The 288,358-nt window shown below is 40.2% G+C and overlaps 12 protein-coding genes, 1 long non-coding RNA gene, 1 other non-coding gene and 1 pseudogene across 22 annotated transcripts in view; 10 read left to right on the top strand and 5 right to left on the bottom strand.

Annotated features, from left to right (window-relative positions):
- Positions 1-1,949, bottom strand: part of eme1 (essential meiotic structure-specific endonuclease 1) — a 15,558-nt gene extending 13,609 nt beyond the window's left edge. The window contains exons 1-4 of the mRNA XM_085465448.1: positions 1,840-1,949; positions 478-1,190; positions 184-311; positions 1-19 (exon numbers count right to left, since the gene is read on the bottom strand). The exon at positions 1-19 is cut by the window's left edge and continues 71 nt beyond it. Coding sequence (XP_085321574.1) covers positions 1-19; positions 184-311; positions 478-1,168 — 838 coding nt within the window. The 5' untranslated portion in view covers positions 1,169-1,190; positions 1,840-1,949. The remainder of the gene's footprint in view (positions 20-183; positions 312-477; positions 1,191-1,839) is intronic.
- A 3,929-nt stretch (positions 1,950-5,878) lies between these two features.
- On the top strand, positions 5,879-8,850 carry mrpl27 (mitochondrial ribosomal protein L27). Of its 2 annotated transcripts, none has more exons than XM_085465449.1 (4): positions 5,879-5,976; positions 6,450-6,578; positions 7,035-7,102; positions 8,172-8,850. In XM_085465449.1, the coding sequence occupies exons 1-4, from the start codon at positions 5,922-5,924 to the stop codon at positions 8,376-8,378; spliced, it is 459 nt and encodes a 152-aa protein (XP_085321575.1). In that variant the 5' UTR covers positions 5,879-5,921; the 3' UTR covers positions 8,379-8,850. The 2 variants fall into 2 exon arrangements, with proteins under 2 accessions (XP_085321575.1, XP_085321576.1); XM_085465450.1 differs by having other exon boundaries at positions 5,879-5,961.
- A 12,415-nt stretch (positions 8,851-21,265) lies between these two features.
- On the top strand, positions 21,266-34,233 carry LOC146702541 (ras-related protein Rab-37-like). Its single transcript, XM_085465451.1, has 9 exons — positions 21,266-21,620; positions 28,376-28,486; positions 29,544-29,585; positions 29,740-29,806; positions 29,891-29,943; positions 30,034-30,099; positions 30,816-30,872; positions 30,959-31,035; positions 31,512-34,233. Exons 1-9 carry the CDS (start codon positions 21,465-21,467, stop codon positions 31,615-31,617), a joined length of 735 nt encoding a protein of 244 aa, XP_085321577.1. The 5' UTR covers positions 21,266-21,464; the 3' UTR covers positions 31,618-34,233.
- Positions 34,234-35,556: 1,323 nt separating this feature from the next.
- LOC146702542 (Na(+)/H(+) exchange regulatory cofactor NHE-RF1-like) lies at positions 35,557-58,028 on the top strand. Of its 2 annotated transcripts, XM_085465452.1 has the most exons (6): positions 35,561-36,289; positions 48,270-48,440; positions 54,057-54,210; positions 54,324-54,355; positions 56,961-57,059; positions 57,146-58,028. In XM_085465452.1, the coding sequence occupies exons 1-6, from the start codon at positions 35,834-35,836 to the stop codon at positions 57,305-57,307; spliced, it is 1,074 nt and encodes a 357-aa protein (XP_085321578.1). In that variant the 5' UTR covers positions 35,561-35,833; the 3' UTR covers positions 57,308-58,028. The 2 variants fall into 2 exon arrangements, with proteins under 2 accessions (XP_085321579.1, XP_085321578.1); XM_085465453.1 differs by lacking the exons at positions 56,961-57,059; positions 57,146-58,028 and adding an exon at positions 54,601-56,954 and having other exon boundaries at positions 35,557-36,289.
- A 3,356-nt stretch (positions 58,029-61,384) lies between these two features.
- Positions 61,385-119,768, bottom strand: caskin2a (CASK interacting protein 2a). 2 transcript variants are annotated; one of them, XM_085465454.1, is made up of 22 exons: positions 119,680-119,768; positions 116,429-116,885; positions 92,186-92,237; positions 86,111-86,208; positions 84,757-84,902; positions 83,872-83,967; positions 81,445-81,578; positions 77,834-77,942; positions 77,495-77,603; positions 77,273-77,367; positions 76,136-76,253; positions 72,546-72,674; positions 72,199-72,285; positions 71,289-71,416; positions 71,032-71,107; positions 68,406-68,479; positions 68,208-68,318; positions 67,707-67,808; positions 67,472-67,610; positions 64,999-67,254; positions 64,485-64,722; positions 61,385-62,171 (listed from the first exon to the last, which is right to left on the bottom strand). In XM_085465454.1, exons 2-22 carry the CDS (start codon positions 116,520-116,522, stop codon positions 62,075-62,077), a joined length of 4,488 nt encoding a protein of 1,495 aa, XP_085321580.1. In that variant the 5' UTR covers positions 116,523-116,885; positions 119,680-119,768; the 3' UTR covers positions 61,385-62,074. The 2 variants fall into 2 exon arrangements, with proteins under 2 accessions (XP_085321580.1, XP_085321581.1); XM_085465455.1 differs by lacking the exon at positions 72,199-72,285.
- A 3,311-nt stretch (positions 119,769-123,079) lies between these two features.
- Positions 123,080-130,587, top strand: mettl9 (methyltransferase 9, His-X-His N1-histidine). 2 transcript variants are annotated; one of them, XM_085465457.1, is made up of 6 exons: positions 123,080-123,227; positions 123,407-123,562; positions 124,574-124,764; positions 124,835-125,044; positions 129,191-129,375; positions 129,466-130,587. In XM_085465457.1, exons 2-6 carry the CDS (start codon positions 123,473-123,475, stop codon positions 129,690-129,692), a joined length of 903 nt encoding a protein of 300 aa, XP_085321583.1. In that variant the 5' UTR covers positions 123,080-123,227; positions 123,407-123,472; the 3' UTR covers positions 129,693-130,587. The 2 variants fall into 2 exon arrangements, with proteins under 2 accessions (XP_085321583.1, XP_085321582.1); XM_085465456.1 differs by lacking the exon at positions 123,080-123,227 and having other exon boundaries at positions 123,234-123,562.
- LOC146702545 (uncharacterized) lies at positions 125,051-128,962 on the top strand (annotated as a pseudogene).
- Positions 130,588-131,778: 1,191 nt separating the features above from the next.
- kdelr2b (KDEL endoplasmic reticulum protein retention receptor 2b) lies at positions 131,779-139,082 on the top strand. The gene is made up of 5 exons (XM_085465458.1): positions 131,779-132,113; positions 134,226-134,326; positions 134,558-134,716; positions 136,745-136,997; positions 137,843-139,082. Exons 1-5 carry the CDS (start codon positions 132,023-132,025, stop codon positions 137,875-137,877), a joined length of 639 nt encoding a protein of 212 aa, XP_085321584.1. The 5' UTR covers positions 131,779-132,022; the 3' UTR covers positions 137,878-139,082.
- Positions 139,083-140,469: 1,387 nt separating this feature from the next.
- LOC146702547 (uncharacterized) lies at positions 140,470-148,385 on the top strand. 2 transcript variants are annotated; one of them, XM_085465461.1, is made up of 8 exons: positions 140,470-140,712; positions 142,336-142,384; positions 142,474-142,538; positions 144,155-144,256; positions 144,359-144,454; positions 144,684-144,794; positions 144,886-145,009; positions 145,488-148,385. In XM_085465461.1, exons 1-8 carry the CDS (start codon positions 140,677-140,679, stop codon positions 147,443-147,445), a joined length of 2,541 nt encoding a protein of 846 aa, XP_085321587.1. In that variant the 5' UTR covers positions 140,470-140,676; the 3' UTR covers positions 147,446-148,385. The 2 variants fall into 2 exon arrangements, with proteins under 2 accessions (XP_085321587.1, XP_085321586.1); XM_085465460.1 differs by having other exon boundaries at positions 142,336-142,538.
- Positions 148,386-149,521: 1,136 nt separating this feature from the next.
- LOC146702548 (uncharacterized) lies at positions 149,522-156,825 on the top strand. The gene is made up of 7 exons (XM_085465459.1): positions 149,522-149,694; positions 150,575-150,777; positions 152,040-152,141; positions 152,242-152,328; positions 152,499-152,609; positions 153,098-153,221; positions 153,323-156,825. The coding sequence occupies exons 1-7, from the start codon at positions 149,667-149,669 to the stop codon at positions 155,389-155,391; spliced, it is 2,724 nt and encodes a 907-aa protein (XP_085321585.1). The 5' UTR covers positions 149,522-149,666; the 3' UTR covers positions 155,392-156,825.
- A 2,778-nt stretch (positions 156,826-159,603) lies between these two features.
- Positions 159,604-160,704, top strand: LOC146702549 (uncharacterized). Its single transcript, XR_014921853.1, has 2 exons — positions 159,604-160,262; positions 160,439-160,704. It is a non-coding gene; the product is annotated as an uncharacterized LOC146702549 (long non-coding RNA).
- Positions 160,705-161,827: 1,123 nt separating this feature from the next.
- Positions 161,828-161,900, bottom strand: trnar-ccu (transfer RNA arginine (anticodon CCU)). The gene has a single exon. It is a non-coding gene; the product is annotated as a tRNA-Arg (tRNA).
- Positions 161,901-162,002: 102 nt separating this feature from the next.
- Positions 162,003-171,598, top strand: wdr45b (WD repeat domain 45B). 4 transcript variants are annotated; one of them, XM_085465464.1, is made up of 10 exons: positions 162,003-162,416; positions 163,457-163,531; positions 164,853-164,954; positions 165,443-165,530; positions 165,803-165,897; positions 166,169-166,359; positions 166,467-166,552; positions 169,035-169,136; positions 169,268-169,389; positions 171,443-171,598. In XM_085465464.1, the coding sequence occupies exons 1-10, from the start codon at positions 162,350-162,352 to the stop codon at positions 171,547-171,549; spliced, it is 1,035 nt and encodes a 344-aa protein (XP_085321590.1). In that variant the 5' UTR covers positions 162,003-162,349; the 3' UTR covers positions 171,550-171,598. The 4 variants fall into 4 exon arrangements, with proteins under 4 accessions (XP_085321590.1, XP_085321592.1, XP_085321591.1 ...); XM_085465466.1 differs by lacking the exon at positions 171,443-171,598 and adding an exon at positions 169,677-170,895; XM_085465465.1 differs by lacking the exon at positions 162,003-162,416 and adding an exon at positions 162,758-162,892.
- Positions 171,599-175,216: 3,618 nt separating this feature from the next.
- On the bottom strand, positions 175,217-192,781 carry foxk2a (forkhead box K2a). Its single transcript, XM_085465462.1, has 9 exons — positions 192,286-192,781; positions 191,003-191,197; positions 190,773-190,914; positions 190,312-190,458; positions 182,204-182,397; positions 181,890-182,092; positions 181,383-181,640; positions 181,107-181,304; positions 175,217-177,564 (listed from the first exon to the last, which is right to left on the bottom strand). The coding sequence occupies exons 1-9, from the start codon at positions 192,579-192,581 to the stop codon at positions 177,350-177,352; spliced, it is 1,848 nt and encodes a 615-aa protein (XP_085321588.1). The 5' UTR covers positions 192,582-192,781; the 3' UTR covers positions 175,217-177,349.
- A 10,972-nt stretch (positions 192,782-203,753) lies between these two features.
- LOC146702553 (transmembrane protein 238-like) lies at positions 203,754-207,224 on the bottom strand. The gene is made up of 2 exons (XM_085467191.1): positions 206,588-207,224; positions 203,754-204,052 (listed from the first exon to the last, which is right to left on the bottom strand). The coding sequence occupies exon 1, from the start codon at positions 207,146-207,148 to the stop codon at positions 206,597-206,599; it is 552 nt and encodes a 183-aa protein (XP_085323317.1). The 5' UTR covers positions 207,149-207,224; the 3' UTR covers positions 203,754-204,052; positions 206,588-206,596.
- Positions 207,225-288,358: the final 81,134 nt, after the last annotated feature.

Genomic DNA, 288,358 nt, shown 5'->3' on the forward strand with positions numbered 1-288,358 from the left:
CAGATGCTCCTTCATCTCCCTGAAACATGGCAAAGATAATAAAAGGTGTTACTGCTAAATAAGCACTCATGAAACCACTTCTCATTCATTTATGGCAATTACGGCAAATTTGACAAGTTCACATTCATGCTTCACTTTGAGTAAAGTGAGGTAAAGAGAAAAATATTGCATGTGTCTTATCACCTGCGCACAGGGAGCTCTTCTCATCCAGCTCACACTGCGTGGGAGGGATTGTTTCTTGATGGCGCAGCTACAACCCAGAGCCTGTAACGAGGCCAGCAAAGTGCCACCTCCTTCCAGCTGTAGGAGAGCTGCACACACAAACACACTCAGCACAATTACAGCCACAATTAGCACATTTAATGACTTCAATAATACTGCAGATGAAAGACTGGCTGCATGTGCAGTTTAAAATAAAATTTGTAATGATCTACATTTATCTACATTGCCAAGTATAATTTAATGTTTTCTTTTTACCTGGATCCACCACCACCACCATATGCTTGATACATTCCTCTGGCCTCAGGGCCCTAGCTGCCTCTGCCAGAGCTTTCCTCTCCATTTTCTGTCTCTCTCGTTCCTCCCTGAGCACATCCTTGTCTGGCTGCTGTCTCTTCTTAGCCTCCCTCTTACTCAGAGCCACTTCCCTGGAGGCCTGGATCTCCTCAACCGTTCGCTTGCCAAGTTTCCTCTTGGAAGGAGAAGTGTCTGTGTTCCTTGCTCCGTTCAGAGGAAGCTCCTGTCCACAGCTCATTTTTCTCACCTGATGTGAGCCGAGCGGGCACTCTGACTCTGAAAAGCCATTCTGGCCAGAAAACTGTGAGCTGGTCAGACAGAGCGGCAAACAGTGCTCAGCATCGTTCTCGTTAGTCACGATGGTGGAGGCGCTAATCACATTGTCTCGCCTTGCCTTGATTCTTTGTGCCAAAGGAACATAAGGTGCATCATCATCATCGGAACTGCTGCTGATTATCATTACATTAGCCATTCCCATGCACACGCCACCACTCCCCCTCCCTGGGGAGGAGACAGCTGCTGCTGCAGCATCAGAACCATCAAAGTCGACCAAGTCTGGTTTCTCTGCACGTCTGTGGGAGGCTGGCTGGAGGAAGTCAAACACAGGCAGCTCCTCATCTGGGTCACTGGTGCAGTCACTTTGGCTGCCCATGATCACATGTCCACGGAGGTTACTGTACATATTGTGTGACACAAGAACAACAAGAGCATCATCACTCAACAAGATTTGAAACAAAAGTCTTTATGCTTCTTAAATAATTAACAAATTATTAGGTAAACCTGAAAATCAAAACTTAAAGCAACAGGTAAAGGCGTTTTCGTAAATTCGACTTGAACACAGTCCAACCAGCAAGCCTTATTTCAGTGAAATTCTTATTTGAATAAACAGTGCGCAGTGCTTGTTACCGCCCACCGTAGTGTTTTCTGCAGTTAGAAGATAAGCAAGGCCAATTATAGGAGTCGCTTGGTGTAACGTTATTGACTTCTCTCACTTAATTGAATATCCAACTTACAGCTACGCTGTGTCTAACCAAACAGGACCTGGCGATAAAGAAATTACTTTTTAAATTGAGTTTGGCACGACATTAATGTTCTTTTAGAAACGATCAGGAAGGACAACCCGAGCACATTTTACCCGACTGCAGGCATCAGCTGAAGGTTAGCAGACTAGCTTAACGCGTCACCTACTGCGGTTCGCTTAACTCTTTGAAATTACAAGGCAGTAGTAATTAAGTAGTTAATAAAGAAGCAGCATAGATAAGAAAAAAAATTAACTACTCGCTCTAACTTCAAACTACAGCGAGAAATTATTTATTTATTTACCCGAACACAGAGAACTGCGAGACTTGTTTGATTTCCCCGGGTAATGATGCATTCAGGGGTTCCCCGAGGACGAGGATTTTCTGAAACTTCCGTGGACACTGAGGCCGGGTCTTGTGGCCACATTAAGAAAAGAAAAACTTTTTCAAATAATGTTTCTAAACTCAAAGTATCGACCTTAATCCCAAAATAGAAACTAACCTTTTTTTAATGTGGCCCTAACAGTAGTAGAGATAGTAGTCGTGCGTGTAGAAGTAGAGGTTTGCAGACGGAAAGAACGTGACGGCGCGAGATTTAAACTACAAACAAAAGTAATTCTTAGTTTTTTTTGGTTTTTGGACTACGTCAGGTCTGTGCAATACTGCAAACGTCGGTATCGATCCGATATCAAATATATAGGGTCAGTATTGCCGGTACTGATACTTTTAACTTATAAAGGCAGCTTATGTAGGGAAGTGCAGTGTGTAATGATTTATGAGATGAATCGTCATCGACCACTAAATCACTCAGAAATTTAATTTCTACAATACTTAGTTAACACAACAAAACACAACACACGTGTATTTCAAAATTTGGGTTCTTTGAGACCTGTAATGTAAATAGGCGTGTTTATAAAGCACGTTGGGTCAGCTTCTGTTGTTTAAATGTGCTATATAAAATAGTTGTGACAGTCAATACAAAAGGGTGAGATATTTTTCATAGTCCATGTTTGAGGTGTATTTTTTTCATTTCCTAATAAATAATAGATTTAACACAATTCAGTGGGCTATTTGCTGAACTTGGAGGACAGAAACAAAATATTGATCCTATTGCAATAGTGCTGATCTAATGCCAATACCAATTTTGGTATCGATAACTGGATCGATACGCCCTCCTGATTTGGATCACAGATTTTTGCGCTTGGCATAAGCTGGTGTGTGGCTGGACTAGAATGACATTTCAGGTAGAGGATGAGGACGACATGGATTAGGGAGAGTTGATGCCGGTTGGTGAAAAGGAGTCACGAAGAGAGAAACAGAAGAGTGGATGGAAATTTATTAGGAACACAGAGCAGCAAACAAAAATTTAGAGGAAATAGTTCAGACGAAGGTAGTGTGGTCTGGAAAGAGATTATAAGAGAAGAGTTTAAAATAGTCCTAAAATTCAGCAAGGAGGATGGGGGGTGCAGTTGAGCCCAATAATTTTTTTGCACGAACTGAAAAAGAGGTTAGGAGAGGTCACACTATCTAAAATCCTTATAGATGGAAGTCTTTTAATAGCAGTTGTGTCTGTATCTTTTTGTTTTAATATCCCAACATTTCAGGCCACTTACATCAGAAATAAAACATAATGATCAAAAAGGAGCAGTAACTGAAGAATTAAAGAAGAAGAAAAATCTGGTACGCCTAAATGATGGAAGTGGTACAAGAAGCAATGTCCTCGATGGTACGGAATAACCAGTTGATCTCACATTAGTATCAGGTTCACTGGTATGTGTTTCTTCATGGCAGGTAGTTAAAGAAACAAGAGCAGGAAATGACAGAACTACAGAGGAGTGTGATACAGGCGACGTACAAAAAGCGATGTTTTAGTTCTGCAGATTGGAAGACATTTAGACTTGTTAGTGACCAGCAGATGCAAAAAAATTTTTATGAATGTTAATAATGATGATTTAAATTCTTCTGTCTGCAATGCTATTCAAGAAGCAGCAAACCAGAGTAGAAAGAAGATAAGAGCAAAAAGAAGATTGTACCCGAGGGAACAAAGGAATGTGATAAAGCAATTAAGAGCTGAAATAAAGCTTTTAAGATATTAAAAAGGAATCAGAATTCTCAGAATATTATTGAACATAAAAGGTCACAGGCTAATGTAAGAAGAACCATTAAAAATGACAAGGAAGCTGCAGCAGAGAATCATGAAGAGAAGGCAGGTGTGCTAGTAGAAACTTTTGCTAAAGTTCGTTTAAATAACAATAGTGACGACGGGAAAATAGGTAGAGGCATTACAGATCTAGAAAATGACACAAAGGATTTCTTGAATATACCGTTTGCAAAGACAAAGGATCAGGTTTGTTATACAATGGTTTACATAAACCAGGAAGGAAACCAAAACCAGGAAACTACAGACCAATAACTTTAACATCTAATGTCTGCAAAATAATGGAGAGAATGAAAAATGAAATACTATATAAATAAAGGATAAAGGATTTATGGCGAAATATCAGAGTGGTTTTAGAAGAGGGAGATGTGGATCCAGCATCCTTAAGCCACAGGTGTATTGGCAGTTTTCTTTTATATAGAAAAAGCATATGATGTGGAGAGAAGGTCTATTAACTAGTATAAATGGTCAGTTGTACTTGTATTTTTCTGTCTTTTTAACAGACAGTCAAATATTACTATTAGTTAGGTATTAGATTACAGGTGTATAGCATATAATTCAGCAGGATAAAATCCGAAGAGAGCAGCTAACACTCAACTACTGGGCAAATCTACAGGGACATGAACAAGATCATCCAAGATTAGCTGGGAAATAGAGAAAAGAGGAATACAGAGCTTTGGCTGGATGGTGAGTAGGAAAGCAACTCAATTTAATCTGGATCAGGTCAGAAGAAAAAGGACGCGGTTTTTATTTTAAACTCACATACAATGCAGATTCATCAAACACTTTACAGAGTCAGTTTGATGGGACTTAGGGTTACTTTTGTGGGTACCAGCACAATATGGAATTAAAGGAAATTAAATCTCTGTTTCTACCATCCATCCATTCGCTTCCGCTTATCCTTTTCAGGGTCGCGGGGGGCGCTGGAGCCTATCCCAGCTGTCATGGGGCGAGAGGCGGGGTACACCCTGGACAGGTCGCCAGTCTGTTGCAGGGCTAACACACAGGGACAGACAACCATTCGCACTCACATTTATACCTAGTGGTAATTTGGATTATCCAATTAACCTATCCCCACAAGCTGCATGTCTTTTGGACGGTGGGAGGAAGCCGGAGTACCCGGAGGGAACCCACGCAAACACGGGGAGAACATGCAAACTCCACACAGGAAGACCCCAGCCTGATGGTGGAATTGAACTCAGGACCTTCTTGCTGTGCGGCAACAGTGCTAACCACCGTGCCTGTTTCTAACAATGACTGTGTTTTCTACAGTCATTGGTTTCTACACTCATTTTCTATGAGCGCTTGATCTTTGTTGTATATTTGCTGCTATGACAACTCAATTGCCTTCTGGGATTAATAAAGTCTCTCTGATTTTGATTCTGAAATGACAGATAGAACAGGAAAGAAAGCCACAATAAGTCACTCAGTGTCAGCATGACAGATATAAACAGCATAATAAGAAAATGAAAAAGAGGTGGAAAAAGCAATGGGATGAAAAAAAGAAAAGGAAGGTTGGTTTTACAAAATCCAAAGGAAAGTAGGAGAGAGGAGAAGCACAGGAAGGAACAGCATAGAGAAGATCACATCTTTGACTTGGGCATACAGGTTTAAACAGCACATTATTTTTAATAGGATAGCATTATACAGGAAAATATGACAGCAATAGAGAAGATGAGACCATAGAGCGTGATTTAGTGCATTATCGGAAATATGAGGTTGAGAGAAGACAGCTAATCCAAAAATTTGGTTACATGAAAATGAAACTGGACTTTGTTGATTTATTTCAAAAGAGCTCAAGAAGTGTCTCAGCAGGCCATATTGTGCTCTTTAACACACCATGGGTTTTTCTTTTTTTTGTTGTTTTTTTTAGTAATTTCGGTCCACACTCCATACCAAATGGTGGCGGTAATGCACCGTCGTTGTTTGAAAACCGCCAACAGAAATAGCAGAAGGAAGAAGAATAAGTTGTTTTGTTTTTTTGTTTTTCCAACAAGCCTTTATTCAACATATGTACAAACAAACAAAGGCATCTATTTGTCAACTGAAATCACGTATCTTAACTGCAATACAGGTTGGACAGGTATACTTATATGTTCATTTAACAGAAGAAGAAGTAGTGCATTTTGGTCTCTATTTCGTACTTTTCTGTATTTCTTGAGGAACTTGAACGTAGCAAAGGTAAACGGATGTGACGCGGGTGAATGACGTAGGCAACATTGCTCAAGATGGCTACGCTGGTGTCGTTAATGGTCAAGTCCAGAACAGGTATCAAACATTTCAGTGAGTGCGGCAAACTTTCAAACGGACATTACAGATTACTGCTCACACGAGCGGCTTTGAAGTTTGCGCAAGTGCTTCTGTCGAAGTGTAACTTGGCAACCACTGTGTGCTAACTTGTCTGCATGTGAGGTAGCGCTGAATGTCACGATGCAGATCAAATGAAGAGCGAATAGGATTTGTTCTTTTAAAATATTAACGTACACGTCACTGTTGATGCAGTTTATTGATTCTCCTCAGTTCTGCTAGTTTAAGATACGTGGGACACGTCTCAATAAATGCAATGTAGATCGTGTTCACTGTAAGCTAACCCTGTGTGTTGATTGAAGACCTCATACCACTAGGTAACAGTCAGGGCATAATAGTGGGGCAATATCATGTCCTACATATAGATTTTTTTTAAAAAGTGTCACGTGCCGAAACTGGATTTAAAGCGAAAAAAACTCAAGTGAACGCGCTTGTTTTTCTGATTTCAGGTTTGTTGGTACCTGGTCAGCTCTCTCTGCTGGACTCGGTGAGGTTTGCGTCTAAGAAAGCCGGCGGCAGCAGCAAGAACCTCGGAGGAAAGAGCCCTGGAAGAAGATATGGCTTCAAGAAACAAGATGGTAGCAGCAAACAATTATATCCATATATTTGTATTCCAAGTTAGGACCTGTTCTAGCCTGCAGTATTGGGATGTGCAGGTGAAGTTAACAGGATGTGGGACAGTTAATGTATTTTTGTGCTTTCCATTAGTTTTTATTAGCATTTAGTTTTAATGTTTGCTTGTGGGGTTTTTTCCAGAATGGGTCTGCTCAATTCAGTTTAGTTTATATTGGTTTCATGTTTAGCTTTTGTTATTATGATATGAGCAGCATTTGTCAGACTGAGAAATTCAGAAGAATGCAGTGATACAGCAATACAGACACTTGACACATGTCACTGATGGCTTCTAAAACTGGTGGCATTGCTGAATTTGACTTTTCATAGCGTAAGCAAGAAGTGTATACAATAGCTAGAATTGGCATAAAAGGTCGGGGCTGGAATTTATTTTTTATTTTTCCCCCTCTTCCGTGTGGTAGGAAACTTTGTCCATGCTGGCAACATCCTTGCAACACAGAGGCTGATGCGGTATCACCCAGGAGCTCATGTAAGTTGCACACTATCCAAAAATGTTGGTGTGATGGACTTTCAGCCTAGAATTAAAAGTTTCATCTTAACACCACACTGTCAACAGTTAGTTCCATGTGGCACTGTGAGCTGTAGGGATGGGTATCGAAACCCGGTTCTTGTTGAGAACCGGTTCCCACTGTTTCAATTCCTTGGAATTGTTTGCCATTTTTGCAAACGATTCCCTTATCGGTTCCAGTCGCCCCGAATGACGTCACCACGTTGCGGAGCGTCATTTACCTGGCAGGAAACACGACGCCTAAGCAGCTCAAACGCACAAAAGTTTGGTTATACTTTACGAGAACAGATGACAACAGGACAACTTGCAAAGTAGATATTTCATTTAAGGGAGGAAACACTATGAATATGCAAAAGCATTTGCTCACAAAACACGCAATGACCTTAAATGAATGTCGTGTTTTTAATTCCGCTCCGGACTCGTGAATCTCAGCCCAGCAGCAGCGGTAACGTTTGCACGTCCTCTCCTGTTAATGCGGCAGATAAATAATCAACAGTGCATATTATGATAGCGCGATCTGCCTTATTACAAAACCTGCCATTACTGTGCATTTAGGTGACCATGATGACAGAGACAGACAGAGTCTGGCTCAGATGCTGGCAGTTCTCGCTGCAGTCTACTGTTAGCGTCTCCTTTCAGGCCAGGATAGACGAATGTCACCGAGCAGTGACTCAGTTTGTGGTCAAAGCCTTGCACCCATTTGCCACAGCAGATGATTTTCAGTAAGTGAATGTGTTTAATTGTAGGCAGGGACATTACTGGATATTCTTGTGTAATTGCTACAGAATAATTTATGTTAAAAGTTGTTCAAAGAGAAGATCTAAAACAAAGTTCTAAGCTAATCGACCTTAGTGTTCTCCTTTTTTAAAAATAAGAATCGATAAAGAAGCGAATCGTTAAACAAAATCGAAAATGGAATCGTGAAAATCTTATCAATACCCATCCCTAGTGAGCTGTGGCAGACAGTGAAGAGCTGGTGTAACTGCTTTTCATCTTGTTTCACTGCTGGTCCTTTTTCCTTGCCCTGAAGGTTGGAATGGGAACCAACAAGACACTCTTTGCTCTGGAGGATGGCTATGTCAGGTTCACTAAGGAGGTCTATGTCCCAGCACCACGGAGCCCAGAGGCTACTCAGGTCATCACCAAGCTGCCAAGAGGAGCCGTCCTCTACAAGACTTTCATCAATGTCCTTCCAGTCAAGCAGGAGGGTAAATTCAAGCTAGTGGACATGGTCTAAAACTGAGCACATAGAGCTCATTCATATGTTGGTCAGGATTGTTTAGGATTCACCCTGACTTGGATTTCAAGAGGATGGCTGCTGACCTCAAAGATCTTTCCTGGGATCCCTGGAGTTACACGACTCTCTCAGTCTGACTTATAAACAAAATAATTTTACAATTTCTTTACAAAACAGAAATGAAGAAAGACATCTGTTGTTTCATTCGGTATAAGTCTTTGAGACGAGAGTTAAAACTGGTATGAATCCAATATTTCATGGTGTCATTCCAGTAGTCCATGATACAGGAAGTGTGATGAAAATAAATGTACAGTACATGACAAGTAAAGTGAAGAGAGTAAATTATGATTGTAAACTGGACTCAGTTCACACAGGAATTCCCATCAGACTGAACTGAGGCATCATTGGTGTCATACTGAATATACATATATTTAGTGTATTAAAGTTTTCTATGTGAAAGTCTTACATTGAATGAGTTGTGTCAAGAGCCTTATTGTGTTTAAGTGCTGTGAGTTTTCAGAGTAGAAAAGCACTCTACAGGTACCCATGTAAGTTTTTAAAGGGGCAAAAAAAAAAAAAAATCTATTTCTAGACATTGCACAAAGTCGTATAGGAGATATGACTTGTCTGCATTTGTCCTTACTCTTTGACTGTGAATAGGCTTCTGTTTACTGACAGAGGGATCTGCTGCTATTGTTATAGTTGTGCAACAGGGTCAACTATAGTGTCCTTACACCAGGTAATTGAACATGCCACCAATTTTCTAAGTAAATATATTTCTAAAGGTTTTAATGACATTAAATTCTCACCAGACGTCAGTATCAGCTCATCCGCTCCAAACATACAAAGGAATCAAACCATAAGTGTCAATAAATTATGTCTAATAATGGAAAAATGACACAGGGAAAGTGTATTAAACATAGAAAAAAGGAAGGAAGGTGTGAAAAGTCATGACACCAGCTGAAATCTATCAGTGATTAAAAAGCAATCCTGCCACTTAGTGCACATTAATATCAGCTGGTTCAGTCCCAGGTGATGGCCTTAATAAGGTATCTTGTTACCAAGGTTTCATGATGGGCAAAACCAATGAGTACTTTCAAAATCTTTGGATCTTTTGTTGCAAAAAAAAGAAAGAAAACAGTAAGTACCTCAACCACCATGGCTTGTGTGCATGCTCACCATGCAAGACTCCATTAATGAGAAAAAGCAGGTTGAAAGCTTGCTGAACAACATTTAGACAAACCTGTGTCATCATGGTGTGTGGTCATTTTTCACCATGGCACAATTGAAGAAAGGCTGAAGGGTGGACATTTAAGCAAGAGAATGATCCCAAACAGACAAGGAAACTCTTATGTGGTTTCAGACAAAGAAAATAAAGCTGCAAGAATTACCCAGCTAATCATCTGACCTCAATCCAAAATCTATGAAAAGAACTAAAGCTCAGAGTTCATAAAAGGGGCCCACAGAACCTGACTGTGGACAAATGAGTGAATCCCGCCTGAGCAATGCATGGGACTAACCTCTCCATACAGGAGGCATCTTAAAGCTGTCATCACCAACATACGCTTTTAGTATTAAATACATTTCAGTAAGCGTTATCAGTACTTTTTTCCAGTGTCATTTCTCATTAATACACATGATTTAATTTATGGACATCTATGGTTTGATTTCGTTGCATGTGTGGATTGGATGAGTTGAGAATTTCAAGTCAATAGCACATTTACAAATATACTCATCTGGAAATCTGGTGACACGTTCAATGTTCATTTTACTTGCTGTATATACTTCTTTTCATCCAATGCCTAATTCCTAGTATCACTAATCTAGAACCAGCTTAGTGATGGTGTGATCAGCATTAGGACAGAAAAATATGTAAAGGAAAAATGGTGCATTTACTCCAATAATTAATTAACCAAGAAGTGTCACAAGTGGAAAGTAGGTGGTTTTGTTTATAGCTTGAATGTAACTAGGTTGATTAGAATTGGATAAAATCAAACAAACACTCATTTACCCAACCATACTCTTTAATATGCTAGAGAATGTTTAAAATGTTTATAACAGTATGCCTAAAATATTCTCCTATATGTGGACACTTGCAGAATGCAGGGAAGCTTTTCTGACCCAGAATCATTTGCACAGCTTTACATTCAGCAAAACTGTGAAAGGAACAATCTCAAGTATGGTGGATCAGTTTTATGCAAACTCCACAAAACGGTGTTTACTGTCTGATGGAAGCTGGAGTACTAAAAAGTACAAAGAGGTCTGATTTGAAATGAAGGGTTGATATTTTTTTCTGGTGCTCTATTTTTATATCTAATTAAGTAAAAAAAAACAACCACAAGATGGCACATCTATCTCACCTGTTACAGACGAGGATAAAACATCCAATGAAACTTCATGTTTTGGTTAAAACTGCTTTTTTCAACAAAGCAAGGGGACTTTCAACATAGGATTTCTAAATATAGCAGTTTATTTGTTTTCTTAGAGAGCATAAATTATTTCTATTTGCACACAATAACAAAATAATTTCAGAAAAACGGGTTAATTTTAGGGTTAATATTTTTAGCCTCCTAGTGTGTAATGATGTGCTTTAGCTTTTTAATGCTCAGACTAATAAAATCAAGTTAACAAGTTATCAGTGTACATACAGTATAAAATCTCCAACAAGGGTTTGACCTTTAACTTGACAAGCATCAAGTCAAAAAGAAAACTGCTGCTGCTCACAAAGCAGGAAATGGATATAGAAAGTTATCGCAGCATTTCTAAGAACCGGACTGAGAAGTCTGCAAGAATATTAAGAAAACAGAAGAAAATACAGTCAACTTGGACGTCAGACTGTAAAATATTCATTAAGTTAAATGGAACACCAGTGCAGGCTAAGGTTCTAGTCATCAAAGAGATGACAGAAAATATATAATAATATAATATAGAAAAATATAACTGCTAAATCAGAATGCAAAGCAGTGCTAAATATGATGGGACCGTCTAAGCTGCACAACCAACTCAGACGTCTGACAGTTTTCAACTAACAACTCATATAGATATTGAAAATAAGACATTGGTGTATGACAGCAACATAGATCCTGATTGTGATTTCTTTAACAATAAGACAAATGAATGCAATTATTATACAAATGAGCAACTTAAAAAGAAAATCAAGGTATAAAAGGGTATAACAATGGTCCACTTTAATAGTCGAAGCTTATATGCAAACTTTCAATCCATCAAAGACTACATAACACAGTTTGAACAGCCATTCAAGGTGACCTGGATAACTCCTGGAAAAGAAGAAGACTTTAAAATAAATGGATATGAATTCCTTCATGTAGACAGGATCAACAAGAAAGGAGGTGGGGTGGCACTTTACACTGATAAAAACCTAAAGTACGAAAGAATGGGAACAGTGACGACTGTTATTGATGGAGTGATGGAATGTTTATCAGTGGAAATAAGTATGGAAAAAGGGAAAAACCTAATTGTCAGTTGTATATACAGAACATCAGGATCTAAGATTGAGATATTTAAGGATAATATGGAGGACTTATTTACAAATATAAATCAGAAAAGAATGTTTATCTGTGGGGACTTTAATGTTGACTTATTGAATCCAAATCATAATAAGAGTGCAGAAGAATTTATTGATTCCATGTACAGCATGGGTTTATTTCCACTGATAACAAGACCGACCAGAATAACATCTCATTGCGCAACTCTATTAGATAATACATTTACAAATATAATAGAAGGAAAGATAAAAAGTGGGCTATTAATCAACGATATAAGTGACCATTTACCTGTCTTTGCATCTTATAATTGCCATTATAAAGTGAACGATGGACACAAGATTATTTACAAAAGAATAAGAACAGAGAAGACATTAAACTGTCTTAGAAATGAACTTTTAAAGCAAGATTGGAATATTATATATGAACAAACAGAAGTCAATAAAGCTTACGAAGTATTTTTAAGAACATTTAACACATTACTTGATAAAAAAAAAACTGCCCAGTAATTGAAATCAACAGGAAACACAACTATGTAGGAAGACCATGGATAACTAAAGGACTACAAAATGCCAGCAAAAAAAAGAATACCCTATATCGAGAATTCATAAAAAAAAGAGAACCATAGAAACTGAAAGGAGGTATAAAACTTACAAAAATAAATTAACTAATATAATGAGATCCTGTAAAAGAGAGTATTACATTAAAAGGTTAGAGCACAAAGATAACACAAGAGGTATATGGAATGTATTAAACAGTATTGTAGGGGTGGCAAGACAATGTGAAGGGGACCAAATGGAAAAAAACAACCACACGAGCCTTCAATTGTTTTCTAAGCTTTGAATATATTCTCTCTTTTTATGGTACAGAGGTTTTCCATCATGCTCACCAGCAACACATCTAAAAATAACCACACAAGCCTCTCAACAAACCCCTCCTTAAATAGATGCTGGTCATACCATCACCAATAAAATGTAAAAGGTCTTCCCACCCACACAGCCCAGCTACAAAAACCTATACAGTGAAATACTGCGGTTATTTTGACACACCTCACAAATATCTGATTACAAAACACCCCCCAGCTAAGCAATATCCCAACTAACTAAATCAAATCAAACTGAAAATTCAACCCACTGCCCCCCCACCCCCCCCCCCCCCCCCCCGCTCTCATCAGATGGTTCAACTCCATTCAGGTGAACATCATTAGGCCATAATCATGTGTGCACTCCATGACTAAGGCCTTCAGGAAGTTGACTTCAAGGGAGGGAGAGAGAGAGGTTAACGGACTTCAAAACAAAAACATAACAAAATCAAAACTTCCTATCAGACACTGTGAGTGCCTACATCACTTAGTGAGGGAGATGCTCCCAGCACCCTCACAAGTATAATAATAATAATAATAATAATAATGGATTGGATTTATATAGCGCTTTTCAAGGCACCCAAAGCGCTTTACAATGCCACTATTCATTCACTCTCACATTCACACACTGGTGGAGGCAGCTACAGTCAAAAATGAATCAAGGAATAATGATTACCCTGGGTACTTTATAGAAGGGACAAGAAGTATTAATAACATGAAAGAGATAGTAAATGGTTTTAATGAATTCTTCGTAAACATAGGGCCAAAACTGGCAGAAGAAATAAAGGTTGATGGAACAGAAAGGGACACTGGTGAAAATATTGAAAGGAATAGAATAGTGTTGTAGTGCTATTTTGGGTTTTTTGGTTTTTTGTGGGGGGGTTTTTTTCCATAACTTGTGAATCTGCAAATTTACACATTCTGTATTTTTCATATGAAAGAAACTATACTGTGGCGGGGCTTGCTTATTTCTTGTTTTTGATTTATGTATGTTTTGTTTTGTTTTGCTTTACTTTTATTTCATAAGTTGTTTGTTTAATTTAAGACTAAAAGAAAATTAAATGAATGAGAGGTAAAACTTGAGGGGGTACAACATTAAAGTCAGGCTCAAGTCCTTGAAGGAGTATGTCCTTAATATGATAAGGTTTCAGGAAAAGTGGGTCTGGGCCACATGACAACAACCCACAACATATATCACTCCTAGTGAAGAAGTACCTCCAGTGAACATTAGCAAACGGCCTGCACGAAGCAAATAGACTAAATGATTGACAATGATTATGGTCATGGAGGCTAGTATTTTTGGGAGTGGTAACTTTTTGTGAAATAATTTTGCTACTGTGCGCAAAGTAATCTGTTCTCCATGTACTTTGATTTAAGCCCACGATGGTCCAAATTGAACAAATCATGGTGTAAACCAGTCATTGATGCACCAACTTTTGCTGACCTACAGAAAATGGTTTTGTTTGTTTGGGGGAGGGGGAGGTTTCATTCTTATGGGAAAGCATTTTATTAGCAGAGCAGGTGGTGTTTTTTTAAATTACTGATTTAATCTAATAAGTGAACACAATGCTGCAGTCATTAGCGCCCTCATTTCACAGCAAGAACCTTCTAGACTCAAACCTTAACCAGGGCTTTGCTGTGTGGAGTTTGCATGCTGCCCCTTTGGGGATACTCTGACGTAATTAGTGAGACTAAATTGGCCCTATTGTGTACTCTGTGTCATACTCAGTGTCTGCTGCAATAGCCCTCCCCATAACTGGATAAGCAATTAAAAAAATTAAGCCAGAATGATCTCCCACCACCAGTATCATTTCCTGCACAGTCCTTCAATAACTGATGAATTTATTCCCTCAATGGCACTTTGACATCACCAAGCATTTTTAAATCCAGTGGCAAACCATATAAATAACAACAACAACAACAACAACAACAATAATAATAATAATAATAATAATAATAATAATAATAATAATAATAATAATAATAATAATAATAATAATATCCATCCATCCATCCATCCATTTTCATCCGCTTTGTCCGGGGCCGGGTCGCGGGGGCAGCAGCCTAAGCAAAGAGGCCCAGACCTCCCTCTCCCCAGCCACCTCCTCCAGCTTATCCGGGGGAACACCAAGGCGTTCCCAGGCCAGCCGAGAGATATAATCTCTCCAGCGTGTCCTGGGTCTGCCCCGGGGCCTCCTCCCGGTGGGACATGCCTGGAACACCTCACCCAGGAGGTGCCCAGGGGGCATCCTTATCAGATGCCCGAACCACCTCAGCTGGCTCCTTTCGATGTGGAGCAGCAGCTGCTCTACTCTGAGCCCCTCCCGGATGGCCGAACTTCTCACCCTATCTCTAAGGGAGAGGCCAGCCACCCTTCGGAGGAAGCTCATTTCTGCCGCTTGTATCCGCGATCTCGTTCTTTCGGTCACTACCCACAGCTCGTGGCCATAGGTGAGGGTAGGGACGTAGATCGACCGGTAAATTGAGAGCTTCGCTTTTACACTCAGCTCCCTCTTCACGACGGACCGGTGCAGCGTCCGCATTACTGCAGCTGCAGCCCCAATCCGTCTGTCGATCTCCGGCTCCCTTCTCCCATCACTCGCGAACAAGACCCCGAGATACTTGAACTCCTCCACTTGGGGCAGGAACTCATCCCTAATAATAATAATAATAATAATAATAATAATAATAATAACACATGATAATGTACAAAATAAATGTGCATCTATATCACACAGACTGTACAAACTGTTATAAATATGGACAATGCAACTTAGCACAACCAGTTTACTTTTTTTCTTCTTTTAGCTGCTCCCTTTAGGAGTCACCACAGTAGATCATCTGCCTCCATTTCTGTCACACCAACCCTGCAAGTCCTCCTCACTACATCTATTAACTTTTACTGAGGTCTTCCTCCTCCATATTCAACATCTGTTGGCCAGTAGATCCACTGTCTTCTCTGTGCACATGTCCAAACCATGTGAACCTTGCCTTATTAACTCTGCCACCTTCAGTTCTGGCTCTTGTTATTTGTGTCTTTTTGTTAATTTCACCATCTCCAAACCAAACCAGATAATCTGAGTCACAGCAGATGACTCAGATCTCACCCTATTCTTGCACTGACTTCTGTCACACCAGTCTTCTGCATATTCTCCTTTTTTACATCCATGAAATTTCTATGTGGTCTTGGCAGCTCCAACATTAAAATAAGACCCAGATTTCAATAACAACAATAATAACTGAGCTTATTATTATGTAAGCTTATGTAAACTCTCTTGCTTAAATAATTTGCTCTGGGATAAATAAAATATTCTGATTCTGATTAATTATTGTTTTAGCCCATTTACAGACTTACAAGCACCTACGCATAATCCACCTAATCAAACCCATGTGCAGTCATAAACATATATAAACAATTCAATACTTAATTTACAGGAGAGTAAGAAAACAGGAACTAATGAAACAATGCATTGTCCTCATACTTTTAATATTTGTTTCTAAATCTTATAAAAGAAGATATTTCCTCCATTATATTAAAAAACATTGTTCAGTTTTAAGGTTGGACTCACTACACCCACACCTAGAGCTTTGTCTGGTGTAGCCAAGTGGTAGAAGGCTTCCACTTTGGTGGTCTCAGGATCTCATCTGTACTTTTTGCAGATTACGTGCCCTCCAGCTCGTACTGGGATTGTTTGCAGCTGAGTTTTACTCATTTGCCAAGACCCGTTATTCCTTCACATAAAAGCCAGCTGCCATTATGACCCGGTTATGGGCACTTCCTGGGTAGGGTGTTCTGGGCATACTCAACACTCATTGGAGGACAGCCCAATGATCATTTTTTGAATTGATTATCCCATATCTTGCTTATCTCTGCACCTTCATATCCTACATTTCATTTTTAACCACATAAGTGCTTCACTAATCACATGAAGGGGCTTATCTGGCTCTAACTGAAGATTTGTCCACACACTCATGCAATCTTGTGTATGCTCCACAGCAATGTACACAAGGCTTGGTACTTAAACTGCACACGGGCATAAAAGATCTCTTTTTGTTTATATACATTGGCATTTACAATGCAAAGACTTTTCATCTTAATTTTTTTATTTAAAAAAAAATCTTTACAGATAAATAAATATCATGTTCTGTGCCAGATCAGTTGTGAATAATCTGGATTAATCAGGAAAACAGTTTGTCTCTTGAGTTTTTAAATGAGTTAAACAGGAACAGCTGTATTTTAGAGGTTTCTGAACAAGTGAGCGTAATGTGTGGTCCACTGAACAGGAGCTGGAATGCTGTCGTATGAGACAATGTGTGACGAAACATTTCTCCCACTGAAAACACTACATCCAGATGAACAGAATCAACCTTTTGGTATCCACTGCTTACTCTGACAATGCACCAGAGAAGTTTACTTTTTAAAGCATAGCACTGTATATGTATTTGGATTTAAAGTATAGATGATCCTCCTAATAAAGAGTCTTACAGTTTCTGAATACCCAAAGTTCAGGTCAGTATGGACCATTCTCAATATATGTAAAAACATGCAAGTTTCAAAGTGCATCTTTGAGATGCTCTGTGGTTTTTTATTTCTATGGTAAATGTTTGATCTAGTTAAAGATCAAACATGCATTCATACCTTCCTCTCAAATGGAACTAACAGTCACTGGTGAACTCAGAACAGTTACTATTTGGAAACTGATGTTAAAGGAATAGACAATTCTGACAATGACAAAGTCATTCACATCATTAAGGAATGTACTGCTTGAGTCATGGTCATTATCATGAGAATACTGAGAATCAGAGAGCTCAATCAGCAGTCTCAAAGCATAAGTACTCACTTCCCACAACTCCTTTCCTTTCTCTGATGGCTCTGTTGTCGATCTACCAGCTGCAAAAGATGGAAAGTGCCCTCATGTTGTGGCTTGATGAAGAGCCTCCTCAAAGAGCATAATCCTTGAGGCCTGTGCAGTACGTGGAAGTTGGCCTCTGGAGCCTTGCATATGATTGACTCTGCCATTGTGTGTCTTCAGCTGTCCTTCCAAGTGTGGTTTGACAGGTGAATATCCAATGACTGCTCATCTGTCAGACGCCCTATTGTAATGCCACCACTGGACTCTGGAGTGACAAATCACGCTTCTCTGTCTTGCAGTCTGGGGAATGAGTCTGGGTTTGGCGGTTGTCAAAAGAACGGTACTTGTGTAAAGTTTGGTGGAAGTGGGAATATGATGTAAGGTTGTTTTCAGGAGCTGGCCTCGACCCCTTAGTTCCAGTGAAGGGAATTCTTAATGCTTCAGCACACCTAGACACTTTGGACAGTTTCGTGCTCCCAACTTTGAGGGAACAGTTTGGGGATAGTGCCTGTATTCCAACATATAGACACAGATAAGCAGGTTTGATGTGGAAGAACTTGACTGGCCTGCACAGAATCCTTTGTGATGTTCAACAGCAGGTCAGATTTGCTGTTGGACCCCACTTCCAGTCTTTATGCTAAGTGAGGCTAATTATCTCCAGCTCATCTCGTCATGGCAGCCTATACGGTCAAAGTACCGGCCGATCATGCTCTAGATCTGTCTCTGCCTGTCCTCCTTATGAAAAAGCTCTTGGAAAGACATTGGTGGGAAATGTCCATCTAAGTGATAGTTATTTGGTATCCTGATGATGAACAGCCTTCTAGGAAACTCGGTTTGACACACACAGACTATCCTTACCTTGGTCCAATAGTTCTCAAGTTCTGGGCAGCATTGTGCCCATTGTTGGCAATGCCGATCAAAGAATGCCTGCTGTTTTGGTGGGGAAGATATTCAAGAGAAGGCAGATTTAACAAAGTTATTACGAAGTAATGGCTTGATTTGGACCCACAGTGGTGAGTTTGTTTTACTCGTTATCTACTCACTCTTCACCAGATAAATTTTTATTTGTCTATACACCTACAATTTAGACAGTGCTAACCTCCTAAGCCCTAATCTAAGGCCCAATTGAATAACCTCTGTCTTATTTCATAAGACAAGCTAAATAATTAATAGCAGTGTAAATGGACTGAGTCTTATATAGCCCTTCTCTACTCTCCCAGAGTACTCAAAGCGCTGTAAACAACATGCCTCATTCACCCAATCACAAGAACTTGCTTCTATACTTAAGTGCAATCTAACCAACATTCACACTCCTATTGGAGAGCAACTTGGGGTTAGTATCTTGCCCAAGGATATTTGGCATGTAGCCTGGGGAAGCCAAGGATCAAACCACCAGCCTTCCAGTCAGTGGCTGATCTGCTCTACCACCTGAGCTACAGCCACCCCGGTGGTAGTTGGTACTCCTTACTGTGTACTCCTGTCTTCTATATGGTCTAAGCCTGCAACAGAGAGGTTCTTTTCTATAGATGACCACCACCATCATCAGGATCACCAAACAAAACACTACAAAGAGGTTTAGGACAGAGACAGAACAACAAGCTGTTACTGTTTCAGCTGTTTCAAGCTGCACATATAATATAGTTCATGCAGTGAACACAGCCATTTGGTACAACCAAGTTATTTACAATTCCTAAATATTGAACCTACAGACTTCTGCTTGTAAATTTTACTTGACCCAGTTCTCTTCATTTTTATTTAAAGATTTTGTGTTTTCATAAATGTATTAGCAGTACATCTCACAGTGCTTGATTTAAATTATAAGCCAAAATAATTGAAAGCATTAAAAGAAACCCACTGCTATGTAAACGCGTAATATAGAAGAAGGATTATATTACTGTATTAATGTATTGTTACCTTAAACTTTTTAATGTTATACACAGTGATGCCAAAGCAACTTCAACTCAGAACAAGTAATTGCTCTCTGTTGATGTCAGGGAAAATTCAACTATTAATGAATCCATGTTACTCTGTTATGTTAATGCCTGAGTGTTGCAATGTGCTATTAAAAAGGCTCACGCATAAATGTCAACAACAGAGACAGCTTGTCATCTGACAGTAAATACTGTTTTGTGTTCTGCATATCATACGGGTCAGCTGTTCCACACTTCAGTTTCATACGGTGGAACAGTTTGTAATGAACCTTATGCGAAGTATAATAGCGAAGTTCTATGGTCTCACATCTGTCCGCTCCCTGGTGTTGCCGACTAAATCTAAGCTTGACATCACTTCCACTTTCCCGCACTGTCAAGCTGTTTGTGACATCCCTGGTCTAGTCCAATCATCTTCTCCCGGCCTTTTTCAGGCCAATCAGCATTCGTGCCACATACTTTGAATCTGTCATTCTCCTTTGCAGATGCCTTCGTGCAGCCCACCCCCTCCTCATCACCGCCTCTCATCACTTAGGTTCCATCTAAGCCACTGTCTTCATCTCCACCACCAGCGTCTAGACTCTGGGGGGTCCTCCTCTAATCCCTATCACACCTGGGGTTCTGTTCCACTGAGTCAGGCCATTGGAGTCTAACCACCAAATATCTCTATCTTTATTCTCTACATCAATAAATCATGTTCATTCTTTCTAATGGCCTCTCCTTATTGAAATAATAAAGCCCTCCTCTGGATAAATTACACAGAACCTTTTGCACTGTGCCCATTGATTATATCAGAAAAATTAGCCCTTAAATCAAAAGCATATTGATTCTCCTTTATTCTCCTCTCATGCTGTTTTCAGAGGGAAACATATGTTGAAACCTGAATTTACACTGGATTATTTGGCTAGTAGGCCTTCCACTCCCTTCCTTACATTTCCCCTTCAGGTCTGCTGAATTTTGGGCAGAATGCTGTTTATTTCTAAAGTGAACTGGCTCCATCTTTGTAAATAAATTATAGTGCATTATTAGTAGATCTCAGTGTGATATTGCAGAAAATTTGCAATATGCAGTATCACAATAATTTGCCCTGCCTGTTGTGATCCAATTGACCAACTCATTTCCTCCTCCCTAGGATTTCTATAAATGCAATAACAGTCACTGAACTGAACTGAATAATCCTAAAGCCTACAATACAAAAACAAACATTATTAATTGATTATAATTAACCTTATAGATTTATGTTCTTCAGGGCAGACAACATCTTAACAAGTAGGGTTTTTTTCATGAACTCAGGGACATCACAATGAATTATGGCATTTTTCGCCTCTCCTTTCATAAGGGATGAAAGGAAATGAATGAATAATAATAACACTAATAATAATAATTTTCAACTACTTTAACAGAATTTCCCAAATGAAACATTTGTTATCTTATCCTGTCTCATTGTTATTTCTACTAAAACAACTATAATTAAACGGAACATACATTCGTCTCCGTTTTTTAATATCATAGTATAATATCATTGTTTTGGAAATATACACAGAGATCCAAAGCACTGGGTAAAATAAATGATGTCGAACTTTATAGATCGAATATCTGAACTCTTGAAAGAAAAACCACCACAACAAAAAAAAGTGACAGCCATTCAATCCTTCTCGGTCCATCCTCTGACCACTCATGCAGCGTGATGTGCGTGAATCACGACATACCATCATGTGGAGTGATGTAGGCAGAAGCCCACAGACTGTGATTCACTGTAAAGGAGGAGCCAGTTAAACAGCGTGGACTGTCGGAGAAGAGAGGAGGAGAGAAGAAAGCGAGCTGAGGGCTGTGAGACGACGAGTCGGCTGAAGCGAGAGTGCGAGGTTTACCAGCTTTTTATTTCCTCCGGAACCCTCGACGCTGTCATAAAGAAGCCTGTGAAGTGAAGGACTCTCAGGATGGAGCGGATGGAGTCAATGGAGCCGATCTCGGCATACTACACCACGGATTACCCGGAGATCCAACCAGACAGTACTTACGGATCCAAAGAGACAACCGAGAGCCAGGCAATGACTCCACCACCTCCAACATATGACGAGGAGTTGGTGCACAAGGTACGACCATATGGTCATCATGATACAACAACAGGTTTCATAGCCAGGAGCACTTTTATGCACTTACTTGCTGCGCGTTTTTTTCACGTGATTTTGCTTCTTGTTTATTTCTTCTTGTTTATTACTGGTGAAATGTGAGGAAACGTTTCTAAACCCCGCAGCATCCCGGTCCTTGACCGGATTTGCGCTCACGTGGTGCTGATTTACATTCAGATGCAATTTATAGTTGGTCTGTTTCCAGCCCTAATGTGTGTCAAATCACTTAATTCCTTCTGAGATGAGCTGTCAGCTTACAAGAAGGTCCCCCTTCACATATGAGCCGATTACTTCCTGCTGTCAGGGCAGGAAAGCTTTAAAAGAGGTCACTTTCTTTGAAAAAATGTCTTAACCAAACGCCAAATTCCCAAAGCAATCCTCACATTTAGGTGTTGATCACCAAAAAGTGCTGTAGAATAAAATTACATTTCAAACTCAAATTTTAGTTGACAAGTACACTTTCAGTTTCTCCTTACTGCGACCCAAAGCTCAAATAACCCATAAATACAACAGTAAATACACTAATTTATTTCTGACACCTTAAATTCCATAACTCAAACACACTAAAATACACAAACACACTAAAATGTCAGAGTGAATGTGATCCTGTTTTGACTGTTGTCACAAAAACTGTACAATATAGCCATTTGTCATTCAAAAAGCTTAATTGCGCTCGCAGCAAGCAGTTAAGTTACATTAATGTCTGGATTTAAAGAGAACCACTGAATCCTTCCTGGTGCTCCCATTTGACCTCACTGTTGATGGAACAAAGATAAAAGAGGAGCTCCCTTTAGGCTTCAGTGAAATGTCACATTGTATTTCAGAGCTGTGTTGCAGAAACCATTTCCCTTCAGTCTGGAGGAGTCATGTCATTCAAATGGCATATCTTTCTTCTGATAAGCATCTGGCCTCCAGCCTGCTATGTTCTAATTTCTCTCTTTTTAGATATAGCAACTGAGCAGAATTAGCACATCAATACTCTGATTCAACTGATAAGACATAAACTTTAAAATAAAACTATCCGGTAAAGTCAAAAATGTATTCCCTTTAACTAGCTGCCTTTAATTGCCTTAGAAATTTATTATAATCTTGCTACTTATTTATTTATGTTTGCACTCATAAATGTCCCAGATCATTGGGTGCACCCTTGGTTTAGGTTCAGGGTTATTGGCAAGGTTAGGCATACACTAATTTTTAAGTTTATAGAGAGAGTCTCTGGGAAATTAACAGAATCAAATTCACTTCATCTCTCTGAAGTCTAAAGGCATGTGTATGTGTCATCTTAGTGTGGAATGTGATTGGTTGGGACCAAAATGCAGACCCTAAAGGAAGGTAGAATTAAACATGAAATGAATTAGAGCAGGCCGGGCCCTGCCATTGACTGACCTAGGTGGAAGCACTGCTGCAGCACACAAAGCATTGATATCTCCACCAAGCTGGGTGCAGAGGTGGTGATGGACAGCATTACGGAGGACCAGGCTTACTCTTTGAAGATGGCGGGCTCAGACAAAGCCTATCTTTTAAATGCAATTCAGAGTTTCCTTACATAGACTTGGGCTGGGAAGCAGCCGATTATTGTTCAAACAACACAATTATAATTTGTGAAATTGAAAATGAAATAACTTTTTTATTTTATATATATTTAATATTTTTATTTTATGAAAAGTCTGGATGTACCTCTTTACCATTCTCATGCATGTGCACACACATGCACATGTGGTCTGCGTCACTGCCATAACAAATACATTCTGTGCACTGCCAGCTATAAGACCTTATGCAGAAACGTTTGTGATTTTCCTAATAATTTCAAATGAATTTCAATCATAAAAAAGGTTGTGAATACTTGTGTAAAAAGATATTTTAAGTATTTAAGTTTTAATAAATTTACTCCCAAACACTCCAAAAACCATCATCACTGTCATGGGGTGGATTTTGTGTGTAGATTTACTCGGCATTGTTTGGCTGTAAAGGGCTAAGGAATGCAGTGCGAGTCTTCACAAAGATAGATGCAATTCTAACATGTGACTGTTATATCAGCTCACACATATACACACCACACACAGACTTGTAGTGTCAGGGAAGCAGGTGCACTGAAAGGGGTCATATTCTAAGAATACACCGTGTTCTTTGTGTCTAAATCAAGAAGAGTAATTTCAAGTGAACTTGAAAAAGTCAGTCTTGCCTTTTTGCCCTTCCTTTGCCAATATAAATAATAAAGGGACTAATAAAGGTTTATCCTATCTTTTGTACTCACTCTTCTCAGGCTTTCACTCTGCCTTACCTTTTCCTCCCAGGAGGAGTTCTAATTACACAACAAAAAAGGCTCTTTTTAAGAGCTCGTTGGTGAGGCCAGTACTTACTCATGAAGCTGAAATGGTTACAGTTGCTTTGTGGATTCCGTTCTGTTATTAATTCTCCCTTCAATACTCACAGTTGTCCCAGATGACATTTTTAATAAAGTCAACCTAATACTGCTTTTGTAATATTTTTGGAAAGATTAGCTTAGAGACATCTTTACAGACAGAGTGGTTTTGTATTTTTTCTTACTGCCAATATTTCACATTAATACCCACAAAAACATTGCATTCTTTTGTATCTTGCAGTGGTTTCCTGTTTTTTCCATTCTCTCCATGGCCCTCATCCAAAAGACACATTTTTAAAGCTGCAAAGCACTTTTTTTTTCTTTTTTTTTTCATTTTAAAAAAGTCTGTAAGTGTAGTAAAACCATGGTAGCTACCTGTCCACCACAAAAAAGCAGACATCACTATCAACTAGCTGGTTGAGTGTTTAGCTAAATAGCGGCAGACCAAAACAGAACTAAAAAGGTGGATACAGGACTTTAATTTGTCTAAAAAAACAAACACTTGGTCTTACAGATTGCAGGGCACATTGACTTTTAGTATTGGAAACAGTGACTTTATCGCCTGTTGTTCTGTGGTTTCAAACCCCAGCTGTGCAGTATATCAAAGCTTAAATCAGTGGCAATTTGGAAACTGTCAAGCTAAATTACATTCTGGTCAATACTGCACATGCTCCAGGAAGAGAAAAGTGACATTTCAGAGAACTGTATCACTCTAAATTCACCACATCCCCTAATGCTGTTACTCCAACGACTTGTAAAAAGACATCCCATGCTTATTGCCTCAGTAACCTCCACAGAAGCTCATACTGAGGCTAGAAAGGAAATTTGCAGGCACTTAGCAATCTGCCTGTGAACCACAGAGATGAGAGAAATCTAATTCTTCTTTCTCTCGCGCACTACAACACATATACACAATATACATCATCAGTGTGTAATTCCCAAACATCTGTGGTGCATTCGCCTCATTACCTCCTGTCTCTAGAGGGGTTTCATGAGACAGTCTCACTTCTCGGCTAACTACAATTTAGTAGCATCACCACATGTACGTGTGTAGTGAGTACAATGAGTATGTTTTTTTTTTCTCAGCACTAATTCCATCTTCACATGTACACATGGAGGCATTATGTTACACACTCTCAGTTATGTCCAGTAAAGAGGGAAGTGATACAGCTGAATCACAGCAGGATCAGATCAAAATATTTAAATAAATTATTGTCTTCAGATTTAGATGCAGTCAGTGGCTTATGTGATCACAGACTGCATGTAAAAGACAGATGTATCTTCCACATCCCAAAAAGTTAATTCTGTTCATCTGGACGTGGCGTTTTCAGTGGGAGAAACATTTCCTCACTCATCCAAGTGACTTCTTCAGTCTCAGCTGACTGCAGATTTCCCCAACTTTATAAACAGTACATGTGCATAATGACCGAAACTAGAATCAATGGTGAAAAATGGACTGTCAGGTCAGTTTCTTGATCGTTAATGTGATCAACAACCACTGATCAAAAACCATTGATTAATGGCCATGAGTACCATTCACAGAGAGTTGGGGAATGGCTGCAATCACAGCATTATAAGATGGTCAAAGATGTACCCTTAGGCACCCTCTTCAATTCAGAGATATCTGTATCTGTGGGGATGGTGTTCGCTCTGCGTTGTACCATCCTGATGACACCCAGTTTGTGCTTCAGTGGATGAAGCAGAAGCACAAGCCTTAAATAATGATCCGTAAGCGTAGGTTTATAGTACACATCAACTTTCAAATGTCCCCATTACTGATGGAAATCTCACAGTCTAAGAAGGCTAACCTGTCATTTTTCATATCATCTGTGGTGAGCCTGAAATAATTTTTCTACTGAGTTAATGTGATCAGTGAAATGTGGTATATCCAGTACACCACTTCCTATGTCCCTACGAAGTAGTGTACTGGCAGATGTTAGAAAGTTTGACCTGCAGTCTTACCAACAGCCATCAGGAGTAGACTTCCACTCTTTAGAAAAAGAGCCCTAATCAGGCACCAACTGGGTACCTGGTTATCAGCACCTGGAGTACCAGAAACTCAAAATAAGAGTCAATAGCAGAATAATCTGTTTGACGTTGGCAGAGAAGATTTGGTTTTTGATGTACACAACCCACACACTCAACTCTGCTACTCAAAATGCATATGCATTTTTTGTGGCACTATTTAAGGAGAAATAAACAGATTTTTCAAAGCTATCAAATTTATTGCCTAAAAGCATTATTACATCAAAGAAAAACCAGATACAAATTTCCTTAGGTTTATGCTGTGAGTTTTACTGTGCGGCTCCCCACCTTTCAGGACACAGTAAACTGGAAAAGCAGAATACATGTAAAGCCTCTCTGTACAAGGTGTATTTCAAAGGAAGAATAAGGAAGTGAATTTGCTGGTGACTCCTGAGTAAAGCTGATATGAAAATTCACTGGATGACTGATGAGGCAGTATCCATATTTAATCCAGCACACTGGGATGTAACTCTTTTCTAAAAATCCTCCATATGCTGAAATCAAATGAGGCTACAAAAGCTGCTTTAGCTTCTCAGCTCTAATCCTTTCCTCCATTCCCCCCACTTCTTTTATTTATCCCTGATCATTCATAAAGCCTTGAGGCAAAATTGAGTTCAACCACTGCCTGGTTTATCTGATGAGTGTCATGCCTTCACTTTTTTCTTGATTTGTCTTAGTTCTTTACAAACTGCTCATCATCAGATCAAGTTCAAGTTCAAGAACTTTATGCATTCTATCCCAATTTATGAACCTTTTTCTATTAGTTTAGCATGCCAGAAAACTCACCTGCTATTATTAAAGCAGCACTGAAAAACTCAGCGCTTTAACCCCTGGGCCATTTGTCATTCAGTGCAATTTTAAGGCAGGCCTACTTGTGCATATCTGACCAAGAGCGATAATCACATTTACTGTCTTTTCACACAATATTTGGCCACAATGACAATGAGTACTCCTGAGTTTTATCAAGACAGGACTGGTTGAAAGTTTTGTTGCCTTTTTAAGACCACTTTATTACATTTCCATGGTTACTATTACTAGACATCAAGTGAAGACCACTTCTGACAGCACATCTGCATTTGAATCATAAAGCAACTGTAGTGGATGCTCCAGCCCAGTAGCTCTTCTAGTATTCTACCCCAGCTAATTAGTGCATAAAATACATTACTGAATGTGTATTAAGGTGAAATCTAAGAGTGTGAAGATGAAGGTTCTTTCATGAGAGTTAATGAATGGAAGTCTATTTTTTATGCCTAACTTTCTTTCTATAAACATAATTAAGATTTTTATTGTCTCAACCTGCCACTCTATAAAATGCATTTGGGTGTAAATGAAGAACTACCCTGGTGCCACAGAGAGGAAAGAATGTGAATTTGGCAAAGAACAAAGATTGGCATTGATTTCGGCACTGAGTTTCTTAAAGATGGCATTTCCTTTGCCTTGCAAAGGGTTACCAAAATATTTACATATATTTTATTCAAAACTTATATGTAGCCAATATACCCTAACCGATGCTTAAAAAATTTAGGTTTAGCCTTTCTGCGATTTTTAAAGCTTTCAAGAACAAACGTTCAAACACAGGTCTTTTCATTGCCTGTCTTTACAATCTACAATCCTTTTAGTTGTCTCTTCCTAAACATAACCACATAATGATGAAGAAATCCATCATTCTTGTGGCTTACTGCATTATTTACTGCATTTTTCTTCTGGCAATAATATTTATAATATATTTCACTACAGGATAAAATGTAGTCATTTGGCTGTCACAAGATAAAAGCCACATAGCCTGCATCAAAACTCCCAGATCACTCCTTGAAGAGAGCAGAGAACAGCTTGACTGTGTCGCACTTACTTAATCTGCCACAGTTAAAGGACACTTTGTGGGTGTGGAGGTGGTGGGTACCCTGGTGTGACTGAAATTAAAGCGCAGTAGACAATGAAATATTGACTGATGGTCCTGGTGACTAAGTTGGATGTGTGAATGCTGCCTTTCATTGATTCCATTGTCTTGAAGGTTATCTCCTCTGGCTTGTGAGTCATGCGGTAATAGTGGTACACTGCCAAGCTCTTAGAAAAGAAAATGTCGGTGCTGCTTGGAAACAGAATTGTCGACCATGACACAGATGTTGACTCACAACTGAAAATTACGAAATGATTGCAAGCATTCAACCATAAAGAGATTTTCAAGGCCAATTGAGACTGCAGCCAGGCTACTTCCTGCTGCTCCCGTATCACTAGGGGTCACCACAGCTTACTCTGTGCCTCTACCATATACTTAGACCATATATATAGAGGTAAGAAATTTAACTGTGGGATTTTATGTGTTTTCCTACAGACAATCCTGGTTGGGGACAGTGGTGTGGGGAAGACATCTCTGCTGGTGCAGTTTGATCAGGGCAAGTTCATCCCTGGCTCATTCTCTGCCACAGTGGGCATCGGATTCACAGTGAGTGCTTGGAACAATTTTTTTTTTTATGAAATTGGACTGGCTTTTATTTATCCATGGTTTTAGATTTGCCTCTGGCATTTCAGACATTAGCAGTGTGGGAGGAGGCAACCTAAGTGTCATTGTGTGAGAGGTGGGGTACACCTTGGACAGGTCACCAGTGTGTCTCCGTTTTATATATATATGCAGATTATACAACTTATATGTATAATCTGCAAATGAATACTTTCCATCCTCTTTAGAGTTTGCTCATTTCGATAAAAAGCTGATGATTCACATTTGCCACTCAGTGCCATTAAAATCAATGCAGAAGAGAGGTTGTAATGAGCACAGGCAGTAGCTAGTGTGACGTCACTCACTGGTTTGTAAGTTCTTATTATCAAGCCTCAAGATGACCCTTTCTGTCTTGGTGTTTTGAAACCAGATGTGATGAGAAAGGGATGGTTCTCATTGGCTAATGACTTGTGATTGAAAAGTAATTCACCGGGAGTATCCTCCTTTGTGAAACTTATCACTTGATTGATGAAAATTTACAAAATGGGCCAAGCAGATTATTCAATATAGGACGTCAGGACCAGGGAAACATTTCCTTACAGTCATTGGACTTAGATGTGTTTTTGCACCTACATGTTTCACTTTCCAAGCCTTAAAGCTACATCTATCTTTAATACTATCTACATTAATGACATGAGAATGTAATTAGAACAACCCCGCTGAAATCTTAAATGGTGAAATTTAGAAATATTTTTTAAAACAATTCTGAAGTTTGCAACGATTTAATATAGTATTAAATGAAGCAAGTGGGAGGGTTTTCTTTCCCATAAGTTTTTATACGTTGTGACTTCTTTTTGCAACATGAGTCACCCCCTGCTGACCATTAAAAGGAATGGAGGTTTGAGGTAGTTGTACATTGCCTCTCTCACTAAACATATATTTCAAAATCTGAAGAAATAAAGCCACAACTATCGACAAACATAGATAACTTGTCTTTGTACTTTGCATTTTTAATTTGTTCTACTAGCTGCTCGTACTGTTCTTCTGTTTCTACCTCTCTCAGAATAAAGTGGTGACTGTGGATAACGTAAAGGTCAAACTGCAGGTCAGTAAGTAAATCAGTTCCAGTGCAAAGTTGATGTGCTTACACAATAGCACTCTATTTTTAGAGTAGTGGCTGGTTTCCTCTTGGGCATCACCATTATAAGTGAAAATAAGAAGTAGCCAAGTGGAAACAGGCCAGTTCTTTTCTGTTTCAGATATGGGACACAGCAGGACAGGAAAGGTTCAGAAGCGTGACACATGCGTATTACAGAGATGCACACGGTGAGGCGATACAAACCCTAATCCATATCACAGCATCACAGGTGTTACACTGGCACTCAATTTTTGTTGGTTCTCTTTCCAAAGCTTTGCTCCTTTTGTATGACATCACCAGCAAATCATCTTTTGACAACATTAGGGTAAGTCTGTGTTTGTACCCTGGGAAAATATGAAAATGTGCTAAAGTTAAAGATTTATTTATGAGTGTGTTTGTATGTCTCTTGCTTCAGGCTTGGTTAACAGAGATCCACGAGTATGCACAGAGCAATGTAGTCATCATGTTGCTGGGCAACAAGGTAAGAGGAAATTGTTTGAGAAGCTTAGCATGTGGAGCAAAAAGTGCAAAAGAAGGATATGATCTGTGCTGAAGACAGAGCAGTTTCTGGATCAGGGCATTTTGTAAAGATAATGTAAACGAGTTATAAAAGAGTTAGAGCAAAGTGATAGTGCTGCTTTGGGTTCAAGTGTCGGGTTTAAGTATATGTAACAATATGAATGCAATGATAAAAATGTGAGTGGCGCCACATCGTAGGTAGCTTAGTAATAATAACATTTTTAAAAGCTATATATAACATATATGATGCTGTATCACATTTTGTTATATATTAAATTTACAAGTCCTCACAAAAAACAGTGTAAATTTAATCAAATGTACAGTCGCTGCACTACTTCAATCACTATGCGTGTATAAAAGTATCTGAACTACCAGCAAACTACTACAAACGTGTTAGACTACTAGTTTTATTACATGATCTACTCTTCAACATTGAATAGTGGTAGCAAACACTGAAAATTCCACAAGATATGTTTTCCTTTAGAAATATCCTGATTGATCTTGTATATTATGAAGTCTAAAAATGTAAATACTCATACCTGTGCATGGTTTTGTTCAGCTTTAAAAAAAAATAGCTGTATCAAGATGTACATTGTTTTTTTTACTTAATAGTTTAAATGTGTTTATTTTTCTGCACCAAGTCTTTCCTAAAATCCTAAACTAATGTGTGTTTATCAGGCCGACATGAGCAGTGACCGAGCGATCAGGAGAGATGAAGGAGAGAGGCTGGCCAGAGTGAGTATTTTATTTACTTCCATAAAAACAGAACTGATAGCGTTTAATCTGCTACTTACTGTGTTGTGCTCTCTTTGTGTGTTCAGGAGTACTCAGTTCCTTTCATGGAGACAAGTGCCAAGACAGGGGTCAATGTAGATCTGGCCTTCACTGCTGTGGCCAAGTATGACACAGATGCCACACAGTAGCTTTTGAACAGTCCATAAACTATAGATGTGTATGATCTGAAATGGTCCTTGTTTGAGCCAACAAGAAGTCATGTAATGGGACTAAACAAAGATAAATTATTATCATTTGCTTTGCTTTTCTTCTTCTGCCACTAATTTCATTTTCATATGACAGCAGCAAAGTTGTTACTACTGAATGTGAGATTGTTTTTTCACATCGCTCAATTTTATCTCACATCATGGCTGAACATAGTATATATTTTCAGAAAATTCCAGGATTCATTATAAAGAAATGTTTCAATTCCCTTAGTACTATATAATTTAACGTATTTATTGCAAGGGATTTATTCTTAAGTAGTCCACTACTATTTTCATGATGCTATCTGTGTTTTCTTACCACAATCCTCTGCAGTAGAATAATTCTATCAATATCAGTGTTATCTTCTAAAATATGCCTTGTTCTGTTCTTCAGGGAGTTGAAGCATCGGGCCATCCAGCATCCCAGTGAACCCAAGTTCCAGATTCATGAATATATTGAGGCACAGAAGGAGAAGTCAGGTTGCTGCAGCTACTTTTAAAACTTATCTCCCAACTCTTCCTCCTCCCATAGCTCTGGGCGAACAGACTGTCAGAGACACATTACTGAGTGGGAGGAAGCCCTGTATCTCACTGCTGCTCACAAAATGTTACACTGCCATTCATTCAAGACTAAAAGCCAAACGTACATCAGTGGATTAACCATGCTACAGACCCACACAAATTTTCTTTAGCTGAATACCTCCAACTCTCCAGACGTCAGTTTGCACTACTGATGCTTTCTAAAGTACATTCAAGGAAAGAGTAGTTATTTATTTGATATGTTAAAAAAAAATTCCTGAGGGAATATTTTGTAACTTAGATGATCAATATTAGTCTCTTGTATTTTTTTTTTTTTTTAATGCAATTGCAGTCAAGAGTTAGTAAATCTGGAGGCAGGAGCAAACAGCTAGCCTGACCCTGTCACAAACCACCTACAACTCCATAACATAGTTTTCTCATTTGTTTAACATGAACCATGCTAACAGACAGTGTATCCTAGCCTGTTAGCATGAGAACTTTTACTAATTTTGATTAAGCGCAGTGCAACCGATGCTAAAGGAGCCTTTCATTTAGAGAATATTTGGTTATAAATCCAATTAAAAACCTTTTCATGACATTTACATGCATCTTCTATTTTTAAAATTGTATTTATTTATTTATTTATTTGTAAGTAATTATAATAAATTATAATTATCTATATAAAATGTATTTTCTCTTGGTGAAGTTATATGATTCATGTGTCTTTGGAACAGTTATTTTTGTTAATATTTTCTGTTGTTTCCTCACATGTGGACGGTAAGGCGCTAGGCTGGTTAGCGCTTTTGCCTCACAACAACAAGGTTACTGGTTTAAGCCCTGGTTGGGATCATTGTGTGTAGAGTTTGCATGTTCTCCCTGTGCCTGTGATGATTTTTCTCATGCATATTGGGTTAACTGGTGTTTCTAAATGAACTGTAGACCGTATGTAAGGAACTTAAACTACTTGGAGCATGTAGAATAAACATTGGCATGCAGAGCAATGCATCTGTGAACTGTGTCTCTGGGAGAAGGATTACTGTGAAGAGCGAACATTCGATACTAAGTACTTGAGTTGTTGTCTGTTATTTAAGGAGGCGTTATGTACATACAGCATGAGTTGAATAATTTTATATGGTGTTATACTGTGCAAAAGTCTTGGGTCATCCTTGTAATAGTTGCAGCATCTCTGGGGGGGGGTGTCAAACCAAGTGCTCCATTGTCTGTTTTTCTATCCAGGTGTGCTTTTATTGTACATAAAGTGTGTTTGGGATCATTGTCATGCTGAAGAATTAGGCCATTATCAATCTGCTGCTTGCCCGATGGTATTGAATGCTAGTTCAAATTCTGACCATACTTATCTGCATCCGTAATTTGATCAAGTTTTGACAATATCCCCAACATCACTGGGTGAAACACAGCCTCAAACCATGAAAAGGTCTCCACTTACAGATGGCTGTTGAAACTCAACCTCTACTGGCAACTCATTGAGCCAAATTTGGATTTATCACTGCATAAGACCTGTTAGCACTGATTTTCACTCAAGTTCTTGTGTAATTTGGCACAGGTAAGCCTTTTCTCCCTGTTCCCATTCCTTAACAAGAGCCTCTTGACAGCCATCTTTCCACTGAGACCATTTCAGCACTGTAAGATCTAATGAGATGACAGTATTTAAAAAAATTATGCAAACTTGTTGCCTTAGAGAAACTAATTACAGTTTATTTAAGATATACGCAGTACTTTGAATAATCAGATTTTTCTGAGAATGAATTAATGAAAAAGTCAACTGATGAATATGTCAGTTGAAATAAATAATTCGTTTTTAGCACTTTATATAGTTTGTTTTTGCTCTACAGGCCAATTAAAAGCTCAGTTGCACATGCACGCTGAACATGCATTTGAAAGTGCCTCCATTTTTATTTTTGTATAAGAATACACTAATATGAACAGTAAATCTGGGTAATCAGTTTTTAAATGCTCAGGGCTGAATTTAGATCCTCCAACAGATATTTTCACAAAGCTGCATTACATTTTTTGGTTCCTCTGAAGAGGAAAACAAACTGTTTTCATTCATCTCCTGGCAGTAGCATGTATCTTAATGCTACACTGTGTTATTTGCTAACGCTGTAAGAGACATTCTGTACAGAGCATACAGGAGTTTTACCAAAACCTTTGAAATCTGAAATAAAAGAGTGGGAGTACAAGTTTTTATTGACCAGAAAACCATAATGAGCTGAAGAATGCCAAACTGCTACGTAAAGAAGAGGGGAAGTAGTGAGTGGTATTTCTCTCTGTGTCTGTCCCTCCAGGTTACACATTTTAAATAACACGAGTTAATACATTAAGGAAAGGTTGCTTTTGTGACATTTGTTTTGGACAGTAGTCTACAATGCTCTTCTGCAAATATTACTGCTTGATGAGTGTATGTTTGCTGTGTTACTAAGTTTGGACAGGTTTGATATACTTCTAAATTATTCAGATTGTGGTCAGCAGACCTTTTGTCTATTGAGCAGCTGTTTTGTTCTGACAACACCACTGCCACAAGCAGTGTTTTATGTGCTGTATGCTGGATAAAAATAAATAAATTATTTTTACCTGCAGGGGTGCTCTCTTACCTGCAGACAACCACCATAGCCGCAATGGTGTGTGTGTGTGTGTGTGTGTGTGTGTGTGTGTGTGTGTGTGTGTGTGTGTGTGTGTGTGTGTGTGTGTGTGTGTGTGTGAGAGAGAGAGAGAGAGAGAGATTACCATACCCCCGATGGTAATTGGTTGCAGTAAGTCACAACGAGCAAGGACAGATGGACTGAACCAATAATTTACAAAAACTAACGTCATTACTTTGATCTGTTTGTCAGAATCACCATCTAGTGCAGGTGCACAGTTGTAAAAACCCAACAGGAATTAAAAAAAAGAAACTAATTTCCTGTTTGTAGGCCTGGCCTTCAAAATAATAGCATGGGTTGTCTAACAGTCATCGTAGCCGTTCTAGTACAGCTAAAATAATCTACTCACTAAATTCAGTCCAGATCAAATGAAACATAAACTCCACCTGTTAAGCAGATGGACTTAAGAGAAGAAATTTTGTTGAGAAAGTAGGATAATTACTTTAAACTTTCAGACTTATCAAGTATGTGATGAAACCATCCTGTTCCAAATTTCATCTCATAGTATTTTATTAAATATCTGAATTTATGCTGTTAAAGCATTTCAAGTAACTAAGCTAGGTCATTTTTGTGGGGTCCCATTTTATCTCATATTGCAAGGTTTCATTGATTATTTACTTATTTATTTATCATTTTTATATCATGTATAATTTCATATCGTACAATTTTCTTAAAATTTGATTGGACATTATGTGAGGTTTGGTTAGACCATATGATTTTTATATTTTAAATACTGTGACTGAATATTGTATGGGCTATATAACAGTAAAACTATCCAATCAGGCTGGTTTACTCTAAACGTTTAAAATGCTCAATTTGTATAAAGACATGTAACAGTTTTCTAACACCACTTTTTAAAATTATGATATGTCCCTGTACTAGAAAAATACAGGTTCAATAATACATTTATTAAGGTAGTGTGTTTGACTGTACAGATAAAGTCTTAAAGGAAATAACAGTATCATTCTGTATTATGTATTTTCTTTTGACCAGCTGACTGCTAGAGGTACATTTGATTTTATTTTTTTAAGCATGCCTCTTATTTTTTGTGAACATTAAAAACGAACCACTCTAAGGACTAAACATATACTTGCAGTTATCTGGTCTTTGAAAAATGCAATGTATTACCCTGCCTACTAAAATATGTATCTGATTATTATTAGTAATAATAATAATAATAATAAAGAAGAATGATGATGGTTTACGCTATGAGTTTTATTTTGAAAATTTGATGGCGGATGTTCATTTGAATGCGTTAACTTGACTCGTGGTAGAGCCACTGAAGACGGGACCGTGTTAGGTTGGAGTCGGAAAAAAACCCCCAGACGTTGCAACATAGTGCACAGGGGTGGATCTGTGAAACGAGTCAAAAGGCAACATTAGCAGCGGAAATCTCACTGAGACTTAGTTCAACGGAAGTAGAACTGTAGCAAAGTCACTGTGCGCAACAGGTGTCAGTTTCTTTTCGTAAGCTCACTGTTTGAAAGTTGTTTGAATAGGGGGGCTAAAAGTTTTCGTTGGTTAACAAAACGCCAACATGTCAAAACTTCGACCCAGGCTTTGTGTGTTGGAGAAAGGACCCAGCGGGTATGGGTTCCACCTGCACGGAGAGAAGGGCAAGATCGGGCAGTTCATCAGGCTCGTGGAGTCCGACACTCCCGCCTCCGAGGCCGGGCTCCTGGCTGGAGACCGATTGATGTTCGTGAATGGGGAGAACGTAGAGGGGGACAGTCATCAGCAAGTGGTCGCCAAGATACGGGCAACCTCTGGGGCTTTAGAGCTTATTGTGGTGGACCCCGAGACCTCGGAGCTGCTGAAAAAACACAACCTACAATGTCGGAAAGAATTCGTCACAGAAGGAATTCCCATACCAGGCAGTGACAGCGACTCAGACCGCGGGGACACTCAGAGCAACGGCACCCCTGCCCCGCTTGAGAACGGGGATTCTTCCTCGGAGAGATCCGAGAGGCATAGTGTCAGCTCAAGCACCAAGGTACAGTAAAGCGCAGAAACTCACTTAAGTGAGTACTAAACTTTAATGTACCCTGAACTTTCCTTTCTTTTTTAAAGTGTTGTTTTTAGTTTTTTCTTTTCTAATTAAACCCACACTGGTGGAATTGTAAGGTCGAACGTCAAAATGGTCAGCTGTTAATTTCTTGACTAGGAGTGAGTTGTATTTCTTGTATCATTATTATTATTATTCATTACTCCATTAATCTTAAAGGTTGTTTTTGGCATAGTTTTAGTTCATGAAAATACATGAAAGTATATGCACTGCTATCTATGACAAAGATGTGGCACACTGCGGTAATAACGGGTGTCTGCTCAACAGAATGTTAGTGTATCAGATCCTGTCTGCTTTCTGTACTGAATTTCTTGTCAGGTTTGTCCAGGAAATGTGTCACAGTTGATACATTCTGAGAATGAGCGTGTCTTTTTTTTTTTTTTCATTTTTAATATTATCTAAAATGATCTCACTGAGAGCTGAGACTGCTGTGAATGTGGTTATTACTCAAACACTCAAAATATTAAGGTATGTTAGAGGTTTTGTGACGTCATTTGGTGCAATGGTAATGTTCAGGGACCTGTCAACGTAACTGGTGGAGTACTATGACATGTTTTCTTTCATTTGTTCACCACAATCATGCCTCTTTGTAAGGCAGAGCATTTTCTGTCAGTTATGAAAGCATTTTATAAGGTTATGGTTTGAAGCGGTCACAAACATGTTTGCTATGTAACTGTTTAGCCAGTGCAAAGTCTGGACCCAGATTTAAATGTTGTGTAAGAGCATTGCAAAATAGCCTGGAGGTGTGTTAAGCTGTGTTCAGGTCTCAGAATGGAGAGCGGTTTTTATTAAGGATTCTCAGGAAAAAGTGGATTTTTTTTATTTTATTTCCAGAGCAAGTGGGAAATGTGTTTACTATAAGCAGGTTGAAAGTTATAAAGAGGGGGGGACTTACAAAACAAGTGTGTTTTCATGTTTTCTGCTACTCAATGAATAATTAATTACTTTTAAAACAAGTTCTTTGTTTCTCACACAATAAGGCCTAGTCAGAGGCTAGCCTCATGAAGCCCAGAACACCCGGTTCACGTAGGAAGAGACTAGCATCACTATAGAACTTATTCTTCATTCAAACTTCATCTTTGAGCTGACTGACCGAAGCGACTACTTGTGGAAACAAAGGACATTGCTGACTGTGGCGTAATCTGGTGAGAAATACATAAACAGTTACATAAGCAACCAGAGCACGGAATGTCCATCCTAACTAAAGTGAGTTGATATTTTGCACAGCAATAACTGCTAGCTGTTCTAACTTTTTTATATGGAAATGCAGTAGTAGCAGTGTTAGCTAATCTCACTCGTGGCCACCTATGACAAATAGCTAATGCTACACTGTACAATTTAAAAAAAAAATGATTTAAATAGATAACGGATTAGCTGTCCAAACTCAGAGGCGAAGCTCAGTTAGAGGACCATTACGTCAAGCGCTCATTGAGCTAATGTTTGTAAAGCTAGCTCTTGGGCTACGTAACATTAGGTTAAGAGCTAGATGTTGCTGGCCTTGACTATCGGATTTCTGAGTCTTGTGTTTTGCATGGTGCAGCCACTGCCACCATAATTGTAATCATCTGGCAGAAACCCTGTCAATTTGATATTCTTGTGTAAATTCTTACTTATTGCCTGTTTGTTAAAGTGAGCTTCCAAATGTACTTTTCCTTTTTGCTTGTGTAATACCACTGGTTATCTGTTATCACAAAAGCATTCATTGCACCCATTTGTTATAACATAGTTTCTAATCTTTGGACTTGGCAAGGATTTAAGAAGTTACTCCAGTGGCCCTCTAAATCATTATTGTTAAAGTTGCAAAAGTATCTCATTCATCAAACATACAGCATTTCTACATTCCATGTGAACCAAGTTCCCACCTTTTGCTGTGCTTCTATTTAACTGGAATTTTTATCTGCCTGTATCTTTGCCCCTTGACTTTACACTACGTGTAAAGTGTGTATTGGCTTGTCTGTATTGCTACAAACCATCAGCGAAATTCCTGCCTGATGGGAAACTTGGCAGAGCTTTTCTGATTGTGTGATATTGGCCATTCAGTGGGATACACTTGGGTAGCCTTGCTTGTGGTGAAACGATACATGATTTCAGTTTTCCTAAAATTCCATGACATACTTGGATATCTTCTTCTTGTTCTGCAAATTTTTTTTTTTCATGTCACATAAAAGCACAAACTAAGTGAGCATGTTAGCATGTACCATTCGAGCTTCCAGAGTCTTCACACTACACTGAGGTTGTCTGTTGGTCACCATAGAGATCCCCGGCAGCAAAAAGAGGCTTTGTCCACAGTGATTGCCTGTGGAGAACAAGGCTTTGAGTAGACATTTAAGTCATTTCTGAGGGAAAATGCAGGTGGATGTAATCACACATAGACTTTATTTTGTGTGCATTGAAAAGTTCATGTATTCCTCTGCGCCTACTGAAGATTATAGTTTTCTTCTCATTGTTTTATTTGTGCTACAACCCTGAGTCTGTTAATAGGTGGATTTTTGAACTTTCACTGAACCATTTATAGGAGTGTGAGTGTTGCATGGTGAGTAGATTATGAGATAATGAGCTCAAAGTCTATGATATTTCTGCTGCAGTTTAAACGTCGACCAACAAACAATATATTCTCATACTGATATAAATGTGATAGGCATATGGGTGTTTTACCACTTACTAATTTTATTATCTCCACTCGATAGGTAATCTCTCTTGTGTAATGACTGTTGAGGTCATTTTATCAAACAAAAAAATGACAAACAGGACAAATGCAAAGTACTGGAGACAGTAGATAAAATTATGTACATGCAAAGATGTATATATAAAAATACAAGAATGGAGTGGAAAGGATTGCACAGTACATTACTGGAAATCCCTCTGCAACCTGAAGGCTCTGTATACCTGCTGTGTTGGTTACTTTGCACAGACATAGTCATCACATAGCCACATCAATTTAGCCTATGGCTATGGCTATTTATTCTCAGAGTTTTGGCACAGGTAGACACTTTTTCTGCAGTTGGTCAGTACTTGGGTTGAATACCTGAGTACTCAACAATACTGCAACAATACTGCAACATCAGCACCCAGGAGAAGTCTAAGAAATTGTCACATTTTAGTTTGTTGTTTTTTTTTAATGGTTTTTCCAAAGTCTTTTCAGGTTGTTGCAAAATCCCCCTCTGTATAATCTCCGACTCTCTAAGCTTCTGTGCTAATATTTCATTAAAATGGCAACAACAACCAACTCAGTCGTAAAAATGATTGATAGCTACTAATAGCCAAGCTGCCTATCAACTTCAGTTGAAAGGGATGGGTAGGACTTAGGATATTTATACCCATCTATTGCTGGAACTGCACATAGTAAACTACCTTTTCTATTGTCTAAGTAGATTTTTGAGGAATTAATAGTGTGGATGGTAGAAATCGTTTGGACCTCTCAGCAGTGATCATGTAATGCATCAAATGGGTCCCACGTATTGCAAGTTATAGCTTGCAGAACATAGAAAACATCTCGAGGAGTGTGTAGTATTTTGATTGTCCTTGTACAGAGTGTATGCTAAAGTTATAAATTTGTGATTGGGACCAGAATTTGAATACTTTGCCATGGGGAGCAATTTTCTCTCAGAGGATTCTTTGTATGGACTGCCGTCCAAAACAAACTCCATTAAACTGCTGTTGGTATCATCTGACTGAGCACATTCCCAAAGTTTACAAAATACTGTGTTTATTATCCAAGCTTCTCTCCTTCATTCGTAACATTGAAGAACATGGAGACAACCATTCACTTTAGGCATTTTAGGCTATTTAAGGACCTTCCAAAGTAGAGGAGACTTTCAGCCTCTGTCATCATTTTGTTGGCTCAGGCTGTGGATGAACTGTATAGTTAAGCTGTCTGGAGAAAGCCTTTTATATCCACTGCTCAGGCTTTTTGGTATTACAGAGATTATAATTACATTTGTTGCAACCAATTAGGAAAGCATCTTTGATATCTCTCCCTCTTTTCAACTCTGAGTGCATTGATACTTTGGTACATATGGGCTCCTGTGTCACCAAGCTGTGGGCTCAGCCTGTTTTCAGCTCTGATCAGTCAGCAGTAGCTAAATTGGGCATTCAGTATGACAAAACAGACTGAGTGTGCACATAGACCAAAACATGCTTGAACTGAAATATGTTGCTACTGCTTATCTGTATCTGGTTGATGGTGGCATGCGGCTTAACAAAGTAATGCTTCTCCCAACCACCTCCATCAGCTCCTGGTAGGATGTGGTAATTCTTCCATAAATCCCTGGGCCCTCCTCAGAGCATCCTTCTAATGGGATATTTCAGGAAAACCACAAATGGGTTCACAAGGTATTCTGCCGGCTCCACCTCAGCCAAATAATAAAATTAGCACAGAAGAACTTCATTTGCTCGCCTATCTAACAAAGAGGAAGAACAATTGGCTCAACTAACTCAAAGACTTCTAGTTCCTCTCCAAGCTCTTGCAAAAACTCACGAGCTACTCTGAAGGCCTCAGTTAGCATGTTACATGTTAAAATTAATAGAAATCCGGTTGTTAAGTGATGACGTGATGAATCCTACTTCCGGGTCTAAAGTAGTCTGCGTTTAATATGGCTTTTGTGTTGTTAACATGTTTAATGTTTTGTATTTTCTTCTATTTAATCTCAAAAAGCTCCTAAAACAGTCAGTGATCACTGTTGACCTCCCTCGGCTTTTATTACCGCTAATCATTTATTTAAGCTCAGTTTTTAAAACCTTAGGATGTAACTACAGCCCAGCCCATGCAGCAGTATATGAATGACTAACCTCGTATTGTGGATGGATTATCTCAGTTGTTCTCCTGGCTGAAGTTTGGTCCTTTTACAGCATCCTGGAAGTGATAACAAAGCTGTACGTTTTAATTTGTTTCCAAAACCCCGCAGTCAGGACATGCTATATTGTATTTAGATAGAAGCTAGCGAGCTAACTTCCTGCTAACCTCTAACTCCGTTAAATGTCATAAATTCCGTTTTCATGGATGCCTGGATGTTAAACTCAATTGTTACACCTGGTAGAGCAGAACGCTGATCATTTTATTAAAGATGAAAGACTTTAGACAGTTTTTCAATTCTCAGTAATGCCATATGATCGTTTGATATATGGACCTGCAGCGGAGTTTAGGTCCAGACACGGCTAGTGACGTCAGACTGAACAACCGGATAGAAAAAGACTGGACAAGTGGCTCTTTTGGAAGAATTCCCAGGACAGAAAGCTTCTTTCTAAAAAATATAGCAGCACAGGTTAGCATATAAACAACTGTAGGTGGTTTAGACCAGGGGTGTCGAACTCCCGGCCTTCAAGGGCCATGTTATGCAGGTTTTAGATCTCACCCTGGGTCAACACACCTGAATCAAATGATTAGTTCATTACCAGGCCCCTGAACTTCAAGACATGTTGAGGAGGTCATTTAGCCATTTGAATCAGCTGTGTTGGATCAAGGACACATCTAAAACCTGCAGGACACCGGCCCTCGAGGCCTGGAGTTACCCACCCCTGTGGTAGAGACGGATGATTTAGGCTTGTTTTGTAGCAACAGAAGTGGTACCCAGCAGTCACTGGGTGACCATGAACTCCCAAAAAGGTATTGAATCACGGGGTGTAGTTTTTCACAGGACTAAATAGAATCCAATCAAAGGTTTCTTTTTTTTTATAGGACTGTATATGTAATGTTTTTGTTTTTAATTCCTGTGAGCTCATTTTGACATCATGCTACCATGTAAAGCTAAGCAAGTTAGTTCAATAGCCACTAGAGAAAATAAGTAAAGGACATACTTGGTCTTGACAAAAACAACAGTTTCAGTAGCGGATTTTCTAAATATAAACATACAACCAGAGCAAATGTGTGTTCATATACACACAGACTGACACAGACAGCGGGTTCCTCTGCAGAGTTGTTCGGGTGTTGGGGTGGAACAGGCGAAGAAACCACTTCCTGCCCTTTTAGCTAGTTGCTATAGTGCTGAAACATCACTGTTTGTTTTTTGTCTCAGCCGATTAATGATAACCATAAAGCTGTGTACAAAGGCATATATGTTTGGTTTTGATTATGTAAGCAAATAAGCTTGTCAGGCAAAACTAAATATTAGTGCATATATCAGGAAGTAAAGTCAGTTTGTGGCTGAGCAGTTTGAAATAACTGGATATCAGGCACTAAAGCACTGACTCCTTTTTCTAAAGTGCACAAACATAGACTGTAAACGCCTTTGAAATCCTACCCCCTAAGCTACAGCATAGTCTCACATGCACTTCTCTAGCAATATAACTACATGTCAGGTCAGCGTAGCCCACAGCTTCTGTGGCTAATTGGCCTTTTCAGTACTGTTGATTTCTACTTTAATTTCCAGATATTTTTTTGGCACTGTTTTTGAATTTTAACAATCATCCTCAATATAAGTAATAATAATCATAGCATCAATATAAGGATTCACAAATGTCATCAAATTCCTGTAGGAAGATTGTTGAAACTGGAGGTAATGGACCAAAGAAGACCAAAGATGTGGTAAACCTTGGGGGATAAATGTGTTTGCCTCCAAAAAAACCCCAAATAAACCACAGCAAAGACTGGAGACCCAGACTGGGAAAAAGTCCCATGTTTTTTTGTTTTTTATGTGCTGACACGACATGTAGAACACCAGGACGTGACCACAAGGTAAGTAAGTTGTAACGTACCACCACAAGCACAAGTGCTGGCAACAACATAGACCACTAATGTTGGTTACATTGTAACCACAGAAGTTTAAATCCTGGTTAAATCAGTTATTTAACTCTGGCTGTTAGCAGAGGTAAGAGGGGCTGTTGGTTACATAATACTGACAAACCTGGTATGTACAGTTCTGCAGACACAGGTTAGTGCAGTTCAGAATTTCCATTTACACCCTGTTCGAGGAGTAGCTTTTATCTGTGTGGCATAGATGGTCATAAAGTTTTCACATCACTCACTCCCTCAGTACAAGGTCCTCCCAGCTGTCATTATGATGAGGTTAAAGCACAGGATTTGATGTTTAACTATAGTCAGCTGTAAAACCATTAACCTTTGATATTGAACAAGCTTAGAGAATGTTTATCATGGCTGCTCCATGCCTCTTGTACCATCACACCAACGCTGGGTAATCCTACGTTTACGCTGCAGCTGCTTATGGCAGATCACACACCAGATATTTTTTCTATGCAGGCACAAAATTAGATTATATCACAAGTAACATGTGCAGATGAAACATGCACACTGATACCAACCAGTACAGTGCATACCCCCTGTCAATCAGCAACACAATACAACCAACCAATTAAGCTTAGAGATATTGATGATATTGATGCCTGTTGGTCACATTTAATATTGTTTTCCTTGTTGTCTGAGATTTGTTAGCATGGATTACATTTCTTTAAATCTAAAAATTGTATGATTTTAATGCTGCCAGTGTACTTAAAGTAAATGGACTGATTCTTATATAGCGCTTTTCTACTCTCACGGAGTACTCAAAGCGCTCTATACCTGCTCAGTACATAACATGTGTAATGAAGTTATGCATGGATGTATTATGCAAATTATGATTGAGTTTACAAGGCACAGCAGATGCTTATGTTAGTTGGGTTGAGGCATCTAAACATTACAAGTAGCCTGCTGGCTAACGTAAATAGTAGCTGATGGACGCAACTTTGGTTTTTCTCCTTTAGTGTTAAGAAATTGGAAAAAAATTGCCTAAGCTTTTCTATGATGTGGAAACCCCTTTTAATGGTCAGTAACTAGTTCGCTAATGAATAATGAAAATGCATCCTGATTGGTTAGCAACAGTGTGTGTAAAAAGGGCACTGCTGGACTTTACCCAGCACTTTTATTATCATACAAATCTCACTGTCACTGCAGTGTGAGTGTGTACGTGTCTGTGTGAATTTGCTGATGCTGTATTTCCTGCACATGAAACAAAATCATCTGAAAAGTTGAGTCGGACTCAATGCACTCAAGAAATCAGACAAAAGCTGAGGGAGTTCATAACATGACATTCTCTGTGCTTCTCATATATTTTTCTGTCTATATTTACTCAGTTCCCTGCTTTAGCAAACAGTCTCCAGCCTGTTCATACAGAGAGGGAGAAAACAGTGCAGAGACACCTGCTGACCTGCTTGCTAACAGACCCAGTAGTTTGAAAACAATACAATGATGAGGATTTTACTCATTCCAGGCACAAAGTGTCCAAACCAATTTTGAGTCTAATCTAAAGGAAAGCTAGCCTGGCTTTGAGTTTCTGCTCTCCGTCCTCCATTTCCCTGCTGAGTGTTGTCACCACGCCTAGACTTTGGGCTTTTGGGGCCTCTTAGAGTCCAGTTTGACAGAAACAGCAGGGCTGTATTAAACATTTAGGAACAAAAAGTGGTCTGACGACAAACACTTGCCTGGCTTGTGAAGTCAAAGCCTGTGTTTCTCTTCCCCTCGCTGTGAAGAGTCACTGATGTCAACAGAGAGACTGAAGTATGAGGGCTGGCAGTCTATTCCTGGTCACCTGCTGTGCTGCTCTGCCATAGGTTGATTCTCAGGCTCACCTATGGTGCAGTAAACAGATTAAACTGTGCACTGTTTCTACCAGCTAGTCTAGTACCTGATATATACCTGCAGTTGCCTGCTGTTTGAAATGAGACTGATGTGATGTTTGTGAATATTGCCCTGTTATTTAGGCAAATAGAATATATCCATGTCAGTGTCTGAAAATTACCCATTGTCAATTTGGTGCTCACAGAATATTCATAAAATGCAGCTTTGTTTGGTTTTTGCAAATATATTTTCAACTAATATGCCAGTTTTGCCTTTTGTAAATATTCAGTTTCCTGTTTATCTAATAAGGCAACAATTGTAGCTTCCCCTCGAGCAATAACTTGAATCATTATTTTAAAATCAAACTATGTGCCATATCAGCCAGCTGATTTGTTATCTGATTGTTGCAGCTCTAGGTGGTACTTATAACCAAAGGTGTGATTCTGCCTTTGTGATATAACCGTTGCTCGCAGCATTCCTTTGGTGTAACTTTCCACCTCAGTTACTTTGTCATCCTTATCATCATTAACAGACTGTGTCATAAATGTGTGATTCCATCCAAAGGTTGCACCTGACTATCGCCTCAACCCATCATTTTTCAGCAATCATCAACCGGCCTGATTTCATATAAACCTCTGCTTCAGTGTATTATCCACAGTGTCACTGCCTGGGAGGAGGGAGCGGTGCCTCGATTCAGTGCTGAGGCTGCAGTGGCTGATCTTGAAAAAACACTTGGCAGGCAATAATTTACAGACGGCTGTTGACTCCACATGCTGACTTTAAAAGGGTTCTTAAATATGGAAGCCACTTCCTGTTGAAAAAAGAAAAGAACGTGGAACTTTTCAGTATGCACTGTTGAGATCTGTCTGTCTGTAGTTACATCTTGCTAGTACTAGTTGGAGCCCGTTTTACCCCCAGAACAGCTTTTATTGTGTGTTGGATACAGGTCATTCATTCCTCAGAGACTTTGGTTCATGTTGACATGTTACCAGTTAATACAGTTGCTGAAGATTTGCATGGTGCAAATATGCCGTTTCACCACATCCCAAAGGTGCTCAATTGTAACTTGTTTTGTTTGAGCTTGAGGTTTCTGACAAGGCACAATATCCTGCTAGAAGCCTCAGAAGATTCAGTTCAATTCAACTTAATTTATTTAGCTCCAAAGCACAACAACAGTCACCTCAGGGTAGGGCTGGGCGATATATCGAGTTTTTTAAAAATATCGAGATATGAATTTTGGGTCATATCGCCCAGCCCTACCTCAGGGTGCTTTATATTGTAAGATAAACACCCTACAATAATACGGAGCACTCGCTTGGTGACAGTGGGAAGGAAAAACTCTCTTTTTAAAAAGAAATCTCCAGTATAACCACACTCAGGCAGGGCTATCCACTGCGACTGGTTGGAGGTTGGGCGATGAAACAAAAGCCAGAGATAAATAATAAATCTTCATTACATTCGCAGTAACATGTAAAGACACAAGAGTGAAAAGAGGTGAGTGAAGAAGGAACACTTGGTACAAACTAGGCCTATTGCAGCATAACAAAAGGAGGCTTCAGGGTCACATGATCCAGCCCTAACTATACACTATAACTGTTTATCTAAGAATAAAGTTTTAATCTTAATTTTTAAAGTAGAGCCGTGTCTGTCTCCCAAATTCTGGTGCTACAGAAGAAGGGCCTGAAAGCTGAAGGCTCTGCCTCCCATTCTACTTTTAATTACTCTTGGAACAACCAGAAAAGCTGCAGTCTGAGAGCCAAGTGCTGTTATTATTGATCATGGTGATGTGATTTTATGAGGTCTCCAAGATAAGATGGGGCCTCATTATTCGAGACTTTGTATGTGAGTATTTTATGTTTTATTTGCATCACAAATAACAAAATGGAGTCTGTTAGATAGATATGATTCAAAGTGCTGTGGCGGAGTATCTTTAAGACCTACACATGCTCTGTTCTCTGTAATAAAATATCATCAGTATCAAAGTCTCTACTGAGGTGCAAGGATGGGGGCACTGTGGTCACGAAGGGGTGGACATGGCCAGCAACAGTTCTAAATTAGAATAATTTAGTTGAAGTTTAAATTAAGTATATAAAAGATTTTCTTAATTAATATGTTGGTATTGTGGCCTATGCTATAATTAGGACTTTGAAAATTAAATAAATAAGTAATAAAAAAAAGTCTATATACAAATGTTCTGTTAATTAAGTTTACTAACAGTGAATGTTTAGAAGAGAGAAAGTGAGGTATTAGAAAATCTGTAATCATTTCCAAGAGCCTTGTAATAAAGATAAAGTTCATGATGTCAGCACAGGAGCACATGTGTGATTACAGTATTATAAGAACATATGTTGGATTAAACACTTAACTAGGCACAGGTCACAGCAGGATTAGCCTGAGCAGCAGAGCCAGGATGCTGCTGCTTCATTCGGTTACCCATCTTACCTCATTATATACATGAACATTTAATGTACTTGATGTTATTTGAAGAAGCTTCATGTCTACAATATGTTAATAGGGACTTTGCATGATGTCCAAACCTTGCAGCGTAGAACAAACATGTAGGAACTGTTGATGTGGCATCTCAGGTTGACATAAGACATAAACCTCGTCACACACTCTAATCACAAATAGATGATTTCCTGCATTCTGCTTTTACTGATTCACTGCAAAGAATAACGAGATTTAAGAGTGTCACCCGTGTGCTAGACTGATGTACAGTTTCAATAAAAAATTAAGTCCGAATTCTAAAATAATATATAAAAAAGAATTGGCATTGTACTAAATGTTAAAATGTGATATCATTATTTATTTATATCAAGTTGTGCAGCGGTGGAGCTGTGACTAGCACTGTTGCCTCACAGCAGCAAGGTCCTGGGTTTGATCTTTCTGTGCATGCTCTCCACATGTTTGCGTGGGTTCTCTCTAGCTTCCTCCCACAGTCCAAAGAGATGTAGTTAGTGGGGCCGGGTTAGTTGGTGTTTCTAATAAGCGGATGATAGTACATGACTTTGAGAATGTGCTAGAAATGGTACCATTTTTATTTTTTTTGATAATTTTATCATTGTAATGTTGTTTTTTAGTTTTTATCAGTATCTCCTAACTTTCTGTTTTGAGTCATGACCTGTGATTGTTTTGATTTAAATAGTCTTAAATATAAAGTATTATGTTAAATACTTTGTGTCTTGCTCCGAGTATTATAATTATGGTTTCTTCATAACTGTGACAGGTTTATATTTAAAATTAGAAGAACAGATTAATAATTTTGACGAAGCACCGATGTGTATGAATATGTATGTTATGAGAGTAAAATGTTACACTTTAGGCTGAACTCTCACACTGAGTTTCATGTGTGATCCTGTGTAGGAGGAGAGAAATGGGCGCCGGCCTCGTCTCTGCCGCTTGAAAAAGGGCCCCGGTGGCTACGGCTTTAACCTGCACAGCGAGAAGTCAAGACCAGGCCAGTTCATCAGAGCTGTGGATGAGGACTCTCCAGCACACAGCGCCGGCCTCAGGCCGCAGGATAAGATCATCCAGGTACACACTCACTTTTTCAGATATCCCTGTGCTTTGACAGCAGCTGCTGTTGATAAACAACACCCATTACGACAAGAGATGATGGCACAGTTCAGTATTGTGGCCATTGCTTTTTTTCACCTGTCGTTAAAAACGTCACACAATAAGAAACCAAATATGTTGTTATTATTGTTATTATTATTTTTTTAAATATTATTATTATTATTATTATTATTATTATTGTTAAATAGCAACAATAACCAAGAAGATCAAAGACAATTATGTTTGAAAATTAGTGTGAAACTTTGTGATCAAAGTTGGATTTTATTACTGAGTGTAAGGAAAGACGATATAAGAAGAAGAAGAAGAAGAAAACAATGTGACATTCAAAGAATATTGAAAATAATACTGAGGGAAGTATAACATTAGGGGAAGAAAGATTTTTGACATGATTCAGTAAAGGACTAGATGTTACAATCCCAGACAATGCATTGCTTTTAATGGAGAAAATCTTGAGGGATGGCTGTTATGAGGAAAGCAGCCCAGAAACTTTACCAGCAGCGTACATTGTTGTGTGCCTCAACTTTTGTTCTTTTACCCAACCTAACCTGCCATTTTCCCTGGTTAGGGTTAGGGATTAGAAATCAGATCCAAATTGTTCAAATGTGGGACACATCGTCAGTAGTGGACCTTGGATTCATCAGGTGTTTCGGCCATTATCACTAGACACCCTCATACAAGGAGGCTCTGCCAGGGTTGATCAGACCCCGGAGTGTGTCACTGGTTTATGTTAAAATTGTTTTTGTCTTCTTCTTTCTCCTGTTTAATTTTCTACAGTTTATTCTATCTATTCACTGCAACTGAGAAATACTTACCTCTTTAGCATTTATGGAGCCTCGTTTCTTCAAAGAGACAGAAAAGGTGACAGAGAGGAGTAAGACAAGTAAGATAAGATAGGAGAGAGCAGAGAGGAGAGCCGGAAGGGGGGCGCCCGATCTGGCTTCCCACACCTCCCCACCGGATCGGGCTGTACGCTCTACCTCCCCACTGCCTCCCAGAAAAGGGGAGAAGAGCAGAGGGGAGAAGAGCGGAACATTTTTCAGTCTTCTTTTTAGTTTTACTACCATGAGGTTAACTGCACAGTCCCCAGGAGGCCCTGAGACTGTAGCAGTCAACCACCAAAAATTCTAATGTTATGTTTTACCCTTTCGACGCCCTCTGTTGTGGCAGGCCCACCACCAGTCGATCAATCCTTGGCATGTGTATCGCGGTTAGCTGACTGCCTTAGATGCCCAAGTGATGTCAGCCCGTTTTAGCCATAGCCAGTGACTGGTCCTCTCAGCAGTGTTAGCTAGTTCTCTTATAGCCTGCCGTTGTGCCTGTCCTCTGATCCAAATCTCTCTAAGAACTTTTGCTGTTGTACTGGCAACAAAGCCCCTGCACCCCACTTCCACCGGGCGCACCTTGATCTTCCAGCCTCTGTCCTCTGCCTCAGCTGCCAAGTTGGCATACCGCAGCTTCTTACGCTCAATTGCTTCCTCCCATGGTACCATCAGCTCAATGACATACGCAAGTTTATGGGAGTTAGACCAAAGGACAAGGTCTGGTCGCAGAGTTGTTGTTACGATCTCTGTAGGAAAAATTAGCCTCTGATCCAAGTCCACTTGCATTTGCCAATCCCTGGCAACCTTCAGCGGGCCCAGGTCTGGGGTTGAGGGGTTCGACCTCGGCTCGTCTCCCTCCCGGACAAATGCTGATGAAAATTGACGGTCCTCTTGCTTCGTGAAGGGTTGAGCGTTGATGGATTTCCTTTTGCGCTCAACTTTCTCAGCCAGACACCTGAGAACCTGGTTGTGTCTCCATGTGTATCTGCCCTGAGTAAGGCTAGTCCTACAACCAACCAAGATATGCTTGAGTGTGGCTGGGACTGTACACAGGAGGTAGGCTGGGTCCTTTCCAAACCACATCTACAGATTTATTGGGGAAGGTAGCACATCGTACGTGGCTCGGATGATGAAACTTAGTCTATTAGACTTCATTCCCCAGATTTCACTCCATGAGTTTCCTCTTTTCAACACTCTCCCAATTCATCCAGTGACCCTGCTTGGCCAGCGCTACGGCTCTAGCATGTCTGACTGTTTCCTCCTGTCGTCGCACCTCCTCCACTACTTTCGACATTCGGTTACAGATGCCTGTTGTCACCGAGGTGTTACTGCTCCAAGACCGAATCCTCCTCTGCCCTTTTGGATGTGACCCACCACGTCACGATGTCAAAGAGGAGATTTGGCCTGTAGCACAGATGTGGCTGGGTCGAATTCCTCCCCGTTGCTAGGGTGGGAGCAGTACCTCTCATTATGGGGTCCCGGGAGTCTGTGAGTGACATCTCAAGCTTCACTTTTGCACATTTAAACTCCTCTACCAGGCTAGGGATAGGCAATGCCAGTATCCCGTCGCTATAGAGTGCAACGCTGCTGAGACATTTGGGAAGTCCAAGCCACAATAATTTTGGTGCAAAATTAAAACACCAGTAAGCTCAGAAAGTTAAAGGTATTCTACGTAATTGTAGGATTTGCAGTCAAAAACTTAAATTGATAAATTGTGATAAAGCTCTTTGAGATGGGATATTAGGAAAAGTCTGAAAACAAATTCTTAAGGAGAACCAGTCACAGTCACAACCGCAGATTAAAAGGGCTCGTTTTATGGTTTAAAAGTGCCAAACACAGCAACAGTTGCCTTAAGGTGACTATAATGAAAGTTAAACAACTTTCGTGTGTGTGTGTGTGTGTGTGTGTGTGTGCGCGCGCTGTGTTAGCCATATATATATCAGCTGTAATCCTATTACTTCAGTGTGAAAATGAGAAACTGAATGAAATATTAGCAGAAGCCGAACTATTAAGAAGCTTCTTTGTTTACATGTGGTGTAAAGGAGAAATCGGTATTCTCTGCCTCATTAAGTGTGTGGGAGAGACAATAATCCTTTAGAGTTAATCTGCTTAACATGTCTGTCGGCTGAATTAGAAGCTTTCAAACTGTCCACTCGGGCTTCTCCCATGCATGGGAGAGAAAGGCTACATTTGGGATATTGTAAAGATTTAAAAGCTGAATTTTAGTGTAATTTGAGTCTTGTGGGCAGTCCTGGAAGTTCATGTCAAGGTTCTGAAGCAGGGTGTTCTGTACCATCTCCTGATGTTCCAGTGTGGGAGCTGGTGAAACTTCTCCGATTTTCCTCCCACAAAAATTCCTCAGTGACTTATCTCCCTGGGTGCTTAATCAGTTTCAACTCTGGGAGTATTCTAGTACAACACTCCTCGTAGTATGACACAATATTAGCCATCACCAGTGCCATTAATCTCCTTTAGGGTGTCCATTCCATTGTCATGACAGTTCACTGACTTGATATGTAGTCCTCTGTGTGAATGGGCAGTGACAGCCTACAGACAATGGATCTGAGTATTTCCATTTGTCCAAAGAAACTCTTTGCCAAAGTAAGCCAGTTAACTTACTGTTAGATGAATGCAAGAAAAAGGAATGATGCTCTCCACCATGTGTTAAATATCCTGATTTGTTTTATTCAGTTTTATTTATGTGGCTCCAATTTCACAATAGTACTCATCTAAAGATATGTATATATTCTCCCAATATTAGAGACAGAACACCAGCAATCAGTCTCCTTTTACCAATAACTTGGCAATTGTGGGGAAGAAGAACCCTCTTTCCATGTTAAGCGACCTGCACCAAAAAACTTCTTAGAGAATGTAACAAGTGACTGGGGCGATGAAGAGAAATATAAAGAAAATAAGTGCATAGATTTCCAAACCAAGAAATATGCTTTTAACATAGTCATGCTCAACAAAAAGAAGTTGTTTAAAGCATCTACCCTACGTTCTACCAACACACTCTCTTGGGCACTTCAGAGATTTTGCGACATTGTCAGTGATGACATAAAATGGTTGGTACTAACTGCTATGCACTCACAGGGAGTTCTGATCGCAGAATGAGGTAAACCAATCAGTTTGTTTAGTTAGTTAAATAAACAGCTTTTCATTCTGCTTTGTTAGTATTACCAATATCTTTGATAACAGACAATAGTAAAAGCTCACACACAATCTAGGTAAACACGTACATGTTTCAGATTTTTGCTAAACTATAATAAAGGGTTCGTTTTCATGCTGGTTTTAGTAACTGCATCAGCTGGCTAAATTCTGTCGCTGTCATTGAGCACGCCAAGTCAAGTTGAAACATTCTGTCATTAGAAGTAAATCAAGAGTAATAAAAAGTGAGTAATAATGTTGTACTAATAAAGAATGAGCATGGTAAAAATTGGATACTGAAACTGAAAGTTAAATCGAATTCATATATGCATCGTACTCATTGAATCATTGAATAAAGAACTTTTTAAAAAAAAAAAATTTAAAATAAATAACATGTTTGGAATCAAAGAATGCCACATCGTTTGATGGAAGTAAAAAATTAACTTACTTCAAAGCTGAATTATAGACACCCTGAAAATCCAAGTGTAAAAATGTGGCAGGCTAGTATAGTTTGCTGAAATTTCATTGCAGCAACTTAGAATGGTACTCAGTAGTTTGTGCTTGTATGCATGCCTGACAACATAAGGACATGCTCCGAATGAAGAGATGGATGTTGTCCTGCAGGATGTCCTCCGAGATCTGGACCAGAGCTCCTGGACTCTCTAAGATGCAACCTGGCGGCGTCGGATGGATCCAAATATAATATCCCAGAGTTGTTCTATTGGGTCTATTGGTCAGGCGAACATGGGGGCCAGTCAGTGGTTGGGTATGAACATCCCGCACACAGGATGTTGGGCACAAACACTTCGCATGAACATTCTGTCCGAATAGTCTGTGCACAGAATGTTGGAACCTTGCATCTACTGCATCGCTGTAGCATCTGACGGTCGGTCCAAGGATTTCATCCCAATACCTAATAGCAGTCAGGGTGCCGTTGCCTGGCCTGTAGAGAGGTCTTTGCATCCCTGCAGGGATATGCTTCCCCAGACCGTCACTGACCCTCCATCAAATCACTCGTGCTGAATGACATTAAAGGAAACATTCTCAGTGACTTATCCAGACACTTCTAAGTTTGTCACATGTGCTCTCTCTCTCATCTGTAAAAAGCACAGTGGGGGGGACCTGCCAGTTCTAGTATTCTATGGCAAATCCATAGTCCACCATACCAGACAGTTAACACAGGGCTAAGGACGCTGGGCTCTGTCTGTCTCCTGGAACGTCCTCAGAGACACAGCAAACCTACCTGTGAAACAGCCGAGCGTCAATCCAAGTGTAACCTTCAATAACAGAAAATTAGAGAGCAACAATTTTACACTCAGATCATTTCTGCTTCCCTTTGGTTATACAGTCACTATTTATTCAGTCTTTGTGTTTAAGTTGGACACAATAAAATGTTTCTGCTTATTTACTGATTTATAACACGTAAAAATCATGATCAAAAATACAAAGATAAGGTTGTTCTCCAAACCGTTAACTGAGAAAATAAGAAGCAGGCTTTAGTAAAATGGGCCATGCTATAACTTTCGGTCTCTGGAGGGAAACATTGAAAATGGATCATTTTAGAATTTAAGAACTTTTTCCTAAGTTTCTCCTGTTGTCTCTTCAGGTTAATGGTATGTCTGTGGCTGGGATGCAGCACTCAGAGGTGGTGGCAGCCATAAAGGCCGGAGGAGACGAGACTAGGCTACTGGTGGTTGACATTGAGGCAGAGGAATTCTTCCAGAAATGCAATGTTATGCCCACTGAGGAACACATCAGTGGTACCACACTTTTTACTGTTTCCTTAATATTTAGAAGTACAAAACATAATACTGAGGAAAATTATTTGAAACAGAGTGAAACGAGGACTTTTCTGTTTTGTTTGTTGTTGAAGGACCTCTTCCAGAGCCAATGGCAGAAGACAAGGTAAGGACCCCTTGCATGCGTACACACACAGACAATGCTAATACATTTTGTTCTCACCACTAGATGCCCTTTAAAAGGCTATTTTTTCTACATTTACCAAAATAACGGATCATTATCACAGTTAAACAACCTAAAGAACAGTAAGAAAGTGTCGTCTACTTCAAAATTCTGACTACAAACTAATGAATGAAACCAGTGAGCATGTGACTCAAAGTTATTAATGTTTGTCAATCATTCCAAACTAGACAGTTTGGAGTCACACCAGTCACACCCCCAAGGATGCTGTTTTGAAGGAAGGTTCAGAGGAGGTTGCAGATTGTTACCATCATGGGCTCATCCGGTCAGGATGAGAATGAACAGTCAGTAATCACTTGCAGGGTTTTTTGTTTTATTAAATAATGAGCAAAAGGAAAGACACACATGGACTCTATCTCTGAAAGGAAATAAAGTATGATTTAAGTAACTCAAAATAATACATGAACTCAGAAGACTTGAACAGAAACTCACCTCAGCTGCCGCCCCCATGTGGCAGTGAAGAAAGAGTGAGCTGTAGGTGAGTGCAGTCCTTATATAACGAGTTACAGGTGAGTTCAATTAAGGGCAAGCACCACACCCAATCAAAGGTGAGGAAAAGAAACAAGGTGCATCTAGTGAAGTGAGTGTGCTGAGTGGTGAGCCTTTACAAAAGATGCTGTCTTTGAGGTCTACTATCTACCTGATTATAGCATAATGTTGAAAGTGATCATCATCACACAAACCATTAGGACCAAAGCTGAAAGAAAAATCACATACACATAAAGTTATAAACAAAATATATTTAGTACTTCATGGAAGTAAACTGGCACTGTGCAGGGGTTCATATATTTGATGGCAAGTGAAAGCTCGCTGGTTTGAATCCAGTGGCAGAGACATTTTTGGGGTTGCATCTGGCATGAAAATCTGCCAACTGAAAATAGCCCCCTAGTGGCTGTCTGTGGTCCTACACTTTAAGATGCTTTTGCATTGAGTTCCATTTAAAGCTCTGATTGTTTCTTCTTTGTCCCATCATGATTTGCATTACTTCAATTATGCATGCTACTTTGTACATGTCTGTATTCATAGTAGGGTTATTTTAAAGGATTTTGAATTTCCACATTAAATTGATCACGGTCGTTGCATTGACATTAATATTAACGAGTCTTCTGCAATTGAAGAGATAACATTAAGCAGCCCGAGAGAGTGAAGCAGGATGCAACTGTGTGACATATACTTAAGTAACAAATGTCACATAAAGAGTTCAAAATGTAGCAGACTCACTTCTCCTCAGCCTGAGAAAACCAGTGCAATGCCCCTTTAATTAGCACAGGCTCAGTCATCAAAATAAACACCACCCACTACGTCTATACACACGCACACACACACACCCAGTGACAACATGGGAATTGTGGATTGGCCCCTCTAGTGACATTGTGGCTGACCTCTTCACCATGGCAACAGGAGTAGAAGATCATGGGATTGCAGTGGCTTTAATTTGAGGATTATGCTAATGAGCAGCATTCACACAGTCTCGCATACAGCCAGACTTCTGTAGCGAACAATCAGTCATTCACCAGCTGTTATATAACATGGCGGCATGAATCCATACCCTGACCTCTGACCTCCAGTGTGCCTTTTATCATCAGGTGGCCAATAGTCCTGCTTAGATATTCAGTAACTTAAAAGGCTTTTAAGTGGCATTAGTGCAAATGGAATACTATTAGAGGCGTCTGATGAAGACACCTTACAGCAGAGGGCTCATGCTCGTGTGCAGCATGGGGCTGGGGTTATTTTTAGAGAAACAGCTGCTTCCACACTGGAGGCCAAATTTTCATAGATGAGGTGAGTTCCACACTGCATATCAGATAGGAGCAGGGCTATGTGCCGATCCCTGAACGGTCTGCTCAGAGAGAGGACTGCTCACACTGAGCCTCTGAATGACCAGCCCCCCCTGCTGGTGACACTCCCCTCTCTCTGCCTGCACATTTGGTCTTGATAATTAAAAAGAAATGTTTGTGTGACTCTCGTAGAAGAAATACACCACGTCTGTGTTCTTGTACTTCGCTTCAGATTGTTTGATGTAAAAACACAGACTGTCTTATATAGCACTTTCCTACTCTCCCACAGTACTCAAAGCGCTCTATACAGCATTCACCCATGCACACAAGCACTGTCTTCTATGTTTTAAAGTGCTTTATATCTACCATTCTCACTCCAATGGATGCATCAGAGAGCAACCTGGGGTTAATATTTTGCCCAAGGACATTTGGCTTACAGACACCACCAACTGTCCGATCAGCAGATGACCTGCTCTACCTCCTGAGCGACAGGTGTTGGACTCTAACATTGAATGAGCTTTTATTTTTGCTTTTTTGGTGAAGTTTCCTTTCTCTGGAAATTCAGAAAGGCTTCTAATGAGCAGCTAGTTGAAACGAGCTACCGCTAAACTTTGAGTTTCCACTGGGTTTGAAAAGAGTCTAGTTCTGCATAATCGAAATGTTCATGTCCTTTGAAGCTGAGATGCTTTCCGGATGGTGTTTTGTACTTTGGATGAATTGACCCTTTTGAATGTGTGTTGTGTGTTTGGCAGATAAATGCAAAGCCTAAAGTATCTGCGAGCTCTTCCGTCTCCAGTGCCTCTTCCAGCAGCTCCCTACCAGCAGCAACAAACAACTCCTCGCCTTCAGAGGTACTGTCTCCATGCCACTGAAAGATTTGGAATAGTTTTAAAGCTCAGAGAAAAACGAACTTGTTTGAATATATGTGTGTTTCTAGATTGAAAGGGCTTCGAGGTCAGAACCGGCCCCAGCCATTGACAACCTGGGTCTTGCCTTGACAGTAGCTCAGGCCAAAGAAAGAGCCCAGCAGAAGCGTGGCGCCAAGAAGGCCCCGGCCATGGACTGGAGCAAGAGGAATGAACTGTTTAGCAACTTATAAACACCACGGGCGTCCTCAGGTCCTCCAGGTGGTTCTGTACTGCCATCCAGAGGCCAATCCAGAGAAATAATCAACCCACGCTCTGAGTGAAAAATAATGTGGCATCAAGCTTATTTTAAACTCCCATGTTAAACAGTATTATATGATGATTTGTTTGTTTTAATTTAGGGTTTCTGTGACTTCTTAACTTTTGAATGACGTTTGAAATGTCAGCATCACACACAGAAATGAATGTTAATAATATATCAAGAAGAGAACTAGCAGTGTGCACTTTCTCATACGAAAAGGAGCGTGAAAGGAATTTTGGGGCATAGGAACGAGAAATTATTGATTATTTTTGAGTCGTGATTTTAAATCTGAACATTTTAGAAAGAATGTAGCACCTCTGTCTACTCTTCTTTACCTTGTTTTTTTTTTTCAGTCTTAATTTGTGATTCAAACGAGATTATTATTTTTCTTTTTAATGTGGCTTTTGATAAATTTGTATATACACACAAATGTATTCTCAAGGAAAAGAAATGTTCTGTGTTTTGTTGATTCTGCTGAAGTCTGTTCAATTTTAAAGCTGCATCTTTTGGCTCGAGCGTCACTTACACACTTTCACTCCAATGGAAATATACAGAATGTACTGATGGCTCTGTGCTGTAGAATGTCTTAATGAACATTGATAAACATAGCATATCAATAAAATGGAACCCAGTCTGGTTTTTAATGCACATGATCAACCTTGAAAACACTGATCTGAAAGCAGCGTTCCTGAAATTCCTGTTATAACTGAGGATCCAATGCTACTTGGGGTGATGAACCTGTGCTTGGTGAAGTTTTACCTGTTTTATACTCTATGCACAGTCTGGTGCTCCGTCAGATCAGTCCAAAAATTCCCTTTTTAATGGAAAATGTCATGAGGTGAAAGAAGAATGTGAAGGAGAATCCATAAGCACTGAGGCAAAGCACGGTGAAAGAATGTGATTGCACTTATACTAAGCTGCTTTATAATGTGACAGCAGATGGTGGTGTTGCAGATGTCCAACAAAGCACATCTTAGATATTTCATCTTTATGTCTTCAGTCTGTCGTGGTGAAGAGAGAGCAGAGTATAAAAGCAAAGCTCTCGATTTACTACGTCCCTATCCTCACCTATGGTCACCAGCTGTGGGCAGTGACCGAAAGAACAATATCGCGGATACAAGCGGCAGAAATGAGCTTCCTCCGAAGGGTGGCCTCTCTGGTCCTCACTGTGTTTTATACAGGCTGTGAAAGCATACGCAGATCAGTGGGAATCACTTAATTCCTGAGGTAGTGGGATGTACTAGGTTTTACACGTCTGTTCATCTCTGTCTGTATTTACCACATTTGTAGAGTACTAAGGAGCCGACTATGAAGCAAGTTTAACAGGAGCACTCAGAGAGAAGGGCTATCCTAAAACGTTGATGTTCCACAATTTTATATTACAACGTGCTGATGTCAGCCTGTTATGGACTCATAGTGATGTCACAGGGCGCTGTTGTCAACTTTGACTTTGGGCAAATGCTAGCTGTGCATAACATTGGAACTGGAATGTGCATGTATTTAGCTGGTGGTGCAAAAAAAAATCTATAAATGTATCTGCACTTGATTTGAATATTCTGCCAAGTCTATTTTGAACTGCTAAAATTGCATCTACTGGGGAAAAAACACATAGTTTAGATTTGCCGATAAACTAAAACAATGTCTCCGCCTCTATTAGGCTATGGGACAATAACCTTTAATGTTTAAATGTATCCAGTTTCAGAGCTCTAATGTGCAGCCATTACCTTAAACATCAACAAAAGCACACTCAATGTTTCAATGATTCATTTGAAATAAAGTGTTTATTTTACTGCTCAGTGAGCTGAGCTGCAATGATCTATTTTTATTCCTAACTGCCCATTATTCTGTTGTTTGATATTCTTTTTAATCCATTCTAACAACATCCTCTGATTCAGTCACTGATTGGAGGAGGCAGAACTCAGAGATCATTTTGTGCAGAGGAGTCAAATGATGCATATAATGAACCTTTTCATGGTGATTCCCATCATATCCAATCAGGGTTTTTGTTTGTTTTATTAAGCCTCTTGGCCACAGAAAAATAACATAATGGTGGAGAAAGACAACAGTGGTAATAATTGTGTCTTTACCCAACAATATAAAGGGACATGAGGTGACTGTTGTGTGAACTGCCTTGTAAGTTCACACTCCCTTTATTGCTAACAGCCAAACTATATTACTGTTATCACCATATCAACTTTTTATGGTGATGATGTACTTACAGCTGCTTCTACAGCCCCAAAAGAAAAAAATATTACATATTCCTTCAATTATCTTATGCAAATTAAAGCCATTTGATGTGACTGAACACAAAAAGCTGCTAAATGTACAGAGAGGAGGTTATGGATCAGCTGTAAACTGTAAACAATGTATGCATCAACTATATGGCACATCAAAAGCTCTGAATGAGAATGGCAAAAACAAATGAAAAATCTTGAAATAGTAATGCATATTTTATATTGACAAGCAAAACAACAGCACCCGGTCAGTACAAATCCCTTTAATTATTTCTGGTTTGACACAGAATTCAGAAGGAAACATTAATAAACAAAACAGAAGATCGAAACCACAGAGAAAAAAGCTGTTGCATGAATTTGAACATGCTTGGTATCTTAAAAAATGTAAAAACATGTCAGCTTCCATTAACCAAATCTTCCCAGCAAAGGTTTGGGAGAGAGATTCGACTCCATTTTTAAAATGAAGGCGTGCAGAGGAGTAAAAGAAGGAAGCCTAAAGATGGCTGAAGGTAATGACTTTTCTAAAAGAGCCCAATTAAAAAAAGAATGGCTCAAAAACAGATATTCCACTGGATAGTAAGCGAAGTATTGAGTCATGCAACAGCTTTTTTTTAAAAAGAGAATTTTAAAGTGAATTGGTACAGGAGTAACTGTCAGTGCTACAATAGATTTAGCATCTGCTGACAAATGTCTTCACTGCAGCAGGAACAAGCGAAGAACAAAACTCCAAAGTGAAGTTCTTATCAAACTTTGCTGGTTATTTACAGTTATGAGACTGGTCCCTGCTCTCTACGGAGGCTGAAGTATGCCAGAGTAATTTAACTGATACAAAACTCAAAGTAATCATTTTCTCAATTTACAACTCAGTTCTACAAATCAGACCAGTTTGATCCCACAAACTAAGTCTTCTATTTTCTTCTTTAACAACAAACAGTTTCTCTGGCCCCGGCTGAGCAGGTGAGTGAGCTGGTGGTGGACGCGGAGGTTGCTCAGCGGCCCTCCTCCGGGGAGCAGGAATGGGTGCAGGCACCAGCATGCACCAGCTGCTTCCACCTGAGGAGTGGGCACGGGTGTGGAGGCAGACGGCATCCTGGCTGGCCTCACCCTGGGGACCGGAGCAGATCGGACACCTGCCACTCCCATACAGCTGTGGTGCGCCGGCAGCGGTGTTGGCTGCCGGCGTGCACTCGGTCTGGTCCTGCAGTTCATCCACTTCTCAGCGCGACACCGCCGCCTGCTCCCTCCGTGTGGCCACCAGCTCAGCCACCATTTGGGCCAGCCCCTCCCCTGCCCCGCCACAGAGTGTTTGTGACATATTTTGTGAGCCTATACTGCATTCAAAGACCTATAAGAGTGTAAAACAAAAGCAACTAATTGCTAAATGTTGTCAGAAATCTGGCACATAAAACCTCTGTGGGATTTAGTCTGAACACTGCTGGAACAACATTTAACACTGAACGAAAAAAAATGGGAACAGGAAATGCTAAACGACTGATTGTGAAATTAAAATGGGAGAGACAATGTTCTAAAAAATTTAAAGCCTCTTAAAAATTTGATGTCAAATTCACATCGAGTTTGTTCATTTAAATATATAATCAAATATATAACTATCAGTTAATACGCCAATTAAACATTTTGGCAGCAAATGAAGACTCCATGTTCAGTCACTCTGAGTTCATTAACATGTTGCCTTCCACGAAATGTTTTGGCCACTGCTGAAATGAAACAGCGTGCTGACGGTACCATACCAACCTGAGATGAGCTCTGTTACTAAATAACTTTAAAACCAATAAGCATCTGTTTTTACTGACAGTAACAGTGCTTTAAAGAACAACAACAACAAACACGTGCTAAAACAGGTCCACGCCAATCCATCGTACATTTATGAAATATAATTCTTTCCCTATATTAAACACTCATTTCCCCACGCTACAGACCATAAGCAGCAAAATATACATATTAGATCATCTTGCTAATATACAATAGAATGGGTTAAAGCAGCCAATAGGAACTCTTTTGGTTAAAAAAACCCCAACATATATAAGTATAAATATAATCACAGGTCAATATGTTAAGTATAAAGATATTTGACTACACACATAAACACGTGTCTGTATATACACAGGTTACATGGATACAATGGACTCTTATTCCCTTTTAGTGATACTGAAGATACTGAACAACATCGGGAAGCTCTTCTGGCGGCTGTTTGTACTCCCTCCAATAACTTTCCCAGGTGTGTGTCCTAAGGCGAAGTGCTCAAAAACAGAGGAAAAGCTGTGCAGGAAAGTCCTCAAATATTCACAAACTGATTGATCTTAAACCCCAGGAAGTGCTGAGCTCCACACTCTCTGTTCTTCCCAGCATCTAAGGTTCCCTCTGACCCCGTGCTCACTGTTCGGATTTCTGTCTGCTGCTCCCTTGAGACAGAAACTTTTTCTGTGTGCAGGACAGAAGTTGGGAGGTCACTCCAACATGGCGTCCAGTTGGTCGGCCAGGTCATCAAACATGTTGCCAATGTCATCCAGAATATTGCCTGCTGCCTTCACTGTGGTGCCCCCACTAGGAAACAGATGGGACAATGTGAAGTAAAAAAAGAGTTAAGCTAACTGTCAAATTAACTGGTGATTCAGAACAGCTATGAATGTGAGACAAAGTGTTTGTATAGAGAAAAAAAAGCACTATATGAATGCATGGTATCGTGTAGCTTGTAGTCAAGCACTCTGGCATGCACAATCACAGAAGCTCCACTACAACCATGTCTGTCTAAAACAGACCAATCACTTTAAGGACATCTTAGCCCCTGTCCCCACATCAGGCATGTTTGCTTTCTTTCCTGTGAAGATCACTAAAGCTCCTCGGCGGTCCTGGAACAGGATTATCCATTTAACTGTTTGCTGATCCTCAAACATTAGCTTTTCTTGTTTCAGGAATTTTATGACACTGTAATATTTTCATCACAAGATTTAGCGTCAGACTGGCGTTGTGTCCAGGGTGTATAACACCTTTCACCCCATGGTTGCTGGGATACGCTTCCCGTGACCCTGATAAGGATAAGTAGAAGAGAATGGATGAATAAATAGGTGGAAAATATATTCTTCTACGAGCGGTTGTGACATTATAACACGTGGGTCTGCAACAAAGCTAGCACGTCAAGGAAGCTTGTGTTTGTATTTGTGTAGCTATAGCTAGCTCTCAAGGCTGAGTATTAGTGATTATGGCTAAAACTAGACTGTATTCATTTCCTCAGCCACATGCCCTCAGTACTGAGCTGGGTGAGGCACTGAAACAGCTTGGCCATGGATGGCGGAGCTAGCTTGTCTGCTCCACAATCATTCATGGCCACTGCCTTGTGCAGTGACTAGGCCTTGCAGACAGATTTGTCATCAGCATTTGAGTTAATTTTCTCAGCCTGACATTTGAAATGCTAAATTTAAATGAGTCTGGTCTCCCTTTCAGGCTGACTGAGACCACTCATGGTGTAAGACTTCTTTCCACATGCTGACCTTATGATGGCAAATAGTGTGTACTTCAGAGATAAACCCAACTATAGTAAAGTGGTTCTGCGCCTTAACCCAGCCTCTGTGCCTAAGGTTAGGGAGTCTACCTATTGTTACCTCGCTCTCAGGCTATAAGCCCCTGCCATCTGCTGATGAGAACGAGAGGCGGCTTAATTCGCTGTGGCATGTCTGAGAATTATGCATTTATGTAGACAGAAATAAGGGAATTGTAAAAAGCAATCAGCTCTCTGTGTTCCAGGCTCCTTGGCACATAGGGAAGCCTATACCAGCTGTCACAGTGGGTGGTAGACGATATTGTGATGGCATATGAATGCCAGGGATAGCAACCTCCTGCGCACCTGCGTGCACATTCTACCTCATGGGCCCTTTTTAAGGGTGTTTCTTGGCAGGAGCATCTGTGCAGCTGCTAGTTGGAAATTTCTACATACATCTGTTAGGTTTTACTGCCTTAACATTAACCTTCACTGGCACACTCAGTGCTTACTGTGGGCTCTTAAATTTGTGTGAGGTGGTGCTCTTCCTGGGTGGAGAAGTTATAGTGTTTGGACCATGCAATCTCAGAGGGGTCTACATCTACCATAGTGAGCTACCAAGAGAGGTTTGACAGACAACCTTGGCTACTATCATAACTTTGCAAACTGAGTTTGGCTCATTGCAGCGCCCATTTGCATGGACATCAGGAAGAACTACTTTGGGTATGGGTCCAAGGGCTGTTATAAAGGGGGTCATGCCAAAGGGCGCTTTTCAAAGTGGAATACCAAGCGAGGTTTGAAAGAGAACCAGGTTTACTCTAGTAACCTCTCTTTTCATCAGTGTGGAGCAACAAATAACTAGAGAACTAAACAAAGGACAAAGTTAATGCTCGAGGACCTTCACTGAATTCTGCAGATGTTTTTGGCATTTTCCCTGTTGCTAAATTTAGAGTTAGCATGAGCAGTGCAGTGCCAACTACACTGAGACTACATGTTTCTATCAGTGATAACATTTGGCCTTCTCTCAATTTTAGAAACTTGAAAAAAAGAGGGCAGGTGCTAAAACAAAGAAGACAAAAGAAAAACTGAAAAAGAAATTTTGTTTTGTTTTTTTCTTTGGAGATTCATGATTTCAAGTTTTCCACAGGTTATATAGACTGACAACAGTAAAGCTTGTAGACGGTGTCCTCACTAGGGACTTTAGTTACAGCCCAGCAGCTGATCTGTCAGATCTGCTGCATGTTCACAAGGAACAGTTCAAACAACCAGTGCAAACCAACGGTTACCGCGGTACCACAGCTCAGCAATCAGTATGAAGAGCACAATATTATCATTCCAGGTAAAGCACACCACCCCAACTACACCAATACAATACTTCTTACCCGTCCACATTGCTCCCCTGTGCCAGTTTGGTCTCCACTACTTTGAGAGCAGCTTCCAGTGATGTACTAGTTTGCTCTAGTTTCTTCTGGGCCAGCATCTCCACACTGGCCACACCAGGCGGAGTTACCCATCCTTTTCCTGGCTGACTGGGTAGTGCCGAGGGTGGGCAGCAAGAGTTCAGCAATGGTGACGGTGGAGCAGCAAAGGCAACACTTTGAGCCATGCTGAGATTCGGACCTGAGGAACAATAAATATTATGTAACCATCAAAAAGAAGCTCGCTGTTAGGAAACAAGTTTAACCTCTTAACATCCACCAGATCACTGGTCGCCCATCTAGAATTGGTGTAGGGACTGGATTATGTTTACACCCGGCCATTTTTATAGCAACTTTAAAAGCTTTAACAAGAAAACCGTCATGCCAAAATTAATCTGAAAGAGTGGATTTGAAAATGTGGCTAAAACAAAAGCCAACTGATGGCCTTGTTGGTATTATATCTTCTTTTCATTGTTACCTGCTGTTGCTGCATAGGTGTTCTGAGGGAGTCTTGACACAGCGACGGCTTTCTGTGGACTCTCAGGTTCGGACGTGAAGGTCTGTCTGTGTTTCGCAGGTTTTGGACTGGACATACAAGTCTGAATGTACATGTTGCTTTTCAGCTTTGGGGAGACTGTGTGAATCTGTACGCTCGTGAGGTTAGGGATGGCTGTTTGTCCACTTGGTTGCAATGGCGAAACAGTTTTTTGAGGAGTTGTTGGTTTGCTGTTGGGGGTTTGTTTGAGGGGACTGGGAGGTTTTGAGGACACTGGAGGCTTTGGGCCTTTGCCCATTGATCCTATCCTCTGGAAAACATTGTGTGGCCTCTGAGCTTCATCGTCACTCAGTGTACTGATGTTATTTTGCATGTGGAGGCTGTTGGGTTCTGGGTGCTTGTTGTTTCTGTGTGGGGTGCTAACCTCTTCAGGAGTGGACGCGTCTTTGTCTTTGGGTTTGTGCCGTCTTTTCACCGTGTCAGACTCCTTTAGATTGAACTCTGGGAGTTCAAGGCTGTCTGGGGTCTGCACCGCCTCTGAAGGAGTTTTAACTTCAGCACCCGGCTGACTAACGACTGCTATCCTGGGTCGCTGTTTGATAGTCAGGTTGCCTTCTTCAGCAAACGGTAGATGGTCCTTGGACCTGTGCTTGGGAGATGCAGCAGCACTCTTTGATATGTGTTCAGTTTTCTTTGCTTTCACTTCCTCACCAGAGTCTCTCTCTGTACTTCTACCTCTTTGTCTATTGAAGTCTCCTTCTGTCCTTTCACTTCCTACCCTCCTAAGGCCCCCGAGACCCAAGGCTGGGACAGGTTTGGAGTGCTGAGTGATGGTGTGAGAAGGAAATCCACGTGGGATCGGTGAGGAAACAGGGCTGAATGCAGGTGAAACAGGGAGGTGGGCTGGTGGTATATCTATTCTTCTAGATGGGCTACTGCTGCTGCTGCCTTCAAGCCTGGCTGCGATACTCCTCACACTGCCTGCACTCTCCATCTCTACCCCTTCCTTCACCTCTGGCTCCACTCCTTGGTGGTTTCCTGGTTGACACACACGGGTGTCGTTTACCGAGCTCATCCTCTTAGGTGGGGGTGGAGGCGGACCTTTGCGTCGAGAGCGCACAGCAAAGGAGTGGCTACGGTTGATGTGACGTTGGGCCCCTAGAGGACTTGCATGGCCACGTCCCGGCCTGCGTGACATGGTGGCATAAGATGGCATGACCGCAGAGGAAGCAGAGGTACAAGGGGAAGTGGGATTGTCGTCTTCATCTGGCTCACCATCTGACAGAGCATAGCGATTCAGGCTTTGCGAGCGCTTCTTTTGTGGGCCTTTTTGAGTTTCATTGGCTGGGCCCTGTACAAGTAAGGGCCCCAGCAGCGGGACAGCCCCAGGCAGTGGCTTGGAAAGTAGTCGTGGAGCCCCACTGACTACTTCTGCTTGAGCTTGGATATAACTGAAAGCCTTCTGTGTCGGAGAAGCTTGCGGGGATGGTGAAGATGGGGAGGAGGGTGGGTGTTGTTGAGGCTGATAAGGGCGGTTAGGAGACTGGAAGTGTTTGGCTTTAGGTGGGACAGCTGGGTAGGCAAAGCGGGGCATCTTGCTGGGGGTCAGTGGAGGTGTGAGAGGGGAGAAGGGGATTTTATTTGGGATAGCAGATTGACTCTGATACACCCATGACTCACTGGGTCTCTGTCTACTTCTGCCTCCAGGACTGCTTCTTCCACTCTTCACCTCCTCCCCTGCTCCACTACTTAAACTCTCCTCAGACCGGCTCGATGTCCTGGCTGAAGACAGTACGGCCTGCTGATCCTGACAATGAGCCAAATTTACATTTCCAGAGTTCCCAGATTTCCCTGAGCCCCGCGAACGCATGCCAATGCTCTCTTGACTGACTGACATGGCAGTCCCACCTGCAGCAGAGGACACACCTATAATGCTGAACATCTCAGCGGGACCTCCACCCGCCTTTCCCATCATTGCACTCTGTAGCTCCACGCTTAGCTCGCTGTCCTGGAAGGAAAGGAGGGCTCTGGGAGTACGAGGGGAGGAGCAACAGTCATTGGATGGAGTGTCAGCGTGTGCCTGAGCATTGTGTGTCGGCGCGTGTTCGATAACCACCAGCTCGAGAGCAGCAGGCAGCTTTCGTCTGAGAGTTTCGCCTCCGGTTCTGTCGGCATGGTTACGAGAGCGATGCAGGTCACACAGTCTCTTCACTGCTAACATTAGTTTCTTCTGATGACCTGAAACACACAGATTTATTTATTTATTACAGAGCTCAAAAAGATTTAATAAAAGTGATCAAACATTCCCCTTCTGTGCTTTGACAATGTCACAAGCAGTCACAGCACACAAAAGATTCAGTTTCAAAGCCTATGAGGCAGAGTACACCCCGGACCAGTCACCGATCAGAGAAGTTATTAGCAGAAGTTATTATAGAAAATTATAGAAATTCCTCACCCAGTTTAGTAATGCCTATCTCCTGCAGGTCCTCCCAGGTGATGTCCTTGACAATGGCAATGGAGTCATAGCCATTGTCACACAATCTTTTCTGGTACTGAGGCAATCCAATCACACTCAGCCATTCCCCCAGGTCCGACTGAACACGACAACACAGACAAAATTTACAATGGCTGCAAGAGCCAGCTGTTTACATGATGTATATGGCAAATAAGAGGGAGGACTGATTTCTCACAGGAATGTAATCTGGGAGCCACTCAGGAATGCTCAGCTTGCTAATCTCCATCGATATCTTCTTCCTGTGGCCTGGTTTGGTCACTCCGATAGCTGTAAGATCCTGAAGAATATCCACGCAAATAATGAGTGAATCATTAACATAACCAACAAATGAAAGAATCAACAACAAATCAATTAAATAACTGTACTTTAGCCAAGAGAAATCATTTTTTCATCTGTAAAAAAAGAGTGTAAAAAAAGAGTGCTTTAGTTGCAGTCATGTCAAGTTTTCAATGGACTTCTTAAACCTTTTTTTTTTAAACATACATATCAGGCTCAGAGGGTTTCAGGCTGAAATGGAACCTATTCATTTTCATATTACTTCACAAAACAGTCATCCCAAGGTTTTATGTAAAAAAAGAAGAAGCAAAAAACAAACACAACTTTAAAGTACAAAGAACAAAGAAAAGTCTAACGGCATAGAGCTAAAAATGCTGAAAATTGTAACATAAATACACACCTCGGGGGTCATTCTGCTGATGGTGGGTACATCATATCCTGCACTGATGAAGCTGGACGTGTACTGCTCGAGCTGGAACCCACACAGCCACTGGTAGATAGCTTCTGAATCCTAACGACAGAGAGGAGATTCATTTCCAAAACCTCTGTGTGTAGAAAACATTTACGCAAACTTGCACAACTCTAAAACTCAGCTCACCTTGCCTTCCAAAAGCTGTTCAGGCCTCACAAAGTCTTTCTGAGGAGTGCCGTTAACCTGTTGGCGGGAACCACCTAAAAAACACACACAATTAATCCTGTGGGATGTGTTTTGTGATGAGTGCGTGGAGGAAGACAGACACTGGAGGAAAAACAAGACGAACCCAAAAAAAGACAGCCATGTTTTCAAAGTAACAAGATTCTGCTTTGTGACAGCAAGAGATCAATCCGGTCTGCATTAGTTGAGTCATGTTAAATCGTTCTTTTCCAAGCAGCTGTGTGACTGAGTGGGGCCGTCACGTCTCTCCGGGTGAGTGAAGCTGTGCCATCTACCAGATCTCATACACCCCTCACTCATCTTATTTACAGTCATTATATACTCAGATCTCAGAGGAACGATACTTTGTTGCCAACTGCTCCAATTTCACTTCTCTTCTTGCCCAAGGCTGAGTCTTTTTTTTCCGCTCTTCTAGTCCTTTCTCACAACAACATTTGATCTTTTCATTTCTCAATAACTTTTATTTAAGACCTCTTACAGACACGCAGATACACCTTGTAACAGGGCAATAAGTAATATAAGACACTGCACTGTCAAGATGTTCCTGGGAGATGAGTTAACTTATTCAGCATGATAATCACCCATCAAAACAACGCAGTCGTGCTTCTTGCGACATGCTCTTTGTACAAGATGGAAAGAGATGAGGAATTTGTGTCATTGTACTGTGGAAAAGTACAACTACAATTCAAATACAGTCAGTTACATTTCTAGGTTAGTGATCGCCCATCAAATCAAGAATGGTTTTAAAGGTGGAGGCAACTGACATTTTTTTTTCTCTCCTCAGCTTTTCTGACTGTTTTTCACTAGTTTTGCATTTGGATAGGAATAGAGGTTGTGCAGGTAGTCCAACTCAATACATGCTATTGCCAGAAGGTTTGCTGTGTCTCCCGGCATAGTCTCAAGAGCATGGAGGAGATTACAGCAGACGGGCAGTCACTGTAGGAGAGCTAGACAGGGCTGTAGGTCCTTAACCCATAAGCAAGATTGGTATCTCCAGGCTTCCTGAAGGGCTTTCACGTGTTTTCCAGTCTTTGCACCCAACTATTTCCAACTGTTTGATTTTTTTAAGCCACTTAAGTCTGACCACGACTCATTCAAGTACAGCATAAGAGGAACTCAATGATCAAATGTAAAACAGTTTTTCATCTTATTATTTATTTATCTTTTATCTGCCCACAACAGACAACAAGCAAAGAAAGAAAGGTTGAAATATTGACAATAACTATCAGACTGTGGCAAAAACACAATTTCTTTCCCATTTCTTTAGCTGAATCTATCAAAAATGTCGAAGATAACAAAGTTTGGCAGGCATAAAATTATATTTCTGCACCAATAAGGTGATTCCCAATGAAATATTAACCAAAAATTTGGAATGCAGTGGGTCCTTTAAAACAGGATCGAACCCTTTCTCCTCTGACAAAACGTCAAACATCATGTCAAATTATAACAACGGTCTTACCCCTGAGAAAAAACGAGAGCCGGAGAGCTCCTGATGTCTCACACTTCATCCTTCCCTCCACCTATCCTTCGTGCAGGGCAGACATCAGCTCCTCTTCCCTGTCTTCCTTCCTCTTTCTCAGGCATTTAACAGATGTCTTTTGCTCCTGATGCTCCCTGTCTCCTCCCTCTTCTCCTGCACTTTAACCCCCCCTTCCGATTCACCCTGAGGTCAACGGGAATTCTCTGCTTCTTTGAGTGTTAACATTTGAAAAGCCTTATCTCAGCAGAATGAACTTAAGTTCTGAAAATACTGTAAACATGCAATCCTGCACCTGCCATTATACCTGACAGCAGAGCACATTTCTCCAGGCCTTTAGTGTTTCTTGTGAAGTAGTGATCTGGGCTTTTATGGCTTGCGTAGATGAAAGAAGATGCTGGTTTTATTGGCTTCAGTGGTGAAGTAAAGTATGGTAAGCATTTACTGTCCCCCTCCATCTCATTTCCTTTCAGACCATCAACAAAAACAGCAGAACAATGCTCTATGATCCCTGCACACAGCAGCCCCGTGGTTTCTAAAGATACAACCCTTTTATGGTTGAAAGATTCATAGGCCAGTATTAAGTAGATAAAGAAACAAAAAAAACATTCTTCTGTAAAAGAAGAATCGGGTGGCTGTAGCTCAGGAGGTAGAGCCACCCCCGATCTACTGATCGGAAGGTTGGTGGTTCGATCCCTGGCTCCTCCAGTCTGCACGTCAAGTATCCTTGGGCAAGATACTAACCCCAGGTTGCTCTCTGATGCATCCATCGTGTGAATGTACCTAGAAAGCACTATGTATAGAGAAAGTGCTCGTGAGAATGGGTGTGATTGGGTGAATGTGGCATGTTGCATACAGCGCTTTGAGTACTCCGGGAGAGTAGAAAAGCGCTATATAAGAATCAGTCCATTTACCATCTACCATCTAAAAGGTCAGGTAAAACAACTGGACTGAAAAAGCAGCCAACCCGCAAAAGAAAAACTCTGAAAGACCTTCAGAAAGTCTGGGACCTTGGAAGAATCACAGCTAACAGAATTATTATTATTGTCAAACAGAGTCACCGAATGAAACATCTGTCATCTTCTTACTAACCTGTGGATCCATCAACCTGTGTGCTGTGGTCCACTCCTATAACGCGGTCCCTTGATTCGCCAGCAGAGGGAGCCAGCTGCACACACAAAACAAAGGCGTACTCAACGATAGAGAAAAGTACTTTAGTGCATTACTGACATCCTCCACACTTTGTTCATTTCTGTTACTATTAGTGAAACTGTCTGCTGTCAACATATGAAGCAGAGCATCTCCTTGTTTTTTAGTGTCCACCTTGGTTGTCTCTGTGCATATCTGACCTTGCCAGCGTCATTGTTGTGGCAGCAATGAATCCCATTCTGTTTGTGGCCGCTCTCTGAGCTCTGACCACTCCCTGCACTGCGGCTGCTACCAACACTGCCGGCGCTGCCGACACTGTTTCTGTCACCTGAGAAGAGCAAAGAAAGCAAAACAGAGAGAGATGACAGACTGACAGGAGACCTGTGGAGTGTCTGAGTTAGGAGACAATTGTAGGTTTATAGGTTATATATTTATATGTGCTGCCTACTGTACTAAAAATAAGTAAATAAATAAATACATAAAAACTATTAAGTCCTATTTATTACTGAAGGATTTATTGCCTCACCATACAGATTGAATCGATGCAAGGTGTTTGTTAGTAAGTTGTTTTATGCTAAGCAAGGCTAATCACGCTCTGCCACTAGCTCCATATTTAACAAAAAGATGCTAATATCAAGCTTCTTATGTATGTAAAGAATTTTCAACGTTTATGAAATTATTAAAACATTATGTTTTAGTGGAATCGACATTCTCTCTGTTCAGGAAATAACTGAATGTATATTACATAGTAGAAGAAAAACATTAATATGTTTGCGGAGATTTTCAGAGAATAAGAGGAAGCTCCAACATGCTTAAAAGAAGAAGAACTTAAAAAGAGACCTTCATGCTGCTCCCTCATAGTAATGTCCTGCTGCAAGAGAACTGGTTATGGTTGCTGGATTGTTAGATGTGTATAAAGCAGAGGGTGGGATTTGAAGGGTTAGCATGGTAAGGTCAAAACTCTGGTATATAAAAGGATAAAACAGGAATAAGCTTCTTTAAAAAGACTCAGTTTATCAAAAATGTGGTGACTTGACTGGTCTACAAGTTCACCGGCGATTGGGGTTTCGGTGGGTGGGGTATTAGGGGTTTAGGACCACACACTCTTACCAGTGGGAGAGCTCCTGAGGACCCAGATTTCCTGAGTGGGGCTAGCAGAACTAGCTGGGGTTGAGAGCTGACTGCCCAATGGAGCACCTAATAAACACACACACTTTAGACAAACGTTCACGGTACACTCTGCCTACTGCAGAACCGGAGCTGGGACTGGATCTATCAAGCTGACACAGCATCAGGGAAAGTTTTTTCATCAAGAAAAAACTGGGATTGGGGTGCTGTTTGGGAGCATATGGACAGAAACATTCCTGTCCAACAATCCTTGCCTTGCCTGGGATAACGTGAATCCACCGCAGGTGGTAAAACAGGGAAAAGGTTGGTGAGTGCATCTGTGTGTGTACCTGCAGGGTCATAGCCAAGGATGTATAAGTCATCAGTCTGAGGGGCAGGGCCGTGACTCGAAGGAGGAGCTCCGGACACAAAGTGTTGTCGTTTGCAAGGCATTGAAGCTTGGCGGAAGAGCGTGCCTCCTACGGCCAGGGAGACAGGTTTGGTTTGAGGTGGACATGCATGAGTGAGGGAAAGCAGATAATGCACATGCGTGTTCGGTGGCAGTTTGAAATGCATGCACAGGCATCGAAAGCTCTTTAACCATGCAATGAAGAGCTATGAATATCATCAACTTTAACATTTGTCTCCGTCATGTATTCTTTTTCATTGAGTACATGGAACAACAACTAAAAACAGACAGATCCCCTCTCGGTAAATCCCCTCTACAGTTACATAACAGGCTGCTGAATGGAAGTTTAAGATCACCAAAGACACTGAGAAGGCTTACTCTTCCTTAGTGTGGTATTGGTCTCTGTTTGCTGACATCACTGACATTATCACAGAGCTCAGACACACTATTGCACAGGTGCACACAACCTGCTGAGTTTGCCTCATAAGCAAAGAGCCCATCACCAACTTTGAGGCGAACTCTCTTCTTTCGTCTCTTTCCTCAAGCATGAGCAGTCTCACACACACACGCCCACACACACAGAATACCCCGATGTAGGCTGTGAAGGCTTTAACACTGAGCTGACACTTTGCAATCTGGCCATAGTAATCCTATTAATGTGTTTCTCCGTGAGACTGTCGTGTGTGTGTGTGTGTGGACTGGCTTGTTGAAGACACAGAAGTGTGCACTCATGTCTGGAGCTGTTTTTGGAGCCCTGACTGTGCTGGTCTCTCTGTGCTAGAAAGTCGGGGGTTTTACAGCTGCAAACAAGTGAGGAGCTCATATTCACAGGGATTAAATTTGTTGATTTACAAGCATGCTGAATTCTCCAGCGGCCATGTCTGCAAACATGATAGATCCTGCTCGTGTACAAGTGTGGAGATATTTTGGTAGCCCAGATATATAAGAGTCGTCATGGGTCAAATTAGGTGTTATCAACACCAAAATACAGTTGTCTGAATTCATGTCCACAATAAATGTGTTTGCCCAGGCTGGTGGTACTTCAGGGGTCCGTTCTTCGTACCTCGCTTACTACATCCAAGATCAAATCATCGCGCTAACTTTGAGATCGCTATCCCGGTTCTCCGAACACACCTGTTGTTGACGATTAGTATAGCTGGATGAAGTAATGTGAGATCACTGGGTGTCGTAAAAGGGGCTACGCATCGATAGTAGAAACATTGATCGGCAACCCTTTGATTGGTCGGCGAAAATGTCGAAGGAGCGCGCTCGGTATTTTTCAGTAGCAGAGCAGGAACTCTTGATTGAGGGATTTCAGGAGTTTCAGAGTTTAATTAAAACGCAAGGGAACACTGCAAAGGCTGCAAAAGCAAGGAGAGAGGGCTGGCAGAAAGTTGCTGACAAATTAAACTCGTAAGTAATTTAATAATAACAATAATAATGGATTGGATTTATATAGCGCTTTTCAAGGCACCCAAAGCGCTTTACAATGCCACTATTCATTCACTCTCACATTCACACACTGGTGGAAGCAGCTACGGTTGTAGCCACAGCTGCCCTGGGGCAGACTGACAGAAGCCAGGCTGCCATATCGCGCCATCGGCCCCTCTGGCCAACACCAGTAGGCGGTAGGGTAAATTCATTATATTATATTACATTATATATTATATTATAATATGTTATATTATATCCTCTTTCACATTAGAGCCACAAAACAGGACCCACTAGAACATGGGAACAAGTAAAAGTGAAATATAAGAATATTCCACAGAATGGTAATATTTATCACTTATATTGCTTTTAGTCTCTTGGAAAGAGACCCTGAAATAATCTGTTTGTTTGTTCATAACAGCAACCAAGAAAAGGGCAGAGGAAAAAAAGACAGGTGGTGGTCCTGCACCCCCTTGTCAACAAGTTGGTTAAGTAAATAATACCCTCACGGGAAAATCGACATCTCTCAATGAGCACACTGTCGCGCTGAGCTAAAGGATCCTGTCTGTCCCGCAATATACGCTGAATTCTGAGGACTCTCCTTATCAATCTTGCACCTTCCGCAATGGGTTGCTCGCGTATACGGACAGGACATGGCTGCAACAGACTTCCCAAATCCACCTTCGCTTTTATAGCCGTGGTCTCTCATCTTGATTACACGAAGTAATTTACAATTACTACTGTGAAATATGAATTACATCTGTAATAATCACATACATGTAATAGAATGTTAATACTACATTTCCCTTTTTTAGGAAATGACCTGTATGTATCTGTGTGACATCAATAAAAGGATCAAGTGCTGCATTATCTTCAGTTACATTGATGTTATTTATTTATGGTGAAACAGTGGTGGAATATCGCTGTTGCTTTCGTATAAATGAAGCGGACATACCTGCGTGGCCGCGATCTAATCCTGTTTACATAAAGTAAACCTGCTCCCGAGCAGGTTTACGCTTACGGCTCTGTTGCTATGGCAGCAAGTCCCGGATGAGCTTCGGGGAACCGAACGATCCAAGATCACGCGAAATCGTCAACAATCTAATCCAGCTAACCTACTTAGCGAGGTACGAAGAACGGGCCCCTGGACTACAAAAATAAACAAGTAAACAAATAAATAAATATGAAACTTGACAGATATTTTCATGTCTCAGATAATTATATGAATATGAGACCTGGCACTTCCTCTTATTTCTCAGCAGTATTTCTGAGCCCTTTTAGTATGTTTTAGTTCACTGGGGTTTTTTTGTTTGTTTGTTTTTTTAACATTTTGTAAAACTATTGGGAATTTCTATTGAAATGACACAAATTAAATGAAAAAGGTAGGCTTGGTATTTCATGTGAAATTGTACAGTGCACATGTACACTGTTCAAAAAAATTAAAGGAATACTCTGAAAACACATCAGCTCTCAACAGTGAAAGAAAATCATGCTGTATGTCTACACTGATATGAAATGGGTAATGTGTTAGCAATTAAGGGATGGCACATAGTTTGATGGAAATGTTCTTGTTAAAAGGGGGGTTTTCCTTTCCACTGTCGCCAAACAGCCGCTGTATAAATAAAACTAAATTGAACTGAATTGAAATTGAATTCAAATGAAAATGATTATCCAGATGTTGTTAAGCATCCATTTAAGCACATAGGATAGCTTAGTGTTCTAGAGGATCTCCTCCCAGATGTGGACCAAAGCATCACTGAGGTCCTGGACCATCTGAGGTGCAACCTGGCGGCGTTGGATGGATCGAAGATAATATCCCAGCAAAGAGACACAGCAAACCTTGTGGCAATGGCATGTATTGAGTTGGACTGGACTGGATACAGGTTGCCATGTACACAAAATTCAAAGTATGCCACTGTAAACTGAAGATGCAAACCAAGGTGCCGTCCTCTCTGTTCACCGTCTTGCTAACTGGATAACTCTACAACTACTGAGAGGAGCACAACTATAATACTTGCATAAATATTCTGGAGTGTATTAATGTTAATTATTAATAAGGTAACTGATGTTTATGCAGGTGTGAATAAGCTATTTATTTACCTGCTCTTTTGCTGAGGACCTCCACCACTGAAGGGGGGAAAAAGCCCACCCGGTCTGTCCCCCGCTGGGTGTCATGGATGTGACCTTTCCACCGGCCGTCTGAGTGCTGCTCCAGGACCTGTCAGCAAGAAGCCATGAGAACACTTCATTACAAATGGCATTAGTCTTGGTATACTTCACAGTCCCAGCAATTGATACAGTCATATGAACACTATGGGCGTTGATTAAAACAAAAAAATGCTATGTGTTAGCAAAAATACAATAGCTTTAAGCATGCATGTTGTGTGCGACACCCACAGGCATGCACTTAAGTCCATAATGAGTGGGCCAGTAGGCTGGAAATACACTATCTATTCATTGTGAGTATTAGAAAAGCGCCTCGAGAGAAGAAAAACAAACACCTCTGCTTTCTGGCAGAGTAAGAGACAACAGCATACAAGTTCAAACACAACTCTCAGATGTCCCTATGACTCACATAAATATATCAAAATACACAGCAGAGAGCACATAAAGACATGAACACACGAATTAGAGCAAACTGTGATAATGATGCTGATAATGAGAGACACAGCAGCAGCAAGTTTGTGCCTGTTCCTCTGCTGTGGTCTCCTGCTTTGGAGTACATGAAATTACCCTGAAACATACCACACAAATCCTAACAACAAGGCTTCACTATAACTTCACCTAACAACTTCATCTCATTTTCTCATCTCAATCAAGCCGATTCCGATGTTTGTGTTGGCTCTTCTTTGTAAGAATTATATATGTCAGCATATACAAACAAAAAAAACACTTTTCTTGAAATTTTTAGAATAAAATAAATGATTAAACTTCTCTTCTTTAAACAATTTGCAAAATCTTACCAAACAGAAACTGCTGCTACTGATTGATAAAAACAAATGTCGGCTACATTTTTGTTCAGTAGGTTTTTAAATTCATTAAATAAGGAAATCTTCTCCTTTCATAATTTTCCCAGGAAATGAATAATAATGACTGTTTTAAATGTGATATTAGGGATTTTCAAATTAATTTCATTTAATTACATTTTTCTATAAACAAGGACAATGAAAATAATGAACAAAAACAATATGACAACCATAAAACAACATTTTGAGACTTTTACACACAAAACAGTACCATGATCAGATCTCCCGCCCGCAGGTTAAGTGCAGTGGGATCATGGAGATTCCAGTAGTCCTTCACTGCTCTAACTTGAAGGGAGCTTGATGCTTCTGCAAAAAGAAAGAAAGAAAGAAAGAAAGAAAGAAAAAGAAACCTGATCACATTTCTAAACCAGAGAAGCCAAATTACCCAAATGTATCAGTGCAACATCAAGACACCATTTCATGAGCTACCGACCTCTCAGCAGCTGTTTGATTTCCCTGCTGGCTGTGGAAGTGGTGAACTGATTGACAATGTCCAAAGCCGTCTGGTTGTAGGTGTTGCGCATGTTCACGTTGATGCCCGCCTAGACACACACACACATACAGATCGTAAAACGGCTACGTGGGAGTCGGACTTTTAAAAACAAACCCTCCCTTAAATTCCAATCTGCTTTATTAAAGAATAATACTGAGCAGGTGAAAACATAGTGTGATGTTTCCGTGAAGAGTCTTTATGTTGACACTTGTTGTAAAAAAGCAGCCTTCCACATGGCTCATAAGGCTAACAGATACAATGTTTCTCTTCTTTCCTTACGTCAAGGAGCAGCCGTACTACATCCGTTTTGCCATAGAGGGCAGCCTCGTGCAAAGACGTCCCCGCTTTGGTGGCTCTGTTAATGTCAATGCCAGCTTTGAGGAGCAACCTAGGAAGTCCAATCAGAAACACCGTGTTAGTGTGCAGGTGTGTGCAGACATCTGCAGCAATTTATGAAGTCATATAGTCACAGTCAGCAATTGCAAATTTAATTGGGTTGACGTCTGGACTTTAACTGGGTCATGGCAAAACCTCGATTCTTTTTTGTTTCTGTTTTTGTTTTCAGCTGTTCTGTGTGCTTAGGCCACACATCTTACTCCACCTACAGCATCTCAATTGGTTTGAGGTCTGAACTTTGACTCTAGAAAAATTTGGTATACAGAAGGCATGGGTTGGCATGACAACCCTTCCATACGAGTCCTTCTTGTTCAGTTTAACTGTACTATCAGGAACTTTAATATTTAGCATGCTAACTGAGGCCGGTAGTGTCTAAGAGTACATCTTTTGCAGTTTCTCTGACCATTGGGGAACCTTAGGGTAAATTTGCTCCCTCTCCTGGGAAGACTGTGGGTTTTTTTTTGATAATATTATAAGTGGTGACACCTCCTGATGATCAATTAAACAAGTGCATTTGAGTAGCAGCACCTGGCTGCTACTTATTCTCTTATCCTCACCATTACTGCTTAGCTTTTTGCAAGACTGAACACAGTCCTTTAAACTCAAAAATGTTGCAACTTATGAGCAAAAAATGTTTGTAATTATTCTATCAAAAGTAGACATTTATGGAATATGGAATAAAGGTGCAGCAACAAAATTATTTTATTTTTGATCTTTTTTTTAATCACATACTTTAAGAACATTCATGAAATGTTTTAATGAATAGAACCTTAAATAATTATCTAACAGCTTATTAAAAATAATTTAAAACATTTCCTTGTGAGTGTAGAGTTTTTAAACCAAATGCTGCAGATAGTACTGACAGGAGAAATACCAAGTTGTAATTTGTGAGGATAAAAGGTTCCTATTGTAATCTTCTTGCAACACTTTTAACCTTGATGGTATGAAATCTTGAGAGGGCTGAATGTCTGAAAACCTTCACAGAGTTTAGACTTTTCTGTCCTCCATAGAAATGTTATTCTCAGATACTCCATTCAATTTACACTGTACACAGTACAGAATGTGCTAGAGCAAAGATTCTGAACATGAGGTGTCATGATCAGAAATGATCTCTGAATGAATTGCTAAAGCGTAGTTTCTAACACAGGCAGATGTATATGATACTAAAACAACAGAAAGTTCCCATCTTTCCAGGCACAAAGTCATATCCTGTTTGCATAAAGCTCCTCCAGTTATTGCAAAAAGGGAGAAGTTACAAATACATTTGCAGCTTAGGTATGGCAGTCTTTGAAGTGCCATAAATCCCTTAGTATCATATTCCAAATTCTGCTGTGTAAATTCTGAATAAACTTATGTGGTTGTCAGTGAAGTGTAGGAGTGTGTGTGTGTTATTTTTCAGTTCATGTTTGTGTTGAGCATAGGCTTCTCTGCTACCAAGGATATCGCAGTATGACATTTTTGTATCATGCACAAACTTCCACCAGTATTATCACAGGCGGTATGATGTTGTACGGACTTATTACTAAGTATTCACTTTCAACTCCAGGAGAGGGGGAGATGGATGGTGTTGCATGAGATATTTAATAATTTAGACGGGATGGGAATAGTTGGCAGCATGTCTAAAACAGCGGGATGGGATTACATGGCAAAGACATTTTTAGGCTGAAACAGGCTGAAAGTGCAAAGTCGATTGGGATTAAACCTCATAGTACAATGTTTTCTTTTTGGTGCTGGACAGATTGTTACAAAGTTACAGAATTAATTCAAATGGTAACAGTTCTTGTTCAGTCTTGACACATGCTCGAACATCCACGTAAAGAAATCCCAGAAAGTTGATTCTGTTCATTTGGACATAGCGCTTTCAGTGGGAGAAGCGTTTTGTGACTCATCTGAGCTAGCACCATTGCTTAACAATGGGCCGTGAGGTCAGTTTCATGATTGTTAATATCCAAAATGTCATGACCACTGATCACTGGCTATGAGTACCATTCACAGAGAGGATATGACTGCAATAACAGCATTTTAAGCGATAAGAGGGTTGCTTCCCTACCCTTCAGGTCAGAGAATGTCACTCCACTGGGAGACTTTACCGCTCACGTGGAGGCCAGTGAAATCTGGAGGGGCGTGACTGGCAGGACTGGTCAGTCTAATCTGAACTCAAGTGGTGTTCTGTTATTGGACTTCTGTGTTAAGTTTACCCATTACAGTTTGCCTACAATAAACACCATGTTAAAGCAGCAGCATTTATAAGGTGAAGGTCATTTTGCATCCTTTTTTTTAAATGATGCCAGCAGCAGCAGAATTATAGTACAGTAGTAGTGACAGTAGTTTTATTATTTCCTTTAGGGGACCTCCCCAAGGGATTAATAAAGTTCTATTCTTTTGCACAGCATAAGTGCAAAAGTAGTTTAGGCAGTTTTTTTCTTTTGATTATCCAAAGTGAGGTCTTGGGGCAGTAGCAGAAGCGGGGGAAGACTTCCCTCAACCCAGCCAGCTCCTCCAGTTTATCTGGGGAAATGTCGGTGCATTCTCAAGCCAGCTGAGAGATATAATCTCTCCAGCGTGTGCTAGGTCTGCCCCGCGTCCTCCTTCCAGTAGGACAATCCTGGCTGGAACACCTTACCCAGGAGGCAAACAGCTGGCTCCTTCAATGTGGAGGAGTAGCAGGTCTACTCTGAGCCCTTCCTGAATGACTGATTGGCTCACCCTGTGTTGAGGAAGAGTCCATCCACCCTTCGGAAAAAGTATTTCTGCCACTTGTATCTGCAGTCTTATTCTTGGCCTTTTAAAGAACTAACAATAATAGAGTTAACAAAAAAAAGAGACAGAGATCAACACTTTTATGGCCCTTCTCTACAACGATGCTCCAGCAGAAAACTGCTCCATCAGAATTGGGCATCAATTAAAATGTGAAACAATTAGATTAAATGACTAGTGTGCCTGGTACTGACTAGTGACAATATTGACAATTAGTCATCTAGTCGCCTAATAAAATATTTTCTACTTGGGCTCAAGCTTTTAAACCAGCTGTGTAGCTGCACCGGTAATTCCCATCCCCTGTTTGCGCTTCCTGTCATGTGGAGTGCAGCTAGCGATTGTTCTAGTGACATTCGTTGGAATGATTCAGGGTGCGAATCTCCTGTAGCGTACTTAATGGTGTGTTTTTGCCTGCAGTGGGCCTGCTTTCTATTTCCCATGACTGTAAATACTAGTTCTTTAACTAGTGGGCATAAGTATCAGTTCAACAACAACTTTGTAGCTAAACTATTCGTGCATACTATACGTATTTTATATTCCTTTGAAAATTAAGAGTTTATTTTTTCAATTTTAAGGGCTGAACTACAACAGTGTGCAAATGCTGGCTGTGAACGCAGATGCTCAGACTGTCAATCAAAGGAAAAGCAATGCCTGGATATTGAATCCAGAATCCACTGTGTTACATGATACTGTATCATAATGTTTAACATTTAATGCCACTCTGAGCTGCTGTTTACTTGATGATGTCTTTGTGTCCATTCCTGGCTGCTAGGTGGAGTGGGGTGGTGGAGGGAGAGTCCAGGCTGCCGTTTCCTCTTTCTCCTTCTAACAGGGCTGCAACCATATTACTGCTCAGCAGTAACTGAGTCACCTAACAAAAAAATTGAGATGAAATGGCAGAATCAGGACAGGAATTACAGCCTTAGTAACACACACACACATATATATATATGTATATATGCTAAAAATATATATTGACGTATTAGAGTGTAAATGGTGACTTATATATAGGGTTAAACGAGCACAGAGGCTTATCCACTACTCAGCAGTCGTCTAAAGATACCACAGCCTCTGCATACACCCACAAATACTGTGTGACAAAAAACAGCCCAAAGCTTACGATTTTCTTTCATAGCCAAACTGCAAACTCAGAGCAGACGAGCGAACGTTTAACAAGCATGGGAAGTGTGCGTCTGTCTAATTCTTAATAACAGAGCCAGCTATACATCTCACAGCTGGGCTTATCCACTGATGTGGCAGAGGCACTGCAATATGCAATCTCTTCACAAAGTCTAAAAGGAGCTACTGAAGCCTCTTCTGCTTTCACAGAAATGAGCTCGATTTAGCTCAGCCTTGTTGTCTCAGCAAAGGTTTGTGTTTGCCTTAGGCCATTCACATTAAAATAAAAAAAAAGCATGAAAAACACGTGTTCTCATATGCAAACAACTGGATTGCACATATGAAGAAAACCTATATACATCTCACTAAAGGGCTAACTTTAGTACTCTTTTTGTTTAAAAAATAACCCCGGGGTTCCTGTGACCTTTGTAAAACATCAATAAATAAACTGTTTCCATCAAGTTTCTTCCACTTATCCAATTCAGGGTTGCAGAGGGGGTGGGGCGTCATAATGTGAGAGGCGAGGTACAACTCGAGCACCTTCTAGTCTGTCACTATAACACAGAGACCACCATTCAGCTGATTCATTCGAAACCAGGACCTTCTTGCTGTGAGGCGACACTGCTGACCATCGCACCACTGTTCCACCCTCATTCAGTTAGATTAAACTCAATTAAAAGGTCAACATTAAAAGAAATTACATATATTATTTGGACTATGATGGTACACGACATTAAAGTGAAACTAACTGAACTGGAACTAAACAGACTCTTGGAGCTGAAGGCTGTTCATGGTTATTGAACATTACTCCCGCTGCCTCTCTCGTTGTCTCTCCTATTTGTACTTTCATTTTTTTTTCTTTACATCAGTTAACAGGTAGTGTAACGTAAGTGCATGGGCCTCTACTGTGAAGTTGCTAATGGAGCAGTCATAGACTGCATATGAAAGATGGGCTTAACTTATGGCTCAGAAAACTGGGGCATTTTAAACTTCAGTTCCTTCTAACAGCCACTAAGGGTCATCTGTAGGTTTCATGAATAACTTCAGGTGTATGGAGCTCCTCACCACCTTCGATCTTTCGAATGAGTTTAAGGTCTCGAGGTCTTACTAAATGAAACATGTCCACATTATGGTCCACATTAGAGCGCAGAGAAGTGCACAAAAAGCATAGACATGTCTACTTTGTAAATAATACCATATAAACAGGCAACAGACCTCGATTTTAAAGTCAGATCTACCGGCACTGTGGTTTTAATAAGCTAGCGTGCTGGGGAGAAAGCGATCGGTGAAGTCACAGTGTCTACATCCATCTGTCACCTGAGCAAGTGACATTACTGTAATAACTATGGATATAGAAAATGACCCACATTATATAGAAAATAACCCACATTATAACCCACATCATGGGGTGATCGTGGCTCAAGAGTTGGGAGTTCGCCTTGTAATCGGAAGGTTGCCGGTTCGAGCCCCGGCTTGGACAGTCTCGGTCTTTGAGACACTTCACCCGTTGCCTACTGGTGGTGGTCAGAGGGCCCGGTGGCGCCAGTATCCGGCAGCCTCGCCTCTGTCAGTGCGCCCAGGGTGGCTGTGGCTACAATGTAGCTGCCATCACCAGTGTGTGAATGTGTGAATGACTGGATGTGTAAAGCGCTTTTGGGTTCTTAGGGACTAGTAAAGCGCTATACATTGATTTTTAACTTTTTTTTGCCAGCTGTAAAAACGACTGAACATTTAACAACTACAGTATTTCTCTTAAAAAACGTTCATTTTCAAACTTTGAGACTTTTTCAGGCTTTTTTTGACCTGCAGCAACCCTGTGCTGAGTACATATCATGATCTCAGAAATTATTTTATTACTTAAAATAAAGTAATGGATAATTTTCATTTTGAGCAGATGTGTGAACTTTTCATGTGATGTCATAATCAGTTTTAATCCAGGGAATATTTTGGTTTATAAGCAAATACCTGCAGAAAAAACAACCTCATTCTTATTTTGGAAAAGAAGACATCAAAGATATGGAACTTCCACAAAAATCTTTTCATACCTTCAGTCTGCCAAACTCACAGGCCAAATCTAGTGGTGTCTTCTTAGCCTTGTTCATGAAGCAGGGATTAGACTGATGCTGCAGCAACATCTCAGACTGAGAGCCAAGAAGAGGGAGAGAATGTAAAATTAGTGCAATCAACTAATATATTACGCACTCGTGGCCCAAGAGTTGGGTGTTCGTCTTGTAATCGGAAGGTTGCCGGTTTGAGCCCCGGCTCGGACAGTCTCGGTTGTTGTGTCCTTGGGCAAGACACCTCACCTACTGGTGATGGCCAGAGGGGCCGATGGCGCGATATGGCAGCCTGGCTTCTGTCAGTCTGCCCCAGGGCAGCTGTGGCTACAACTGTAGCTGCCTCCACCAGTGTGTGAATGTGAGAGTGAATGGATAGTGGTATTGTACAGCGCTTTGAGGGTCCCGAAAAGCGCTATATAAATGCAATCCATTATTATTATTATTTTTACTTGCTTTCACATGTCAGTCTTCCCAACATGCTCATTAATGTGTGTGTGTGTGTGTGTGTGTGTGTGTGTGTGTGTGTGTGTGTGTGTGTGTGTGTGTTTGTCTGAACGAACATAAAACAGGTCGGGTGCAGCCTCGGTGTTCTAAAGAGGTCAGGCATGGGTAGGGGTTGTATGACGTAACAAGTTCTGTATGTGCACGGTATACGCAACTGTCATTTCAAACATTCCAGCAAGCACGTAGAAAGGAATATTCGTCGTTACTGCCTGTAGGCTCTTTAATGGTATGCATTAATGGTATTACTGCTATTGTTGCTGGACAATACCAGCTGAGGCACAAAGGGGATCGATTTCAGTGAAATGGGAGGACAGGTAAAACCTTGGAACTTTGCCTTTAGCCTCTGGTGTTTGTCTGCTTACTCACCACCTCATAGTGTCCGTACTGTGCAGAGAGATGCAACGGTATCTGTCCATCATTGGAAGGGGAGTTGACTGCAGCGCCGGCTCTCAGCAACAATAGAACAGAGTCAGCTTTACCCTGCCACGCTGCGTAGTGGAGGGGACGCATGCCTAAACGTGGAAATGAGAAAGGTAAGAAGAGGTTAGGAGGCAAGAATAAAAAAGCAATCGTTTTAAAATGTTATTAGATACAGGGACTGCTACTTAGGCATGACCTCTTAAAATGAAAAATTATTTTATTTCATAATAACTATCAGTAATACACATATACTAAGGCTGTCACTGTTATTTTTGTAGGCTCGCGCACCACCTCCCTCCACTTGAATTATCATCCAGATCATTATGCAATCATATCTTTTGACAAACTAAGGCATACATTTAATTGGAATACGCTTTTTATTGTAACTGTTCCTCACAAACACTTATTGAAATAATGATGATGATAAGAAAGTGGATTTACATTCTGTTTACTGGAGGAGTCCACATTAGAAGTTAAACACATGGAAAGAAGATCTGAAAACTGAATTCTCAGCTAAAGGTTGGAAATTAGTCAGTGCTGCAGTTCATACTCAGATGTGGTTAATGTGTTAAAGTTAACTTCTAACGACAATATAACAGTAGTAAGTGTACAGAGGCTGGAGCAACAGTTTTTGTTTCACAGTACAGAAAGACTAAAGCTTTTTCATATTTGAGAAGATATTTTCATGTCCCATAAGATCCAGCACTATCTGTAATTAATGATTTGGAAGTATTATGCCATGTTGAATAAGGAGAGCAGTTTTATTGTTTGTTTGTCTTTCACTTCCTGTTGTTTTCTGGTTAGGTGAATTTGTTTGATTTTGTTTGTTTGTCTGATTAGGATATAGAGCTATTCTGTTTCCATGCACTGGCTGTCAATAATGCTTAAAAAAAATCAGCAATTTCTATGTCCATAGGGAGCCCAAAGGAGGGTTGACGCCCCCTGCTGAGGCCAGTGGATACAACAAAACTGAAAAGCTGGCAGGACATGCTTCAAGAGCTCTACACACCTCTGGTTTCAGGAGCCAAGCTGCCAAATTCAACTGTATGTGTTCCACTTGGAGTCTGAGGATATCTACATTAGCACTGCAGCCACTTCAAAGTGAATCATATTTATTCATATGGGTCAAATTTATTTTCAGCTGAGAGTGTCAGAAAACTTGTGAAGAGGTTTCATGCTCAATTTAACCTCAACTGACTTCTTCATCATGAACATTTGGGATTTCCCCCCCCCCCCCTAAATTGTGGGTTTGCGTGGTGACACTGGGTTAACCGGCAAAGCTGTTCCGCCATCATGATACCGTTTATGTCCTTGATATCCACCGTGGCCTGGGCCTCCAGCAGCAGAGACAGCAGCTCGATGGTCCCCGTTAGAGCTGCATGATGCAGGGCCGAGAAGCTGCGAGAGGAGACAGAGGAAAAACATGAAGACAAGACAGATCAAGAGTAGGGACAGGTGAGGGCATGAGAGAGTTAGAAATCATCCTGTTGCCTTTACAGTGAGACCTTTTGCAAAAAAAACAGTAAACTGATGTGTATGTGTGTGGTCACATCAAACCTGATCTAATTCTGATAAAGTGGGTGTGACGGTTTATGTGTGTGTATAATTTGAAAATGTGTGAGTGTGTTTGTTCATCACAGCTTCAGAGATAAAATCTAAGTGTTTGTCTCTGGGTGTCTGTCAGGTCACGATATAGATGACTAAGGGAGAAATTAAAGACATAAATTCTTTGGTGATGAGTTTTGCTTTTTCTGGGGGGACAGAAACACAGTGAACACTCCACAGTTGAAGCTGTGACACACTCGTCTGACATGGGGATTAAATATCTGCTTCATTCATGCTTTCAGGTGATTTGTCACAGCCTGATGCAGTCATTGCGAAACAAAACTTACGTAGTCACAACAGATAATTTTTTACCGATACCTCACATTAAGCAACAGGTTCATGCAGATCTGACACACAGCTTCCTGGCACACAAAGTGACCCACAGACTTTCATGTCAAAAGGTTGAACTTTACATCATTAAAAGGCAGAAAATGTCCAGGTTTCAAAACGTTCAGTTCAGAACAAATAGATGACCTATGTCCCATCTTCTATCCAAGATGTGTATTTAGAAACATCGATATAAATTATTATAAACTATAATATATACATTCCTTTGATCCAGAGTTATTAGGTACAGTTAGCTTTAAAGAGGCCAGGTACACCAAAAAAAGAAAACAAGACGAAACTTGAGTTGTAAGGTCTTTTAGAGTTTAGACCAGACCCGAAGCTCCGACTGTATCTGCAGACTGTGAGATGGCGTATCTTATCACTCACATTATTCAGATGTCTCCTCAGCACACATATACCACCATTTATTCTTTCACATTCCTGTCTACTCATCTTGAGTCATCAGTTACGGTGACTTTCTACAAACACGTCTGAAAATGTCCTCCTGGGATAATTTTGACTTGGTGACAGCAGACGATTTGTTCACCTTCTGCACTCGTCTTGTCGCAGTCGTGCATGTTTGATTTCAGCACCCCTATTGTATGTCACCTCCCACACACTGAACTGACCTTGCATGTAGACACACGCAGCGGGTCTAAGTCAACACAGAATCACATCACACGTAGACTGAGACTCAGACTGCAGTCTGGAAAGGGAGATTCTTTGCGTGTTTTAAGGCCTACTGAAATAAAACTACAAAAGTACATCTGAAGGGAAAAACAGTAAACGTCTTACATAAAATGTGCATTCTTGAAGCATATCTACACAGGATGAACAGAAGAGCCAAACTGAATCAAAAGCGGTTACTTAAAAATCTAAATAATAAAAGAGTACAATACTGACTCACAGCTGCCCTAATGGGAGCAGTTTATTTGTCTGCAAATGTATTCAAACAAGACTAAAACATATGTAACCAACCAACACTGGCTGATCACAGAAGTATAACCAGGCAACACGTGGACACAGTGGAGCACGGACATCATTTCATATTTTCATATTCTTTTTGCTTAAAGATGACATAGAAATAGGCCTTAAAAATATCTACACAGTGCAGTCAGGACAGTGGTGCAACAATGGCACCGCGTCTTCCAGCTCCATGAAAGCCAATTCTGAATGCTACATCATAAGAAGTTAGGCTAATGTTGGCACCATTGTCCTATCTATACTATTTGGAACACGGCTCATCAGGTAGCAAAGATGCTTTATTTCTCTGCCTTCATAACTTCCTGCTGCCTCAGCCACACTAAAGGAAAAAAAGCTGGTAACCATCATGGGACCATGAAAAGTGATTGCATTTAAGTTTGGCTGTCTGGGATCACCTGTAACTAGTTACAACGATTAACTGGTCACCCAGAGAGCATGCAGCACCCTCAACCCCTGGGACAGCAGTTTAGGTCACAAGGTGACTGCAAAGGTAACCTGTCTCCAAACTATCTCGGTTGGACAGCTTGCCAACACACTGCGATCAGTCACTGTGCCAAGGAGCAACTCGTCTGCTCCATCATTTATTTCTCCAAGTCGAGACACAATGAGTTACTAATGTTTGTGGCATTCAATTTTGTATAAATTACACTAAGTTTAACACAGAAAAGCACTCAGAAAACCTTATTGTGCATCTCATATGTGAGTAAATGCCGCTAAGTGTTTGTTAAAATTCAAGGGGAGATCAAATGTATCAAAACAAATGCATAATTCGCTGGATGGCTCAAATCTGTAAGTGCATTGCCAAAAGTTTTGGTTCTGTCTCTTACTCTTTACTCAACTCTCAATTCTCACTCAGAGTGTTTTGAGCCAAACTCCACATATTCCTTCTCTGCAATAATACTTAAAATGAAGATAAGATTTTTCATTGAAACAGAGCAGAACTGAGCTAAACAGAGCAAGCTGAAGAAGAGAGGAGGCAAATCCCAAAACACACACACAATGATATAGTACACCTTGTTTTCCTTTCTTTTCCAGTGTTTTAGGCTTTTAGTTTCATTTATACACAGAGATCAGCACACAATGAAAGCAGCTTTGTGTGTCTTTTCTCAGCAGTGCACACACACAAAGCAACATTCACATTTCTTTCCCTTCCCTTCCTCAATAGGTGCTAGTGCATAACAAATATCTCTTGCTGGAATAATGTCTGAATGTTAAGTTAAAGATTAGCCAAATCAATATGGGCAATATTCCCTGTCCTATTCTTTCCTGTTCAGACACTCAACAGTAAATGCAACAACACAAACGGTTTAATATATAGAATCATCCCTATAGTACTGTTTAGTGAGTTGTGCCACTTAACTTCAATAATTAACACCGACAGGTGTCCAACTTGGTAGATGACACAGGATGCAAACTAACATGTCACTCTATGTACTCTATATGTCGCTCTATAACATGTCACTCTATGTACTCTATATGTCCCTCTATAACATGTCACCCTATGTACTCTATATGTCGCTCTATAACATGTCACTCTATGTACTCTATATGTCCCTCTATAACATGTCACTCTATGTACTCTATATGTCCCTCTATAACATGTCACTCTATGTACTCTATATGTCCCTCTATAACATGTCACCCTATGTACTCTATGTGTCGCTCTATAACATGTCACTCTATGTACTCTATATGTCCCTCTATAACATGTCACCCTATGTACTCTATATGTCGCTCTATAACATGTCACTCTATGTACTCTATATGTCGCTCTATAACATGTCACTCTATGTACTCTATATGTCCCTCTATAACATGTCACTCTATGTACTCTATATGTCCCTCTATAACATGTCACTCTATGTACTCTATATGTCCCTCTATAACATGTCACCCTATGTACTCTATATAAGATAAGATAAGATAACTCTTTATTGTCATTGCACAGTCATACATAGTACAGTAGTACAATGAAATTGGAAAAACTGTCCTACGTCGGCACTACATATAACACAACACGACACGATATGACACATCACAACGTAACAAACACAACACAGTATATTAACTTAGTATAAAAAAGAAGAATAAGTGTATGTGTATTGCACACTGTTATTATTGCACATTAATTATTATTGCACCTTGTTATAAATATAAATATTATTGTTATCGTTTTAAACATTGTTACCTCCCCCTAAAAAGTCCAGGGAGGTATCCAGTCAGGTCAGCTATTTACATTGATCAGGGCTATTGCCCTGTTGTAAAAGCTGTCCTTGAGTCTATTTGTTCGGGACCTCAGCAGCCTGAACCTCCTGCCAGACGGCAGCAGCTTAAACACCCGGTGTCCTGGGTGTGTGCAGTCCCGTAGGATGCTGCGTGCCCTCTTGAGACAGCGAGTGCTGTACAGGTCCTTCAGGGAGGGAAGAGGATGTCCAATGATTTTTTGGGCCATGTTGATGACCCTCTGGAGTGCCTTTCTGTGTGCTGTGGTGCAGCTGGAGAACCACACACCGATGCAATATGTCAGCACACTTTCAATGGAGCAGCGGTAGAAGACGGTCAGCAGCTCCTTCTTCAGGTCCATTTTTCTGAGGATTCTCAGAAAGTGGAGACGCTGTTGGGCCTTCTTTAAGACCGCAGAGGTGTTAGAGCTCCATTGGAGGTCTGTGTCTATGTGCACACCCAGAAACTTGAAACTGGAGACCCTTTCCACGCACTCCCCGTTGATGCTGACAGGCTGCAGCTCGGACTTCCTCCTTCTGAAGTCAACTACCAGTTCTTTTGTTTTGGTGGTATTGAGGTCCAGGTTGTTGTCTGCACACCAATCTGACAGCCTCTGAACTTCAGCTCTGTATGCAGTCTCATCTCCCCCTGAGATGAGCCCCACCACAGTGGTATCATCTGCAAACTTGATGACTGTGTTGTCTGGGTGGGAACTAACACAGTCATGTATGTCCCTCTATAACATGTCACCCTATGTACTCTATATGTCCCTCTATAACATGTCACCCTATGTACTCTATATGTCCCTCTATAACATGTCACTCTATGTACTCTATATGTCCCTCTATAACATGTCACTCTATGTACTCTATATGTCCCTCTATAACATGTCACTCTATGTACTCTATATATCGCTCTATAACATGTCACTCTATGTACTCTATATGTCCCTCTATAACATGTCACTCTATGTACTCTATATGTCCCTCTATAACATGTCACCCTATGTACTCTATATGTCGCTCTATAACATGTCACTCTTCTTTCAGTATCCTGCTCTGTTTCCACACTATCTGTACGCTAAATTTAACAACTGTATTGTACTCTGCTCTGTAGCTATTGTCCATGATGTAAAAATGTAAAAATTGTGTTTTCTGTTCTGTGTCCTGTTCTTTTTGTGTATGCGTGTTTTTTTGCTGCTGATACAACCAAATTTCCCCTTGTGGGACAATTAAAGGATTATTCTATTCTATCTACTCTATTCTACCTCCAGACATATATGCATGAGACCTCCCCTCCAAAAAAACATGAAAATGAAAATAAATAAATAATAAATAAATAAATGTTTTGTGTCAGTCAGCATCTCATACATGTCACCAATGACACATAGATTTCATGTTAATATGGAGGAATAGTAATAAAGCAACTCGTGCTCCACCTCAGTCTCAGTTCTCAGAGCAACACAGTCCCCGGCATTTTCAGAGTTCATCCTTCTATCATAAACATATTCAGTTTTCCTCAGCCTCTTCTTATTGTTTTCATTTTTAGTTTGTCAATACGCTGACAGTGGCAAGCCTGCCCCTGGCTCTGTACCGCACTGCAGCTGTGATGCAAACAGAAACAGTGAGCAACAGATTTGAGGTTTTTCACATTTAATTATGGTACATTTAGTTGGCACTTATATGCAATAAACATATTGCATATAAGTGCCAACTTAACCCTATTCATTCATAAGCTGATAATCCATCTTAACACAGTTTTATTTCTGATTCATCGCCATCATGATGCACCAAAGTCACTTTGAAGGCAGCAACTGAATAGGAGCGGTCTCAGACCTGATGCAACCACTTCGACTGGATATGGTTGCAATAATGTTGCTCGGTGGTCTCCAGTCACTGTTTTCCGTAGAGTGTCTGTAGCCTTAAACTGCAGGAATAAAGGTAACATCTTCTATAAACCTCTGAAAGAAGTCAGAATGAATCTAAGTGAATATAAAGAATCATTTTACTCCAAGCTCTAACAGACATTATCGGAAAACAAAGAGTGAGGTAAAAACTGAAGGACACTCTGTCAGCACATGCGTGTGATTCTACTGTGAGTCATTCTGTGAAGACTGAACACAATCTGCACATCAATCAAGAAACAATGACTCTTCCATTGCATTCCACTGACTCAGCTTCGTGTTCATCTCTCGCTGAGACGCACATAAACACGTACACACATGCACGCCTCTTACCCATCTGAGTCTTGGTAGTTGATGTTGAGCCTCTTGGTAGAGCCCAGCAGCTCTGGAAAAAGACAGACATGGACAAAATGACAAGAGGGTCAAAAACAGGTCATTGCCGACATATTTGATTCTATTTGTTTTTATTCAGAGCGCTCTGCCAATCCCTCAAACCTGTGTGTGCCTTCAAAATGTTTCTCTTTCCTCTTCACTTCTCTCTGTCGTCACTCCCTTTATCAAACAACGTGACATCCCTGACAGGATGGAGAGCTTTCCTCGCCTCCCGTTGCCTCACCCTTCCCCATCTCACAGCGAGTCTGACACCCTCACAGCAGCCAAATGATTCAACCTTGCAGAAATGTATGATTTGCCCTCATTTACATCGGCATCTTATCACAGCTCTTTAAAATTGAGAGTGACAGCTTAAAAAACTCGAGCATGCACGGATAAAAGATATACTTGGTGCAAATATACCAGTTCAGTCTTCCTAACTGACTACAGGTTGTTGTTGTTTTGTTCCCCACTCTCCTCGGAAGAGACAGTGCTTCTTATTCCATGTCTCACTCATTCATTCAGCACTCCAAGACAGACTACACTGCAATGATCTTTTGTCTTGCAATCATCCTGACTCACAACAACTGAGGTGAACTCAAATTGAAGAGTAGTTGCCAACAAACAGGTTTAGCGGTTATGAAATAAATACATTTTATTCAGGAACCTTTAAAAAGTTTGATAAAATATCAAAGTCAGACCTTTCAGTGTGACAGAACTAAATCTTGTACGTGCATATTTCTCTTTTCTTTAACTATCCAACTCACATCTTACATCATCCCAATGCTTCACTCCACCCTTAATGCCACATTTTAACTAATACCAAACTACACTCCGATAGCAAATATAATCCATCTTCAGCATCTAAAAAGAAATGAAAATGCTCCTCACATAGCTCTATTGTTTCTCATCCTACAGCAGAGACTGGCAAAGTAAAGGCTCCACTGTCTACCAAGGACCCACACAGGAACCAGATTACCAGGCCCTCTAAATCAGCACCATTCATCTGAGTCAATTCCTTTCATTGTGTTTTCCCACACAGGTGTGGAAAATCACATGTGACTGTGTGTGTGTGTCTGTAGAGGTGTGCAGAAGTGTGGAAAACTTGTTGCACTTGTAGAAACACTGCCAGCATCAACTCAACAGTCCACTGTTTCTACAGCTATGATTACAGCTGACATGTTGATCATTGCAAACTGTGACATCCACCCTTGCTGCAACCATTTTTATTAGTGCTTGAGCCAAATAGCAGACTGCAGACGGATGGATAACAGGTTTCATCGCTTTAAAAAATGACCGCATTGTTGATGAACACGGTATAGATTAGGGATGTGTGCGACAACACAATTAGTCGTTGTTATCACTATTTGGTACCAGTCGTTTAGTGTAACTGTTAACATTTTAATTGTGATTAATGGTTTCAAATGCCTTTGTCTGAGTTTTTGACATTGTCCTATTCAAGGTTCACAAATGTAACTCAATGTCTGAGTGTTTCTTAGTTTTAGACGAGCTGGTTAGCCTCATTTTTTTCCTCATGTAGTCGACTAAGAAATTAGTTGCCAGGAACATCCCCAGGTCTGAAAACTGAACCCAAGGAAGTGCATTTGGACTTGACCTCAAAATTCTTTAACTTTTTGGTAGGCCACTATTCACCACTGTTACAAGGTTTCTCCATTTGTGGATAATGGCTTTTATCGTGGTTCGCTGGAGTCTGGCCACTGCTACCCCTCAGCCTCCTAAACGATAGACCTATGGAGCAATGATTAAATATTATTTCTGTCTTTCTTTCTGATATATTGATTTTCCAGTCCACAAAAGTCATCAAGAGAAAATGACTTGGATTTAGATTTTTAAAGTAACACGATCCTGTAATGACTCGTGTGTAAAACTTAAGTTCGTTAATGATCCAATTTAACCTTTACAGACTTATGCGGGTCAATTTGGGTAACTTCTAGGAAACTTCAGTGAATTCAGTGGATAAATTAGAAATTCTCACTTCATGTGAGGAAATCAGTAAGAGTGTTTGAACACTTGTGCATAGAGAATAAATACAGTCACGCCTAACGCTGCTGTGTTCATTTTACAGCAGTTCCAGGCCTTTTGTAGAGCTGATGTTGCTGAAGACATACATAAAAACAAGAGTCCAAAGACACAAAAAGGCACATTGATAATTAGACAGAGGGGCTGGGCTCAGTGCCAAAGCGGGGTCTGAGATGTCCCAGCCACCAGGAAAGAACAGAGCCTTTCAGGAGTTCTAGTTACAACATGAGTTGGAATTCCTAACATAGCACGCCCACCATGAAATCCTACATGTTAGCTCTCTATGAACTGTGGCCTCCCGACTTTTCTGCCCTAGCTCTTTATCTCTTTACACAAAAGCAGCAAGGGCCTCCTTTTCACATTAGCATACATCCAATTAGCAGCATCTTGACTCAACGTCATTCCTAAGAGTTGGTAACAAGGGATGTAGTAAATCTCTAATATTGTGTTTTCTTGCAGAGATGGAGAAATGACGGGGTCTGCTCTCCTCTGAAAGCTGATGTGTATAGACCAAATGAAAAGATTAAACACTAAGATATGAGACGATGTTGATGTGAACACTCTCTGCCAGAACAAAGAGCCAAAAAAAAAACCCCAACCCACAGTGCTGTGTTTTGATAGCATCACCAGATGCATTAGCAGTTTGCAAAACTACTGTTGCTCAAGCATCCCGGACAGAAAAAACGGATCTCGACTCTGATGTGGAGAGAATGCAGATGAAGGAAGAGGAACAATCAGAAGAGATGAGATGAGCAGGAGGAGAAATGAGTTTCAGGTAATATGAGGGGGAAGTTTCTTTTTAGTGTATATGTATGTGTGAGGTGAAAGAAAACATGTAAATGAGTTGTGGAAAGTCTTGCTGCAAGATCAGACGAGTACGGCTGTGAACCCTCTTTATGTTGGGAGAAACCGGCTGGAAAATATAAATTAAAAAGAAAGAGCAGAAAAAAAGCTGGCCTGCTTATTTTTGTCTCCTTCAACAAGACTGGAGCTGACAGAGATCCGTGTTGGTTTAGTTTGTACAGCTGCAAAACTCTGTTTAAAATGGCTTTGATCATCATCTACTTGCGTAAAAAATAAATGCATAAAGCCAAAATACACACTTGTGTATAAAGGCCTACTGTTTATCTCTGTCTCTATGCTGGCAAGAGATAACTCGTTGATGGCAACAACCAGAACCTTCATTTAAAAAAATTACTAAAATGCTGCAGTTTTCCTCCAGGTCCCAAGAGTGTGTCATTATACACTACACTGTCTATGAGCTACACACATTAGCCATATAAAAGATGGAAGCATGAAGTCATCCACTGATTTCTTAAATCCCATTTTGAAGCCTTGATATTAGCATTTTCACCATCTCTGCTCCATAAAACTAGACTTGAGGAAGCAGCGCGTCTGACTGCAAAACCGCAAGCTCACTGGGTAATGACTTGTGATCGAAAAATAATTATTCATTGAGCCAATGAAACACAGTATGACCAAGACTTCTAAAACAGACAATTTTGTAGTCAATATGACCCACAAGCATGACAAATCCCATAAACTCAATAGGAAAGAGTACATTTGTATTGCCAAATGGTGGCCTTCAGATAGAATAAAGATTTGAGGGATGTTCGCATTGGCTTAATTCTTCTCACTTGGAAATAACATCATGTTTTATGCTGTTTGTTGCCATTTTGTACACTGTACAAGAAAATAGCAAGTACTGCTACCTAACTAATTAGTTTTTCTTCATTTTTACATTTTAAGCAAGCAGCAGCAAGTACTAAGGTGCAACTCTGCAATGTAATATGTCAGATAGCCAATTATGTAATTTGTAGTGTCTGTATTTTCAGTATGATATCAGAAAGACAGAAAAGTCTTTTAAATGCCTTTTGACAAAAACATAGCATTAATCCCAGTGTTTACTTGCAAGCTAGTCTCTTTGGAATGTCATTATAGTTTTCCCTCTATATCTGGAAAACAGTCCATGGACTTATCCCACAGAATATGCAAACCCAATTACACCCTAACAGACTTCTCATTTACAACAGCAGAGAAGGACACTTGATTTAGGAGTTGTGGGCTGGGACAACCGCCCCCACCATGGGTTGTGGTAAAGACCTCATCAAGGGAAACACTTATCTGAGGAGCACATCCATCTAAGTGCACTGATTACTGAGAGAGTAAATACAGTCCCTCAAACCAAACCACCAAGGGAGAGCAGAGACTAACCCTGCTTTACTCTGGCTCCATAATGTATGTATGCATAAAGGCAAAAAAGCTGAAAAAAGCTTTATTTTTTGACACAACAGTGACAAAATATGATGCAGTACTGCAACTTAAACCACCCAAAAGTACAGTCATTCAAATAAACTCATCTTTAAACACTTGTACTTTTCATAGATGTGTGGCCTTGTTTGTGGATAAAAATTTAAAACACAAGATGGTAGAAAAAATGACGATGGCGGTAGATAATATATTAGAGTGTGTAACAATAGAAATTAGTATGGGAAAAGAGAAAAATGTCATTGTAAGCTGTATATATAGAACACCAGGTTCTAATATTGAAATTTTTAAGGAGTGGGTAGATAAAACATTCATTAGGACAAATCAAAAAGTCATGTTCATTTGTGGGGATTTTAACATAGATCTACTAAATCCAAACAAGCAGAGAGCAACAGAGGAATTTATTAATACAATGTATAGCTTGGGACTTTTTCCAGTGATCACTAAGCCCAGCAGGATTACAGCACAGTCGGCAACCCTAATAGACAATATATTTACTAATGAAATAGAAAATAGAACCATAAGTGGTCTCCTAATTAATGACATCAGTGATCATCTACCTGTTTTTATAGTGTATAACAGCAATTACAGGAAGGTTAAACAGCAAAACACAATAAAATATGCTGTATAAGGAAAAAAATATTGATAAAGCTTATGAGATTTTTTTAGGAAAATTTAAACTGTTATATAATAGTCATTGCCCAGTAAAGAAATATAGTAAAAAACAAAAATATGCAGAGTGCCCATGGATTACAAAAGGATTGCAAAATGCATGTAAGAAGAAAAATACCTTATACAGAGAATTTATATTGAACAGAAGTACAGAAGCTGAAAATAAATACAAGAAATATAAAAATAAATTAACGAGTATTTTAAGGTCATGTAAAAAGGAATACTATGAAAAATTACTGATTATGAATAAAAATAATATTAAAGGGATCTGGAAAACATTAAATACCATCATCAAAAAGGGCTCGGGGCAGGCAGACTATCCTTCGTATTTCGCAAATAATGATAGAAATATTACTAATATGAGAGATGTGGTAAATGAGTTCAATAAATTCTTTGTAAGTGTTGGGCCAGACTTGGCTGAAACAATTCCTGATATAACAGATTCTGTAGAGAAAGAAACTAGACTCATTGACCGCAATCCTCATTCAATGTTCTTAACGGTGGTGGAAGAAATGGAAATCATTGATATTGTTGGGAAATCACAAACAAAAAACTCTACAGACTCTGACGACATTGATATGGAAATCGCTAAGAGAGTGATAGAGGGCATTTCCAAACCCTTAACACACATTTGCAATTTGTCCTTACAAACTGGTACATTCCCAAAACAAATGAAAACAGCTAAAGTAACACCACTGTTTAAAAATGGTGACAGACACCAATTCACAAATTATAGGCCTGTCTCTCTACTTTCTCAATTTTCAAAAATACTGGAAAAAGTCTTTAGTAATAGACTTGACAAATTTATAGATAAACACAAAATAATAATGGATAGTCAGTATGGTTTCAGATCAAATAGATCAACATCATTGGCATTAATGGAACTGATCGAAAATATCACCAACAATATAGATAAAAGACAATGTATAGTTAGTGTATTCATTGACCTAAAAAAAGCTTTTGACACAATTAATCATGACATATTACTTGATAAACTGGAGTACTGTGGCATTAGAGGAGTGGTGTTAGAGTGGGTAAAGAGTTATTTGAGAGACAGGCAGCAATTTGTGAAAATTGGTGAATATCAATCAGAGTGTATGGACATTGTTTGTGGAGTTCCGCAGGGGTCAGTATTGGGACCAAAGCTGTTTATCCTCTATATCAATGATATATGCAGAACATCAGATATACTACAGTTTATTCTATTTGCAGATGATACAAATATTTTTTGTACTGGAGAGAACTTACAGCAGCTTTTGGAAATTGTCACACAAGAAATGATTAAACTGAAAACATGGTTTGATAGAAATAAGCTATCATTAAATTTGGAAAAAACTACATTTATGTTATTCGGAAATTGTAAAAAAGATGCAGGAGCAAAATGATTAGTAAACAATGTTGAAATAGAGCAAGTTTCGGATACAAAATTTCTGGGTGTGATAATAGATAACAAAATCTGCTGGAAACCTCACATAAAGCATATACAAGCCAAACTGTCAAGAAGCATCTCCGTACTAAGTAAAGTTAAATATTTTTTGCCTTCCAAATCACTCCGGGTACTTTATTGTTCACTTATATTGCCATATTTGGAATACTGTGTGGAAATTTGGGGAAACACATATAAAACTGCACTTCAACCAATATGTAAAATTAAAAAAAAAGCAATCAGGATGATTAATAAAGCAGGATTTAGAGACCATACTAACATCATGTTTTTGAAATTAAAAATACTGAAGTTTATGGATCTTATAAAATATAAAACTGCAAAAATTATGTACAAGGCCAGATACAATATGTTACCAGGAAATATACAGAGGATGTTCTATGACAGAGAAGGAGACTATGAATTGAGGGGGAAATTGAATCTAAGGATTCTTAAAGCACGGTCAAAGGTTAAAACCTTTTGTGTCACTATTTATGGGGTAAAACTGTGGAATAGTTTTACTATAGATCTACAGCAATGCTCAGGAATTAGTAAGTTCATGAAAATACTTCGAAAACTGATTTTGGAAGAATATGATACCGATAAAGATGATCACCCATTGTATGTATAAAAATATCAAATTATATCCAAATTATATCAATCACGGTAGCCAAGTTTATATAGGTTCTCCTCGTGTATCGTGTGGAGTATGTGATGATGGGAATTAGGTGAATTATGTGGGATCAATAAGATGTTGAGCAGGGGTAGGAATTAATAAGTATGTTCATACTTCTTCCTACTCCTTTTCAGACCAAACATTGTTACATTATGTCAGACGATTTTGTTTTATTTCATTATATATTTTTTGTTTATCTGAACACATACGTGTGTGTGTGTATATCTACATATATATTCGTATCTGTAAATGAAAATATATGTAGTGTGTATATATTGTTTTTTGTTTTATATGTCTGAAACAAATAAAGATACAATACAATACAATACAATACAATAGATGAGGAACTTGCATATTTTTACTTGAATTGAATTCCTGGCGGCGCAGTTTCTCTTCTAGACTGTTCCCCTACTATTGCTGGGATAAATACACTTACCAGTTACACACCAGAGGATCGCTGTAGTAAAATGATGCTATCAGCAAGTGGAAAAGTTGAATCTTTCTGCCATATTGTTCAAAACTCTTTCCAAAGTTATTACTAGTTTCACCTCAGATTTTACTAAATATCCTCATTCAGCTTGACATTTCATTCAATTTGAAACTTCAAATTTGGAATTGACCAAAGTGTCACTGTGTGTCCATTTAATATGCCTCAGAGAACAGCAGCTTGTCAGGTGTAATAAGGTATAATCCTGCAAAGGCATAGCTCCACAGCCCAGCATGTAATGCATATTAATGCAGCTGGCTGAGCAGAGGAATATACATCTGCCTGCACAGACAAACAAGCCCTACAGCAAGAGCACCATGAGTCTATAAATACATAACTGAGTGGCAGCCAAATGGGGTTTCCTAGCAGACTAACACCTGCAACAGAACACCTTTTGTTTTACCCCCAGTTGTGCAGGGACGCAATGTAGCACATGAGCTGTGAATGAAAATGAGAACTGCATGTTCAAGTGAGTTGCAGAGCTTACTAAAAATACTCATTAAAGACAGGACCGTAAACAGCACACGGCACACACCCGAGGGCATGCACATACACCAAACTTGCAAAGTGACACACTTTGGCTTCATCAATTCTTTATCAATTGCTCCAGCGCTGTATCGCTTGCTATAAGAATAAGCGCTTGAACTGGGTCTTGAGAAAAACCCTTAATATCAAAACAGCTCCGGGCTGCATTATCCAATAAATTTGCTCCATTGTTAAAAATGAAGAAAGTAATCTCCCATGGTGCTGCTGGCAACTAGGTCAGACACACTCAATATTCTCTGCCAATAAGCCAGTATGGAAATGAAACAGATCTGTTGTGCAGCGTGCACATGAACCAGTGTGAATGTACACAGGAGACATGCGCACAGCTGTACATTTCATATTACATAACATGTCAACCTTGCACCCTAGCAACTAAACACTTTACATACCATTCAAATCATGTTTACCCAAGTCACTTTGCTGCCCCTCCTTCATTTTTCATGCATTCTTCCACAATTATAAGACCCGAAGCTCTGTTAGACTGTTTTAAAACTAACAAAAATATTGGTCTTGGAGGAATGATTACTTCCTGGGTGTACTTTGGTAGTACTTTTGTATTCTCTAGTGAATCACCATACTCTGAGATCAGGTTTTAAGGTTTGAATTACCTCTGAATGACAAAACGTCATCTTGTTTTGAACCAAACACAGTGAATTTCTTGTTCACTTGTGAGAAGCACATAAGTAAACACTAGCATTACGAGTACCGTGTGTACCTATCTGCTTGGGTGGAATAGAAAAAACCCATAATCAGTACCTATCCTTTGAAAGAGGCTATAATTTTTGTGAAAATGAACCTGATAGCTATACAAATATATCCAGCACAATATGCTTTAAATGTAACTTTAAAGGAATTGATCCAATACACAGGCGATGGACAAGTGTGCTCTCAGACATACATAACTGCTGTATGTGGTTAGGTGTGTGTCCCCCACATGGCTTGTGGCAAACTGCAAACGGGACTTCTTATGGTTTTCTGTTAACAATGGCTTTCTTCTTGCCACTCTTCCATGAAGGCCAACTTTGTGCAGTGCACGACTAATAGTTGTCCTATGGACAGATTCCCCCACCTGAGCTGTAGATCTCTGCAGCTCGTCCAGAGTCACCGTGGGCCTCTTGGCTGCATTTCTGATCAGCGCTCTCCTTGTTCGGCCTGTGAGTTTAGGTGGACGGCCTTGTCTTGGTAGGTTTACAGTTGTGCCATACTCCTTCCATTTCTGAAAGATCGCTTGAACAGTGCTCCGTGGGATGTTCAAGGCTTGGGAAATCTTTTTGTAGCCTAAGCCTGCTTTAAATTTCTCAATAGCTTTATCCCTGACCTGTCTGGTGTGTTCTTTGGACTTCATGGTGTTGTTGCTCCCAATATTCTCTTAGACAACCTCTGAGGCCGTCACAGGGCAGTTATGGAGCTGTTTTGCAAAGAAGAATGGGCAAGGATTTCAGTCTCTAGATGTGCAAAGCTGGTAGAGACAGACCCTAAAAGACTGGCAGCTGTAACTGCAGCAAAAGGTGGTTCTACAAAGTACTGACTCAGGGGGCTGAATAATTACGCACACCCCACTTTGCAGTTATTTATTTGTAAAAAATGTTTGGAATCATGTATGATTTTCGTTCCACTTCTCACGTGTGCACCACTTTGTGTTGGTCTTTCACCTGGAATTCCAATAAAATTGATTCATGTTTGTGGCTGTAATGTGACAAAATGTGGAAAAGTTCAAGGGGCCGAATACTTTTGCAAGCCACTGTAGTAATCTCTGGATTGTAGGGGGAAATTGTTCCTTGGACATGCTAAAAGGATGCAGGAGCAGTGGCTTAATTTCAGTTAAAATAGGTCAGTGGACATTCTTGCTCCTTGTGCTATGGTTTGGGTTCAGTTAACAACCCTATATAAGGTATATGATATTTCATTTCCATGAAGTACCATAATTTAGCCACTAATACAGAATGCTAATACATTACACCTCTCTAAATTATCAGTCTGGTTACACAAACACATCACGGCAATCACAGATTATTTTCTCTCTTATGAAAGCAACGATTGCAACCGGCCTCCCATATCAATGGCGCAGCCACGACTAGAAGGATTTTACAAAGCAACATTATTTAAGTAATGTAATCTTGTTTACATAGGATAAATCTGCTTCCTAGTAAGGTTGACCTTCCGGATATGTTGCTCTGACAGCCAATCCAACAACTGTTTCAAAGTAGCAAGAAGCTGGGATCACACCGACAATTTAATCCAGCTAAAACGTTAATCCACAAATGGAGAACAGATATACCACTGAAGAGGCAAAGGAAGAGACACATACCAGGATTGAAACACCTCTTAATAACAAAAAACATTATGATAGATCGACTAAGGAGACATTCCTTTCTCTTTCTTTTGTCTTCACTGAGTGGCGAGGCAGTCATTCCAAATACTAGAGGAAATATGAGACCGGTCACCAAAGGTTCACCAGCCTGGAAAACTTTTGTGTATTGCTTGCACAACTTGTGCTGGCTCATAACCTCATAATCAGCTCTTTGATGATGTGGAGTTGTCTAAGGAGTCTGCTGTGTGCACCCGTTTTTGCAAATCGTATTTATTTTTTAATTGTATGCTCTATATTTGGTTTATTTCATTTGTACTTGGGTTACAGCCTCGAAGGTAACTTACCTGGGTCATTTGTTGTGTATTTACTGTTATCAAGCAAAGACACAAAGTACAGTTTGAATGACTCATCTTCCACCAGCTGTTTGCTCACTCCACTTTCAAAATCGTGCCAGCAGCACAGCCTTGAGGCTTTTTCCAATCCAGCTGCTGAGGTGTAAAAAACAAAAATCAATTGACCATGAGCTACTGACCCCCTCCACTAAGTTAACTATCAAATGATTATTGAACTTGCAGCTACAGCTACATGAAGCCCGACTCTACTACACAGATGGAAAAGCTGTAATATTTCTTTCTAGCTTAAGAAGAGAGTTCAGTTTGTCCTCTCTGCAAATTAGGCATAAGATCCCAAACTCTTCTTTTAGGACACAAACCAGGACAGAAGCTACAACACCACGGACTGCTCTAATCAAACAAAACGTAACAGCCATGACACAAACCCCATCATCCATACTAATTAACTGACATTTTATTTGCTTTGATATTAATCAATATATCAAATAAGCACAGAAGGCATGGGAAAAATTACTATTTCATATGACCTGAATTGCATTTGCAAGCTTAGAGGTAACCTGACTAAAACACAAATGTATCTAAGCTACAATGTGACGCTCACGTTACTATCTCTGCTTCGAGTGCCTATGTAAATATCTTTAAAACAGTTATCAGCATTATTATTATAAAGAAGCGAATCATCTCCACATTCAACTACAGGCAAATATAGAAACAACGTGGGGAAAAGAGTTTTTGACAGCCACTCAAAGCATTTAAGGCACTGGAATAAAGGGATAAAGTTCTAATAATGTTACACTTTAAGTCTCACATCGTAGAAACCTCACATCCTTCTGCATCCTTGTTGGGCTGTTGAGAATCCAGAATTTGAAAAACAACTAAAATGAAAACCTAAAAACATCAGATCCGCTTGTTCTTTCCATGTCACAGATGCCTAACATAGACACACTGATCTGTTCATCCAAGACACTGTTATCCTGTTATCCTGGCAGTTCTTACAATGAACAGAGTACAAAGTCAGCACAGGATGGGATTTTTATTTGCATTCAAATCAGCGGAAGAGACATGAAGAGTTGCAAATGATAAAATGTAAATGAATGTGTTAAAAAGAGAAAAGAATGAGAAAATGAGAGGATCAAAGCAACATAAACAGCGTCTCCTGCTGATGCTCATTAGCTACAAGATGCATTTGGAAAGTATGCTCCTCGTCCATACACGTTCCAGTAAATAAACACTGAAACACCTCCATGTCAGACAATCACATGTCCTTGTCTATACAAGCACGCAAGTAATTCCACAAAGTCAAACTACGCTGCCTACAGATACAGATTTGTTCTCTTTCATTGCATCACAGATTCATATCCAAACACAAGAAAACTGTTCCAGGGCATGTGGAGGCAGCGACACCGTAGCCACAATCTGAATGCCACAATCATTCACCTGCCTGACTGGCAGCTTGTTCTTTTTAGCAAGAAATACATAATAGACCTGAAGATAGCCCTGAAGATGAGTTCCAATTCCAACTATGTGTTGCCTGGAGCATGTAATAAAAGCCTAGTTGTGCTAGATTAAGTGGTGCTGTCTATTGGAACCACACACATGCTACTTAATTACTTTAGTAATTAAATAGCAATCCTAGACAGGCTATCCCATCTGTCAGGGAAGGAAAGGGGTCAGGATTAATGTGTGTAGAAGAGTAGGTGAACTCCAGAGCTTGTCACACACTACTTGGCTGCCACCCAGCTGTCTGGGTAATAAAGTAGAAGACTGATTAGCCCAGTTAGCCGGTTAGCTAATGGGCTAACTACAGCACCCTGCTGCTGAAGACTCAAAACTAATGAGACGGGACAAAAGTTAAAGAAGTGAAATGCATTCATGTGCTACTACTGGATACTCAAGAACACAGCACACATGTGGCAGTCTGCACAAAGACACTTAATTGCATGCAGACACAGACACTTAGATTCGTTCAAGTCTAACAGACTTCTAATCTGACATTTAGCCAGATGGGTTATCCCTAAATCAAGGTACAGGGATGAGGGAAGTGTAAGTGGGGGTTGTTTTTAGAAAAGACAAGCTGAAACCAAGACTTTTATAGCTAAGCATTAGGTTTGGATTCTTCTGACTTAACTTTGGCATGCTAGAGACATTTCTTGACATACGCACTACACTTCTTTACAATACCTCTAGCAGGAATTATTACATAAAGGTTGTCTGAGCAGGTTTTTGCATAGATCTTAGTTGTAGCTATGGAAATTATTGTTCATCTTAAAATAGATCTAACTCTATAAGGGTTGTAGCAATGCTAGAGTTTCCAACTTGATGCCGAAACCCAGGAAATACTCGATATTCATTAGCATTTTTAAGGAAAATTCTGACACCATCCTTGTCATTTTTTGAAAAAGTTACATTTTTAATTTTCATCTAATTTAAGACTACATTTTAGAAAGATAGGACTCCGGAGAACAGCAAGTGAGAACATCTGTAGTGACTGAAAACCCCTCTCTGCTAACTGGACAAATGGAAACCTGTTCACCTGGGGTGTCCAACTCCAGGCCTCAAGGGCCAGTGTCCTGCAGGTTTTAGATGTGTCGTTGATCCAAAACAGCTGGTTTAAATGGTTAAATGAGCTCCTCAATATGTTTTGAAGTTCTGCAGAGGCCTGGTAATGTCTAACCATCTGATTCAGGTGTGTTGACCCAGGGTGAGATCTAAAACCTGCGTACACAGATGGACAAATTTCTGGTACCATAAATTACACTTCAGTTTGCAGCCCTTCACGTCCTCAACCCTGCTCCTCAGGCCTGAACGACTAACATTTAACTATGAACTAACTTCTGATAACTGTGTTGTGCAAATTATTATCTAATCCTACGTTCACTTTTGGTAGCCTTTAGTATTTAGAGTTTTTTGACTGGTGTTTTAGGTATTTTCACACCTAACCTTTGCAGTTAAATATTGTAGTTAAATGTTAGGGTTAGATTGATCTGTACATCTGTAGGTTTAACTTTGTATGTAAAGAGCCAGTTTGACTGTAAACCAGCCCAGAACAAAAAAGAAAACATGTCAAAATGAGATGCAATACTACCAACAGACCTTAAAATAAGACCACAGTATTGACACAATACTTAATGAGACTATACTGTAGGTTTGCTGTGTGATGTGAAAGATGTGAAATCCCCACATTTGTTTAGAAAACTAGTGTTTAGAAATTATATAGTTTTGTAGAAAGGTCATTAATGATTAATCAGTAGGAAGCCTGGTATGAAGTGTGAACTTCTTTTTGTAGTATGAGCAGAATTTTTGAGCAAGCACCCAATCAGAAAGCCCAATTTCTTGCAATAAATTTCACTGTGCTTTTCCGCAGCAGAGAAACAAGTGGTCTCGTTAGCAGCCATAAAAATCTTACAAATCTTACAAATCTCAGTGGAGCGCACATAACTCACAAAATGTCACTGTTTTTATAGTTTTGTGTAGTTTGTGCAAAGTGGCAAACTTTCTATACTTCCACCTTCTAAAACATCAAGAATCACAACTTTCTTTAAAATGTAGTTTGTGCAATATTGTCTGATCTTATTTAGAGTACACTGAAAAAGATTAGATCATTTTTCAATAGCTTTTCAGCAATGTAGCTCACAAGCTATTTCTCAGCTTACCTTGACTTGTGCTCTAATACGCTAATATGCTTAAAACAGCTAATGTGTAGACAATATTTTTGATTGATATTTATTTCCACCTTTTGTTACATGGAATTGTTTTAATAAAATAAAAAGTGACATGTTTAAAAGTCTTTTAGTGTTTCATCAAATTGATTCTGAACATTTAGCCCATGAAAAAGAAAAGCGACTCATCAAATAAACACAGACCTCCAAAGAAGTCAACGTACACATTAAGGCAAGCCTTTTATACCACAAATAATAATAATCACAAATATTATTATTTTGGTCAACTCTTATCTTAGCTATGTGTTAACACTGTTAAAACTTAACGAACTTCATGTAATTTTTTGAACATCAGTCTTTTTACAATGGAATTCTTTCAACTTTAAATAACTGAAACACACAAAAAAACAGCTAACCCCACTAACCCACAGCCCCCATTATGGGTGAAGACGGCCCAGTTAGCAGCCTTGGGAGAGCTGACCGCAAACTGTTACACACTGCACAGAGAGGACCATGTCAGAGAACCTCTGTGATCATGAGCAAGTGCAATTAAATTTTACTTTTTCTACATACAGTGGGGCAAAAAAGTATTTAGTCAGCCACCGATTGTGCAAGTTCCCCCACTTAAAATGATGACAGAGGTCAGTAATTTGCACCAGAGGTACACTTCAACTGTGAGAGACAGAATGTGAAAAAAAAATCCATGAATCCACATGGTAGGATTTGTAAAGAATTTATTCGTAAATTAGGGTGGAAAATAAGTATTTGGTCACCTCAAACAAGGAAAATCTCTGGCTCTCACAGACCTGTAACGTCTTCTGTAAGAAGCTTTTCTGTCCCCCACTCGTTACCTGTATGAATGGCACCTGTTTGAACTCATCATCTGTATAAAAGACACCTGTCCACAGCCTCAAACAGTCAGACTCCAAACTCCGCCATGGCCAAGACCAAAGAGCTTTCAAAGGACACCAGGAAAAGTATTGTAGACCTGCACCAGACTGGGAAGAGTGAATCTACAATAGGCAAGCAGCTTGGTGTGAAAAAATCAACTGTGGGAGCAATCATCAGAAAATGGAAGACATACAAGACCACTGATAATCTCCCTCGATCTGGGGCTCCACGCAAGATCTCATCCCGTGGGGTCAAAATGATCATGGGAACGGTGAGCAAAGATCCCAGAACCACACGGGGGGACCTGGTGAATGACCTGCAGAGAGCTGGGACCAAAGTAACAAAGGTCACCATCAGTAACACACTACAACGGCAGGGAATCAAATCCCGCAGTGCCAGACGTGTTCCGCTGCTGAAGCCAGTGCATGTCCAGGCCCGTCTGAAGTTTGCCAGAGAGCACATGGATGATACAGCAGAGGATTGGGAGAATGTCATGTGGTCAGATGAAACCAAAGTAGAACTTTTTGGTATAAACTCAACTCGTCGTGTTTGGAGGAAGAAGAATACTGAGTTGCATCCCAAGAACACCATACCTACTGTGAAGCATGGGGGTGGAAACATCATGCTATGGGGCTGTTTTTCTGCCAAGGGGACAGGACGACTGATCCGTGTTAAGGACAGAATGAATGGGGCCATGTATCGTGAGATTTTGAGCCAAAACCTCCTTCCATCAGTGAGAACTTTGAAGATGAAACGAGGCTGGGTCTTCCAACATGACAATGATCCAAAACACACCGCCCGGGCAACAAAGGAGTGGCTCCGTAAGAAGCATTTGAAAGTCCTGGAGTGGCCTAGCCAGTCTCCAGACCTCAACCCCATAGAAAATCTGTGGCGGGAGTTGAAAGTCCGTGTTGCTCGGCGACAGCCCCAAAACATCACTGCTCTCGAGAAGATCTGCATGGAGGAATGGGCCAAAATACCAGCTACTGTGTGTGCAAACCTGGTAAAGACCTATAGTAAACGTTTGACCTCTGTTATTGCCAACAAAGGTTATGTTACAAAGTATTGAGTTGTATTTTTGTTATTGACCAAATACTTATTTTCCACCCTGATTTACCAATAAATTCTTTACAAATCCTACCATGTGGATTCATGGATTTTTTTTTCACATTCTGTCTCTCACAGTTGAAGTGTACCTCTGGTGCAAATTACTGACCTCTGTCATCATTTTAGGTGGGGGAACTTGCACAATCGGTGGCTGACTAAATACTTCTTTGCCCCACTGTAGATCTTGTTGACCGAAGGCTCTTTAAACATCTTGGCTTGAGCTGAACAAGTCGGAACCATGCTGTTGGACAAACTCAATTTTACACCAATGATCTTTTTTTTCATTATTATGTATAAGGTCTAAATCTATATTAATGTACCCGTGACAGGTCTATACCAATATAGTCAGTGTGTGGAGATTTTTGACCACATGCCTGCCAAAGAACAATCCACCCAACCTCACCTTGGTGATAAATATATATATATATATTCTAGGGTAAATATATAAATATAGGTTTCACTCTAAGATATAATGGTGGTATAATTTATTGCTGATATTTGGAGATTATTAGCTAAACTAGGGCTGGTCAATTAATCAAAAATGAGTGAAAAACAACCTCTAATTAACATAATCCTGCAACTTGCAGACTTTTTTTGGCATAATATCTGCTGGGTGAGCTATCAGTATATTATATACACATCTAAAAGTGCATGCAATAGCACAGTATACTCTTTTGCCTTTGTGTTGCTGCTCTTTGCCCAACTATAACCTTGTATTTAGTACTTGTGACAAAAGGGTGGGCTGGACCAAGGGTCAAGATAAAAGCAAGCATGTGTTACAATGAAAGACATTATAATCATGGAGGCCTGTGAAAAACCTCTAGTAATAATTTCCAGGGTGAGGCAAACAACACCCACATAAAAATGACTTTACGGGTCAAGCTGTGAATCTGAGTTGCTACCCACAGCCTACAGCCTTCTGTGTATCTATATACACTTTGCTTGCAACAGCTAAGCAAAAAGAAAACGGCTGTGGTGATTCCAGCTAAATTGACTGAGCACCTAACCTGAAGTCAGCAGATGGCTGATCGAGAGAAGAAACCTCCCTTCTCAGCTCATCGTCCATCAAGACAGCCACAGTGCCATCGCTAATCCCCTTCAGGACAAGCCCTCACTGGCAGAGGTCCCTAAACCCAGCACTGAGAGAGATAACGCTGAGAGTAATGCTCATATTCAGACTTTTAACATATTTGACAAATGTTTTGAGATGAATCTTTGAATTTAAAAAAATTGAATCTAGTTAAACCACTGACTGCACCCACTAATAAACAGTTATAGCAGTAGCTGAGGCTGAGAGGCTGGGACACACAGCTCACAGAGGCAATAAAGCTATTATAATATCCTTAGCAGCAGATTACTGTAATTCAATTCAATTCAATTCAATTTTATTTATATAGCGCCAAATCACAACAAAAGTCGCCTCAAGGCGCTTCATAGATACAGAGAAAAACCCAACAATCATATGACCCCCTATGAGCAAGCACTTTGGCGACAGTGGGAAGGAAAAACTCCCTTTTAACAGGAAGAAACCTCCGGCAGAACCAGGCTCAGGGAGGGGCGGCCATCTGCTGCGACCGGTTGGGGTGAGAGAAGGAAGACAGGATAAAGACATGCTGTGGAAGAGAGACAGAGGTTAATAACAGATATGATTCAATGCAGAGAGGTCTATTAATACATAGTGAGTGAGAAAGGTGACTGGAAAGGAAAAACTCAATGCATCATGGGAATCCCCCGGCAGCCTACATCTATTGCAGCATAACAAAGGGAGGATTCAGGGTCACCTGGTCCAGCCCTAACTATATGCTTTAGAAAAAAGGAAAGTTTTAAGCCTAATCTTAAAAGTAGAGATAGTGTCTGTCTCCCGAATCCAAACTGGAAGCTGGTTCCACAGAAGAGGGGCCTGAAAACTGAAGGCTCTCCCTCCCATTCTACTTTTAAATACTCTAGGAACAACAAGTAGGCCTGCAGAGCGAGAGCGGAGCGCTCTAATAGGGTGATATGGTACTACAAGGTCATTAAGATAAGATGGGGCCTGATTATTTAAGACCTTGTATGTGAGGAGCAGGATTTTGAATTCAATTCTGGATTTAACAGGAAGCCAATGAAGGGAAGCCAAAACAGGAGAAATATGCTCTCTCTTTCTAGTCCCTGTCAGGACTCTTGCTGCAGCATTTTGGATTAGCTGAAGGCTTTTCAGTGAGTTTTTTGGACATCCTGATAATAATGAATTACAGTAGTCCAGCCTGGAAGTAATAAATGCATGAACTAGTTTTTCAGCGTCACTCTGAGACAGGATATTTCTAATTTTAGAGATGTTGCGCAAATGGAAGAAAGCAGTCTTACATATTTGTTTAATATGTGCGTTGAAGGACATGTCCTGGTCAAAAATGACTCCAAGGTTCCTCACCGCGTTACTGGAGGCCAAGGTAATGCCATCCAGAGTAAGAATCTGATTAGATACCATATTTCTAAGATTTTCAGGGCCGAGTACAATAACCTCAGTTTTATCTGAATTAAGAAGCAGAAAGTTAGCGGCCATCCAGGTCTTTATGTCTTTAAGACATTCCTGCAGTTTAACTAATTGGTGTGCGTTATCTGGCTTCATGGACAGATAGAGCTGGGTGTCATCTGCATAGCAGTGAAAATGTATGCTATGTCTTCTAATGATACTGCCTAAGGGAAGCATGTATAATGTAAACAGAATTGGTCCTAGCACTGAACCCTGTGGAACTCCATAATTAACCTCAGTGTGTGAAGAGGACTCTCCATTTACATGCACGAATTGGAGTCTATTAGATAGATATGATACAAACCACTGCAGCGCAGTACTTGTAATACCTACAGCATGTTCTAATCGCTCTAATAGGATATTATGATCAACAGTATCGAACGCTGCACTGAGGTCTAGCAGGACAAGCACAGAGATGAGTCCACTGTCAGAGGCCATAAGAAGATCATTTGTAACCTTCACTAAAGCTGTTTCTGTGCTGTGCTGAGCTCTGAAACCTGACTGAAACTCTTCAAATAAACCATTCCTCTGCAGATGATCTGTTAGCTGTTTGACAACTACTCTTTCAAGGATTTTTGATATGAAAGGAAGGTTGGAGATTGGCCTATAATTAGCTAAGACTGCTGGGTCTAGAGATGGCTTTTTGAGTAAAGGTTTAACTACAGCCAGCTTGAAGGCCTGTGGTACATAGCCGATTATTAGAGATAGGTTGATCATATTTAAGATCGAAGAATTAATTAATGGCAGGACTTCTTTGAGCAGTTTTGTAGGAATGGGGTCTAAAAGACACGTTGCTGGTTTGGAGGAAGTAATTATTGAAGTTAACTCAGAAAGATCAATTGGAGAAAAAGAGTCTAACTTAATATCAATGGTACTAAGAGTAGCTGTAGATAATATTACATCTGTGGGATGATTATTGGTAATTTTTTCTCTAATGATAAAAATTTTATTTGTGAAGAAGTTCATGAAGTCATTACTAGTTAACGTTAAAGGGATGGTTGGCTCAAAAGAGCTCTGACTTTTTGTCAGCCTGGCTACAGTGCTGAAGAGAAACCTGGGGTTGTTCTTATTTTCTTCAATCAGTGATGAATAGTAAGATGTTCTGGCTTTGCGGAGGGCTTTCTTATAAAGCAGCAAACTATTTCTCCAGGCTGAATGATGATCCTCTAGATTTGTGACACGCCATTTCCTCTCCAGATTACGAGTCATCTGCTTTAGGGTTTTGTTTCAAAACAGCACTGCTTTTCAGTCGCAACTTACTTAAAAGACATGATGCTTGTTTTGAGCTTCAGTGTTATTTGCACCAGGTCATTATTACCTCGTATGTGTATCGCTAACTAACTCTGAAAAGATATGTAAACAGAACAGCTTTAAAGCAGGATTCAGGTTTCAGCGAGGTCTGTGTGGAGGGCAGGGTGTAACAGCATCACAATATGAAAAACTCCTCACTCAAACTGTTTGGTCAACTAGCTGTCAGCTTCAAAGTGATGCACGACAAGCAAATTAATTCCAGTGTAGGCACAGCTTAAGTTGTACCTGTGTGCCCATTTTGGTCGCCAAACTCCTAAAGAATAACCAAAAGGAGAGAAGAGGAGACATCCTCCTGCACTGTTACAAACTAAGCACTTATCTCTTTGCTGAAAAGCAGACAGTTTATCCATTCTCCCTGTTTTGTCTTTCACTGTATGTCAGGTGCTGTTGCGTTAGTTTGTGTACAAGCTGAGGCTCGTTTGATCTGTGCAAAGGGGAAAAAAATTACACTTGTTGCATCTTAGTTGTGGTCCATTATTTTGAAAACTGTAGTGTTTAGTCCCTTTGCTTTTAGACAGAAATCTGACTCCATTGAGGCACTAGAGCTCATCACACCCACCCATCTGTGTTTCTACCAGATGTATCACAGTGTGTTTTGGAACAATCCCATGATCAGTTCTCTGCTTTGCATCCATTTCTTTTACAAAAGCATTTTTAGGCTGCAGGGAGAAGTAAAAGTGAGACACAGGAACAGCACAGCTCCTACTGTGTCTTACAGTCAGATGAAGGATGGAAAATAACAGTCTAAATATAAAGTAAAAATGGCCAACTATATCTCAGAATTGCTACATTTGGTAAAAACAATAATCTCATAATTTTAGAGGGAATTAATATGATTGTCAAAAAGATCACATTGTACCCAGTATTTACTGGGTACAATTTAATTTTCTTTAATTAATTTTTTTTAAATGTTTCAAATGTTTAAAAAGGGAAAACAAGGAACACCATAAATGATAAAATAATAATGATAATCATAATAATGAAGACATCCAACCACCTCTGGCCAGGTTACCGTAATAAATCCAACTTTAGCCTTGATAAGATATATTTTGCTGCTGCAGACAAGTATAGAAGATGGAGAGAAGGACTTACAACAAACTGCACCACAAAAGTCTATATTTTGGAGATATTCCTCTCCATCATTAATATGATGGAGAGGAATATCTATTATACTGCATTAGGTATGCAGTGTGACAAATTTCACCAATGGTAAATGAACAAGTTCCTTTATAGTGCCTTTCTACTCTATCTGAGCAATCAAAGCGCTTTACACAACTTGCCTCATACATCCATTCGCACAAGCACTTTTCTCTACACTCTTCTATCTAACATTCACACACATTCATACTCAGATGGATGCATCAGAGAGCAACTTGGGGTTATTATCTTGCCCACAGATATTTGCCATGCAGACTGGAGCAGACAGGGATCGAACCACCAACCAGTTTGTAGGTGACCTGCTCTACCACCTTAGCTTCAGCCACCCAAGCAATTGTCAAACTTTTTGAAACTTGAATTCCAGCAGAAATGACCATTTTAATAAGGTTTATAGCAATATGTTTAAGTATTTTAGCATGAAACCTGAGTGCCTCTGATGATCCCCTGATTTACTATCCAGCACCAATGGCAACTATCTAATCTAGTATTATCATAGGGAGTTTCAAAGCAGGTCACTAAGAATTCAGATTGATTTGTTCATATCGATAAGCAGTTGTGTAAATGTTAGCTAATTCAGGTCAACATCAGAGAGCTCCCTGCTGCTCCAGGGATCTGCGTAGCTGCTGTCAGACAGTGGAGGCTCTGACAAAAATGACAAACAACTCCATCACTGATATTAAATTGTGAGTCCTGATCCCAGCAAACACAATTTTCAGTCCACTGGTGCAACAGATACACACTTTGTTGAACAGCAATATCACACTCGTGCTCTTGTTGTGCTGGTGGAAAGCATAAAAGTGTGCAAATTCTCCCATCAGGTCTAGTACAGCCTGAAGTTTTACTTAGCACACAAGCAAATGAGTAATGAGAGTATTTTTTTTTTCACTACACAAAACCAGAGGATATGCTGCAAAGAATACACGACACTAATACATTTGTAAAACCTAACTGTGCTTAAAAAAAGCATATACCAAATTAAATATTGCACATTAAAACATACTGTTAACATGGATATAAAAAGGTAATTAATTTGATCAATTTAATTCTACTTTTTATATACTCAGATTTACACCTCTGTTAATATACATATTTCTATGCATTCATACATTTGTTTGTCTTCTTTATATATTTTTGTGTCCTTATATAGAGTAGATTGCTTGTTGAACACTTATTCAGTATTTTAGCTAACACTTTACATATGTACAACTTCAGTTTGAAATTTGTAACTGCACATGTAGTTTAACGTGGAGTTTCTAAAAATTACATGAATACTTTCTTTCTCTGATGTCAGTTTAAATGCTGGATTGCTTTCACCTTTTTTTAAATACAAGAAATGAAAGAGTTGCCTCGACATGGACTGCCACATTCAGTCAAAGGAGTGTGCTGTTGCTTTATTGCTGCTGTTGTCTTTAAAATATTAATAGAGATGTTGCTGACAAAAGCTGTCCCGCTGTTTGCATCTTTTTGCTTTCACTCTCTGTGAACCCTCGCTCTCCCCTCCTCTCTAAATTAACCCCATGTTCATCTCATCAATGCAGGCAACTTGAGCAACTTTGCAACTTTCACCTAATTTTGCAACTTTTCAAACCCCTTTCGCTAAAAAAAAAACCATCTACTATTTTCAATCATCCCCCACGAGCACATGGTCGTTTTTAATGCCGGCAAACATCAATCGGCAGCTGAGTTGAAAGGGCACTTGAATTTTTCTCAGGGTGGTATTTATACACATATATATAGCATCTACAGATATAGCATCTACAGATGGCATCACAGAATTTAACCATATACTAAATTGTCATAGAATTTGCAGTTAAAATAAGTTAATTGCAGTTCATTTAAATGCAACTGATTTCAGCATTGCAGGGTAGCTGCTTTGAAATGACTGGTTAACAGTTTAGCCTACATGGGCTGCTTGTATGTAACCATTTCATACTTCATAGCAAAAACAGAAAAATGTAAATGAACATCCACAGTTTTGTATTTTGCTCCAAAGCTGCATTTTGATAACAGATGCAGCACTTGCTACAGGCCACCCTCGCTGGTCGTTTAGAAAACAGCAGAGAACATTACTCATTCACTTTCCCCTGCTGCACTGCCTCAGCCAGTCTAACAGTCGCTGGTTTTTCATGAACAGAAATACACACCAGCACAAAGACAGACAATATCACTTTTAATATTCTCTACAAAGCAATGCTCGCTGCCTGTGTAGTGTGCAAAGTGTATAACAGGCTTTTTCCTGACAGCCACAGCTTTGTTCCCAGCACTCATCACTGAACAGCCAACCATCCTGATGAAAGCCCAGAGCAGATAACGCCATGAACAGAGGCAGCTGTTTGGCCTCTACTCTCCCCAGACGTGGATAAGGGAGAACCCTGTCATTTAAAACAATGCAACTATAAAGAGAGCTTGCTTGTCGGCCAATTCAAATCTAAGCAGATAAGACTCAAAGAAAGCCCCGTAAACCCCACAAAGCAAGAGGCAGGAGCTGCTGGGGTCTGCATTTAGGAGATTAGCTCGTGTTGTGCCGCAGTTTGAATCCACTTAGTTTCAAATTGTCCCCAAACTAAACGCCAGAGGGAGGGCCACGCTTTGTGGTCTGCTGCTGAACTTGATCCTGTGATTATCACAAAGAGACTCCACTTGGTTTAGTAAGCAACAACACTGATGGCAGGAACTCCGCCATTGCTATCTCAGTTGGATTTCACAGTGTAAACAATATATATTCCCAGGCTCTGAGCAAAGAACAAACACAATAGTCATACAAAAGCAATCCCCCACCCTTTCCATACTTACTGCTTTTATTGCACTTGACTTTAGAGAGAAGCTTGTGAGCCAGCAGGAGATCTCCACTCTTCACGGCCACCAGCAGATCCTGTTCTTTTCCCATGATTACAGACCTAACCACAGACACACAAACTGATCGCAGGCAGCCGCCAAGGCTTTTTTGTCTTGTCTTTTCAGCTACAGGTAGCTGCTAATTCCCAGCAATGAGGTGAGGCGGGTGAATGCAGGACTGAGCAGCATCTAGAGGGAACAGCGCATCAGGTGAGGTGGTCAAGGACGTCTTCTTCCTCTTGTCACTAATGTTTATTTCCATTATCTCTGATCGCTGTTTGGCTTCCTGATGATGACCTTGATTTGAAGTTACAGTAAGCTCTGTAGCAGTTTTACTTGCTCGCAGGACTGAGCATAATGTTCACAGTCTGTTTTTGACAAACTGGAAGCAGCTGCAACCCAACCTGCCATGACACTGCCAAGTAGAAGCAAAGGAAAGAAAGAACAGAATGAAATCACTTTGAGTTCACAGTAACTTTAAAAAAAATACAGCCAGTGAAAAGAGCATTACCACACAGTCCCAAAAAATGCACCGTTTCATATTAAAAACGGTCAATTATCAACAGCTTTCTGACATTGTTCTGTAGAAACCATCAGCAGTCGGGCCGATTCCCCCAGCCAGTGACACTGAACCACTGAAGAAGAGGATGAGCAGACTCGCATCATGGATGTTTTATAACACAGATGTTTACGGTAGTGCCACAGAGTATGCATTACATCTAAACAGACTGTCAAAGTCAAGCAGTGTCTACACCGGAGTTATATCCATGTTTTCGTTTTCCACCTATTATCTATTTCCAGGTTGTAGGTGCAGCATTCTGAGCAGAGAAGCCCAGACTTCTCTCTCCCAGGTACCTGCTCCAGCTTCTATGGGGCCATGCTAGCTGAGAGACATAATCTTTTCCAGTCTAACCAGGTCTACCTCAGGGTCTCCTCCCAGTTCAACGTGCCTGAAACACCTTACCAAGCAAGGAGCCTAGGTCATGGGAGGGCTTGCTGTAGCTGGAGGCTGCTGTAGGTTTGTTAAAGGCTTGTTGGAGATGTAGGTTATTGTAGGTGGAGGGCTTGGCAAACCTTGTAGGGGGTGATGAACTCCACAGTAAACCAGTCCAAGGCAAGGTGATGCATAGGAATCTTTTGAGTCATGCTTAAAGTTTTGCCTTTCATTACATGCGTGAATTAGGTAAAACTGGAAAACCACAGCTATTCACCCCAAATAGCCAGTAATACAAGGATGAGTAGAACAGGTAGCTGGAAATGAGTTAAAGCAACATATTTTCCCAATTTAGCATGAGAACCTACCAACACTTACTTTTCTCCAAGCCCTTTCCTCTCCTGTCTCTATAGAAATTCTGATCTGAACGATACAATCTGAGCTGCCCTCAAACAGCATCAGTAATATTGTCCTCCTTTTCCAACTGCTCATCACATCAAGAGAGAATTCATGGTCTCTGGGAAATCTAGCTGATGGATTTTTTTTTCCCTTAGTTGAAATATTATGACTTGTGTGAAAATGTATTTACCTCTTTGGAGACTATAAAAGTCCAGTGATGTGGCACAACAGATAAACATCAATGAAAACTTAAAAAAGCGCTAAAAGTGCTCAGCTTATACAGGTATCATGATAAGTTAGTAAGCATTTTGTGAAACCTAATAAACAATGGCACCATTATTTGATATCCTTTAATATAAAACAATTATCAAGCTCTAATTGAAGAAAGTTGTCTAATTCAACAGGCAAATAAAATGCAATCCCTTCCAAGAAATCAATAAGCAAATTTTCAGTAGTTAAATACAGTCAAGAATAAGCAAGTGACTTAAACTTGACCCAGCATTTGTTTGTTTTCTTTGATCCAGGAAGCCAGGTCCCTCTGGAGTGTGCAACTAATCTCCAACTCTTCCCGTGCAGCAACATGGTCTCCGTTCACTGATAACATCCCCCTGACCTTTAAGAGGAAGCATCTTTTCAGTGAAGCAATGCCAGGCATTCTGCCAGCTTACGTTATTGGGAGAAAAAGTTGTGTTTTTCTCTCTGAGAAAAAGCAGCAGGCAGAGCCACTTCAGAACCAATTTGTTCAAAATCACAGATGTGCGGGTTAGCAAGTGCAGACTAGGGGGACACAAAGTGACCATACAATTGATCTCAGGGAAACATAGAGACAGCCTCCCTGGGTTTCTACACTTACCACTGAGGCAGATTAAACAGGGTTTTTCACAGAGTCAAACAGTGTCCAATTAGATTCTGTCTGTATGCAAAACAAAACAATCTGAGTCTGGAGGAGGCTGTCTTGGATGAAATAGTGCTCTGCAGGCACGATGTCCACCTAGTTCAGCTATTCTGCTGCAGACTTCTAGGTGATGATGCAGCAGGGTAGCCCAGCAATAGATGCCAATGCACATGGTTTAAAACTAGCCATGCACCTCTACACGCAGAAACAACTGCACAGCCCATCACTAACATGAGCAATGCAGAATGTAAACAAGAAAGCCAAAATTGGCATGTTGGCCTAAAGTGGATAGAGAGCTTACTTCAGTAGGGTTACACTGTAGTTGATCGTGGATGACCAAAGTGATAAGTGACAAATCCTTGAGTTGCACTACACTGTACGAGAAATTCTTCAGTCTAATATAGTCTAATATACTACATGTATATGTTGTAGACCTAATTTTCTCTGCAATATTCAGCTCAATAGCAAGCAGACCAAACCTCTATTCTTCACTGGGACAATTTCATTTACATCCCACTGCAGCAAACGGACGAATGCAATATACAAAAAACTGAGAACTTTATGAAATCAAAACATCGGCATCTCATCAACATCACAAATCTATAACACCCTCTTCCACCACCGTGAAGCACAGATGGATGGAAAAAGCCCTGAAAGTTGGTGATTTATGAAAACAAGGTCCTTGCCGACCAGGGAAATTTACTGGAAAACGCCAATAGCTCGTTCAAAGTTATCGTACATTTTCAGCTGTTTGCCTGTAAGTGAAAAAAACATGATCATGCGACTTGTGAACGCATTTCATTGGGACTGCCGTCTGCTCTCATCGTTCAAATCTAGTTCGCCAAGTTACCAATCTCAACTATCAAGGTGTCCCAACTACTGTCCTTCCTACTATAATCCTGTCGTATTTCTATTAACCGAGTCCGTCTCTTTTTAGTCTGTTCACAATGAACAGGTTTAAAGAAGGGAAAAGGTTCTCACCTGCTCAACTACGGCGGTGTAATAGGATAGCTCACAACCGAGCAAGAAGAGCGCTCAGGGTAGCGCGAGACGGACTTACAGCGTTAAGAGACCCGCGAACACTGACACAACTTCTGGTAGAAACTTTCAAAGTAAAGTTGCGCAACAAGTCTTGGATTCTTGCTTGTCAAACTTCCTTTGTTTTTTGCTTGTTTACAATATCAGATGGCACAGAGTTATGTTCGGACCGGAAAATTCAACGTCAGTTTCTGACGCCACTGAGCAATAACCCTTGGATTGTCTGACTTCCACTTCTATATGATTTTATTATGAAGGGAAAATTACACAACTCGATCTAGCGTCCTTCTTCGGTTTGGTTAACTTAACGGAGGTGAGTAACCAGCCTACTGTATGACCATCATATTGAAACAAAAGTTGTTTTTTATTAATAATTATGAAAACTAAATATTATTACTATTATTACAAAGTTCTCGCTACTAAGGAGCAATTTCCCCCATTTATATACTTTAATTGCTTATTTTAGCCATAGTTGTTTTTGTTTGTTTTGTTTTTCTTGACGAATTTAAATTTGACTGTTTGTGTGATGGCAGTGTGAGTTAAATCCTCAGACCATTTTTAGTCAGTATTAAGTAAGTCTTGTTAGAAGCTTATTTCCCTCAGTGGACCCTGCTGGTGAGAAGAGTGAGCGAGAGCTAGCAGAGCAGTGATGTAGTAGCGACATCTGCTGATGAAACACTGCTACTAACATTACTCCTAGTCAAATCCAAGGCAGCGCGATTTTCTGTTACCTCGCGTTTACAGTCTTGTATAAAAGTCCATTTCGGCCATTAAAAAGAAAAACCAAATCCAGAAATGTTAAAAACCAAAAAAGTTAGTCATGATTTATAGAAATTATCATGATTTGACTTGCATGTTAAAAGGATCAGCTAAAATGATCAGCGTTTTTAAAAATAAAACTATCATTATGAAATCACAAAGGTAAATGGTGAGAGTTTTGAAAAACTGAAACGAAAATGAAGGTATGACAAATTGTTTAAAATTATGAGGGGAAAATCTAAGTGATGAGACAAAACATGCAGATGGGAAGATAGAATGGCAAATTGTGAGATGAAAAGAGGAGCTAGAAAGTTATAAAGCATAAGGTCAAAATAAGACGAGAAAAATTATCACATAAGAAGTCAAAGGCATCAAGTGGTCTTCAGACAACAGGTTCGGTCAACCACGCCCACTTTTTCTCTGCTCATTAGCCCCGGAAATAAATAGCTGTAGTAGTAGACTTTGAAATTCATTTACTTCTGTAGGTGCAGGTAACGCCTCATCTCTTCGCGCGCCGTCGGGGTATGTAACACATGCTGCGTTTTCAAAGTCCGTGTAATTCCTTGGCATTCACTGCTGTAGAAATGTCTCCCAGAGAGCCTGTTGGTTGCGTTTGTCTATGTCGAGGAAAGGTGTGCACACTTCCCTTTCTGTTCATTTAAGTGTGACATTGTACTATACTTTAATGTTATATAGAATATAGTCTTTAATAAAAATTAAAATATAACATTTTTTCACAACAAAGAAGGCTTCCACTGCTACTTCTCTTGGGTTCTAGTTACATTTTTATTTATAAGATTTTCGTTTTTTATCTAAACGATATAAATGTAAATGAGTGACAGCTTCCAGCAGTTTTTAGCTTTGGAAAGGAGACATTTGAAGATCAAATTCAAAAAGGTTGCTTTTGAGCTTTGTTTTTAAAAGCCCTGAGTGAATTCATCTGGGATATCTTTCACAATGTCACTATTTGAACTATTCTTAGTGGAGTTTGCTTTTGTGTGCAAGGCCTTGTTAGGATTATCATGCAGTATTCCCTTTGGGAAAGAAACAGGCTAGAGATGAACATAAACTCTTTATTTCCAAGGTCAGTCACTGGGAACCATGCAGACTGATTTGAGGAATGTGACTCATCTTGCTGGCTGTTCTAACCATGCAAAGCATGAAAAAGTTCTCCTGAGCAGCAAAACAGGACATAGTGCAGTTGTGTTTCAATTATTTGAAACCTAAAGTAAGAAAAACTCATTCAAACAATGTCTAGACAGACTTGTATACAGAATTCTGTGAGATGCTTCTCTCAGCAAAACAAATGAAATTAAAGTAAAGCTTCTCACAACTTTGAGCCACTGCAGAAGAATGACAAACTGATGCTAAATGACCCAAAATTTTTTTTTTTACATCGTTAGCATTTTAGAGGTAATCTGGTGAAGAGTGTTTTCTTGCAGAAATTTTTTTGCACATATTTTATGAATTATGACATGATGCCCAAGTTGATTCAATCAGTTAATCAAAGTTTCTCCACGGCTGTCTGTTACCCACAGCAAGACTTCTCGTGTATTGTATATTGCTGAAACTCTAATAGGGTTTGAGATGCCACAAGAGGGAACGTGAGACTCATTTTAGTTCAGTGGATGAATTGTTGGCATTAAAGTTTTAATTCTAAAAAATTTAATTGTCCCATATTGCTTTAGATTCTTTCAGTGCCCCATTTTGCTTTTGCAGTCTTATCTGAAACTGAGGCCTTGCAACATTGCATTGTCTTCATATTTCGTATAATCAATGCCAACTAAAAAAAGACAGAAATAGCCACTGTGTTGTTGTGCATTTGATTTTGATCCAGAAGTAACTGTATTTGGACAAAATTGTGTACTAGATGCCTGCTAGCTTGGTTGGAAAAATTCACATATTTGCTCATTGGTGAAAGTAACCGACAAAAATAATTTATTTATTTATTTATATTTTTTTAGACCTTGCTAGATTTCTAGAGGAAACATTCCTAGAGTCGAACAGCCTTTATATCAGACCATAAACATGCTCCTGTTTATGGGCAGAGGGTGACTCTGTCAAAAGACTGCAGGATACCAGGAGTCTGTGGAAAACTGGCCCCGCGTTCCCTTGCTCTGACCTCTTTAAACATTCCCATTTGAGACTGGTTTCTACTTCCAGGCTGTTGAATAAAATGCAGTGCATTTACACATTTCTAGTCTTATAGTACAGAAGCATATCCAGGGTTTGTTCATTGGTCAGCCATTTGTTAGCAAGTGAGCATGCTCTTGTTTCTCGGTCAGATCAAACCTTCCATCACGCCTGGCTGCACAGTGCCAAGACTACAGCGAACACTGGCTCAAAGCTTAAAAATTGAACTTCACTAACAGGTGATGTCATGTAGCCGTGGTTTGGGGAGGAAACTACTGGAAAACGTTTACATATTGCAGGAAATGATTCACGGGCGCGTTAAATAAATGCTGAGTTTTAAATAATGAGGTGATAGGTGCTGGAAACGGGTTTTTTAGGTTTGGCACGTCTAATGGATACGCCTAAGCATAGGGTGGCGGTAAAGCGCGCATAAGCGGTTTAAACGCCTCCAATAAAGCCAAAAGAAGACAAAGCATTGACTTTTTGTTGTCATATTGGGCAGAGACCCTGCAGATGGCACTGAGTTAAATGTAATAAGCTGACAGTGGGATTAAGTACATGGTAACAGGCCTTGTTGAATCCTCCGCTTGCCCCCGCAGGTTAGTTTGCCGTCGTGTAACCGGACACATGCCTCTGCGTGCTGCTTTGCAAGTGGCTGCTGTTCGCCTCTTTAACACCATCTAATATTAACCGCGGCACTCTGGCCACTTTGCCTCTTCTCTCTCGGTTTCTGTCATCTCTTCTGCTCAAGACTTTATTCATTATGTGTCCTCTGCAGCTGAGGAAGTTGCTCTTTGTAGGGTGGGTCGTAGGTTACGTCGCCTTTCTGCTCTCAATCAAGAGGATGTGGACCGGGAAGTACATCCGAAATCCGGTTGTCCGCTCTCTCCTGGTGAACATGCTGAGCGACCTGGATACGATAGACGTTACAAAGGTAGGTTACCTGCGAATGGTCCTTGTCACGACTGCGGGGGTTCTGTAAAGGGTAAAACGAGGCTTTGTGAAATACTGAAAAGTTGGAATCAATTGTGCAGATGTTGGACTAAAAAGTGATCGTTTGCCAAAGTGATTTCCGGCATTAGCCCAAAGATTATTGCCTGTATTTAAGCTGCTGATCTATAATATGTGAACAGGATGTCAAAGAAGTTTCTCGTGGGTATGACGGTAATTTTGAGCCACGAACTACATTCCTGTCACAGTGTAGACATATGTGCGTTTTTGGCAAAGTGACTTTTATATATAGCGCTTATGTATCAGCTCAAGTGTCACTGACATCAAAATTGTCTGTTTTTGTTTTGTAAAGGGAGATCTGGCTATTTCAACACATACAACAGTTTTATAAACATATGAACTGCATTGATTTAAAATGTAGGTGCACTAACACAGTCATAAATATACTTGCAAAACAGGTCATTTCTTCATTTTATATACAACTTCTTCATAAATCTTGTTATGCCCAGCATATTCACCAGTATAGGCAAATGTATAAAGTATACATTGAAAACATCAGAAATCACTTGGCACAACACCGGGGTTGTATCGGTGGATGACTTGTAAGTGTTGCGCAATTATAAACGGGGTGAATAATATGGTTGTGGTGCTTGAAAGGAAAAAAAACTGACTGTTGATAATAATCTTACTGTAATGAACAATGTGTTCTGAAGCAGAACATGTTCCTTCATTTAACATGCACACACCCCCCACTTACTGCACATCTTGCAAATAAAATGTAGTGTAACACTACTGGAACAACAAGATCTCCAGCAAATCAGCCCAAAGCAAGGTTAGCATGTTCACTCAGCAGGGTTGGTGTTGAATGAGAACTCAGAATGTGTATGACTGTGACTTATCCTCAATGCTCACTTGATTGTATTCAGCAACTGTATGTTTTCTGTACTTTTCAGCTGTGCCTTATTATTTCATATTTTCTCTAAAACTTGTTTAGTGGTACAGGTGCAACCCTGACCAACTGGAAGAATCACTGCAGCCACTGTTTATCCAAAACCAGCTGGATGCGGACACCAGGGCTTTTGTGGAACAGAGTGAAGAGAAGTCTACGTATCTCTTCACCCAAATCTATTATTCTCTCATCTCAACTGTCCTCAGCCCGCTGGTATCACGTACCTCCATTAATGGGTGAGTTCTTTACACACTAGTCTTCCTTTCACCTGTAGTCCATCTTTGCCTGACTTGCGCTCCCTCTTAGGTTTCTGGGTCGCGGCTCTATGTTCGTGTTTTCCAAGAACCAGTTCCAGCAGCTTATGCGGATCGAGCCAGACTGGGTGGCTGACAGACTATTGGACCTCGGCGCGGGGGATGGTGGTGTTACAAAGGTGATGGCACCACATTTCACGGAGGTCTATGTAACTGAAGTGTCATTGACCATGAAAAGGCGTCTCCGCAAGAAGAAATTCAAGTAAGTGTGGGATTTTTGTTTTGTTAAACTAAATGAAAGTTCTGGGTGATCTTGGATGGCGGATGTAGCAGGTGGTGGTGCAGACGTAGCTCCGACTTTCAAACGGTCACGATTAAAACCAGAGATATATAAAACAACTGATGGAAGGGTAATTGTAGAGGATGAACTACTTAATTTCCTTGCTGTAAAAATCAAAACTTTAAGTCAGGATGAAATTGTGTTGTTGGCCACGAACACATTTGAATCCGAGGGGATTGAAGCCTCCAAGAAAGTTTTGTTTGAGCTCTGCCCCACTACCTCACAGCGGTGCGTTGGATATAAAGGACAGCATAAAGACGCCAACAATATTAAACTCTGTCTTAAAGTGCTGAATGAGTGTGGGGAGAATATCCCAAGATTTGTATCTCATCACCTGGATGATCTGCCGCCTGTTACATACTCCAGCATGGATGTGTGTTGTCTACTACGGCGAATGGACCAGCTGTGTGCTGAGGTGGGTGCTTTAAAACATGTAGTTAAACTACAGGCGGATGTCTGCGAGCAAGTTATGACCAATGCTGTGGAGGTCGACCAACGTGTGACTGCTCTTGAGTGTCGGCCTGAGGTACCGGCTGAGCCTGTTACGCTGAATGCTCAGGGGTCGGGGACCGCTTCCCACTTTCCCCTGGGGAAACACGCAGAGGAGCGGTGGGGGAGTCGAAGTAAAGGCGGCCCGCGTGAAAGGCAGGAAGCCAGAGCTTTGGCTGCTTCAAGGACTGGGACAAGCACAGTGTCAGCATTTTGTCCGGAGATGTTGCTATGTGGTCAAGATCGGGCTCCGACGACAGCCTCAGGTCGTAATATGGAAACTACAGCAACAACGGAGGATCCCGTTGAGACAGTGCTTTCTACATGCTCCCCACAATGGAGTAAAGTTGTGAAAAATGGCAAGCCTCGTCTCAAGCTGGAGAAGGTTAATTCGGGTTCAGGAATGCATGCTGCTACCACTGGACACAATAAGAGGCCTGGACCTGTATCGATTATCGGCACTGGAGCTGTGAGTACAATCAGAACTGTGCAAACTAAATTGGTGAGCGTGTTTGCCACTAAATTTGCCCTGGATGTAGATGCAGAAACTCTTGCTCTGTATTTGAGAGAGAAACTCAAAAGAGATGTGACCTGTCAAAAAATTGCTACTAAACGTAGCAGGTTCGGCTCTTTCAAGGTTACTGCTGAACGTAATGATGTAGGTGAAATGTACAATCCTGAACTCTGGCCTGAAGGGGCTCTGGTCCGGCGTTTTTATGAACCTCGTAAGCCCGGTACGGTTGTGCCAAGCTCAGTGGATCCAGCAGGGGAGATAACTGCGATACCAACGTATTAACATGAAGATGTCTATTAGGATATTATCATACAACTGTCGTGGTCTACGTTTGGGACAGAGTGCAGGGGACAAAGCTCGACGGATTGTTGTGGACAGTCTGCTTGCAGAATGTGACATTTTATGCTTGCAGGAGACATGGTTGTCCAAACAGGACCTGGGAAAACTTAACTGTCTAAATGCAAGTTTTTTGGGAGTGGGGGAATCAACAACTGATCTCAGCACAGCCATAGTCAGAGGCAGAATACCTGGAGGGGTTGCTGTGCTTTGGGACAAAAAAATAGACCCTGTGATAAAGCCCATTAGACTGGATGTAGACTGGTGTATTGGTATACAATAGTAGTTTTATCATTCTTAATATTTATACTCCCTATGAATCTTGTCAAAATGAGCAAGAATACCTCAGTAGGCTGGCTTTTATTAATGCATTTATTCAAGACAACGATACTTACAGCATATATGTTTTGGGTGATTTTAATGCTGATCTCACAGACAGCAGTTCTCAGTTTGCTAAACACTTAACTCACTTTTGTCAAGTTAATAATCTTATCTTGTCTACCAAAGTGTTACTGCCTGCAGATAGCTATACATAAGTGAAGCCTGGCATAGTACATCATGGCTGGACCACTGTATCTGTACAGCTGATGGACATGCAGCTTTAGCAAACATGACTATTAGGTATGAGGTAACTGTGTCAGATCATATACCTTTTGGTTTTACTGTGAATTTGGAACAAATGCCAGCAACTACTGGAAATAATATTGCTACCAGTGTAAAATTAGACTGGTCAGCATGTAGTGAAGATGATTTCTTAGCTTATCATAGTAATACCGATATACATCTGAACAACATTTCTTTGCCCAAAGAAGCTATTTTGTGCAAAGATGTCAACTGTAAGAAAGCTCTGCATAAACATTTACTCTGCTCCATGTATGATGATATAGTGACTGCTCTGTATAAAAGTGGTACACTGCTTGATAAACAATATAAGCATAAGAAACCTAACATCAGACCTGGCTGGAAAGAACATGTATCCATGTACCATGATGAAGCTCGCATAGCTTATAAATGTTGGGCCATGGCTGGAAGACTTAAACAAGGCCCAGAATTTGAACAGAAAAAATGTGCGAATGCCAGATATAAGTACGCTGTTCGCTTTATAACTAAAAATGAGCAAATGCTGAGAGCAGATTCTTTGGCCAGGAAAATGCTGTGTAATAATATGGCAGATTTTTGGAAAGAGGTGAAAGCTCTTAATAACTGTAAACCATCTCTACCATCAACTGTTGAAGGTGTTTCTGGGGCAGATAACATTGCAGCATTATGGAGACAGCATTACAGTGCGTTGTTTAACTGTATAAAAAGTGATCCATATGAGGACAATTTTGACATGAGTAATGACACAATAAGTGTAAGGACACATGAAGTATATGAAGCCATTCATAGGTTGTCTGATGATAAATCCTCTGGTTTGGATCACATCACTGCAGAACATTTAAAACATGTAGCACTCTGTTTCACTGGGTTTATGATTCATGGCATATTACCAGACTCAATGCTGTGTATTTTACTGGTACCAGTTATGAAGGACAAAGCTGCAAAAGTGAGCTGTTTGGATAATTACAGGCCAATTGCACTAGCCAGTATTTTATCTAAGGTGTTAGAAAGAATCTTGTTTGACAGAGTTAGTGTGTTCATCTCTTCTCTGGATAATCAGTTTGGCTTCAAACCAAAGCACAGCACTGACATGTGCATATATGCACTCAAGGAAATAGTCAGTTTGTATAGGGCTAAAAATTCATCTGTCCTCATGTGTTTCATTGATGCCTCTAAGCCTTTTGATCGAGTGAACCACAGAAAACTTTTTGATAAAATGAAGAGACGGGGAGTTCCTCAGTACATCGTGAGGATTCTCTCTTACTGGTACGCTCATCAGAACATGCAGGTTAAATGGGGAAGCAGTATTTCTGCCCCCTTTGGTGTCAGCAATGGTGTTAGACAGGGTGGGATTTTGTTTCCAATTTTATTTAATTTGTATGTTGATGATTTGTCCATACAACTGAGAGCCTGTAACACTGGGTGTATATTAGGTAAAACATTGATAAATTATCTTATGTATGCAGATGACCTGGTTGTTTTTAGTCCAAGCAGTGCTGGGTTACAGGATCTTCTTAATGTCTGTACTGAATATGGTGTGCAATATGACATTGAGTACAATGCTGCTAAAAGTGCTGTTTTGATATGTAGAACCAAGCAGGATAAACAGCTAAATTTCCCTTTGTTTAAACTGGCACAAAAAACTCTTGAAGTTCATAAAAAGGTGAAATACCTGCCAGCCAGATGTTTGTAGCTGTGGGTGTTTGGACTTTTAAAGCACTTTTAAGAAAGCTAATGTTCAATTTTAGAGAACGACTGGATTGTTCGAGTAACAGTATAATTTTAGCACTTACAGATCCAACAGTGAGTGGTTCCCGTTACTCCAGTCTGAGAAAGCACTGGTTAAAGTGTTTGTGTATTTATTGATTTATTTTAAGTAATTGTGTTTTATGTATATTATGGTTTTGTATTTTTACGCATGCATGCGCATATATATATATATAATTTTTTTTTTTTTTTTTTTTTTTTTTTTTTTAATGGTTTATACCTTGTGTTTGGGGGGGGGGGGGGGGGGGGGTGTTTTGTCTTGTTTTTATGGACATGAAGTCTGCCAATAAAGATTGGATTGAATTGGATGATCTCTTGTAACTGAATGCTTATTTCTCCTGCTAAATTCCTGTTGATATCAGACTGCTGGGTATAGATGCGTGGCAGGAGACAGGCTTTAAGTATGACGTGATCAGCTGTTTGAACCTTCTCGACCGCTGCGACGATCCCCTGCATCTCCTGAAGGACATCCGACAATCACTGGTTCCAGGGACGGGAAGACTCATCGTGGCTGCTGTGATTCCTTTCCAACCTTGGCTAGAAATCGGTCAGTTGAAAATAAATGCTGCTTGTATGTTATGCTCTGTAACCATTTTCTGTCCAGATAAAGCAGCCTCTTTTTGTCTCTCTTCCCCAGGAGGGAGATGGGAGCGTCCCAGGGAATACATAAAAATTCAAGGCAAGACTTGGGAGGAGCAAGTAAACAGTCTTACAAATGAGGTTTTCCGAAAGGTGGGGTTTGAGGTGGAGTCCTTCACCCGATTGCCATACCTCTGCGAAGGGGACATAGCAAGAGATTACTACCTTCTTGATGATGCAGTTTTTGTTCTAAAGTCCTCAGATGATCAAGTGGCTGCTCCATGAGTACTACAAGCACAGAGTATGTAGTTATATTTTCATGAGCATTCTTGAATCGCAGTGTTTGACTTTTTTAGAAGTGGCGAGTCGGGTGTGAAGCTCAGGTAACATAGTTTCAATGTTCACCAGCCATCTTGTTTAGTGAGACCTCTACCCAAAAATCTGGAAGGCATTTGGCCTATAAGAAAATGCCACTAATGGACTCTGATGTCATAACTCTTACACAACCAACAAAACATGAGATTTTTTTTTTTTGTCGTTACCTGTGCTCACTGGAAGTATCATTCTGTATTGATGCAGAGGACCCTCTTGAGATGGTGTTTAACTGGACCCTTATTTTTCCCAACAAATTTTCTACCCAATATCAGACAGTGAAGATGGTGCAAGTGAAAGAAAGGCATTTAAACACCCATTTTGTAGCCAGTTCATTATAATTTTACAATAACTTGAAGCAGAACTTTTAAAGTGAGCCCATGGAATTCCAGCTTCAATGACCACAAAAAGAATATTGTAGACTGTTCAAAGCTAGTTCTTTTCTTTCTTTCTTTTTCTTTTTTTAATGAAAATAGATTAAAGCTTTATTCTTTGACAATAACATCTAAATCTTTAATTCTTGATATAAAATACCTGTTGGTGCTAGTAGATGTAACTATGATATAAATGGACAAGGCCTTAGTTACCGCATTGACTTGTAAACTACTGGTTTTACTATTCCAAGCAATGCTGTAGCAGCAAGCCCTGCATTTATGGCTGTTTATGAATTAAACTTTGTCTCTCAATGTTATGGCCTGAATCTATGCTGCTCAAATAATGGTGCAGAATGAATTTTTTGGGGGGGGGGAAATGTGCCACACATAATGCAGTCTAAGTGTTTGTTCTAAATAAAATACACTTTTGAGCATTTCTTGGCTTAATTTTATTTTTGTCATGCTGCAGTGTGACGTTCCTGTAAGATAATATTTGCCTCAAAGAAATTTGACAATCTGTACCTTCAACAAATTCAATACTAGTGTATCCCAAGCCTAGTCTTCTGTGAGAACTATAAATGTATGCACTGCTTCCAAACAGCAGATTCAAACTTAGTCCAGCTATCAGATTATCCCCTACTCTTAATAGATCTGTGGGTTGTTTTTTTTTTGGTTTTTTTTTAAATTTATTTGCTCTTGTGGTCTCAAAGGTTTTATACATATTTCAAAGATTGGCAAGTAGGCATTACTTGAATATTTTAAGGATTATCTTTGATTTGATGTATATTTAAGAAATGCATTTCTGCTCTTGCTTGTTACCAGACTCCAACGTACTGCTTGCCATTAAGTCTCATGTTGTACCTGTTTAAAAGGTTGGTCAGGGTTTGCAAAATGGAGCAGCGAAAGCACAATGAGCATATGGGGTCATATAATGGGGTGTTTATGTTTCACTAACAAAAGTTTTGGGGGACTTGGCAAGGACTGCTTAAAGTTGGTACGTGAGTATGGGCAGATGGCTGATTACAGGAACCACCTGAGAGTCAACCTCTGCTGCAGACGAAACAGGATTGCCTCTAAAAATCTGCAAATAAGCTCTTCAGCTTCTGGAATTAATGTTTGGAGAGAACTTTATCCCAAATTGTGTAAATGTAGTTAAACATTCTTCTCAATATGTATAAAAATACTTATTCTGTGTCGTAGCAATATGTAGAGTTAAATTCTGTTTTATAAGGAGAATTTAACTACACATCAGAATCATCTTTATTTGGGCAAATTTGTGCAAACAAACAAGGAATTTGACTCCAGTAGGTATAGCCAATAAATATGAGAAGATTAAAAAGAAAAACAAGTTACAGAAAATCTTAAACTATGCAAAATATAACGAATTACAACTAGGCTATAAATAGGATGAACATAGTACCACCTGAATGAAACTGGATATTAAAGTAAAATTTAACTCCACGTATTTACACGTGTCTTAGTAAAGGATAGACGCTGATTTCCTGGTTCGTTTCCTTGACCATTGCAACTGGGAAAAGGGAAACTTGTATTTACTTTCTTTTTTCGTAGAACTTCAAGGCAACGTTTCCTCCAGCATAGTTTATGCAAATTACCAATCGCTCTGTCCTGATTGGCTGGGACCAAGAGAGTTTCCCGTCTTGCATTGGATACTGCGGTCTTGGCCACGTCCCCAAGCCACGTCGCGCTTGACTCGCCATTTTCCCATCTTCTGGACCCAGAAACCGTTTATTCTAACATCACAGTGTCATTCAGCGCTGTCGGATAGGAAAAAAAAAACCGTTTCCGGAGACAGGCAGAGTTCTTCAGAGAATCTAGAATCGCCCTGCTACTTGCCGCGTTCCTGCAAACATGAATATTTTCAGGCTAACCGGCGACCTCTCCCACTTAGCAGCTATCATCATCCTGCTGCTAAAAATATGGAAAACCAGGTCTTGTGCCGGTGAGTAGCCAAAGTCTTTAACTTAAGAGTTTAAGCGAACCTTAGTAGGCACAGCATGTGTCCTCTCGTGTAATTAGCAGTTTGAGGAGAAGTGAAAGCTGTCCACCGTGGAACTTATCTGTAGTTAGTTGGAACTCATTAGCCAGCTTTTGGCTAATGTTAGCTAGCTGGCTAGTAGTCCTGTCCATTTCAAGCGGTATGTTTTGTCATCAAGTAATGACAACCACTCCCGCGGTTGTCATTACTGTCACTGTGCCTTTTAAGAATAGGACCCTGAAACTTGTTATGTGGTTCTGTCATCAGTTGTGCTACTAGCTTGTCTTGACAGTCCATTTGGCCCCAAACTAGCGTTAGATGGGGGACCTGAGGGCCACAGTACTTGATAGTTTGGCTTCGTCATTTCACCTGATTGACACTAAGCTAGTTCCACGTTTCAGCCTTACTGTTCCTGTGACTTGCTTTACTACAGCCTGGTATGACCTCTCTGACGTGGCAGCATCGAGTGCTCCCAAGTCTGCACATGCAAAGTCGGTGACTGGGTGAATGTTTTTGCTTGCAAGTCCAGCAGGTCTTTGAGGGAAAAGTAAATTCCTGCATTCTGTGAAACTTTGTTTTTCCTGTTATTGCTGTGGCCAAAGGTTAGGTTGCTATCACTGCAAGGGAGCCATACCTAGATTAAACCACACAATGGTGTGTGAGAGTGTAAAGGGGAACAAAACGAATAATTGACTTTGAAGTGCTAACAAGGTTTGGATCACCTGGTGTCCTTAGAGGACTGTTGAATTCATTAATGGGTTACAAACAATGTAATTTGATTACAAGTTGAGCAAGCAAGTAAAGCAGTTGCATAATAGCCTGTGTTTTTTAATGTAGAGAAGTGCAAGTAAGCCATTGCATCTGTTAATTAATTGACATTTATTAACAGATCATGAACAGCAAGCAATGCATTTTTTAAAGTGCACACTCTAACATAAAGTCTTATTGCATGTGTCTTGATGCATGCTCAATCATCCAGGTAAAGAAATCCCAAAAAATCGATTATGTTCATGTGGTGCTAGTTTTGGTCAATATGCAAATGTAGTGTTTGTAAGGTTAGGGAAACCTGCAGTCAGCTGAGACTGAAGAAGTCACTTGGATGAATGACAAAACGTTTCTCCCACTGAAAACACTACGTTTAGATGAACAGAATCAACTTTTTGGTATTGCATGTTTTTCAATTCAAGTTGAATCTATAATTCACATGAGTTGTCTGTGTGTAGACCAGATTGGACATTTGGTGGACTAGTTCTGCCCCCCCAGACATCTCTGCCTTAGGCTTATTTGTTCCTGCAAATCAAAGTACTTCTGAGTGATTGCCTTTATCCCTTTACATCCTAATGGGAGTGGCTGCTTTAACAATACTTAAAAAAGCAGAAATAAATTGAAATGACTCACAAACAGTGGACCAGTAAAGGTGATAAAACTTTCAAATGAAACTTGATAAAGGAGCCATAATTGAATAAAACAATACATGAATATCAGGAAGTACAAAACCTCAGATAACTACACAAGTTTTTAGTTTAGTTTTAAACAATTATGTTGTTGGAGCACACTTAATGGGAGTAGCAGAACATACAACGTTAGATTGTTCCAAGCAGCTTCACAATTTGTGTTTCCATGGGGGAATACTCTGGTGGCTTTTTCCAGAGCTCTGATTATGTACAACTTCAAAAACAAGCATTTAACGTTTAAAATCAACTCACTGGAAGATTTCTGTTATTAGTGAGTAATAGTAGTGCAGCTATTTGAGCATGAACTGCTCCCCGGGCGCCTGCTTAGTGGGCTGCCCACTGCTTCACTGAGTGAATGGGTCAAATGCAGAGAAAAACAAGTAATTTCCCCATGGGGATCAATAAAGTATCCATTATTATTATTATTATGAATGAGGTGGAAAAACTCTTGGCCTTTATAGTATCAGATGATTTAAAAAAAAAAAAAACAGGTTTTGTCACATGACAACATACCAGATACTTGTTCCAATTATATAATATCCTCTGCTCCTATACTAACCATATAATAGGGAGTAAAACATTATAATGTTAAGTTTAAACTACTTTGTGCTGTCTTTCACAGGTATTTCGGGAAAGAGTCAGATCTTGTTTGCCTTGGTGTTCACCACTCGATACCTTGACCTGCTCACATCGTTCATCTCTCTCTACAACACCACCATGAAGGTAAGATCCTGCCCCCTTCTCATCATCACATCCTGCAGCATTTTCCATCCAAGCAATGAACACAGTGTGGGCATAACCGGTACACCAGGCCCAACATGTCAGTGTTTGCTAAACGATACAGCTGCCAAATAATTTGTGGTAGGCTTGTACGAGGTGTCCATGCTGCACAACTGCAAGTACCTCAGGCCATTAGGTCACGAGAGTCTTAATGCTTTCCCATTTATATTTCAGATCATCTACATCGGATGTTCATACGCCACTGTGTACCTGATCTACATGAAGTTCAAGGCAACTTATGATGGAAACCATGACACGTTCAGAGTGGAGTTCCTGGTCGTCCCTGTTGGTGGCCTGGCTTTCCTGGTTAACCATGACTTCTCTCCTCTGGAGGTCAGACATTCAAACACACAGCCAGGGCTGCTCTATGATAAAATAAAATTCATGACTATATTGTTAAATCTTGAAATGACTGTTATTAGACACAACTACTCAGACTCCAAAAAAGAATAGATAATGTAAAAAAAGAAGAAGCAAGGAGAAATTGGTATGCAAGTTATGGAAGACAAAAGAGGGCTGTCATCTAGATTGATTCCTACTATGACAGGCTCTCTGCAGCACCTATAAGCCAACTATCTAAGAGCAGTCGATCTTTCATGCGGCTTCTGTGTTGTCATAGTGCCATAGATGGTAGTGTCGAACTATTAACAGAGCAGCAGGTATGGGAATCCTCATGTGCTGAACAGCAACATGGTGCTTCAAGTAGAGCAGGGCGATATGTCCAAAAATATTTATCACGATATACATTTGAAAATTTGCAATAACGATATAACTGACACTAGACAAAATACTTTACAACTCCAAAACTTTATTAGTGCAAAAAAAAACATCAATGTATTTTCACTTAAACAAGCAGCTGTTTAATGTGCATTAAAGTTATATAAAAAATTAACAGTGCAAATGCAAATTCCTCGCTGACAGTTTAACCAAAAGGCATTTCCAGTGGAAACTGGCCGACATATCCTCAGCATAACCATGTATAATATCCACAAAACTTAAAAAGAGGTCATACACACACGATACGGTAATATTATGTTGAAGCACAGTACGTATCACTCCGCCAGGCTCCTGACTACGTTAGCTGTAATGCTCCAACAATCCATCAAGCAGTGCGGGTTCGTAGCTCAGCAAAGTCGTACTAAAACATTTGACAGGTTTTGAAGCGCCGTTTACATAAAATCATTTCGAGGTCAGTAAACACAACCAGAATTCATACATAAGGCCCATTGGATTATAAGGGGCACTGTCGACTTTCAGAAAAATCAAAGGATTGATTTTAAGTGTGCCGTATTTTCCAAACAACACAGTAATAACGACGGCCCGCTAGCATGCGCTACCAAAAATAGTGCTTTGCTTTGTATCTGACGGACGAAAGCTAAACCAGTTCCACACCACTGAAGTTGCAGCATTTTTACAAACCAGTTCTGGTTCATCCGTTTCATTCAACGATTTGCTTTCGCCGCAATGCTTTTTCCGACGTGTGCGTATGAAAACAAAGGCACTGCGCATGCGCGTTTTACCCATATTCTATTGCGATATTTCATTTTTCTATCGTTGCCCAAAATTATACCAGTATTACCGTGAACGGTATGATATAACCCAGCTTCAAGTTTCCATCATTGTGGTGGAGCTCTGTTTAAAACTTCTCAAAGGCAGCCGTGTTGGGTGCTGTTTATGGCTTGGAAAGTTTCTTGGCTTTAATTCAGCGTTCAGAGTTAATGACATATTTCATAACTGGAAACAAATGTGCACTTTTCTACCTGATGTGGGTCGCTGTATGCTGCATTACCATCATTCACTAGGCTACGTTTTTTGCATCTTATACCACGGACATGGAGGAAACGGAGTATGCCTCCTTCAAAGCCTAGATCACGTGCGTTATCCGTGACTGACATGTAGCCCAACTTAGGTCCAAACAAAGTTGTTTTCAAAATCTTTGGGAGAGAAAATCATAACTGAAACCAAAGTCTGAGGAATCACCCAGCACTTCATTCTATAGAGGGAACAGGATGCACATACATGTTAAACTCAGTCACGTGAGACAGCTGCCATGCAGCATGCATGCACCAGTGCAGACTTACTATGAAAAAAGGGTTATGTTTCAGTTTGATTTCTTTTACCGTGCCTCTGGCTGGTTTGTTTACATGTGCATGCTTTCTTTTTTCATGTATTTGCAACACACTGACTTGCAGAGTGTGTTTGTGAGCTTGATTTTCAGTCCAGGAAAATCACTTTAACATTTGCCCAAGTACTCACAGTTATGCCCGCCATTCAACACTGGCAAACATGATAAAATCTCTGTATGTAAATTTAAAACACACATCACTGCTGACACTCTGCCATCCATTTCCTCCACCTCAGATCCTGTGGACATTTTCTATCTACTTGGAGTCAGTGGCCATCCTACCTCAGCTCTTCATGATCAGTAAGACGGGAGAAGCTGAGACCATCACCACCCACTACCTGTTCTTCCTGGGTCTGTACAGAGCTCTCTACCTCATCAACTGGATATGGAGGTTCTACTTTGAGGGGTTCTTTGATATGATTGCCATCGTTGCTGGAGTGGTGCAGACCATCCTCTACTGCGACTTCTTCTATTTGTATGTAACAAAAGGTGAGTGCTGCTGCATTTTTCATTTCATTTTTTTAATTAAATATATATTTGTTCAAACCAAAGTTGAAAATCTCTTTAATGGTAGCAGTGCAGATATGTTGTAACTTGTTTCAAGGACAAAGCAAACATGATTCTCCAATCTGAACATTTTGTTTTTACTGTGTGTAGTGTTTTGTTTTTTTTCTTTGGGTTTTTTTTTTTCATCATTTGCAATCCTAAACTTTTAAGGTTTGTCCATAAATTGATGTCATTGAGTTCATAACTGTCTTGTTTACAAAAGAGTATCAGGAAGAGATGCATTGTCATATCAACTACTGCATCACTATAATGAAAAATTCAGAAACGCCCTCGATGCTTCATCATTTATTGAGTTTTTAATATGAGTTTAAGACGACTTCCTTTTTCTTTTCTCACTGGTGACATCACAAACAACACAACCAATGCAGTGGCCATAAACCAGGCTTTACACTCATGTTTCAGAGCACACTGGGCAGTACATATAGTCACTCCACCATCTTGTGGTAGAAACTGGTGTTCATCAAAATCATAGGTCGACTTCAGCTGATGTCTCTTAAACACAGTGCGTAGACATTTGGATATAAATAGCAGTGGCTTCTTCACATCCCTTTGATTGCTTTAAATAATTCAGGTATAATAAGTTCCCTTTAACTACACTGATGTTAAAACAAATGTTGATGAAATAAAGTTTTCATATAAGTTTTGGTGTTCAAGTCTCAGGCAGCAAAAACACTAAACTGAAAAAAATCAATCCATCAGTGTGTCTTCTTGTGATGAATGCTCCCTGTCTAATATGTTTAACATAAATCTGTCCTGTCTGGTTTCAGTACTGAAAGGAAAGAAGCTGAGTCTGCCAGCCTAAGTGCCAAAGAAGAGTGTTTTGGCAGACTCAAATCGGGCAATTGGAGGGGAGGAGGAGGGGCAGCAGACACCTCTGACAGCCCCATTCCCCCAATATCAGCAGTCACTTCCTCCTCTTCCCCTCCCACCAGTGTAAGATGCCTGAGACAGAGAGCTAGCAGGAGCCACTGGCTGATCCAGAATCAGTGGAATTGGAACACCTTCAGCAGCTGCTCCTTGGCCTGCAGATTTCTGTTTGATGCATCTTGCCTTAACTTTTTTTATTACTCTGTATAACGGAAGGGGAAAAAAAGCGAGAAATGTTTTCTACATAAAATGTGTGATCTGGAGATTCGACACATCGATGGAGCTCGGGAGATAAAATTGCCTGTGATTTGGCACTGTATGATATAGAAGCAGACTTCTTGTGGTGGGATATTATTGAGCATTTTTAATAGTATTTGCAATCAAAATAAAATCTCTTTGTTCTTGTTTTTGTTTTTTTCTAAATCTGACTGAGGAGGCTTGTATTGAATCCCATAACTTTGATTCTGCCGTTCTGTTTTTGGCCAGTATGCATTCCCATTTGTAATGACTGCTGCTCATGCCTTTTGGTGGAAAAAAAAAATAGTAGTAGATGCCATAAATAGTTCTTTTTCAAAATCAAAGCAACTCTGAAGGTAACTTTAGAATATATTTTGGTTCAAATGCTGTCAGAAATGATGGGCATTAGATCCTCAGTGTATTCTCCGTCGCCATATGAAGCACTGTCCATATTAGGAGTAAACAAACGTGTGAAGAAAGTCAGTGAACTCGCCGTTAATTGCTTTCGTTTAAAGTGACCGATGCCACCTGTAATTATACATCATTTCAGATGGTTCCTTTTATATGTTTGAGATGCATAAACTCACTGGTTATGTGCTGTGTGTGAAGTCCCACTGCAGAGGTCTTTTTTTTCCCTTTTAGCTGCAAATGTATTTATTTTTTAATCTTCCTGCTGGTTTCCAATAAACAGTCTGTAGAAAGTTCTACCTGTTGTGCATAATTTGACCCTAAGAAAGGAATCTCCTTATTGGATTTGGAAAGAGACTGCGGCAGTATCCTATGAAGTTATATTGGTTTCTGATAGAGTTTTCATGCTCATCATTCTCAAGTTCTCTTTTTCATTTCTCACCAGAGCTCTTGCATGATATTACCACCACTAATAAAAGCTTTGTGGGAAACATTTGTCTTAGTACTGTGATTCCACTCAAGTTTTGCTCCTATGACGTTACACATGACGGTCAGATTTATTACTTTTTTTTTATCCGCTGATGCAGAAAGTCTAATAAGCTCATCGCATTTTCATATATACTGGAATTTCCCTTTTTGGTGTCAGTATTCCACCCATGTTGGGGGGCACACACCAGTGTACTCCTAGTATCCCAAGCCCTGATGAATGGGGAACTTTGCCTCAGGAAGTGCATCTGATATAAATTAAGCATGCAAATAATACAGAATGAGATTTCCATTCATACCGGATTGGTTAAGGCCCAGTTTAACAACGAGTGCTTTCACTGCTGGTCAAAACTGTGCTGCTGTTGGCAGAAGACAAAAGATGGAAGGCATGCTAAGGGGCAGTGAGAGAGAAGGAAAGCAGTAGAGGTGAGAGGACGCATTTAAATGTAGAGACTATGACTGGTAAAGACAGAGTGCTGGCTAGTATCATAGAGTGAAGGAAGACTGGACACATATATCCTGGTATGCATTGTCTTGGTGAAAAATTCAAGAAACACCTGGATGAGAGCACAAGTTGCTCTAAAACCTGTATGTACTTATATTATAGGGTACATATGGAGACAACAGAGACAAGACATAAGTTTGCAGGGAAAACATATAAAGACAGACAACCATTCAAACCTACAGCCAATTTAGAATTACCAAACAACCTAACCCATGTGTTTGGACTGGAGAAGGAAGTTGCTAACCACTACACCACGGACTATTTGTTTTTAAAAAATACTTAAATAAAATGCAGACAATAATGCATTCTTAAGCATGATACTATTCCAAACTGCAGATTTATAGACATATTTTCATTAAATGTGGTGCGTGAACAGACTGCTGATTCTACTGTTTGCTCAATCATTCGCTAGATTAATGAATTTTTTAACCAACCAATCAGCGAAAAATGCATTAACCTTTTTGTGCTTTTTTATATTATTATTATTATATTATTTACATATTTTTTATTTATAGACTATAGAACATTTAAAAAACAGAAGCTAACTCAAAGTGCTTTAGAGACAGACACATTTAAATTATAAGTCTCCAAAAAACAAAGAAAATAAAAGCAGAGGGGTGAGTTTTGTTCTGTTAATTACTGTAGAAAGAAAAATCATAGTGATTTAGTGATCATTAAAAGAAGAAAAAAAATGCAAATTGATTATTATTCTTTTCATAACTGCTCTATCCTATATAAGTGGCCTTTATAGTAACGGCAATACTTGCCCTGTATTTGCTTGGTATCAGACTAATACCCGATTTTGAAGTATCGCACGGCACTAGCTGTTACATGTTGACGGGGCTGGATTATATGACGAGTGTGCTCGGAACCATCGATTTGAGCCACCCGGAACAAAAACGTCGTCGGACCAAGCTTTTTTCTTTCCCCCCATTTTTAAGTCGCGTTGGTTTTAGTCATTGTCATGAATAACAAGTGACGTTTTTAACGTGTCTGACGAAGAAAGGAGAAGTAGTAGAAAAGAAAGGACACCCCCCTATATTTATAGCTAATTTCTGATTGTGTGCGATCGAGTGCAGTGGATGAACAGGATGGAAAATGATATTTCAGAAGGGAAATCTACTAACTCTTCAGGTAAGTTTTCCTAGCATCACTGTAAAGAGTTGGTTTTTAGTCAGACAGTCTGAATAACAAGCTGCTTATGTGGCATTTTAACGGAGGAGATATTTCACAAACGCTGATGAGTAGTAATAAAACATTGGGGATTTAGTGTCGAATAAAAATAGCACAGTTATGAGTAACACTGCCTGCATTTTCTTGAATAGGCACTTTATGCAAATACGTGCAACATCTAACATAGGCACTGTCTACAAATGAATTTGGTATTAGTTGTAGTACCGAATTCAATTAAAGTGAACGCTTTCATTTAAAGTGGTCTCTGCTTCCGTTCTTGATGCCAGGGATTCCATAACATGTTGGAGATGTTTGTCGTGGGTTCTTTTGACTTAATCTAAATGCACTGTGGTGGAAATTTTGCAACAAACTTATAAACGGTTACAATGGACCATGTACCAGCTTTCATAGGAAGAGAGGCAGTCTACACCTTGGGCAGGTTTCCAATCTATTGCAGGGCTAACACAGAGAGATGGACAAGCAATCACGCTCAAATTCACACCTATGGCCAGTTTACTGTAGAATCACCAGTTAACCTAACTTGGATGCCTTTGGACTGTGGGAGGAAGCAGACGTATCAGGAGAGAGCCAACACAACCATGGGGAGAACATAGAAAGGCCCCAACTGGCTGGTTGATTTGAACCCACGACCTTCTTGCTGTGAGGCTGCGATGCTACCATCTGTCATGAGCATTATAAATACTTGCATTCTTAAATGTGACACTCTGACCAAAACTCATTTGATCATAAAGTAATAGTAGACTACAGTATGTTGTATTTTTCAATTGTGAGTAGATTTCAAACAGATGTATAGATTTGATTTAATGTTGTATGGTAAATGATAAATGGCCTGTATTTGTATAGCGCTTTACTAGTCCCTAAGGACCCCAAAGCGCTTTACACATCCAGTCATCCACCCATTCACACACTCATTCACACACAGGTGATGGCAAGCTACAATGTAGCCACAGCCACCCTGGGGTGCACTGACAGAGGCGAGGTATGTCAACAGTTCATTACTGGCCAGCCTACTGAGTACTACAGATGTCTGTGTATTGTGCAGGCAACGGGTAGAACATGCCTCAACTGACCAGTGGATTCCTTCTTGCTATTAGGCGATGGGGCTAAACACCACCATATATATATGAGTTTATTAAATATGTATATGCGACTGCTTCGCTATGAAAGGATCAAGGAACACAAAGCAAAAGAGCAAAACAATATTTTGGCCCTGCAGTTTAGTAAATCCCATGTTCATGAAACTCATTGTCAGAAAATTTGCACAATAAACCAGGAACTAGTTTATGGGCCAAATGACATATTTTAGTTTAGTAGTAGTAGTAATAATAATAATAATAACAACAATATTAGTCAAAACAGTCAGTTTTAATGAGTTATTCATTTACAAAACAGACGATGAGCAGCATTTGGAGCAAGGTCACCACTAAACAATATACAAACAATTGGACAGCTGTGTTAAGCCAAGTATTTGTGTCTGGGTTTAAGTTATGGTTCATTTTATGGATATTGATAATAAAACATTTATCCCCGATGTTAAAATGACCCACTTCTGTTCACATTCAGGTGCAACACTCTCCCTCACTGCCCTGCGCCTCCTGGTCCCACCACTTCGGTTGGTCTCCGCAGCCGTCTGGCAGACCATCCAGCAAAAAGTTATAGCTGATTACGGGATGCTTGAGGAGTTTGTGTCTATGGTTACAGACATTCTTCCAGAGCTGCTCACCAGCCGCCAGCGGACTGAACTCAGCCTGGGCCTCAGAGCACGGGTGAGTTTATCAGCATCTGCAAATGAAGTCATTGTAGATTTGATGGATTTGTACTTTTTTTCCTTCGTCATAATTGTCTTTTACGTCGATAAGAGCTTTGCACGCCTTTTGTTCTCTTATTCTTTGGCAACCAGCTTCACGAGGACTGGAGCATTTCCAACATCCAACAGTTGGCTGCTTTTCCATCCTTCTGTGCTCTGACACAGAATGTCAGTTGGTTCTAGGTCATTTGATTGGGTGGCCATCACCACTCCTCCTACATCCTTCCTTTTGGGAACCACACACTAAGATACCATCTGTTCACCTTCTCTGTGTCTCAGAAGACATTGTATCCACAGTCAACATTGTCACACTTGGATTATGCAGTCCAAAATCCAGATTTCCACTAATCTAATGTCCAATTAGATCCAATTTTTTCAGGCATTCTGCCGCAAACACAGCCATGTTTCTACTTCTCAAACCTTTAATCTTTAAGTAGATAACTCTAATATGGTTGTAGAATTAATCTACTTCCTAGCTTCCTGTAATTAAATGATCAAAAAGCATAAGAAAATCTAGCACTCCCTAAATCACCACCTGAAGATGTGTCTGCATATACCAGTCACAAAGCGCCACGCATTGTGAAGTTTCCTGAATACACTTGACTAAGGGCATTTAGATCAAGTGATGTTACCCAAGAACCATTACAATAAGTGTAGAGTGCAGAGCAGTGTCTGGATCTCAAAGAATTCACCCATTGCAGTATGGTGAATACAGAGGCCAAGAAAAACAGTGGTTGACAATGTGAATCGTTCAACATCAACGTGAATGTCCATAAAATCGTGCCTGTACAGAGTGCCGGCGTATCCATCAAGCTCACAAAACACGCAGTGAAATCACCAACACGGTAGCATTGCATTTGGTAAAAGACAATGGGCTGATATTTATATAGCACTTGTGCAGATAACAAACAAAGTCTTAAATTCGTGCACACACGTATGCTTCAGTGTAGGCATCAGAGGCAACTTGGCTTCATGCTTTGGTGATGCAAAGATTTACACATTAGCGGGAAAGTCCCCTCAATCTGAATGTGAAAGTAGCGTCTACGTGACAGTGCTGTAGAACAGTTTTGTCTACAGTCAATGAATAGTTGTGATTAATAACTGTGATGATCTTAACATTGAGAATATTAATAATTAATTAGTTGTGCCGTTCAGCAATTAAGCCACTAAGGTGAAATACTATACCAAGCATGACTAGAAACTTCCACACAAAACCAAAACAAAGTTTGGCTGATCCCCTCTGGACTTATTTCAGTGTTGGTGCTTTTTTTACATTTCCACGTGGAAGTCTCATTTCTGCTCTGGATCTTCCCTGATCTGTCTAACCCGTTTTCTTTTATGGAAAATGGTTGAAAAGACAAAAGTGAGTGGGACAGGTTGTGCTACCTGTTTGTATTGCTGATAAAAGCCGTGCATGCTGGCAAACAATGCAGGTTACTGTTGAATAATCCTTTCTCAGGTCTCTCAGGACCTTACAGTCTCATTTATGATGATTTAGGTTGCCCAACACCTTGAAAATTGAAATAGTGATCGTTCATGTCACTCTATTAAACATCAGTTTCTTTGCGCTCTCAGCTGATCCTGGAGTTATACCAGCGTGAAGCTCCTGCTGACTTTGAGATCATCCAGCCACACTTGGACAGGATGCAAGTGCTCATCAATGCATGGCTAGTGGAGGTGATTTCATTGGTTTTTGTTTTCTGTTATCGTGACAGTATAATTTAGATTCCCAAAACAGCTTATTATCATTATTAATTGTTATTATTATGAATTATGCAGGCTGGTGGTACTAATGTAGAACTGCCACAATCAAACTTTGTGGATCTTGTAAAGAACTTGCAGAATGATGCTGAAGAAAGAGAGCACTTCTTTCAGGTCTGTATTTGTTTTTTCACTGCTTTTTTGCATCCTAGATAATAATACCATATAAGTGTTATTATTTTATTATCAAAGCTGGAGTACTTTCATTTTCAAGTAGTAGTAGTGGTAAAGTAGTCTAGTATGTGTAAAGGTGTATTTTTGAGTTTACTAAAAGCGCCAGGTGCAGTGATATTTCTGTATGTTTTGGACGTTCATGGTGTGCTTTCTTGTTTGTGCTTCTCAGAATGTTTTCCCTGTAGAGTTTGGTCCTGCATATGATGAAACACTTCACACTTTGATGTGCCTGTTTTTATCCAGATTTGAAAAGATTCTTCATCTTCAGTCATTCCAGCAGGTACACAAAAGTCCTACTCAACATTACCCAATTATATTTTAAGCTAGATTAACAAATGTTAACGCCGCTCTTTCTTTTTCATTTTCAAAAGGTTGCCTCCATGTTTGGTGAAGCTTCTTCTGCTCTCAAGGACTGCATGCAGTTGGTGTCTCAGTGTGAAGAGCTCAAAACTCTGCTGCAGTATCAAAAACACCTTAGCCAACTAGATCATATAGGTAAGTAGTTACAGATTTTCTACTCTTAGCTCCGTATCCCTGATTTAGCCATCTCAGGCACATGGCTCTGGCTGTGAGCGCTAAAGGCCCCGCCCACTTGCAGTTTGCAAGGACAGCTAATCGGAGGAAAGTTACCCTAAAGGTCTGTTGAGTAGCTAAAACAACTTGTTTCAGATAGCAGATTCACTGCGAGGCTGAAACAAAGGACCAGTATAAGACAAATAAGGATTATTTTGAACTGTGAACCATGCAAAGCTACTCTAGTAGAGTCTGACGTTAAAAATGTGGAGCTGATTTTTAATCGGTCCACTTTAATGATGTGTATTTGGCTTGTGGGATTGCTGCTTTGTGGTCAAAAAAATAAATCCAATGTTCTCAGATTAGTATGACGTGTGCAATAATGTAATAATGAATGGCACTTGGGTGTTGAGCTCTGTTCTTGTTCACTGTTATATGACACCTTTTTTTGTCTTTTCAGATAGTTCTCTGGACGGTGAGTGGATCATTTCAGCTCTAAACCTTCCCTGTGTAGAAAAAACAGAAACGCTTAAAACACAAGCAAAGGGCAGCATTTTGGATGAATTGTTATTTTCATCAGATTTGGAAAAGGAATCACTGGCTCCAGAACAGCAGACGTGTGAGACCAATGATGGTAAAAGTGATTGGACTCCTGAGCACAATGGAACACAGTTGCCTTTAGGAGATTCAACAAAACATGCCGAAAATGTAAATCTTCAAAGTCAGACAGATGGTTCTTGTTGCCTAATCAAAGAGTGCCACGTTCGTCTAAGAAGACTTGACCTGCCACTGTCTTTACAGTCTCGACCTGTGAGATCAAACAGAGGCCTAAGAATGAAAAAGATTCTCCAAGAGGTGAAAGGGCAACTTTGTGGAGAGGCCCTACCTGCTGACAAATCTATTTCCACGAAAGCAAAACAGTTCGAGAGGGTTTCTCAAATGCTGTCAGACAATGAGGATTCAGGCAAAGACTCCTCATACATGGCTCCCATCAGTACTTGCAGTGAAGATGACTCCTGGTCTTACTACTCGGATAAGGACTCTAGTCATAACACTGTTAGTAGAAGTCCCAGTGTAACTGATTCATGGTCTCACTACTCAGACGATGAGTCTTCAATTGTGAGTCCTGTTAACAGTTTCCCTGAAAGTGGTTCAGTTTGTAGCAGCTCAGATGAGGACCCTTCGTTCCTGGGTCCTAAAGATGTGTCAGATTCTAGCAGAAATCGGGGCACTGCTGGCATAAAGCATAGCTCTACCAAACACACTCGTTTAATCCAGTGCTTTATCTGCAAAGAGCATGTCAACACAAACCTGAGAACTCACATGAAAACCCACTTTCCCACCAATGACTACGCGTGCCCTCGATGCGATAGCAGGTTTAAACTCCTATCCTCTCTGAAGAAGCACTTGAATAAGACTTGTTATGAATATGCTCAGCAGCATGTAGATCCAGGGAATCCAGATGAAGTCAAGAATCTTTACAAATGTGACATATGCCAAGAGGCGTTCAAGTACAAAGTTGCTCTGCAAAAGCATACGCTGACCCACAACGAGCTCTACTGCAACGTATGCAGAAAGGTCCTTCGAGATGCTGCAACGCTGGCAAGGCACAAAGTTTCACACACTCCATTTCAGTGCAACCGCTGCGACAAGTCTTTCAGTCTTTTCAAGCCCTTACTCAAACATTACGAAAACATCCATAAAGTCAGCAGACCATTCAAATGCAGCCATTGCCCCAAAACTCTCCCCAGGCTGCGATTTTTAATCATACATGAATGGCACCACACAGGCCACCTGCCGTTCCGGTGTTCTCATTGCAGCCTGAGATTCAAATGTGATTCTGAGCTCATGTACCACGAGAGGGTCCACACCAGAGAGAAACCCTATCTGTGTGCAGAGTGCGGCAAGACGTTCGCCCAAAAGTCCAACATGTTGCGCCACCTGCACTTCATCCACAGCGAGTCTCGAAATGAGAAGAAGCACTCTTGCTCTCAGTGCGAGAAGTCCTTTAAAGAGAAAGGAGCGCTGAAAAAGCACCAGAGGAGCAAACACTTACACGAGTTGTTCCGTAATCCATGTCCGACCTGCGGGAAGATGCTTTCGGCATCAACGATGAAAAGGCATAAATTAATCCACACTGGAGAAAGACCTTTCAAATGCACTGTGCCTGAATGCGAAAAGTACTACAGATCAACCTCGGAGGTTAAGAAACACATTCTCATGCACCATACCACAGAAAGGCCGTATAAATGTGACATCTGTGGAAAGGGGTTTGTAAAAATGTGGTATCTCAATGTACATGCTCGAATACATTCGGGAGAAAAACCATTTGTTTGCCATATCTGCGGCAAGGCCTTCCTAAAGGCCTACAGCATGTTCAGGCACAAAAGACTTCTACATACATTTGTTACACATTAACTACGTGACACAGGAATGCTTGATTGGTTAAGGAAAGTAGCTTCTTGGTGTGAATGCGCATTGAATCTGAATTCTGTCTAATGGGAAGCAAGGAGCAGATGTTGCAAAAGCTGGCAAAATAATTCCCTATTTACTATTTAAAGTATGTATGTTTTCATTTGAACCACTTGTCTACCAAGGGTGAGCGATGACAGAGGTCACTGCCACAGGAAACCAACCAACTGGACAAAAAAAAGAGAGAGAGAGAAAGAATCAAAACATGTCCAGCTAACTTTTTAACCACTTTGAGAACCCTCCAAATGCTTGTTCAGGGGTAAAGTTAGCAGTACGTTTTAGGTTATTGTTAGGCACTTAGATGCTTAAACCTCAGGTAAAAAGTGTGTGAATACACTGATGCCAGTGAATTACCTCACAAAGATACCTAGACAAATGTCTGCTTTGTGCTACACAGAAAGAGGAGCACACAGATTCAAATAGTCTACGATGAAACTGAAAAAGTAGTGGTTCCAGCATGTAAAATACTTACAGTCCCACAGTTAAATGTACTATCTCTGTGTGGGGCACAGGCTGCGGTGACTGTTGTCTAAGTCAGCAGCTGACAGTACAATGAAAAAAACAAACAAACACTGTAAACACAATAAAAATGCAGGACACATACTGGAGGTGAACGAGTTCAGCTCGGTGTATAAAGATCTTTGTCTTCTCCCAACTTCAATTCATATGAAGAATTACCATATTTGTTTCATGTGTACTTTGTATTTAGCAGTGTAATTTTTTTAACTATTTAGTTTGTTTGATTTTACATCATATGTTTTGTTCTTTTTCATGTTGTGTATAATGTGTTTTAGGCACGAAGCAGAAAAGTGAGCAGCATTCAGCTTCTTCTGTGGATCATTTTCATCTGTTTTTTTATCAAAAAATTAAAATGGTGAAGCTTTCACTTAAAATAGTGATCTTTCATTTTGTGGGGCTTTGCTCATGTTTTTGGGTTTTTTTGTATTTGAAAATTGGTAAACCCCAAGATTACAATAAACTACTTAAATGTACATGCGAAAATGATTGCATGATTTTTTATTAAGAGGAAGAAACTCTTTAGTGTAGAAATAAAAGAAGGAAGGAAAGACAACGGTACAAAGTGTTATAGTGAAGAGCAAGTTGATAATAATGTGCTTGCCTCTTCTTCTTTCAGCTAATATTAGGATCAGGGCAGGCTTGGGTCATTTTTCTTTCTTTCTATTTTCTAAACTCTTAACACGATGTTTAGACAGTGTGTATATTGAGGACTTAATCAGATAATTATAAAAAACTAAGTATCCCTTTCAATTAGCCTCATCTTTTTTTGAATCTTTTCATTGAGCCATCATTTTTCACTAATTTAGACATCCATAATGCATTTAATTTAGTACACATAAAATAATGTGAATTCTATGCTTCTTCGGTAGGTAAAAAGGGAGGAAAGGCTAAGGTGTCAGACCATATGGAGTAATCCAAATTTGAAACCTTTGGTCCAAACTGTCATTAATTTGTAAAAGTCAGGAGAGAGGTACAACAGTTAATGTCTAATGCCCTCTGTCCTGGTTAGGGGTGGCATTGCACCCAGTAGCGTTGGAGATCTTGATAAAATTGATGGAATTCTAAATGCAGAAAACTACTGTCAGATCACTGTCACAAATACACACACACTACACATGGACACTCTGAGTCATGGATTTGCATTCCTAGACCCCTGATCCCATTATTGAAGATGTGGGATCACCTTTACAGAGAACAGAAGAAAACGCAGCTAGCATCCAAAGAAGAGCTTTGGAATGTTCTTCAAGAAGCCTGGAGAACCATTCCTGAAGACTACTAAAAGAAATTAGTGGAAAGCTTGCTTAGTTCACGCTTTGTTAAGGAATTAAACATGGCCATACCAAAGTTGCTCCTGCACCTATTTCGCAATTTTATTAGCCATACAGAAACAAAGGGGAGTGGAGATCGAAAGGCCAAAAGCACAGTAAAATAAAATGTAAAAAAAAAAACGCGATGCGGAACGAATAACAGGACTATTTCCCGTTGTCGGACAGTTATTGTAGATGGAACGAAAGGCAACAGTTGACGCACAAAGATCAGTTGTGTGACTTCGCTTTCTGGCTTCCAACCCATTTAAAACCGTTACTTTGACTTCGGTCACAGTATTACATGTTCTCTGACTGTAATGTAACTGCAGACAGCTCGCAGCATGGACGGAGGTGTCTCCGAGTTACCTGGTGAGTTTAAATGCTTGTATACAATTTTGTTTGGCTAGGCCGCAATCTAGCCCGCGCGCGGGAATAGCATTGCTAAAGCCGTAGCGGTCGTTATTATTATATTATTATTTTACTAAAGAGTTGTGTCTAAAAAAATACAAACTGCTTCTACTTTTTACTAGCCTGGAAACACGTTGCTGGACTTAATTCTTTAACTCAGCGTTTGTGAGTATTAGTTATCCATAGTGCTTAGATAATGCTAGGCTAGGCTAGGAAAAGTCATTGACAGCAATTCACTCGTTGAAGTGAATCCGCCTGTTTTGAGTAAATCTCTGATTCATGTATTTGCTTTGGGGGTTTTGGGTGGGAGGGGAAGGGGATATGCAAACATATTAGCAACGTATGCAAGCAGTTATACTGTTAAACATTCAAATTGATATGTAACAGTGGTTCAATAGTAGATTACGGAAATGAAAGTAGCAGGCACATCCGCTTTATCCGGAGCTCGGCATTTAAGCGTTTTGTTGTTGCTTTTGTTTTTGTTTGTGTTTTTCTGTGAAGAATAACTCCGCTTTAATGTTACGTGAGACCGTAGTTTTGTTATCGGTAATAATGGCCATTCGAGCCAAAATAAAACATTTTATTTTAATCCTGCTGGTAAGTTCGTGATGGGATTTTTTTTGTGTGAAAAACTTCACAAAATTTTGATTTGGTATACTATGCATGAATCTCCTTTCTCTTTTGGAACCAATATAAAGACGGTGACTAAATAAAGGGAATTTAGTTTGTGGTCATCACTCCATTGACAACTTAAATGGGAAAGTCTGTGTTGTTGGCCTGTCTTCACTCTCACTGCGTGCCTTTCAAGCACTTTTTTTTAAAAATGCCTTTTTCCTTGCAGGCCCCTCTCTTCCCCTCTCTGCTCTGCGGCTCCTGGTCTCACCAATTCGGCTGGTTTCTGCAGCCATCTGGCAGACTGTGGAGCAGAAGGTTGTGTCAGACTATGGGCTGCTTGAGGAGTTTGTGTTTATGGTCACAGAAATTGTTCCTCAGCTTCTCTCTACGAGGCAGCGCGCTGAACTCGTCTTGGGACTCAGAGCACGAGTGAGTTGGCAGAATCTAGGTGCTCCGCATGGCGCTCCAGCATGTTACTAATACATGTATTTTGTCACTTGTTTGTTTAGCAGCTTAACATACATTTTAATTACATACTCCTTGGGTGACAGTAGGTGGGTTAGTGTGTTGTTTGAAGCTGAAGACTCATCTGATCAACAATTGTGGCTTTTAAACAGAAAAAAGCCTTTGATGTATGCAGTAGGGCTGAATGATAAATTGGGTTTTAATTTTAATTGCAGCAGTTACTATAAACAATTCTTCTTCTTAGTTTGTTTAATCCAAACCTCAAAAGGCGGAACCCACTAAGTTGAGAAAGAATGATAGTTATCCTTTAGAGAGATTAATGGTTGCCTGCAGCTGCCTTTGTCGTTATCTTAAAGCTGTCACAGTCTTTGTTTTGACTCACTCACTGAGAGTATGGCTGTGTCCCAATTAAGAGACCGCACGCTTGAAGTACGTGCACTACGTACGGTGCGTACTGTAAGTACGAGAAGTGCGGAAGTGAGAGGCTTGTGAAATGGGACGGTCTAGCCTTCGTCGTGCTGTTCAGGTTGCCTAGCAACCATGATACTAACCGCAAGAAACGTTACATACAGCATTGTGTGACATAAATGAAGGAGAAACAATGTTTTGTTGGTCATTCATTTTTGTCATGACATCACTTTGATTAGTTGAGTATCTGAGGCTGAGACCACGGGACTGTAAAACATGATTGTTTGGCTTCATTTCTGTACTGAACAGTCATTTCAAGATTAGTTAGTAAATAACAAATATATATATATATACACACACACACACATATACATGCATGCATGCATGTAAAGTTATTTATTTCATATTCTGTATAGTTTTTCATATTTATATCCTGTCCATATCCTGTACATAGCTTGTACTCACTACAGCCTGTACATACTTATAGTTATAGAATATTCACAACATACTTCATACCGTGTACATTATAACATAATAGACCCATTTCTGTAATATACTTACATATCTATATTATTGCTAATATATATTGTAATATATCTATATCACTAAGCACTTCTGGATGGATGCAAACTGCATTTCGTTGCCCTGTACCTGTGCATGTGCAATGACAATAAAGTTGAATTCTATTCTATTCTATTCTAAATAAAAGAAGAAGTTGAATGTTAAACATGAAGCATTTCCTGAGATTCATTATAGAACACAGAGTGAATGGAATGCATCTTTTCTCTTAACTGTTCGCTTATTAATGGTGATTGCAGTTGATCCTGGAGCTGTGTCGTTCTGATGACACTGCGGACCTGCAGGTTATTCAACCACATCTCGACCGGATGCAGAAGCTCAGATCACTGTGGAGCGTGGAGGTGGGTGAAAACCTTTTTTTGTGTCTGTGACGTTTAGTATTCCTCGTTAAAATCTGAAGTTCCACGATGACCTCTTCTGTTTTAAATTCTTTACTTGTAGAATGCTGAACCGGTGTCAGACTCTCATTTCATGGGCCTAGTCCAAAATCTGCTGAGAGATCCCGAAGAGAGAAGAAATTTCTTCATTGTGAGTTAAAACTGAATACGGAGACAATGTGATTGATTGGTGGCAGGTCCTTGTTAATATGATCCCTTTTGAGGAAAAAATAAAATAAAATTGTACGTTTGTATTTGTTGCTTTGAGCAAATGGTTTTTGTAATTTGGCTCTATATAAATAAAACTGAATTGTGTTGTAGGATGTTTTCCCTGGAGACTTTGGTCCCACATATGACAAAGCAATCCAGACATTGATGTGGTTGTTTCTGTCAAGACTGGAAAAGCTTCTTCCAACCAAAACTCTCCAACAGGTAAATGTAATGTCTTATATTGAGCAAAGAGCATTTCTCCTTGTAGTATTAGTTTTTTTTTAGCATTGTTAGTTGTTTTTGTTACCTTTTTTGTGATCTCTTGCATTCAGTTTGCAGCTCTGAGTAGTGAAAGGCTGTACACATACAATTCAACTCATTTGCAAAAATACTTCATTTTACTTTAATTTATTTGTTATAATAGGTCTATCATCACACAGACAAAGTCCATCTTCACTGTCTGTCATGGCTGCTGGTGATGGTACTTTTCCTTCTCTTGCTATGCAGCCTCAGGGAGCTTAGAGAAGTGACTTTACAAACAGTTCTCAATCTGTTCCAGGGTTATGTTAGACTGACCCTCCAGCTTATAGTAGGTCTACAGAGCAAAACAAGAATATGAACAAAAAAATAAGAATTGTGTCAAAAGTTTAGAAACTGCAGAGCTTTTGACTCTTATGATTGTTATTTTACTTAAGCCTTTGTTTCATCAGATTGCCTCTCTGCTCAACGACACCTCATCTGTTCTGAATGAATGCATTGGGGCTTTCTCTCAGCCTCAGGAGCTCAAAGTCTTGCTTGACAATCAAAAAGATCTCACCCAATTAGAGGACATTGGTGAGTTGAATATTTTAAAACATGGGATCAGTTCTCAACATGTTGTTTTGTTTTTTTCCCCAGAATCTGTTTTATTCATTCATGATTCTTGTTCCTTTCAGAGTCTTTCATCGTTGACAGTGGCATTTTGTCTGCCCTGTGTCTCCCTCCTGTGGAAAGAGTTGTGATTGTCAATGAGCAAACTGAAACGGATGCAGAGAGCAGTCTCGTGTATACTGTCTGCACAGAGATGGAAGTGGAATCTGAGAACAAAGAGGTGTATGTGGAGGGAACTGGGAACTCTGAGGAGTGTGTGCAACCTGAGTGGTTTGGCCTCACTGGTGAGGTAAAACCAGAAATTGATGCAGTGGTAGTTATGGATACTGTGGAAGGCACTGAGGCCAGCGAAAGCGAAATGGCAGAGGACCGCAATGACAACCAATCAGGAACACTGATCATCGGCGAGGATGGCCAGGTGACTGTGCTGGATGGTGTGGAGAAGAAGCCAAACAGACGTGGGAGAAAAAAGAAACGTCCTGTAGATGAAGACTTTGAAGTGGAAAGTGCAGTGGCGGGCAAAAAAGAAACACCAGAAAGTGACACACTGTTAGAAAGATCAGTGCGTAAGAACAGAGGGCTCAAGATGAAACGGTACTTATCACAGTGGAGGAAATCTGGGAAGACACCGGGCTCCAGTACGACCAGCAGTGGACCCAAAAAGTTTGCCGGGCCCCAAGGTCCAGCCAAAAGCAACGACTTGGATGAGAGAACCTGTAAAGTCTGCAGCAAGGTGGTGAGTCATGCCAAGTTCTTGCAGCGACACATGAGTCAGCACTCCGAGGAGCTGCCCATTACATGTCCTTCATGCAAGAAGCTTTACAAGAGCTTACGTTCCTTGCAGCAGCACAGATGTGCAAGCATGACAAAGGCAAAGGCTGTTAGGAAAGCCAAGGAGCAAGACACCCCAGCAGACGAAGGCGAACAGTCATCAAGCGGGGTTCCTTGCGACGACACAAATGAAGAGCAGCCAGTTGACAATACCACCCAGGATCCTGATTACTCTCCCCCTGCAGAGAGGGCTTCCAAAGAACCAGGGCAGAAGAGCCCTGAAGAACAGAAGAGTGTGTTAGAGGGTCCATTCTACTGTCCTCACTGCAGTGTCGAGTTCAAGTGCAAACAAACATTTAGGTTCCATTTAAGAAACATTTGCTACAATGAGCAGCAGGTTGATCCTGAGAAGCCTGATGATGTTAAGCATTGTTTCAGGTGTGATGAATGCGACAAGGCGTTCAGATACAAATCAACTTTGGATTCCCACAAACAGACTCACAACCCGCTCTACTGTGAGGTGTGTATGAAACTGGTACGTGACTCAGAAGCATTGGCCATGCACAAAGAATCCCACACACCTTTTCAGTGTAACCGCTGTGAGGAGAACTTCCCAGTGTTCAAGGCCCTTCATAAGCACTACATCGACGTCCACAACCCCACCGAGCCATTTACCTGCTCCCACTGTCAGACTACATTTGCCAGTTTGAAGCGTTTCATTAGACACGAGTGGAAGCACACGGGTTACCAACCATTTCAGTGCTCCCATTGTAGTAAAAGATTCCGTTCATACTCTGACCTTGTGGAGCACCAGAAAAAACACACTAAGGCATACCCATTCCTGTGCTGGGAGTGCGGCAAGAAATTCCGGCATGGCATCACGCTGACGAGACATGTGGAGCGTGTGCATCACTCTGGCGAACCCGTGACTGAAAAACCTACGCCGATCTTTACCTGCCCTCAGTGCGGGAAGACGTTCACTTCAAGAAGGTGCCTCCTGAAGCACGACAATTTTCATCACAAAGGGCTGCGCTTCCCGTGTGAGCACTGTGGGAAGGGCTTCTTTGGCAAGGACGCGTTGGTGAGGCACACTTTGATACACACGGGCGAAAGGCCTTTCAAGTGCGACGACTGCGACAAGTCATTTAGATCTGCAGCAGAATTAAAGATACACAGGAGATACCACACTGGAGAAAGGCCATTTAAGTGCAACATCTGTGAAAAGGGCTTTGTTCAATCTTGCTTTCTTACTTTACACATGCGAACCCACACTGGAGAACGGCCATATGTTTGTGCAGTGTGCAATAAGGGGTTTTCAAGCCTGCATGGCTTAAAACGACACAGGAGACTTGTTCATGCATAGATCATTGTGACATAATACATATTTCCAAAAGGATTTTTAGCATAACCAGCCCATGTTGAAGGATGTTGGTGTTAGGTGTAGACCAGAACTTTGCAAAGAGTGAAGAGCTGATGATTTGACCTATCACTGAAAGGACACCTTTGTTGATGCTGACGAAGAGATGGACTAAGTTTTCCAGTTGAAGGACATTTTCTGTAAACTATCAGCCTTATTGTTCTTCCTATGGCTGGCACAGCTTTGGATTGCTAGAATGTGTGTAATTGCGTTGTGCATTATGAAAATGCATTATGAAAATGTAACTTGTATTTTTTACAGAGACATTTGTTGTTCTACATAAGATTTGTATGTATAAATGGGATGACCCTTAAAGGTCCCATATTATATTTCTTTTGTTGCCTCTTTATTCCTGGTTTTGAGCTCTGCTTTAGCAAGTGCAGCTTTAAGATGAATTAGAAATGCAGTTGCCTATGCACGTTTCAGGGGAAGGAAACACAGACACCCACACCCAATCACTGTTTATTTGTTAACTCTTTCTTTCTTTTCTCATATTTTCTAATATTCTGCTATCGCTGTTTTCCCCCACATAGCTGTGACCTGTGTTTGTTCAAACCAAACTGATATTCGGATTAGCGACTCACCATGCTAATGTGATTTTTTTTTTTTCCCCCCCCCTCCTCATTTTGTAGTGGTGACATGCGAACAGAATATAAAAGTAAGCCAGTGAGTGTTTAGGTATCACACAGGGTTAGGTTACTAGGTTATTTGGAGGCTTACTTGTCACACAACCCTCACACAACATCACATCACACAACACAGCTTTTCGTTTACAGCTGTTTAACATATTAAAACAAACACAAAAGTCACACAAAATAACCTCTGGCGGCTGCGATATAGATCAGGAGTTTGCATTCTTTGAGGAAAAATTACTGTTTGTCAGCAGTCTTGTGGCTTTTGACTGAGAGCACAAATTTTTTTCAGTTCTTTGTCAGTAGGGGCTGTCAAACAAGTAGTCTTCATTAAAATTGATATGGGTCTCTTTGTTGGGTTAGTCCATGTTGATATTCCTGTTTGGATCACCAACCTGGAACTGTGCTGACAGCCTATGGTTTAGTACATCAGACGACCTAATGCTAGAAGACTAGGCTACAATGACTGCTGTGAAAATCATGCAGTGAACATCAGAGCATCTACATCAACCTACATTTACAATGTAGGCAACATTCTGTCCTTTCACTAACTTTGAAATAAACTGGCTACTGGAAAAAATTCTTATAGCTTGTAAAGCTAAGAGGTTGTGAGATTGCTAGACAAATAGCAGTAGTTACATTTTCACAGCTTTGATTTTACACCTCCATGATTATAAAAATGTTTCCACTGAAAGTGGGTTTCATGGGACCTTTGATTATGTTTTTCTGTAATAAATTGAACCTTTGATTCCAAGTGTCAGTTATTTAACACAAGTAATTTCAATATCATATCATCTAGTAATACGATGGGGGGAAAACCCCATCGTATTACTAGATGGCCAAAGATGCAGGTGAATCCCAGTCAGGAACACCCAACTTCAGAGTCTTAACAATGTTACATTAACTTCACTGTCTGCTGCATCTTTTCAGTTAGTTCATTTCTGATGTATAAAATGCAAATTGTAAGTTGTTTTGCCCCAAATCCAGCAAACAACCGGTCCATGTGGTTAAAAACACCAGTGCAGCTATCTGGCCAGTCAGTCCGTAATGCTGGTGACTTGTTCATCTTTGTTGTATAGCAATAACACGGTGGATTGTGATGGATCGGTGGTTTCTCGTAAACGTAGGAGAGTTTTTATTAGAATGTTATGAATTTTACAAGTGACTGCATTGTAAACCACAAAAGTTTTATAAGCACAGTTTGAGATAAACTTAGACAACCAACAGTCAACCAAAGATAAGTGAAATAAGGTTTTTGTATCATAATCTAAAGGTTTTAAAATTTTAGATGACCTAAAAAATTAAAAGCTGCATCAGGCATATGTCTGCTTTCAGCTGCTCTGTTTAGGAAGCCTTCATCGTGACGTGTCCAGAGGATGCTAAGAACAGGTCACAGCAGCTCTCTTGATGTCCTCCTTTACAACATCCATGAATCTCCTGTGTGGTCTTTCTTCAAAAAGGATTTTGCTGCAGCACTCGTAGGAGAGTAGCCTTTAATGGTTAGTTGCCAGCTAATTTGAAAAATGCTGACACAATCAGAAATAATCAGAATCAGAATACTTTATTAATCCCGAAGGAAATTAGGGTTACAGCAGGCAGCACGCTAATGGCGCATGCGCACTTACAAAGGAACCTTCTGACCAAGTTTACACAAACATCACATTGGGGAGACATGTCAGAAAGGTAGGCTGACAGGAAAAAAACGAAAATGCATAACATGAGGTAAGAGGAGGAGAAAAAAAGACTCCACTCAGACTGAGCTCCTACTGGGAGAACAGTTTGATAACAGAAAAAACACCTCAGCACAAAAAGCACATGACTATCAATACACCATAGAAACACAAGACAAGCAACAGGGGCGGGTAAAGGGTAAGAGAGCCGGTGTAGACAGCGCATCCGGTCCTGCAGCATGTCTGCGCTGGTCCAGTTGACTGCCATCTTCCCCGGTAGGGCACAAGCATCGAAGGCGTTTGGAAAGGGAGGGGGGATCAGTGTGTGCATATCAGTGTATATGTATGTGTGTGTGTGTCCAGAGTTCAGCTGAGACAGTGTCCTTCGCCCCGACAGGCTAAGTAAACAGTCTTCCAGCCAACCCAGGTGTCCTTGCATGGACATGGGGTTTGAACAGCCGGTTCCGCTTCCTTAATTCTTCGATAAGCCAGGGCCAAGCCAGCTCCGATCCGCCAGAACCCTGTTATCATGGTTCCGAACAGGTAGATATCTTCAGCAGTCAGGCTCACCCGAGCCCAGACTTCTCGTTGAGAAGGGGTGTCAATTGCATTCAGAGACCAGTTGATCAAATCCAAATCCATAATTCCTCTTTTAGGTTTTAGAGAACAGACTGTGAGAGAGTGTTCCAGGGAAAAGTAATACAAAAAAAACCACGAGACCAGACAAGGACATAAAAGGCTAAGCAGGGAAGCTAAAGGAGAGGAGGAGAGGAGAAAAAGTGCGACAGCCTTTGCTGAGAGCCAAAGACGAATGTCTTATGATAACAGTCATAAATTAGCATTACTACTATTTGTAAATAAAACATTTTAATATGTGACTAGCTAGCTATCAACTTTACCATGTTTGTTGCATTTATGAAATTAGAAAACCTAAATAATTACAATTATTTAACAGAATTTGGAAATGGCAGAATAAAATAGCTATTAGCAAATTCAGGATTACTAAACTAACTTGGTTTTAAGCATTTAGAACATTTTAGAGAATGTAAAGGATTGCTGGCAAAAATAATAAAATTAAAATTTTAAGATTTCTATGTCCATATGGGACCACTGCACTGGAATAATTGCTCTTTGGTATTTTTTATTTTATTTTTCATCTTATGTTACCTAGAAGTCAGTGCAGTGATAAATCATCAAAAATGCCAAATTAAAAGAAGGTGGTATATCTAGATATTTCAAAGGTGAGTATAAGTGACCCTAATCTAATAAACAAGATAAAAGAGAATCATATTCCACACATGGCTTCCACGGGAGTTGTGAAGAAAACTAAGCTGGCTACGGTAACTCGATAGACACGACCAGAGCGTCAGGTTTACATGTAAAGTCAATGTAAAAGCAGATTTGCGTCGCGAAAACGCAAAAACGCTTGAAACGCGCGTCACAGCAGTGCGTCTGGCGCGTTTGACTCGCGAATAAAACCACGCGCCTCAGTTTTTGTGTTGCATTTTGTGCATACGCGGGTATCGCGTCTACCGCTCGAGTTGGAAAAATCTGAACTCCAGCGTCAATTCGCGCCGCGACAACCCATCAGGAGCCTGGTGATGTGGCTCTGACCTAGGTCAAAGGTGCAGATCCAGCCAAAGCCCTTCATACTTCATTCAGTATGGAGGAAAGGCTAATCAACCACCCGGAGCTGTATGACACCAGCTGCTTTCTGTACCGAGACAGGAATATAAAGGACGAGCTTGGAGGAAGATATGTGAAGAGATCGGGCAACCTGGTAAGTTCATTCATTTGTCTTTAGAAATTTTTCACTGAGCCGGGGAAGCCGCACAAAAGCTAGCAAGCCACCACTGATGTACAAATGCTGTTCTGCTCTTATGCATGTTGTCATATAGGAATATATTTTGTTTATTAATAAACAGCACACAGTGGTCCCGCTGTTCACCCGTCACTGCTTCGCTTTTTCGCTGATTTTTTTTTGCACAGTACAGCATTGCATTCTGCAGCCTGATTGACAAATCTCCTCCATGTTGTGTCTCCTGCGCTTGCCAAATTTATCATGTTTGGTTTTGATAACCATCACGTCCAATAGAAAAAACAGCACAAAAACACCCATAACTATGACCTTCATTCGGAAATAGACACCTGCACCGCGAGGGAAAAAGGCGCACGAAAGTGGTGGGCAGATGAAGACAAAATGCGGCATAATAATACTTTTACGTTTTGCAATCTACAAAGGTTTGCACTTTGAGAATCAACTTGTGAGAACTGTGACTAATGTTCGTGTGTGTGTGGAAAAAAGTGTATAAAGTGCGTGGCCAGGGGCTAGTTATTCTGAGAACCCCTGCTGCAATAAAGGAGGGACCACTGTATATACTTTCTCTATGATTATTGTATTCAACCTGTTAACATTTAATACTGTATTGATAGAACCAACTGATTCTGCAGCAGAGCATCCCCTGTTGCTTCTCCTGGCTCCCCAGTCCCTGAGCTCCTGCTGCTGCACCCACAGGTATGTACAGCAAGCACTGATAGCTCTTTACTCTGTGGGATTGTCTGTGATCACCTTTACTAAATATCTACAACCAATCTGATTAGATCCTGTTTTTTTTTGTTTTTTTTTCAATGTTGAAAATGAAAATCTAGTAGCAGCCTTCTCATTTCTTTGTGTTTTGTGCTGTTTTACAGGCCCACAGAGGAGGACAGCTCTGAGGCGGATGAGGGACGGGTCCCAGGACGGTCCATCGGTGGTGGAGCTGGCCATCCTGGTGTCCCTGAAGAGTCCACACCAGTCTCCAATGGAGCATTTCCTCCTCAGCCTTGTTCCTGCTCTGGAGAGCAGCTGGTCCTTTTTATTCCTGTCTCTCTGTAAATACTTATATTTTATATATTTATGTTTAATGATTTTCCGTTTGAGAATTTTAATATTATTTCAAATAAATTTTTATAATGACTGATGTCTCAGTTCTACTACACAGCAAATGTTGGCACACGACTTGACACATGTAGAATTTATTTCATATTATACTAATGACAAAATATACTAATACAGTGGGATGCAAAAAGTTTGGGCAACCTTGTTAATAGACATTATTTTCCTGTATAAATCGTTGGTTGTTACAATAAAACAATGTCAATCAGGTAGGAATGAAGTAAGACATTAATAGAAATAAAGAGTTGTATGTTGACATGTAGACCTTTCCTTGCTTAAATCATTGTTAATATTTTTGAAAAATTAACCCGTGATAAGACAGCTTATCATGATACAATATGCTAGATAGAACCACATAGCTAAAAGTGAACCAAACTGTTCACAATTTTATCTAGCTCTCAGTTTTAAGAAAGGCTGGTGACCCCTGTTATAGAGTCTGACAGCTGCGGGGATTATATACAAATATTCAACTATACCAGAATTAAACCAGGTCTAAATAAACAAAAAGGAGTGAGTATCACTACAAAGATTAACCCACAATGGTCCTCATACCACAGTTTGATATCAGGAAACACCGAGAGCATACACTGATATGACACCACAGCCATGCTATCATTGCAAACACTGATAACAGCATAAATCGAATTAAATCGGGACTTGATGAGTCTAGTATCACTAGAAATATTATAAACAGTCGTCTCCATACCACAGTATGCTATCAGTAAACTCCGATGGCATTCACTGATAGCATACCACATCCATGTTAGCAGTGTATAAACAATAGTTTAGCATTTATTAGCACAAGTATCAATAAAGGACTGCCATACCGTGCAGATGGACAGGCGCTCTGCAGCTGCAGCTCCTGGAGCAAATGCTGTCATTTAGGGCGTCTGGCGCGTTTTTGTTCACGTACTATCGGCGTTTGGTGTGAACATAACTGAACACTGATGACGTTTTATTTTTGCTGTATTTATATATTCATGTTTCACTTCGAGAACTGCCACATTAGGCTATGTAATGCTACAGTTCCCTATTAAATAAAGATGAGCGACCCTCCAGGATTCCGCTGATCATAAACCAGCAGTTGTGTTGGTCTAAATTTCAAGTTTTCTACCAAGTCTTACTAAATTCATTTTAAAATACATCACCCCAGATGGGACTCGAACCCACAATCCCTGGCTTAGGAGGCCAGTGCCTTATCCATTAGGCCACTGGGGCTATATCGGCGGTAGGTTGTTATGTGATTTCTAATACAATATTTTAATGCACTATCGTGACGATAAATACAGATTAAACCGTGGTGCTTGGTATATATTACGTATAACTGTAGGGCAATAGAATGGGATGGGATTACATATTGATGGACTTTCCCTTGGATCTTAAAAACGCGCTTATTAGTTAAGTCGGAAAGCAACATTTCGTAAAAACGAAGTTTTTGCAATTATTTCAGCATTTGCTCTCGTCTCTTGAATGCGCTAGCGGATGGTGCAAACCCTCTTTGATCTCCCGACTGGTGACAGCGCTTCCTGAGAAGGAACCAGCCTCGTTTGTTTTCCTCCTCCCTATTCAGCACAGTCAGGAGGAATGGTAGCCAGTTAGCTTCTCAGACAGCAGCTGTTGGATTAACTTGTTACCGCTGTTTGGCATTCGGTTGTTCTGTCACAATAATGAATTTACTGCCTTCAAATCCGCACGGGAATGGACTCCTCTATGCTGGATTTAACCAGGATCATGGTATGAAGCGTCGTGGTGGGGGGTTTGTCCTCCCAAACGTGATTTGGGAGCATCGTTGATGCTAATCTATCACTACTGAGCCAGCGTCTTCAAATATAAAACCTAAAATAACAACTGCAGTTTTTCACGTTCACATATTGTAGTCCATTGTGAAAATATGGCTACGTGCTCTCTCTTCTTGAAACATTAACTTTAAGCGCTCAACGTTAATACTAGCTTAGGCTAACCTATCCGAAAAATAGTTAGCGTTTTTGTTTTCAGCTAACCAGTTATCGAGTCTTAATTAGAAACTAGAAAAATTGGTACAGACATGATAAAAAATGGTCGAATTCTATAACGAGGAAATTAACTAACTGATTTGTATTTAAACTTAGCACAAATGCTAATATAAGCTAAGTTTTTATCGCACTAGTCATTACTGTGACCACAACGGGTGTCAGCAAGTGTTAGCTAAGCAATGCTAACAGCTCCCTTCGGTAAATGAACGTTAAACCGACATTAATGCACCTTAATTGCATAATTTTATGTTAGCTTTCCCGGTGATCAGTTTTTCGTTATGACTGTCCATTTTCTAAAATACAGATAACATGTTGTTCATTTGTAGTTTACGTTAAATCGACATTTTCCTAGCTCCCCACCCACCAACGTTTACACAGGCCGTAAAGTTGGAGTGTGATTCTATCATAACCTTTTGTTAAAGTTACTCGTCAGCCACATTTGTGAAGATTGAAGTTAACTTATTGTTACTACACTATGGGGCCATGGCACTAAACGTCACTGTCGTCGTTGTCAACATATGATGCGGCAGTTTCATATGAATTCCAGAAGAGATCCAAACACTTTCTATATAAGGGCTGCACTTGTCTATGCATCTCATTCTTCCCAGTGTCCTCATGTAGTGCGTTCTCATTACTGTAAATCTTGAGATGACCTGATATTGTAAAGTCATTTACGAGAACCACATTGTATGGCAACAACAGTGGATTAACCTTGTGTTCATCTTGTGATTTCTGCTGTTTGACCTCGGTGTCTCTCTACAGGATGCTTTGCCTGCGGTATGGAGAATGGATTTCGTGTGTACAACACGGATCCTCTCAAAGAGAAGGAGAAACAAGGTAACATGACTGCAAAGATTGGTCATATTTTTTGTTGGTAGGGATTTTACGCCTCAGACTTTGTAAATACTATTTTCTACAGTCACTGGTTTGCTCACATACTAGATAATGGATTAGAAGAAGCAGTGTGGAAATATTAAACCATTTTAAAAAGAAGTCAGTGACAGGAAAACAGTCTTTGAAAAGAAATTCCACAAGAATTCCTTGATTTAGTTTAATTTGAAGAGGACAAATATAATAAAAATGGACTAACACTAACAATGGGCATACTTGTCTGTTCACGTGAATGGATAAGCACCCATACTTTGTTAGAAATATTAAAAAGTATCATACTTATATATGAGTATAAGTGCTGCCTTTCCAGTAAAATCCTCTACCATCATGGGCTGCAGCTGGTGACAGTAGCCCCCCTTCAGTTTTTGCAGTTCTTGATGGACATTCCTTGTGAAAGTGGATTGTCGGCTGCAGTCAAAGACTGTGGAGTTGGAGTCTATCTGATTGCAAGACTCAAGACAGTTGAGTGAAAATGAGGACCACCAAAAAAGCACCCTGAAAAGCCTGGATAGGAAGGACAGGAACTGGCTGTCTAGCAGCAAGTGACCCTAAAATAAGAGTGAGGGCATTGTCCAGTATCAGAGTACACTTGGGGAGCCTTCTTTATAGCTGGGTAACACACCTTACTAAAGTCCATGTGTGGGGAAACCCAGAGATCTTTACATACAGCTGTCTGCATGAGAAGGCACATTGAGTGATGATATATTTTTACTTTACAGTTTGATTTAAATAATTTTCTTAGTACATAATAAATCATAAGATATGCTTTATCACAGAAGTTGGTAATTTCCTGTGTTACAGCAGTAAAAACAACACAAAAAAGCCAAACAATGTATAGCTCAATAAAATAGAGTAAGAGAAAAACAGTATCTGAGTGAAAGTCTTATATTATTAAATCGGATGTAAACGATGAATACCATACAGTGTAGAGTTCAGTGATTTAAAACAAAGGCAAAATAATTGTTAGAACTTGGCGGATGCTGCTCACAGGAAGTCAGTGTTGTAACTGCATTGCAAGTCCTGAAACATGGAGGACATTTCACCCAGCACATGGCTAAGACAGCATGTGACCAAGCACATGACCTGCACTTCTTTAAACTCAAATTTAACTGCTTTAGGTCTGCAGTCTCTCCTTTCTCTGAGCTAACCCACAGTTAAGAGACTGCAAGCAGTGCAGTTTTTTGTTTGTTTTTTTCTTTTTACCTACTACTGTCACTTACTGTATTTTACAGTATTTTACATTACTGCCCATTAATGTCATTTTCAGAATTCCTCGAGGGTGGGGTTGGCCACGTGGAGATGCTGTTCAGGTGTAACTATTTAGCACTAGTGGGAGGAGGCAAGAAACCCAAGTACCCAACTAACAAAGGTATGTTTTGTCAGCTTTGTTTGCTTTACTGTCAATACTGGATTTAAATCAGTCCTGTAATCTGACAAATGATCACTTTTAGATATTAAGAAAGATTCTTTTTTTTTCTGTCATACACAGTGAGAATCTCACCTGTTTGCTATTTGTACTAAAAGCCACAGATTATAAATGCATACATTCACCTGTCCACTCTGCAGCTTTTGTTCCAAAGGGTGTTAACTATGGATTTCAGTGGGATGTTGCTGTTAGTACTTAAAGTAATGTTTTGAGAAATTACAATGGAAAAGAAGCAAAACACATATCAGTTTGGTGGGATATCTCCAGGTCCAAGGCAGATAACCCTTTGTTTTACTTTTCCACCATACTTTCACATTTTGCACAGTATGACTAAGGTCTGTTAAATGCTGTATATGTTGCAACACTAAAATGCCACTTCCTGTAGAACATGCAGTATGTTTTATATATGTGACGGCTTTTTTGTTCTCCAGTGATGATCTGGGATGACCTGAAGAAGAAGACTGTCATTGAGATTGAGTTCTCAACAGAAGTAAAAGCAGTGAAACTTCGACGTGACAGGTAGCTCAGTTATTATTGCAGCAGTTTCTAATGATTTTGTTTCTCTTTTTTGTATTCTGATCTTTTTGTTTGCTGATAGCGTGGTTGTTTTTATTCACACTCCATTTTAAAAAAAGAGTAAATGAATAAAATAAAGGATCTTAACATCAGTGAGACAGGCTGATAAAGATTTAAATCCAAAAAATGAACTCTTAAATTTTGTTTTTCCTTTTTTTTGGCATTACTTAATAGTTTACATTTTTGCTTGTGTGTCGGTTGTCCCTGGTTCTTAGGATTGTGGTGGTCCTTGACTCAATGATCAAAGTGTTCACCTTTACCCACAACCCACATCAGCTACATGTGTTTGAGACCTGCTACAATCCCAAAGGTCAGTTTACCCTTTGAATAAAACTGTGACTTGCTCAAGCTATTAAACCATGCTGATTCTTTGGAAACGTATTAATCACCAAAACTGTAGTCCCAAATGTTCTACTGCTCTGGTCAAAAGAATAAGTGAAAAAAAAACTGAGCTCAGTGGCTAAAAATGTTCCTTTTGTTTAAGAGCAACAAATCTTTTTTTTTTTTTTTTGTGGAAGTACTGTTCTTCAGGTGTGTGACATTTTCAACACTTGCTCGCTTTCTCTCCTTGTCCTCCTCAGGTCTGTGTGTGCTGTGTCCGAACAGCAACAACTCTCTGTTGGCCTTTCCTGGGACGCATTCAGGCCACGTACAGATTGTGGACCTTGCCAACACAGAGAAGCCTCCAGTTGACATCCCTGCCCATGAGGGGGCACTGTGCTGCATAGCGCTCAACCTTCAGGGCACAAGAATAGCTACTGCATCAGAGAAAGTACGGACTTTAGAAAATTAAGTAAAGTAGTAGTAAAGGGACACTCCTTCAGTTGTGTATTTTGCTGTATTTCTTACTAACCTGTGTTCTGTGTTATATTTCCACAGGGGACACTCATTAGAATTTTTGACACATCTGCAGGTCAGCTCATACAGGAGCTAAGACGAGGCTCACAGGCAGCTAACATTTACTGGTAAGTGCTTAGCACAATGCTAACAGCATGAGAAACATGTCAAAATGATTAAATAATAAGTTAGCAAGCTAGCTCTGTCAATGTGGAGGGCTAGTTGTTCTACTCTGAGTTCCTGTTGAATGGCTGAACGTCTTACCCCATCTTTAAGTCAAAGACCAGCCACCCTTCAGAGAAAGCTAATATTTGCTGCTTGTATCAACAGTCTCATTCTGTGTGTAGGAACATAGACTAACCAATAAATCGACAACTTTGATTTTATGCTCAGCTTTTTGTTTATCACAGCGGACCACTACAATCTGTCTTTCAATCTCCCACTTCCCTCACTCGTGAACAAGGCGCCAAGATACTTAAGTCCTCCACAGGCAGCCGCTTGTCCTTGGCCCAGACAGGGCACTCCACCCTTTTTTGGCTGAGAACCATAACCTCAGATTTGGAAGTGTTAATTTTCCTTCCTGTCGCTTTACACTCTCCTGTGAACCGCCGTAGTGCTAGCTGGAGGTTAGCTCGAGGCTTAGAGAACCATGTCATCTGTAAAATGTAGAGATGCGATACTGAGCCCACTAAAGTTGTCTGCAACCTGGCTATGCTAGAAATTCTGTCCATAAAAATTATGAAAAGAATCAGAGAAAAAAGGCAGCTCTTGTCGAGGTCCAGCCACCCGCTGGGAATAAGTCCAGCTTGGACTTAACAATGTGGACCAAGCCTTCATTGTAACTGTACAGTTATTCAATTCAATTCAATTCAATAAAACTTTATTGATCCTGAAGGTTGACCCCGAAGGAAATTGGGTTAAGGCTGCCGACCTTTGCCAGCGCCGACTTACCCTTCTGACCATACATACATTACACAAACATCACATGGGGAAGACAGGTCAGAGAGGTATAACAATGGAAAATGCACCACATGAGGAAAGATAAGGAGAAAAAAATAACTCCCCCCAGACTGAGCTCCAACAGGGAGATCAGTTTGAGAACAGAAAAAAAGACACCTCTGCACATAGCACATGAAAAAACTCTTAATACACCAAAGAAACACATGACAAGCAACAGGGGTGGGTAAAGGGTGAGAGACAGCCGAATTAGACAGTACATCCGGGCCTGCAGCCTGTGCGCTGGTCTCCTTGATCCACCGTCAGCATCGGAAGGGAATAAGCGTCGAAGGCGTTTGGAAAGGGAGGGGGGATCAGTGTGTGCATATCAGTGTATGTGTGTGCGTGTCCAGAGTTCAGCTGAGACAGTGTCCTTCGCCCTGCTAGGCTAAGTAAACAGTCTTCCAGCCAACCCAGGTGGCCTTGCATGGAATGGGAAGGAACAGACTCAACACAGTCGTTATCAGAGTGTTGTTGTTCAGCTCCAGCCTTGAGACCGCCGCTGGCGCCGAGAGGGTCTCCGCATGAAGTGATGATGGTTTTTACTTTAGTGCGAACAACTCATATGAATTTCAAAGCTGTTCTAACAGTCCAACACTGGTCTCTCAATCTCCCGTTGGAGAGCCACGAGCTTTCTATGATGTTATCCAAACTTACGTTCCGTGATGTTGTCGTTCTTTTTGCTCAAAGAGCAGGTTCTGAGAACTCACGACCGCAGTGCACTTCCCCAAGATGTGATCGAATTTGCGCTCAAAGGTGTTGTTCGAGCTAGACCCTCCAGATGTAATCCAGTTTTTCACTCAGAGGTCTTGTTCTGAGTATTCACGGCAGCCGTGCGTTCTCCAAGATCTTCTCCGTGCTGCACTCAATGAGCCCATTTTGAGAAACTCACGCCTCTTCCCATCATTTCAATCCCAGCGGGCAGCCTTGTGGGGTTTGAACAGCCGGTTCCGCTTCCTTAATTCTTCGATAAGCCTGGGCCAAGCCAGCTCCGATCCGCCAGAACCCTGTTATCATGGTTCCGAATAGGTAGATATCTTCAGCAGTCAGCCTCACCCGAGCCCAGACTTCTCGTTGAGAAGGGGTGTCAATTGAGCCGAGCCGAGGTACCCATCACTGCCTGTTGCCTTTTAATGAATGCAGCTCCAGACTGGAACGCAGCTCCTGTTCAAGAGACTGGTTCTAGGGTCCTAGCTTGAGTTGAACACTGAATATTATCTAGCCAGTGCCTTTCACCCTGACACACTGCCTCAAGTTCCTTTCCCACCAAAAGGTGAGGTTCCTTGTCCTAGCCCAGCCTCTATAGCCAGGGATTGGACTGAACAGGGCACCTGACAATATGCAGAATGGGCAGTATGGTCCCTCCTGCTGGTGATGAGTCTACAGGAGGGATTCCCATATAATTTGGTCTTAGGAAGAAATCAGGGTATGGGCTGTACTGTTTTGAAAGCTTTAACTATATCTTTCAGTGCCTGTCTAGCAAAGCTTTAATGGAATGTACTTACTGTGTCGCACACTCATTAATAGAGCAACCAGTTTGCAGGTTTTACTTTGTCCCTCTGTGTATCTGAGTCACTGAAAGTGTGTTATTTTCTTGGTCTACTGTCTTTTCAGCATTAATTTTAATCAGGACGCGTCCCTCATCTGTGTGTCCAGTGACCATGGCACAGTGCACATATTTGCTGCAGAGGACCCAAAAAGGAACAAACAGTCAAGGTTGGTCTTTGCTTAAGTGTTTCTTTTTTCTGAACTTGGATGATGAGAAGAATCTGTTGCGTAGTAATTAAATCCGATGCAGTGTTATAAACATAAAGCCTAAAACACCCTGTTTATCTTTGTCTCTGCAGCTTGGCCTCAGCCAGCTTCCTGCCTAAATATTTCAGCTCTAAGTGGAGCTTCTCCAAGTTCCAGGTCCCCTCAGGCTCTCCCTGTGTGTGTGCCTTTGGAACAGAGCCCAATGCCGTCATAGGTAGGTTCCAGACACATGTGATATTTTCTGTAATGTCCAACTCATCGTCTGATCATGTAACAGTGTTTGACAGTTGCAGACGAGGACAGAATTATTACCCCAACCTGTTAAACAGAGTGAATGCTTTCTAACAGCTTTTCCAAACACCCTAGTTTGATTTGGATGTTTGCATTTTTCTACTTTGCACACAGAAACAAGAATATTCAGTTTTGCTCCTGACTGCTTCAGGTTTTCTTTCAAAATCTTCACATATCCTTTTTTCTTCATGATTCCTTCTACCTTGTTAGATTCCCAGTTCCAGATGCACTGAAGCATCCCCAATACCTCCACCGTGTTTCACTCTGTGGGGCAGTGCTCCATAGGTTAGATGCCTCTTCCTTGTTTCTCCAAACATAAGCAGCGTCTCTGTGGCCACAAAGCTCTAGTTTAATATCATCTGACCAGCAGAATGGGGAGGGATGGCACTGATTTTAGTCTGTTTTACACAGCAACTCTGGATGGCTATAACAAAATATCGTCTTAAAATGTATTTTTATTGTAGCTAGCTTATTGTCTCTCTATATCTTTCTTTTAAAAACATTTTAGTTTATGTTCTGGACTTCTCTCTTTTCCTCCTCACACTCAGCTCCAGACACGTTAACATTTCCTCATAGATTGTAGTTCCACAAATGACTTCAGCTCTAAGCGTTTCAGCTAAGGCTCAAGTGCTGCTCTCATTAAAAAACAGCTTGATTACACACATGTTGTTTCATGGCTTAATCCATGGACGAAAAACTTGCTTTAAGTGTTTGGTTCTTTTATCTTCAACTGTCAAAACAAAGCCCATAGCATCATAATGGATATTCAGGGTGCCCTGAAGATCATGGTTCCACAAGAACAGCTGAAGACTCTGCCTCAGTTCTACTTTTGGAAATTCTAGGACCCATATGTCAGCCTGCAGTCTAAAAGTGAAGTGCTATACTGGGTTTATTTACTAATATACGATGAAATCTGTGCTATATGATTGGTGGGGCTGATCGTTCAAGACTCTGTATGTGAGGAATAAGATGAACAAAAATGGGTGTCTTGGACAGTTTGCTATGATTTTATTTCATGTTGTGTCCTAATTGCCTAAACCTGATGTTGCGTTTGAGAGAGCTCATTAGATCACAACAAACGTTTGAATTTATTGGTCTTTTCTCACTCTTGTGAGATTGACTTGTATGGGCACAAAGCGCACAATCAGTCACTGAGTTTTAGTTGTACTGCTGCTTCTCTGGCTCTCTTCCATGGTGTGTCTTTGTCCCGTCTTCCTTCCTTCACCCCAAGCTGGTCATGGTAGATGGCCGCACCTCCATGAGCCTGGTTTTTCTGGAGGTTTCTTCCTGTTTAAAGGGAGTTTTTCCTTCCCACTGTTGGCAAAGCGCTCGCTAATAGGGGGTCATATGATCGTTGGGGTTTTCTCTGCTTCCTCTGTATTATTGTAGAGTCTTTACATAACATAAGTTATAGATGCTGTCATTTTACACATTTGCCTATTTTTGCCTCTTTTCCACTAGAACCCACTCAACTCTGTTCTGCTTGTTTGTAGCTTTCAGTTACAATTGAACACCACCTTGAGTCGTTATGGCAAGGCAGACTATTTTCTTCATTGCCAGGTTTAAAAGTGGCAGGTTTGATTCTTGTGATGGAGGCACTCTCATGACTCATTCAGTGACATCACTACTAGGTACCTGGTAAGGTGCTACCACCTAATGGAAAACCCTAAAAGCCAAGTAGAGTCAAGTAAATAGGCCTTTGTGAATTTGGTACCCATCAGCTATTCACCTTCTCTTCCTGGAAACTAGCTAGTGCCTGATTCACTGAGGAGCAGTGTTTGGTCATGTCTGACTTTTGTTGTGATTTGGCGCTATATAAATAAAATTGAATTGAATAGTCTGTCAATCATGAAAAAGCAATATTTTGTAATTTTTATAACTTCCTAATCTGATGTAGTACCATGTGGTGAATTCTGTGTGTGGTATTGGTACAAACACTCATTTTTAATTTTTTTCTCCTTCTCCTCAATTTATAGCTATTTGTGCTGATGGCAGCTACTACAAGTTTCTGTTCAACCAAAAAGGAGAGTGTTCCAGAGATGTGTATGCCCAGTTCCTGGAGATGACCGATGAGAAAATATGACCTTTGACCTCTCTTCAGACTTCCTATTAAACAACCTGTTTTGTTTTTCTCTACAGTCTTTTTATTTTCAAGGCAGTTAGAGAAGTTTTTTGTTTCACTTCTCGCTATCTTGACAGACTCTGTAAAAAGAGCATTAAATGAAGGGAGAACAAGGAAAAGGAAAAAAGGAATTTTTTGGGGTGGGAGGGGGCCTCTATGGAAAGGTGGTTGGCTGGAGGTATGAACAGTGATTCAGATTTCATCGACCTGCACTGAGGGACACGGACGATTTCCTCCTAAACAAAACACAAGGGGAATATAAAAGACAAAGTTATTTTTTGAAAGGACAACTTGCCGCTTTTTAAGACGTCTTCCGAGGAATTTACAAAGGATGGATATTTTTAATCACACAGATGATTCTGATAGTTAGAATGAGAATTTAGAGATTTTTGTCAACTAACACCACCTGACCTAACAATAGGGAGTGCCTCTGAAACTGGAGAGAATCTGTATGTGTGCACATATTGTTGTCTCATATATATCAAGTATTTGTGTATACTAGTGTACCATACTAAGCATTTAAAAGCAGGATCAGAATGAAGATGACTGTTTTTCTTCACTTTGGTCTTAATTATCTGCAGAAACATCTACAGCCCCAAACAGAATGCCACCTTAGTATTACTAAATTTTCTTGTAGACATTGTATATACACAACCTGCCAGACAGAACTTCTACTCACAAACTGTACAGAATAGTAGCAAAAGAAATCACTCGTCCTTGACATTGTGCAATACATAATTTCCTTAATTATTATTTTTTGTTTTGTTTTGCAGATTTTTTTTATATTTGCCTGATCAACACAGCTTAAAGAATTTGGCATATTTGTAAATAGTTATCTACCTTCTTGTTGAGTGAAGAGTGATACATGTCTGTATGGTAAATGTGAAGCTACAGAACACAGCTGGTTAGCTTTAGCTTAGCATAAGGTCTGGATGAAGGTGTCTAAGTCTGTCAATCAGTGCTTTTCAGTTTGTTTAAACAAAAGGATAAAAATAACACATTTTGTCACTGTTACTTACACCACTTTGGTTAGTAGTAGTAGTTTTGTTGCCATAGGAACATATTGACATGTCAGCTTTGTTGACTGATTGTAGCAAACGACATGACATTTTTTTAATGGCACTAATTTTTCACAAATGGAAAGAAGGAAAATTATTGGTTGTTATTAAAAGAGTTTAAAAGAGTTTCCCGAGCACTAAAGGTAAAAACAAAAGTTCCAGCAAAATTGATACTTTCTCAGTTGGTTTGGCCCACATTTTGCACTTTGACAATAAATACATTTAGTTCTTGTTACAAACTCAAAAAGAGGATGACAGAAGACTAGTTGACTGTAATTTCTCTATATAGAAACTAGCAGAGTTTTTCCTGTTTAAACTTATGCTAATTTAAGGTAACTGGCTTCTAGTCTTAGCATCCCATTTACCCGATAGATAATGAAGCCTTGGCATTCAAGTGACTCAGCATTATCTCCACATTTTGATTATTTATTTATTTATTTATTTAATTTGTTCAGTTTGTGAAAGCAAAGTCCTTTTTCTTTTCTTTTTTTTCAAAGTGGGAGTTCAGTGAAAAGAGTAATACTCTTAAGTCTGTACGGTGAATCAAAAGCTTTGGCTGGTAGCAGTTTAGCTAAGTAAAGCAGAAAGAGTGGAAATAATTAGCACAGCTTTGTTGAAAAGTAAAACAAGTCACTAACCAGCCCTTCTAATAAACACCTTCTAGTTCAGTAATTGAGGTCATGAAACAACTTTAAGTGTTCAAATAGAAAATTTATTTTTGCATGTGTATAATATAAAAAAGAAAAAGCTAACTAGCTGCTAGCCTTAGTTTTCTGTTTACCTCTAGAATATTCAAATCTTTTTGCAAAAAATCCACATTTACCAAAATGCTGAAATGTTAAAAGTGAATGTTGAGTGAATGTTTCTGCCACAACAGGGAGCTTAATAGCCAAACAAATATATTTCCTTAATAAATAACAAAAAAAAGTTTGCTAGCAGCAGCTGAGATCAACTGTAACATTTAAAATTTGCTTTAAGAATGCACTTGTATTCAATATTCAGCCCAGTATGATTAATCAGAAATGTCCCTAAAGATCACCACGTTATTTTTGGTAAAAGTAACTTCACCTCTTCACTCTGAAGCTAATTCAGCTAATGCAAAGTGAAGTGCTGTGTTGTTTGTTGGGCCATAAATTCAAATTCAAATTTTATTTGTCACGTACACAGTCATACACAGTACGATATGTAGTGAAATGCTTGGACAACTGCTCGTGACCTAAAGAAAACAAAAAAGGAAAAGGCTATGAATAAGATAGGAAATAAATATGAAAAATTAAAAAGGGTAAATTTAACTAGGAAGGAATAAAATATAAATTAAGGTTAAAAATGAAATAACTGTACAACACAAATTAGAATGAAGGGTAAGATCTCACTCGGCCAGCTCGGATCCGGAGTTAAAAACTTCGAATTGTGAGTACATTGTATACCAATAGAAACAAGAGTGTCACTGTCATACCTAATGTACCCAATGGTGATGATTTTGCCGATTTAGAAACGCTGAAAACTAACTTAAAAAACAAAGATAAAGAAAAAGTGGTCGGAGCAGTCGTGACGGCAGCCGACCTCACCGGCGCCATCTTTCATTCATTCATAAATGGGACATCTCAGTGTGGATCCAACTCGGTTGAACTTGTATAAGCCACGCTGTTAATGGGTGCTGTTTTCCCCCCTCTCTCTCCATTTGTCAGCTGCTTGACAACATTTTGTTGATTCATTGCAAAATTTACATCACGTGTGTCACTTTTTGGGTCGCATTGTACTTTTGTAGGTGTAACGCTGAATATACACGGGACTTGGCGGGTACTGACTACAGGAGGGATGCTGCACAAACTGAAAAGCCAACCTGCTTCTTACACACGCAGAATGATTGTAAAACCTGCATTTAAATTTGTGAATAAAATTTTTAAAATTTTTCAGTTATAATAATGTGCTGTTTCATGCCTACTGTGACGTGGAAACCACATGTAACACACTGAATCTGTGTAACTGTTGACTGTCTTACTGCTGTTTTTAATCACATCAGCACTGGCCCTGCAGCTAACTAATATTTTAAGGATACATTTGGTAACAAGATCAGCATTTTGGGCACAAAATTTACTAAAAAATGTGCGAATTGGAAAGTCATAGAAGTATGGATACATTTTAAAAATTGTGTAACTTGAAGCTTTGAATAATGGCCAGAGCAGAGGTTGCACTACAAAGGCAACTTTGTGTCAAACTAATCCCTATAGTATGATAAAGTTAAGTATTTAAATTGCCTGGCAACATGACCTGGAGCTACACCACTGAATCTGCCATTTTTTATTTCACTTCTGGAGCAATAACTTCTTACAGTTATGTCCTGCTAAAGCTACTGCAGCCATGTTTCTCATAAACAAATGGAAGCTTTAACTACACATGAAGTAATCATTTACAGTTGGCATCAAGTGTGTGTTGCTGCATGCTGATTGGCACGGTTACCCCTAAAAACAGGGAAGTCTTCAGTGTTTCATTTCAACTAAGATGTTTTATTGATAATGCATTTGTCAAAACAAAAACAATAGTTCCAAATAAATATTTGTGTCGTTCAGTTGAGTTCACTGCTTTTCACTGAGAGCTATCATAGTAGCAACCGCTGCTATGGTCCTGGCTCAACTGCAGTGAATGCCCCCACTTTCTTAGCCATATATGGTCACTTTTGGCTCCAGAAAATATAGATCTGGCTAAAATATTAAACTGTAGTCTTCAAAGTAAATACCAATGCATTACATCAGAACGGGCATGTCCATCCTTCATATTCAGTCAAAAATGCATAAACTGCACTTGCTGTGTAAAGCTCTAAGCGCTACCAAAACAAGCCCTCCTACGCTTGATCAATACACCAGAAACAACTGTACCTGTGACTTTGTTAAACTTCCTTTTAATCACATTTCAATGCATCCAATTCATAATTAAGAGAATGTCCTAAATTTGAATGCTATGGTTGACTGATTGGAATTTTCTTAAAATATCTTTACAGTTCAACCAACTGTAAATTTAAGGGTTTCTACAGGTGATCCAGTATACCTGTACACCTTTTCATAAACATAAATGTCACATTCAGACTGGAAATGTGTGAGCCAGTGTGTTTGTTCCTTTAGGAAAACTGTAAAAGGACATTTCCACTGCCTTCCTTGGACAATTTAATGTGAGGAATGCTTTCTGAAGCCTTTAACAAAACTTAACATGCCTCACCTCCACCCCAGATGTCCCCATCGTTCCATCAAAAATTTTAAAAAACTGAGACTGTGAGTTTGCATCATTTGCCCAGCAGAAAAGGCGTTTACTCAAAGAAATACAAACTAGGAGATTGTGTTTTAAATAAATTTATAAAAAAAAAGAAAAGAAAAAAAAAGAAGCATTTTTCCACTGAAGCAGAACAAACACCTATCACTTGCTTTTCTTTGTGTAACATAGAATACAATCTGAATAGACTTTTTTTAGTAGCCTGAAAGGAGTAAAAGAATCCAGCCAACAGACTGCCAACTTCAACACAAAGGTAACAAAAAAACAGCCAATAATGACAGGAAAACAAAACAAAGGAAAACTAGAAATATACAAATTAAAAAATGCAATTAAAAAAAAAAAGAAAAAAGAAGAAAGAACTAGAGGTTAAGTGCAGCACTGGTCAGAATCAGTGTAGATCCAGTCAAAATTTTCTTCAGTTCCATAGTCGGATAATCTGCTCAGGTACATTGTTTCTAGAACCATAACATGCAAGCTCAATGAAGCATACGGTCAAATACACATGGGAATATATTTTTAACTCTTAGGCTATTTGTAAAATATGAAAATTCTGTAGATGTACAGTGATTAAAGGAATTTAATTTGCATGAATGAGCAGAAAAACAGGCATTAACTCCATAGTGTTTTCAATAAAAGGAAAAAAAAATTGGAGACTACATTCATTTCACCGAACAGAGCCCACATACAAAAACAGCAATATTAAAAAAAATAAATTATTAAAAAAAACAAACAAACAAAAAGAAAAATAATGTTGTAATGACGCCACTTATAGCTTTAGTTATCTTATTACTAGATAGTATCTGTGCCTCGGGAAATGGAGAAAGACTCAAAATATCCAAAGATACACTTGTACAACAGAATACTGCATATCTACTCACAACTGGGTTAGCTAGGTCGACATGGAGGCTAGCTGCCGAAGATGGGAATGTCCACACGTACACACACACACTTCCCCTTGTGGAATACACTACTGGTGAGATCACTTGTTTGCTGTTTCTATCTGACACACAGTTAAGCGCTTGTCTGTAATGCTACCAGGATAAGACTCCTTGTCTTCTTTGGGTGAGTTTTGGGACTCATTGTTGCTAAAATACAAAAAAAAAAAAAAAAAAAAAAGCCTCTTTTTTTCCTTTAATGTGGATTTTCAAATCTTTTTTCCTTTCTGTGCTTCCTCTCGCCATCTGGGTCTCAAACATTGGGCATTTACAGTCGTCAGTAACTCTCTCAATTCCATTTTTAGGTTTGGTCTTTTAGTTTTTGCATCACGTTTCGTGGTCGGAAATACATGGAGGAGAGGTCGAGAAGAGTTTGCACATTCTGTAGTCCTTCGCTTTTTGGCACCTTGGAGTAAGATAATGACACCAGGTCAGATGTGTGGCTCAATGCGTACAGGAGAGCAGGGGTCAGGATGCAGATGGGAGCCGTTGGGAGCGGGCGGGCTACTTGTCGCCGACCTGCTCACTGACCCCTCCTTCTCCCGCTCTGTCCGTGGTGCCGTTGTTGCGGTTGGCAGCCGCTGCTTCGTTCTCCTCTTCCTCCATTTTCACCCTCTTTGTCTCAGGCTGGTCTTGCAGTTCTCCGTTCTGCCTTTTAGTGGGGAGGGAAGCTGAGGCTGAAGCGTGAGTTGCCAGGAGATGCAGAGGGTTTGCAACAGCTGGTGGGAAAGAAGAGAAGATGAATAAGGTTCAATATGGAGTGTTATAGTCCTGTATTTCAAATTAGTTTAGGAACTTCCAAAACAAACTGAAGCCATCAAGAATGTGAAGAAACAACTGCTGGACTTAACATCCAAAACATCTATGCTGAGGAGATATCAGCTCTGGTTAATACAGGCCTGCACTGTACTTTACTACAATAAAAATGCAATACCAATTCCTACCACAAGGTGGTACAAATAATACATGTAGCATTCACACTGGCTAGAACCCAAAATGAGAAGACATGATCGAGGCAGAAGGAGCACTGATACTGATGTGGAAGGTATCACCAAACAATGGCAGAAGCTCCTGAAAGGCGACTCTTATCACCACTTCTAGAAGGAGTCAAGCTCAGAGAGTTACACAGAGAGAAAATGATCCAAACTAGGACCAAGACAAAGAATGAATTTCCAATGTTCCTTGTACTCTGGTAAGATCAGAGCTATTAATAATAATGATAATAACAATAATACTTCCCAAGTAGTAACAGCTCATCAACGCCCCAGAGTTATGCAAACTGTCAGAATCCTTGTAGCACAGTAGCAGCACTCTTTCACTTTAGTTTAGTAATAACCCCTGACAGGAGCCTCAAACTCGCAGGACCTCAACACCTTCTTTGAGCTTCAAACCTTCTTTGCTCGGTTTGAAGCCACCCCTCCCCCACAGCCCTTGTCAAGTATGCCAATGACAACACTATGGTTCAGCTCATCTCTGATGGAGATGAGACAGTGTACAGGGTGAAGGTAGAGAACTTGTCCCACTGGTGCTCAGAAAACAACCTGACACTGAACGTCCTTAAAACAAAAGAACTCATAATGGACTTCAGGAGGCACAGACAGGTCCACTCCCCTCTCACTATAAATAGAGAACAGGTGGAATCTGTCTCCACCTTCAGGTTTCTTTATCATCACCCTGTTAAAGAAGGCCCACCAGCAGCTGCACTTCATCTGTGTCCCGAGGAACGACAACCTGGACCAGAAGCTGCTGCTGGCCTTCTACCGCTCCTCAGTAGAGCTCTCCATTGAGAACAGGAAGGCTGTGCAGCGGGTAATTAACACCACCCCCCAAAAAAAACAAAAACAAAAAAAAAAAATCACTGGCTGTCCTCTGCCACCACTGGAGGCCATCACCTCCTGTCTTAAGAAAAGCATTACTACCACCACCTGTTTGACCTGTTGCCCTCTGGTCAGGGACTCAGGTCAGTGAGGTCCCCCACCTCCAGACTCACAAACAGCCTCTTCTCCTGGGCCAATCAGACTGTTAACAAACACTAAAGTGCTTTACAAACCTGAACATTACAGCTAACAGCTGGATTTCCCCATTTCAGCGCAGCTAGCCAGACAGCCAACAGCCACTTACTGCTAGAGACACAGACAGTGGGCAGTATGTTCTCGGCTTTAACATAAAACTCATTGTTGCAGCCTAGGGCAGCACAAAAGTGACCCCTTCAAACTGATTTCTAGTTTTAGTGTCGTTATTTTACTCCCAGTAATTGATTCTGTCACTGGTTAGCTAACATAAACTAATGTAAGCCTATTAGCTGCAACTAACCAAACAATCACATGACGTCATGCTGACAGAACATGGCGCTAAACATGTTTATAAAACTTTAAGCCTTATTTCTTAAACCCAGCTTCACAGACAGTTACATCTATGTCAGAGAGCAGAGCTCCATGATGATAATTAGCCTGTATGTGTGTATTGTTTCATGTCCTATTTCACAGTAAATGCGCTCTTTATTTATTAGAACCACTTCCACTAATTCCATAATGCTCCATTTATATTAATTAGATTTCCATTAATTACATTTTTTGGATGGTAGCTCTTGTTCGTTGTAGTCTCTTTATTAATAGGTTCTAAACTATATTTCACCTCGCGATCTGTAATGCAGTTATCGAAATCATTTGTAAAATGAACAAATAATCTTAAATACTCACTAAAACTTACAACTGGTAAAATTAGTTGAAAAATTTAAAAAGTTAACTTTTTCACTGTTATATGCAGGATGGTCTCAAAATCTTCCCGTGATATCGTTGAAAAGTATTGTTACAGCTTCATAATAACTAGTGAGAGGTGACAGGCAGGGTACAAGGAAGCATGTTGACAAATCTATCATGATGCCATCCCTGCAAAAACCCAGTAGAGTTACCAATTAACCCAACATGCGTGTCTTTGAGGTGCACTAGAGATCATTGAAGCTAGGTTATATGGCAATGTTTGGAGATCCTCAACATAGCATCTCCATCTTCTGGCTACATAAGGTTTACATCACTACGATTGCAATATATACAGCAAGGTGCTCAAACATGCCTTCAGATCATTTACTTCAAATGGAACAAGTGTGAATCTGTGTTGTTTTTGAGTCAGCATGTTCATATAATAATTTGTGCTCCAATTCTACTTACAAGCACCATAATTAGCAGAGATCTTTGTATACCATTGGTATCAATATAGACCTAAACTCAATCTGATCATTTACTTTACAGGGAGGATTGCTGCAATCGTTTCTACTATGCATGTTTCTCCAGTACAGGCTGAGATGATTGAAATCTCAGTGGCATACTACAGAAGTAGTTGTTAGGTAGGTGTTAATGATGGTGATTAACTTTCTCTGTTAAGCTGGGCTTTTTGCTTTGGGCTCTATGCACCCTCATAAAAAGAGGCATTACTGTCATGTGATTATTCTTCTCCGAACAAATGATCCAGGTGAGTGAGTCTTATTCCAATCAGACAGTATCAGATCAGCATAATAAAATGATGATAAACATCATCAACAACCTATAAACTACCTGGAAAGAAAAAGTGGATTTGGTGCACAGAGCTATAAAATAACCTTTTTAAAATAACTGAAGGTGAATGTTATGAAGGTTATTCTCCTAAAGCCCAATAAAGGAGAGGTGTGGAAAACTGCTTTTGTTTGGTGGCAGATCAAAGAGAAATCAATTGAATTGATTGAACAGCTATCCTTGGTAACAAATTGCCTCCAAATACAACTAAGCAATTTTCTAATCTGTATCCTACTACCTGCAATTCCAGCAATTTAAAATGAGACCTACTGGTAGATTACCATCAAGTATAAACAACATATACACCTTTTCATCATCACAAACTGATTACATGAATTCCAGTGAATGCACAGTTGTGCTTGAGGTACAGCTTAACAACTTGCACATATAAAATGTGTTTGTCCAACACAGACACATGCTGACCATAAAAGAATTTGTTTAAACCAAAGCTCTGAACATAGCCTGCTCTCAACCAGGTTATTTGTTAAGAATAAGTTACCAGTCAGTCTCAGATATGAAGCATCAGGAGACATGACAAGGAATGGTGGAAGAAGCACTCAGATACTTAGGACTAATGGTAGAGGCAGGCCTTTATTCCTATTTTCACCTGGTTTCTAGTTCAAACCTTCACTTCCACCAACCATGCTGTAGGTTTTTTAAAACTGGCCTTTATTAATGAAGTGCTGGTTTGACTGTGTGTGTGTCCGACTCACCTGTGCTAGCGGCAGTACTAATGGGGACCAGATGGGTCCCATTCTGTGTGATGGCCTTTATTGGGAGTTGGTGCTGACCGAGCGGAGCTTGTTGCACGATGGTAACCGTAGTCAGAGGAGCAGCTTGAGAGCTCTGGATGATACGACTGACTCCACCTATGGAGGAGGCTGTAATGGATGGGACCGGCTCCACTTTTACTGCACACAAAAATATCAAAAATTAGACATGCTCATAGAATCAAAAACAAACCAAAACAACAACAAAAAGAGCACCACCTTTGATCTCCTTGTGCTCTCCGCTTCCATTCTCCTGAGGTTCGCTGCTCACTGCAGAAGCAGGCTGTCCACCAACAGTTGCCATGGTGACAGCTGGGATCTGGTGAACAACATGCACAGTCTGCATGACAGGGGCAGAGCTAACTGTAGTCGTAACAATGGCTGGTGTGGCCATGGCATAGGTCACAGGCTTCATGGTCGTTTGAGGCATCTGGCGCTGCACAGCGATCAATACTGGCTGATTGCTGAGAGGGGAGCCTGTCAAACGGTGTGATAAAGGTTAAAGCAGATGTCATTCACTCAGATAAAGATGTGCAGGAGCACACAAACACTGTACACTGTCACAGAAAAGGGTTTAATATGGGGTGGTGGTGGTACTGCAGTCTTTTTTGTCACGAAAAACTGAAAAATGTGAATGCATCTGTTAAGGCCCACATGTGATCACTCTGCACACACTAGATGTTATATGGTTCATAAAAAGGTAAAAACCTAAACCCAATGTTTTACCTGGGGAGTTCTGTGCAAAGCGGGCCTCTTGGATGACGGCGAGTTTGGGCTGGATTGTTGTGGCTTGGGTTGGGGCTGGTGGTGGAGTTGGCTCTGGCTCCATGGGGACTGGGGAGCCCTCTCTGGACAGGCTGTCTGGGGTCTGGACCCCACTAGAGTGGGCTGACAGTGCCCCAGTGTGGCTTGGAGAAGCTGGAGCACTCCTGAAAAAGTAAAAGTAAAGTACAGTTTTCATCCCAGCCATAAAAAACACACTATATAACTGTACAGGAAACTTTTTACAGTCATGTATGCGTAGCATCAAGATGCTTTACCTGGAGGACAATGGCCCCACAGGGGTCCTGAAGCAGGGCACACCCCTGGGCCTGCGCTTCCTGAAGGCTTGTTCTATCAGCTTGCCTTCAGAGGCGGGGTCGATCCTCCAGAATGAGCCTTTACCTGGTTCTTCCTGAGACCGAGCCACTTTGATGAAATACCGGTTCAGAGACAGGTTGTGGCGAATTGAATTCTACAGAATCAAAATTAAATAAAATTAAGAACTTTAATTAAACTGAAGATTTTGTTGGGGTATCCATGTTTGATAATGCATAACACGCCCATGTTGTTGTACAGGATGATTTTAGCTTGGTGTAAACTGCAATTAGATTTTCCATTTTATTGCGACAGTAACACAGTTTTTAGTCACTTTGAGGCGCATTTGTCAAACCTCACCCATGTGTGTAAATATCAGCATTTTACTGTTAAATCCTGCATCCTGTCAATGAAAAAAAAAAGTCACTCAGTCAAAGTTCAGAGCATAAATTAGATCCATGTATTAAATCAACTGGGGCATCTTCATACAATAGAAATCAGAGGTGTACTTTCAGCTTTAGACAACACAATACAACAAAACCCCCAAACATGCCTCTCGTGTTCATTAACACTGAGGACATAGCCATACTCTGTATGAGCGCTTCATTGTTCCTCCTAGTTCATTGTCTTGTAACGTCTGAGCAGAAAAGCTGCAGCATCTGGCTCTCAATGCTAATTAAAACACACTAGTATGCTGCAGACGACAGGTAACAGCGGAAGACACGTCAACATAAAAAGACACGCGTTTGTAACTGTTTGTATAAGAGTACTGTGTTGTATTGAACTGAACATCAGTGAAAATACATTTAAATTAGGTGAATGACACCCGTTGCCTCCCTTTTAAATGCACCCCTGCATGTTGCTGCTCTCACCAGTGCAGGAGACTGAGGACAGCTGTTGTTAGCTTGCAACATAGATTGCTTGTTTAGTTTAACAGAAATCTGATGTGAACTATTTTCACATCGCCTTGATTTTCACTTTGTCTTAATTCAGTGACGTTATAGTACAGCCTCTTTGCCCTTTGTCACATGTGTTTTAGAGAGGAAAGGCTGAGCTCAACCACGAACTACACTCAGTGGCGGTCGTAGCCTGTTTTGCTGCCCCCCCCACAAAACATATTAAGGATTGTACATTAACATAAAACTGTTGTCGAAATTCACCACACACACACACACACACACACACACACACACACACACACACACGAAGAGAGAGAGAGTATGCATTGTATGCAAACGGCTACCAAACAGCCATCATAATTCGTCATACAATGAGAACAGGACAAATCAACAATTGACAAGGACTAATTAATATTAAAATCTGTAACATAATGTTTGGAGTTTAGTCTGTTACTATTTTTACCATTTCTTTTTGGAGCAACTGTAACCCACATAATTTCCTTAGGGATTAATAAAGTATTCTGACTCTGATTGTTTCAGGATGACCTGCCATTATCCAATGACACATCTGCTTACCTGCATCTTTCGCTCGTTTCTCCTCCTCTTCTCTTTTTTCTAAACTGAGCACCAGATGGCTTTGAACTTTTCTTGTCCATCTTCCATTGGTTTTAGTTTTGCACTCCAGTATGAACACCCATCCCTCAACCCGAGGATCACCACAGCATAACCTAACAGACCTACACCTTAGTTCACAGATTCACTTTGTCTAAGGTGTATTTCTGGGATTTCACACAACCCAGGATTCAAATCATGAATACATAATTTACAACATTATGAATGAAATGTGCTCTGTTTGGAAGCAGCCGCCCCCCTCCCCTTTTGACGGGTTGTGTGTGAGACTTTAAATCATCAAACCGTAAATTATAAATTTTAAATTGTTATTGATCCCTTTACCCCGAGTCCTAAAGCGTATATTTATTTTCTTACTGTTCTTATATTTATTGTTTGTTTACTTGCACTGCTGTAACTGGAGCCTCGTCGTCTCGTCTCTACATACTGGACTGTGTGTAGCGGAGGTGACAATAAAGTTTACTTTGACTTCAGCAGCGAGCAGGCGCACCGAGGGCTCTCGCGCTCACTTTTCCAGAATAGAATTTCGAAAAAACATCGGTGCAAATTATAAGTCTGTATCATAATGTCTGGTGTTTTCGTGTTTGTTGTTTTGTTTTTCCATCCATTTGCTTCCGCTTCTCCTTTTCAGGGGTGCTGGAGCCTATCCCAGCTGTCATGGGGTGAGAGGCGCGGTACACCCTGGACAGGTCGCCAGTCTGTCGCAGGGCCAACACACAGAGACAGACAACCATTCGCACTCACTTTCACTCGCACATTCACACCTAGTGGCAATTTGGATTATCCGATTAACCTATCCCCACAAGCTGCATGTCTTTGGACAGTGGAGCCGGAGTACCCGGAGGGAACCCACGCAAACACGGGGAGAACATGCAAACTCCACACAGAAAGACCCCGGCCTGATGGTGGAATTGAACTCAGGACCTTCTTTCTGTGCGGCAACAGTGCTAACCACCAGCACGGTGGTTAGCACCATGCCGCCCAAGGTGTTTTGTTTTTATTTTGCGAGTTGGTTATTAGATGCTGCTCCAGCCAGCCAGAGAATCCCCCGCCGCCACGCCCTCTCCTCCCTGTGCCGCAAGCAGCAGGCGCACCTCGCAAACGAAGGGCACCCTTACTCCCAGCAAATGGGCGATAGAAAACCGATCGGTGCCTGTGCCATTCCCAATATGCGCTGGCTGATATCAGGGCAGCATGAGTACGAGCAATTTTTTTTTTTTTTGCCGATGCCCGTGATGCCGCCCCGGGCAACCGCCTGTGTCGCCCGAATCAAAAACCACTACTGACTATACTGCTGATAGCCTGAACTTCACTGATGTTCTCAACCTTGTTGTCAGGGAAACCAATGCTAAATCTGGGCTAAATCTTATAACACACATGCTCATAAGCACATTTTACAAATCCTCATCCCGCAACATTAGTCGGCAACATCTCTTTATTTCTGCACCCCCCAACAACACACCAAAAACAAAACAGAAACCATTTATTAGTCAGGGTTTGCTTCACCCAGTTTACAGGTTCACTTACTAACTGTGATTAGTGGAAACACCGTCACTGGCCTGAATGAGCTAACAGCTGGCCATCTAACTTCGCCTGGGGCATCAGGTCATTGGTTGTATTGAACACTGCTTCCATTCCCCAACAGTTATACAAGGTTTGCTGGGATTCTCAGCAATGTGTACATTTTAAAAAGGGATACATTTCACTTTTCAAAATGTACACATTGCTGAGGCCCTAAAACAAGAAATATTTGAAACTGAATCAAACAGAACTACTAGATGAAGAAAGTAGACCGGTGTACTGGGAGGCTAGGTGTAAGAGAAAGCAAAAGGCCTTCTGTTATTTGTATGTGAGTCTGGAGACTAAGGAAGGACAAAAGGACTAGTACTGGCTAGGCAGAGAGATACAGCTGGAAAGGATGTGCAGCAGACTGGGATGATTAGGGATACAAATGGAATGAGATGTAAATGTAATTAACAAGTGAAGACGTAGAGAGTACTTTGTGGAGCTCATGAATGTAGAAAATGAGAGAGAGTAGGACAGATCGAGCAAAGTTAATGAATCAGAGAGTGTGTAGCGGTGAAGAGGAAGTGAGGGCAGTTAGAAAGAGGACAAAGAGTGGGAAAGCAGTTGGTCCAGATGGCATACCTGTGGAGGTATGCAGCTCTGCCAAGTCAACTTCCCTCTAAGAGAGAGGGAAGTTGACTTTTCAACCAGACTGACGTTTAACACAATTCTGGAGAGAGAGGATTGCCCGAGCAATGGAGAAGACGTGTACTGGTACCGATTGTGATGTGCTACTACAGAGAGATAAAGCTGAACCATAAAGCTATGGGAAAGAGATGCTGAAACTAGGTGCGAAGAGTGAGCAGAAGTACAGCTTTAAGCTAAGAAAGTAAACTACAGATGCAAGGTTGGCTTTGAGAGTGCTGATAGAGAAGTACACAGAACGCCAGAATAAGTCACATTGTGTCTTTGTGGATCTAGAGAAAGCATATGATAGGGTTTCAAGAGAGGAACTGTGGTACTACATGAGGAAGTTGGGGGTGGCTGAAAAGTATACAGGGTGGTACAAGACACGTATGAGGACAACATCAGGGATTAGCTCTGAGCCCTTTCCTGTTATCAATGGTAATAGACAGAAGATGAGAATCGATAAACAGATAAGGAGGCAGGAGTCTCAATTGACTATAGTCAATTGAGACTATAGTTTGCAGATGACATTGTTATCTGTAGTGAAAAGTCACTAGAAGGGATGTGAATGAGCTACACAGGTGGAAATGTGAACGTGCAAAGAGCAGAGGTAATGCAGACAAAGGGGTTTCATACCTTTGATCAACCATCCAAAGCAACAGACAATGCAGAAGACAGGTGAAGGAGAGTGCAGGCATGCTGGGGTGGATGAAAAGGAATATCAGGTATGATTTGTGAATGAAGGATAGCAGCAAAAGTGAAAGGGAAGTGAAAACCACTATGATGTATGGTTTCAGATGAAGACACTAACAAAAAGACCAAGGAATTGTTGGAGGTGGCAGAGCTGCAGATATTAAGATTTTCACTGGGAATGACCAGAATGGACAAGATTAGAAATGAATACTTCAGGCAGACAGCTCAGGTTGAGTGGTTTGGAGGAAACAACTGGAGAGACAAGGCTGAGCTGTATTTAGCATGTGCAGAGGAGGGATAGTGAATATACTGGACAAAGGATGTTGAAAATGGAACTGCCAGGCAGAAGGAAAAGAGGAAGACCACAGAGAAGATTCGTGGATGTAGTGACGGAGGGTTGGTTTGACAGAGGAGATACTAGAGAGTAAGATGAAGCCAGATAAGATGTTTTGTGGACCTGGAAATAAGAATAACAGATCCTGCGAGATAATTACATTAAAACTATGGCCCTTTCCATTTACAAACATTATGGGGGTAGAATAACACAAATACAATAAAATAATGAAGTTCAGATGTCTATATTGTGTATATGCAGCTTGTTAAGCTAGATCTTAGTGAAACCACTGAATGAAGCGGCAGCTATGCATCAGGTAGTGATGGATATGTGGGTATAGAGCAGGGCGATATGGCCAAAAATATTTATCACGATATATATTTGAAAATTTGCGATAACGATATAACTGACGATATAATTGATGCGAGACAAAATACAACTCCACAACATTACTAGCGCAAAAAGACAACCTTCCATTTATTTTCACTTAAACAAGAAGCTGGTTTTTATGTACATTAAAGCTTTATAAAAATGTAACAGTGCAAATGCAAATTCCTTGCTGAAAGTTTAACCAAAAGGCATTTCCAGTAGAAATGGGCTGACATATCCTGAGCATAACCATGTATAATATCCACTGAAGTTAAAAAGAGGTGCTTTGCAACATTAAACTGCAGTGTGCAGTACGCATTTTTCGGACCATAAGGTGCACGGGATTATAAGGCACATTAAAGGAAACAAAGCAGTCAGATAAATCAAACTTTATTAAACTCATTCTTCTTGCTTCCTCCACTTCTGTACCATTGATTCATTAATGTTGAATTCTCTGGCAGCTGCTCTATTCCCATGTTGTTGCAGTATATTAATGACTAACCTCGTATAGTGGATGGATTATCTCAGTTGTTCTCCTGACTGAAGTTTGGTCCGTTTACAGCATCCTGCCATGCGATTGCATTTGTCTCTAACCATGAAGAACCTTCACGTTAACTTTTATAAGTAGAAAAGTGTTAGTGTTCGTCCTCCAGCTTCACTGTTTATGTTATGCTAACATAGCTGTGTCACTAGCGATCACGTAGCACATCATTATATACCAGCTAGCCCAACTTCAGTAACCCTACAAACGTCACTGCTGTTTAGTTTCCTGTCTTCATTTATGTTGGAAGTGATAGCAGAGCTGTACGTTTGATTTTTTTCAGAAATCTCTCAGTCAGAACATGCAATATCATGCTTAGGTAACTAGTGAAACTAGCGAGCTAACTTCCGCTAGCTTCCTGTTAACTTCTAACTCCGTTAAATGTAATAACTTTTGTTTTCATGGATGCCTGGAAGTTAAACTTCATAGTTACACCTGGTAAAGCAGCAATGCTGATCGTTTTATTAAAGATGAAAGAATTTAGACAGTTTTTAACTCTCAGTGATGCTGCAGTGTTGTTTGACCTGAAGCATACAGAGTTTAGGACCCAGATTACTCCCAGATTTAAGAGCATCTTAGTCCGACAAATACGACAATAACAACGGCCGCTTGCATGTTCTGCAAAAAAATGTGCTTTGTTGTGTATCTGACGGACAAACACCAAACCAGTTCCACATCACTGAAGTTGCACCATTTTTACAAACCAATTCTGGTTCATCTGTTTCACTCAACAATCGGCCATGTGCGTATGAAAACAAAGGCACTGCGCGTGCGCGTTTTACTCCCATTCTATCGCGATATTTCATTTTCCTATCGTTGCCTAACATTATACCGGTATTACCGTGAACGGTATAATATGGCCCAGCCCTATGTGGGTATTATTTTCACGATTTAGAAAATGTATACATGTTATTATACTTTATTCTAATCCACTCCTAATTCTCTCTAACACTACTGAAACTGCAGGTACTAGAAGGCACACTAAGAATACCTGTTTGAAGTGAAATTTTTTTTATTAGACTTGGGACCGTAAGCTTTACTGTGTAAATGGATCCAGTTTAACAGTTCAGAGCTCTAATGTGCAGGTGTCACATTATTAAGAAACAGCAACACAGAGCACAAACAGCAATAAAATGATTAACTGGAATTAAAATGTTTATTTTCCTGCTCTGTGCACTAAATCGCCAGATTTTCTGCCATTATTAATCATGTGTCCTTTTTACAGGAGTGTTGCATTTTACCGGTGTATTTTCTATGTTCGTTATGGATTTTTAATCAGCATTTGACAATCTCTCTGAAGTAGGTGGCACTCATAGGGACTATTATCTGTGGATAATAGTCATATGATCTGTGAAATGCCCCCTTTAGATTGGTTACATGCTGCCAAGACCATCTTTCATGTGATTACACAGGTGATAAGGGTAGGTTCCAGATAGGAACGATACCCTAGGTATGTTGAACTCGCTTCATACTATAGGGTCAAGTGCTCCACAGCTAAAGCACATGGTAAAAGTGGACTTTATGGCAGACCCTCCGAATTAAATGAGAACACAGTAAGACAAAGTGTGAAAGTGTGTTTCCCCTCTGTGTTTCATCCCCATTTCCTTCTTATTTCAACAAATGAAAAATAGCTGCCCTAATTTATCACACACAATTTCCAACAGTGACCTCCTGAGATTCATCCAGAACTCAAATGGTTTAGAAGAAAAACATCCTGACATCATGGTGAAGCTGTGAACAGTGAATAATCTAATAATAAATGTCTGCTGAAATGAAAGCTCAGCTCCAATTTCACTTTATGATGCCCAAGTATAGTAACAATACAGTTATTTTGTTGCTTAGAATGTTTTGCTTGATGGTTAAGCAAAAACTGCTTTTTGTTTATTCTATGCAGGTTAATCATCAGAATGCCAAAAGTCATTGGTGAAAACATGTAGCTCCTTGGTGAACAAACTATAAGATCTGGTATAACACTCATGCACTTGCACACCCTAACTGAATGTCAGGCAAACTACCCACGCTTACCAATGCTGAGAAAGGAAAATAATTGCAATCTTGAGTGACTGATATGTGGAAGCTCAATAATGGGGCTCACTCTCCACGACAAACAGGGATGCTTCCCTACTGCATCTGGTCCTCCATCACTGGGTCATGCTGTGGGGGACAGACTATCCATCTGTACCTCACAATTACATAAATGTATTCTGTTTTAACTTAAACCCTTGTATTTCATTTCTAACTATTCTGAACTACAGTGGTTTAGCTGGAATGGTGAATAAATAAGTTTATGAAGCTCTTCAGCCAATAATTAGATTAAAAAAAAACAAACTGTTACCAACTCAAGTCTGTATTACTATTCAATCGCAAGCACACCATTATTACTAGTATTATCAGTATTATAACCAAACTGACCTGCCAGCCTTTGTCTGCTGTTCTGTAGTAGGGGTAGTTCTTGGTGATGTGGGTGTATATTCCGTTCAGTGTTAGCTGTTTGTCCGGAGCCATGGTGATAGCTTGAACTATTAGCTGTGCATATGAATATGGAGGTTTGGAGTCATCCTGCAGGAGACATAAAGTGAAGTTTATTACACAGGAAATGTGTGTCAAAAGCACACATATGCACACTGACACAGAGGGTTTGTACTCTAAAGTCTATGCTGCTACTGCAAACATTGGGCAATTTTTAGACTTCAATGAGTAACAGTGATATTCAGAGTCCTCAAATCCACTGAGACTTCTCTGAAGTCTGCTGCCTTCATCACGCACGGTTCTTCTCAGACATTTAGTCTGAATCCATTTCGAAATCAAGCAGATAGACTAACTGTAAGCACTCACCCCTTCCTGCCCTGTTCACATTATGCATTTCCTCTCACCTTTGGACTGTCTTCACCTGAGGCCTCCTTGTCGTTTTCTGATTGGGAGCTGTCTCCTATAAGATCGGAGGTCAGAATGCGAGATGTCCTGTAGCTGGACAGTCCTGCCCCACGTGGACTTGATGGGCAAGAATTTGCTGCACTGTGAAAGATATTTAAAATGTCTTGATTTGAGATGGGAAAAAAGCCACAGTTTTCTAATCTGCTTACATACAACTAAGCAGTCCTACCTGATGGTTCCAGTAGGTGAAGGCAGCGGGCTCATGAGGTGTGCAATGTTGTCAGGAATGTTGATGGTCAGGGGGGAAATCTGGGGCTGGACAGGCTTGATCGGTGATTCTGGCACGTTCCTTGGCTCTTTCTTGTCATTGGACAGGGCTGTGAACGTTATTTTTATACTTGTGCTGGGAAAGCGGAAACAACACCTAAGAGAAGGAGAAAAGAACCAAAAAACTATTATACTATTTAAATGTGTGAAATAATTCTGCCAGTCAATCAAGTGCTTATTACAATGTTACTGCTCAGACCAGCTGGTGACAAGCAGGCCAAGGAGGTCCAACTACTGTGATTCAGTTTCACACTGTTTAAATAGGGACATCCTCCATTATATAACAGCTCGTGTCTAACATGAATAGCTTCCAGTGCATGGTTACATTCATACCCATAGATTTTTTTTAATGTAAGCACATGAGCAGCACTGAGACAAATAATGACAGAGCAAAGGTTGGGAACATGAAGTCAAGCAAGTACTTAACTTGCCAACTTTAACTATGCACCTGGCGCTGGAACACTGCATCATGAGTAAAACTAGTGTATAATAACTCTTTACCAGCCTTTTATTGTGAGGGAAAATACTGTAGCCTGTTCTGTATTATGTCAGAAACACCACCCACGCAAGTTTAATAGTTAGCCTGTGTTCCTGACATGGGAGAGACAGCTGTTGAGGGTTATAGCCCCAAACAAGAATTTTTTCGCTTTGTGAAATTCCAACGTAATTCTACTATAATTCGGCCATTTTGATGTTTCATACACATAGCTATTAGTACAAGCCAGCACTATGAACGTTATCAAATTTTAGGCTGTGCCAAGCCTCTCTGTAATTAGGCATATCCAAAACACGTGATACATATAAACAAATGCAACAATGAAGTAGAATACTAGCATCCACATGACGCACCGACTCTTAGCTGAATTATGACTATCTGACGTCTCACTGACGTAAGCAGCTCGCTAAACACAAGCCGAATAAACCAGCAATAAATAATCAGCGGTTATGAGTCGGGTTCAGTGCGCTTCCAGTAGTTACCTCTGCCATTATCGTGCATATCTGCGTGTCGGTTGACCATTTTTTCCTTTGGTCACACACACACACACACGAGCTGCACGTACCAGCTTAGTGTTGCTTGTCAGAGCACGTGCAACACCGCAGCGGGACAACAAAACAACAACACACGATTCCAGAAATAACTCGATTTTCCCCGCACTTTAAGCAAACTGGGAATATCAATCTTACATTCGCGGAAGCTGTAAAGGTGGAGCCCCTCTTCTCTGGAACACCCCATCAACAAACACCCCGTTTTTTCCAAGGCATCGGAGGTAGAATTCCCCCGTGCCGGTGCCATCTTCTCCTGCGGTAAATATTTCTAGGTGCCGGCGGGAGATGAAGCTGGAGTGTCCCATGCTGACGTCCACGGAGCCCTGCGAAGAGTTCCGGCCGATGGTCACGGACTTTTTCTTCATGAGATACTCGAATTCTCGGCCCTCCAGCCGGGCTACCGCCAACCCTGACATCCCGCTTACCACCGCCATCTTCTAAGATATCTGAAGGGGATTTAGAAATCTGTCTTAAGCGAAAATATATAAACAGTTGCAGGGAACCAAATAATTTTTTTAGGGGGACGGGTTGTGAAATAGAGGGGAACCCAATTTTATACTGTGGAGAATTTAGCTAGGAACGTGCCAGCCCGGGGACACAGCGGCTCCGACCCACCGCCGTGATGAAGAGGAAAAAAAAGGCGTACCGACCAATCAAAAACGGCCAAACGGACGGAAGTACTGTGACAGACAATCTTTTCAACCAATGGGAAAGCAGGTTTTATAGACACAAGCGTGGCGTTTACCAATGACAACAATAATAAAAATAGCCGTATAAAATAGGGCTCGGTTGCGGCGCAGGCTGACACGCAGATGGACGGAGAGATGGAAAATGCGGCGCAGGAGGGGAGTCTAATGTACATACAAGCTGTGTCCCAAAAATGTCTAATGTTCGTCCTTATTTATATTTTATAAACTAACAGAACCTAATGAAGACAGTGTCTTATATTTAATACTAAATTTTCTGCCTCCCGAAATCTCACATTCATAAATCCAGAATAACACATTTGACGCCAAATTACAATTTTTTTCTTTCTTTCTTTTTTTCATAGTCAATTGTGCACTAACTATCTAATCTATGTATACATTGTTCACCTGGCCAGAAACGAGATTCTTGCTTTGGCTGCCAAGATTTGGCTTTCTGTAGCCAAAAGTCAGCATGTTATGACAAGTTATCAGTACACTTGATTAACTAGTTGCATACATAAACTATACAGGTGCAATGTCTTGTGCATGCTCTCTCATCCAGGTAAGTAAATCCTGAAAGGTTGATTCTGTTCACCTGGATGTGGGAGAAACATTTCATCACTCATCCAAGTGACAACACCTACAGGCCAGTGAAAACTCAGTGGTCTCAATTTGCATATTAATGATCAAGGAACTGACCTCACAGCCCATTGTTCATTCAGTGTTCTAGTTTCAGTCATTGTGCAAATGTACTGTTTATAAGGTTGTGGAAACCTGCAGTCAGCTGGCACTGAAGAAGTCACGTTTCTCCCACTGAAAACGCTACGTCCAGATGAACAGAATCAACTTTTTGGGATATACAGGTGCAACACAGAGACACACCTACTAATTAGTCCTAAATAAAACAATACTCATTTGGTACAAAGGGGCTCAAAACATTCCAAGAAAATATTCTCCACACCATTTCCTTAACCACTGATGTACACAATGGTTCAGGCAGGGTAAATCCATGCTTGAGTTGCAGTTGAGACTTATCAAATCAGACAACATTTTTCCGGCCTTCTGTTGTCCAATTATGGAGAGCCTCTGTGAACTGTAGCCTCAGATTCCTGTTCTTAGGGCTGACAGGAGTGTTGCTAGATGTGGTCTTCTGCTGCTGTTGGTTTCACAAGTTGTGGATTAATGGATGCTTTTCTGCTTGCCTTGGTTTAATTGAGTAGTTAATTGAATTACTGTTGTCATCTATCAGCTAGAAGTAGTCTGGCAACTGCCCTTGGACTTAGTATCTACAAGGTATTTTCTCCTAGAGAACTGTTAGTTAATGGATTTTTTCTCTTTAGAAGACCATTCTCTGTACACCCAAGAGATGATTGTGCTGGAAAGTCCCAGTAGTGCAGTCGATCTGGCACCAACAGCTATGCCACATTCCAAATTACTTAAATCATCCTTCTTTCCTGTTCTTATATCTTATATTAATGAGAATGGGAAATGGTAAACATAATAATAAAAAGTAGACATATTCTACACATAGGAGATTTTTTAAAAAGCAGTAAAGACTTGGTTACATTTATTGCTGCATAATTCCAGTTCCATGCAGTAATTTACCAGACCAGGGTTTCTGTGCATCAGGTTAGTTTACTAACTGTAGTACAGCAGCTACCACGCTGTGAGGACAGAGTCTGTATATGAAGATCATGTTAAATAATGCATGTAAAATCACTCATTCTGTGTAGACACTGCCACAGACGTAGACTGGTTTAGACAGGGGCCTAGCACCACAAGCTGTTAGACGTCTGATGCTAGTATGTGCACGTTCTTTGAGATGTCATCAATATTCAAAAAAATGTACTGCCCTGAGAAAGGCCATGCACCATGCTACACGTGTTCTTTCACAATGACGTAATCAGTTTGAACTGAGTAATCCAAGAGTAATGCAAGAATCCAAGAGTAATGCACCGTTCACGAGGTTTATGAGTAACATTTGGAACTATAGATTTTGAACCTACAAATACTTTCCTCTCAAAGCCAGATGTGACATTAAGTCAAAGCTGGCTTTCAGACTTTTGAACTTAACACAAGTATATTAAATTCAGACCATACATATATAAAAAAAATCAAAGGGACAAGAAACAGACAAAAGAACAGAACAGAAAACAAATTTCTGATAATGTCAGATAAAACCAAACAGAGCACATTCTTGAAAGCTGAGACGTTAGGGGAGCTGGTAAATTGAGAGATTTATGATTTAACCACTCTTTTACTGGTATGTGGAAATAAAAAAATAGCAATTTTTCTGCTTAAAAGGTTCAGGATCAACTGGGTGATCCAAAACTCACTGATCTTGACGCTAACCTGGTTTCTTGGGGTCTTCAAACAAAATGAGAATGATATTAGCCAAGCTAGATCCAATCAGCTATAATGACTTGTCCCTGTAATGCTCTAAAAGTTAAAACTAGAATTTTAAAATGGAACCTAAATCTGATTGGTAGCCAGTGCAGCGACTTTACAACAGGGGTCATATGAGCTCCCTTGTTCGATTGGGTCAGTAGCCTCGCTGCAGAGTTTTGAACAACCTGTAGACAAGCTAGCCCTTTATTGTTTAGACAAGTAAACAGGCTGTTACAGTAGTCGAGTCTTGTAGAGACAAAAGCATGTATTATCATCTCGAGTTCACTTGTTGACACGATGGATCTAAGTTTTGAAATGTTCCTCAAGTGAAAAAGCAGGTTCTTACTATGATCAGATTATGCTAAAGGAGGACTTAACATACTCTTCTTATTATCAAGTTGCCAACATTAATTGATTCCTTCCACAAGAATTGGAACAGCATGGGCGTCACCATTTACAGCCCCCAAATACTGGTAATCTGTGTAAAATTCAAAACAAGACAAAACACATTTAATTCACAATAGAAGCAATAGAAAACATGTCACATGTATAAACTTGTGAGAAAAATATATTATTCCAACAATAGTCAGCTAATGTTTGGGAACTGACGAGACCAGTTGCTGGTAGCTTCTCAACAGTCTTAACAGTGTCTTCTTTGCCTTATTTTCGGTTTCATGATGGGCCAGATATTTTTATTTGGACTCTGGGCAGATCAGGACCCAGATTCTACGAGGAAACCATGCTATTGAACTAGATGTGGTTTATCACCGTCTAGCTGATACATGGAAGGCCTTCCTTTAAATCTTCTAAATAGGAGCAAACCTTAAAACGTACCTACCTTTAAGCACTGACGGTTCCTTTCCAAATGTGCGAGGTGAAGAAAGTAGGCTAGCAGAATAAATTTGAATTACCACGTTTAATTTGCTTTATTTCTACCACAGAACTTTTATTTCCAAGGACTCCAGTCAGGGAACTTTCTAGGGGGAAAAAGGTGATGCAGACCGCTTGGCATCTCTCACACGTTTGTGCATTACTGTTTCGATACCTCAACTTTGGCAACAATTGAGTTTTTCTTTTCCACTGTTGCCAAATGCTTGCTCAGAGTACAAGTCTTCTGTTTTTAGGGGTTTTATAAAACCGAATGGAAGTGAATTGAATTAGGCTTTTTGGATTTAGAGGTGATATTGGATTGACATTTGTTTGGAGTGCTAATGCCAGCTAAACTTTGTTAGTGGCATTTTCATCAACCAGATTAATGCCACAAGTAATAATTGTATAAGGACAAAGTTTTGGCTCATAATCACAACATACTGACCAAACTGATGAACATGTGCATCACCTTAAGTTGTCCTGCAATATACATCCTCAAATTTTAAAGTGTAAAATGGTTCATGTGTCTTCATTTTCACCAGAATTAGGTTTTTATGTTTGTGATCTGGTAAAAATTCAACCAACAATCAATTGTGGCAGCTGTGGCTACAACTGTAGCTGCCTCCACCAGTGTGTGAATGTGAGAGTGAATGAATAGTGGAATTGTACAGCGTTTTGGGGGCCCCGAAATGCGCTATATGCAATCCATATAAATGCAATCCATTAATAATAATAATAACAATAATTATTATTATTGTTATATGTCCACATGTGTGTGCTACATGTGTATGGGGTATCAGTCACAGCAGGTAGTGTAACATAAGTCAAGTGCTGCCACCTGGTGGATTTATATGGTGATGCTGCAACATCTGAGGCGTCTTTATATGATGAGTGCTCAGGAAGTGTATGCCTGCATATCTCTTAATCATATCAGCTTATCAGCTGTATAAAAGAGAGCAGGTAGGTAGATTCATACAAGGCGTAGAAATGCTCTATATGACTATAGGTCTGGAAGTGCAATATTAATCAGTGTCCTGAAATATTTATCCCCACAAATACTAAGACCAGTATGTTTCTGTGCATCTGTAAAGGAAAAGATGAGGATGTTCTTGGCTCAGTCTATATCAACACATCTTATGCACAAAGGTTACTTTTTATTAATATTATCATGAGTGATTTTTAAAGTAGTAACTGATTTATTAATCTTCAATCTTTGCTAATATCATGTTTTAGAAAGCACTAAATAGCTTGCAATAGAATCATTGTAAAAAGTAGCATAGGTGTAAACTGACAGTAAAGACTGCTTTGTAACTACTGTAGTTATAAAAAAGGAGAAACAAACAAAAACCTTCCACAAACAAGCTTTATTTTACAACTCAGTAAAGAGTTCAGATGAAAGTTAAATAGTGTAATCCTTCAGTTTTAATGACTGACTTTTCACTTTGGTTTTTTCTTCTTTCTTTCCACAGAATCCAGACTAATGAAGTATTTTCTAGTGATGTAGAACCTCATTAACGTATTGAGGACCCTGCACCAATGCAGTGAAAGAGAAACTTTGATAAATTAGGTCCTGGAGCCAGGAGTTAATTTACAGGAAACACAGCTGAACAATTTTTGGAATTCATTTTGAATGTGTACAGCAAAATGGACTTTCATATCAGGTTATACTGATTGGATTCAAGCAGCTGTAGTTGGTAAAGAAATAGCTGCAATGCAATATTCATTAAAGAGTACGACTATTTGAAATTTTAATTGGATTTACACTTCACAAGACACCTGGTTGCTTTTGGACTTCTGTGGACCAGGAACAATACCAGATATAATAATATTATTAACTGGGAAATGCAGTTGCATTGTGGGTGGGTGGGATTTATTGCAGAGCGCTTATAATAAAAGCAAACATCATTTCAATGTGTGCGCCTGTTTTTGTGTCTCTATGTCCTCGTGTCTGTGTTTTACTGTTGCTACCTAAGTGTGTTCTCATCCTCTAATGTGTCTTTATGTGTGTCACTCGTGCTGTGGGGACAAATCGGTCAAACAGGACCAGCTTCATAATGTAAATTGTTAGATTGGAGGGTACTGAATGTAACATAAGAGTCAGGATAAGTGTGAAATTAGTATAGGTAGATGTTATGTCTTTGGTTCCCTTTTTCTGCCACACAAAAGTCCAGTCATACAGCTGACTTAAATGTCCACCACTAAATAAAATCAAAATGAAATGATGCACAGCAAGCATCTACACTACCCTTACTAACACGTAGTCTAGAGCTAACATTTATTTCTATATATTTTGCAGAGGCAGACTTTCCTGTAATATTTGAAACCAGCCTTGATCAGTAGATCTCCAGACTTTCTGAAGATCTTTTAAGAAATTTTCTTTGAATATTGGATATCAAGAAGAAGTGGCAGGCGTGGAAAAAAATGAAACTTAAACCTAGCTTCATCAGAACTGGTGTCATGTTTAAGAAAAGGCAGAAAAGGCTGAAGGGGTGGCTCAGGGGATTGGGAAGCGTATCTGTAACCAGAAGGTCGCTGGTTCGATCCCCGGGCTCTCTGTCCTGGTCGTTGTGTCCTTGGGCAAGACACTTTACCCTACCGCCTACTGGTGTTGGCCAGAGGGGCCGATGGCGCGATATGGCAGCCTCGCCTCTGTCAGTCTGCCCCAGGGCAGCTGTGGCTACAACCGTAGCTTGTCTCCACCAGTTTGTGAATGTGAGAGTGAATGAATAGTGGCATTGTAAAGCGCTTTGGGTGCCTTGAAAAGCGCTATATAAATCCAATCCATTATTATTAATAATGAATGGAAAAAGTACTGTGAGATTTTGAGCCACCATGCAATGCCATCAGGAAACCATGTAATTGGCAATGATTCTAAACCCACTGCTAATGCAATACAAGCATACCTGAATAGAAAAACACTATCACCATATTTAAAGCAGTTTGTGACTGTTGTGATCTCAGTACTTCTTCATTGGTAGAAAAACTAGATATTCATTAACAAAAATAGTTTAATAATTTAAACAAAGCAAAAATGAAAAGAACAACCAGGATATGACTTGATGTGAAGAAAACTAAATTAAATTCCTTAATTTGTACAAAAAACAAATGATATAATAAATATGGGACACCCTTGGTCTTAGCTTCAAAGTGAACTTTCTGTTCTCTGTGCTACGTTGATTGTGCTGCAGAACAGTTCACAGATACCATCAAATCGTCAAGAGATAAGGTTTCCAAAATTGTAAATCTGCCTTTCATTAAACAAAACCTTTTACTGTTCTACAATGCTAAAGTGCAGTTACATTTTACTTAAGCAAAATCTTTGTCACTCAAAGTCTGGTCACCCAGGTGCTATTCCGAGCACAGGCACAAATCTGATTAAAAACAATGTTATAAGTTATTTCAAAAATCCTCGAAAATTATCTTTGCTAAATGGCCTGTATTTGTATAGCGCTTTTACTAGTCCCGCCTAGGGACCCCAAAGCGCTTTACACAGCCAGTCACCCACCCATTCACACACTGGTGGAGGCAAGCTACAGTTGTAGCCACAGCTGCCCTGGGGCAGACTGACAGAAGCGAGGCTGCCATATTGCGCCATCGGCCCTTCTGGCCATCACCAGTAGGCGGTAGGTGAAGTGTCTTGCCCAAGGACACAACGACCGAGACTGTCTGAGCCGGGGCTCGAACCGGCAACCTTCCGATTACAAGGCGTAATTTTATCAAATTTATTTATCAAATATAAATTATGTAAATTTTGCTTTACCATTTCAAACTTAAAAAACATGAATTTGTTGGTCATTTTTAGTTTATCCAGCCAAGCTTATACAGTGTTGAGGGTTCTGACGATCCAGCTGTCAATCTACAGTTGACAGTTCACTCTTCCTCCAATAATATTGGTCAGATTTTAGTAAAACTTGCACACAATGATCACCTAAGGGGTCAACCAAGTTTTGCTTCAGGTCAAGGTCATATTGATTGTTTTACAATTACTTTTCCATTTTCACTAGAATCATTATTACTGCTAGAATTTTTTCAGATTTTGATGTTTGGTGATGCATCATGAGCTAGATGAGCTGCTACATTGTTGCTGTTCTCGTATGATTAAAAACAGCTATTTCTTGTCAAAGAAGCTAATTAGTTAGAGAAGATACAGTTAGAATATATAATATATTATAACCATGTTCACAGTCCACATCCACATGAAAACAAAATCTAGATTTAAAAATCAGTAAATATAGGATGTCTATTTTTAAAATATAAGAAACATAAGATAAAGCTATGGAATACCAACATATTTCAGACACAGTAGCTTTAAATGATTTATTTCCAACTTCCTTAACATTTTGTTTGTTGATGTTGTATTTTCCTGTCATATTCCTAAAGTTTTTCCAAAGGTCAATCTGCTACAATACACCTGTTCACATTCAGTTAATTTTTGTTAATGAAGTGAAATGTAGGACAAACTGTAAGCAAGTAGAATACTATTATATTTCAGTGAACTTAAAGGAAGTTCATTGTATTTAAATATAGCTTAACACCGCCCATAAATAACTAGACCTGTCAGCAGGATATAAAGAAACAATGATTGTACAGTATTGTGTTCAATCGAGCCAGTGTTATCAGTTGAACTATGGCTGGGCCGTGTATGTGTGCAACACCAATGTAAAGTAGGTTAACCATGCCTGGTTAACATTAGAACACATCTTTATTTACCTTGGTGACTTGGAAATAGCAAAACCTCCTGAGGAAATGGTCGTAGGGCTAAAAAGAAATATGAAAAGTCAAAGCACAAATTTGAAAATGTCTCAGCTCACTAACGAGGGAAACACTGGCCCTGATAATGCAAGTTTTAGTTTAAATTTGGAGGATAGTACCATTAAAAAAGTACCATTAAACGCCATTATTGGACTTTGGACTGCAAGACTGCTTGACATCAAATGAGAACAGTATGAATTGTTGGCATGCCTGACTGCAACACAACACTACATTAGAACGTAATCACTTTAGCCTTTGTCACCACTGCACTGAGGCAAACAGTGTCAGTTGACCCAGGCCAAACTTAGGTGTGTTTGCATGTGGGTGCTGGCCGGGCATTGTTCAGCAGGCAGACAACAGGTAACTGAGACACATGTTAGGTGTGAGGTGGAACCTGAAGCCCCAGAGACACAAGAAGACAGACAGACACAAAGTGAGATTGCAACACCTTAGAATCACATGTCAACCATCTCTACAGTAATTTTCCTGGACCTGTCTGAGCAACGAGGCTAAAGTTATGAATTAGTAATGAAATGCTGACACATTCCCAAAGACTTCCCTTGTGAGAGACTAAATGACTGCGTGGGATTGCTCCTTGAAAAACAACAGCTATATCAAAAGAGATTATGAGTTGGAAACAGGGATTGTGCAAAGATTAACGAGGCACTGTAGCTTCATTTCGAAATCCATTATTTTGTTCAACATGTCATTTCATCACATGTACTTGATAACAGTTTAGTGTTGCAGTGCTATTCTTGTTGTCAGTATTGTAAGCCTGGGGATTATTGTGGTGATAAGCTTAGACTGTTAATAAGGTGTATGACAGAGAAACAAGTTGTACCTCATTCCTGGTAAAGATTACGTCAGAATACATATTTCTAAACAACCTCTGTTCAAAAGTTTGACTCCACCATATGTGTAAGGATGCAGATGTGTGGGACTACTGAAAAATGTTTCCTGTCTTTTCTCCTCACACAAACAAATTCTTGTAAAATGAGAGCACACTTGCCCCAGTAACTAATAGACCCAGTTTGGCTGGTTTCTGTTAAATGGGTTGTGTGACCAATTCTTAGATTTCACAACAAGAAAATCACCACAGAGACTAATCACGAGCACAAGCCTTAGAAGGAAATCAGCGGGGACAAAGGAACAACATGAATAATCTCATCAGGATGTAAATGAAGTAGAAATGTGCAAATAGAGGACAGTCTCCTGATTTCCAGGTCAGAGTGAGGAAACACATTTAACATCCCAAAAATTTGATGAAATAAATGAAACACTATTTAAAACAGAAACAAAACAATCAAAACAGGATCATGTTAGGCTGGAGAATCAGAGAAGAGCTAGAATAAGCACAACCACAGTGCACCCAAACACTTACTTGCAGGATTTTTCCAGGGGTCTAAAAACATGGCATTCAAGGGCCCACAAGAAATCTGAATATTTAATCAGAGATGAATATAGTGTCAAAAACACTGGGCATGAATTTCAGGCTCTGTGCCCACATTTAGATGTACTACACAAAAAGTGGCACTGATAAAGAGTTTGAACATAGTATGTATTGAATAACTGTTGGAAACAAATCCATTGTCCCTAATTAGTAATAGTACAAAAATTTTATGATCAAAAATATTTAAAAATACTATTTATGCAGAATCATATATATTAGATTACTGGATCATAATTACTGATTGAGTAACACTTATCAAACTTTAAGCTGGATTTGATTTACTTTGATTCTTCTGGATAGTTTGATCTGTAATAACACATTATCATCAATTAATGGATTTATATTTTAAAATCTGCAAAATGATAATCTAAACCTTTAAAGTTAATGATATAGAGCACTAACGGATTAAAAAAAATTGGTTAAAGTAGAAATCGCCACAACACAAAAATAAAGCTGAAGTACATTATAACTATATTTCAGTAAAGTACATTCTGACACTGGCTGCTAGTTGTTCTTCTGTAGTAGTTTAAGCCTGCTGGTATTGGGACTGGATTGAGGGTGGGGGACCGAAGTGATCCCCCTCTGGACATGTCCCTGATCAGAAGGTGATAAGACGTTACCATGTCACTGTCTTAATGTAAGAAACCAAACAGCGTAAAAAACAAAAACAAAAAAACCCCCAAACAAACATGCAAAATCACAAGAACCAAAATGAGAACAAAGTTAGGTAAAGTAAAACAAGCAACACAAGGAAGTATTAACCAACCACAACAATAAAGCATACAGCATTGTGATTTGCACTTTTCTTTTAGTCTCTTCTCTCTTGCTAATGTTACTTTGGGAATGTCTTACATGCTGATGTGCAGCTGCTGAGTTTAAGGTGCTCAGCATACAGGGAGCATTTCAGGTCAAGGTTCCATCTCTTTTGTTGGTGAATCAAATATCCACCTATGAGATTGTGATGAAGCTCAAAATTTTCACCCTACAGAATATAGAGATGTTTATTAAAGGAAAATTATTCTCGACTACATAATGCTTTAAATGTGAAGATCTGCACCTGAAGCTTTAGCGCCGATTCCATGGTCCAACATCACCATCCAGAAATCTGCTTTGTGCTTCTAATTATGACACAAATGGAGAATCTCAGTGATGTAATAGGTCTTCCACTGGTACCTCTAGGTTTCCAAGATACCAGAAGATCCACAACACCAGGCTGAGGAACATGAGAAGTGGCCCAGAGAAGACAAAGAAATCCCAGAAGTCGAGGGGAGTGAAAATGCCAAAGAAGAAGAGGACAAAGCCTACTGCATCCAGGAGACAGCAACAAAGAAAAACACCAGGCAGCGTCCAACAATGATGAGAGAAAAAAATAGACATACAGAACAGAAGGTGAACTCAAAAAAAGGAGAGGATCAGACATAAGCAGTCATCCATGAAGATAACCAGGCAATGACTACGTTCAAATACACTTTATTGAAAAAATAATTGACATCTGTCATGAAAACAGAGCACAAAAAAAAAAAGAAAAAAAAAAAAGACTATGTCCAAGACTTTTTCTTCCAATGTGCACAGCCCGTCTCCTTAATGTGGATGTGGGGCTCTTCCCTGATTAAGAAACTGTCTCCCCTATTTAATAATATATTTTTTAAAAATGACATCGGCTCAGGTTTTTCAGTTTGTTGGAGTTTTCGGAACGTGGCTCAGGCACGGTGAAGGAGCGAGAACCACCCTTCAAAACAATGGGAAAGTCGGTCATCACCTGTAAAGAAGAAGAGGAGATGAGGCTTTTATTTACTGGCCGAGTTGAGAACCAGATTAAATTAAAGTATCAATTGCAACTGACTTTCAGAACATGGTAATAGGATATTACCATTATTTAACTAAGAGCCAAGTTAATTGTATAAATATTTTTTTCATGATCGGAATGTGAATATAAATTTTAAATAATAAACTAACATAAATAACTGATTATTATCTGCTATTTAACCCCCAAGAAAAGAAACGAAAAATACATAAAAATACATTAACCTTTGAAAGAACTAGATGTTTACTACAAACAAAGAAACAAAAGAAACAAACAAACAGTGAATCCATTCAGCATTATTAGCCTACTATAGCAACAAGTACATGCACGGCTCAACACCAAATCCTGATCCTAACTGCTAATGGCAGGATTAATGTATGTTATGAAATATCTTGTTTGCAGTTTAAGGTCCACAGTGTAATATCAAATCTAACTGATAAACACATTACACGCTGACTCATTATATAAAGAATAGGTGGTTGCTACAAAAGCAATGTTATCCTTAGGTGGAGGCGTGTGATCACTGGAGGAATATACAGTGATAAACACGGGTAATATAATGTGCCTTCAGTCAGAACTGTGGGCAGTGAGTTCAGTGATACTGAGGTCTGCATCGTGACTCCGCCCAAACACACCTGTGTTTTTTAAAAAAAATCTTCAACCAAACCAGCTGTGAAACTTTTACTGACTCCAAGTAAAGTATACTGTTCAGTATACTGAACTAGTATACTGAAGTAAAAAGACAAGTGTACGATTAAAGGGGGCTTGGTTTAATTACAAAAAGAATAGATTTAGATGAATGAAATTTAAAATGCAATAAAGACATGCAATGAAGCATGTCAAATTAAAAGAATATTATCTAAACATAACTGACTGCAGTTTAGTGAGGGAGTAACATAGTTTTCAGTAGCTATGATTTATAATTAACCTGTGATGGCTGGTCTTTTCCCCCCCCAATTACAGCTGGATGTTTGTCTGAAAAATACTTTTCTAAAGAGTAAATATCTTATTTATCAAAAGTCTAATTTAATAAACATCAAGTCTTGATTTTTAAAATTGTCAGCTTCCTGGCTTTTACATTTTTAAATAAACTGTAAAACCCTTTTTATGTCATTGTATAAATGTTGGATAAAATAGAAGACTTTTATTGAAAAAAAGTTTATGCTTATGTGGGCTCAGTCTATGTTTTGGGAGCTGAGCCTCACTGACTAAACAAACTTTTCTTCATTGAATTTTTCTTTTCTGGGCCTGGGCTAGGTTTAATCCATGTATGGAAAAACTGCTTTAAGATTTAGTACCAGAAACCTTGTAAATGTAGAAAAATATAAACTCCAGTGGAGGTATACCGACTCTTGTGTTGAATTTCCAGAAACATGGGACGTGACCTTAGTTTAGTGTCTCAGTGCTTGCTTGTCTTACATCAAACGCAGTAAAGTCAGAGTACAGAACACAGCCTTATTGTTGCGAATATAGTGTTTGCTTTTGTGACCACAGCATTTGTCACATTTCCATATCTCAAGATCATTAGTCAAGTTAGGTAATGTAGGACTCTGGCTAGGAGCCATTAGAGTTAACTACATGGAACTACTGGATGGGCAAAGGCAGATTCGTATATGATCCCTGCTCGTTTTCTGTGGCCGGGTGCCCAACCATACCTACAACCACCCACCCACCGATCTACCGCACTCCATTTCACTGGATCAAAAGTGCTGCTTTGTTCCATTAAAATGCAATTGCTCGTTTTGGCCCAAAGGTCTGGCTTGCCAGCCAGTTACAAGCAAACTGACAGCTAAAATAATAACTGTGAAGGTGAGTAGAAATGGTCAGGCTCATTAATTAAAAGCTGCCACAGGCCACTGAAGATCTTTTTACAGCAGCTAGGAAAAGAAAAGAAAAAACCCCTCAATCTATTATTACAGTTATTCATGCGCTGAGTGCTGAGAAAGGTCCTGGAAAGCTACTCTTTGGAGGAGCTGGTGTTGAGCTCCACTCTTTGGCAGAGCTCTAATCTGAGGGCACCCATTCCTCCCCTTTCCCTGTGGGTGACATCTGAGGGTAGTGTGATGTAAAATATCTGATAATTATAACTGGGGTGACGGCAGTTCGAGTGGGTTGCCATGTCATTATGTAAGACAATGTGGATGCCAACATCACTGATGAAAGAGTTAATGCTGTGGCAGTGAGCAGCTAACAGCAAGCAAAACAACAGCAAAGTGGCAGGAAGGGTGAAAGCAGGGCAACGTGCTGAATATTTATGACTTTCAATTAGAATTGTTTTTGGGTTCCACACAGTCTGGGGATCATTCATTTTTCAGTTTGCTTTAACTTTTACAGAATGTAACAGGTTACAGTGTCAGGAGATTCAGTAGGTTAGGGAGGGAGCGAATGAGTTTTCAAAGTCTCCGCAACACTGAACAAGTTCCAATAATAGACTCAAGACAGAAAGGACGCGAATAAGGCCTCTGGTTTGCTGTTGGGTGAAATACGCACCATGATCTGTCAGAGCAGCCTCTCTGGTTTGCAATCCTGTGCCTGCAGACCCACATCTGAGCTCCTCAGCACCCCCAGCTCCATGTTTTTGTATGCTAGGGATGCGCACTCAGTCCCTCCATCAAAGCCTTTGTTGTCATGGCCGGACAAGACTAAGTTGCCACCTTCCCACATAACCCGAGGCGGCGCAGACGCACGCACAGTGCCGCTCATCTCTTTCCCGTTCCCCATGCTTTTCTTCTTGAAGTCATCTGCTTCCATGGGCTTCTTGCCGCTCACGGACAGCCTCTCGGACAGTTTCCTGGCCCAGTACCTTAAGTTGATGGAGTTTGTCCTGTCAGCCGAGTAAAGCTGTACGTTTCCCGTGTACCACAGTACCCACCACACTAAGCTGAGAAAAATGATGAGTGAGCCCGTGTAGATGAGGAAATCTCCATAGAAGCGGCCGTCCAGCTTAAGGTTTCCGAAAATCCCGACCAACAGTACAATCAGACCAATAACGTCAAAAATGAGGGCGAGGAAGAATAACGGCGGGCAGTTCCCCACGAAGCTGCGATCCATCCCAGAGCAGAGTCAAGAACCGGGCGCAGAGTAACTCAAACAACTTGTTCTTCAGCACGCACATTTCCACACTCTTACACCTGTGCGGTGATCAACTGCGCAAACCCCGCCCTGATTCCACGTCACTGACTCGAAAGCGTAGCTTGTGCTTAATGCCACTTTTAGATGCACAGTGTAAATTTCCATACCTGGTCGTCTGGAGACAATGGAAATAATGAAAAATGACCCTTTCATCGGGATGAAAGGGTCATTTCATCCAAGCTGCAAGTTCAGCTGTCCAGTGATTGTCAGGTGGATTTAACCTGAACACGCTGCTGCTTAGATTTATAAAACATATTTTTTGTATCTGTGTGTTTCATTATTTATGTTGTGCACGTTTAGTCTGGTGTGTTATCTGCACAATTTAATTGTGTAACACCACCGTCATCTGATTTGAAACGTCTTATTAATATAAAAAAATAGTTATCTAAGCATTAAAGCTCTGAAATATGTCACATTCACTGATTTTTATTGAATTATATGCCCTAGGACAGTCACCAACCCCCGGGCCTCGGACCAGTACCGGTCCGTGAGTCGTTACCGGGCCGCGAGAGTTGAGGCTCAGGTGTGAAATGTATGGTTTTCAGGGTTTTTATCGGTTTTCAGGTTATTTTGTTATCGTTTTTATCGTTAACTCGGTTTTCCTGGGTCTTTTCACGTGTGTTATGAATAAATATTTTTTTCGGTATCGGTATAGTTTAATCTTGTTGTATTTATCCTCGACACCTTAAAGGCCGGTTCGTGAAAATATTGTCGGGCATAAACCGGTTCGTGGCGCAAAAAAGGTTGGAGACCGCTGCCCTAGGAGACAAAAATCATGTTTTAAATAAAATATGCTTTCTTGTGTACAGCAACATATTTGTAGAGTGCAACATATCTCAGGTTTGATTTGAGAATGTTTCTGTGTGAATTATACACAAAATAATGTTTTTTTTTAGGAAGAAACATGTGTTAGTTAAAGTTAAATGCATTATGCTGTATTAGCTTTGAAAAATCTTATCATAATGAGCTCAATATCAAAAGTTGTTTACTTAATGTTAACAAATCTACACTTTTCATATAGTGTAGTTCAAAGTGATCGCTGAGAAGTCTGATCAAAACCAAACCTTTAATAAATGCTGACAAATAGGGCTGTTCGATATAACGATATATATCAGATGACGATATAAAAACGTCTATCGTTTCATTTTACGCTATCATTTGTTTCGTGGTGTCACAAAATAAACTGTTTAAGACAATATTTTTTCATCGTTTTGATGGTCAATGCAGTGGCTATATTAATTTCTTAAAGTTCTCTCTTTCTCTTACATTTTATATAACCACACTACAGACGGACAAGCACCTGTTTTTATGCGTTGTCATTAGCAACAACTACGGTAACGCCATCGCGTGTCCGCTTGTTTATGTTCCACATAAACCTTTCACAATAAAGCTGAAGATGCTGTTGTGACTTTTCAAAATAAACTAAATCACGTGAAAGAGCAGATTATTTACGGATGAGAATTAAAAAGAGCCGCCAGGTGCTAAAAAATAAACCTTAGACTCAAACGTTAGAACAGGCTTTTCCCCGCAGCACGCCATGTGATAAATACTCACAAAGAAAACGGCGGCCTTTACAACTTATGTCTAAAAATGTATCGTTTCATGCATCAGTTAAAACACTGGACTCCAGATGACGCGCAGCTGGAAACACTTCAGGCAAGACGAGCTGCCCGAGATTCACAGAATTTACAGAAAATGTTACATTTTTGTGATTTATATCGTTATCGGGACGATCGAATTCTTATATCGGGATATGAGATTTTGGTCATATCGCACAGCCCTACTGACAAATAACTTAAAATGAAATAGAAAGATAAAACATAGAAATAAAAAGTAAAGGAAAATGTGAACTCAACCCCAGTTTGACCCTACTGGTCATTGAGCAGCTCCACAGAAGCCGCTGGGGTGGGGTGTGATGTCTGGGTGACATTAAAGGCTTTGCTAAAGGGCACCTCAGAGGTAGTAATAAAAGAAAAGTGAGTATTTTGTGCTTTTCCCCAATCTTTTCCACTGAATGGGTGGAGTATTATAACATTTTGGAGTACACCACATTTGTGTCCTTTTAACATCACATTAAGGATAGTACAGGCTGCATAATGCAGGGACCAAACCTCACTTTAAATATTAAAATGAAGAAGTCAGTTTTACTTTGCTGTGCAGGCATTTCCTATTACTGAAGCTACTGAGTGCTAATCAAGGAAAACGCTGTGAGTGAGGTCTGAAATGCCACATGAAACAACAATAACATAAAATCCTCTTTACTTCTTTGGTTGTATTTCATCTCTTTTCTGGATAAACTGTGCGCAGTCATTTTGCCCCAATACTTCACGCAGTGCTTGAAGGTATAAATATTCTCCTCCTCAGTAGACCCCAGACCCCTCTGCTGTTCTTTGGGTTGGGCTCATTGAAACTGCAACCTAGTCACACTATGAATGATTTCATGAATTATTAAGCTCCCTGATTAACTGAGAGGCGCAGCACATTACATGGATTTCCTTCAGTGAAGTCCTTCATGGCTCAAAATAATTCCTTTGCCATATGCAAAGCATCTGCTAGAGAAAATTACACGAGCATAGGAGTGAAAAGGGGCTGATCATGTTGTTTTCCTAACAGCTTGCAGGTGATTGCAGTTACAGTCTAACCTGCTTAGTAGGCAGGGCTGTATGTTTATGAGTGTATACTGACAGTGAGTAAGAGTAAGACTGACACAGAGGACATGTAGAGAAAATCCCCCCTATTTCATGCGTCTCTGTATATATAAATCCAGCTGCTAGAGGGCACCAGTCATCTTCAAATCACAGGCGCACCTACATGAAGCACTGCAATGGAGGCAGACTGCAAAGACCAATCAGCAGTGCCAAAGTAAAAGATCTGGAAAAGTGACAATTTTTACAAGGAAATTTAAAATGAAATGACTTTGAAGTAAATAGAAAATTAATTCTTGCACATGCGATGCAAAGGTTGCACATCAGGGTGCATGCAGATGAAGATATGTACAAATTAGTACTTTAGATCATTGATTCTGAGCTGCCTAAAAAGCCTAAAAAGGTGGAGCTACAGAGAAAACATGGTACTGCACATGTGGAGACACATCAAAATATGTTCCTAAGATTACATTTTTAAGTCTGCGTGAATGCACTGCAGTGCAGTGGCCTCTGGAATAACGTACTGCCAGATAACGTCGGTGAGATGGAGCAGGTCAGAATTTCTTCAATTATTAGTTAGCATATGGTGATAAATATTTGACATTTGTTATCATATGAGAAGTTAAAGACATGTAATTATTTAAAGCTTCACTTGTCATGATTTTTATATCACCAGTACCTCAAAATCACAGGATGTCTGAAATCTCTGCTCTCCTTCCACTGGAGTGATGCTGCATGTCGGTTAGCGATAGTGAACCAGCTCTACTCCTGGTGCTAGCCTTTAATATTTGACCAATTTTATATTCTGTAACTGTAATGGGCTTTTAAAAACATTGTTTTGGAAGTGTGTAGTTTGTTTTTCTGTACAGATCTTGCACTTTCCTTTTTCAGTACAAAAAAATGACCGGACAGTGTTAGCAGCTATCTGATGATGCATAGCTGTTAGCTTAAGAATAAAACACAGTAGCTCAGTGGTTAGCACTGTCTCATAGCAGAGTGGCTCCTTCTGCATGTTTCACATATAAAATGTGCTGAAAGTGTCCAAAAATCCTTGCGTGAATTATTCCTTTACAAACAAACGACATGCTTGGTTAATGTTGCCTGACTTCACCAAGGACATTCTCACAATCTGAGGAACTTCACTCTCTCATTAAATAAAGGTTCAAAAAATTAGACTTTGCAGGTCAGACTTTATTCAGTAAATGTTATTAGTGCTTTTTCGTTTTTTGCTAATTTACTGGGTGCTAACAGCAGGTTGTTCTTCCAAAAAGAAAATCTGTCAGAATTGTAAAAAAACAACAACAACAAAAACAAATTTAGTGAAATGAGAAGCAGTGTATGCACGGTTTTCCATCCATCCATCCATCCGCTTCCACTGCATTGCCGGGATTCTGGAGGCTATCCCAGTTGTCATATGGCAATAAAAAAAAAACAGTGACCAGTATTTAAAATGACTACTTATGTCAGGAATTTGTTTATATACAACTCTCTTAACATCCCATCACACCATTTCAGTCACTTTGAGGTCTGGACTGAAAGTCTTTGCTTGCGTTTTGGCATTATTGTCCTGCTGCATGACCTGTTTCCACCAAGGGCTTACATTTGACTCTAGAAAATGGTGGGATACAGAGGAATTCATGGTCAACTCAGTGACTTCAAGGTGCCCAGGCCCTGTAGCCAATGCATCTATCAGAGTATGAGTGTGTGTCTAAATGTTAGACAAGGTGCTGAAGTGTAGAAAAGCAAACATACAAAAAACTCCAACTTGCATGAATGTGTGTGTGATTGGGTAAATGAGGTGTGTTGGTAACAAGTACTTTGAGTCAATGATTCAATAATGTGAATCATGTTCAGGCACTCATGAAAAGTTAAAGTTATCAGTAAATTAGCTAGCACATAACTCTTGCTTCTTGCTTGGACTTGGATACAAAACCATCCAAACATGGATAAAAGATAAGAATATAAATAAATAAGAAAACAAAGACATGCGCTTATAACATTTAACAAACACTGACAAAAACACACAAACACATTTAGTGAAACATAAATTAGTAGTAAAGCTGATTCAGACACCACATTAGGAAGTGGTGTTATACCCTGACACCGCTGTTTACATGTATTTGTGCAGTATCTATACAATACACTGATGAAAAAAATATATTTAGTAAGCTACATTTCTTCCAGTTGGTCAGTCACTGAGTCTCTTCATGTGATTTTATTTGCAGTTTATGTAAAAGGAAATATCTGTAAAGTGTAATTTTACTGGTACACATGAATACGAGTCAGATCAATACAAATAAAAAACACTGATTTTAAAGAGCAAGTACAAGAAAAAAAAAAACGGTCTTTTGACTGGCAAACCCCAGGGTAGTCAAAAGAGATGAAAACAAGAAAATAAGAATCTTTAAAAATAATGCCTGCGAGAGTGAAAACAGCCTGAACTTGTTTTTCTCCACTCTGCATAAAAGCTGTGTAAAGAGCAACATGCTCACATTCCACTTTGATGTGAAACAATTTGATTGATGTTGTTGTCTCGAAAGTTCTCTTAGTTTGTCGTGAGTATGCAAGGGGTACACCGAGCGGAGGATGAGGTACATGCTTTACAAACCAACACTGTTGTGATTGAATTATAGTGTAAAACCAATCAGGAAAGATGTGTAGCACATAAATACTTTATGTGTGACACGGTGTGATTGGAGAGTTAAAGCTTTTTCTCTCTTTGAACGACTTCTGGAAGTAAAGTAGCTGGACCGGTATTAAATAATTGAAAGTTGGAAGGTAATTGAGGACGTAGATCAATAATATCAAGGGGGCTATTGTCACCCAGCTGCTTCCGAAAGTTATAGCTCAGTGATGAAGAATCTGGAGATTCATTCATTTCATTTTTTCATTCATTTATTTATTCATTTTCAGGCACAACAAATACCTATATTGAACATAAAATACACAAAACAAAAAACAAAACTTGCCTGAAAAAGGAGTGGGACGAAGAAAACTTATTAAATCCCACCCCTATACTCACTCATCAACAAAAAAACCCAATAAACTTCCCGCAGCTACGCCCATCATTGCATACAGACCCATCAACAGCCCCGGGCAGATACAAGCATCTAAGCGGCAGCTCGCAACCAACAATTAGAGCCTTCATAACTGAATACAGAATATATAAATTATAAATTGCATTACCAAAGGTAACAGGCAGTAATAACTACAAGTAACAGACACACATACATATACATACATATATATCTACACACACAAGTACATATATGTACATACATACGCACACTTTATTTTTTATTTTTTATTTTGGAATCCATACCAGCAATGGTAAGAGGACAGACATTACAGAGCACACTAAAAGCATCATTGAGTATACTGTGACCAGACCAACTGTTTGTAGAGAAATTTAAATCTATGAATATTTTTGCATTGTTTCAATTGTAAACTCAGACTGTTCCAGATTTTCACACCACATACAGACACACAAAAGCCTTTACGGGTTGTTCGAGTTCTGGGTAATTTGAATTCTCCAAAGCCTCTCACATTATAAACCTTTTCTCGAATTTCAAATCTAGTTTGTAAATTTGCCGGTAAAAGTTTAGTAAAAGCTTTATACAAAATTATGGATGTATTGTAATTAACCAGATCCTGGAATTTAAGTAACTTTGCCTGAAGAAAGAATTTGTGAGTATGTTCTAGATAACCAGCCTTGTGAATAATACGCAGTGCTCGTTTCTGTACTGTGACTAATGGATTAGTTGTATTTTTATATGTATTTCCCCACACTTCCACACAATATGTAAGATATGGAAGAACCAGGGTACAGTACAGAGTACGAAGTGCATCTTTATCAAGGAATTGTTTCACTTTGTTCAAAACTGCGAGGCTTCTGGAAATTTTGGTTTTTATGTGTCTGACGTGGGGTTTCCATGAAATTTTGTTATCAATTATAACTCCCAAAAATTTGTTTTCACTCACATTATCAATTGGTACACCTTCAATGATAATTGGTAATTCTATATTATATTTTAAATTACCAAAAAACATTGCTTTAGTTTTATTTATATTTAATGATAATTTATTTATGTCCATCCATTTTTTTATTAATTTTAGCTCCCTGTTTACAGTCATTACAAGATCAGTATAATCATCGCTACTGAAAAATATGTTGGTGTCATCTGCGAACAGTATGAGTTTAAGTACTTGAGAAACATCAAAAATATCATTTATGTATACATTGAAAAGTTTTGGTCCCAACACTGACCCTTGGGGAACACCACATGTAATACCAAGTTTCTCTGAATGGTAATGCCCTATGCTAACATATTGTTCCCGACCTGTTAGGTAACTTTTTAACCAGTTACCAGCTTTCCCTCGAATACCATATCTTTCCAATTTATCCAGTAAAATTGAGTGATTGATTGTGTCGAAGGCCTTTTTGAGGTCAACAAAAATACCAACTGCATATTTATTTTTATCCAGTGTATCAGTAATTTCTTCTACTGCCTCAATTATCGCGAGATGAAGGCTGACAGAGAAGAAGAAGGAGGACATCAAAGGCAGCAATGAGATCTAAAACTGTAACAAATGGGAGCCATTTGCCATTCCTGTCTGTCTCATCTGAGCCTCTGGATGTGGCAGGTGGTTTGGCTGCTTCACATTTCAAAATGTCAGCTCTCTGTGCTTAGAAATGGGGATCTTTCCAGGAAGGCTGACGGCTTCCCGGGCCCTGATTTCCCAGAGGATTGGAGTCTCGACATGCATGGGTGTCTGTGAGCGTTTAAACAGTCAATCCCCCCCCCACACGCCCACCCATCCAGCTTCCCAAAAAGCACCCAGCTCTCTATTACATTCTCCTCTATTCTCTTCCTCCTCGATCAAGCATGCTTCGTTTCTGCTTCTCATCACCTGTTGGGAATGTAAAAAGGGAGCCATTTGACTTTTGAGGAACTTGGGGGATTAAACAGAGTAATTTCATTAAATGTTTACACGGCTTTAGCCACTGAGGGATGTGGAGTCGATGAAGCAGGGGGTTTCAAATCTGAGGCGGTATCTTTTCCCCACCTGGGGTACAAAATTGGAAGGCTGCATTAAAACTGATAGTGTGTTTCAGGAGAGCAGTTACTTTTCTTACCTGTTTATCCCTGAGGGGCTCAATGTGGAGCTCTTCTTTCAACCCACTCTCACAAATACGCGGTCACCCACACATGTGAACACACACATTTTTTTCTCCCCACACGATGCACTTGGATTCTATTAAATTCTTACACTGTTCTTAAAGCCTATCATCTATTGCGTGACCACTATGTATTCTAAGTTGAAGCTAAATAAACTTAACATGCGCAGTCAGTGACAACCTTCCACTGAAAGACAAAATGTGAGTCTTTGACCTGGTGGATGTGGAGATTAAACTAATCCTAAAGTCAAATCCTCCATTCTTGGTAATATTGTGCTCTCGGTGAAACTCTTGAGCTCAAAAAGACAAAAGTAGATTAATGAGTTCTAACATTTTTGTTCTTTCAACTCAGCAGCCAGCAGTACGACTGACAGCTGAATCACATTCTGTCTGTGGAAAAAGCACTCTTTGATCATGGGAAATTTGGACTATGTACTTCTTTAGTTTGTAGTTGTATAAAGTAGTTATTAGTATTTTTTCCACAGGTGTTTTTTTTAAATTTCACTTCACTGTCTTTTCCTTATATGACAGTTAAACTGAAGTTATATTCAATACTTGGCATCATTCAGCATTATAGAGAAATGTGTGAGGTGGTTGCAGAAGTTGCAGTAATTTGCAGTAACAGCAGATGGAGATGTTTTATTTCAAGCCAACATGAAATTAATCACAGGAAGGTTTTGAAACAGACATTATTAACACATTTACATGTAATTACATATTAGCCGCCTAGCTCAATTGTTTCTGGCGAATAAGGACCCTGGAATGTACTTCATACATTTAATGCTCTCCTTACTGACTCCTTGGCTTTAAACATATTGTCAATGCAACTTTTGCATGCATGCACATATCACGCTTTAAAGAGGCAGAGCATGAAATTGACACAGTGGACTGGTTGGGACGTGGGTGTCTCTTGCACACTGATACTGGGTTGGACAGCTAAGTGTGACTCGACCTCAGAGGGAGGAATTGCCGCACAGCTCCTCCTGGACTCAGTAGATGAAAAAACCCCCACAGAAAACCCACTAACCAGTGCCCAGCATTGCAGGATACTTTGTGTGCTAACACATAATCATACTGTCACGTGTAATTGAAAAGCAATTAGTTGAAAGCTTTATTAACTGGATACAGCTTATATATGTACACCCCAAGGCATCAGTACTTACAAATGGAATAATGTGGCCTTCTTTTGAACTAGATAGAGGAACCAGACAGGGGGATCCCCTCTCCCCACTCCTTTTTGCTCTGGCCCTTGAGCCGCTCGCAGTGACTATTCGTAGGGAGCCCAATTATCCAGGTGTTAGTATAGGGAGAGACTGTCATAAACTGTTGTTGTATGCTGATGATATTTTGCTTTTTATATCAGACCCAGAAAAGTCGTTAAAGTCCTTGCAGGTAATAATAAATACGTTCTCAGCTATTTCTGGTTACAAGGTGAATTGGACCAAATCAGAGGCTCTTCCGTTAACTAGTTGTGTCCTAGGTCATTTTTCAAACCGGTATGTTTTCCTGGCCTCAGAAGGGCATTAAGTATTTAGGCATTACCTTCACGCCTCATCTGTCAGACCTGATAAAGATACAATTTGAACCTTTACTCAGCGATATGAGAATTAATGTTGATCGTTGGTCTCAGATGTATCTCTCAATGTGGGGAAAGGTAAATGTAATTAAAATGGTATGTACACCTAAGTTCAATTATTTGATGCAGGCTCTACCAATTCATGTTCCTTTGAAATACATCAAACAATTTGACCAGCTTTGCAAAGCATTTATATGGAGTAATAAAAAGCCTAGACTGAATTTGAGAAAATTGCAGAAACCAGTGGACAGAGGTGGGTTAGGGATGCCCAATCTACTTTTATATCATTATGCTTTTTCTCAACGGCATTTGGCACATTGGTTTTTACCCCCTGAGAAAGCGCCTCCTTGGTTCTCCATTGAAAGTACTGCCTGCTCGCCATTCACACCATTATATAGCTTATCAACTAATCTGTCTCCCCACATCCAATCACATCCGGTATTTTCTCATTTGAAAGAAGTATGGAAAAGAATGTCCAAGTTATTCAAATTTGACCCACATCTCAACCAATCTGCTGGTATTTGGTATAATCCCAAACTTTCTGTCGCCAAATTACCCTTTTTTTGGAAGCTCTGGTTCCAGAGAGGAATAATAGTGCTGGGAGATCTTTACGAAAACAGTATATTTAAATCATTTAGAAAACTTGCAGAAGAATTTGATTTACCTTGGCAGGAATTTTGGAAATACCTGCAATTAAGACATTTGATGGTAAACACATTTGGCTCATCCACAAAGCTCCCTTTAATCTGCGACTTTCTGGAGGAAATCAAAACAATCTTCAGGCGTGGACAAGAGGCATCAGCTTATTACAAAATGCTTTTATTAGCTTCTGATCCTAACACACTGTCCCTCAAAAGAACGTGGGAAATGGACTTAAAGCTCAGCTTTACAGTGGAGGAATGGCATCCTCAGGAATCTGAAAAAAATGTCACGTGAACTGTGTTCAAGATTGGTTCAATTTAAGATTTTAAATAGAGTTTACTGGACACCCTCACAGTTGCACAGGGTGGGTCTAGTGACTGACTATGCATGCTGGAAGTGCCAGCAGGATAGTGGTACACTTTTACATTTGCTTTGGTGGTGCTCCAAAGTCCAAGATTATTGGATTCATATTCACACTGTAGTAGAGAAGGTTGTAGGCCAAGGCCAAGTCATTTACCCATTCCTCTTGCTCATTGGGTACAATCCGCTATTATGCTGGGGAGGAAGCTGTTGGTGAAAGAGTGGAAGGCCTCATCGACTCCTACCTTCTCTCAATGGTACATTTCTTTGGGACAAGTGGCAGCTTACGAAAGATTATCAATAGGCCGCTAAATAGACTGGATGATTATAATGATAAATGGGCCAATTACCTTAGTGACGTATCCGGCTAAAGTAGTTAAGGTTGGACTGAATATGATACCTGTAATTGGGTCTATGTGAAATATTGGCATCAGTGTGTATTTACGTTATTTTGGATTTTGTTTTTTTGGATGAGAATATGTATTGATTCTCAATTTGTTTTGTTGTTGTGACTGGGAATGTCCATTCTGTTATCTTCTGTTTTGTTTGTTTGTTTTTTAAATATTAAAATCGAATAAAGTTTGAGTCATAAAAAAAAGAAAAGCCATTAGTTGATGAGCATGTGGTGCCACAGTCAGACCTTCCCCTCACCATTTAGGCTACATCCACACGTACATGGCTATTTTTTAAGACGTGAATTTTCTGTTTTTGTTTTAAAAAATATCTCCGTCCACAAGGAAATGTAAAAACAATGTCAGGTAAGGATATCACCCTAAATGCATAGAAATCCTGACCTATCAGAAGCTTGCAAACAATAACATGGCATATAGTCTGATTTCAAAAAAGGAGATAAAGGAGCGCACCTCTGATGCTGCAAAGCAATTTTTTTTTTCCACATGTGGTTGAAAGCCCAAAACACACCAGAGACATCAGCATGGGAATTCACAAACCAATTGGTGATGTCACAATTGTCATGTCTCTCTTTTATAATATGGTCTGACAAAGCTTATCCTGTTCCCTTTGGTTCTTATATCAGCGTAGCTCGAGTTGTTAGGGCTACACATAAGCACACTGGTTGCTGAAATGTAAGCTGAGCTTATTGTTTCTGTCGATCTGCAGGGTCCACGACTTGTATACAGGAATGTATCAGCTCTCTGATACTCCAAACCTCTGGTCCTATGAATCTTACCCAGCAGGTAATGCAGAGTTCAAATGGAGCTGATGTGGGCAAGGGGACTCGCCCGGTCAAATCAGGTCAAATCAGTCCCACCTGTTAATGGCAGCTCCCCCACTGATCACAGCACTTGTAATTTCTGGGCTTAATTTTAGAGGCCTGGACAGTAGACCCCAAGGGAATGTTGTAATTAAAGTGCGAGAGTAACCTGTAAGAGCTATTTGCACTTATAAAAAAATAATACTCAGAATATTACCTTTACTATTTTGCAAAAGGTTAAAAAGTTGATGTCCACAATTAAATACTTAAGACTTAAATTGTAGGAAATTGAAAGCGATTGAAAGGAATATGAAAGCAGCTGATGTAAACCAAAATCCTCCTGAATTCTCTAAAATGGGAGAAAAGACAAAAATATAGATATGTATTTATAACACTGTATCTCTTCTTCACTTAACTTTTATTTAGGTTTGTTTATTTATTTAATACAACTTATTCTTATAAATCAAATATTTTATAATACAGATACCCGGAAATCAGCGGCCCACACACACACACACACACACACACACACACACACACACACACACACACCAAGGTCAGACTGTACAGCTCTCAGCGGGGCCTGTTATTAGAATCATTGCATAGATGATATTTTCTTATTTATTAGATGAGTAAAACTTACACCTACTCATTTTGATCAGTATAGTAATTAACTATCAGCAAAATCACATATGAACTATGGTGTTGGGTTCTGTGTTCACCCATTAAAACCCCCTACTTCATTTAAAAGCATGTATAATGATGGTTCTTCTCACATTCCTCCAGTCAGTCATACACTAAACTACCAAGGTTGAAGCTGGATCACACACACACACACACACACACACACACACACACACACACACACACACACACACACACACACACACACACACACACACACACACACACAAAATTCAGACATCAGAACAATAATTTTTACTATTAAAACTACAATTCTTATTTATATATTGATCAAACTTTGGTATACCTTTGATTTAAAAATAAAAACCCTTTATTATTAGAAAATAGACAAAGGCTCTGTTTTAGCACTCTGATCAATTTTAATCACATAAGGCTGGATGTTAAGATCTTTTACCCCCTCTCAGCTGTGATGATGAGGGGCGGCCAGGAGGGACTTCACTCTGTCTCGACCCCACGTCACCTGACACTGTCAAAACATTGAGCTGAAAGATGCTTGAAAATTCTGTTGACCTAAGAAAATAACTACAATATTCATTTGACAGTTAATTTTGGATTCAACACTTTCACTGCCAGTTTAAACGTTATACATAAAATATTTAGATCATACACATAAAAAGAGTTTTTCAACTGCCTGTACTGAGGCTGATGGCATCACTGAGTGAGAACCATAACAGTAATCTTGCAGGGTAGAGAACCAAGACAATGAGCTGAAAGATGCTTCTTAAAAGCACTCCAGGGCTAGGCTACACTGAAGAGATGAATGATTCTCTTTGCAGTCATAACTATGAATGCCAACTTTCACATTAGTCTGTCCCATTACAAATACTGATCAGCACCACCTGAACATTAGTAAAGACATTTACTTACATTTTTACTCAGTGTATGCTTCCCACCTACTGCATTTACACACAGTATACATTCAACATCTCTCTCTGAAGTCAAAGGTCATGTCCGATCTGCTGTTGTCCAAAGAGATCTGCCCAACAAGCTGTTTTTAACTGTCAGCCATCTCCTATATCCACTTTAACACAGCCCTGGAAAACTGACACGGAAAGTAGTGACGTCAACGGCATCTCTCTGCCTCCACCTCTACCCTCCACTCTGAGTGGTATTGTCTTCACCCTGGTCATATAAATCAGTCTGCAAAAGCATGAGGAGGAATAAAAGAGGGATAGGGAGGGAGGGAACAGAGGAAGATGAAGTGGAGGAGAAAAAAAGAGAAACAAGTCTTATGGCCAAACTGTCCTTTCAAGGTCATCACGGCATTTGGGTTTGTGTGAGGAGAATGGGACTCGGTGAAATGAGAAAACACGTCGTATGTGTCATTTTCTCCAAAGCAATTTGTTTTTAATCTCTGCATTAATTCAGGACTTCTGTTAATTACATCTCTTACAGGAACATGACAAGAATTTCAGCCTGATCTTATCGTAAAATATAGATGACCAAATTTCATGGTGTTGCATGATTTTGATCGGATCGCCCTACATTGAAGAGCTGTCAGAGCATCACTAGGAAGTTCATTACTGAGGCTCTTTTCCATTAGAAAAAACTGTATTTTAAAAAATTATACCCTGTCAATAAGTTGTTTCTTGCCTTGTAGATGTTTTTGAGGGTTTTTCAACATTATCTGCAGTGGGCGACTGTGTTTATACTTCTTTAGAATGTCAGTTTAATTTAGTTTAATTCTATTCTATTCTATTCTTATGATGCAAAACCACAACTGTCATCTCAAAGTGCTTTATGTTGTAAGGTAAAGACCATCCATCCATCCATCCATCCATCCAGCCACCCACCTAATTGCAGCAAATTATTGTGATGCCATCCATAACTGCAGGGTGATCTTCTAAAGGTACAGCCAGTTCACTTCAGTACTAACCAGAAAACTACTGATAGCAGCAAATTAGAGGCTCAAAAATCAGTGGACCTGAGGAATATGAGAAAGCGAGTGGTAGGCCTGTTAACCAAGACAGTGTAAGGTCAAGTTTTATAAATGTGTTTCTCTCTGAGAACAGCAAGGCATTTCAGATAAATGAGGAGACTGCAGGAGAATCAATATGCCTTTAATTTAAGAGATATCTCTTCTGATACTGTATTGTTGTAGGTCTTTACCTTGCAATATAAAGTGTCTTGAGGCAACTGCTGTTGTAATTTGGCACTATATAGAACAAAAAAAGAAACTGAAATGAACTGAACTCATACAAAGGGTTGTGAGGATTAAAATCCAGGTGGAGTGCAAATCCAAAGTCGAACTGCATTATTACAAACTGTTCCATCACATGAAACTGAAATCTGTGGGGAACATGAGCAAATTTTTCAGCATCACTCTGTTTCTAATAGGGATGGGTACCGGTATCCGGTGCCATAATGGCACCGGTTCTGACGTAAACGGTAGTAACCAGACCGAAAAGCAGCGCGCATTTCGGTGCTTTATTTCGGTGCTTTATTTCGGTGCTTTTTTTTCCCTGAGATGTCACACACTTTGGATTCTAGCCAATCATTTTACCTTTGCAAGCGTAGTAGGCGGGCCCAGGTACGTACGTTCTTTTAGAGCAGAGCTACAGATTAAAAACGCCCAAGGCAAAGCAGTCAAGGTCTGGCTGTACTTCACAGCAAAAGATGCAAACTCAGCAGCCTGCAACAAGTGCTTTAAGCTGATACTGTGATACTGTGCAAAGGAGGTAACACCTCAAATCTGATGAAACACCTGGCGACGCATAGCGTTTTTTTAAAAGCCTAGAAAAGCGCCGTATTTGATAGCTTGCTGCAAGACCTCACACCGAGCACATCTACTGCGGGTGTGGTGCCTGTTATCTGACCCAGAGTTAGCAACATGAACCCGAAGAGCAGAGTCCTGGCCCCTAGCCCTGCCAGTGAAGCAGAAATGATGACGGATGATGATGGCAGCAGCAGCAGCCGTTCTTCTCTGCGTGAGTAGCTTAATGTTGTTCGTGTGTAATTTACGTTGAGTAGGCTAACCACGTTATTACATTAATGCATGTAAGGTGAACTAGCAAACATCATCATAGCTACATGCGGCTGTCTTCTTGTTTGATGGCAGATACTTCCTTCACCCTGGCCAAAAAGGCTAAAATGACCAAAGAAAAACTGGATAAAAGCTGAGAGGTTTTAGGACAAAGTTTGTGTTTTTCCATTGATTAAGCACTGCTTCCAGCCAAGAGTGATACCATATATGCCCCATAGCTGCAGAGAAGACTAACATTGTTATCTTTTTACAAAAAAAACAAACAAAAAACAGCTAAACATGAGAGGTTTTTGGACAAAGTTTGTGTTCTTCATTCTTTAAGCACCAGTTTGAGCACCGTTTAAGCACTGGCACAGTTTCAAAAGTACCGGTTTGGCACCGGTATCGGATAAAACCTAAACGATACCCATCCCTAATTTCTAATTTTAGAGATACTGGGCAAACACAAAGAAACAGCCCTACTTATTTAACATTGACATTGAAAAACATATCCTGGTCAGAAATATTAACAAGATTCCTCACAATGTCATGTGACACTGTGTGTGGCAGGCAAAGTGTGGACCCAAATGCAGGACTCAGAAGCAGAGCTGAACTCAAAATACAGGTTTATTGCTGGACTTACAGAAAACCAGATACAGAGAGCGTAAACTAGGGAGATACTTGGACTTTCCCAACTACACAGGAAACACCAAACATACAGGAAACAAGAGGGAGAACACAGTATTTACCTAAAGAAGGGCTTTTATACACAGAACAAGAAAGAGCAGAGCATACACACCTGGGGAACACAGCTGCACAGTTGGACACCATAGAGACAGCTAGCATTTTAAGGAGAACATGTGGCTAAATATGTTGCTCAAGGAATGTAATTTCATGCACGTCCTATGTCCCCTAATACCCTATGACTTGTTCTTTGTACCTGTACTTGATTTTCTTTTATGATTAAAAGCGATTTCCTGATTATGATTGCCTCATTCAAAATTCGTGATAACTAATTTTGTCAAACCATTTCTTTATTTTATTAATTTTGTTACTGTAAATTCTCATGCAAACCCAAGAAATTAGTATCATTAGCAATTTACTCAAACTTCAGTAAATCCTACCCATTATGTAAATCATTGATGTACCTAATAAATAGTTTTGACGCCTGGGAGATGGCACACATGTTGTCCAAACATACATATATGTGGTTAATGCACAAGATTTCTCTGTCAAAGGGGAGGCGTTCAGCATTTACAGCAAAATATTTTTTTTAACTTCCCATTTATCAGAAAAAAATTTATATTAGTGTCATATCTGTATATTGAATACACAGCTAAATTTAGGTTTTACATTTTTAGCAATTAATTAATACTCAGTGATTCCAGATAAACTTGTCAAACAGAGGATAGTTCATTAATGAATTCTCACTCGCAAGTTGTTGTTTATTGGTCACTCACATCAAATTTGAACACACCAAGTACTCGCCAGGCATTAGTTTTCAGTTTTACATCTTGTGTGAAAAAAGATAATGTTGAGCAGGTGGGTTGGGAGTAGCATATACCACAGGACTTCCTTCCCGAAGAGTTTTTGGTTGCATTTCTCCCCCTGAGTTATTACTTTTTGCTGTTTTGCTAGGCTATACTTGATGGCACCATGGTATACAAGTTTCACAACTGAGAAGCAAATCTCACAACTTGAAAGCCATCTTGAAGTCCTTATCTAAATAAATAAGGAAATGAACTATAACTTGAATTTTAATAGTAACTGAGACATAAAAAATTTGTTGAATCACCAGTTAAATCCAATAAAACTTTGTCAGAAGTTTGACAACTTGGACTAATTAACGTTTCAGAAGCCACCACCAAGTTAAAGTCCTATTTTGCTAGCACAGTTTCATAGCATTATGACTTCCCTTACTGTGTTTCAATGTAACAGCATGCTACACTCACACCATTCAACCATTTCAACTGCTGAGAGGTTCTTTCTGGAATATCTTACCTAGATATTTTTCTTTATAAATATCAGAGATATACATGGCTGATATTTAATATTATTGGCTACTAAATGTCAGCTATTGGGCTATTGGACAAATATTTTACTAAGAAAGTGATTTGTCAGTCACAAGGTAGGATGGCCCTAAAGCACACCCTGTCTTGACACCACTGGGGTCCATACAAGTGAATATCCTATAATCAATAAGACTTGAAATGACTAAGAAAAGATCACCAGGAAAGTTTTAAAAAGAATGCATTTTTAACTTCCTGCATTGCTTCAATGATCAGACATGAAAGTGTCCATCTTTTCTATGCAGTCTGTGGGTTATGTATGTACATGTAAGTGATCATACTGTGAGCTCTCACACTGACTGCACAGGGGCAGGGGTATTAAAGACACTCACAGTATCAGTGCCGAACACAAGAGATACACTGACGATTGAAAACTATCTAAAGAAGACATCTCTGAAGAAGACTGCATCTCCCTGCTGCTCCCCCTAAACCTCAATTTGTCCCCCCCAAAATAAAAATAATCCTAATGTTGCTAAACTTCACAACAGTTTTCTTTTGCCTGGAACGCAGTTAACACCCTTACCCCTCTCCCACAGGAGTGCTCTTGTGTGCACTCCCATGATGAACTGTTGCCAGATTACAATCTGCCGCCTTCAATAAACTCATTAAACTGACAACAGTTGCTTGAATCTACAATTTGATCCAAACTTTGATTTCAGGAAACCACTGATTTACCCCTTTAACAGAATGAACAGGAGAAATGTAAATGCAAAGAAAATGTCAGGGCCAATCAGGGCCAACGGGGTGGATCACCTGGACCAAACAGCCCTTCCATACTATGGAGGGGCTCTTGTGGTTGATATTTTCCAACCAGACTTGAATTAAGATTTACTATATGGGGAAAAAAACACAATATGGTAATTAGCGATTTATTTGATTGCCCCTATTTCATGAGTAATCAGCCTTAATAGACAGATTTCTGTACAGTGGCGAAATGGCTCTTATAGAGTGACATAATTTTGGCTGTGTCAATCTTATATACAGTTTACATCTTGTTTTACATTTTTTTTAGACATACAAAACTAAGTAAGGAAAGTTTTTTTTTTTTTTTTTTTAATTTGACCCTTTAACATTGTCACCATGGTCACAGCAATGAACAGTTGCCACAAAACCACAATTCATTTCATCAAATTAATGAGACATGGTCTTATTGTCTGGAAATTCATTTCTAAAGGGACATGCGCTGTGGTTATCTGAAATGCACTCATTTGAAAAATATAATGACTCCTTAAATCTGGGAGAGTGACATGATTTATAGTGGTTATTTTCTCAGCACAATATGCTCACAGCATCAGAATAAAAATCGCCCTTTACCCATGTCTGTCCAGTGCTCTGCCCCCCACACCACTGCCAGCCACTATTCATTTGTTTTCCCTATTAGTAATCCAATTATGCACACAGGCTCCTGCCACTGACGTAGCTGATCGTTTTTTAATCATATTAGGCCTTTCAATTCCTTCAATTGTTTGTTTCAAATCAGCTAGAAACATGGTCTCAGGGAGGACAGCGGAATGACACTTTGGCTAATAACTGATAAATGGAAAATCAACATGAAGCTTTTTGTACTGCTGCTTTAGCTTCTAGCCTCCTCTAGCTAACTGCTGCTAGCTCAATCACAAACTGTTTCCCAAAGGTTATACATGAGATGCCCAATAACTGAACCGCTGCTGTTGTCAATATTTAAATACTGATTTAGAGTCCTGGTGTAGACAGAAGCATAGAACTGGGCCTGGCGGGAGAGGAGGCTTTTGAATATACAATTTGGAAACTGTCAATATTCCCACACCTCCAAGGGAATTTGAAAACGGGAAATTGTGTGAAATGTTGACAAATAGATAATCAGTTAAAGGCTAGATAAAGTGAGCCTCACATGCCTCTCTGTCAGCAGAGATAAAAATCTGCAATTGTGGTCAAAGATAAGGGGAAATCTCATGTCCTCCCCATCTTCTTTTTCACAAACTCACCACTGGCATTCATTTTTCTCTCTTTTCAGTCTATAGTGCTCGCTGTCTTTCAGACTCTTCCTTCTGGGGCAAGCAGCTCTTTTATTCTATAGCCTGCTCTACATATGAGCAAAAAACATTATATCATTATATAACAGTGCTGTTCTGGAATGGTTTGGGGGTTTGTGGTAGAGGTGGATTTTAGTTTAGTCATATATATAACAGGTATATTTTAAATTAAGAGGGCCCTTGCACACCGGTGCGTTGAGCCACCCAACACCTACGTCCAGAAGACGGCGATGGAGATTACCATCTGGTGTAATCTCCATCTGATGCATATCAAGCGTGGAACCACCAGTTAAAATCTCATCTAAATCAATGAGGATGATAACCTACGATGCATTTCCTCTTTCCACTAGGCAGCACTCTAACAGTTGCTGACAGACGGCACAACAATCTGTTTGGGGCTCGACTCTCATCATGCCTGTGAAGTTTGGGAAAGAAAGGACAATGTGGCTTTTAGTTACAGCAGTTTTGTTCTTTGTGGCAAATGATTGAAACTCGCCGTGCCACCACAACCACACCGTTTCAAGAAACACCAAAAGCTTCACAATTTAACATCATCAAAGTCTTAAGATTCCACTCACCAAAGACCATGTCGATCTGATGAAACCCCTAGTAGGAGTTCATTAAAGTCCAAGAACTGAAAACTGCGAAAAATTTCCCAGAAATAACACGTTCCATTTAAAATGGCTGACTTCCTGTTGGATGGGGGATATTGCGCCAAGAGACTTTTTGAAATTTTGTAGGGGGCGCTGTGGCTCCATTTTTGGAATATTCCATGACGATGACCATGTAACAAGAAAGAATGATTGTTGGGTTTTGTATTATTGTAGGGTCTACCTTACAATATAAAGCGCCTTGAGGCGACTGTTGTTGTGATTTGACGCTATATAAATAAAACTGAATTGAATTGAATAGAAATTTTGGACAAAAAAAGGATTTTAATTTGGTAGAAATCCAGTGGGCCATTAAGCAAAGAAGCTATCAGTAAATGTCCCTAACATGGTCATTACACAGTGCACTCGAGACACTGATTCTAGAACAATGTATTAAAACTTCAAAGATCACTTCTTTCACACCCAACTTGATGTAAAAGCGTAACATGTATATAACCTTTCCTCTCCAGCGATGGTTTACTGGTCTTTATTTTCTTTGCAGATTGTTTTTTTTCTTTAAATGTATTTAGTTTTTGCAAATGATTCTGTAGAAAGCAACATCACCTATATTACGTGGTGGCTTATGTATTTAAGTAATGGATAGAAGCATTCTTATACCAACTGGACCGTTTCTGCTGTTGTTTCCTTCCTTTCCACTGTTGGGGTTCAGAATGCTAAGAGTTTTCTGGGCTTAGATTTGCTGAGCCTGCAGGCAATAATAAACTTCTGACATGTTTCCTCAGCTCAAATGCCACCTTTGGTGTCCTCTCTGTGTGACACAGGCTGTATTATCCTCACAACCGGCAAAAATGCCTCTGCAATCTTGGTGTTGGAAAAATTTCTCCTCCTGCCTTCTGTCTCATGCACTCTACACTTACACTGCACAAAATCACAAAGAACATCGACACTTGCAATGAATGTGCTAGAGTCTTTTCTGTACCCCGTGAGTGTTTGTATCCTATTCCCTAATAAGAAAATGCAGTCTAACCTAGTACAGAACTTCTAACAAGAGTATAGCAACACAGTTAGAGAATGTGCACTACAAGGAGTATACAAGTGTTTCTGGCTGTGGTCCCAGAAAGCTATTGATCATGGATGTTCTGTGCTATGAGTGTGTCTGCTGCTGGATTACTGCAGTGCTTATGTGCATCTGTTTGTCTGGCTGTGGACCAGATAAGGAAACAGACAGTGGAGCTTGAGCCGAGCTGGTAGCAATGACAGTGCAGCGTACAGTGAGCAGTCTGGAGGCGTTTCTGTCACTGATTCTTACAACCTTTGCAACAGCTTCTGACTGCTCATCTGTGGGCATCAGTACCAGCCAACACTAGATGGCGACAGTATTTCTACTAGTGAGCTTCACTTCTCATGCACATCGACATGAAGCGAAGAAAAAACAAAGTTTAGTTCAAATAATGATTTCTATGCAATAAACTAATCACACACTATTAACATGATTTTTGAATTTGCTTACATTAGTGCAAACTTGCCAGGTTATTTTCTTCTTTTACTTGTAACAAAGCAAAATCCTCATTTTGCACCCTGAGGATGCAGCACTTGGTGAAAGTCTGAACTATATACATAGAAGGGTCTCGAGAGCTAGTGATGAAGCGTCTTCTGTCACCATTAAACTGAAGGAGGAATGCAGGTGAAGCTCATAGTGCCAAGTTATGTGAAGCAGCGATATGCTATTGCCTGGCAACAATGATTCGGCCGGCATAATATGAAAATTGGATTGCAGGACTTGAGATGATGAGAATCTCTGTGTTCCCGCTATCACTGAGGTGTTACTGAACGTGTTTATGCTCTCAGCATCAGCATGCTTGTACTAACCAACAGAACAAATACTGCCATGCACACTCTGCTAAGTATCACTGTGATAATTTATGACCAAGAGGGGGCACAGGATATGTTTTTTAAGCATGTGTCTGTTTTCACATGGGAGAAGCTGTTAAAGGAGTGAAAGCGATGTGTGTGGGTTTAATGATTGGCAAAGGATCCCTGCTCTTACCTGATAGATATGACATCAGAGTAAAATGTGTTGTAAGTCCTTCTTTTGATATCTGCGGGCACCCTTGTTTGTCATTAGAAGGCACTAGAGAAGTAGCAGATCACTTTCCATGTATACATCAAAGCAAATGTAATGTCTTCAGTGGAACCCAGCGGCCAGAGTTAATGTGATTCTGATCTGAGTATGTGTGTGTGTGTGTGTGTTTGTGTGTGTTTGTGTATGTATGACAGGTAGGTTGATGTAGTGGGCGAGGGAGATGCCGTTGCACCAGACCTCTGTCTCTGTGTGCGACACAGGTCCAGTGTCATAGCCATGTCTCTGATGCTGCTGTCACATCCACACCCACATCCATAAAATTTGGAAGACTGTTCGTTACTCAGAGACTGGAGACTTAACTCATCAACAAGAAAGCGCAATTACCAATGGTCATATCCATGTTGTCCTGAGCTTGGAAATGGGTAGAGACGTTTGTGACATGAAAGGTGGGTGGCTGTGGCTCAGGGGGTGGAGCAGGCTGTCTAACAATGGGAAGGGTGGTGGTTTGTGTTGGTGCTTAGGTATAGGTCTAGTCTAAAACGTGTGTGAGATTGGGTGAAATACTCAGATTAGAAAAATTTACACAAGTCCATTTACTGTTTGCCTCAAACTCAACAGTACTGTAAAACAAACACAGTACTGTTCTCATTTTTATTGGATTTGAAAACACTGTTTTTAAAAAATAACTGCTATGATTTGAGAACTTAAGTACATTTCTATGGGGCCAGAAACACAAGCAGTCAGATAGTGAAGAAAATGGCTGAAAAGTTAATAGTTTAGCCAGACTGCATGATTTTATACATAAAACACAATCATGGTAAGAATGCAGAACCATGGTGATGGATGTTTCACAACTAAGACCGAGTCCAAGCTTCCACTGCGGTGCAGGCATTAGCAGCAAAGCACACGCAGCTATCTGTGCGACAGTAGACACAAATATGAATGGCACTTTCTGTTTTCAAAATCAGAGCACTGCAGTTGTCTTCAACATCAGTGTCAGGTCATTTTGTCCCATGCACAGTGGCAGATTGGATACAGCTTGAAAGTGATGACAGTTAATGATCACAGCACTGAGGCACATTATGCACATCCCAGGTCAAACTAACTAACCCATATTTTATTTACTATAGAACAGAGGAAATAGATCAAAGGTTTAAATTGATAAAATGTACCAATTTGAGAAAAATAATAGTTCATTTTTAATTTGTTGGCAGCAAAACATCTCAGAAAAGTTGGGACAGGCCATTCTCTGTCTTTTAACAACAGTCTGTGAATGTCTAGGAACTGAGGAAACCAGTTGCTGACTTTTGGGAGAGTAATGTTATCCCATTCTTGACCCCATACCATCAGAGGTGAAGGCCTGCCTTGCCTGGATTCATTTTAAAAGAAATTTAGCCCAGAGAAGACAGCAACATTCCTGCATCATGTTCACATATGGCTACTGTTTTGGATGATCGAGTTTTGACCTGTATTTGTGGATGGCATAGCAAACTGTGTTTACAGACAGTGATTGTAGGAAGTTATTGTTTTCAATGCAGTGCCACCTTACAGCCTGAAAATTATTCTTAGATATTTTGGATCAGTTACTCTTCCAGCCTTCTTTTGGACTTGGATTTGTATTAGCTAGCTTTCAAATACTTTCAAAATGTACTAAGGCATGGTGCAGTCCAGGAAAGCCACTTAAATGCTTTGAGAAACTATGAATGGTGATTTTTGTCTCGCTCTCTCCACTTCTCTGTCATCTGACTGTCGGGCTGAGATCCTGGTGCAACAAAATTTACCAGTAAGGAAGACGTCTTGAAGCATTCTCAATCATCCAGGAAAGTAAATCTCCAAAAGTTGATTCTGTTCATCTGGACGTAGCGTTTTGTGGGAGAAACGTTTCGTCACTCATCCAAGTGACTTCTTCAGTCTCTATTTGACCTCCCAGCCCATTGTCCCTTCAGTGGGCTGTTTCAGTCATTATGCAAATGTATTGTTTATAAGATTTGGGGAAACCTGCAGTCAGCTGAGACTGAAGAAGTCACTTGGATGAGTGACGAAACGTTTCTCCCACAAAATGCTACATCCAGATGAACAGAATCAACTTTTGGAGACAGTAAGGAAGACAGTATGGACACCTGGACAGGAAGATCATAAACTTAAGGAAATATATGTTTTTGTATTCCCCTCCTGAAATCAATCCTGCATGCAATTAGCCCAATAGTCAGTTATTGTCAGTGTGCTAAAACCTTTAAGCAGTATATAAAAACTATTTCCAAATGAATTCATGATGAATTTATGGATGACCTCTTCTCTAAACAAACCAACAGTATTGATTCTCCTTTTGTTTGATTAATGAGTTCTTGGTGCTCTATTGGCCAACTGTTGGTTATTGTTTTCTGCCTGGAAATTCTGAGACAGTATTTTATTTCCAGACTGGCAAGGGAATTGTTTCGAGTGTCTGGACATAAGATATCATTATTATTTTGTGCCAGTGTATTTACAGTGTATTACAATTCTATAGTGATACAATGTATTACTTGTCACACCCCTGCTTACAAAGTAACCATTTTACTTTGTTAAAATGATCAAAATTTCAGCTTCTCCTATTCATCATTTACATGAAAATTTATGTTGCACTGTGGATTGATTTTGTGAAATGACTGGATAATTAGTTGAGGAGACATTTGGCAGAAGACTAAACAGACTTCTTCAAAAAATAATGTTACTTCACTGAGTGAGATATACCACCTTGATAGTACCTGACCTGTAAAAAAAAGCTTGTATTTTCTAACCTATATTTCTCATAAAATTAGATGCAAGCTGATGATTACAAAGACGATTAATGGGGTTGAGGGAATTGTACATCTAAATCAAACCATACCAAATTGTAGCTTGAAATGATGAAAATATAGTTGAGTTAGAGGCATTAGAAAATAAGGGTTTGTAGAAATGTCATACTTTTTACCCCTCTATGGCATGAGTTTTCATTTATTTGGAGGAAAAAAAAAATCTCCCTATTTTGTGAGAGCTTGTTTGTCCCAGTTGAAATATCAGTTACAAAATAGGTTCCAAAATGTCACCGTTTTCTGTATATACTCATAGATTTTACTAGGAACAAGCAATTTATTCAGTTTTCATTTTTATTTTAATGAACATCAAATCAATTTTTATATAAGCAATTTCACTTATTAAGAGAAGAAACCTATCCAAACCTACCTTTACCTATGAAAAAAGTAATTAACTGTCATTTACCACGGTTTTATGAAAGCTGAATTTAAATTCAATAGCCACACCGAGGTCTAATTACTGTCAGTCCTGTTAAATCAAAGAGAAGTAGGCTAAAAGATCTCAAAAAGGCAACACTTCATGCCATGATCCAAACAAAGTCAAGCACAGATGAGAAGCAGTCATTGAAATTTTTCAGTCGAGAAAAGGCTTTGGGACTCCAGCGAACCACAAGGAGAGCCATGAATGGAGTAAACCTGGAAAAAGTGAACCTTCCCAGGAGTGGCTCACCTACCAAATTTGAACCAAGGGCACACCAGTGACTCAGATGGTTAGGACCTCACTGGCCTCAGTTAAGATCAGCACTCATGATTCAAAAGTAAGAAAAGGAGTGGACACAAAGGGAATCCATGCGAGAGTTCCAAGGTGAAAAACCACGCTGACCTCATACCACAGAGAGTGTGGTTATTAAGAAGACAGTGACGTGGCTACACATTTCACCTCTGCCATGTGTTATAGGCAGAGCGATGCAGGCAGGGAATCTCATTCTACTGCATCTGACCTCATGTCAGCTCCACTGAAGTGGGTGTCACCTCATTCAGAAATGAATCGCCGTTCTTGCCACAGGATTGTTGCTACCTCAAGAGTTTAATTGAGGCAGAAGGCTGTGTGAGTGAGAAATCTAAAGATGTAGAGAAAAGAACAGAGGAGAAGGAGGGAAAAACAAAGGGAAGGAAGAAAACAGAGGATGCAATGCAGAAGAATGAAGTGTTTAAAGGTGAAGGATCACATCAGACCCGTCTGTTTCATCTTAACAGTGACAGTGGCTTTGTTGAACCTTTAGACGGCAGAAAATAGACCGAGCCATTTATCTGTGTAAAGAATAGCACAGTGCAGATGAACAAATCTGTAAACCCTGATCTGAGGTCAGATGTTTCTCTGAATGGATGAGTCCAGGGGTGGGAGATTGGAAAAGCTTGTCCTCCATCCACTGTGTGACATGATGCAGCTGCTTCAGCAAATAATAAGGATAATTGCAGACATCAAAGTTTTTGTATTCTTAATAAAGAGTAGGCTATTTGCACGGCCCTGAGACAAGATTGTATCATCGTTTAAATTATCCCATTTAAGTAATAAAACAGGCAGAAGTGTCCTCCTTCCCTTTAAAAATTGAACAAAAATGTCAAATTATTTGTGAGATGAACAAGAAGAACATTACATTAGAACCTCACATTAGAATTGCCTGAGAGTTACATTTTTGGACATGCAAATAATAAAACACAAGAAATGTGAGAAACCAGAACTGATAAATATTTTATAAACATGTATTCTGTCAGGTTGGCTTTTAGTGCATCATCCTTTTAAAGGCAGACTGTTTTCAGCAAAAGATAGTGTTTTCACTCTCATGAGAGAAAGCTGCATGTTTACTTTATTTCCTTTTTATACTATATATTTTGCAAAATACTTTGCAAAGGAATGGTGTGCTATTTGCAGTCTTGTCACAAACATGTAGATTTAAGAGTCAGCTATTTTCTTTAAAAGCATCAGTGTATCCAACTCACTCCTAAACAATAATGCAAAGCTGCTATTTCCTGAACCAAAAATCATTGAATGTCTTGACTGCTCTGATTTGCATAAATGTGAATCAAAACCTGAATCAGTCACAATACTATATAAAGTAAAAAATTACATAAACCTGTACACTGAATGTAACACTCTAGTCGATCATAAAACAACAAAATTATGTACAGAGCAAGACAACATAAATTAGCCCAAAATATTCAAAAACAACATGCACTGAGAGAAAAAGACGATCAAGTTTATTAAACTGGTTGTAAGAACTAATAGTGTCATGGTCTGGGTGAGTCATGGTAATTTTCCACAGCATCTGCTCTCCTCCTCTGGGTGGAGCCCTTATTGCACCTCCCTGGATTCCCACCCGGTGGCAATCGTCACCTGCAGTAAGACCAGCGCTCACAACTAGTCTTTGCCAGATTATCTGCTAACCCATGTTAGTTTGTGGCCTCACGTATCTCTTGTTTATCATAGTGTTTGTACTTACCTTGTTTTCGCTTATGTGGACACTGGTGTCTACTGTACTGCTGCTGTTGGTAAAAAAACCCTCATTCATCGTACCATTCTCAGCTTCCTGACTCCCTGCACTTCGGGCTCACCTGGATCTCTGCCTCTCGCCTTCCCCTCCTGCAAGCAAGTCAGGCATCACAGTTTGATTACTGGACCTTTAAACTCACCATTCCTCTGGAAATCTCTGACCACTCTCCTCATCTGTTTCAGTGCCTTTGGTCAGCAACAGTTTCCCCCCCGTCAAGCTCCTGCACACAGCAGCCATAGTAACATAATACTGTTCGCGTTTACAGCCTTGGCCTTTCTAGTTTCCTAATCATTCAGCTCATGTTTAGTGTTTTTGACTTGGTTCATAGTCACAGCCTAGTTTATCTGTTATCTCTCATCATTGTAAAAAAAAAAGCTCTTTGTTCACTACGCTCCGAGCCTCCGGTTTTTGAATCTGCATTTGAGTCCACCTCTCTTCTCGGGCCGCTGAGCCCGAGAAAAGAAGTGGTACTATTTATATTGACAAATAGTAAATATTACAGCATTGCAGTCAAGAGAGTAACAATAGAATATAGAGGAAATGAAATCCAGTCCTGTCACTGTGTAAGTTCTACATAAAAAAAACAAACAAACTTAAGTGAATATGACGATGATTTAACTCAATAAATAAATTGGCTTTTCTGTTCAGTTGAGTTCTTCCTCTGCTCCTCTGGATATGACTGTTGTCCATTATTACTGTTATGTGCACATATCTCCAAGCCTCCATAAGGCCTTTAGAAAGTTTAGTTTCTAAAGTTTAAAGACTTTATATGGACTTTTAACCATCTATGCATGCAGATTTATTTACACATATTAAAAGGACACATTCACAAATCTATATAAAGACTTATTTATAGATTTACAAATCCGATTTTAGATTTGTAAATCTCTCTCTCTCATGCACACAGACACAGTTCTGCTAGAGCGTCATAGATGCTAAAATGGTTAACTATTCTACAAGCAGTTGGTAAAATATCAGCTTAGAAATCCAGCTGCCACATAGTTTGAATCCTTTAACTGTGGCAATTGAGAACATTTCTGTTGTCACTAAATGTGTGGCTTTATGGATCAGCAGGCATTCTGATGCAGCAACCTTTGTATTTCTGCATCAGAATGTCTGATGCCAAATTGGTTTGAATAAGTGCTTTTGAAAATACATCATTAATAAATGTTTAAAACACATGTAAAAGATTTCATTATTATGAAATTGTTTTGCCATTTTGAGTTACTGTTGAGTTACTTTTTAACTCACAGAGCAACTTGTGTTATTTTCTGTCGAACCAAATATTTTGTGTATCTGTAGATGTCGAGTACACGGGCCGATAAATGGAGAAACATACAGGTATGGTTAAGAGGAAAGATTCAAGTTCCAAAATCTATTTTTCACCTAGTAGCATCTCAACCTACTTATTAGTTTGCATTCCTTCATAAACAGCAATAAAGGCAACAAACTGAGAGTGTGTCATGAAACGCCAAACAAGAGGCAACGGGAACATGGGAGAGAGAGGGAAACAAACCAATTATAAGCAATTGATTTACTTCCAGGCGGACATATGGGCGCCTTAGCTTGCCAGTCAGGTTCCAGGTAATTCAGGGGATTGCAACCATTGCCATGTACTTCAGTTATTGGAGCAATCCTATGTCAGCCTCCATGAGAGCTTATGGTAAGAAAGGAATATTAATAAGAAGCTGTGATTTTCAAAGACTGGAGCTTTTGAGATCTTACGTTATCCAAAATGACACCTCTACCCCAATTCTGTAGTGCAAGGGGACCATTGGCAGACTGGATATAAAGAATATTTCTTCCTCTATGTTTCTGGGTGTATTCCTTTCAAAAATGCTGCATCACATATTTTTTAAATATATATTAAATCAACCTGGCACACATTCTAATCATTCATGTCAAGGACTTTTTCTTGGTGGGGTCTCTTAATTGTGAAAGGCTTAGTGGACCTCATTCTGCTCTCTTTGACAGCTGAACACTCCCATCGGGAAATGCATTATTATGCAGTTGTTCAGTTATACAGGCTGAAGGACGAGATCTGAAAGACGAAAGACAAAAGAGAAGCTTAGGTCCAGCGTGACCTACTTCACCCTAACTCAAACACATCCAGACACACCGTCTTGAAATTGTAACCGTCCCCCTTTTTCGCATTCCATCTTCATCTCGCAGACTTGTCCTATCACCTCTTGACTTTCTCCTCTTTCTTTAGTCCACCGCCCCCCTCCGCTGACTCTTCAATCACAAGAGTTTGGCTGGCAGTGGGATCAAGCCACTGTGAGATGTATGAGCGTGAAAAAAAAATGGATGGCTAATTCAATCAAGTCTATTATTCCTAAGGCAGCGCCGTGTTATCAGTGGCACAGCAAAGGCGTTTTGATGCATTGCCTTCGTGCTCAGCCTCCCCCACTACCACACTACCACAGAAGTCTAAGTTGTTGTGGTCCTTTGAAGGTGGGGGTGGGAATGGGGAGGGTGGGGGGTGGTTCAGACTCACAGAGTTATCAGAGACCAGAGAGGGCTCGTTTTAGCTGCACACAAAAACACAAGAAAACTGCCATTGTAGAAGTAAGAAGTCAACTTTATGCCCCCCCCCCCCCAAAAAAAAAAACCACAACAAAAAAACAAAGCACAATAAACAAACAAACAAAAAAGAATGCTGTATATAAGAGTGTTTATACAGCATAAAACTTCGCAGCTGCGTTTGAAAGTATGAATGTTGGCTGGTACAGGAATCAGAATCTAGAGATCTCACTATACTATTAACTATTATTAAACTCTAAATATTCACCACTGACAGAATTTGTTATTAAGCTCTACAAGTCCTTGAGTCCTTATTTGTTCTGTTTTAAAACTTAGTTGGACCAGCCCCAATAAAATGGTATCGATGAGATCTACGAAGGGCGTATTCCATTTCTGACAGAAATGGATCCACAGTCTGTGGAATATTCCAGCTCACTGGTTTTCACAACAGTACGTTTGATGGATTCTTTTCCAAAGATGAAATATTTCAACTCACATGAACATGGATTCAATTATGTTTTCACCCAGTTATGACATAAACATGGTATGCAATCACACTGTGTGAAAACTTTGCATTTAGTGTGAACACACCATTACAGTTTGTTGCATTTCACTCAAATCAACAAAAGAATGCATTAAGTGGGAAAACAGGTGATGAGGGTATTTTAATCCAGTAGAGATCACTATGAAAATGAAGTTATTTATGTTTGTTAAAAGATATCCAGTACAAATTTCTTGCATTTTTATTAGAAACTAGTATTTACTGGTAAACATTTTAAGTCATAGTTATTGCCTGTCGTATGCCAAAATGCAGTAAGGCAGTAAAGCAAATCCTGCCATGGGAACTCATGGGGTCAGTTTCGGGTACAGGAACTGGAGCCACCGAGAGAGTGGAAAAACCATAAAACAGGAAACAAACTAGTGCAAGACCATGACACTGCCATAAAGTTTAACCTTTAAATGAGGTCCTATCTCATTAAATATACACAAATTTTCATTTGATACACTAGGTGTGTATTTTAAACATTTTCATTTCACTCTTAGTGCAATACACATGGAAGCAAAAATCCTAAAATCTCAAAATGTTTTCACAAAACAACATGAACAATGAAAAACAGAGTGATTCTTTCACACTTTCAAAATGTTAAAAAACATTCAGTGAAATATGTTTGTCATCCATAGACACTCTACAGTTATTTAGGTGAACTACTTCTAGTTGAGACTGCAAACTCACCTGAGGGTCTTCTTGTTACACCCAGGAGAAATCCTTCTTTGCTTTATTGAGCTGCATCTTTAACTGTGTAAAAAGAGACACAAAACCTGTGACACAGTAACTACCTTCATTAGGAATAGAATATGCTGGTTGATCACCAGCTCGGATTTAGAAATCTTTGTCAATCAAAGCCTTTCAATACACAATGCTATGGAATGATTTAAAACTGTGTCATGTGCTTGGAAATTTAAGGTGAAATGAATATATATCGTAATGGTTGTGGATTTTGTCACAGGATTTAATTTGCGGATAGTATTATGTAACCCACAATATCAAGCATGCATTTATTGTTCTGTAAACTAAAATATTCTGAACATGGTGCATTAAATATTGTATTTGAAGAAGTGAGAGTTCAGTGGATTTAAACCATGAATAATAATACAACATGCATATGTATGGGTGACTCCATATCCTGGCTGCTGCGGAGCTGATGATGTTAACATTTTTCAAAAAATCTAGTTAGAGAGTGTTGACGGATACAGATCCTTTATGAAGTCAGTAATGCATCTCCAGCATATTGAGAAGCTGATTAACTTTTAATACTAGGTCAGTTGTTTCTTAACAGCAGTAATGTCTTGCACTGTATGTGCAGACATTGGCCTGATTATTCATACACCCACATTTCTTTTACATGAAGTATAGTTTGACATATTGTTGCCACTGTTTTATATATTTCTATATAATATAACCAAGGACTATCAAGATAAAACTCAATACTGATAATACAGATTGGCATGTCTTCAGGCAGCTTACCATGGAAGTGATAGATACCTTTTTTTTTTGTGAAATATTGATATCACACGATGACAGGTCAGAGATATTTCAAGCTGCCCACCCTATCCACTTGGACTTCCAAGTCTAATGCCTGGAATCTGAAGGATCACAGTCACAGTGAGTAGAGCAGGGGTTCAGCAGGAAGACACAGTACTCTGGTTTTGAGGGCAAGGAAAAATACTCATACTACGTGTGGGCTTTTAGATACCAAGTTCAGGACCCGTCTGCATGAGGAGTATAATCTCACAGTTAAGCAACCAGTCTGGAAGGCACTGTTGTGTTAAATGCCAAGCCCTAATACATTTGTCACAGTCTGGCTGAGAAGCTGACTGTGTGGAGTGAGGAGGTGGACCCAAGTGCAGACACGTGAAGAGACAAAACTTGACGTAACAAAAAATGAGCCGTTTATTAAGGCTGGCAAAAATAATACAAACAAAGGGAGAGGGCGAAAACCAAACCTAAACTGGGTGAACTAAGGCTAAACATAAAAAACCATGGAACGCGAACAAGAACATAGAAACCTGACATGAAATCCTGGCGTGATGTGGAAACAACGCAGGACAACAGACGATCAGACGAGGAATGAACGGAAACACACAGACTAAATGCACACTGGAGGTGATCAGGGGAAGTGGAAACACATGGGGAAACAGGAAGCATAATGGGATGCAACCATGGCAACATGAGCCTGACACAGAAGACGTAGACATGAAACACATAAAGGGTGAGGGAGACTTAAACACAGGAGGTGAAGACACAAGGGGAATCTAAGAAATAATGAACTATAACAACAACCTAAGCATAATAGAAATGAACTTAGATAATCTAATGAACTTAAACATAAACATAAAAATATAATACAAATTTAAAATGCTGGGTGAAATGATCCAAGATCATGACAGAATTTTCAAATAGAATTTCACATGAAATATTACAACAAACTGCAAAGATACTTAGACAGTTGGATATGTATATATGATCTGAATATATGATGGATAATTGGGAATTGTGTCTGAACTAAATGTAACTGTAATGCACCTACGTTACGCTGCTTAACAATGGTGGATGTTGTTGCTGTGGTGAAACTACAATATCATTAAGATGGACTACAAATCTATAAATATGGACCAATAAAGTGAAATGCTTGTTACAATTAGATTACTTGGGGATCACTGCGCAGGCAATTTCTTCAAAAGTTTTAATTCACAGCCCTCTACTGCCTGCTCCACCACACACCATGGCCTTCACACCCCCCTGTTACCTTTAATGATTTTGCCCTTTTCCCCTTCTTCCCCCCTTTGTTAACAATAATAAAAATAATAAACTAAAAATGAACCAAATGTGGAAGTGGACGATGCAATCATCTATATTCCACAGAGAGCTTATTTCCATCTTTGATAGTAATGGCTTCACAGTGAGTCTTTTATTTATCAAGTGCATTTAACACAGTCCAGTCTGCTGCTACTGAGAGAGAGATATCTCAGAAATTACTGACAGTCATCAGTCTGATTTGGTTGTGTGTAGTACAGGAGCTCTATAAGGAACTGTGCAATCTCTGTTTCTTTTCACCCTTTAAAATGAGAGTGTGTGAAAGTTAAACAATCTTGATTGGTTAACAGGAGAGGTAAAAGCAAAACTGCCTTTTGCATTCATAAATTGTTTTTATCTTAATGAAAACAAAATATGTCCTTCTCCCAGTTTGTCTAGGTCAGCCCTGTGCCACTCCTCCTCTATAATGGCTTCTCGTTCCTGTCCTACAGACGGATTTTAAGAATTGAAACATGCTTCAACATTGCATTGTTAAGGAGAAAAATGAGCAGAGCCCCATGGCTAGAGTCCAGAAATCCAAGTCCTTACTTTAGCAAGCCAAACGTTAATCATCAATCACTAAAGTGATTATTTCCAGTAAGAGGCAAGCTCAACTGTGTGCGTGTGTGGTATCACTCTGTCCTGTCTTGGGTGCTGTCTTCTCTCTTGTGGACATCAGGAAGAGTGGTCAAAGCTGTCATAATGATATTTAGGGCAAGATTTACAGTCTGTGCCAGCGGAAGATGTCTGATTACCAGGGTAAGACCAGTTCTATGAAAACTGAGAAATTCTCATCATCAGAAGTCTCCTCTCCTATGACCAGACTCAGAAGCTCCACCACCACATCTCACTTCAAATACAAAGTCTCCTGATCAGTTTTAATAGCCCCGGCCTCACACCAGGCATTCTCAATGTATTTCTTTTATGTGCCTATACAAGCAGGGGAATGTGGTGAAAAAACTCACCCAGTTTTCAGGACCTTGAGAAACTCTGGTAACCACACATTCTTCTTAGTGGTTTGATTCCTGGCTCCTCCAGTCTGCATGCCAAGTATCCTTGGGCAAGATACTAACCCTAAGTTGGTCTCTGATGCATGTGTATGAAGAAAGTCCTTGGGTCTAGGTGCGGTTTCCCCCTCTGGGGGCGAGGGTACCTGGATCTGGGGTATAGAGTATGTTTGGGGAGTGTGATTGTGTGTACAGTGTCCATTTGTGTCTGTCTCCATGTTGGGTGAGTGCCGAGTATTTGTCTATGTGTGCATCAGGGTGTTTGTGTCTGTGTGTGCATGAGGGTGTTTGTGTCTGTGTGTGCCTGTTCGTCTGTGTCTATATGTCAGGTCAGGTCTTAGACTCCACCCCTCAGGCCCACCCTTCAGGAACATCTCAGGCCCTCCAAAATATGGAGGCCTATCTCTCCTCACCACACTCCCTGCCGGTGGCTGATGCCCTCAGATGTTGGTGCATTGGTGGTTCTTGGTGTCAGGGCCTGGGCGCTCAGGTATGTATCGGCTCACTCCCGGTGGCTGATTGACGGACCCCTTCTGGGGGGTGGGCAGCCCTCAGGCCTCTGGCCTGGGGCTCGGTCCACTCTGGCACAGCTGGCTGACGGCAGAGCCCGTGGACACGTCACTGCAGCCCCCTCTGGCTTCTGAGCCACGACTGCTGGGTGACCCCTCATCTGGGGCTCTCCTCAGCTCTTCCCAGGAGGGTGGCACAGTTGCCCCACTGATGGTCCTTCTTGGACTCTTGCACTCTGGGGGCCTCTGGATGTCTGGGGCCTGGATCTCCTTCCATGCCTGCTTCATACCCTGGGGGATGGGGCTATGGCTCCAAACCACCCCCTAGCAGACTGTTACATGGAGAAACCTTTTGAATACAAGCGCTCTCATCCACACAGGTGTGCACACAGGTGTACACATGGGTGTTCACAGACACAAAGTACACCTTTCTTGGCTGCTACCTCAAAGCACATTGTGCGCTGTTGGTCTTGCGTGTTGCACAATAACATTCAGTATTTAGTATTTACTGTTATTTACACTTAGCTAGATTATTGCGATGGTGTTGTTTATTATCTTGCTCTCTTTTTTGCTTGTTTTCTCTTCTTTTTTTCTTCTTTCACAGGTGATCCAGGAGATGTTTTTAAGTGTCCTCTCTCACTGTCCCTCTTCTCCTGTTTTTCTTTCCCTTCCTCTCTTTCTTTCTTTCTCCCTTTCCTATCACCCAGTCATGTCTGTCCTGTCTGTAACAACTGAAAATAAAGGTCAAACAAATTGACCAATATGGCATGGCCGTGATGACCCACTTGTTAAAGTAAATCCATTGGGCCTCTTTCTTGGCCTTCAGACAATAATTCTGATGGCTAAAGAACCAAACGGGACAGGCCGAAAAAAAAGAAAGAAAGAAAAAAGAAGAAAAAGTGCTTGTGTGAATGGGTGTGATTGGGTGAATGTGGCATGTTGTATAGGGTGATTTGATTACTCCAGGAGAGTAGAAAAGCGCTATATAAGAATCAGTCCATTTACCATTCTTTATCAAAATCACTATGGGAAATTTGGCCCACTTCAGGACTGCATACTCCAAAGTCCATTACAACTTGACCCAGGAGGGCTGACACCTTACATCAGCGGTCCCCAACCTTTTTTGCGCCATGGACCGGTTTATGCCCGACAATATTTTCATGGACCGGCCTTTGTCGCGGATAAATACAACAAAATAAAACTAGTACCGGTACCGAAAAAAGAAAATTTATTCATAACACACGTGAAAAGACCCAGGAAAACCGAGTAAACGATAAAAACGATAACAAAATTATGCTGAAAACTGATAAAAACCCTGAAAACCATACATTTCACACCTGAGCCTCAACTCTCGCGGCCCGGTACCAAACGACTCACGGACCGGTACCGGTCCGAGGCCCGGGGGTTGGGGACCGCTGCCTTACATCCAACTCAAAGGACAGCATTTAGCTAAGAAGCCAGTGAGTGCACAGTTACATCAATGCAATGAAACCTGAAACATTTGTGGGTAATGTCTAACAGCTAATAGCTAGTTAATAGTGCAGGTTGAAAAGCCAATTGGTCCAGTGTGAGAGCACCTCTAAAACTATGGATAAAACCCAGCAGTGGTTGACAGGCTTAAATGTAAACCTCAGGCAAAACAATTCCTTCATAAACTTCTGTCCAGTACTGTCTAGTTGTTGCATTACCAATGCCGAAATGACTGGCTGGCCATAGGTGACAGACCCAGTGTATTCTCCCCTAATGGTGTGCCTTTGTTTCTTACAAATAGAACAGGGGACAATGTGGTGTCATTTATATTGATATACACGCATGCGCCACTAGGCGGCAGTACTTACCGACTAAACAGGTAATGGAGAGCATTTCCAGAGCATTTCCAAAACATGATGGTGATGGAAGTGACAACCGGCCTTGCGGGAGTCATGTGCCACATGGACGACATCCTGGTCTGGGGATCCACGAAAGAGGAACACGACATGAGACTCCACGCTGTCCTCGACCGTGCTGAGAAGGCGGGCGTCACCCTGAACATATCAAAATGTGAGTTTGGCAAAAGAGCAGTGAAATTCTTAGGATTCATTGTGTCATCTGAAGGCATGAGTCCTGACCCTGACAAAACTAGTACGGTACAGAATATGAAAGAGCCAAGCACCGTGAGTGAGCTTAGAAGCTTCTTAGGAATGGTGAATCAGCTGGGGAAATTCATCCCAAACCTCTCCGAAAAAGACAAATCACTGAGAGACTTGCTTTCAACTAAAACATGTGGTACTGGGGGCACGAGCAACAAAACTTGTTTAACAGTTTAAAACAAGAACTGTCATCCGCTCCAGTACTACAGCTTTACGACCCAAACAAACCCCAAAAGATCTCAGCAGATGTCTCTTCATACGGGTTGGGGGCAGTTTTGCTACAGAAAGACAATGACGTGTGGTCACCAGTCGCGTATGCCTCACGATCATTGACACCCACAGAGCAGTGCTATGCTCAGCTGGTAAAAGAAGCGCTGGCGCTCACCTGGGCCTGTGAAAGATTCAGTGACTTTATTCTAGGGCTACACTTTGAGCTTGAGACCAACCATAAGCCACTCGTGAGCCTACTTGGAGGGCAAGCCTTGGATTTGCTTCCACCGCGGATACAGAGATTCCGCATGCACCTAATGAGGTATTCTTACACTATAAGGCACATTCCAGGCAAAAGCCTCACCACAGCAGACACGCTCTCACGGTTACCGCTGACACACAGTGTGATGCCCAGAGACAATGATCTTATGGAGGACACTGATATTTATGTTGACACAGTGCGGAGGGCTTTCCTACTAGCAGCAAATATCTTGCAGATCTCCGTGAGCAGCTACAGTCTGACAGCGTCTGTTCGCAAGTCATGAAGTTCTGTGCAGAGGGCTGGCCAGACAGGAACCAGCTGCAGGGAGTGGTAAAACACTACTGGTCAGAAAGAGCAGTTTTGAGTGTACACAATGGACTACTACTGCGAGGCACAAGGTTGGTCATACCTGCAAACATGCGGAATGCACTTTTGGACAAAATACACGAGGGTCACCAAGGTTAAGTATCGAGAAGGCGCCCGACAAGCAGTGTGGTGGCCAGGCTTAAGTAATCAGATCAGTGAACTTGTCCTTAAGTGCAAGCTGTGCATAGAGTCAATGTGAGGGAACCTCTTATGCCCACATGTTTACCTGAGAGGCCGTGGCAGAATTTAGGAGCTGATTTGTTCATACTAAAAGACAAAAACTATCTATTGGTAGTACATTATTTCTCGAGATATGTCGAGATTGCTCAACTCAGCCCAACTCGTTCAGCCAATGTGATGGTGCATTTAAAGTCAATATTTGCACGCCATGGGATACCTGAAACATTGATTACCGATAATGGCCCACAATTTGCATGTCAAGAAATGAAAGACTTTGCAAAGGACTACTGTTTTGAGCATGTCACCAGTAGTCCCAGGTACCCGCAGAGCAACGGCGAGGCGGAGAGAGGCGTCCAGACATTCAAAAATCTCCTCAAAAAAGCCAGCGATCCGTACAAAGCATTGCTGGCATACAGAACAACAACACTGGCGAATGGCTACAGCCCAGCTCAACTTCTCATGGGGCGCAGGCTTTGTACTACTTTACCAATGCTTCCTGAAACCTTAGAGCCATGTCTGTCTGATTTTCAGCAGATTTGTCATTCTGAGAGAGAGAAAAGGCTGAGACAAACCGAATGTTTTAACAAAAGACATAGAATAAGAAAGCTGGATAAATTGGTGCCAGGGCAACCAGTCTGGATCACGGATACAAAAACACAAGGCACAGTGACATCAGTCCAACTTACCGACTAAACAGGTAATGGGGGCAAGTAAACAGCATGAGAGCAAGCTGTATTAAAAAGATTGTTGTTGCTCCACGTTATCGCTTGAGCAGGAGTTTTATTCAAGAGCCCAACACAACAGACAAACTATTGCTCAAAGAGATTTTTTCCTGAGGAAAACAGGACGTTTTTGGCAATGCAAATTTATGTATGGACATCTGACAAAATCTGTACCACAGTTGATGAATGATTTTGGTTTGAGTCGGTCCAGTCTTTAATGCGCCATGAACATTTGATTTAAATTGATATACCTTTATTAGTCCCACAAGGGGAAATTTCATAAGGCTGCCGACCTATTGCACGCAATGGCGGTGCCATCTTACCCTCCGACCATACATACATTACACAAAACATCACATGGGGAAGACAGGTCAGAGAGGTATAACAATGGAAAATGCACCACATGAGGAAAGATAAGGAGAAAAAAATAACTCCCCCCAGACTGAGCTCCAACAGGGAGATCAGTTTGAGAACAGAAAAAGACACCTCTGCACATAGCACATGAAAAAAACTCTTAATACACCAAAGAAACACATGACAAGCAACAGGGGTGGGTAAAGGGTGAGAGACAGCCGAATTAGACAGTACATCCGGGCCTGCGTGCGCTGGTCTCCATGATCCACCGTCAGCATCGGAAGGGAATAAGCATCGAAGGCGTTTGGAAAGGGAGGGGGGATGAGTGTGTGCATATCAGTGTACAGTAAGAGGCTAAACAGGGAAGCTAAGGGAGAGGAGAAAAGTGCGACCACCTTCATCAAGAGCAAGAGCAGTACAGAACATGTGTTGTACGTAATAAAATGAGATGCTAGGCCTCTCTAACATGCATGGGCAAATTATTCCATAATTTTGGAGCCACAATAGAGAAGGCCCAGTCCCCTCTGAGCTTCCTCCTGGATCTCGGTACCTCCAGGAGCAGCTGGTCAGCTGACCTGAGAGACCGACAGGGTATGTGGGGATGAAGAAGCTCAGAGAGGTAAGGCGGGGCAAGACTGTGAAGGCATTTAAAAACAAACATAAGAATTTTAAAATTAACTCTAAAAGACACAGGCAGCCAGTGCAGAGAGGCTAGCACGGGGGTTATATGCTCTCTTTTTGGAGTTCCTGTTAGGAGTCGTGCAGCCGCATTTTGAACCAGCTGCAGACGTGAGAGCAATGACTGACTGACCCCCACATAAAGTGAGTTACAGTCGTCCAGGCGGGAAGAAATAAAAGCATGGATCACTGTTTCAAGGTGCTGTCTCGAAAGAAAAGATTTTACTCTTGCCAGTCGCCTTAAATGATAAAAACTGGACTTCACCACTGCTCTGATTTGGTTGTCCAATTTAAAATCACTGTCCAACTTAAAACCAAGGTCAGTAACAACAGGTTTAAAATAGACTTCCAGGGGTCCTAAAACAACAGAGGAGGACTCACAGGGACCACTGGGTCCAAACACCAACACTTCTGTTTTCTTTTCATTAAAATTTAAAAAGTTTAGAGCCAACCAAGCTTTAATGTCATCTAGACATGTCAAGAGAGGTTTTATGGAGATGCCATCCTTGTGTTTTAGTGGCAAATAAATTTGGCAGTCATCGGCATAACAATGAAATGAGATCCCATGCCTTCTAAGGATAGAACCCAGAGGCAATAGATACAGTGAAAAGAGCAGTGGCCCTAAAATTGAGCCCTGTGGGACGCCGCATGACAGAGGAGCAGAAGACGATTCGTAACCGAGAACGCTGACAGAGAAAGTTCTATCTGACAAATAAGACCTAAACCAATCAAGTACAGTGCCACCAATACCCGCTACATCATGTAATCGAGAAATTAGAATATTGTGGTCCATGGTGTCAAAGGCAGCAATTAGGTCAAGCAAGACAAGAACAACATGGTTACCAGAATCACGTGCCAGAAGGATGTTATTAAAAACCCTTAATAATGCAGATTCTGTGCTGTGAAGGGTTTTAAAACCTGATTGAAAAACCTCAAAGATTCCATTTTCATCTAGAAAATCTTTCAGTTGACCAAAAACAATTTTCTCTAAAACCTTGGAGACTAAAGGCAGCTTGGAAATAGGCCTATAGTTCGCTAAAACTGTGTGATCAAGGCCAGGTTTCTTAAGCAGTGGCTGTACTACTGCATGTTTGAAATTTGCAGGAACCATACCAGAAGACAGACTGCTGTTAATAATGTCAAGGACATACTGTTGTATACTAGGAAAAATTTCTTTAAAGAATTGTGGAGGGACAGGATCCCGTGGAGAACCTGTGGGCTTAATATGGCGAACCACATCCTCTAAAGTGGAGAGTGTCACAAGCTCAAACTGAGTGAAAACAGCAGCGCAAGGGACAGAGACAGAGGGGTCAGAGTCAGGAGCTGTGATAAGAGCCCTGGTGGTGACAACCTTTTCAATAAAAAAGTTCAGAAAATCATTGCAAATCTCAGGAGAAACTTCCAAACAGACATTCAAAGGAGTATTAAGAACAGTGTCAATGGTCCTAAATAACACACGTGGGTTATGACAGTTGGAAGAAATAATATTTGCAAAATATTCCCTTTTTGCCTCTTTAACAGTGTTCTGGTAGCGATGCCAGCAGTCTTTGAGAATTTGAAATGATACATGCAGTTTATCCTTTTTCCACCTCCGTTCTGCTCGACGACATTCCCTCTTAACAGCACGACTGCTCTCATTAAACCAAGGCTCAGGTTTAGCCTTAGGCTGCCTGGTTTTTAAAGGAGCCACAGAGTCCATGATTTTTTGACAGCAAGAATAAAACCAGGAATTTAGCTCTGCTGTATCAGAGGAAACAAAGTCAGAAGGGCCGCCGAGCTGATTAAAAGCAGCAGAAAACTGCGCAGCAGTGGCGGGGTTAATAACCCGACAGCACCGAGTAGCAGCTCCAGATTTAACTGCGGTATATGTCAAACCAACGTTGAATAACACAGGCATATGATCTGAGAGTGCACAGTCACAAATCTCCAAGTCAGTGACAGGCACACCATATGACAGAACAAGGTCCAGTGTGTGTCCGTGCTGATGTGTAGGGCCACGTACGGACTGTACCAGGCTAAAAGAGTCAATAAGGCTTAAAAAGTCCTTTACCAGTGGCTTATCAGGACAACATACATGTATATTAAAATCTCCAACAATAAGAACACTATCATAGTTGGGCATAATCCCAGCTAAAAAATCAGAAAAGTCGTTTATGAAGTTCTTATTGTATTTCGGGGGGCGATAGATGACAGCGCAGAAAACCGGGTTTGTACGACTCACCTCAAACGAGGTAAGTTCAAAGCTGGAGAACGAAGGCTGTAGAAAACACTGCTTACATTTAAAATCCTTTTTGTAAACAGTAACTGTGCCTCCACCTCTGCCTGATGTCCGTGGCTAGTTAAAATAGCAACAATCCACAGGTAAAAGTTCAGATATAGTACATTTAAACCACAGAAGTGCTTTAAAGACAGGTTTCTAAATACATGTTTCTAAATGTTAACTCATTATTTCTGTGAAGGTTCTCAGTCATCCAGGTCATCGTAGTCTAAGGAGCTTGGAAAGAAAAGCGTTTGGACTTCTTTAAGTTGCTTGAAGACGTTTCACCTCTCATCCAAGAAGCTTCTTCAGTTCTAAGGGTCAAATGGTGGAGAGTCCCAGATTTAAACCCAGTGGGAGTTTCCCCCCACAGAGGGGAACACACACATGTAAAGGAAGCACTTAAAACATGCGGTTATCCTAATTGGGTGTTTGTAAAGTCAGCAAAGATGCACAGAAAAGAAGATCAGACACCAGCTAGGGAGGATAAGAAAGACAGATGCAACAACATTGTCATCCCCTATGTAGCCGGTGTATCAGAGAAACTCGGGGGAAAACTTGGGGGAAATTCTCACCATATCTCAGCTGACATCTCACATCCAACTGCAAAGAGGACACCAGTCCTAGAAATCCTGCTGAGGGGACAGAAATTATTGAAGCCATCATGCGGGTCAAATGCAAACAGGGTCTTAATGAAACCACACATGCCTTGTGAAACAGCGCAATCTGCTTGTGAAATTTCTCCATGCAGTCTCATGACAGAAAAGTCAGAAATTAAACAGTTTCATTTAAGGTCCAGTTATTCTATAATCTGAATGGGAGACAGTATACTCTTGGTACTAAAACCCAATCTAGACAGGCTGTGTAATAGCACCTGAATGTTTTTCTCCACGTCCTCTCTGCTGGAAGTGCGCATTAGAAAAACATCCAAATATGCCATTGTTGGGTCTGCGCTCCCACAGGCCCCGCTGGTTTAGAAACGTATTCCCGTTAACGAAACAAGGAAGCAAGACGAACAGCGATTTTACTTGCGCAAGGGAAGGATCTCAGAGCAGCCCTTCTGCCCTCGTGTGCATGTGTAAGCACGTGTGTGTATGTATGCCTGTGCGAGAATGTGTGTGTGTGTGTATGCATGTGCGAGAATGTGTGTGTATGCATGTGAGTGTGTGTGTTTGTGGGTGTGTTTGTGTGACCTCCTGCTCACCAAAGGATCATCTCCCCCACCCTGTATATGGTTTAACCCCTCTAACGGTTTCACCATACACAAACACAGGTGAGGTCATAAAGGCAGGAAGTAAAACATCCTCACTAAATAAGAAACAGAACACTCACATAGGATGTGTCCCTATAAAACACTACAGCCTCCAACAGGCTGGGGTGGGCAATAGAAACAAAAGAATGATCATACAGTTTGAACTAAGACTTACAAATTTAAGTAACACAATGACAACATTTAACAATTTGACTCCAACAGCCATCACTCTGGCATATTTCACATCACAGCCCTGCCACCCGCGAGGGGTTCAGGGCTGTTTCAAAACACTTGATGAATACCCTTCGGGGCAAGTACCTGCCCGGGTGGGAGGGTCTGATATTTGTATGCTATGCCCCGAAGAACCTGTGTTCAGAAATAAGCATCCTACAGATCTACTGATGTAAACCATTCATCCTGTCAAACAGATCAGAACAGCATATCTTGTGACAGCATTATGAATTTGTATTTCCTGAGATGAAAATTGAGAGAATATAAATTCAGTATGGGATCACCCTTACTTATTAAGAAATATCTGGAAAAGAAGCTTAGTATAATTTCTACTTCTGGTAAAACTTTTATTGCTCCTCAGTTTAAGAGAGATTACATTTTTCTCAGTCCGTGCAGCCACTGAAAACACAACACCGCACTGTTTCAAATGCTATAATCCTTGGTAACAGTGAACAAACAGGGATGGACTGTACATGTGTGCATTCTTCCACAAGCGGCAGTATTAAAGAGTACTGACGCTTGAAGTTGAAAACTCATGGAGCTGCACCTTCTTTGGGTACAAACTGACCTGCCCTTTATGATTTTTCCTTTGTTGAACACAGTGTGCCCTCAGCCTTACTCTTGACTATGACAGTGGCCTTTTTATTGAAAAAAACATGTAAAATGCTTTTGTGCTTTGAATGACGCCTACCTCTTCCTCTGAACTGAGCCCACTAGCAAAAAGAGGGAGTAAATAAATTGAAGAGCACTGAGGGAACTTGTGCTCCTTCAGTGTGTATCAGGAGAAAATTATTGGCTCTTACATCTTCCTCACTCTTGGGCAGAGGAAAGAACAGAGAAAGAGCTTCCCGAGTGCTCAGGGGAGAGATCTCCATGAGGGGTTTGCTGTGGTTTCAAAAAAGCAGGGCTGCTTTTGAGGCCACTAACACTCACTCAGTGCCTCTCTAGGATACAGCTTGGCATTGAATCTTATCTATTTGCCTGACTCCTCTCTCTCTATTATCCCTCTTCAGGTGGAGGCTTCTTGTAGCTGTTCATCTTGTAGCCAACCATCTCAGTGATCACTGTTGTCATGTCTTCAACAAACCAGTTGTTCTTGCGGCTTTGTACCATGTACTAAGAGGGTTGGGAAGATCATATCGCCCCCTGACCTGATGTTCTGGTACCTTGCCGGTTTTATTTACTGAGGATTATAATTAACTTCAATTAAATTAGAAATATTTATTTCTTTCCTATGTAACTTCTATGAGAGTATGTAAAGAGCCTGAAACAGAAACTCTGCCTAACCAATTTATTTTGGAAATACATATAATTATGTAGTTATACATAATTGATTTCAACAGTGTCATTAATGTGATAGAAAGCAATATGTTTTAATTTAATTGTATATGGTGGAGCTGCAAAATTGAGTGGGCTGAGTAGAACATTTCACAAGCCATAAAAAAGAGGGGGGGGGGGGGGGAAGCCTAAACACATGTGTAGCTCCACTACTCAGGACCAGTACAACATCAATTCCAATAGAGACCCTACACATCTACCTAGGTTCAGAAGGATGTTTGGATTTAAGGACTCACAAAAGATGTTGTCTTGGAAGTGAACAACTCGGACCTTTATTGCCTCAGTACAACTCATAAACACATACAGTCACAGTCAACCTAGTTTGGACGCCAGTAGTGCTCTTTTAGGTGAAAAGATGTAAAATAAAATAAAATTATAAACTGAATTTAAAAGAGTTGTACTGGATTGTATTTAATGTTCATTGAGACCCAAACACCAGTGCTGTAAGGGAAGTGTCAGTGTGCAGACCCTATTGTCTACTACCTGGGTAGGACTAATAATGTGCAGGGCTCATCTGAAATCCAAGGAATGGCTTGACGCTGTTCTTCAGAGATTTTCCACAAGATTCTCCAGAATCCTTTTAAGCAGTTTAAAAAACAAACAATCTACACAAAAAGTGCAGAATAATAAATTTCCATTCTGTCTTCTGTTCTTAACATAAGCTCTAAACTTCTTTCCCTCCAAAAAGGTTATTATCAAAAATTATCTACCACGTATAACCAAATATTTAAGGGTTTAATATAAACAGAGCAAGTACTTATATTTGAATACTTCCCCCTGTCACGCTACGGCTAGGGGATTTGGCTAACTGCACTTAGCAGCTAGTATGACACCTAGCATCATAAATAAAACTTGTACCATTAGATCATTTATACACTTATACCAGAATATCAGGAACAACAAGATAAGTAAAACAATACAGCACATTCTTATACCTCTCAATTGTTTTTTCCCCAAAACGCTTTGGCGCTTAATCAGCTAGTAAAATACATCATCTAACTTAGCAGGTAGCTAACGAAAGCATGTAACTCCCTGGACAGATATTACTTTTCTTTGTGCTCAAAGTTCGGGGTCCAATAAAAAGTAGGTTTCATCAGCTGGTTAGTAGCACTGCATACCGAGATATATTTTTGTCACAAAACAAGTTTAACAACTCTGTTTTTCACATGGGTTACATGTGTGATAACACAATATAAAAGACAACACTGTCTAGACTGACAGGAACACAAGGACAATGAGGTGTGAAAAGAGAATGAAGCAACAATAAACGGCAGGACTAAATTGGGTTGCACAGGGCATGAATTGAGACTGCAGACAGAAATAAAATAAACTAAAACATGGAAAAAACATCAGTGAATGAAGAAAAACCTTATATCAAAAGAACAACAAAACTGAGATGGAATGAGCAGTGACACAGGGGTTCATAAATGACATGAAAAAACATGTTGATGAGAGAGTGGTGCACAAAAGTGGAGAGAGGGGACAGTAAATAGACTCTTTCTATTTAAGACACGCTGTGCAGGAAACCATTTACCCTTGTATCCAAACTGTGTTTCAGGTGTGCCATTAATCACGGCTATAATGGAGAGTTGAGTCCTGTTCCTCTACACCCCCTCTCCAGACATCATGCACACAGTTATATCCTGTATGGTGGGTATGAGGCAGCAACCCTAGAGGTCACAATGGACGGAACTAAAACAGTTTTAAAAGCAGATCAGATTTTAGCAAACAAACTGGTTTGCTATATTCAGCCATATTTCTCTGTCCACTGTGTGTGTATAGCAGCGCACAAGAGAGGAATTGTAGAGATAGATTTTTGGTTGGATTTCAGGGTAAAAGTAACCACTGAAGAACTACTTTATTTTCTTTGTAGAATGAATATGAAACAGTGCAGCTGAGCTCCTTCAAAGACTTTAGCATCTTCCCACATTTTTCAGAAAAACTATTACATTTATAGCTGAACTGAAAACTGAGTTCATTTTTTGGGGGAAAGAAATTCTACTAATAACTAAAATATTAACACTTTTGAGACTTTAAAGGCTCTCAGAAGACTTGCCATGTTAGATCAGTTAAATGACAGTTGGGGACTGATTGGAATTTTTTCTGTTGTATAACAAACAAATATGGATGAAAGATTGTATTTTTAAAAAGCCCTCAGTTTCACCAAGCATGATGTGGCTTGTATTAGGATATGCTCTCTTGTATGTGTTATACTTTTAAGTTTTGAAGAGTATCTGTCATGATGTTATGTGTTATTTCAACTCACATCAAATTGTTACATGATCAACCCTCAGCAAACAGTTACTAGTGTAATATATCTTAGGTTTCCCTCATAGTGCCACAACACAGTTTTGTTGGGTGGCAAATGTCAAAGTGACATCTAGATGAATGGAAGAACAGATGATTGATATTATTATCTTCACCTGTCAGTAGTTTTAATCATGTGGCTAATTAATTTTGAAAAAAAAAGAAAGATTAAAAGTACATTACAAATATTAAGAAATAGCAAGTTAGGCTAGTTACCTTCCAGTTTTACAGTGATAGACATGTGCACTAGGTACTGTGCATAAGTACTGAACACCACTGTTTAAAAGTAATGAAATTCATTTTAAGAAAAAACAATCAGGTACATTAGCAGGTTACCCAAAAAAGGTTTCTTCATTCTATTCCCAGTTTGTGCCTGGTATGTTTTCACATACTAGGCACAAAGTTAAGTTGGGTTATAAAGTTAGGTATTGGTAAAAGTCATCTACAGTTGAAGTACACCCTTTCTGCTTCCATAGGAATTAAGGGGATAAGTAGCAGTCACATGCTGCTGATCAAATGCACTTTATTGACTGAATGTCAGGAAGTATGTTTGCTGGCATGGAACATTCAGGAGTATGTTAACACAATATCACAGTCTTAGGAGTGGAGCTAATTCACCCCATGATCAGACGCTGTAATGCTCAGAGAAACTGCAGAAAAACCAAGTGCTAGATCTCAAACCCAATGGGTAGCATGTTCATGACAGTATAATTAGAAAAAGCCTGAACAAGTATGGCTTGTCTCAAAGGGTTGCTGGGAGAAAGAGCCTGCTCTCTAAAATAAACATGGCAGCACAGCTTAGGCTTGTGAAGTCTCATTGAAACAAACCACAAGACTAGTGAAACAATATGCTTCGGACAAACAAGACAAAAGTGGAAAGGTTTTGACATAATGCACAGAGCCACTTTGACAAAATCATCATAAACTGTCTGATGGTTGAAGGGTGATATTCGACCTTGGAGTCACCGATTTAACCATGATGGCTGATGGCTCAGATTCTGTGAGGCCTTTTCTCCTAAATCTAAAGGTTGGCTGAAATTGGGTCATGCAACAGGAAAAAGTCAGTAATGATCAGTGATATGATCGTACTCGGCTAACATTTGCATTTTTGGTCTTTGGCAGATCAAAAGATATTCCTGTAATGTGCCCTCTTGTCCCCCTGTGATACAAATCATGGCGCACAGTATATGTGGTAGGAAGTGAAAGAATACCGTGAGCGTTCAGATAAAAATGAACAACTAATCATCCACTAATAAATAACTTATATCAGCCTGCAAGCTATGCAGTCACTGGAATGGTTCTCATTCATAGCAGGCCATTTGAATTTCACCAGTAATGTTGTAAATAATCTGTGCTGTTATAGATATTGTCAGTGTCCTTGTATGAAAACTCACAACCCCTTCTATCTTTGTTACAATTTTCATCAAATATTCAACTCAAAACACCCACCAACTATGGATACTACTCAGTTTGGCTTTAAGGGACAGGGAAAATGAATGTGTTCCATTAAAAGAGAAATGTTTGGGTACAAGTGCTGCTGTCCTCATAAATATGAGACAAGTCTTGCTATGGCACAAAAAAGAATTAAAGAGTTGAAAGATTAATGTTTGACTTATCCAAAAGCAAATACTCTTTCAGGCTTGTGAGTGTTTAGTCTGTAGCAGCGATGCCTGTAAGAAAAACCTGGAGTCTATCCTTACTGGATGATGTTGCCTCCCACAGCGCAGAATTCCTTGCTCAGCAAGGTCAGGAGGCTCTCAGCATGGGGCTCCACAGTAGCAGTGCTTATGCAGTCAGCTGGAGATAATGGGGAGATTTTGGGGAGTGGACCTTCAACGTGACCCTGGAGGCGAGGTAGAAAAGTTGACTAAAATATGCATAAGCTGTCACTTATCACCTCCCTACCCCCACGATGAAAAAAAAAAAAAGTGAGCGCTCCATTCAAATGAAGACTTATTTTTGCCCTTTAAAGCTCTAGATTGTGAAAAAGGCCTTAAGTGAAATGTAGGAACAAATCAAAGAATGCACGCACGCCGACCACCTCAGGAGCTCCTTTTAACAGATATCAAAGCAGAAAATCTGTCAATTTTGCTCTTTCATTGCTCTTTTTCACCATATGTAATCCCACATTAGATGTAAGAAGCACAAAAGAAGAAGTTTTCTGTGATGAGACATTATCTCCCTGCTGAATTGAGTGGGTGTTCTTCACATTTTTATAGTGTATACAGTACAGTCAGAATCATCTTAAGGATATCACTGGCAGCGCATACAGGAACATGGTGCTTTGAGCAGTCAGTAGGAGATCCAGTATAAACCAATCAAAACCATCTGCTAAATTCTGTGTGGTCCCCTTCAAGCTTGCAAAACAGCTTTGACCTCAGGGGCAAGGACATAGAACAGCGGGGTGTCTTTGGTTTGTGGCACAAGAACACAGCAGATCACTTGGATCCAGTGTGGTGTGGGCTGGAGTCTCCATGGATTAAGCTTCTTTCACTCTTCTTTCTCTGTCTGTTGTGGATGCTTATTGGATTTGGATCTAGGGAGTCTTAAGACCAAATCAACATTGCGGTCCTTTGGTGTGTTCCTAAACACATTTCTTAGCAGTTTTTGAAGATTTAAGACTTTTAAAGGCTTTAAAAAAAGTTACGCTGAATGAAAATTATGTCAAATCAAACAGTAACTGTAACACTTAACAAAACTGTAGAAAAACAATTTTCGATTGGTTTGTATCACACAGCAGGCCATTATGTCAGATAATTGCATCAAAATCCTTGAAAAGGTGCCAACAGTACAAACACAGTGGAGAGGTCCAGTTCATTTTCTGCTGGCAGAGAATGGATCTAACAAAAAAGACTGGCTGGCTGTGTCAGAACACCTGTCTGAGTGTCCACACCCCTAACTCAGGCACTGATTAATAAATTCATTCCACATTACACAGTTGTCACGAAGAGAGAAACTATAGAAGCACAAATAGTTTAAAGGAGTTTTGTCACTTCATTCCTTTTTATCATTTTTCATCACTGGAGGTTGCCACTTGATACAATTCAGCTTCCATATTCTTAGACTTTTAAAGAATTTTCAAAAATGTATTTCAAGATATTTTAACACTAAGTAAGACCCAATTTCGAGATGAAGAAAAGAATTTGAAAGGAAGTGTTCACTGGAATCCTGTTGTATTATCCATCTGCCATAGGGGTTGCTGTTGCTACAAAAGAGGAAGATGAGGGGCACTTGTGCAACAATTTCTAGGTGGGTGTCAAAGGATAATCCAGGTAAAAGTCAGGAACCATGATTTTCATGTAGATTTCAATAGATTATCAGTGTTATTCATCTGTCAGTGGTTTAAATGTTTTGGCTAACTGGTGTACTACCTAAGCTCAGAAGAATTTATGCATGCTACAAACTGTAACAAACATTTTGTTTATTGCATTGGCTCATTAAAATTGCCGTCTGCTGGTCCTGCATAGATTACATTAATAATTCATCAATTTTCTGTATTTTCACAACCCTTTATGCATTTATAATGTATGTGTGCCTGCATGATGTTGTAGAGTGAAAAGTTTGCTGCAAAAAGGCCACCAAGTGCTTTTCCATTCTCAGACGTTATTGTTTGACATTCTGCTCTGAAAAGCAGTTTTGTTGGGATCCATTAGCACATTTTGTACCCTGCAGCTTTTAGAGCGATAACTGCCTTCAGTCACGGCTCCCACTGTGGTGCATTTAACTTATGTGCAAATAACCTACATGACTACACATGCACAGAGGTACACATACTTACAGATCCCCCCCTGACACACACAAACACACCTAGTAGGGGAAAGTAGGTGGGAGGTAGAGCTCAAAAAGGATGCAAGCTGGTGTTAGTTGTTATAGCCAGTCAAACCATGTTTTCCTCAACAGATTGCAAAGGGGGTAGGCAACACTGTCACTAGATTTCTTCATTGGAACACCACTTTACCCAAGACTTGTGTTGGTGGCTTATCATATTGCCACAACTTATCACTGAGTGATCAAATGTGTTGCACAAACCGCAGCGCTATTATTCCTACTCTTATTCCTACCACCTACCAGGTATGTCTACCTGGTAGATAGGGCATTTATTCAGTGACTGCTGATGAGGTAAAGGATGAAAATCTTCCCCAACCATGTTCAGTTTTTTTTTTCAATTGAACTTTATGAACTGGGAAAATAGGGAATGGTTTGGCCAGAAAATTTAGATGTAGTCTATTTTCTCTGTAGTGTTTGTTTTAGAATGATGGACTGCAAAATCCATCAGGAATAAAGAAAATTAGGACACAGCCTAAATCCAAAGTCTGAGACAATAATCCATATTATTTTCTCGCAATAATAGCATTTTCAGATTGATACTTTAATCAGATGGGAAAAATGTAAGAAAAGACCCTCAAATTGCATTATGTAGGGCCTAGGGATTTTAGTAGTGTCTTTTCTCGAATTTATTTCCATCCGGTCTTTAAGTTTGACGTCATTAGCCGTTTCCGGGTCCCAAATCCGCCTCAGATCCCAAAATCAAACGAACACTGCGGCATCATGGAGTTACAAACTGTCTAAAGTCTTTCATCTTTAATAAAATGATCAGTGTGGCTGCTCTACCAGGTGTAACAATTTAGTTTAATATCCAGGCATCCATGAAAACAGAATTTAATAAATTTAACAGAGTTAGAAGTTAGCAGGGAGTTAGCTCGCTAGTAATAATATTCATAATATATGTTTTGACTGAGGGATTTCTGAAAAAATAAAAATGTACAGCTCTGCTATCACTTCTGACATAAATGAAGAAATGAGACTAAACAGCAGTGACGTTTGTGGGGTTACTGAAGTTGGGCTAGCTAGTATATAGTGATGTGCTACTTGGTGGCTACCTACTGAAAACGCTACGTCCAGATGAACAGAATGAAAACTTGGGGATTTACTTACCTGGATAATTGAGCATGCATCAAGACTTGATGGCTAGCTACACCGCTATGGAGAGCATAATATAAACACATTAGCACAGTGAAGCTGGAGGATGAACGCTAACTTTTTTCCACTTGATGAAAGCTAACATGAGGGTTCCCGATGGTTAGGGACAAATGAAACTGCATGGCAGGATGCTGTAAACGGACCAAACCATAATACGAGGTTAATCATTAATTTACTGCTGCATAGCCTGGGCTGCAGTTACATCATAGGGTTTAAAAAACTGAGCTTTAAAATGATTAGTGGTAATAAAAACTCAGAGAGGTTGACAGCAGAGGTGGGACCAAGTCATTGTCTTGCAAGTCTCAAGTAAGTCTCAAGTCTTTATCCTCAAGTCTCAAGTCAAGTCTCAAGTAATGTCAGGCAAGTCAGAGTCGAGTCTCAAGTCACTGGTGTAAAAGTCCGAGTCAAGTCACAAGTCTGAAACTTTGAATTTCAAGTCCTTTCGAGTCTTTAAAAAAAAAAACGAAAAAATAATGTTGCAGTTATGCTAAATGTAAATATTAGACCATGTAATTTTAAAATCTGTGTTTTTCTCAACACATGACAAAATAGTGAACTTAGAAAATATACACAAATTGTGAAATTGCACCTCTTTAAAATGCAGCTCAATTAAACCTAGCTCCAAGAATAATTTTCACCGACAGTTCTGAGATACGCTGCATGTTATTCTTGGATGCGGTTGTAGGACCAGCTTTAAAATCGCATGACAAAAATATCATACACATTAAAAAAAACTGTATCACCAACGTAGCCTGGACAACATTTGCTAGTTAGATGAAGTCAGCTATCTCATCTTAGCATATTTATTTCAATTCAATTCAATTCAATTCAATCTTTTTTTTTTTTTTTTATAAATTTTATTTTCAGTCACAGCAGCATGTTAACAACAAAACATTGAACATACAGTAGTTTGCTGTTCAGTATTTACAATACCCCAAAAGATAACAGAAATAGAGAAGGAAAAAACAAACAAACAAACCAAAGGAACACCTACAAAACAACAAAAAACAAACAAACAACAACAAACAAATAGAAAAATAAAATGTATAAGGGACATTCAGCGTACAGTTAGCTATGATAGCGATATAGAGATATGGTATCTGGTCATGATAAGGTGGTCATTTTAAATGTTTCCATGTACATCAAGAATGGCTGCCATGCCCTAAGAAATTTGGTGGTTGAACCTGCCAGTGTATATCTCATCTTTTCTAAATGTAAAAACCTCATGAGCTCCGCAAGCCACTGTTCATGTGTGGGAGGAGCTTCCTGCTTCCATCTTAAAAGTATAAGGCGCCTTGCGATAAGTGAAGCAAAGGCAATAGAATTCGAATAGCATTTTGGCAAAGTGATGTCTTGAGGTATCACCCCAAAGATAGCCGTTAGAGCAGAAGGCTCATATTTAACGTTATACATCTCTGACAGAGTGTTAAATATAGACACCCAATAGGTATGAAGATTGGGGCATGTCCAAAAGGTATGAAGGAGCGAACCTGTTTCTGCTTTACATCTGTTACACAGAGGGTCAGCTCCTGGATAGAACTTGGCTAACTTTTCCTTGGAGATATGTAATCGGTGTAGGACCTTAAATTGAAGGAGCCCATGCCTGGCACATATCGAAGAAGAGTGTACCCTCTGGAGAAAAGATTGCCAGAGCTCATCTGTTATAGTCATCCCAAGGTCTTTCTCCCACTGTGCTTTAAGGATGAAGAGAGAAGGAGATTGAAGATCTAATAGTATAGCATAGATTTCTTTAATCGCCCCTCTCTTATGAACGTTTATATTAATAATTTTATCCAAAGAAGTTTCCTCAGGTAGTTCCGGAAATGAAGGAAATCGACTCTTTACAAAGTGACGAATTTGTAAATAGCGGAAAAAATGTTGCCGAGGAACATTAAACTGCTTCAGGAGCTGCGTGAATGAGGCAAAAATCCCATCTACAAAAAGGTCTTTGATATTTCTAAGGCCATTACTTTCCCATATTTTAAAGGCAGAGTCCATCATGGAGGGTGGGAACATATGGTTTGAGCAGATAGGTGCTTTAATTGACATTAAGTGTAACCCCAACCTTTTCCTACATTGCACCCAGATTCTGAGCGAGTCATACAACAAAGGGTTACGTTTATAGGTGTATAGTTCTAATGGGAGAGCTGAACTCAACAAAGCTGATAGGCAAATTTTGCCACAATTGGATGACTCAATTTGGAGCCAAGCTGGAGTCTCTGTAGTAACATTACTCATCCAGTACAGCATATTACGAATATTTGCTGCCCAATAATAAGACTGAAAGTCTGGCAAGGCTAATCCACCCATTGGCCTAGTCCTCTGCATGAAATCTTTACGAATTCGTGGACTTTTGCCATTCCAAATAAATGCAGAGATATGCTTATTCAGTGTTATAAACTACTTATTGGGTAAGTAGCATGGGATACATTGAAATAAGTAAAGGAACTTGGGAAGTATGTTCATTTTGATAGAATTGACGCGGCCAATTAATGACAGTGGTAAATTGTTCCACCTCTGAAGATCTGTCTCAGTATTTTTAAGCAGCGGGACAAAGTTTCTTTCATAAAGATCTTTGTATGAGTGGGTAACCTTAACCCCCAGATAGGTCACATACCCTGATTTAACGCTAAATTGAAAACCTGAAAATGAAATCTTTCTGGCTATAGAGTTGACACAGAGAAGTTCACTTTTATGCAGATTTAACTTGTAACCTGAAATATTACCAAAACATTCAAAAATGGCAAGAGCACGGGGAAGAGAGCATAAAGGCTCTGACATATACAGCAGGAGGTCGTCAGCATATAAGGATATTTTGTGCTCCTGGTCACCTCTGAAGATGCCCTTAATGCAACTGTCAGCTCGCAGTTTAATCGCCAGTGGTTCAATTGATAATGCAAAAAGAAGAGGGGATAAGGGACAACCTTGTCTCGTACCACGGAGAAGTGGGAAATAAGAAGAGAATAACGAATTTGTTCTAACACGTGCCATAGGTGAGGAGTAAAGTAACTGAATCCATGAAATGAAATTAGGGCCAAATCCAAATTTATGCAGAGTATAAAACAGATAATCCCACTCCACCCGGTCAAATGCCTTCTCAGCATCGAGTAATAAGGCAATTTCAGGGGTTGTAGTTGACTTGGTGTGTAATATGTTCAAAAACCTGCGCAGGTTGAAAAAACCATGCCTACCCTTCACGAAACCTGTCTGATCTGGAGAAATTAACAATGGTAGATGTTGCTCTAGCCTGAGAGCAAGTGTTTTTGACAGTATTTTTAAATCTACATTTAAGAGTGATATAGGACGATATGATGAACACTCTAATGGATCTTTATAATTCAATTCAATCTTAATTGGCAGACTTCATGTCCATAAAAACAAGACAAAAAAACCCCAAAAAAACACACACACACAACACTCCCCCCCCCCCCCCCCCAACACAAGGTATACACCATTAAATATATATATGTATATAAATAAGTATCTAAAACATTTGTAAAAACATAAAACCATAATATACATAAAACACAATTACTTAAAATAAATCAATAAATACACAAACACTTTAACCAGTGCTTTCTGAGACTGGATGAGTAACGGGAACCACTCACTGTCGGATCTGTGAGTGCTAAAATTATACTGTTACTCGAACAATCCAGTCGTTCTCTAAAATTGAACATTAGCTTCCTTAAAAGTGCTTTAAAAGTCCAAACACCCACAGCTACAAACATCTGGCTGGCACTACCACTTCTAGGTATCCTGCAAAGGATTCTCATCGCATCATTATATGCAACATGCAGCTTCTGCATGCTACATTGTTTGTAGGATGACCACAAGGGGGCAGTATATAGCGGTGTGCAATAAGCTTTAAACAAAGCCACTTTAACTGGAAGTGAACAAAAGCTGAATTTGCGTGCAATAGTATTTGCCTGCACATAGAGCTTACACCGTTGTCTGTATATGTCATCATCATCATTCATTTGCTCAGTAATAAAGTCCCCGAGGTATTTCACCTTTTTATGAACTTCAAGAGTTTTTTGTGCCAGTTTAAACAAAGGGAAATTTAGCTGTTTATCCTGCTTGGTTCTACATATCAAAACAGCACTTTTAGCAGCATTGTACTCAATGTCATATTGCACACCATATTCAGTACAGACATTAAGAAGATCCTGTAACCCAGCACTGCTTGGACTAAAAACAACCAGGTCATCTGCATACATAAGATAATTTATCAATGTTTTACCTAATATACACCCAGTGTTACAGGCTCTCAGTTGTATGGACAAATCATCAACATACAAATTAAATAAAATTGGAGACAAAATCCCACCCCGTCTAACACCATTGCTGACACCAAAGGGGGCAGAAATACTGCTTCCCCATTTAACCTGCATGTTCTGATGAGCGTACCAGTAAGAGAGAATCCTCACGATGTACTGAGGAACTCCCCATCTCTTCATTTTATCAAAAAGTTTTCTGTGGTTCACTCGATCAAAAGGCTTAGAGGCATCAATGAAAGACATGAGGACAGATGAATTTTTAGCCCTGTACAAACTGACTATTTCCTTGAGTGCATATATGCACATGTCAGTGCCGTGCTTTGAAGCCAAACTGATTATCCAGAGAAGAGATGAACACACTAACTCTGTCAAACAAGATTCTTTCTAACACCTTAGATAAAATACTGGCTAGTGCAATTGGCCTGTAATTATCCAAGCAGCTCACTTTTGCAGCTTTGTCCTTCATAACTGGTACCAGTAAAATACACAGCATTGAGTCTGGTAATATGCCATGAATCATAAACCCAGTGAAACAGAGTGCTAAAAGAGGAGCTAGCCTTACACTAGCATGTTTTAAATGTTCTGCAGTGATGTGATCCAAACCAGAGGATTTATTATCAGACAACCTATGAATGGCTTCATATACTTCATGTGTCCTTACACTTATTGTGTCATTACTCATGTCAAGATTGTCCTCATATGGTTCACTTTTTATACAGTTAAACAACGCACTGTAATGCTGTCTCCATAATGCTGCAATGTTATCTGCCCCAGAAACACCTTCAACAGTTGATGGTAGAGATGGTTTACAGTTATTAAGAGCTTTCACCTCTTTCCAAAAATCTGCCGTATTATTACACAGCATTTTCCTGGCCAAAGAATCTGCTCTTAGCATTTGCTCATTTTTAGTTATAAAGCGAACAGCGTACTTATATCTGGCATTCGCACATTTTTTCTGTTCAAATTCTGGGCCTTGTTTAGGTCTTCCAGCCATGGCCCAACATTTATAAGCTATGCGAGCTTCATCATGGTACATGGATACATGTTCTTTCCAGCCAGGTCTGATGTTAGGTTTCTTATGCTTATATTGTTTATCAAGCAGTGTGCCACTTTTATACAGAGCAGTCACTATATCATCATACATGGAGCAGAGTAAATGTTTATGCACAGCATTCTTACAGTTGACATCTTTGCACAAAATAGCTTCTTTATTTATATGCATATTTATAATCATACGGTTCTTGGAGTGAGTGCATACACTCATGAAGTTTAGTAACTTCCGGTCACTGCAACAAGTCCAGGTACAGTTTACCGACGGATGGGTACAGGACCTTGAAATGCACCGTGTAGAACGAAAGACCATCGTACGTATCATAAGTTTACCAATCTCACAAATCGTCGTCATAAATACACATTCCTTAACCGTTTATTAATATAACCTTTGAGCTCAACGGTAATTAATCAGTAGTGGAAATAATTTCTGGTACCCATCACAGAAATGTAGCAGTGACAACAATATTGTATGCTGTAATCGTACTGGGCAATTAGTGATACAAAAAAACCTGTTTTATCCTGTGAATAAAAGTATATGTTTTTGTCAATGTACCATAATAACATAAGCGAAACGCAATATTGTGTCAGGACAATTCACTATTTATGCACAATAAATAAAGGAGCATAGCGCGACAATTTCTGTTCAGCGCCAGACTTGCTTGTAACCTATATCACCAATTATGTTATGAAAATGACGTATTAACTACTAAAAAACACTGACCTTCGTGTAAATGCTTGGAGCAGACTAACCTGTGAGCTGGAGGGTTCTGGGACGTTATATTTGATCTTTGAATGGCTGCAATCCAGGCCATCCGTCGCGTCTTTGTTACTTCGGAAACATGGCTCGAACAATTTCTCTTCAACGACGTAATCCGATAACAACCGATCTCTTTACCCGTCGGCTTCCCGTGGCTGTCATGTGACCGGCTATTGCAGTTAATAATACAACAGCTTCTTGACATTTTTGTGTTTCTTTTTATCGCTGTATAACTGATTTTAATTGAAAGCCTGCGTGCGCTAGTACCGCTTGCCACGAGTTCCCAGAATCCTTTGCGGTTCTACCCGTGAATGACGTCACATTTTCAATCTCTATATAATATGCATGTTAAATTTTATATTTGGGGTAAAATATCAAGTCTTTTCAAGTAAACCGGTTCAAGTCCAATTCAAGTCCCAAGTCATTGGTGTAAAAGTCCAAGTCAAGTCACAAGTCTTAGAACATTTTTTCAAGTCAAGTCTAAAGTCATAAAATTAATGACTCGAGTCTGACTCGAGTCCAAGTCATGTGACTCGAGTCCACACCTCTGGTTGACAGTGATCACCCCACTTTTTTTTAGGGGATTGTTCGGATTAAATACAACAAGATACAAAGCATTAAAACATGTTAAAAACGCAACAGCCTTAATAAACGCAGAGCAGTTTGGACCCGGAAGCAGGGTTCATACACCATCACTTAAACACCGTAAAAGATAGTGAAAGATAGATAGAAGATTTTTTTTTTTGTGTGTGTTTTTGTTCACTGACTTTTAAAAAAAGTAAATGTTTCATGTCAGTTTTGTGTCAATTGAATGCATGTCCCTCATTTCCTGAGGGGTCAGTACAGTGGATGGATTTTATGCTGGCTGCCCTTCTTGAACAACACGTTCTCACTCCTGAGGCGTAATATTTTATGCTAGGTGACAAATCGTCAACATGTTACACTTCCGGGCACCCAACACGTTCCTAAATGACGAGATCGGAAAAATTAGGAAATATGAGAACCGTTTGAAATAAATCCACACATACCCATTCATTTTCGCCAAATCGCTTTGGAAAACACTATTTCACGTCATTAAAGTGTTGGTTAAGGTTAGGAATAAGCTTATGGTTAGGGATGGAATACGTGGCTGGAATCTGTTTTACCGCGGGGCCGTCATTCTACTGTATTTCACCCCAGCCCGTTCTCACCCCCGGGGCGTAGCATACCGATGTTTTGTCATGACCCGTGGCGTTCCTGAGGAACGCGAAAGGTGTCCTTCCGCGTTGTTATGGTCCGCGCCGGGTTATGGCTGACTTCCAGTGGAATGACGGTCCCGCAGTGATAGATGTTCCAGCATTTATGAAATGCATTATGTGGTTTTTTTTAATACTAAAACCAACTTTTGGCTTAACAAGCTTAAAAGTTAAAATGTCTTCAAAGTCTGCCTCTTGTTAACACAGGAAACTGAGCAACAGGCCAGGTTTTTACTTATCCCTCTTTACAAAATCCTGTTTGACATTTTCTAAGAACAAAAGTATATTTCTTGGAGAACAGTACTTTAAGTGAGGCACTTATCTTTAAGCTTTGTTCCATGTTGGAATGGATCAGAAATGAACATAAAGGCTCTAGAGACACACTGCAGACTCAGTCCAGCAAAGCACAGCTCTTTAAAGTGGCTGTCCTGCACTTCCACCCTGCTCTAAGCTTCCCTGTGAGTCACCTGAACGCTTCTATTTATCACTGTCTTGCTGTTGCAGCAAAGTCATTCCTCAGGAGGACAAGAGGATATGTGAAAAATGCTTTTTGAAATTTGGGAAAGCAGTTGGCTGCTGTCTCACCTTACCTTTTGTATGTGTGTGTTTCTGAGTGGATCCTGAGCAGCAAATCGAACTGTGATTCTTGTTTCTCTACAATGTCAACATGCCATTTGTCCTCACATGATGCAAACTGCGTGTCGTCCAATGGCTTTGGCTGCCTATTTTTAAAACTGGAAATACTAGTGTTTTACAATTCATCAACTGGAGTTGGTCCACTACTGACATAAAAAAAAAACAAAAACAAAAAAACAGGCAATTCAAATATATATTTAAATTCTGTGTCACATGGCAGGTGGAACCAAAGATCTCATTTGAACTAATCAGACCAAAGCACAGATTTCCACTGGTCTAATGTCCAGTCCTTGTGTTTCTTGGCCCAAATAAATCTCTTCTGCTTGTTGCTTTTCCTTAGTAGTGGCTTTTTAGCAGCCATTTGACCATAAAGGCCTTATTCGCACAGTCTCCTCTGAACAGTTGATGTAGAGATGTGTCTGCTAGTGGAACTGTGTGTCAATTTTCTGGGCTCTAATCTGAGGTGCTGTTAACTTGTGACTCGGATGAATTTATCCTCAGCAGCAGAGGTGACTCTTGGGCTTCCTTTCATGAGGCGGTCCTCATGTGAGCCAATTTTGTCAAAGCACTTGATGGTTTTTGCGACTGCGCTTGTGTCCTGTTTCTCTTCCAGTATTACTCCATCTCCAGCCATGGATGGTGGAGTTGCTGCAATTAAAGTTCAGCACAATGTGCTACCCTGCCACATCTGTGAATTGATAAGTTTAATTTCCATCAGTCTTTGCGGCATCCTTTCATTCCTAACACATTTCGCTCCAAGTCCATACCAGTTCAGGTATCCAGCATGATTTTTTTTTTAATAGATCTGATGTGTTTTTCAAAGTGTTCCCTTAATTTTTGGAGTGCCTAAAAACTACAGTACTACAGTACATTCTTCAGACTAAGTATACATAGTTGCAGATGGACAGTTTTTGCACTCTAATTTTGTTTTTCACTGTATTTTTTCTGTTGCCGTTGGGTTGAGTTTAGCAATTTAATCATTCTGTTGAATTTTTGGGAAAGACCAAATTCCATCCAAATTCACATGGAATTAAAAATTCCATCAGGAACAATTCCATTTGTGGTAGTGATGACCTAATATGCATGCTGAAAAATGGTGCTGATGGGGTACTCTGGTAATTGATTATTACAAAGCAGATCAGCTTTGTATATACATAAAATTTATGTAAAGGAAAAAAAAAGTCCTTCTCAGTGCATTCCCACCTCAGAATAAAGCGAATTTATAGTATAGTAGATTTATAGTTAAGTGGAAACTGATATATTACAAATGTCCAGGTGTTCTGGGGCCTTTGTGATAGACTTTAAAGCAGTTCCTGTCCACCTGGAGACAGAGACTCAAATTGCACTGCTCACACTGCCAGGGAGTTTTTCTTTTTGCACAGTGCACTTTTCCTTCCTTGGGTGGCCATGCTTGCCTTTGACTGTCCTTCACTGGTGCTTGTGGGGATAGGAAAATGGTTGGTCCACTCCCCCTATGTAGTAGTTGTAGTCAGCCACTGCTGTGGGCCTTGGCACAGGGACCCTCCAATACTCACCATCTTCTCCTTTCTGCCATCGCGACACTGTATCACCAGTGTAGACAGTGTGGGTGTTGCAGCAGATTGAAACTTCTCTGGTGTCCATCCACTTGACAAATAATACCTTATAGATCCCCTCTGTGATTTCTTTTAGTCAGGGCATTTTCTTGGGTGGATGCAACACCTTGCCTGTAGGTTGGTGCCACAAGCCCTAAATCCCTGCTGGCCAAAGTGATGGAAGAGGAGGGGTTTGTGTAGAAACTGTCACGGTATATGACGTAGCCAGAGCCAAGGTAGTACTTATTGATGAGGGATGTGACCACATCAAAGGAGAGCCCATTTCCCGAGGCCACTTCTGATTTGCCAGTGTACAGCTTGAAATCTATGGTGTACACATTTACATCAGCCAGTACAAAAAACTTGAGTCCCCATTTTGTTGGTTTGTTGCTCATATACTGTTTGATTCCCAGCCTGGCCTTTGTAGCAACCATCCTCTCATCTACAGAAATATTCTGCCTCGGATGACATGCTCCAGGTCCTCATCATTTCCAGCAGACGCCTGACCCGGTGGAGAGAGTCATAAGACACACTGCCTTTTTTCTTTTCACTTTTGACGTATTCAGCTGGATCGCTTATGTGAATATTGGTTGAGATGGCAAAAAACTGGCTCCTGGACATGATATTGGCAAGAAAAGGGAGGTTGAAAAATTGTCTTTGTCCTCCAAAAGTCTGAAACCTTTGGTTCTTTTTGGGATAAACCTTAGTGGCTGGGGGACCACATCAGGGTCTTCATAAGTTTTCCAACAAGAGCATGGTGACTGGCTGCGAACAGCATTCCCTCTGCCAGCGAATCTGACCCTTGATGAGACTCCTCTCCAATACAGAGGAGGATGTTGTCTGTACTGCAGAAACCAGCCTAAAAGATAGACATGCATTAGCTGTGAATTAAAGAAACTAAAAGTAAGGCAGATAATAATAAGAATAGGAATAATGATAAAATAGAGGCTAAAAACGAAAAGAATTCTAAAATAGCATAATAATAATGGAGATACATATACTGAATAAGTAGAAAAAACATTCATTGACAATTTAAACTAATAAAGTTACAGGCAATAATAAAAAAAAAAAATCACACAAAGCAGAAAATTTAGGTTTAGTAAAATTGTCATTTTCTTATGTTTGCAAAATTCATTACTTACTCTTGTTTAGATGGATCTGCTCCAGACGAACTTGGTTCGTCATCCAGGTCATTTTCCTCTTCAGTGAACCTCTTGGAAGGTTTTCTCTGTCTTTCTTGACATATTCTCTCAATATTCACTAAAACATGTTTCTAAATTCTGATGCTGTTGCTTCTCCTCACCCGTCTCTATCTGCTCCGTGCGTCATCAATACTTACCTGTAATTGAACCATGCTTGTGCATTCCAATGATGCACCGTAAAGTTTCCTAAGGCTCGTCTTCTCAGCTTTCAGTAGCTGTTTGAAATTTATCTCTAGCCCAAATGCTCGGGGAGTTATGGTAGTGCAAAGCGCACATGGTAAAATGTAGGTGGAGTTTTCCTTCTGTGTTCAGACAGGAATAGCTTGTGAATGCTTTGTGCTGTCGTAAAGCTCTGCGTCTCTTCTTTTCAAAACTGTTTGCATTTTCTCTATAGCATAAACCATGACGGAGTTACAGTCATTTAAAGTGCACTTGTAAAATGGGCCCGCCGGTGGGCCCATTGTGGAAAAGAAGCATTAACAAAATTAGTTTCAAATCCAAGTTTTGTTTCTAGTGTGTTGTACAACTATCAAATTCAAAATATTGTAACGCATTTACATAGCAATCTAGTCATCACCAATCATAAAACCAAAATTAATTAGGTCCATAGATCTAATCTGTCTGCTCGCAGCAGCCTCAACATACTCTCCTCATTGTCAATTAACAGCAGTGGTGAATAAAAATAACAGAATAAAACAATGCAACAATGTATGCATGCTTTTTCCTTAAACCTAATACAGCTAATACATTCTCAACCAAAACACTTAACAAACAAGAATGTGAGTTTGGATAGCACCCGCTAACTACTTGCACAGTACCATCATTTGTTTTCCCAAGCGAACAAGATTAACATTTCGGCATGCCGGTTAGCGGCTATAACAGTTCATTTACTCGCCAGTGCAAAGCACTGTGTATTCACAAGAACTGCTTCAGGTCTCCAGATCTAGCAGCTAACCGAGCAGATACCATGCTGCATGTGGTTCGCTGTTTCAGCAGCGACCACGTTCCTCTTACCTCGGAAGCAGCCTTACCAGCGTAACCAAACAGGAACAGTGAAGGCGGGACAACAAATACCAAATAAGTACATTGACCCCTTCAGCGCAAAATAACTAAGTTTTTATGCAATTAGAGTTTTGGTTTAGAGTTTCTCTCCAACTCTCTCCAACTCTCCCATTAATAATAATTCCAATAAACAATGTCTAGTTTCATGTTTGCTACTATGGTCTACATGTACCTCCTAAGGAGTTCCTTGTTTTATTATGCTTGAAACTGTAAGGACTGGTGGACTAAACAAAGGATGTTGGGAGAAGAGTTGCAAATGTAATTTCTGAAAGGATTCTGTAAATATCACTGACATTGCCACTGTTGCTATTGTGTCGGCAGTATTCGCAGTTTTGCTAAGCAAATTCTTTTGTGCAGCTTTAGAATTACCATGCCAACAGAGAAGGCAGAATTTAATGATGCATTCAATTAAACACTAAGAATAAAACTTGTGTTGAATGAGTCAGAGGACTGAAATCCTACTTGGTAACCTGATGTTTACATTGTTCTAAATATTGTTCAGCTATTAAGATGAAAAGTCACTGGGAAGGTAACTGGACTGATACATATATTGTAGTGTTCTAATCTTGCACTCTTAGCGCTCAAATCCCTCTTTATGACAAGTCATTCAGCCTTTCAATTCTATGCCTTAAAGCAGTATGTCTAGTATTCACACAGACATTCACACTACAATCGATTGATCAGGGACAAGTCAAACCACTTACCAACCTTGTGATTTGCAGAAGACTTACTCTACCTTCTGAATCACACCAACCTCGTATCAAGCTACTCTGGCGGGGGTGTGGCCTGTGGAGTGGTCGCTGAGGCTGTTGCCACTGCTGTCAGGGGGGACTCAGACAGGCACTAGCTTGCCACCAACATTGAGTGGGTGCTTCTTGGGTGGCATGACGGTATACTGACATCCCCACAGATTGCCTGAACATAAAAGGCAACTGGACTTGACTGTGATGCTGAAAATAGGTGTGATTAAAAAAATCACACAGGAGCCATAGTTCTTGTAGTGTAGAAAGATGGGTCTATACGGTTCTGTGTCATCTTGTGCAAGGTACAACAAGGTCTTACAGTTTGGTGCTTATCCCATGCTCTAGCTCAACGAGCTAATTTTTTCACAATGCTGGATTTTGACCAAGAAGTATGTGGTTTGAAAGAGGCACAATATCTGGGGTTCCACTTGGGAGGTGTGCAAGCACACTTTCAGATGGTTTGACAAGAGCCAATGCATCCTGGCCGTCTCCAAAGACCAAAAGAGAGGTGAAGTGATTCTTGGGCCTGTCTGATAATGTACCATTATTATCACCAGAATGGAATGGTGTGGTCTGCTGGAAAAACAGAAACTGAAAAGTCACTGCGGCATAAGAGTGTGATTAGTGTTTTTGTGTTGCAAGCATTGTAAATAAATGGACACTAACCCTGCAGTGCTGGCGATGTGAGCGTGGGTCATTGTCACAGTTACCATCTGCAGGGTTATGATCGAACACCTTTTAATCAAAATCCTGTTTAGATACAGTTATAGTTTTTGGAATAGCAGTCCTGTGCTGTACGAGAGGGTCCACAGGTTTAAACATTTGGCGTTATGTGTTTGGCTGAGGAGCCAATAGTGCAAAGCTGCAGGTCTGTATGTAAAAAATGTATCACACACCAATCATTCACAACAATGACTCTACCTGACTAATATTCTGTAGGTTTCTGCCTTTGGAGAAATAATGTGAGTCCTCTTGAGATATCATTTAGCATCTCGAACCAGGACATGGGGAGCTGATCCGCCTCCATGTTAATCTGTGAGCCTAAACGAATCTGGTTTGTTCTCTCAAACTTTCCATCAGATTGGGATCTCTTTGGAGGTTTGGAGCATGTGTCCATGCCTCAGGGTTTAAAGGTCTTTGAGTAGAAAACCGTTAAATTAGACTCAGTTCATTTGTTACATTTCTAAGCAGCTTTTGCAGTATTGCAGGGTACATTGTCCCACTACAGGTGGCCACTGATATAGTGGAGTGGCTTGAGTGCCCTGTCTCTTGAAAGTTTTCACATCTCATTTGTTTTCTTCCTGTTTCTTTGTCAGTGCTTCGTAAGCATAAAAATACCCAAATCCCACAACAAGACCTTAGCTACTCTTCATAATGAGCACTTTTCCTCTGGATACTTGTGTACATGCTACTGTCCTGATCCAGAACTCTTGATTATTTTTCACTAATTGAGTCTACTTGTGACTTGACTGAGCTGGACCTATTATAGCTCTCCAAATTGGGACCTTTTGACTCTGCATTAAAACAAGAGTTATCAGAACTACTTAAGAGTCAAGCAGGGAGAGCTCAGTCACATTGCTGGTGTCAGCATTCTGCCCACATGAGTGTTTCGGGCATTCATGCAGTCCAAACTAATTGATGTGTGTTATAGAACAGGATATGCTGATGTGCCAAAGTCATTAGCCAAAATGTGAGGAATAATCATTTTGTTTCAGGGCCATAGGCCAAAGCAAGGCAGGGAGAGAGAGTCCTCATTATGATTCTTCAGCCAGTGGAACCACAAAGTAAAGTAAGCTCACCTGGATGAATTCCAAAAGCTGCTCTTGGAAGTCAAGCTCTTCTTAGTTTATCAGACAGGCATCAATATCCTGCAGGCTGACTTCAATAGGTACACAGATCATTAACCAAGGTCCCAGGAGTGAGTTCAAATGAATTTACAATCAGTGTGATAAAATGTCTGAGAAACACACTATTTGCCATCTGTTTTTCTCAGTTGGTTCTTTTCAAATTGCATTTGGATCAGTATGACTGTAAAATATGTCTTTATATGGCTCTTACAAATTCAACTCCATATGTCTTGCCAGTGCATGTACTGATGTAAATCTACATTTTTGACTTTGCAAACTTCTTCCTCTCCACATTTAGCAAGCATTTACAGATCTCTCTTCTTTCCCATCATTCATTTAGTGTGAGTTAATATGACTGTACATACAGTAGGCTACAATACCTGAAAAATATAACCACTGTGGATTACCATAATCAGCTCTTACCCAATTGTGTGATACAACTGGGTTCAATTCACATGGCACTGTTGATTACATTACAGCAATTTTGTGACCCTTTTCCATTTGCACAATTTCTCTCATATGAAAAAGCCTTTAAGCTCTGTGAAAAATTGTCTTTGTGCTCCATGTTTTTATGCTGCCTAAACCAGGGAAAATTGGGTCATAGGGAAAAATATGAATGAAGCAGAGAAAAAGAGCTAATGCGGTTGCCAAGGAGTCTCTGTGACGTGCTGGCTCAGAGAGAAAAGCCACCATTCAGGAGGAGAAAGAAGTTTGACATGGAGGTAAGAGCGCCTTCAAAAGTAAGATCCAAGCTTCATAATTGTAGACCGTGAGGAACCGAGCACTTGAGTTCAGTAAGACACATCTGGCCTTGATTGTGTATAAACGTTTGGGATGAAAGGGCCAGTGGAGGCAATACACTGGGGCTGTTTATTGGGCCATTGCTAGCATGACCCACAAAGCAAAGTCTGTCTTTGCATCCATCCATACCAGCTGAGAGATTATCCTGGGTCTGATCCTGGCACGACATGCCCGAAATACTTTGTCCAGGAGGCATCCTAATCAGATGTCTGAACCACCTTGGCTGGCTCATTTTGATGAGCAGAGGCTCTATGGTAGCCATCCTTCAGAGAAAGCTCATCCCTGCCACGGTTTCATTCTGTCGCTACCCAGAACTCGTGACCATAGTTGAGGGTAGGGACATAGATGAACTGGTAAAAGCTTCACATTTATGCTGAACTCTTTCTTCACCAAACTGACATCAAGTATCTGCATCACTGCAGACATGGCTCCATCAGTCTTGAAGGCACTCATTTTTTTCTCGGCTGTAAACTGCTCCAGTTTAAGGTGGTGTCCAGTACCTAACATAACTACACCAAAAAAGCAGAGACAAGATTCTAAGGCTACCAAAATGGAAGATGGGAACAGGTCTGATGGTAATGCAGACCAAACTCTCAATGTGGTTGCTCATGGACTGAAGGCCTTGCAGCAATGGGCCAAACACGACATACCATGGAAGCACCTCCCACAGAAATTTCAAAGGGACGTGTTTGATAGCCTTATCGAAGTCCACAAACATGTAGACTGCTTAGACACCTACACTTGAGAATCCTTGTGATCAGTCGTGTTCTGTCAGGACAAGGCAAGGAGTGCTTGATTTGACAAAATGGATATACATTAAAATGTACCAAATTAAAGCAATCTCTCTCTTTATTCTCAGGCAGCGCTGTCATAAAGCTCCTCACCTTTTAGTTAATATCTACATCCATCCTTTACATTACTGTTATCTTGCAGCTGCAGTTGTATAGTGTAGCTGAAAGCAGCACTTCTGTTAACCAAATAGAACGCTAGATCTTTCTGTGTTTTGAGGGCATGTCTATTTCCTGAGCTGGGCAAGCTAAGAGACTAGCAGCCGAGAGGCTGTGTTTTGTTGATAAATCAGCTGGTCTTTGACAGTAAACTGACATAAGACGAGCGAGTGAGGCAAGCTGCTGCTGGCTCAGCTTTGACTGCTCTGAGATCAGTTTTGATCATATGGAAAAAACTAATAATAGCAAACAAGCAAGCTTCAGTTATTTATAATCGTAACAGATGACTTTTGTCATGTTTAACGTGTGATATAGAGGAGATAAAATGTGGAAAAATTGTTAATAACTCCTCTAGCGTATTAGCAAGGAAAGCTCGGACTTTGTCCAGTCTAATAAAGCAGGCAAGTTGACCAGGTGCAGGGTCAGCACTACTTTCAGATCAGCATCTATGAGAATGCCACAAGTTTAACCAGCTACTTTCCCAACACTCCAGCTTCATTTTAAATTAATATTTGAATCCCCTCATAGATATAGACAGTTAACCATTTCACACATTGCTCAAGGCTTTTATTTCAGCTGATTTTTAAAATGACTGTTAATATATTTTTAAAACTTCGGCTCTTCGCAAGCACCTACACAGACAGCATGCTAATGCTAAGCTAACCAAGAACGCAGAGTGATGTTAAAGCTGAGTGAATGCTGACCCCAGCCAATTACTGATAAAATTAGGAGCCATTTGTGGTGTGGCCAGCCGCTGCTGAACTTCAACAGTTAACAAACTAATGCGCAATCAGGCTGCCGCCTCCGTTTCTACCTCTTCATTATTCTAAAAACTCACAGCAATGAAAATAAAAAACTGCAGAAAAAATTTTAAACGTACAGCTCTGCTGTCACTTCCAACATAAATTAAGACAGAAAACTAAACAGTAGTGACGTTTGTAGGGTTACTGAAGGTGGGCTAGCTGGCATATAATGATGTGCTATGTGGTGACTAGCTACACAGCTATGGTTAGCATAATATAAACACAGTGAAGCTGGAGGAGTTTTTTAGGGGTCCTCCACTTCCTGCCCCAAGTGGAGGAGTTTAAGTATGTCGGAGTTTTGTTCACGAGTGATGGGAGAAGGGAGCGGGAGATCGACAGACGGATTGGTGCAGCGGCTGCAGTGATGCGGATGCTGTACCGATCTGTTGTGGTGAAGAGAGAGCTGAGTGTAAAAGCGAAGCTCTCAATTTACCGGTCGATCTACGTCCCTACCCTCACCTATGGTCACGAGCTGTGGGTAGTGACCGAAAGAACGAGATAGCGAATATAAGTGGCGGAAATGGGCTTCCTCCGAAGGGTGGCTGGCCTTTCCCTTAGAGATAGGGTGAGAAATTCGGCCATTTGGGAGGGGCTCAGAGTAGAGCTGCTGCTCCTCCACATCGAAAGGGGCCAGTTGAGGTGGTTCGGGCATCTGACAAGTGTTAGGTTGAAATTGTTAAATGTTGCTGTTATTGTACTTAAATTTGTAAGCCTTGCCTTAAACTGTATGATCAGAGACATTCTTCAGTTTCTATTGTCCTCCCCAGCCTGTTGAATGGTGAGGGGGGCTATAGTGTAACTGCAGGCACATTCTATGTAAGGAGTGTGACTTCCTGGCCTTTGTGTCCTCACCTGTGCTTGTGTATAGTGAGACCGTTAGAGGGGTTAAGCCATATACAGGGTGGGGGAGATGACCCTTTTGTGAGCAGAAAGTCACACAAACGCACCCCTATCTACAGACACTCACTCACGTGCAACTACACACAAACACACAGTGTTTTAACCTTTAGTGACCATAGGTTTTTTTTTTTTACAATGGGTGTTTGTGTAAACTGTGTGTCGCACAATAAAAGGCTGCAGTGGGATGCTGGTTCTTCGGAGTCTTCTGAGGTTGAGGCCAGAGTGCTGTTCTGAGGTTCCGACTGGGCTTCCCTTGCTATAGCATGTGAAAACCGATCGATCGCTGTTCTGTTTTGCTTTCTTCACGGAAATAAGTCTGAACTAGCAGGCCTGCTAAGGTGCAGACCCAACAACAAAGATGCCTCCTGGGTGACGTTTTTTGGGCATGTCCCACCAGAGGAGGCCCCGGGGCAGACCCAAGACACGTTGGAGAGATTATATCTCTCGGCTGGCCTGGGAATGCCTTGGTGTTCCCCCGGACAAGCTGGAGGAGGTGGCTGGGGAGAGGGAGCTCTCTCTGCTTGGGCTGCTTGCCTCCGCGACCCGGCCCCAGATAAGCGGAAGAAAATGGATGGATGGAAGCTGGAGGATGAACGCTAAGTTTTTCCCACTCAATAACAGTTAACATGAGGCTTCCTGATGGTTAGGGACAAATGCAATTGCATGGCAGGATGCTGTAAATCAGGGGTGCCCAATCCCGGTCCTCGAGAGCTACCGTCCTGCAGCTTTTAGATGCATCCTTGTTCCCACACACCCGAATCAAATGAACGGCTTGTTATCAGGCCTTTGCCAAACATGATGGCATGCTGAAGAGGTAATCAAACCATTTGATTCAGCTGTGTTGGAGTGGGGATGCATCTAAAAGCTGCAGGATAGTAGCTCTCGAGGACTGGGATTGGGCAGCCCTGCTGTAAATGGACCAAACTTCAGTCGGGAGAACAACTGAGATAATCCATCCACAATACGAGGTTAGTCATTCATTTACTGCTGCATGGGGTGGGCTGTAGTTACATCATAAGGTTTAAAAAACTGAGCTTTAAAATGAATAGAGGTAATAAAAACCGAGAGAGGCCGACAGTGATCACGGCCTTTTTAGGAGATTGTTCAGATTAAATAGAACAAGACACAAAGCAATAAAACATGTTAAAAACACAAGAGCCTTAATAAACGGAGAGTAGTTTGGACCCAGAAGCAGGGTTCATACGTCATCACTTAACAACCGAATACCTGTTATAAGAAATGGTAAATGGCCTGTATTTGTATAGCGCCTTACTAGTCCCTAAGGACCCCAAAGCACTTTACACATTCAGTCATCCACCCATTCACACACACATTCACACACAGGTGATGGTAAGCCACAGCCACCCTGGGGCGCAAATCTTTGTCAAACATGAGTAGTTCTTGATTGATTCTAGGGCTGCCACAAATGATTATTTTGATAGTCAACTAGTCACAGATTATTTTTGCGATTAGTCGACTAATCAGATCATGCATACATTGGACGTAAAACATACAGCTTATTGCACCAACACGCATCTGCTCTTATATAACTATCATTAGCTTACAGCTTGAAATGTTTAAGGTATGTGCTAACTAAAAATAAAGACAAGATGATATTTTATTAAATTTTAATGAAATTTGCAGATTGTTTTGGTGGAGTTTAAGAAACTTAGCCGTCTGCTCCTTGCTATCTAAAATATAACAGGACACCGGAGTATATTCTCGAGCATCTCACACTTCTGATAATCAGTTGTCTGCTTGATGTTTATTCAGCTGTGTAAAAACTTTAATCTCAGCCAAACCGATTTACTCAGGAACAAATAAAATACTGAAAAAAGCCAAACAATAACATTTTTAAGTTATCTAAGTGACTATACATCATGTTTAACCTGAGTAGCAAAAGACGGCGGTGGGTTTGAAAACCATCTGCCGGGAATCCGGTGTTCTCACGGGCTCTAATGAGCCTTGAACCCGGCTAGCTATCGAGACATCTCTGAAAACGCCGGAGCGATTTTGAAAATATGTGGTGTCTTGATAAACTGAGCAGATATTTAAAGTTTACACAGCAACATTCCCGCCTGAAAATATGTTAAAAGTTTATTTTGTGATCCAGAAAGAATAATAAGAGTAATATTAAAACTAAGTAGCTGCCGCCATTGTTGAAAACTGAGCTGGGCCGCGCTATGAATTCTGGGATAAGTTGGGCCACGAAGTATCCACCCGACCCATCCTTCAAATCTGGGGAAATGAAGGACGCATTTGTCGGCTGCATTTGTCGGAGTCTTCGAATTTGGATAGTCTTTGTCGTGTCGCTGTAACGTAATTGGCCTACAAATGTGGGCACAGGAGGATGCGGTTCCTGAATTTGGACACAGCTACGATACCGGACACTGCTTCTTCTTCTTCGGGGTTTAACGGCAGCTGGCATCCTTGTACATGCAGTGCTGCCATCTTCTGTTTCAGTCCGTTATTACACTCTTAACTTCTACTACTTATTCCTGCATCTTTTGTGATCTTACAAAGCTTCAAATGACGCCTCGACTACTAAATTAGTCATTGACGATTTTGATAGTCGACGTAATCGTGACTAGTCGACTAATCGTGGCAGCCCTAATTAATACTAATTCAGAAAGCTGTAATGTTTTCAGCTCATTGTGTTAGTTCAGGTCTTAGATGTTGTCTTTTGTTATTAAATAATTTAAAAATATATCTTTCTACTACTCTGCACCTCATATCCTTGGAGGAATTTCTGTGTTTAATAAGGACGTAATAGGATTTGTTTCTTATACAAGTTCACTGTTCTCTTCAGTGTGCTTGGGCAATAAAAGCGCATTCTCTTTTGGACTTCTTTGTAAAAAAGATTTGTGTGCTGAGTGAATCTCACTTGAGTTGTGAGGTTAACTTTGGTAGAAGAACTAAAAGTGCCAATGCCATCTCCTCTCTGATGTGTGTCTGAAAAGTCTTTTCTAAGATGTAGTCTCTGGTGTCTTTGTCAAATTGTCTTTTCCTCACTCACATAATTTCTTGCTGTAATTCTACTTTTTTCACACCACCTTTAAAAAAAAAAAGCCTTTCTTTTCTTTTCCTATAACTGGTGTTTTCACAAGTAGTGCAAAGATAATCTTTTGTCTTGAAATTAATCACTCAAGAAGACAGCATGTTTTTTTAAACGTGTTTAAGATATTTTGCAGCTTCTGGTACCAAGGTTGTAAAAAAACAAACAAAACGGGAGCACAAACTGATTAAGGAAGGAGATAAAAACTGGATTGTTCTGCAAATTTCCCTGAAAATTCAAATATTATTTTGCATTTGGAAAAACCTAGCTACATAAAAATGCTACTCAGGTTATATCAAATAGAGAAAGTAGTGCAATGCCTTTTAACATCACGGTAAGCAGAATGAAAATTTGAATGGAAATATAGCATGATTTTCAAATTGCTCATTGTGAAAAATAGTATATCTATATACCAAACTTCTGTCACGGCTGGGGCAGCCGCCGTGTGATGCGTGGGAAAGAGCTCAAAGGCAGCACTTACTGAGATGCGAGCGTGGTTTATTGGCAAAAACGGAACTTAGGATAAACTAAATTGGGAGAAACTAAACTATAGAACGGCAAACCTGAACACGAAGGGAGGACAGCAGGGAGAGCACACAGTGGATTCACAAAGAGTTTCCAGGAGAAGAACACTGAGAAACACAGACGACGCAACGATGAACACGACGATGAACACACTATAAATACACAGAGGGACACTGGGAAATCACACACAGGTGGGAGACACAGCTGGACCTGATTAACCTGACGAGACAGGGGAACACTAACACCAGGGATCAACAGAGGGAGCATCAACCCAGAAACCCAGCATCCAAAACCCCAAAACACAAACCATCCCAAAACAGTCCACTAATAATAATAATAATAATAATAATAATAATAATAATAATAATATACCAGACACAAAATCACCGAGTCCACGGACTCAGGACCATGACAACTTCAATATTTCATTAATAATCATCTCCCCAGTTTAATTAACTGTTATAGATAGTTTTGGTTATGGTTGTAGAGCCTGTAAGGTCTGGGTACTGTAGTCCTTCTCTTTGAATGGCCCTGCTATCACTGAGCAGAGATTGTCTGCAGTGGCTTGATAACTGGATGAATCCCTTTAATCTATTTTATGTACTCTTGATTTTCTCACAAAGACATTTATACTTCCTGTTTTATTCAGCAAATGAAAAGCTAGGTATAATTCTGTAGTTTTGTAGTCCAGGAGTGTAGCATTAAGAAAACAGAAGTGAGAATTTTATTTTAGTATTTAGTGTCTTTGTTTGACTTTTTTAATGATAAAGACCATGATGTAATTGACAAATAACACAGAGTTGGTTGTGCATTTGAAGGAGTTCAGCTCTCTGCAACATGAATACAATATTCTTTAAAGCCACACACAAGTTCAGTTCTGGACATGCCCTACATGCTTTTTGGGGATTACTTAAATAGATTGCAGATGTGAAAGGCTCCTGTAAGAGTCTCTGCTCCCTATAATTTGAAATGAGTTTTATAAATTTAAGTAAAATAGCGGGGCTCCTATTAATCTGGGCGATTGTGGCTCAAGAGTTGGCAGTTTGTCTTGTAAGCGGAAGGTTGCCGGTTCGAGCCCCGACTCGGACAGTCTCGGTTGTTATGTCCTTGGGCAAGACACTTCACCTACCGCCTGCTGGTAATTGCCAGAGGGGCTGATGGCGCGATATGGCAGCCTCACCTCTGTCAGTCTACCCCAGGGCAGCTGTGGCTACAACTGTAGCTGCCTCCACTAGTGTCTGAATGTGAGAGTGAATGAATAGTGGAATTGTAAAAGCGCTTTGAGGGTCTCGAAAAGCGCTATATAAATGCAATCCATTTTTAATCTAATGTTTATGGCACATGCTCCTCATAATCACAGTATCAGTGGTTCATCTCCCAAAGACTGCAAAACGTGCCCTTGAATGATGCTTGAGGTCAGCCCCCAGTTTAATCTCTGAATGACCTCTCATTCATTTTATTTTTTATTAAAGTGTCCTGCTAACATCATGCCCTGCCCAGAATTTGTCCAAAAACAGAAGGAAAGATCCCCAGTTTGGTACAAGACTTTCACTTTCTTTAGCGATTTTTCTTTTTGATAATGAAAAATGAATACCACTAACTGAAGCTGATATTTGCACTGCCTGTTCGGATATAAAGATTCGTCATTGGTTTGGAGTGCCAGGGAGAGCTGTTATCAGTGGTAGAGAAGTGGGACAGATGCCACGATGCAGGACATACGTGAGGTCAGTGAACTAGTAATGAGGTGTGCGCTAGGAGTGGTTCTGGGTGGGATTACATCAGAGATCAGCTCTGAGACCCTTCTTGCTTGCGGTGGTGGTGGTGATGGGCAGGTCGACAGGTGAGGTCTGAAAGGAGATTCCCTGGACTTTGCAGATGACATTGTGATCTGCAGTTAGCAGGTGGCTGTAAGCCTGGAGGGGTGGAGCTATGTTCTGGAAAGAGAAGGAATGAAAGTCAGTAGACGGAAGACTGAAAACATGTGTATGAATGACAAGGAGACAGGTGGAAAGATGGGCAGGCAAGGTGTAGAGATACTGGTAAAAGATAGAAGGTAAAATACCTGGGGTTAACAATCCAAAGTAACGGAGAATACACAAGAGAAGTGAAGAAGAGTGTGCGAGCAGAGTGGAGTGGCTGGACATGAGTGCCAGGAGTGATCTGTGACAGAAGGGGAGATTTGAGACCTGTTTTGATGTATGGTTTGGAGACAGTGGCACTAATAGAGAAGAGGCAGCTGGAGGTAGCGGTGTTTAAGATGCAAAGCTTTTGATTTAGAGTGACCGGGATGGAAAGAATAAGAAATGGATGTATCAGAGGTTCTGTTTGGAGACAAAATTAGAGCAGCAATGCTGGGACAGTTTAGACATATGCAGAGGAGGGATGGTGAATATGCTGGAAAAAGGATCTGCAGCTGAAAGACAGGAAGAAAACCTGCCTGGAATATTCATGGTTATAGTGAAGGAGGACATACAGAGGGTTGGTGTGACAGAGGAGAATGCTAAGAATAGAGTCAGGTGGAGGGAGATGTGCGTTAACCCCTAAAAAGTAGAAGATGATTAAAATGTCTGACAAAATGCATCTTACTGACAAGTCAAACTGATCTGAAGTGTGTTAGATTAATGTGTGGATGTTGAAAGTAGGTCTGGAGGATGCATGCTCTTATGGATGTGGAATACTAACAGTAACTTGATGGGTCCCTTTAATGGATCAGAATCTAGTAAATGTTTTGTGTTCTTCCATGCAACATACAGGTCAGCTGTAACACACGTATGTCAAGTGGAATAGTTTATAATAATGTAGCTCTCCAATGGATAAGCACGGCACTCCACAAGCTTTTTGTTTTATCCAGAGAATGTCTGCCTCAACCTGTATGTCCACATAATTTAAAAGTAATCAATAGTAAATAAAAAAGCTGCCTCTCCTTGATCTGAACTGCCATGCTGTTTCTGAGGAGTTGCACATGTGTAAAAAGCAATGCATGAAGAAATCTGTCTGTAGATTTCAGGAAATCATTTGTATAGAATAAATGTGCATAAACATGTTACATGTAAGTAACCTGATTTGAACATTTCATGTCACCTCTTGACATGGTAATGGGAGATCAAACTGGAAATAATCCAGCAAACGAGGTTGGTGTGATGTGTCATATGATAGTTTGCCACGAAGACATGGGAGGTTTCTGATTTACCTGTTTGGTCACTGGTTCTAGTTTATTCAATGAAGTGTCTCTAGGCAATGTACTAAACCATGAAATTAACCACAGTGTGTCATTGGTGTAGATAGATTAAATCACCGATAGTATTCCATTGCGGTTGGTGTCAGCTGAATGTTTTCCACATGATGACGATGGTGGATCAAAATCTGATGGTACTTTTCTGTGTTTATAATTGTTTTTAATTCCCAACACCACTGGCTGAAATACATCCCCAAACCACTATGTTTTACAGGTGGTCAAAACACTCAATGTTGTACCTCTCTCCCGACTCTCTTCACACAATAGTGATGACAGTTTCAGCAAAAAAAATTCACACTTAAATTCATCACTCCACAATAGTGATGGGATTTCCGACTCTTTTTAGAGAACCGGCTCTTTCAGCTCCGAACCGGCTCTTTAGGTTGTTTTATTGCTTTAAAACATCTATAATAATTGTAAACAATAAAGCTTGGTAGTCTGCGGATTTCACCTATCGTGGGTTATTTTTAGAACGTAATTCCCGCGATAAAAGAGGGATCACTGTACTTAGAATGAATCCATTAAAAATACTTATGCCCAAATAGCAAGGAGGTATCAAGCCGTCACTGCTGGCTGACTTCTGGCATGAAAAGACATATGTCATCCAGATATAGGCCAGACCTGGCATAGATGGCACTGTCTATGTGATGGCATGCCATATCTGTCTCGATTGTGGTTTGGGTTATGTGACCCAGGCTCATGAAAAACAGGTCTTCCCTGGATCCGGCATCAAGCTGGCACTTCTGACTGACCGGTGTCACGTCAGGGTGTATGTCAACCAGATGTGGGCCAGGTCTGACAATGATGGCACTATTTATGTTCCTAATTTGCTATTTTAGTTAGAAGACCCAAATGCCATGTTGCAATACTATACTGCTATGGTAGCCAACGTTTCAAATGCAGGTTTGACAGGTTTGTGAGTGTACACTTTATCCAAAACCTAGTGAGGGTTTACTCATCTTTGCCAGTGGGTGGCTATAACTCAGGAGGTAGAGCAGGGCACCTACTGATGACTTTTGCACTCTTTTGCATGTTCTGGCACATTTTCTTATTACATGGCTTGATTGAAGTACACATTAGGGCTGACATCTGGGGCCAGAGCTGAAACTGTTTGGGGCCAGGGCTGAAACTGTTCTGGGTCAGCACAGGGCCAGCAGTGTGTCTACAACTGGCCCGTGGCTGCACACAACTTACACATGGCCCACATACTGCAAAGAATGATGGCCCTTTGGTGGCCCAGATCAGGTTTGCCAGAGGTAGTCCACACATGGGCCAGCACAGGACCACTACTGTGTCTGCAACTGGCCTTGTGCTGGCCCATGTGTGGGCCACATCTGGCAAACCAGATCTGGGCCACTAGTAAAAAAATTGTTTTCATCCTCACATTGTATTAGAATTTATTTGCCAAGTCTGATTCCAGCAATTTTACATCCACTTCAAAGTAAATTTCACTGACAACAGCCTACTGACACTGAAGTGCAGAATATCTTCAAAAGCTAACTTCAATATTTCTATAATATAAGTGTGGATCACTGACTCTTCGACAGATGTTGATCTCTTTTCACAAAGTTTTAAAGCTTGCTTCAGAATAATCAAAAGTGGATGCTTGTAATAGTCACAATTGCGTGGTGTCTCTTTAAGACAACCTAAGTTAATGTTTAGTCATGTTACAAGTATGTGCCACTACTCTCTGTAGAGTGTGGGAGAAACGTGCTTGCTCATGGACGTATGGACTGAGATGGACCTCATATCTTTACCTCCCTAAAGTAACGTTACGGGTTGTGTGAACACTGCTTGCTTCATGTATGATAAGACAACAGCTGTTCAATCGGGCCTTGTAAGGTTGGTGAAGGGTGTGTTTATTAAAGGACAAGCGCTGTGGAATTCCCAGTAAAAGTGTGGTTGTGAGTTTTTGACTGTCCTGCTGAGTGTTTCTGCCACCTCCTCTCAACCACTGAGTACAGCGGAAGTAAACAGTAGACTGACAGCCTACTCAGACAGCAAAACACACTGGTATGGATCTGGTCTGGAGCAAGGTTATTATCCTTAACGAAAACTAACGAAATAACGAAAACTAGAAGTGAAAAAATATTTTCGTTAACGGAAATAAAAATAAAAACAAAAAAAGGAAAACTAACTAAAACTGTAATGAGTGTTCACAAAACTAACTAAAATTAACTGAATTTATAGCAAAAATGTATTTAGTTTTCGTAGATGTGTGTGTGTCATACAATAGTCAAGGGTGAAAATGAAGTTTAGTTTCCAGATTTTTTCTTGCTGTGTCTCATTATGCCAGCAGGTGGCAGTACGTTAGTCAAGTCGTCTGCGTTGCTGCTCTGTCCACGCGCAGAATCATGTCAGGAAAAGTCAGGAGAAAGCGCCAGAGTCCAATTTGGGATTACTTTGAATATGACTGTGTTTTGGATAAAGTGTCTTGTAGTGGAAAGAGACAAATTATGAGGGACATGTCTAAAGGGAAAAAAATCCCACAAACCTTAAAGTGCACTTGAAAAGTTCACACAAGAAGACTAACCTAGCTTACCTTGAGAAGGGAGCACACTCAACCCTCATCCCCAGTAAACAGAAGCTAACCCCAGGCAAGGCAGCGTGATGCATCCCGAGACAACAGGACTTGGATATCTACATAACTGTGTGAGTCAATTGCCTTCAAAAAGTTTATCAATTCACTTGAACCAAAATTACAAACACCCGGTGCTGCAAGAGTTAATAGTCTCATTGGGGCCAAGATATAAATTTTATAGTTGCCTGGTATCAATGGTTGTTCATCTGCCCTAATTTATTTATTTATTTAAAGAACCCATAGGTGGGAATGTGAGTTGTCTGTCTCTGCGTGTTAGCCCTGTGACAGACAGGCAACCTGTCCAGGGTGCAGGGTATGGTAGCTGGAATAGCAACATACCCAAGGATAAGCAGAAGAGCATGACTTCTCTACAGTTAGGTAGTTTTCTCTTTTCTGAACCTAAATATGCTTCGAAAGGACACCTAACACTGAGCATTTGGGTAGCAAGCCAGAGGGTGCAGAACTGTGACAGCAGGAAAAATGAAGGAAAGTAATTAAAATAAGCGAAAAAAGACAAGGGCGACAACTGACTGAGTGAAAGGAAGTGGTGCTAATATCTGGATTGTCTGTCAGCTGCAGGACTGTTCGGTTGGTAGTTTCATCACTGTTCTCAGAGGCTGATGAAAACAAGCAGTAACAAACAGTTGAAAAGCTAACAGCCTGGAAGCAAAACACAGGTAGTTCCTTTTACTTTTTTCATTGTAGTGAGCCTACAGTACAAATGGAGTGTTATAAAAGCCTGAAATGAGTCAGGAATCTCACTGGCATCATCGTGCGAGCCATCAGTATAATAGACTGTCTGGATGCATTATGTGGGTGCATTATCTTCCTCTGGCAAGGGCCTAAGCTTGGACTGCATCCCTGAGCAGAGTGATTGAAAAGCAAGAGGAATCAGGAATGAGACAAGCAAGCCCAACCAATAATATATGATAAAATACAGCAGCTTCACTATACTCAGTTGTCAGGAGGTGGGAGCAGGAGGGAAATTCTTTACAAGTGTGTGTAGAAATTGAGACTGAGAGGAAAAGCATGAAATGATTTAAGATGATAGAGTGAGCTGTTTGTAGGATGACAGTCTAAGATGATTTACGTGGCAGTGTAGCACCTTGTACATCCTACACACAGACTTTAACAGTGTCAGGCTAATATCAGGGGAGCGCATTTCTACATTGACATATACAAAGACTCTATCCTTGTCTAACTTTTCTGATGATAAAAGTAGAAGCCATTCCCCAACAACATTCTTGTTGTGAATAAGTTGTAGGGCTTTCTAATAACCTGTGTTGCAACAGTGGAAGTAATAGCACTGAACCTATGGACTGAGACAAGCAGCCATGTTATAATGAGGGATGGAATCACTCAGCCATACAGCACCACTCTTCCTGTTAGGATTCTTAAATTAAAGAAGCAAACGATGCGTGCAGCAAATTCTTGCCCCTAAATCTGAACAGCTACCTTTCTCTTAGTGGAATCGAACTCCTCTTTCTACCAACTCAGTTCTCATCTGCTCCACTGAATCTGCTCTGCTCTCAAAAAAGGGAAACAACTTTCTGTCTTTAGTGTATCATTGAAATGGAACTGTATTTGTCTATGGACCATTTTCATCAGCAAGGCAGAGCAGTTACTCTTACATTTCATCATTCTAAAATCTATGGCACTGCCATTTCTTCAAACTTTGGAATATTTACCTCCTTTACTTAAAGACTGTTGGGCTTGTTGAAGATATGGTAATTCAATTTCATATGGCACCTAAGACTACTAGAAAATTATGGACATTTGTGACCACCCATCAACTGAATTGAAGTGCAGATTAGAAACTATTAAAAAAGTTATGCCTTAGTGAAAATGGAATC

The sequence above is a fragment of the Copadichromis virginalis genome, linkage group LG8, assembly GCF_057382275.1.
Source record: "Copadichromis virginalis isolate Kocher_CV1m ecotype Utaka linkage group LG8, C_Virginalis_male_GT1.1, whole genome shotgun sequence".
Lineage (NCBI taxonomy): Eukaryota > Metazoa > Chordata > Actinopteri > Cichliformes > Cichlidae > Copadichromis > Copadichromis virginalis.

Coding starts and splice junctions, on each gene's coding strand:
- LOC146702542 (XM_085465452.1), top strand. CDS start 35,834: ATGTCAAAACTTCGACCCAGGCTTTGTGTGTTGGAGAAAGGACCCAGC. Junction 36,290..48,269: donor GTGTCAGCTCAAGCACCAAG/GTACAGTAAAGC, acceptor GATCCTGTGTAG/GAGGAGAGAAATGGGCGCCG. Junction 57,060..57,145: donor ACAACTCCTCGCCTTCAGAG/GTACTGTCTCCA, acceptor GTGTGTTTCTAG/ATTGAAAGGGCTTCGAGGTC.
- wdr45b (XM_085465464.1), top strand. CDS start 162,350: ATGAATTTACTGCCTTCAAATCCGCACGGGAATGGACTCCTCTATGCT. Junction 169,137..169,267: donor AAAAGGAACAAACAGTCAAG/GTTGGTCTTTGC, acceptor TTGTCTCTGCAG/CTTGGCCTCAGCCAGCTTCC. Junction 169,390..171,442: donor AGAGCCCAATGCCGTCATAG/GTAGGTTCCAGA, acceptor CTCAATTTATAG/CTATTTGTGCTGATGGCAGC.
- kdelr2b (XM_085465458.1), top strand. CDS start 132,023: ATGAATATTTTCAGGCTAACCGGCGACCTCTCCCACTTAGCAGCTATC. Junction 132,114..134,225: donor GAAAACCAGGTCTTGTGCCG/GTGAGTAGCCAA, acceptor TGTCTTTCACAG/GTATTTCGGGAAAGAGTCAG. Junction 134,327..134,557: donor TCTACAACACCACCATGAAG/GTAAGATCCTGC, acceptor TTTATATTTCAG/ATCATCTACATCGGATGTTC.
- LOC146702553 (XM_085467191.1), bottom strand. CDS start 207,148: ATGGATCGCAGCTTCGTGGGGAACTGCCCGCCGTTATTCTTCCTCGCC.
- LOC146702547 (XM_085465460.1), top strand. CDS start 140,661: ATGAACAGGATGGAAAATGATATTTCAGAAGGGAAATCTACTAACTCT. Junction 140,713..142,335: donor GAAATCTACTAACTCTTCAG/GTAAGTTTTCCT, acceptor GTTCACATTCAG/GTGCAACACTCTCCCTCACT. Junction 144,795..144,885: donor ATCTTCAGTCATTCCAGCAG/GTACACAAAAGT, acceptor CATTTTCAAAAG/GTTGCCTCCATGTTTGGTGA.
- foxk2a (XM_085465462.1), bottom strand. CDS start 192,581: ATGGCGGTGGTAAGCGGGATGTCAGGGTTGGCGGTAGCCCGGCTGGAG. Junction 191,198..192,285: donor CCTTTACAGCTTCCGCGAAT/GTAAGATTGATA, acceptor TCCTTCTCTTAG/GTGTTGTTTCCGCTTTCCCA. Junction 182,398..190,311: donor CAGCAGACAAAGGCTGGCAG/GTCAGTTTGGTT, acceptor TTGATTCTGTAG/AATTCAATTCGCCACAACCT.
- mrpl27 (XM_085465449.1), top strand. CDS start 5,922: ATGGCTACGCTGGTGTCGTTAATGGTCAAGTCCAGAACAGGTATCAAA. Junction 5,977..6,449: donor AACAGGTATCAAACATTTCA/GTGAGTGCGGCA, acceptor TTCTGATTTCAG/GTTTGTTGGTACCTGGTCAG. Junction 6,579..7,034: donor TGGCTTCAAGAAACAAGATG/GTAGCAGCAAAC, acceptor TCCGTGTGGTAG/GAAACTTTGTCCATGCTGGC.
- LOC146702548 (XM_085465459.1), top strand. CDS start 149,667: ATGGACGGAGGTGTCTCCGAGTTACCTG. Junction 150,778..152,039: donor TCTTGGGACTCAGAGCACGA/GTGAGTTGGCAG, acceptor TGGTGATTGCAG/TTGATCCTGGAGCTGTGTCG. Junction 153,222..153,322: donor CACCCAATTAGAGGACATTG/GTGAGTTGAATA, acceptor TGTTCCTTTCAG/AGTCTTTCATCGTTGACAGT.
- caskin2a (XM_085465454.1), bottom strand. CDS start 116,522: ATGGGAAAAGAACAGGATCTGCTGGTGGCCGTGAAGAGTGGAGATCTC. Junction 72,286..72,545: donor CCTTGGCTATGACCCTGCAG/GTACACACACAG, acceptor TGTGTTTATTAG/GTGCTCCATTGGGCAGTCAG. Junction 62,172..64,484: donor CAGGGGAGCAATGTGGACGG/GTAAGAAGTATT, acceptor TCTGTTTCCTAG/TGGGGGCACCACAGTGAAGG.
- mettl9 (XM_085465456.1), top strand. CDS start 123,392: ATGTGTCCTCTGCAGCTGAGGAAGTTGCTCTTTGTAGGGTGGGTCGTA. Junction 124,765..124,834: donor TCACGTACCTCCATTAATGG/GTGAGTTCTTTA, acceptor GCTCCCTCTTAG/GTTTCTGGGTCGCGGCTCTA. Junction 129,376..129,465: donor CCAACCTTGGCTAGAAATCG/GTCAGTTGAAAA, acceptor TCTCTTCCCCAG/GAGGGAGATGGGAGCGTCCC.
- LOC146702541 (XM_085465451.1), top strand. CDS start 21,465: ATGGAGCGGATGGAGTCAATGGAGCCGATCTCGGCATACTACACCACG. Junction 29,807..29,890: donor GTATTACAGAGATGCACACG/GTGAGGCGATAC, acceptor CTCTTTCCAAAG/CTTTGCTCCTTTTGTATGAC. Junction 29,944..30,033: donor CATCTTTTGACAACATTAGG/GTAAGTCTGTGT, acceptor CTCTTGCTTCAG/GCTTGGTTAACAGAGATCCA.